Below are 288,358 nucleotides of genomic sequence, written 5' to 3'. Positions count from 1 at the left end.
GATAATTGTGAATAGGTAAGAGTTATGAAGGAAAATGTTGGTGGTAGAGGGTGTTGGGGTGTTGTGTTGAACTTAAAGCTGTGGGGGGGGAGGGAGGTGGATGGTTGTATGGAGAAACAGCTACTGGGAGGTTGGACGTGTTGTGCAGTGGTATAAAAGGTGGGGTGTTGAGAGTTGAAGAAAGCTGTGGATTGGGGTAAGCTAAAGCTGGGGGTGCAGGAATGAAATGTGGAAGCTGAAATGTGGAAGCTGTACAAAAACATGTAATTTTTATTGCTTTAATTATTTTTTTCATTATGAGTGTGAGTGGGGCCTCATGTCTATGATTTGCCCTAGACCAGGGGTAGGCAACCTGCGGCTCTCTAGCTGTTGTGAAACTACATTTCCCATGAGGCATTGCGACATTACAAAACTGACAGTCACAGCTGTGACTTGCAGAGGCATGATGGAACTTGTAGTCCTGCAACAGCTGGAGAGCCGCAGGTTGCCTACCCCTGCCCTAGACCTCACAAAGCTTACAACCACCTCTGCCTTTATTGAGTAGCTGGCTTTAAGTCTCCTACCACTCTGCATGTCACCAAGCTCGGTTCCCCCTCCACATTAATGTTGCATCAAAAAGATGGCTGCCGCATGGTGGCCATCTTTAAACCTGGGGGCCCCATTGTCTCCTATTTCCTGGGGCCCCATTAGTTGTCTATCTGCCCTTGTTGAAAGACAGTCAGCTGTGTAGGAGGCTTAAAATTAGTTGAGAAAACTCTTAACACTGCTACTAAGGTGAGGTTGTGGAAGACAGGTTCATGTGACAGGTCATACAGCATGGTAAGACTGAGCACAGAAACAAGACAAAAGGTAGTTTACTGCATCAGCAAGCTCTCTCAGGCAAAGATTTCACAGCACACTTTGGTTTCAAGATGTGCTGTTCAAGACACATCATGCTTCCCTTTGACATTGGAAGATGTCCAGCAGTGCCATCAGCACAGAACTTGTGGATACCATTGTGATCCAGGTACACTCATCTACTGTGCAAAGAAGTGTGGCGGGAAGTGATCTTCATGGATGAATTGTGGCCAAAAGACCATACATAGAAACAAGACTAAGCGACTCAACTATGTACAAAAACATAGAAACTGGGGTGCAGAAAAGGTGCTCTGGACTGATTTGTCAAAATTTTTAATAAGTAGCTTTAGGAGGAGGCAGTTTGCTCACTGAAGGACTGAGCAGGCAACAGTGAAGCATGGAGGAGGTTCTTTGCAAGTTTGAGGCTGCATTTCTGCAAACTGAGTTGGAGATTTGGTCAGGATCAATGTGTCCTCAGGGCTGAGAGATTCAGGCAGATACTTATACATCATGTCATCCCATCGGGGAGGCATGTGATTGGCCCCAAAGTTATTCTGCACCAGGACAACAGCCCCAATATACAGCCAATGTCAATAAAGTGACACTAAAGACTTTTTTTTCCCTAAAATAACAAACATGTCTATACTTACTGCTATGTGCAGTGATTTTGCATAGAGCAGCCGAATCCTCCTTTTTTCGGGTCCTCTCTAGCGCTCCTGGCTCCTCCTTCTTGAGCAGTGCCCCCAGGGAAAGCCTCTGGGGGCACCACAGCGTGCTCATCCCTGAGCTGCTGCCCTGTGCGTCCATTAGACACATGGAGCCGCGGCTCAGCCCAGCCCCATGCTCTCCCGCACTGGGTGTGATTGACAGCAACAGGAGCAAGTGGGTTCCCATTACTGTTTCTGTTACATGCATGAAGGTAAAAAACCTTGAGCCTTTAGAACCACTTTAAGAACTATCTTCAGTGTAAACAAGAAAAAGGATAACATAAAGAGACAGAAGGATTTGAGACAGCCTACATCCACAGAAGATCTGTGGTTAGTGCTCCAAGATGTTTGGAACAACCTACCTGCCGAGTTCCTTCAAAAACTGTGTGCATATGTACCTAGAAGAACTGATACTGTTTTGAAGACAAAAAGGTGGTCACACCAAATATTGATTTGATTTGAATTTCTTTTCTGATCATTTACTTTCTATTTTGTTAATTGCTAAAATAAACTATAAAGACTTCTATCTCTGGAAGCATTGTTAATCTACAGCATTTTTTCACACTATTGTTTTTTAACAATCTGGTGTCTGGATGTCCTCTTCATTTTCCTCTTCCTCCAGCATTCTCCTGTAAGTTTATGGTGGGATGGGACCTTGATACCCTGGGCTCACAAGAAGTGGTTTGAATAATACTGGACAATCTGGAATAGGAGTAACCTTTGTTCCCTGAACTAGTGAGTCTGCAGGAGAGAAGGTTAGGATAGCAGACAGAGGTGCTTTTTTTTTTTTACTTCTGTTGGGAACATTTTTTATTCTATGCTCAAGTGGAGCTTGCCGTTAAAAGTCCAACTCCAGGTGGATTTTGTATGCCAATTTCTATCCCACCCATTTCCAGTCCCCATCGCACCACTTACTTTTTTTTATTTTTTTATATATCGTATAACTTTTTCCAGTTGGTTTTCACATGTCCTCTCCCTTGTCTTCTATCACTCGAGTCACACAATAATCTTAATATTTAGCACTATATTTGAGCTTTTGAAATTGCACACCAATGTGTTAATTGGTTCCACCACTGGCCTTTTTCTAAGCCTGTGCAGCACATTCAGGCATAATGTTTAGTGATATAGAACCATTTTCCAGGAGACTGCAGTCCTACAAGAAATTTGAGCAATCTAGATACAGTTTTTCCTGGATAAAATTAGCTTTTCATTCTTTTTACCATAAATGTTAGTGTGATACAGGAATGAATTTTGTGCTAAGCTTTTATTGTACTTTTAATAATTTAGGTTGTATGATTCAAAAGCCTTTAAGCCATTGTCATTTTTGTCCCAGTGCAATTCACTTTTTTCAATACGGTGTGTCTTAACAACAAAAGATGATTGCGGGGGGCACATAGAAGAAATGTCACCATTTTCCACCAGATGCATTCTCATTTGCAGACTTCGCAAACAATGAAGTGTATTTTAATACCAGGTTATTTCTTTTACACGTTTCAGAGGGACAAGATGCATTTTCCCACAGAAAGATTTATTTCAAACCTTTACCAGATTATTCCTTATCTGCATATATTCATAGAGCTTACCAAGGGCCTGGAGAAGAAAATGAGAGCAGCAAAAATTGAGTTGTTTCCCACAGCAACCAGAACCGACGTCTCATTTTAGGTCAGGGGCGAACTGACAACTCATGGGGCCCCCGGGCAATAAGGGATCATGGGGCCCCTGTGTCCTTGCCCAAACTCAAAAAAGCCTATGTAAAAGGTACCAGGGGCATCTCATGGGGCCCCCTACTGACCCCGGACCCTTGGGCAGTGCCCGAGTTTCCAAATGATCAGTCCGCCCCTGTTTTAGGTTGAAGAGTTCAAGCTGTTAGCAGGTTATTTTGTATTAGAAACAGCTCTTCTTTTCCTTTACTACAGACCAAACCTTCATCTGCAGATGCTGGTAGACACAATTAACCAAGGCAGCTAATGAAATACTCTTTGCAGTCTTGTGTAATGAGCTTTTTTTGGTAGCTCACAGTTTGTGCTGACCTGCCCTGTATCCTGCAGCAGGTCAGTGTGTAATCCCCCGACCCCGGTGACACTGACAACACTGCAGCTTAACTGCCCCCCTCCCGCCATATAAGGAAATGACAGGTGGGCAGCGGTTCTCTTGTTCTGGGAGGACATCATATGACGTCCTCCCACTCCAACGATCGGTGGTGCAATGTGTCCCTGGGACAGAGTGGATCACCTATCAGCGGAAAGAGCCGAAGACGTCAGCTCGGTTATGTGATCAGCTGTGTCCAATCACAGCTGATCACATGTAAATAAGGAAATACCGGTTATCGGCATTCCTCTCCTCACCAGCTGTCACACTGACAGATCATGAGGAGAGGAGAGCCAGGTAATCGGCATTCCTCAGAGGGGACATCTACACTGATCATCAAGGCATTGATCAGTGCCCTGATGATCAGTGTAGCCCCATCAGTGCCACCTGTCAGTGTCCATTAATGTCACCTGTCAGTGTCCGTCAATGCCTCCTGTCAGTGCCAATCAATGCACATCAATGCCACATATCATTGCTAATCAATGCCACATATCAGTGCCAATCAATGCCACATATCAGTGCCTACCAGTGCACATAAATGCCACATATCAGTGCCCATCTGAGCTGCCTATCAGTGCTAGTCAGTGCCGCCTATGAGTGCTGCCAATCAGTGCCGCTTATCAGTGCCCATCAGTGCCACCTAACAGTGCCAGTCAGTGCTGCCTATCAGTGCCATATATGAGTGCTGCCTTTCAGTGCCCATCAGTGCTGCCTTTCAGTGCCCATCAGTGATGTCTGTCAATGCCCATCAGTGCCACCTACCAGTGCGTCCTCATCAGTGCCCATCAGTGCCGCCTTATCAGTGCCGATCACTGCAGCCCCATTAGCGCACATCACTGAAGGAGAAAAATTAGTTATTTACAAAATTTTATAACAGAAACTAAGAAAAAACTTTTTTTTTCAAAATTTTCTGTTTTTTTTTGTTAGTTTAGCAAAAAATAAAAACCCAGAGGTGATTAAATACCACCAAAAAAAGCTCTATCTGTCTAAAAAAAATGATAAAAATTTCATACAGGGACAGTGTTGCATGACTGCGCAATTGTCATTAAAAGTGTGACAGCACTGAAAGCTGAAAATTGGCCTGGGCAGGAAGGGGGTATAAGTGTCCGGTAGGCAAGGGGTTAATAGTAGTCTTCTATTCTATATTCCCTATATAAAATAGTGATATCTGTACACTGAGTGGAACCCAGTGTACAGATATCAGTGTTATATACTGTATAGGGAATAGCATGCTATGTACAGATATCAGAGTTATATATAAGGAATAGCACTCAGTGTACAGATATCAGTGATATATACAGTGGCTTGAAAAAGTCTTCCTCATGACTGAAATGTCCCCCATGTTGTCATGTTACAATGTATCCCCCCTGAAATGTCCCCCATGTTGTCATGTTACAATGTTTCCCCCCCTGAAATGTCCCCCATGTTGTCATGTTACAATGTATTTATTGGGATTGGATGTGATAGACCAACACAAAGTGGCACATCATTGTAAAGTGGAAGGAAAATGAGAAATGGTTCCAACATTTGTGACCAATAAATCTGTGAAAAGTGTGGCAGCATTTGTATTCGGCCCCCTGGAGTCAGTATTTTGTAGGACCCCTTTTGGCTGCAATTCCATCTGCAAGTCTTTTTGGGGACGTCTCTCCCAGCTTTGCACATCTACAGAGGGATATTTCTCCCCATTCTTCTTTGCAGAATCACTCAACCTCTGTTATTGGATGGAGAGCATCTGTGAACAGCAATTTTCAGGTCTGGCCACAGATTCTCCATTGGATTTCAGTCTAGACTGTGACTGGGCCATTCTAACATATGAATATGCTTTGTTTAGAAAGTTTGGAGACCCCAAATTTAGATCAAAGGGCCAGTTTACTGTCCTTCAGGTGTTTGGGGGCCGGACTGTGGTCTTTGGGATCAGAAATTGTCCTGGTATCAGTGGGAGTAAACCATGCATGTTTACTATTAGGGGGAGGAATAGCATCCCACCGTTGGTGTCAATGGGAGGAATAGCGCCCCATCATTGGTATCAGTGGGAAGAATAGTGCCACATCATTGGTGTCAGTGGGAGGAATAGTGCCCTATCATTGGTGTCAGTGGAAGGAATAGTGCCATATCATTGGTGTCAGTGGAAGGAATAGGAAAAATTCATTAAAACCTTTGTGGGAGAAAGGGTTAATCTTTTATGCCTGTCTAAAATCTACTTAAATAAATCTTAAAAATACTAAAATTTTATTCTCCTCCACAGATAGAGAACTTTGATCAAAAATCAATACTGCATGTTTACTCGCCTACTGTTTATTCTAATTCTAATATGTCATGTCAACCTGCCTGAAATTTGTTAGAATCACACTATTTACAGATAAGCGAACTTTGGATTTTTTGCAGACCATAACATTTTTATATACAGTTGCAAGAAAAAGTATGTGAACCCCTTGGGATTACGTGGAGTTTTGCATGAATTGGGCATAAAATGTGCTCTGAACGTCATCTAAGTCACAACAATAGAAGAACACAGTCTGCTGAACATAATACTACACAAACATTAGATGTTGCCATGGTTTAATTGCACATAACATGTAAACATTCACAGAGCAGGAAGGAAAACGTATGTGAGGCCCTAGCTTAATGACTTCTCCCAGAGCTAATTGGAGCCAGGAGTGAGCCAACCTTGACTCCAATCAGTGTGATGATATTGGATGTATTGCTGACAGCTGTCCTGCCCTTAAAAAACACACACCTGTTTTGGCTTTACTGGTTTCAAGAAGCACTGTCTGATGTGAACCATGCCTCGCAGAAAAGAGCTCTCAGAAGACCTACGATCAAGAATTGTTGACTTGCATGAAGCTGGAAAGGGTTACAAAAGTATCTCCTAAAGTCTTGATGTTCATGTTTCCACGGTAAGACAGACCGTCTACAAATGGAGAAAGTTTAGCACTGTTGCTACTCTCTCTAGGCGTGGTCGTCCTGTAAAAATGACTGCAAGAGCACAGCGCAGAATGCTGCATGAGGTAAAGTAGAATCCCAGAGTGTCAGCTAAAGACCTACAGAAATCTCTGGCACATGCTAACATTTTTGTTGACACATCTACAATAAGGAAAACATTAAACAATAATGGAGTACATGGGAGGACACCACGGAGGAAGCCATTGCTGTCCAAAAAGAATATTGCAGCACGTTTGAAGTTTGCAAAAGAGCACCTGGATGTTCCAGAGCACTACTGGCAAAATATGCTGTGGACAGATGAAACCAAGATTGAGTTGTTTGGGAAGAACACACAACACTATGTGTGGAGAAAAAAAGGCACAGCACACCAACATCAAAACCTCATCCCCACTGTAAAACATGGCGGAGGGAGCATCATGGTTTGGGGCTGCTTTGCTGCCTCAGGGCCTGGACGGATTGTTGTCATTGATGGGAAAATGAATTCCAGAGTTTATCAAGACATTTTGCAGGAAAACGTACGACCATCTGTCCGCCAACTGAAGCTTCTGCAGTTGCCCAGTCAGAGTCCTGACCTCAACCCGATTGAAATGCTGTGGCATGACCTTAAGAGAGCGATTCACACCAGACATCCCAAGAATATTGCTACACTGAAACAGTTTTGTGAAGAGGAGTGGTCCAAAATTATTCCAGATCGTTGTGCAGGTCTGATCTGCAACTACAGGAAATGTTTGGTTGAGGTTATTGCTGCCAGAGGAGGGTCAACCAGTTATTAAGTCCAAAGGTTCACATACTTTTTCCTCCCTGCACTGTGAATGTTTACATGTTATGTGCAATTAAACCATGGCAACATCTAATGTCTGATTGGATGGAGGGATATCCTCCCTCCATAACTGTTCTGATTGGTTGATTTGGTATTGGCTGTAATAATCTGATTGGATGAAGGGACATCCTCCCTCCATCCTCCCTCCATAACTGTTTTGTATTTAATTGCCTTTCACGCTATCAATAAACGAGCATACCAGAACCAACCTGTCTCTGTGGTCTTTCGTGGTGTGCTCCCAGAATTCTGACGGGGTCTCCCAGATCATTCTAGAGGCCACATTAACCCTTTCCCAACAACCTTCATTTTGAAATGTACCATTGTTACGCTCTCTTTAATGTAAGTTTTTTTTTCTTTATTTTGTGTAATAAACATTTAATTTGAACATACTATAGAGAAATTCTGTGACGAACGCATGTATTGCGGGCAGTGTAATATGTAGGTGGGGCTTTGTGTGGGTGCGGCTTGAGTGGGCAGGGACGCAGGGGGCCCCATGGTGTCCTATTGCCCGGGGGCTCCATGAGTTTTCAGTCCGCCCCTGATCTGATGCAACATCTGTGGCCTCAAGAAGTTGGGAAGAAAGTCTAACAAGGGGCCTAATAGGCTTACTGTACAAAACATAAAGCAGCAAGAGGGTGAGCATGGGGCCATGCTGAGCAGAGCTCAGCAAAGTTTTGAACCCCACAGTAACAGGTACCCAACTGCCATTTTTTTAACAGAAGGTCATCCTTGCCCTGCAGAAGCATGTGAAAGGTAATGCCTCTGTGTTGTTGGACTATGAGGTCAGGGAACACATGACCACAGTCACGTAATCCAGCAAGTCTGGGCATTTACAATATTTCTGACTATTGTCTTAGATATAATACACTTTTTATTTAAGTATAAAACCTGACTGGTCTCTCCCTCTGAAACTGTTGTGTAATAAATCTGCTTACACAATAGGCAGCAAATTTGTAGAATATTTGTAGTTCTTGTCTCTAAAATATGACATATATTTTTTATTTCACAATAAAACCTGCCTAATCTTTTCCTCTTAAATTGTGGCCAAGTAATGCTGCCTACATACTGTCTAGTGTGTCTGTACAATTTTTCTGGCTATTGTCTCTAAAATAATACACTCTAATTTTCATTTCATGATAAAACCTACCTAGTCTCTCCATCTTAAATTCTTGCTTAGTAAAGCAGATTTAATTGTAACCTAATTCTGCGTACATAGCATGCAATAAGTCTGTACAATATTTCTAGCTATTGTTTCTGAATTAATAAACAATAATTTGAATTCATGATAAAAAGCCTGCTGGGTCTTTCCATATTAAATTGTTGCCTAGTAAAGCAGATAACATGCTGTGCAATGAGTCTGTGAAATATTTCTGGCTAATGTCCCTAATATAATGCATCAGGATGAAAACTGCCTGGTCTCTCACTCCTAAATTAAGCTACTTACATAGTCTGCATCAACTAATATTTCTGTCTATTCTCTCTGAAATTGAAATTGTAATCTAGTAAAGCTGCTTACATACCATGCCACAGATCTGTATAATATATATCTAGCTATTGTGTCTAAAATAATACAGTCTATTTTTTATTACATGATGAAACCTGCCTTGTCTCTCTTTTAAACTGTGGTCTAATAAGGTCTGTACAGTATGTTTGGCTATTGTCTCTGAAATAGGGAATATAAACCCTACCTAGTCTCTGCTTCTTAAATTGTAGCTTAATAAAGCTGTTTAAATACTTTGCATTAAGTCTGTACAATGTTTTGTCTAATGTCTGTTATTTTTCTTTCATGATAAAAGCTGCCTGTTTTTTTTTTTTATTTAACTGTAGCCTTGTAAAGCTGCATACATATTGTGCAGCAAATCTGTACAATATTTCTGGCTATTGTCTCTGAAATAATACAATCTAATTTTTATTTCATGATAACACCTACTTGGTCTCTCTTAAACAGTGGCCTAATAAATCAGCTTACTGTGTACTGAGTCATTAGTATACGTCTACTTATTGTTTCTGAAACAATACACTCCAATTTTCATTTCAAGATAACACCTGCCCACTCTCTCCCTCTTAAATGTGGCTTTGTAAACTGCATACATTATCTCCAATTAATGCAAAGGGATGTTGGGGGGGAGTCATAATGTTCATTTGCACCTCTTCCAATCACAGTGTGGCCTGCATTCACTGAAGACAATTCAAGGCATTTTGTGAATTGCAGGGAGGCCAAGCAAACAACAAGCAGTGATCTCAGTACACCTAGTAGGACTGTAAGTTTTAGTGCCATAAATCATGTGCTTACAGCTTTGTACATGGTTAATTAAATTAAAACTTTTAATTGGAAAAAAACATAGGACAGACTGTATTTGGGGTAATTTACTTTTGAATATAAATATACTGTATAAAAATAGGTTTTGGCTGGAGTTTAGCTTTAACAGTTGTTGAGATATGATATCAGATACATAGGGAAAAGCATTGTTCTAGCATTCTCATAGATTAAAGCCAGCCCTACATGGATGAAAATTTGGCTGGTCCAGTAGGGATTGGCTAAATTTTGATCCATATATGGGCAGGCTGGTTGTACACAAGCCAATCTATTGATCGACTTGTGTACAACCTCCCTGTCGGGTTTTTGGCAAACAATCAGTGCTATAACCAGCAACACTGACCATATTGAAGGCTGGGAAGTTTTCCTGCTGCCAGAATACAATAGCTCATTGTTAAGGATTCCTCCATCCACAATGAATGTGTGGATGGGGGAATCAGCACATTTTTTTTGTTCAGCCTGCTGGTTGAACTAAAAAAAATTAACCATGTATGGTCAGCTGAAGGAGCATTAACGCACAATTATGTAAGCTGGTCTTTTTTACTTGTATATATAGAAAATTTTTTTTAAAAAGCCCATTATTTCTGTAAATTGAACTATGATGGTTTCAGCAAATATGTGAATATGTAATAAATTTAATCTTACAACATTCTGCAGAACACTCCCTGAGAACCCCTCCACACCATTGAAGTTAATTTAAAAAAAGAGGTCTGGCAGGGGCAGTGGGCTGCGCTTACATAATATAATGTGAGCGCTGTTTAGTGCAGTAGTAGTGCATCCTAGGCTGCCTAAATTACATCACCCCATGGCTTCATGGCAGCTTGGAAAATGGCTAAAAATTGCCAACAAACCAGCGGATGGCCGAAACCAGTCTTTTCATTACACAAAGCCACAGGTTTTTGTTGTGCACCATTACAATCTTCCAGCCACCATCAGCTTAACAATTAATGATGTCTTCAGTTGATAAGGAGCACAGTATCTTTGTTTGCCCTATCCCTGCCACTCTTACCAGCACTGGGCTCACATTAGGTGAACGAGGGAGAGAAACTGAGGGAAAAGAAGAAATACTGGAATACTAGTCAGTACCAATGTGCAAAGATGTATTTGCTTTGGAACAATACATCACCTCCAATGTTGGGTGTCCTTCGTCTGTGGCTGTTGCTGCATTATGTAAAACTTTTAGTTTAGTTTTTTTACATTTTGGATGAATTGAATGACACTGGCTGTCACTTATCCTAAAAGACTGAAGACATCTAGTGGTGAAAAGGATGTACCATGGGGGACAGCTTTAGAATAAAGATGAGTATTGCAACAATAGCTGATTTGTATTATTAGGTCCAATGGCCTTCATATTATATACTTATTTATTAATAAATAAAAATAAAATAAATAATATATGTACATTTAGCATGCATGTATGTGTAAATTCACCATATATTAAAAAAATAATTAGTGAAGAACAGAGAAATAATATCTCTTTACACCTCACTTTTGGCTCTTCATTTGGATGTGCAGTAGGCCCTGGCCCTTCATCGGCTTGCAGTAATCCAATAGACTCCATATTTTGAGTGATCCCTGGAGTCCTTTTAAAAAAGATTTACTATGCAAGAGCAGTAAAATATAGCACCCAAGAGAACAGCAATCATTACAATGACAGGTTAAATGTTTACCAATTTTAATCAAGACCATTTATTATTTTAATTACAATTTAGCTGGTAACACCTGCTACAAAGACTGTTGAATCCTGTCTTCACATCATGCGTTTTAACTCCTTTACATGCATAGTATGCTTTTATCTTAGTTCAGGTAACCCTGCAGAAATCATTAAAGAGAATCTATATTCTTGTCATTGTTTTTTTTTTTGGATATAAAGAAATCAGCTTATTGTATAAAATGTTATTAGTCTGTGTAATATTTTAAAAACTTTGCCTCTGTGTATAGTTTTATACGCATATGTATAGTGTATAGTTTTATATGCATACTGTATGTACATGAATGTATGCATAGCTATATTTGCTTTTGGGGACTGTTCTTTTGAAACCGAATACGTCTTCCTAATCAGTTGTTTCTTTATTTTTTTTTGTTTGATCCATAGATCTCTAAAGCAAACACACTATCTGACTGTAAAATTTTTATACCACTCTAAATCTTTCAATCTTTGTAATTATAAACCATTGCATTTGTTATTTTGGAATACGTATATAAAGGAAAAATAGTGGAAGAAAAAAGTTTTGTGCATATTAATTGTTCATGGTTGACAGAGGTATTTACGTCACTTGCATTCTTTGTTCTGAAAAGTGTCTTTCTGTTTCAAAAAGGTCTGTCCTCATGGCATATGCAGGCTCTTCTTTCTGCTATGGAAGGCTATGCAATGGTTGTCCTTTATTGAACCACTCCATGGCTGATATCTCATCCAACATTAAACAGAGACCAGCCACAGCCAGAGGTAGGAGAGGCAGCTACCTCTGATGCTGTGCTGAGAAGATAGGGTGTAGGGCACCACTGGGATGTCAGGAGGAGCACTGGCACTGTACCTGATAAGCAGTGTACAACTTTCTGCAATTCTAGGTTGTTGGTGTGAAAGCTGAATTGTACTCTTAAAGTAGTTGTAAACTTAGTGAGTGTTAACATTTTTCATTAGAATAACTAAACCTTATCGTTAATCTAGGTTTACATTTTTTAAACTTGTCTATATGCATTTTTTGCCTTTAAAAAAGCAGATCACATGATCGGTGTATGCTCCCACGTGATTCACAGACCTGCTTGTGGGCATGTACACAGTGGGGCATCTACATCATTGGGTGTCCACATTTCCAAGGCAATGCAACGCAAGTACACCCGACAGCTACACAGGAGGGGAGGAGTGACCAGAGGAGAGGAGCCGCTGAAGGGGAATCCACTGTAACTGGTGGGGAGGGAGGATGCAGCTTTGTACTGACTACAGAAGGTACAGGCACTCTGTGCTCTGTCACAGCATGCCTTTACAAACAGCAGGATGACACAAGATGAAAACTGACCAATCCATGCTAGCATGGTCAGTTTACTCTCATGAGGAAGGCACAGGCAGGATCAACCAGGTATTAGATAACACTGACAGAATAAAATAAAATAGTGACATTAAAGAGCACATTATTATACATTATAGGACAAGTAACAATGATTTTTTTAAGGTTTACAAACATTTTAATTCTTTTCAGAATAAAGGTTACAGTTGTAGCCTCCATTTATAAATTTATGTTATATGTAGACTGTGTCCCCTTCTCAACCCTTACTTTTTTATTAAATCTTCCATCACTTTCTTCCCTTAGCTATATTTTTTTATATTATCTTATATTGAAGTTTAATCAGGTATATACAATAGTTGGCGTCAGTACAGAACAAGATATCTGGTAGTTCAGATTATCAGACATATATAGCATTTGGGGTTTCAAGTGACAGCATATTTCTATTCATTATAATTATTATAACAGTTATCAGTATTCAGTTTTATCAGCCTATGACATTGTTGAAAAAAAGGTATCCTAGGTAATCGTTACTTTTATCTATGAAATTATTTGTAACAATTTCACACTAATCATTATGCTAAATACAATAGTAATTAAAAGAAAACAATGCACCCCGAGTATAAAGGAAAAAGCACAATAAACATAAAAAGAAAAAAGGCAAACAACCAATCTTAGAAGAAAAGGGATAGCAAACCTACTGGAAAGTTTTTATCAGTTGAGGTTGCATCTGGGGTGCATAAGGTAACTTCTCTACTTTTCGAGGAACCTGTGGCAAGATTGGTTCTTAATAGTATGCATTCCATAAGATATTGAGATAATTGACTGAGTTAGAAACTTTCAATTTTCTGCCTATGTTTAATTTTGTGTCTAATAGCAGGTGTACAGTTACAGTTCTATAAGGTAGAAGTTTTTCTATACCTATGTGTAAAATAGCTAAGGGTGAGATTGACTCAGAGGTAATTTCCAATATAATAGAGAAAATATGTCTCTATATAGACCTCAGAGATTTATAGTGCCACATAATATAACTTAGAGAGTCAATTGCAATATATTGCCTCCAGCACATAGGTGATAGGGATGCTGAGCATTTAGACAATTTATATGGTGTAATGTACCACCGGTGATGATCATTTGTTTTGAATGCTTGTATGAATGACCTAAAATGGTGTTTGTTTGGTTTTGTTGCTTTGCGTTAAAAAAAAATACTTTGTACCAGAAACATGCTTTTTGTGCCTTTATAAAAAGGGCAAAACACAGAATAAATTTCAAACATTTGTGGAGTTAGTTTTGGAGCTTGCCCAGTCCCTCCCCATTCCCACATTTCTATTACTTGCAAAACATTTGTTTGCATCATAATTGGGCGAAACAGCAAGGAGCCTGCAGTGGGTATGTTTTGAAACACTGCTTCTGCATTATATTCAGGATAGCACAAGTACACACAAGTATAACAAAAAAAAACAAAAAAAAAAGAATGAATTGGATTGGCACAGTAGGGCAGAGAAGGTAGGATATGCTTCCTGTCTGTATCTCCATCTTTACAGGTGTGTACCTTAAATTAACCACTTCAGTTCTCATACCTGCATACTCCCTATGGAGCATAGAAATTTGTGCATTTCTGCTATGGGCCTGTTTTTGCACCAATAACTTTGTCATTACTTAACAAACACATACACATTACATAACAAAGTAGTCCATACAGTATACATTTTTAGGGCAAACAAAGCTTATTTTTGGTGCTAAATATATATTGATGGTGAAGCGCTGAGTAAAACAAATAAATGTTATAAATAAATAAACAATATAAAGTGCTAATACGTGACACTACAAAGTGGTATTGTGCAAGGAAATGGTCACAACCAAGACCCATAAAAAGTGCAAAAAAAACACACTTATTCCCAAATACATACAAACTGAAAGTGACTAAGTGCAGTGACTCTCAATTAAACATCAAATGTTAATTGTGCCAATACAATAGGTCCCAATCTCTGGACCCACATACAGTGAAAACAATATTCCACAATCCCAAATGGGGATAAAGTGATAATTCACAATTAACTAAAATAAATCAATTAGTGACTTGTGCTAATTGCATACACAAAGTGAATAAATAACACAAAAAAGACAAAATATTCCAAAATACAGTCCAAAAAGTGCAAAACAGCATGTGCAAAAAATATTGTGCAAAAATCGCAATATTGTGTTTCAATTTTCACTCCAAAATGTATTCGTGCTTGTGCATCACTCAGGTGGATCAATATCCATAAATGGCCAGATTGCCTCCTCACCTCCTTACCGCAACCCCTAAAGGCCTCAATGCTTTATGTAGACAATAGCTCCACACCATGCAGCATCACATGAACATGGCTCCAATGGCTCCCCTCTATCTCTATTATGGTTCTCCCTTCAAATGGTGTTCAGTGCAATGTAACTCCTTTTCATCGGTATTGTATGCAGTTGAATACTGGATGCATGATGCAAACCAACAACATCTTGCCCAGGACGTAGAATGCTGCCCTTTGATCAGTACAGGCGCACAGAGTATTGAGAGTCACTGCATTTAGTCACTTTCAGTTAGTGTGTATTTGGGAATAAGTGTGGTTTTTTTGCACTTTTTATGGGTCCTGGTTGTGACCATTTCCTTGCACAATACTACTTTGTAGTGTCATGTATTAGCACTTCATATTGTTTATTTATTTATAACATTTATTTGTTTTACTCAGTGCTTCACCATCAATATATATTTATTACTTTGCACCTTTGGTATAGGTTTAGGTGATAGCTGCTTGTACCCCCCCTTCTTTTTGTTAAAGCGCAAGAGGACCTTATTTTTGGTGCTACTGTCTTGCAAAAAAAGTTATGTAATCCATAAACAAAAATAAAACATTTTTGCTACTTTAATGAGTTTATTTAAAAAAAAGTTTAAAAAGCTTACATTTTATTTCAAAATGTGTCCTGTTTAAAATTACACTAAAATTATGATTCTGCTATAATGCATTGGTGATTTTTTACAAATGAAATAAAGGGTTTTTACAGTTTTGTAATGCCACACTAAGAAGTTTAATGGACAAGACAAAAATTAAACAAAAAAAAAGTTTAATTATTAATGGTGATAAAAAATAGAAAGAAATATAATTGGTAAAATAATAATTAAGGGAAGGGGGGAGAAGGAGTTAAAGCGGAGTTCCACTCACTGTATTTGCAGAGTGCACAGTCTATTTGCCTTTAGTAAATCAACCCCTAAGTGTCATTCACTGATGGTTTATTGTTACTTTAAAGCGGAGTTCCACTCACTCTGTAAAAAATAAAGGTCAGCAGCTACAAAAACTGTAGCTGCTGGCTTTTAGAAAAACAGCCACTCACCTGTCTCACGATCGCGCGGTGCCCCCGCCGCAGCCCATTTCACCGGCTGTCCTGTATTCCAGGCTCCGGCATCTTCAGTGTGGGCACCCGGCTGTGACAGCTTGCAGTTTCACAGCCGGGTGCCCACTGCATATGTGCAAGTAGCACTGTGCTTCCTGAGTGGCCCCATTGTCTTCTGGGACCTGTCACGTGTCCCAGAAGACTACGGGGAGGGAGGGGGGGAGGACAACTTTCGCTTCTGATTGCCTATGCAATCACAGCGAAAGTGGGAGCGGGTACCTGTCAATTTTCGGGTACCCACTCCCCAAAGGTGCCAATCCTTAATGGGGAGCTGGGGACCAATCTTTAAAGGGGAACTTCCCCTTTTGGGTGGAATTCCGCTTTAATTACGGTTAAACTGAGGGATAATATGAGGTTAAATGGGAGCAAATTTTATTCTATTTTTTTTTTTATTCTTTGCTTTTGAGGTTGCTTTAACTGATGCCATATGCAGATCCAAGCAAATCCCTTTGATCTACAAATGAACGTAACAGAGTAGAGAAAACAGTTACAATTCTAACTTGTATCTCAGGTCTGAACAGTGTATATAAACACTGTGTTAGATGGTTAGTTTTTGGCAGTTTTGGCAGTTTCTTCAGCAACTCCCACTTATTACTTTGGCAGTCATATATTGCCAGCAGGGCAAGGGGAGAAGTGGCAGTAGGGCAGAAGGATGGGAGGTACTACACACATCCTGTGCACTTTAATAAAAAATTTTTTCATTAAATATGAAATCATTAGTGAATTTAAAAATGTAGAAATGGTTTATGGCTAGTTTTAGAGCTTTGACATTAACAGTTTGTTTTCTTTAATAAAGCATGTATAATGCTTAACCCTATGAGGACCAAGGTACGTATTTGTAACATGTTTTTAATTGCCTGTATCATCTGATTAAGAACTTAAAATACTTTTTTTTTTTTGGTTTGAGTCAAAATATTAGTTCTTATCAACAAATGGATCTAGCTTTTTGCCAATTATTTCATGAAATGGCTTAGTTACAGCAACTGAAGTGTAAGAACTTTAAAAACAAAAAATTGATTCTTTTGGCGTTCCGTAATCTTATGGTCCTCAAAGGGTTAATACTGTAGCTAACAGTAACCAACTAGATATCAGATTACATCATTTCATTTAGGAGATTATGTGGATCTCTGTACTTCACCTCATTGTTGACATTTTCACTATATATGATAATATAATGTATATATTAAGTATATTAGAAATATGCTCATATCCCTTTAATTCCTCACCAGGACAAGTCTGTAGAGTTCTTTCAACAATTAATCATGGAGCTCTGAGAACTTCACAACTACATAAAGCACCCAGCAGTTTATGCTTCAGGGTATACACTTCTCTAGACCTCTTGTCTCAAGAGACTGTGATAAAAATAGAGATAGAAACCAATTTGTTCCTCCTCCAGAAAATAAATATCTTCAAAAAAATGCAATATTTTACTAGATGTGTATTAACCACTTCAGGACCAACTACAGTATATTACCATCCTGGAGAAGTGAGTGGATCCAAGTCTGTCTATATGCACCTGCTTTGGCATTAGATAAAACATCACTGCTGTGGACCATTCACTAGTAGTGACAATAGCCGGACATTCCTGGGCAATATATGCATAAAAAATGCACCAACATCACATACAAATGCAACTAAGTTGCGCTAAATAATCACACTGAAAATTATCTCAAATCGCAGCCGCAGTACACTGAGCCCTAAAGCTTATGAGATTTTAGAGATTGCGCAACTGAAAGTTTATGAAGAACTATGTACTGATCCTAGCATACAGTTTCTAGGTTTATATTCTAATCTGTCTTGGAAATTTAAAAAATAATCCGATTGCTAGCGATACCACACGCAGTTCATCTTGCACTCATGGGTAGTACTTGTACCTGTATATTTCAGCAATAAGATATACAGGACTCGATAAGAATTCAATCATGAAAGCAGCCATCTTGCATTAGCTGGAACCTGAAAAAGTGTGAATCAGACTGGCAGGCAACACAGACAGCTCTTATTTAAAGTGTTACAAAACCCAGCACCCTGCTTTCACTATATCTGGTCTCCCACAGTACACACAACATGGAAATGCAATTATTTTAGTAAATAGAAACTACTAAATACCTTTTCTCATTAGCAGTTAGAACAGTCTTGTGACGTCTATCAGTATCCAGCAGAGCATTGGTTAAAGCTTACAGCAGAAGTTTTCATTCTCCTCTGACTGTCCTGTGAGCCTGCAGGACCCCTGATCCTCTGTCTGGACAGCGTTGATTGGCCCTGTGCTGATCACATGCACTCTCCCAAGCTGTGCAGCTTTCCCCTAAGGCTCTGTTCTATTAGGAGATGAGTCAAGGACAGTGAAAGAAGGGTAGTGTCAGAGAAGACAGGATCAAAGATTCTTTTTTTTACAATGCATAAGATGAATCCCTTAAGTTCCACAGTGAGTATGACAAGCATGCTTTACTGCATATACAGACTGATTTTACTGTTGTGGGTTTATTAACACATTAATATACTCCAATATCTATACATATATGCAGAATTTTATACCCAATCACTTTTTTTGCTGGTCTTAAAGCAGAGTTCCACCCAAAAGGGGAAGTTCCACTTTAAAGAATGGTACCCTGCTCCCCAGAATTGACACCTTTGGGGGGGGGAGTGATCAGATGCTGAAGTTGTCCTCCTACCCTCCCTCCCCGTAGTCTTGTAGGACACGTGACAGGTCCCAGAAGACAACGGGGCTACTCGCGCATGCGCAGTGTGTAGCTGCAAGCTGTCACAGCTGGGTGCCCACACTGAAGGTGCCAGAGTCTGGAATATAAGACGGCCAGTGAAACGGGCGGCTGCGGGGGACACACCACAGGATAGTGGGACAGGTGAGTGGCTGTTTTTCAAAAGTCATCAGCTACAGTTTTTGTAGCTGCTGACTTTTATTTTTTACAGAGTGAGTGGTACTCCGCTTTTAAATAACAATAAACCATCAGTAAATGACACTTATAGGTTGATTTACTAAAAGCAAATAGACTGTGCACTCTACAAATACAGTGCTAGAGCTTAGTAAATGGAGTGACACTTTACTTTGCAAAGAATACCCAATCACATGCAAGAAAAATTAAAAACAGCATTTCAGCTTGCACGTGATTGCGTGATGGAAGTCAGCAGAGCTTCCCCTCATTTAATAATTTCTGAGCAACTGCACTTGAAAGGTGCAGTCTATTTGCCTTTAGTATGTCAACCCTTCTGTATGCCAAATCACTGTGTACCTACAGTTATAATTTTACCGCCTCCTGCCCGCCATATAAGGTAATGACGGTCATTCAGGTAACGAAGAAAGACAGCTGACTAGTAAGTGTACGTGCCGTGCAGATGGTGCTGCTGCAGCCAGGTATGCTGGCTGTGGATAGGAGAGGGAGGGAGAGAACCCAGGCTGGAGCAGGGGTCAGCAAGGTAAGTATCATTGGTGCCAGTGGAAGGAATAGTGCCCCATCATTGGTGTCACTGATACCAATGATGGGGCACTATTCCTCCCACTGACACCAATGATGGGGTGCTATTTCCCCCCCCACTCTGACACCAACGATGTGGCACTACTCCTCCCCCCATTGACACCAACGATGGGCCACTATTCCTCCCCCCACTGACACCAACGATGGGGCACTATTCCTCCCCCCGCTGACACCAACAATGGAGCACTATTCCTCCCCTCCACTGACACCAACGATGGGACACTATTCCCCTCCCACTGACACCAATAATGAGGCACTATACCCCCCCACTGACATCAATGATGGGGCACTCTCCCCCCCCCACACTGACATCAATGATGGGGCACTATTCCCCCCACTGACACCAATGATGGGGAACTATTCTTCCCACACTGACACCAATGATGGGGCACTTTCCTCCCACTGACACCAATGACGGGGCACTATTCTTCCCACTGACACAAATGGCGGGGCAGTATTCCTCCCACTGATACCAATGATGGGGCACTATTCCTCCCACTGACACCAATGACAGGGCACTATTCTTCCCACTGATACTAATGATGGGGCACTATTCCTCCCACTGATACTAATGATGGGGCACTATTCCTCCCACTGACACCAATGACGGGGCACTATTCCTCCCACTGACACTAATGACGGGGCACTATTCCTTCCACTGATACCAATGATGTGGCACTATTCCTCCCACTGACACTAATGATGGGGCACTATTCCTCCCACTGATACTAACATTGGGACACTATTCCTCCCACTGGCACCAATGATGGGACAATATCGTTTGTGTCAGTGGGGAAATAGTGCCCCATCATTAGTGCCAGTGTGGGAGGAATAGTGCCCCATCATTTGTGTCAGTGGGAGGAATAGTGCCCAATTGTTGTTGTCATTGGGAGGAATAGTGCCCTATCATTGGTGTCAGTGTGGAAGTAATAGTACCCCATCTTTGGTGTCAGTGTGAGGAACAGTGCCCAATTGTTGTTGTCAGTGGGAGGAATAGTGCCCCATCATTGGTGTCAGTGAGCTGAATAGTGCCCCACCGTTGTTGTCAGTGGGAGGAATAGCGCCCCATCGTTGTCAGTGGGTGGAGCTCTAATAGGAAGAGGTGGAGCCTATATATGAAGGGGTGGGGTTTACAGATGAAGGGGTGGATCTTACACAGGAAGGGGTGGGACAAATGTAGATGCACGGGGGTGCCCAATTTTAGTCTTGCCTAGGGCAGCACAAAACCAAACTACACCACTGCCTGTAGGCAAGTGGTTAAATAAACCATTTACATCCCTTGTTGTTTCACAACTCTTTTTAATGCCCTGCAGCCTCTTTGCAACCAGTTCCTTTCTACATGTATGCATGTATAGCTTGTGGCTAGGGGTTGACAAGGTGAAGTATTTAAGTTTACATAAGATTTCAGTGAATGGATTTCCGTCTACTTTAAGACTTGGTGATATGAAACATTGTGAATGTGGGAGATAACACAAATTTCCTGGCAATGTTCTTGTCGTCTCTATGAAGCAGGATTGTCCATAGTGTATAGAATAGTTTTTAAATTATTAATTTCCTTTATAACATATGCAGACACCGGAATCCTAAGGGTGGTTTGAGCTCCATGGCACAGTACACAGGAATGCTTAGTGAAGCATTTGTGTCACTTTGCAGATAAAAGAGCGATGACTTATGTGATTATGTAATGTTGCACTGTAGCTTGGCATCATTTATAGCTTAAAATAAGAATCGTCTGTCATACACAATCAGATTCTTTCTTACTTTCTTCCAGCACAAGCTATAAAGTGAAAGAAATGATCTGAAAATCTCCTAAAATCTGTATTTCCCCACAACAAATGATGTGATTTCTATAGTCATTTCGATTTTGCACATTCCAAAACATAAGGGAAAAAAATGTTTCTTGCACGAGACCAATTTTTAAAAGTATATTACCACCCTTGCTCAAAAACGTTTTTATACAGTAGACAAACCATCACTATTTCCCAAATAAAGACAATTATATTGATTTATTTTACAGCAGTAGCTTACGAGTCACATGTACGTTTCAGGTCCCTTTGATGTTGTTCCCTGAAATCTGTCATCGCAGTACTTATTTATGTAAATAGCTGCTGATTCACAGTTTACACAAGCAGGAAATTAAATGGCAGAAGCCTGATTTCTGTCATTTCACTGAACCATTTAACACTGCAAATTAAAAGCAGTTTTCCATATTAAAATTGATTTATGTACATGTCACGTCACTGAAGATTGTTTAGATTGCTTACAACTCCTGATCAGGTATTTCTGAGCATGGCCGAGCAATTTGCGGGTAAAAATTATGCAACATCAGCTTGGGTTTCCTTGGCATGATGCAGCTCATGTTTGGTAACCAATGCATTACAAGTCATGCAAAGCGGTTCATACATGTAGTTACACAATTATAAAATATACAGTTTATACAATAAAATGAACAAGTCTATAAATAGTTGGTGGTATACTTTCAACTCACGCAGCACACTGAATAAATGCTTGGATCATATAAAGAGTATTGTGGATTTTGTAGAAATCAAGCTAATTATGTAGGGTTTTTTTAGCATTAATGGATAATCCTGCTTTTTTCTGTTGCTTCATTTATTTCTTTTATTCATTCATCTAATGCACAAAAACATACAATGCTATGCTAATGTTACTCAAAAAAAAAAGTACGTAGTGCTGCATGGTTCTTGTCAATATACTGATCAAAATGAATGATCGTCACAGCATTTTGATGTTAAAGATCCAAAATTTCACCAAAATCTGATGGCAACTATGAATGGCAGTTAACACCCAACATCAACTGATTGATTTCATCTGGGTGGTTGATGGAATATATGATTGACTGTTCAACTTGTACAATGGATATATAGAAGTGCATTTAAAAGTGGTAAAGTATATGTAAACCCAACAGTTCATATTCCTGATATGTGATTGCTGTACCATGTACCTGTATGAAAAAGTATCTTGTTCTTTTTGTATTGCTTCCTTTGTGTAAACTCCCTGGTGTACCTGCCAGTTCCTCTGCTTTCCTATTAACAACTGACCACACTAAGCAGGAGGGCACAGCATAGTTTTCTAGCTATGCTAGGAACTCAGCCTGCTCTCCTCCAGTGATCAGACTTCTGCTGACAGGCCCTCCACCCTGCATAGCCATTCACTAGGAATATCAGTGTGCTGCTATTTCTCTTCCCCCAGCTCTCTAAGAACTTTATGCAGCTCAGAACAGAGGGTATGTGATCACTTATATAAAAGGAGGGAAAAGGTATGTATAATGTTTTTTATATGTATACACAAATGTTTTGCCTTCACATATACTTTAATTATGCCAGAGTAATACCTTAAAAATGTACCCCTGATTGCTAGACTCACATGAGGACATGAGGAAGCAAAAACCTGTTTCTACCAAGATCATCACTTGCACATGGAGAAACAGTGCAAAACAAGCTTTGATAAATAGGTAATGGGGACAAATCTTCTGCAGGGAGACCCTAAGCAATAGGGGTGACTAAACCTTTATCCTCTACTTGCCTTTTTTTTAGGAATAGCTTGCACCCTTCCACTGTTCAGCTCCTCTTTAAAGTAAAGTTCTCTTTTGAACATGTTTTATGTTCCACCCGTATTTAGGTTCTCAAGTTCCTGGAGTGACTTGAGAATGACAGAAATGTGTTTTAAGTTGCTAGTGCAATTGTATGTGACCCCTGTAAGAGCCCAGAGGTTTGGGTTGGGTGCGTTGCCTCTAAACTGGAGGGGATGTGACTCACCCAGAACCTTTGCACATATGTGGTAGAACTTTCTACAATAAAGGTCTTTTGTGAAAAAAATAGCTAAAATGATTCAATATATAATAGGTAAGCAGATTCCCATAGAACCCTGGAGATTCCTGTTCCATAATACAGAAATATTGGTATCTCAGTACATACATGGGTCGATACTTTGGAAAAATATACAGCCATAAGAGAAAATGGTAATATTTAAGAAATCAGAAACATTTATTGAGTTATTGAGCATAAGAGAATGAATAAGAGGGACTAATGGGGTTCTTCTCCCCACACCACCTGTCACAGGAATAGCACAGCTGTGCGGGGTTCTGCCCACACAGCCTCAATAAACTTCTTGTAGTTTTAATGAACTGCAGGCCACTGATCAGCATGCATGCAGTTCATTCATTTTGCCTACAACTCTGAAAATGACAGCCTGTAGAGTGGTACATGTAGCTGGCCAGCTAAGACCAGTCCTAGGTTGCTAATATGGTTCACATATATGTGTATACCAAACCTGCCAATAACCTCAGTACAGTGTATATGTACATATGTTAAAGCCAAAAGCAGAATCATTGCTGTGATTTATGTCTTTGATTGTTATATGACATTTCTATATTCATTGTGTTAGCAGAAGCAGAAAAGGAAAATATGCCTTTAAGAGTTAGTTAAAGGTGAGCCAATCACAGACAGCCTCACACTGTACAGAGCCTTAACCAATCCCAGCCAGTTTCACATTTATGCCTGTGTAAAACTCCCTGCTAGGATTTTCTAGAGACACATGCTCATCATACAGAGGAGGAAACAGACAGTTCCAATCAGAAAAGCTTTATGGAAGCAGAGAAGGCCAAATAGGTATTTAATGCACTTGTGTGTTCCTCTGTTGTTTAGTAATGCAGGTAGATCTGTATGTAAAAACTGTTGTATGTGTTTACTTGTAGTTCCACCGAACTTACGAATCAAGTCACTGTAGAGTAATCATAATCGATACAATTTACGAATTTATAAATCCAAGTGAATTTATCAATCTATCGAAATATACAGAACAAATTTATTGAATCTATTGAACCTATCGAGATAAGCTATCGAATCAAACCACTGTAATATGAAAGAAATAAGCTACTGTATGATAAATGAAACAAGCCATTGTAAGCAGTTATATGAAGAAGATTGAAGATATTAAAGAAGTTAACTAAAGTATTCGGTGTGCTCTTTAAACCTACTGCATCCATAGAGCGGCATTGGAGGAATTACAGAGTAAAGTCAGTCTAATCAAACAAAGAAACAACAATTGCATAATTTTTCTAATGCCACAGCGCACTAGGCACCAAAGGGTGCTGCGCCTGCCACAGTACAGGCAACAAAACTGTAGGCGTTGTGTGCAGGAGCCTGACATTGCGCTCACGATCTGCTGATCGCAGGTGCAATACTTGGAAGATTTATTTTAAAAAAATAATACATGCACATTTTTTACTTTAAAAAAAATGTGCATTTATTATTTTTTATGTAAACGTGAACTTAGCTTCAAAGGTCAAATGTGTGTATTCTTTAGTAAATTAGTCTTATAGCTCAATACATTTGAGTACCTTAGTGCAGCATTCATTTTGCTAGAATGAGCACCTTTTGCAGCAAGTGTTGATGTTGCGAACCTAGTTCCTCCTATTGCCTCTACCAGGCAAGTACCCCTGAAGAACTGAAGCCCAGGTTAATATAGGATATGTCAATCATCATATGTTGTAGTTTGCATATCATGTATTCCCATTCCCATTTAATTGCACAGTCTTTGCAGAACTACTCCTCTGAAAAATTGGATCAAAATTAGTGTCATTCCCATCCATTACCCTTCAACTGCTCCTCCACTATCAGAACAGAATATTCAGCAGATGTTAAACTTTGCCTTATATTCCACATCATATAGGTCTAAACCTGAAGTGTCTATGTTTCACGGAAGCGACTGTCCACATCCATTCTTCAAGGACAAACTGATGGGACATCTGCCTGCTACATGCATTCGGTAATGAAATTATCTATTACATAATGTATTTAAATGATAAAACAGTTTAAACATCTCAAAAATGTATTCAATTTGTTACAGTGATTGTACACTAAATGAATTGGTCTGTTGAATGTTTTGGAGTGGAGGCTGAGAGATAAATGGAGCTCAGTAAATAGTCTGCTGTGCAGATTTTATAGCGGTCAGGAAAAATTGGAGAGAAGTAACAGGCAGCACAATGCCTACCATATTCATTTGAATTATTCACAGTGGTTATCACCTATTTAAATGTCTGAATAATTATTTCCATCTGATTAATAGAAATTATACCAACCTGAAACAAACCCCTTAATTTCCAATGGGGCTGTAGACAAAAGGCTCTGGGACTTTTCAGGTGAATAATCTCTCAGAAAGTTAATCAAAAATACTCCATGATTTCATGCAAACCAAAGTTGATTATTCCTGACTCAACCAAAACACTTATTGGTCAGGTTAAAACCATACACATCAAAAAGAACAACATCAAGGTGTCAAGAAAAAAACATATACACAGAACTCCAAAACGTTTTTGCCTTTGGCTTAAATAGCTTCCTCATACATATGATACCAACATCTACCTAAGAATAGGCCATGGGTTGGACCCCTCTAATATATATCTAATAAGTATGTGCCAAAAAAAGACAATAACGTGAATATCAGTTAATAGGGCTGTGCTGGAGTTCCAAATGTACAACACGTTTTGTAAGGAAGCTTCTTCAGGTAAAGAGCGTTCTGGCGACTAAATGACAAGAGAGCACTATCAATGGGACACAGCCACCAGGAAAAACGAAGTCTAAGCTATAATCCAAGCAACCAAAATCACATGACACAAAATGCCCAAAAACGGTTCCAGAACTGTTTTTGGGTATCGAGCATCCTTCAATTTTGTTTGCGCAATCACGACGTGTTTGTCATGCGGAGAACAGAACCACAATTGTGGCAAAAGTGTCCCGCGTTTTCAGGTGCCATTACAAAGAATGGCACCTGGACACTCGATCGCGCATTTTCACAGTGTCACAGTGCGTTTTTAAATCGATTCTGCCTGTGATTTGAAACGCCCTAGTGTGAATGGAGGCTAAGGCAACACAGACACCACAATGTAATATCCACAAATGTGTGAAACCAATTCTATATAAAATCAAGGAGTATTTATGATTCATTTTCTGAGCGATTATTTACCTGAAAAGTCCTGGAGACATTTGCCTACCACCCCATTTGAACCAGAGGTGTTTCATAAACTGGAAAAATATTGGCTCCTCCTAAGTCTCCCCTACTGGTCAATAAGGCAATTCATAGCATTAAAGGGCCAACAGGGAGGTTTAGGGATGGGAAGAGGCAGGGCTTTCAGAGAAAAGTGGGGATTTGTTTATTCTGACCTGCAGTTTTTAAGCACTTGCGGACCTCCCAACCAAAAAGTACTTCAGCCATGCGGCCTATACAGGCACAGCAACATACCTGTACGCTGCTTGCCTCTTCCAAGTACAGGGCGCGTACACATGCCCCCACCGACCGACTGACTTTGTCAGCAGGTCCCGGCAAATGATTCATGACTGGGACCTGCTGATCAGCTGTGTCTAATTGCATCCCAGAGCCCTGTGTTGACAATCGATCCAGGGCTCTGTACAGGGGGAACAATCTCTTTGTTTCTTCATCCTGCAAAGCAGGGAGATGGAACCAAGAGATGTTTAGTAAAAAGCAGCACATAATACAAAATACACATTAACACTTGTTAGGCACACACTTAACCCCTTGACAGGGGTGGACTGACCATTTGGAAACCCGGGCACTGCCCGAGGACCCGGGGTCAGTAGGGGGCCCCATGAGATGCCCCTGGTACCTTTTTCATAGGCTTTTTTGAGTTTGGACAAGGACACAGGGGCCCCATGATCCCCTATTGCCCGGGGGCCCCATGAGTTTTCAGTCCGCCCCTGCCCCTTGATTACCCTGAGCTATTAACCCCTTTTCAGCCAGTGTCATTAATACAGTGACAGTGTATAGTATTAGCACTTATCACTGTATTAGTGTCACTGGTAATGTCAGGGTCAGTTAGTTAGTTTCCACCCAGTGTCAATGAGTGTCAGATTGCCCGCCGTATTGTCACAGTCCCACTATAATTTGCAGATCGACGCCATTACTATTACAAAAAAATAAAAAAATAAAAATTCCAGTGTATATACCATAGTTTGTAGACGCTATATACATACCAATCAATATACACTTATTGGAATTTCTTTTTATACATGTAGCAGAATACATTTTGGGCTAGTGGTGATCAAATACCACCAAAAGAAAGCTCTTTTGTTTGTGTGAAGAAACGTATACAAATTTCATTTGGGTACAGCGTTGTATGACTGTGCAATTAGTAGTTAAAGTTGCTCAGTGCTAAATAGCAAAAAATGGTCTGGTCATGAAGGAGGTAAAACCTTCTGGAGCTCAAGATGTTAAGGAAAGTATTACGAGCATAAGTAATAACTCATACATCTTTACAGCAGGGTTTGGGTAAAGCCATAACACAGAATGCTCCACTCACCCGCTGCATCCAATGATTGCAGATGCTTCAGCAGACTTCAAGCTCATTGCAGACTGTTGTGATATGCAGTAAGCAATCTCATAATCAGGAAAATGCGAATTCTGTGAAGGTCAGTACAAGGGGATACTGTTCCCATTGTAGCTAGGAATAATAATCTGTGTTTTAGCAGGTTTAGATAACCATAGCTGATTGAAAAAGAGAAGTATGTGTCAGGAATCAGCGGCAGAGATGACTGGCTCTGTATGGCTACACTTAGAAACCGAGACCAGATTATGTATGCATTAAGAGAGATTTATTTACAGTGATAAAAAATCCATCAGTAAACATAAAAATAATGTGAACAAAAACCCCAGGCTAATACCCCTGGCTAATACCCCAGGCTAAAAACCCCTGGCTAATAAACCTAACAAACAGAAAACATCTAACTATATACGATATATAAAATATGGAGAACAGAGAAAACCATGGAAAACTGGAGGTGAAGGGAGCAGATGGGAAGGGAGAACGAAAACTGGGGTCAGGAACAATGAAGAGCAGGTACAAAGTAGCAAGATACAGGGTACAAGGTACAGGGCAGGGACAAGATCAAGATTACTGACAAGATCTGGCAGCAGCAATACACTGGAGCCAAAGGTAATGCAGAGGACCTATATACCCGCCCAGCAGCCAACATCAGATGGAGAATGATTACTGTAGACTGTGTACTGCTGTGAGACACCAACTGGTGGACACTGGAACTACAACCCTCTGCCCAGGGTACTACAGTGTCAGCAGCAGGCAAGCCAAGTCCTGACAGTATGTTAACATTAAAGAGAACTAAAACACATTAACTTTTGTGGGAAAAAAATAACATAAAATGTATAGCATATATATTTGCAATTGCTACACAAGCCATATTGCAATTGAATGTCATTTAAACTCACCTTTCCTTTTGGATTGGTGCATGGAACACCCAGAAATGTCATTTCCTGCTTGTGTCATTGGGTTACTGATTTTCCCAGACTTCTGCACTAAGATACTACTGCACAAAGTCAGATTTTAGGCATCCTCTGCAACAAAAATTTCACTGCAAGTGCACTGGGCGAATGATAATGACAAAATCACTCCCATTTAGAATCACTCTGCATGTATTAAACAGCTTTTTCTTCAGAGCAGAAACAGTTAGGACTCTGCAAAACGTTTGTCAAAATCCCCGCAATATACACTGATCCCTCAGAGGGAATTGTTTCTTTCTCAGCAAAAGTGGAGTTGCTCTTTAACAGTTTCCCATAACAGTTACAGTCAAGGCATGCCATGACTGCTTGCTGTCACAGTTGCTTCTGCTCTCAACCAAACTATTAAGCCATCAAATGGATGGTGTCATAACTGATTACAGGCGCAGCAGTATGGCAACTACAGATCAAACAGAGGCTAAAATGGCATCTTCCTTGACTGTAAATATTGAATTCTTCTTTATTAACTGTAATGTGAAGCATGTTAACATGTGATGGTAGGTAGAAGGGGATTAAGTATGGGGGGGGGGTGGATAAAATATTGACCAGTTTCCTTTTTACACTGGTTCCCTTAACCATTAAAGCATTGTAACAAATACTACCAGCACCAGGCTACTGCACCTTAATACAAGTCTAGCAATTTTGGCTATTATATTCATGAGCCTGAACAAACATAAGGGAAATAATTACTTAATAATACCTTTATTTGTAAATTGATAATGTCAGTGCATGCCTAAAAATACCATTTTTTTTACAAAAGGGTCAGATTTGAATTATTTCATTTTGTTGGAATTGTTATCAGCTACTGTCAGTAATACAGGCTATTCCCTGAGTACAGTGTATAATGTTAAAGATGAATAACTTCAAATGAATGTATTTGGAAAGGTCATACGTTCCTCTAGCTGGATGTAACTTCTCTGGTGATATGAAAATATTTAGACAAGAGCTAGATTAAAGATCAAATATAATGTTTATAAGCCCATCCTGAAAAAGTGAATTTTTATATAGCTAAAAAATGTGCATATATATATATATATATATATATATATATATATAGTGTGTGTGCGTTTGCATGTCTATATATAGTCACTGTAAAAGTTCTGATGGCTATGACTACATGCCCTTAGTTAAACAGCCATGCAATCAGGGAGATGTGCTTTAGGACAGACAATGCTACAAAAATTAGGTCAGTGACCAATTACTTAAAGTTGGTTACGCATATGCATGATGCACATCAAAGTAACACGGATTTGATTCGTTTCAGAGGTTTATAGTATGTTCTGGGTAATTCCACATGAAGTAACAGGAGCTGTAAATTGCTTGAGAGAAAGCTTTGGTGGACACAACATTATCAAAGTGGATGCACCATTTGTGATTTTCATCTTAAAAATACAGATTTAATGCTTTCACATGTTTACCAGTTTTATTATTGTTTCCTTTATTATCTGAACATGCAAACTTGCTTCCATGCATGTCTTAGCTTTCAAAAATATCCCTGAGTTTACCATTTTATTTAAATAAGCCTCTACTTTGTCCATATTAGGCAAAATAACAGGTCAAATTATGGGGGACAGAATAGACACCCTTTACAGCATTGCTTGATGGTGGATTTTACATCCCCCCACCTATAAAAAACAGAAACATGGTGACTGATTAGCCAATGATCTGATTGCTGTTAGGTGAGGGTGCAAGGGTAGCCCTGTATAAATTTTGATGTTGGCTTCAGAATTTGAAAACTTAATCAGAAGTTTCTGAGGTCCTGATTAAGGGCTGGGAATGCTGGAAAGTAAAGAAAAAGATGCTTATTCTGCCAGTGCTAAAGTGAACCTGTTACACTGCCTGCACTTTAAAGTTTATTTCCAGGCAGATGTGAAAGACACAGTTTAGTTCAGTGTCATATTCATTAATACATGCATATATGTATTTTTAAAGTGAAAACTGGGTAAGTTTGAAGGTAAGTTTGGCCTTCAGTTGTTCAAACAGTAAAAGAGCGGGGGTGGGGGGGGGGAGTTCTGTTGTACGTCTTTCAGGGCTGTAGATACTGCCTTGAGGCCTTCATTATGGGGGATAACAGTATAAAGACCAGAAATGTCCAGTGTGACAGGTATAGTATCTGAAGTAATTGACCCCAATCTTGTAATAGGTTTACTGCCATTGTAGAATCTTTGAAGAAAGAAGACATTTTTCACAAAAGGTTATAATAAAAGAGTCAACAAAATTAGTGTGGGGTTGTAAAAAAGAACCCCATCACAGAAGTATTGGGGAATTCAGGGTCCTCTGTCATTCTTCTTAATAACTTGGATGCACTTCAACATTGAAGCAAAAATGTATATAGCATCAAAGGAAGTAAATACCGTACATTGTAAAAAGGAAACACTAAGATCAAAAACTAACACCAGCGACACAGTGAGTTGTATTTTTTACTTAAAGCTCAACTCCAGATAAAAAAACAAAAACTTGAAAAATACAGTTTTCCAATGCTTCCTAAAATAAAAGAAACAGCTGTAATAGGATTGGTAACCAGATGCATGATCAGACAGGTGATAACTGTAATTTGCAGTTTACTAAAAAGGTGCAAAGTTAGAGACAATAATGTAAAATTGGATCAGAATGGCAAAGAGCATACACACGCTGAATAAAATTACAAAACAGATAATAAAAACTGCACAAACATGAACTCTTCAAAGTAGTGTTTCTATTGCTAAGTCAGCCTAATATGTGGCTGCACAGCATAGTCTATATAAGACTCTATAACAGGGGCGTCCAACTCAATTTCACTGGGGGCTACATCAGCATTATTGTTGCCCTCAAAGGGTCAATTGTATCTGTAAGACTATGTACTGTATCTAGTCTTTATCATATTAAATAATTATATGTACAGACTACAGGGTTTTTGGGTACGCTATGCACAGAGTGCAGGGTTCAGGAGTACATTATGTACAGAGTGCAGAGTTCAGGAGTGTGTTATGTACACACTGCAGGGTTCATAAGTAAACTATTATTATTATTATACAGTATTTATATAGCGCCAAAGGGTATGCTCAGCGCTGTACAGTAGCAAGGGGGACAGAACATGAGACAAGACAGTAACAAAACAGTACACAAGGGGTTCGGGGGCCCTGCTCTTTCGAGCTTACAATCTAGGAGGGAGAGGACGGTGATACAGAAGGAGATGGCTGTGGGGGATGGAGTGTTGGGAGGAGTGGAGGAGGTTGTTAGGTGAGGTCAGGTGTTAGGTGAGGTTGGGGTAGGCTTCCCTGAAGAGGAGAGTTTTCAGGGTGCGCCTGAAGGTGAGGAGGGTGGGTGACAGTCTGATGGATTGGGGTAGGGAGTTCCAGAGGATGGGGGAAGTCCTAGAGAAGTCCTGCAATCGGGAGCGTGGGAGGAGGAGAGTGCAGAGTTCAGGAGTGAGCTACGTACAAAGTGCAGACTTCAGGAGTGAGCTATGTTGAGTGTAGAGTTCAGGAGTGCACTACGTACAGAGTGTAGAGTTCAGGAATGCGCTAAGTAGAGAGTGCAGAGTTCAGGAGTGTGGTATATGTAAAGTGCAGATTTCAGTAGTATGCAGCATACAGAGTGCAGAGTTCAGGGGAACACTGTGTACAGAGTGCAGGGTTGAGGAGAGCAGCACATACAGAGTGCAAGATTTAGAGGTGTGGAATGGACAGAGTGCAGCACAGACTGTCCACATCTCACTTCCACCCCTCCTCCTTGGCTTTGACCTCTGCATCACTCTCCCCTGTCTCCCACCTCTGAAAACATCTCCCTCCACAGCCCTCACCCTCCCAAATATTCCTCACATATGACCTTTCCGGCCCCGCTCTAATACCTCCCAGCAGTGTAGACAGCTCCGTCTCATCTTGGAGGGATATCATTGGTGAGCATCTGACCCCACCGTGAATGCATGCAAGGATCTGTGAGAGCCACGAGCCACAGAGAGCAAAGCTGTTCTTGTAAAAACAGAAGGCTTCTATGTTTACAGAGGGCGTGAGTCGGAGGTGGTGGCTGAAAAAAGCCGTGGGTATGAGAGCTATGTGACATGGCTTGGCAGGCCAGATACAGCCTGCGGGCCTTGGGTTTGACATATGTGCTCTATAGCAACATAGAGTCTAGTAGAGAATCACTACTTCAGTAAATGGTTTAGAACATGAACAGCTACTTAAAGTTATCTCCATAGACAGCATCCCTCTAATTGATGTCCAGGTTTGTTTTGATAACACAGAAGAACAGTTGTAGCGATCCAAGGCCTCAGGATGAAGCACCGCCCCATTGGAACTGTAGGTCTTTTGGAGAAGCTGGTGCTAAAGGCCTGTAGCCTAACTTCCTTTTCCTCATCAGGTGTGGCCTCTCTGAGCTGCTGAGGAAGGGAAGCTGAGGAACGTTTCTTCTCTTGGAGTGTCCAGGAACCCAGCAAGTTGTTGGAAATAGAATGAAATGGGTCTGCACCTGCATCTGAGCATGGTGAGCAAATGGGTACTCTGCTACACTGCAACACTCACCTGCTCCCCAATACTGCTCCTTTCCTTTCCACTGCTCAGAAATCCACCTCCATCCTCCTTATTCTGCTAGATTTTTCTGGTGGATTGAGCCCAGCCTCATGCTACCCACGTCCTGTGAACTCAAGGCACCATTGACAGATCCCCATAAAGGTGCTGTGTTCACAGCACTAGAACTGTGCACTTTTGTGCAGGAGTAAGGACCGCCAATTGCTGGAGGAAAAAGAGCAGGAAAAGTATCTGTAATGTCACATGATCAACGATGACGCAAAACGCAAAGTTGAGCTTTAATCCTTAAATAATTGAAGCCATCCCACATAAAACTAGACAAAACTAAATCATACTTCCACTAAGAGAAGCTAACAAACTTCATGTGCTTGAAAAGGAAAAAATAAAAAAATGTAATAAACTCTAAAAATGAACTGGCCATCAGCTTAGATGTGGTTTCCTTTCTCATAGTTATGTTTGCAAAATTTTAGAATTCCCCAGAAAATAAAATTGGTCAGCAGTACATGTGCATTGTGGGAAGATTTATTAAAACCAGTGCACACCGAATCTGGTGCAGCTGTGGTCAGCTTCTACAGGAGGTTTTATTGTCAAAGCTTAATTGAGCAAGGTGACGTTAGAAGCTGACCAGTTACTATGCGCAACTGCACCAGACTCTAACTCTCCCCCTGTATATGTCTTTATTGCAAATGATAGTTCTAGCTGCAATTAGCCAAGTCACTTGTTTACTAGAAATCATGATTTGTGCACATTTACTTATCTAAGATACTATATTAGAGTAAATATCTTATATACTGTAAGTAGACTCATTTGTTGCTTCTCTCTATTGAGTTTTTCACATTTCTGCTTTGCATCCATATTCAGCCTTTTTCTTACCAGCATCCAGATGGTCTAGCAAATGGAAAAGCCTTGACATGAGGTCCATGCTCCCTATACTAACCCCAGGCTCTTGTCATAAATCTTCTTTAATCTGTTGAATCTTTCAGACCTTTTTTCATCACTTGTCATCTCCATGGCTTAACTGCTCTGTTTTTTCATTAGCATGTTAAATACTAATCAGTATCTTAAAGGGATCCTGTCAGAAAATGTATTTATGATATGTGATTGATATACATACCAGCAATCAATCCAATATAAAACCTTGATTCTCCACACAAATATTGTAATATAAAACAGGATATAGTAGGCACTCATTAGTCTTCCAAGAGAGTATAGAATTAATCATAAAGTTCTTTTTCTACACTGACGTTTTAGTGGGTCACAGACTGCCTTTTTCAAGGCCATGAGAAAACCACACTAAGAAGCACTGAAATTTGGTGTAATTAAACAGCTTTATGCAAACTATGATTTATATATCTGTTTATAAAAAAAATTTGCATAGCCATTCATCCAACGAATCTGTACATACAATCATTCTGTGCAAACTGGGTAAAGATATTATTAAGCTATTTTCTCTTCTGAATAAATGTTCTTTTATTATGGGCAGTAGTAATAAAAAATTATGGCCACCAGATGGAGCTGATGAGCATGGGAAATAGATATATCTTTACAATGTAACTATTCTGGAGAATGCTAGAGAGAATTAGCAACAAAACACAATGATAGGCTACACTTATTTGTTAATTCTCTTCTTAACCATTGGCTACATGTATTTTTTAATTCCCTGTTTCATTTTTTAAAACTATTACATTACATGCATTGTTGCAAAGAAATATGTATTTCTTATGTTTCTCAACTCCATCTAGTGGTAATAATGCAGTATGTCACTACAGTCCATAGTAAAAGAGCATTCGCTTAGAATAGAAAATGCATAAAGAATATTTGTTTTTGCTGAATTTGCACTCAACAAATGCACATGCAAATTACTGGAGGAATGGCTATGCAAATGGTCTTAAAAATAGACCTCTTAGTATCCTGAGCACAATAGCAAGGTCTACTACAACAAAGTTGACTGTTTCAGGATTCCCCGCCCTTTCTATGCTATCCCTTAAAATTGAGGAACTTGAAGAAATTGAGGAACTAGTTGTGGAATTAAGACATGGAGGACAAGAATTCTTTAATAGCAAGTAATGTTCTTTCACATATCCTTTAAGAATAAATTAAAGATTGATACTAAAAAATAATATAGACTGCAAGTTTTTGTCAAATTTTGTGTAGCTACAATTCTCTTTAGTCTGGGAACCTTTCAAAACCATTGGCTGTGGGGCGCCAAAAGCTTGTGAACAGACAAAATCATTACGGTACTATAGCTAAACAGTTAAATTCCCGCAAACCACTATGACAGAAGATGACACAAAGAAATAATTTTCCCCCAAGCATCCAATTATCACTTTTCACTTAGTCTCTTGGACCTCAGGCTGATAAGCAAGAAGAAGCCTTAGGAAGACTCTGAAGTCTAAAATAGGACAAACCAAGTAAAAGCTGCAAAATCAAGGTTTACAAATAGCTATCCTTAACATTAAGGGGTCACACTGTGGTGCTATTATGAAAAGCTTGTGTTTCAGCTCATTTACAGATCCTACAGGAATGTGCAATTTTCCACTTTGAAAAATGGAATTATTTTCTTATACTGTATACCTAAGCACTATAATATTCCATTTTCATTGCATCCGAAAAAAAGCAGTGTTCATGTAATGTCATTATTCTGGCATATGATATATTACAGGCCAAAACACAGATCTCGGAGAATCAGGATTAGCTGGCCTATGTGCTGAGCCTATGGTGCATTTTAAAACTGAAGCAAATTAAAAGGGCCTTTACCATTCTGTGTTTTATGAATTTTAGTGAGGGACTTTAACACTTTTTATTATGTATTGCTTGGCCTATAGGGCTCAAGGGTGCTTTAGATTCTGCTTGATGCTCAGTTTCTCACAGGTGGCCAGACCCTAGAGTGCTTGGAGGTGGAAACTCAAGGCAAGCAGTGTGCAATAAAGAACAATGCAACAAGTCACAAATCTTGTCTCAAAATATCACCCAATGCGTCCTCTCTGCTCCTCCCAAGACCTCCTGCTCTCTTGTCTCCTCCTCTCATGCTTTTCTCCAGGACTTCTTCAGAGCCTCTCCCATCCTCTGGATCTCTTTACCTGAATCTGTCCATCCATCTCCTACTTTGTCCACCTTTAGGCAATCCCTGAAAACTCATCTCTTCAGGGAAGCCTATGTCACCTTCACGTAACAACTGAAATGTAATTCTTCCATCAGCTCATCCTTCACACTTTTTACCTTTTGTACCATTTGCCCCACCCTATTAGATTGTAAGTTATTATAAGCACAGCACTCTCAACCCTCTTGTCTTGTATTGTAACTGGACTGTCTCCCTATATTTTGTAAAGAACTGTACAAACTATAAAACCAGTATAACAATAAATCATGAATACAGATGGGAATATACAGCTAAAAGTTAGTGTTTTTTTAGGGTTCTGGGTCCTGGCCTAGAGGATACTATTTGTAAAAGATCACTGACCCCACTGTGGAGGGAATGGTGCAAATGGCTGATATTCAGCTGAGCACTCTCAGTAGGTAATGGGTAGATATGTTAGAAACAGTATTAGTTTTCGGAGACAATGACTAAATGCTCCATCTTTTTTACCACATTTCCTGTGAATATGCCTTAATGTAAACCATTTTAAAACCGTCCTAAACATTTTTACTCTAGTAATACAGAACACTAATTGCTTTTGTAGTACCCTTTTAGAGGTTTTCTAACAATATCTGCTTCTGGGCCCTATAACAGTTGTATGGTCTACTGCGTGGCTTTATTGGAGATATTTAGAACAGGACAAAGGAACATCCCTGGAAATGGCTGCAGTCATAAACTCATGGATCAAACAAGATGCATGATTAAAACCAAGCCTTTAGATAATTTGACCCTAGACACGTGTAAACAATCAGGCCCCTTTGCACAGGCTCATTGTCAGTAAATAGACCACATGATCATTATAATGATAAACAGAATAAGGGCCGGTTCACACCATGACCGGAGCTGAAGCGCACAGGAACATGCTGTGTGTTCCTGTGTGATTCACATGTGGCTCTGGACAGTGCAATTTCAAGCCCATTCATTTTAAACAGGCTCAAATTGCACAGCAAAAGTAGTTAATGTATTACTTTTAAAACACACTGTAACCAAACTGCATGGTAAAAAAGTACCATGTGATGGAGTGTGGGCAGGAGTGGGCAAATAAAAATGCACGGGCAGGAGTGGGCAAATGAGTTTGGGGTGTCATTAACATTTTATTGACATCTCCTGCAGATCGCAAAAGCAATGTATTTCGCATGCGGGTTGAATCGTACAGGAATACATGGCGCGTTCCTGTGGGATTCAAGCGCGGGCAGCAGTTTGCTTTACTTGCTGAGCTACTATTGTACTTTACATCCCCGTAATCAACATCTTTGATGAAAGAGCAGCTGGCTGCATGTTGTCAGAGCCACAGAGAGCTTTGTCCCTTGATTTCATCAGTTCTTATGCTGGGTTTATCCACTACTGAACAGGAACAGTGAGAAAATGTATATCCCTTCTTATCTGTTTTCTGTAAGTGCCTTATGGTAAATATGGCCCCAACACCATAAGACATGGCAAATGTTTTTTGTAAAGTCTCTAATAACAAAATTCAATGAAGCTGAATTGTACTAGATTGCCTGTTAATGCGTATATAAACCTGAAACACTTTTTGGATAAATGGAACCCCTATCATATTTTACTACTATCCATTAGACAGATTTTCCCTCACTTTATGTTCTGGGGACAACTTTTTACCATTCATAAAGTTAGGGAAAATGTGCAACAATGTAATGCTGACACGGGGTTCTAGAATTCCCATGTTGAAAGCAGTACTCAATCCACCCCACATTCCAAGTTGTTTTTTCCCCCCTTACTTGTATTGCTGTGTTCTCTTCAAAACCTTATACTCACACCAAGGAATCCGGAATTTTCTCACTGCAATCCACTGTTTGGGTGACATACATGGTCCTGTGTCGCTATCTTGGCCGCTTCAACAAGCTGCAAGCAGCCAGCTACCAACAATGGGCCAGGTTTGCCCTTTGGCCCACTCCCTAATGGCTCTATGAGTCCAATTATGCAGCCTCCTGGGACCAGGTACACAGTACTCTGCCCTAGGCCTGAATAGCGGGGCCTAACAAATTAAAAAAAATTAAAACAGGAAAAAAAACCCTGCAAATCAGCCTGGGGAAGGGGGATGATTAAATAGAACCAACTCCCTTTTGGGAATTAAGATCTGATTTAACCTAAAAAAAGAATTTCCACTTTGTTGTTGTTAGAGAGATGTCCCTTAACTTCCTGTCCTGGGGACAAACTTTTTACTAGAGTTTTAATCCTTCCCCACAATATTCAAAAATAAATAAATGGTTTTGGGTGTAGACATACTGAGGACAGCCGAAAAGAGAAATCTTTTAAAAATGGTAATTCTGGAATTAGACTTAAGGTCTCATGCACACAGGAATTTTTTTTAACTTTCCTAGAAACCAGCAGCGTTTTTGCAGAAAAAACTCCTGACGCTTGTAAAAGTGTCTAATGCTTTTACAAGCATTTAGGCACATTTACAAGTGTCAAGTGCTTGGGTATTAATTCATTTTACTGGACAGAATAAATAATTTATTCTGGCAACTGAAATGAATTAACGCTTAAGCGCTAAATGCCCCTGGTGTTAACACGCATTTAAAGTGTTACTAAACCCTGGACCCTGCATTCACTCTTATTTGGTCTCCCACAGTACACAAATGGAAGTGCCATTATTTTAGTAAATATAAATTGCTAAATACCTTTCCTCATCAGCAGTATAGAGCAGTCTTGTGACTTCAGCTGAGCACTGGTTAAAGCTTGTAGGAGGAGTTTTCTTTCTGTTCTAAGAGGATGCAGAACCCCTGACCTCTGTCTGGACAGTGCTGATTGGCCCTGTGCTGACCACATGCACTCTCCCAAGAAAATAAAAACCTCTCTTGCAATACACACCAAACTGAGCACATGCAGAATGGCTAGGGGTTTACTCTTATCTTGTCTTATCAGGTGGACATCTGAACAAGAGGAGTGGCAGAGAAGTCAGGATCAAATGCCCTTTTTACACAATACAGCGGATTAACCCCTTAGGTTCCACAGTCAGTATAACAAGCATGCTTTAATGCATATACAGACTGATTTTACAGCTGTGGGTTTAGCAACACTTTAAGAATGTTTAGGCATGTTTATAAGCGTCAACCATTTTTCTTTTCTGCCCAAACTCCTCTGCTCATGAACACATTGGCAGTGGTTGTTTTCCTGCCTCTAAACTCTCCTGTCATTAAATGCTGCTAAAAGCCTATGTGTGCATGGACACGCAGGCTAACATTGAGGGGTGTTTAGAGGCAGGAAAAAATAATTGCCTGGCGCCCCTAAGAGCAGCTGCAAAATATGTCCAGTGTGCATGAGAGTTAAAAGTCAGGTTTGCCTGACAATACACAAGTCTGGAATAAGCTATAATGAGGCGTTCCAATGCATTCAGCAACTGATAGTATTTTGGTCAAACATAGTTCTCTATGACCTGTATATTTCTACAATTAGCTTAAACTACATCAAAAGGTTCCTGTTTTAATGGTCTACAGGAACTCATGGACTTTGCTGTGTGACTGTAAGTGTAAGTGTAGATGCACTTATTATTAAGTACTGTAGCATATATATATATATATATATTTTTTTTTTCCCTTTAAAGTACAAACAACTAGAGGTACATATAAATCTGGTCAAATGATCAGTGAATCACAAGACATACAGCATTTGTAGGTAGCTGTAAGGGTCACACAGAGGGTCTATACAATATTGAAGTAATAACCGGGGTAAAGGGGGTGGGAAGGGAATTTGGCTGGACAATTTCTGCTAATGTAGGTAAGCTTATATACAGTGAGGAACAGAAGTATTTGAACACCCTGCAGTTTTGCAAGTTCTCCCACTTAGAAATCATGGAGGGCTCTGAAATTCATATTGTAGGTGCATTCCCACTCTGAGAGACAGAATTGAAACAAATAATTCAGGAAATCACATTGTATGATTTTTAAAGAATGTATTTGTCTTGCACTGCTGAACATAAGTATTTGAACACCTGAGAAAATCAGTGTTAATATTTGGTACAGAAGCCTTTGTTTGCAATTACAGAGGTCAAACGTTTCCTGTAGTTCTTGACCAGGTTTGCACACACTGCAACAGGGATTTTGACCCACTCCTCCACACAGATCTCCTCTAGATCTGTCAGGTTTCGGGGCTGTTGCTGAGCAACACAGAGTTTCAGCTCCCTGCAAAGATGTTCTATTGGATTTAGGTCTGGAGACTGGCTAGGCCACTCCAGAACCTTGATACGCTTCTTACGGAGCCACTCCTTGGTTATCCTGTCTGTGTGCTTCGGGTCGTTGTCATGTTGGAAGACCCAGCCATGACCCATCTTCAATGCTCTGACTGAGGGAAGGAGGTTGTTGCTCAAAATCTCAAAATAAATGGCCCCATTCATCCTCTCCTTAATACAGTGCAGTCCTGGCCCCTTTGCAGAAAAGCACCCCCAAAGCATGATGTTACCACCCCCATGCTTCAAAGTAGGGATGGTGTTCTTGGGATGCAACTCATCCTTCTTTTTCCTCCAAACACGACGAGTGAAGTTTAGACCAAAAAGTTCTACTTTGGTCTCATCTGACCACATGACTTTCTCCCATGCCTCCTCTGGATCATCCAGATGGTCATTGGCAAACTTCAGACAGGCCTGGACATGTGATGACTTGAGCAGGGGAACCTTCCATGCAATGCATGATTTGAAACCATGACGGTGTGGTCTCAGCTCTCTTCATGTCATTGTGTGTGGTCCCAGCTCTCTTCATGTCATTGACCAGCTCCTCCCTTGTAGTTCTGGGCTGATTCCTCACCTTTCTTATCATCAGTGATACCCCACGAGGTGAGATCTTGCATGGAGCCCCAGTCCGAGGGAAACTGACAGTTGTCTTTAGCCTCTTCCATTTTCTAACAATTGCTCCAACAGTTGATCTATTTTCACCACGCTGCAATTGCCCCGTAGCCCTTTCCAGCCTTGTGGAGGTCCACCATTTTGTCTCTGGTGTCTTTTGACAGATCTTTGGTCTTGCCCATGGTAGTAGTTGGCATTTGACTGACTGTGGGGTGGAACGGTGTCTTTAAAGAGCTCAGACAGGTTAGATTAATGAGTGGAGTAGAGGTGGACTTTTTAAAGGCACAGTAACAGGTCTTTGAGAGCCAGAATTCTTGCTGTTTCTTAGGTGTTCAAATACTTATGTTCAGCAGTGCAAGACAAATAAATTCTTTAAAAATCATACAATGTGATTTCCTGAATTTTTTTTTTTTAATTCTGTCTCTCAGAGTGGGAATGCACCTACAATGTGAATTTCAGACCCCTCCATGATTCTAAGTGGGAGAACTTGCAAAATCACAGGGTGTTTAAATACTTCTGTTCCTCACTGTAAGGGTAGAGCACCATTAGTCACCGCTCTTCAGCCAGAGACTGTACGTGGAGTAGATAATTTCCAGTTCAGCAGTATTCTCCTTCAAGCATAATAGGTGGAAAAAAGACAAACAGCTTGGCATATGTAGAGGCCCCAGTAAGATCGGTAAGTCCTAAGAGCAACACTGAAGGATCCAGCTTTGAACAAGACCAAAACATGTGGTCAAACATTCCTTCTGCCATAGGGGAGAAGCTGCTATTCTACTAGGATAAATTGCAGCCAGCCGCTGAGGAGTATAGTACACTCTATTGATACATTTTAATTGTATAAGGCAATCTCTGACAGAAATCACAGTGGGGATGTATTGCTGAAGGCAATCCTCCCAATCATCCTTCGAAAGGTATGGGATGTCCACATGCCATTTGTATAGGGAGGCTCCATTCTGGGAGTAGTTAAGAAAGATAGTAAACAGTAAATAGTGGACAAAGGCTTAGGCAGGTCTTCTTCAATGAGCATACCCTCCAGAGGGTTGGTTTGTATGGTGAGAGAGGATTGCAATTGGGCTGCTATCACATGACACAATCGTAATAATTGGAAAAACATCTGGTTGGGCAAGATGTAGATACATTTAAGCTCATAAAATGACATAAGATCACCTTTTGGCATTATATGTTGCAGTGTTCTAATGCCATATTTAGCCCATATCTGGCACAGTAAACAGGTGGGGGAGTGTAGGATTGTCGCAGAGCAGAGTGTAAGGGGAGTAGACCTTGTTTATACTATATTGAACCCTGGTCTGCCTCCACACCCTCATGTGGGTGGTAATAGTCGAATTAGACGCAGTAGTACAGTAGGAGGTTCAATGCCAGATTGATTGGCAGACATATGGTTGATTGTGAAAGTCTGGGCTTTCCCCCCACCCACAGAAATGTGGAGACAATACCATCTGTGCGACTAAAGAAGGATCGTGGGATAGGTGCATGCCTTTGATGGAAAAAAGTAGAGAAGCTTAGGTAAAAAAAAAAAATTTTAAGGAGATTTACGCAGCTGATAGTGCTAATGGGAAGTGAGGCCCAGGCAGTACATTTAGTCTGGAGGTGCTGCAAAAGAAAAAGGAAGTTATCTGGTACTTACACAGCAAGGTCATGCTGAACCATCACACCCAAATATTTAAAATGTAGAATGTAAAAGGGGCAAAAGGAACAGCAGGAAGGGTACTCGAAGTAAGAGGAGAAAGTAACAATTTCTCCCCAGAATATAGGCCAAAGTGACTAACAATGTCCAGTGCCGCACGGAGAGATCGGTCACAATCCTGTAAGTACAAAAGGGTTTTGTCTGCGTACAATGAAATACAGTCTTCCCAGCCACCCATGGGTTACCCTCGCACAGACACAGAGGAATAGATCAAGCAGGCCAAGGGCTTGATTGCTAAAGCAAAAAGGCCCAGTGAAAGGGGGCAGCCCTGTCGGGTCCCTCTGTGCTGGGCAAAGCAAGGGGAAAGAGTAAGGGGGAATTGTATAGGCATCGAACTCAGGAGATGAAACTGGGGCCAAATCCGAAGTGCCAAAGAGCCACAGATGTTCCCATTCAACCGAATTGAAGGCTTTTTCCACATCAAGAGATAGCATGACTCCCAGACTTTCACTGGTAATGGCAACAGAAATGTGGGTAAGCAATCTCCGAATGTTAATATCTGTACCTTAACCTGGCATAAAACCTCTCTGCTCATTATGCACCAATGATGAAATAACTGAGCTCAGTCTCTCAGCAAGCACTTTAGCAAATATTTTCGCATCTGCGTTGAGCAGATTGAGAAGAGATTGGTCGATTGGAAGAACACTATGTCAGAACCTTTCCAGGCTTTAAAATCACTACTATCACTGTTTACAACATAGAGGGGGGTAGGCTCTCTGTCTCCTTGAGGGAAGCAAAAAGGCAATGGAGTTGGGGTGCCAGTTGATCAACATAGGATTTGTAAAACTCAGTTGGGTACCCATCCAGACCTGGTGTTTTACCAAATTGGAGAACTCCAAGCACTTGTTGGGCCTCCTCCAAAGAGAGAGGGGCCTCCAATTTTTCCCTCTGGGCAGTGGAGAGGGTTGGAAAATCTATCATATCCAGGTATTATGACAGCTCCTGCGGGGTATAGGTTGCCTTTGAAGAATATAGGCTTTCGTAATATTCTGTGAAGCAGCGATTGATCAAAGCTGGATAGTAAATCGGGACGCTATCTACAGCCTGGATAAGGGCAATAGTAGACATAGGAGCTTGTTCCCTGGCTAGCCAAGCCAGCAAAATGCCCAGTCTTGTCATCCTGTTCAAAAATGCGCTGCTTCTGATGGAGTAATGTTTTCCTAGTGGCACCCGTGCACAGAAGAAGGGCTTCCAGAATGGCTAGCTGCAAATTATGATGGTTGACAGAGTCAGGATTGGAGACGTATAGAGAATCTGATTTCTACATCTGTCGATCCACTATTTTTACCTCCACCCTTCTTTTGGACTGCAGACTCCCACTGAAGGTACAGTATTGGGCCCCAAGAGTAGCCTTACAGACCACCTGAGGGAGTAGCTGTGTCAGCGTTGGAAACCCAGTATTGCTTGAAGGCCTCCCTCATGGGGGATTCAACTTCCATATCAGTGATCCAATAGCAGGAGAGCCTCCATAGCCTGTCGGGGGGGCAGATAGGGACATAAACAATAATAATGGAACATGATCCGATGTACTCCTGGCCCAAATAGTAACCTCTTGTACCCAAGCTAAAAGTGGAGGCATGGCATAGAAAAGAACAATTCCAAACATTGTCCTATGCGAGGCCAAATAGAAAGTATAAGCTCTGGTCTCTGGGTTCTCCCACCTCCACACATCCGTGAACTGGAATAGCCCTGCTCATTCTGATAGGTTCGACTCCCTGCAGACTGTAATTTATAAACACTAGGATCAGGAGTAAGATTGAAGTCGCCCACAAAGAGAATATGGGTCATCGGATATGACACCAAGATTGGCGCCAGAGCAGTCAACGCTGCAGGAGGAGGTAGATAGAGATCAACCAAAACCAGTTCAAAACAATGAATCATCGCATTTATAATAACATATTTACCCTTGGGTTGCAGCCTGAGATGGAGTAAGTTAAATGGCAAGGGATTTATGAATAAGAATACTTAAGCCCCGTGCGTAGGATGAGTAGATAGCATTGTAATAATGACTGATCCAAGGTTTCTTTAAGCTCAGCACCTTACGTCCGATCAAGCGTGTCTCCTGCAAAATGCAAATGTGGGTGCTATATGTCCTGAGGAATTCAAAGACCAAGGAATGCTTCACTGGTGAATTAAGGCCTCGGACGTTTCAGGATACACATTTCAATTCAGGGGACAACATTAGATGAAAACTTAGGAGCTAATTTGTGACCCCTCAGGCTGGACCCCCAAAAAATTTTACAGACGTTCAGAGCGGACAGCATGACTGAAACAGGATAAGTACAGTGTGATTCAAGAAAATTACCATAAAGAACATATAATGTACCTCTCAATTGAACAAAAGAAGTAAAAACTCCCACAAAGCAAAACGAGATCCCCCAAAACTGGGAGAGCCATAGTTCCCTTAACAAAAATTTGCAACAAGCCATGGGGAGATCCATGAAGTAAGAAAAGAGCACAAATCTTCACACAGTAGAGATACCGCCCTACATCTTCTGGGATAGGTCACTCAGCTGAAGCTGAGGGCACAAACTTATGTTACAAACAAAAACAAAAAAACAAAAGGATAATGGAGATCCAGGGAAGGATGCTAACGAGTTGTCTGCCCATAGGAAGACAGGATAATACACCCCTTCTGGGGAAAGAGTCTAAGGAAGCCCGCTCAGTGCAGGCTCCTCTGGATAACATTCACTGCAGGCAAGGTGAGAGCCATGGAAGAGAAATGCTGTGCTGTAGGTACAGGCAGAAGCCTAGCAGGTCCCACCAGCTACCTGAGAAGATTGTAGGGTTCCAGAGCTCCAGTGGAAGGTTAGGTGTCCACCCCCATAGTTCCCTCTTGGTAGCATCCACAGCAGGAAGGGCAAAGTATTGCAGGAGAGGGGTGCAGACCAGCAGGAGGAGATGGCCGTATTATGCCACGGGAATCCTGGTACCGGGACAGAGATCAGATGCTGCCAGAGGCCCTGGAGGTTTGCAGCGTATCTGGGTACAGGTGGAAGGTCAGGAGTTCACCCCACAATGCCCCCTCAGCAGCATCCACAAACAACACGGGGCGATAGTGTCAGGGGATGAACACAGATTGGGAGGAGGAGCCAGAGAGCCCACAGGCCTCATCGGCGTGGCAGCCGTAGAAGCCTGCAGGAGTCTGGGGCCCGGTGAATAGAGTATATGCTCACCCATGCTTTCCTCCAGTCACCAGCCCCCGCAACCAGGCTGAAAGGTGAGTAATCATAGTTCTTTAAACTGATTATAGCAAATAACAACTTCAACTCCAGATAGTTCAGCAGACTGCTTTTTTGTTCCAGCCCTGCAGGTGTAGTAACATTTAGACTCACAAATACATAGTTTAGTAGTGCTTTGTATCACAATCACATAAATTATCATTTGAAATCATCACAGATTTAATACTTTATTTTATGGTATTTTCCACACAAATCTCCTTTTAGTAGGAGATCACAATATTTTAAATGAGCATTTTTCTACAAAGCAGCCATGTCTCACTATATAAATCAGTTCACTGGAGAGACATTATCTTATATTTCATACGACATTGTCTTCCACACATCCTATTTAACTGCAAAGAGCAATTCAAGCAGTCATATACACTTTGGCTTTCAATTACTTCACCTTTCATGAACCCAACCTGCTAGACAGACTACGTTTTATGAGAGGGACTCTTTTCAACTCCCATATTGGTCTCTGGGGCCTGCCATTCAAATATAGCTATGGTAAGCTCTAACAGAAAACAATAATGGAGAGAGAACCATTCCTCTTAACTCATCTCCCTTATTGTACTGGATATACATGAAAGCATAGATGTGTTCATAACAACCTTTGTCACTCTTAAAGTTCATCTACAATGGAATTCCTAGATTGTCGGAGCCTCACATACAGTATATGGGTGTTTGTATCATCATAGGGGTTTTAAACCCTACAAGGAGAACACCAACCTACTCTACTCTTGACAATATCTGTATACACAAGGACATGGCCTAAGGAATTCAATGAACTCTTGGCAGAGGTAGGACAAGTGATTACGGTTTACAAAGTGTGCAAAATAACAATACACACATTTGCTGAAAGGATCATGCAGCACAGAAATTTCATGTACCACATACCTTTTTATACTTTTCCAACATTTTGCAGGCCTTGTTTCCCAGGTCTATAGCAGTACTTCCAGAACTATAACTATAAAAATGGAATTTACTTGTCAACCTTCTTGACAAACCTCACAGTATATACAGTATATATACTGTGATCAGCCATACCTTCATGACTTCCCACCTAATATTGAGTAAGTCCCCCTTTTGCCACCATAACAGCCCTGACCCATCAAGGCATGGACTCCAATGAAGGTATGCAGTGGTATCTGGCACCAAGCAGCACCCTGTTCACGATCTGAGAAGTTCTTAAAGGGGATAGTGCACAAACCCAAGTGAGTGTATTTTTATTGATTTTAATAAAAGAAAAACTTATACAGAAAGCATTATGATTCCTATGGTGTTTTTTTTTTTTGGTGGATCTTTATTTGGTGGAATTTGGGGCTGCTACTTATTTAAAGGGAAGGTGTTTAATTGGCATAAAAGGTAGAAAGAGGAAAAAGAGGAGTCTGGGAAGAAGGAGACAGTGTGATTAAGAACCTTTGAAGAGGAAGGTTCATATAAGACCTGTAAAAGAGATTTTATGGATCAATTACAGAGGTAGACTCACTACAAGCACAAAAGGTGAAGCCCTTGGGTGAATTCGTGTTTATAGTACTGAGCACTTTTTGCGTCAACAGCACGAAAGATGGAATTTTTTATTAATTGCAATTTTGTACAAAATATCATGAGTAATTTACATGTGAGGAATTTGTTTTGATGTATTATTGATAAGTGCTATCACTCTTTTTATTTTGGTGGAAATGATAAGACTAGTCACAATTACCTTCCAGCATGCAGTATCATTTTTGGTTGTTTTGTGGTTAGCATTTATTTATATTGATGTACTGTATGTTTACAATAGCCTTGCATTTTATGAAGTAATATTTAAGGCTAGGTTCATATCTTTGCGGCTCTGCAAGCCGTGGTTTACAGAGGCAAATTAATAGGCTGCCGTGTCTCCTGAAATGCAGGGAAAAGGTCCCTGCATCATTGTAGAAATTGCAGCCCATACAGGAACCTCAAGTGCAGTGGGAGCGGTTTCCAGTGCATGCAGTGTTCCATTAGCATTAATAGCCCTCGCACACAACTCCTGAGTTTTTCTGTGTGGATGGGGGAACCACCCTCACAGATGTGAACCTAGCCTTAGTGAATGTGTCATGTCACATGTCATTGCTGGCTGGCTGGCTGCCATTTTATTTGCACAAAATTGTTTGCACCACATTATTTGAGCTGTAGCATGAGAGTATTTTGGTGATTTTCAGAGACAAAATGTTTACTTGCTGACAAATATTTCCCACCAACTTCATCTAAATAAAGGAGCTTGCAAGCAGACTGACAATGCTGCTGTGAATTCATTAATTAATCAATAATTAATTGCAAGGCAGAGGCTTAGTGTTGTCAGCTTGCAACTGGAAGTGATGTTACTTGCCAGATCTTTATGTTAAAACTTTGCAACAGATTCACAAAAAACAGCTAGTTTACGAAATCTACACACAGTGGCATGAGTCCAAACATTAAAAAATAGATTTGGGGTTTACATACACTTCAAGCGATATTAGACCTAAAAACAAAATGCAGTTTAGTAATCCTTAAAGTGGAACTTTAGTCAGAAAAGTCCTGATAGACCACTTCAGGCTGGCCTTTTTTTCAGGTATAGCTGTGTAAAACATTGAAAATAAGTGCCTATATTGTTTATAATCCAGTAATACACTGTCTCACCCTGCTGTGCTTAAGCTCACTCTCAATTTTTTGGCACTGTGCAGAATTTGTAGAGGCCGATCTGCTGACAGCCTAATGATTTACTGCTCCTCAGGGTCTCTGGACTTTAGGAAAATGGCAGCCTTCAGCAAAAAGTATTATTATTATTATTATACAGGATTTATATAGCGCCAACAGTTTGCTCAGCGCTTTACAATATAATGGGAGACAATACAGCAACAATACAGTTCAATACAAGAGGGAAAGGAGGGCCCTGCTCCTTGGAGCTTACAATCTAGGAGGTAACAGGAAGAAGGAGGCAATTTACATCGCACACTGGTTTTGGTAGCGTAATTACCAGGGGTGTCTCCACTTTGGATGGAAGAGTAACAGAGACACCCTCACGCAAAGTCTTTATGGAACATTTTACTCAGGATCTGTTTGTCAACAAGATCCTGTGTATAAATATTGGTAAATTCTTATGTCCATGTGCAACTTGCCTAAGGCAATTGTCTGGATATCAATGTGTAATTCTAGTTATGCACCCCTTAGGAAAACTAATATTTCACTGTGAGTGATATTTTATCATCCTATCTTGCTATGTTACAATTACACTGTCTGTATTCTCTATTAAAAGACAATTTTGCTATCTGAATTAATGAACATTTTATTTACAAACCTTGAAGAAAACATGAGAACACCCTGAAAAAAACATGCTGTACCTGTTTTTAAAGACCAAATGATCAGAAGGTTAACAGATATTTCCAAATGTTCCTGAATGCGATGTTAATTGCTGTATGGCAGGTTTTTTCCCATTCCAAGCACAGATTCGCCATGATCATTTCCAGGTTCTGAAAGAGAAAGCAAGCTAAATAATTTACAGGAATGAAAATTTAAATCATGCATAAAAAGACCCAAAGGGTACAGGAAATATTTTGGTGCTCTGAATTCAAGTATTAGTGAGATTGGATGATAAATAAAGCACAGTTATACCTTTGGTACAAGTTTTCACCAACTTGTCTTAGTGCAACCCATCCAGTCCAATACTTACCTTCATTCTGCATCCAGCAATCTTCACTGTGTGACCCTGCCTGGAGCCGTCCAACCTTGTTCAGAAAGCATCCCACTGCATTCTCTTTATCCTGTGCATGTACTCTGTGGCTATATTCTAACTACTCACTCTGACCTACAAAGCCATTCACAACACTGTCCCTAACTACCTCACCAACCTGATTCCCAGGTACCACCCTACCCATACCCTTCGCTCTTCACAGGACCTCCTTCTATCTTGCTCCCTGATCTCCTCCTCCCACGCACGACTTCAAGACTTCTCCAGGTCCTCCCCCATCCTCTGGAACTCACTACCCAATCCATCAGACTGTCACCTTCCCTCCTCACCTTCAAGCGCTCCCTGAAAACCCACCTCTTCAGGGAAGCCTACCCCACCCTCACCTAACAGCCGTTCTCCTTCATTCCTCCTACCACTCCATCCCCCACAGCCACTTCCTCCTGTACCACTACCCCCTCCCTCCTAGATTGTAAGCTCGAAAGAGTAGGGCCCTCTAACCCCTCGTGTGCTGTTTGTTGTTGCTGTACTGTTTCATGTATTGTCCCCCCCTCTATTGTACAGCGCTGAGCAAACCCTTTGGCGCTATATAAACTCGATGTAATAATAATAATAATATTCATTTTTATGAGGATAGGCATACTACGCAGGACTGTTGGAGGCAGCCATGAGAATGGTTTCTCAAAGGAAAGAATGGGACTTTGGTGTGCATGAGCAGAATTAAGGAGGCTTGGCAGTTATGACCAATGGAGAATACTGTATCAAGGATGAAGTTCAAAAATTCAAGAGAAAGTTGAAAATGTTTGGGAAGCAAAGGTGAATAAACGAGAAGACACACAGTTAGTGATTTTGACAGCTTATTTGACCCATTTGGCATAAGTGGATTGGAAATCTGGTAAGAGGCTTAGAAAGTCATCTGCAGGATAACACTCACCTTATATAATTGTTTCTGAACAGACCACCCAGGGGGCATTGGTGGTTTGTTCAGCTGCTTGGGAGACTCTGGGAGGCACTTGTGCGCTGGTGGACTCTTTAAATCTATCAAGGATGAAGTACTTCTCCAGGTGGGCTGTATTCAGGGGCGGGGGCATGCCTTAAATTTCAATCTTAAACATTTGTACAGTTGACTTTTAACCAGATGTTGGCAGAAACATGAATCAATAATTTAACTTAATATGGCATAATGGCTGTCAACGGATTTTTACATTTCTCAAAACTGCCCAGGTAGAGTTATATTTTTCAGATCCTTCCAAAGCCAATAATACCATTCTGATCAAATCCTGCCTTAATAATTAAAAGATAACGGTGACAATTCCTGCCACTCAGTGCAACTGGCCTCCTGTCCACCACTGTTAATCCTACATGCTGGCAGGGGGGCAGCTTAAGAAAGATAAGAAGATCTATGGCTTTGTAAGAAAATCTGCAAAACATAGAGCACTACCTGGTCAGTGTTAAAACAGTGTTAAAACCCTGTTTTGTCTGTCATTATTTTGCATTGATTTAGCTACGTTCTTCATGCTTGTGTCAACATTTCAGTAATCACTATGTATACTCACTAAGTATTCCTAACATTGATTTGACTAATTTCTTCATTCTTGTGTCAACATCTTAGCAATCATTGTGCGTACTCACTAACTAATCCTAGCATTGATTTTACTCATTTCTTTATGCTTCCCTTTTGCAGAAACTGCATGGTAAAGAAACCTTATAATGCACAGGAAAAGGGAATTACCCAGAATCATTTGGATACTGAAACATGGTGGATAAACATGGTGGATAATCTCTGCGAACAGTAAAATGCATTTCTAATGCATTTTGGATCCTCATGATCTATCCAGTGTTAACCCATGTTTTGCCTGTTTTTTGAGAAACAAAAATAGAATTTTTGACTTACCAGTAAAATCTGTTTCTTGGAGTAAAGTACAGAAAACAGATCTGTAGTCATTACCATTAGGTTATATGCAGCTACCTTCAAGTGATTGAATACTGTCAAAAAAGAGAAGTGTGCAGGAATATCCCCTATGTAACGCCTCCCACTCCCAGCTAGCCTAGCAATTGTAGTAAGCAATAAGTAAATGATAAGAACACAGGGAGGATCCCATGCCCCACACTATACTCTAAGAAACAGATTTTACTGGTAAGGTAACAGAAACAATTGAGTACTGACATGATACTTTTTTTATTTGCAATAACATACAATTTTGAGGACAAGCTTTTGGGGTATGTCCCCTTCTTCAAGGTCCAGGCAGTACTATTGCACAAAGTTTTAGCAGAATGTTAGAAGAGATGTTGAAAGGGGGAGAAAAAAAAAACAAAAAGAAACACACACAAACAAATGTACACAGCAATGGTTATAAGACTAGGATTAGACTAGAGATAAAACACAGCAAAAGCAAAGACTGGGGGGGGAACAACACTCACAGAGGGGGTCGTAAAACTGTTGGATAATGAGTGAGGAATCCCATGTCCAAATTAAGGCCGCTATCTCTTGTATCAAATAGAAATATCATTCTTAGTTCAAAAGTTTTCCTTTCCTGAATAGTGTTGAAATTTCCTTTAAGAAATAAAATATTGAGGTCTTCCATAGTGTGGTCTGGTTGTGTGAAATGTTGTCCCACAGGTGTGCAAAAGTCATCTTCTTTATGTTCCTTGATGGTATGCCTGTGCACATTCGTCCTTGTTTGCAACTTTTGTCCTGTTTCGCCAACATAAGATCCTTTGCTACATTTTCTGCACTGGATAAGGTACACAACATTACTAGAAGTGCAGCTGTATGATCCGGAAATACTGAAGATCCCTTTTGAGTGTCTGACACTTTTTGATGGATTGATTTGGTTGCACAGTTTGAAGCGTTTTTTTATTGCAGGGTTTGCTTCCATTATTTGTGATATCTTGATAAGAAGGAAGTTTCCTACTGGTTAATTTATTTCTGAGGTTGGGGGGTTGTCTGAAAGCTAGTATTGGGGGTTGCTAGAATATTTCTTTCAGAGTTCCATCCTCTGTTATGATGGGTTGTAAATCTTTGATTATTTTTCTTATCCCTTCTAGTGTTGGGTTGTATGTGGTTACTAGAGGTACACGGTTGTTTGTTTTTTTCTCTTTGTACTGAAGTAGGTTTTCCCTTCGTGTTCTCAAGGCTGTGTTTATGCCAGTGTTGATAGTTGTGTCCTTGTAACCTTTCTTATGGAAGGAGTCTGCTAGTGTCCTGAGATGTTAATCTCTGTCTCTTGGGTCAGAACATATTCGGTGGTATCTAATAGCCTGACTGTGTATGATGGCACGTTTCGTGTGTTGGGGGTGGAAGCTGGAACTGTGGAGGTAGTTGCATCTGTCAGTGGGTTTCCTGTATATTGAGGTGTGAAGCTTATCATCCCAGATGTATACTGGTGTGTAGGAAGTTGACGTGTGTTTGAGTGTTCCATTTTTAGTTTGATTGATGGATGAAAAGTGTTGATCAATGAGTAAAATTGTTTTAGGTTTTCTTCACCTTCTGTTCGTATGATGAAAATATCATCAATATAGCATAGTATCTGTATGGTTTTTGTTCCATGCTGTTCAGGAATTTTTCCTCCAGGTCAGCCATAAATAAATTGGCATATTGGGGTGCCATTTTACTTCCCATCGCAGTACCCATACATTGAAGATAGATGTCTTTATTGAAGGCAAAGTAGTTGTGTGTAAGTATGAATTCAATGAGCTGTGTAACATCCTCAGCAGTGTATTTGTGGCTTGGTGAGGATGATAAGGATCTGTGACATGCAGCTAATCCATCCTTGTGAGGGATATGACTATACAGGGATACTACATCCATAGTGACTAGAATTGTATTAGATGGTAATTGCTGTATGTTGTTGATCTTGTTCAGAAAGTCAGTTGTGTCTTGCAGGAAAATAGCAGTATTCTTGACTGACGGCTTTAAAAAATTTTCTACAAAGCCTGAGATTTGTTCGGTGAGTGTGTTCATGCCTGTTATGATGGGTCTGCCTGGATTTGCTGGCTTGTGGATTTTGGGCAGCATGTAGAAGTCCCCGATTTCTGGATGATCTGGAATCGCATTTATAAGTTCTGAATGTAGGTGGGCTGGAAGTGTTTTAATGAGACCTTTTAATTGCTTTGTAAAGTCCTGGGTCGGATCATAATCCAGTTTTTTATAGTATTATTATTATACAGTATTTATAAAGCGCCAATAGTTCGCTCAGCGCTGTACATTACAAAGGGGGACAGAACATGTGACAGAACAATACCAATACAATGCAGATGCAGAATAATAGATGGCATTTTCCATCTGCCTCTGGCCTTCTTGTATGTATTTGTTTGTATCCATCACAACAACTGCTCCCCTTTATCTGCTGGTTTGATGGTGATGGCCTGATTATTGCGCAAATCATGTATAGCCCTTCGCTCTAGTGGTGAAAGTTAAAAATCCTATTTTATTAGTACAGGATGCAGGCTCTGTAGTCATTATCATTAGGACATCCAAAAGCCCAACTGAGGTGTGGGGAACACAACACATGGGGTCAAGAAGCCTCAACATACTCAGAGAACAGCTTATAGCACTTTATGCCAAAAAAAAATTAAAAAACTTAATCAGAGGAGGCCTGAAGAACCACCTGTTAGAACTTAACAAAGGTGTGAACAGAAGTCCAAGTGGCTGCCTTGCAAATCAGAAAAACAAATGTCTGGTGCTGAAAAGATGATGAAGCACTAACATATCTTGTAGAGGGTGCCTTAACAGGGAAGGGAGGAACCCTATTCCCCAAACCATAAGTTCAAATGATAACTTAGTACCTAGCAATAGTGGAGCAAGAAGGAGGGAGACCCTTTCGGGAACCATGTCATAAAAGTGAGAATACAATTGCCTAAAAGAGGTAGTACCTGAAAGGTAAACTTTCACAGCATATACCACATCAAGACAATGGGGAGAAATTGCCTTTGGATGTTTTGGAGCAGGACATAAGGAAGGAAGGACAATGTCCTTGCTCAGGTGGAATGAAGAGGCCACCTTTAGGAAGAAGGAGGCTTTAGATCTCAAGACAACCTTGTGTAAACTAAGAAGGGCTCCTTACAAGATAAAGCTACTAATTAAGAGACCCTCCATACAGAGGTGATAACAACAAGAAAGACCACCTTGTAAGTGACATCAGACATAAGAATATCCCACATAGGTTCGAAATTAATTAGGGACAGTGATGACTGGTACTTTAACAGAAGATTATTAAGGTACCCTACAACATGAATTCCACAAGCATAGAAAAGAGCAAAGATCAGGGCAAGCACCTTGATGAAAACCCCGAGGTTCATGGATAGGCGAAACGGAACAGTTAAAAATTGCTAATGCTGATTTCCCACTGTAAAACATAGATAGTGTTGATAAGACGAAAGTATGGGAATTTGAATAATGGGTTTTTATTTAGCCAAGAAAATCCACTGCAAGGAGGGAGGCAGTGACTGACCTGACAGTTTGCATGCAGAACTTTTGCACCCTTAGAAACAAGTCAAGAATCTTCAGATCCAGAATAGACTAGACTCCTTCCTTTGGTTTGGTAATCAAAACACAGTTTGAGTAGAAGCATAAAAATAATTATTTTGCTGGTACAGGATAATAACCCCTTAACACAACCGTTGCTGGACAGAAGCAAGCAGACCTGCCCACCATAACAAGGAATGAGGCAAGTTAGAACTCCAGTCCCTTGAAATGACACTTTGGACCCAGGCATATGAGATATGAGATGACATATGAAACCAGAAGTTTGAAGAGGCAGGCAGATGTCCCCCACTCTGAGAAGTGGGGGAGCCCCATCACTGGTAAGAAGCCTTGGAACCAGCCTTGGCTGAGGGTCATGTCCTCTTATGAAAGTACATTCCTGCCTTAGATTTGGAACTGGAATTCTGTTCCAATTCTAAGCCTCAGTAGTAGAAATCCTACTGGTAGAGATGTTAGCCTTCTTTTTCTGAGGGAGAAGAGAATTCTTAGCCCCTGTAATCTCCTTTATGAGCTTATCAAAGGAGGAACCAAACAGACATTCTCCTTCAAAGATTATCCATTCAAAAAGCTTTTTGCATGGTAGCTCAGGTGACTAGCATTTAAGCAAAAGGATCCTGCGCATGTGGATGTAGAGAAGACATCCTGGAGATTAGACGAAGTGTAGCAGTAGCATAAAATCCTAGATAAAATGTCTAACTGACTGTGGATGGAACTAAGATCTTGGGCTATGCATTTAGCACAGTCAGACTTTTGGGAATATTGCACAGTAACTGCTCATTATTGTGCAGCAATGAGAACTGGCTGCACAAGTTTCCTAACACAGATTGCCATATAATCAATTACAGGTTACATGGCAGGGCCTGCCAAAGAAAAGAAAGCTTTAAAGAGGACTAAATTATAACTTCATTGTCTACCTGGTCCTTGAATCAGGATTATCCTTAATGGGCAATAAAGACAAGAAATAGCAGGATCTACCACAGAAAAACTGACACATGCCGCGTGTGATAGATCTTGGCGCCCTCTGGCCTTTATAAGGAGGACAGCTGCTCAGAGACTTTGCTAACTGGTCCTCACCTCCCGATTACCCGTGTTTCTTGTGTGATTATACTTCTGACTTCCCATTACCAACTCAGCTATCTACTGGATTAACCATACTTTCTTCTGACTCTGATCTCGGCTTGCTTCACTGATCTGCTCCTGCCTGCTTCCTGTGTATTACCTTTGCTAGCCCCTGACTATGCTCCTGATCTCTCCTCTGCTGACTATGGTGTCCTGACCTTGACACTTACTCCTGACCAGGGGCGGGCTGACCATTTGGAAACTCAGGCACAGCCCGAGGGCCCAGGGTCAGTAGAGGGCCCCATGAGATGCCCCTGGTATCTTTTTCATAGGCTTTTTTGAGTTTGGGCAAGGACACAGGGGCCCCATGATCCCCTATTGCCCGGGGGCCCCATGAGTTGTCAGTCCGCCCCTGCTCCTGACTTCATTGCCTGCCTTGCTCTGCCTACTGTGACCTGCTTGCTGTCATCTCCCTTCTGCTACCGCTTGTTCTGCCTGTATGATCTAGTATCCTCCTGAAGGATCAGCTGCCCCCCTAATCTGGCTTCCATCTGCAGAGGTCTCTTCACTACAGTACTACTCATCTTCAGTGTAGCTGGCAACCCCTGTTTCTTTGGGCTCCGTATTCCCTGTTACCATCCTTAAGGGTGTTGAGCATTTAGCCGCATGGAGATCCTTCTCATCATTTCGGCCTCCAGACCAAGTACATGACATAAATACTTATTCATTATGATCATCAGCCTCATCAAGTGACCATATTGTGGTATTTTCTTGAAAATAATCTAGTGACTTTCCAGTTTGCTGGCATTTACACAGAACAAATGTATCTGCAGTTTCACAGGGCGAGTAGCTCTGTACATTTATTATAAATACTGTACATCCCATAGTGTGTTTCATACGAAAATGCATTGTTGAAAGGGAGTATCAATGCTAGCCATTGAAACACTGTAACAAAGCGCACTTACCACATTCTCTTTTTATATCATTTATCACATATTGTCAAGGGGTACCCAATCCTCTCATGCCATTGTTACAGGCATCAATGACCATACTTATGATATATCTGCTCTGACTGTTGATGAAGTACGTGAGGTTGAGGGTCTATGATCTTATTGTAAAGGGAAGAGGGAATAGTTGAATGCTAGAGTGATCAATCCAATTTATTATATGAAGATTAAAGGGGGATAAAATTAGCTTGGAAATGATAGATGTCTGAGTGATCTAAACTTGATATAAAGCAACTCTGTGCTCTGTCATACTGCACTAAGTTGATTTTGTTTAGTAGTAGCGCAGTTGAATTTAAAATTTAGCTCTTTTTTATTCATACAACACAAGCACTACAAACACTTCCTATATAAAAACATCCGGGGGGGGTGATACAAAGAATGTACAGCCATTTGCTTTCCTGTTCTTTGATTCTACTGAGGCAGTTCCCATAGTGATGCTTTATGCTTTGCTTGAGGTACACTGTTAAAAGGAATCCAATGATGCTTCACCTAAATAGCTCTTGAAATATTATAACAAATCAAAGTAATGAGCAAGGGAAGTAGAGGCACATGCTACAACAGAGAAAAACATCCATTGACTTACATCAAAACACCACTGCCAGGAATAACAATTACTCCATAGACTCTATCTATCTATTTGTAGCTGAGCAGCCGATCCCCCACTTCCCGGGGAAGGCTGCAGGTTGTCTGTGTAACTTCCCGCTTGCCCCCCCCCCCCCTGTCAGCAGCGCAGAGTTTAACCACAAGAGAGGATTGTGTTTATGGACTCTCTTCCCCCTCTCTCCTTGTAACAGCAATCAACCAATCAGCAAAGAGGAGGATCATGGGACATGTAGTCTCCAAAGACAGGCTGCCCATTGCAAATATTGGAGAATGAACTACAGCTCCCACCAAGTTTGCAGCAGTAAGGGGGAGAGAACCAGATTTTTCTCCTAAGTTCAGTGGTACCTGGGCAAAGTGTGTGAGAGGATTGTGCTGGGAGATGCCATCTGAGGAAAAGAGAGCCTGCTCCAGCGAAAGCCCACTGCTATGTGAGGGACTACCAGGGAGTACAGAGCATGACCCGATGAAGCTCCTGCCAGGGTATGGACCTTCTGTGCTGCCTACCAGAGTCACCAAACAACCCAGAGTGGGTGGACACTTGATCGGAGGGTACAATGCTGCTGTGTTGCTGGATCTGGTGAGAGGGCCTTGTGGTCATTACTTATTACCACTGCTAGGGACTGAGCCATTAGGAACTACCTACCAGCTACCATATAGCTTTAATACTGCCTGCAGGCCTTATTGATTGCCTTAAAACATGCCAATGGTTACAGGCATGCCAGCATGGCTCTGTCCTCCTTAGACATGACTCAGATAATCCAAGATGGCCGCCGGGACCCACGTGGTGCCGGTGGCAACGTGACTTCACTGCACTGTAGCTCCTCACTGACGCATTTTGTGCAACCGCACGTATTCGTAGAGGGTATGCTTACCCCCCGGTGGCCATCTTGGATTATCTGAGTCACGTCTAAGGAGGACAGAGCCATGCTTGGTAACTGAGCAGAGCACGAGAATAGACCAGATCACATTCAAGAGGGATTCCAGAGGGTTTCCGTGATTCAAACCTTAAGAGGGGTTATCTCTTACATGCGCATATTGATTGCGCATCTGGTGAGTGCTCATTCTTATATCATTTTGGATATCACCACGGTTATATTCATCATAAGAGATCCTCATGATCCTCTCAACACTGGGATATTATGGACTGGGCACTCACGAATATTACTGAATAGTCATGACACAGTGCCATATATCATTTATGTGTGGACTTTACACTTTTCACTTTAATGTATTTTGCACCATAGTGTGTTATTCATAATAATCTATGCACACAGGGACACTTGTTTTTAGCATTTTATTCAATTTTATTTGATGTATTATTTATGATTCTACACCCTGCTTATTTATTGATTTTTGAGGTTGTTTGGTACCTTTGGTGTTCAGCGGCTCCAGCGAACTTTTAGCGCTCACTTATCCATTACTTGTGTTGAACTCATATCAATAACTCATATCAACATTAAATTTAGCAGTGTGTGTCTATTTACAGTAGTAGCAGTAATCCACAGTCAGGTTAAGGGTATTTTACCCTTTTATTCATGCCTGCTGTAATTTTTACTCAACCAGGTGTGTCAGAGGGGCTGAGGTTGTACTTGAATTCGAGGCACAGAACAGAAGTTACCAAGCCCTTTGGGTGTGACATTACATATCTATTTACCTACCTTGCTATCTCTGTATCTGTTAATCGATGGTTCATCCTTAACCACAACAATGTGGACTTTACTGGTACAGAGAGGGCCAACAGACATTTATTTTGTTAAAAAATTATACAAAAGTTTTTTACAATAAAAATAAAACCCAATCATAAAAGCCAGACAAGAGAATGGTTCACCTTTGTATCAATTTAATGTTATTCAGCTTGTAATATCCAAAAATCACTTTGTGTTAACAATCCCAAGAGGTTGCTGCGTTTTGCATAATTTGCTGCTTTAGGACCTTGTATACTTGGAGGCAAAGGAGAACAGTTTGAATATCACTTCTGGATCAAGGAAAGAAAGGGAATGAAACATAGAGAGTGATTTACTAAAGCTGGTTTACTCAGAATCTTGTGCACTTGTGAATGGTAGCCAATCAGCTTCTAACCTCAGCTTGTTCAATTACGTTTTAGCAATAAAACCTGGAAGCTGATTGGTTTCTATTGCAGAAGTGCACAAAATTCTGAGTGAACTAGCTTTAGTAAATAAATCCCACAGAGTGGGCATCAAAAACCAGAGTTGTAGGGTGATTATACATCCATACGATGATTTCTATGGTCCAAAAGGCTACAGCTGATATAGTAGCTCTTAACATAAGTGACCATTCCAATATGGGATGATTAGAGCTCAAAAAATATAGTATATCAATCCAAGGCAGATGTCCTCAGTTGTTCCCATCCATTGCAAGACATGCATTTTACATTGGAATGGTTTAGTTTTGTAACCAGGACCAGATCACTGTGATGAACCCATTCATCATTCAAAGGCACCTCCTACAAGCTGCCCAAACAATCTTAGTCCACTGTAACAGCTGTCCACCTTTTAAATGTATCCATTTTACTCACATGGGTTTACATACTGGGTTTACTGAATTACTATCATATTCCTTGTAGTATTTATACAGATTACACCTGACATTTCATGTACAGTAGTCACAAGCACAACATCCTACCTAATGAAAAATCTAATATAGGAAAACTAAATGTGCTTAGGTTTGGAACAAATATACCCATGTGTCCACCTCCCATGTGATCAGATTATGATGTTCTGCAACCATTAGTTTTGATTATTGGGTAGGTTCACACACAATACATACAACTTGTTGACACTTTGCACAAGAGGAAAGCAAACAAGGAATAAATTAGTTTTTATAGCACAGTACTTTATAACGCCTTTACCTATGTTTTTTTTAGGACCAAGGGATGTCAATTAAAGAACTTGAGCAATATTTATCAAGGTGTCTACAGAAAAACTTGTCAATAATTACATTTTACCTTTTGGTTTCTCATTGTGGTGTAGAGAACATGACGGAGAATTTGATCGATTGTAGTGAGCAACAAGGTTGGTCTGCTTTGGGAGCCAAAACTTGACTGCACACAAATTGTTTGGTCAATGACCCCAAAAGAACTTCAGTCTTGGGTTAGGCCTCATGTGCTAAGTTGTTCCAAACCATTGTAAGTCCTCAGGCATTATCCATTGGAATGGTTTAGTTTTCTAACCACGACCGGATCACTGTGATGAACCCATTCATCATTCAAAGGCACCTCCTACAAGCTGAGTGAGTTTAAGAGCTTTTGGCATTTTTTTTCAAAGCCCCTGAACTCAACTCAATAAAAGCCTATATGTCCATGCACACATAGGCTTTTACCAGAGTATAGGAGCAGCAGAGCTTAGACGTTAAGTGGTTTATTTACTAAAGCTGGAGAGTGCAAAATCAGACTCACTTCTGCATAGAAACCAATCAGCTTCCAGGTTTCATTGCCAAAGCTTCATTGAACAAGCTGAGGTTAGAAGCTGATTGGTTTCTATGCAGAAGGGAGTCTGATTTTGGACTCTCCAGCTTTAGTAAATAAACCCCTAAATGTCCCTCTCCTGAACACAGAAGAATCGCATTCAGGAGAGGAAGGCTTTGGCCAAAACACCAAATGCGGCAAAAACGCGTGTAAACGCGCCTAAGTGCTATCTGTGTGTAGCACTTGGGAATTTATTCATTTTAATGTCAAGTACTCTGGCCAATGAAATAATTAAATGTCCAACTACCAAACACGGCTACATACGTGTAATTGTGACTAAATATGGTACCACATTTACACGCTTTTTTACCACAGTGTTTTTCTACTGTTGGTAGCGTTAGCGTCTAAAGCAGTTCCAGTGTACATGTAGCCTAAGTGTCAGGTTTTTTTTTACTGAAGTTGCAAATGACATGCACCATAAACTGAGGGCCAAAATGAGTAAAGAAACCAACAGGGTAGAACAATTGTAAGGACAAAAATACAGGTGCCCTGTTGGCAGGACATCCAGAACACAGAATGCCCTTCACCACAGTGACTTGCAACCTGCAAACACTAAAGTACAATACAACTTTGCTCACCAACTGCTTTTCTTAAAGTTTTGTCACCTTTACGCTTTATTGCGTAGGGAGAGCCGAGAACTGTTCATAACTGTTCATATGCCAGGGCAGAATAATAACTATGACTTGATTTGCTCTTTTTGTGGAAGCAGTACCTCCCTGCTTACGGAGTCATAGCTACAACTCTCCAATCAGCAGAGAACATGAGATATGCTGATTGGACAGCTCTGGTCCCACAGAGAAAGTAAAAATCCTTCTCTGCAGTATTCTTGCAAGGAAAAGGTTTTTCTACTCAGGATCTAGATGATTTCTAAAGAAAACCAACTGTAAGGCTATTTTCACATTGAGGAGTTTTTGAAGCAATTTTGCGATAAAAAAAGCACCGGAAAAGCTCAAGAAAAATGCTTCCCTATGTATGTGAATGCATATCTATGTATGTTTTCACACTGAGGCTTTGTGCTTGCGGTGCAGTGTAAAAACTCCTGCTTGCAGCATCTTTGTGGCATGTTTGGTGAGTTATAAAAAATGGCTCTTCCCATTGAAATCAATGGAAACTGCCTGAAAAACGCCTGAAAAGCTCCTAAAAAATGCCTCTGAGAAGCATTTTTGGTGAAGTTCTTAAGTCACGTGTCCTTTAAAAAATGCTCAGAAAGCATGTCAAAAGCGTGGTAGAAACATCTATGCATTTTTGCTGTATTTTTGTGGCGGATCAGTGTGAAAGTAGCCTAAGACTTTGCATATCTTTTATTTTTATGTACCTGAAATGTATTTTGCACATAAAACTGAATGGTGAACTTTAGAAGAGCACTCTGTACATGGCTGAACTGTAGGAAGGGCAGTGCACCACAAACATACTACATGTACATACTATATACAGACATTTAGAGTAAGCTTTTCTGATTTGTGTTGCTCACAGTCATGCATTATTCTTGAAGCATTGTGAGCACTATGCCAGTGATTCTCTTGTAATCCCTACATTTATGGGGTCTTTCTTCCATTTAGCAGTGAAAGGCTCAAAAGTGAAAAGCCACCAAAACACTGTGTAAACAAAAGTCTGTTCACATGCTAAATTTAATGTGTGCTAGAAACACAGGCATACAACCCAGCTGTATGAGAGACACTGCAGAAGCTGGAGAAGAAAAAATTGCCCTCAAGGAACTATAATGGTTATTGCCTATCTAAGAATTCTAGTCTTATCAGAGGAGCCAATGCTTGGCTATTAGTGTGCCCTGAGCTGGATAAGCTACTTTTCTCTAGAGGCTGAGATTAATTTCTGATTTTGCAATTATTTCTCTAGAAGTCACCATTGCATCTCTTGAACTCTGTCTAACCCTCATGTGCTTCCTAAACATGTGCCATACTCAGCACCACTGCATCAAATAAACCACCATCATACCTGCATATAAATGAGACTGTAAACATGTCAATCATTACAATGAATAAAACAAGAGTTTCCATAGTTATAAGGAAGTAAAATTTTAATATTTTGTCAGTTATACAAAAACAGACTATTGAAATTGAAATGTTATAATTATTACCATTAAAGTGGAGTTCCAGCCATTTTTGTGTTTATTAAAAGTCAGCAGTTACAAAAACTGTAGCTACTGACTTTTAATAAACACACACTTACCTGTCCCAGAGTCCAGCGATGTACTCACCCACACCGTCCCTTCTCACCTTCTGTCCTGCACGTCACCGGCATCTCTACTGTGGGCACCAGGCTGTGATAGCTTGCAGCTTCACAGCCAAGTGCCCACTGCACATGCACAAGTTGCGCTGCTCCACACCACACCTCCTGATTGCTCCGGCAGTCTCCTGGGACCTGTGAAAGTTCCCAGGAGACTGCGGGAGGAAGGAGGGGCCGAACTTTCGTCTCACTTCGCCGCGGCGAACTGAGCTGGAAGTGGGGCCCGCTCCCCCCTTACCCCAAAAAGATGCCAAATATGGCAGTGGAGGGGGGGAGGAGGCAAATAAGTGGAACTCCACTTTAGGTTACAAAATGGCTTGTATAGAAATATATATTATATGTTTTGCATTTTTTTAAAGTTATATCTAAATCTTTTTCAGTTTTTTTCTCTTTGAATAGTTTAGGGAATAGTTGAAGTCAACTTCTCTATAGGTCAAGGGTAGGCAGCCTCCAAGAAGTGGAGATCTACCTGAACAACATGGAAGAAGTCAAAGATCATTGGGGACGTAATGGCTTCTGACCATTCATAGGAATGAACGGGGCAGTGGCTTACATGTGCAATAGGCACAGGACCCATACAGGATTTTTTTCTTTAATGCTGTGTGGTACCTGTCAGGGCAGTACAGTGAAGAACTCAGGAGCGAGGATAAATAAATATTTTAGAAGGTGGACTACACTAAAATGGGTATGAGGAGTATATTTAGGAATCACTAAAAGTGAAAATGTTCTTTAAAACCCCTTTTTTTTCCAATCGTGTGCCTATTTATATTTACTTTTATTGTAGATACTGAAGTGCAAAAAGTCTATCCGAAGTGAGGTAAATTCCATGTTTTTGGTGTTGGTGACAACTGGTGCTTGAACAAATGTTCCCAGTGGAAGATTTCCTCTATATTCCTGTTTTGGCAACAACCTAAAATTTCGGATTTTCATTTATTTTCACTCCTAGTGAAAAATGGATGGGTGAATCTTCCCAATGGACACATATGGAGATTCAAATTTTACAAAGAATCTAACCCTTCACTCCTTTATCCAAAACAAAGAAACACCTCAACAGAATGTTTCAACATCTGATAATGGCCGATATTCGGCCCATGTGTGGGGCATAAAATGGCTGTATATCCATATTTGTAAATTAACCCTTATTATAAGATCTACTCCTCCTTCATTAGAATCAAGACATCCCAAACAGAGTACATTTTACACAAATTCATCCATACATTATGCCATAAAACTATAGTGCAAAATTGACCACCACCCCAATAAAATTAATCAAAAACTTTGACACAAACCCCCCTCCTCCACTAGCCACCAACATGACATCAAAAATAATATGATCCTTCCAAACCACAAACAAATGCAAATGGTTTAGAAGACACTTCCCATTGTTTTATTAAAGCAAAACACTTAGGAGTATTTTCTAGCTCATTAACTAAACATTCTAATACGAGCGCACAGCCACATTCATTTCTACAGGCTACTGACCTAATTTTTGTGGACATTATACTTCCTAATGGAAGCCAAGTTGTACAACATAGTTTTATAAGCCTATTTTTCCTAACTTACTTTCTGTTTACAATAGGGCTGGGCTGCAATCACTTGGTATATTTATCTGCTACTACATCAGGATGATCATTGTTATTAAAAAAAAAGGGTTAAACAGCAAGATAGAAGTGTCTAATGTTATTGTTGTAATGTTACATTGGTTTAATTTGATTGTTCTGTTTCAAAAGCCTTTTAACCTAACAAGATAAATAAAATAAAAAACTTCCTTTAAGCAGGTCAACTGCAAGTCAGAAGGAAGCCAACTGCATGTTATTTGTACCTGTCAATGAAATACTGATCTCAGAAATGTCTCAAACTGATATCAATATAATGACATTGACACAAGCCCATAGCCAAGACAGGTCTTTTAATGTGTAAGTTCAGTCAAAATTCCAAACCTACTCACATTCTAAGCCTAATCTATCTAGTATCTGCATCTGTAAAGAAGAAATCACTATACTTACCTGTTCTGCAGCTGTTCTGGTCCGGTCCCACATTGAGCTGTCAGCAGTGGCTTCAGTGTGTGGGAGTGTGTAGGAGAGGCAGCCAACAACAGAAGCCCCATAGTAAATATGTGGGTGACGTCACTTCCAAGGCATTCACAGCCGTTGTCGGTTCTCTCCTGCACACTGCATCTGCCGCTGGAGACTGTACTGAATCGGCTTCATAAAAGGTATGTATAGATATTTTTTCCTTACAGGGTTAGATAGATTAGTTTTAGAATGTGGCCAAGATTAGATTTAGCATTAGGTTTTGGCTGAACTTCCACTTTAAAGCAGTAGTAAACTGTCAAAAAAAACCCAACATTTCACTTGCAAAATAATGTCATAATGTGCTAATATGCATTGCATACTAGCACATCATGAAAGACTTACCTTAGAACTAAGCCTTCCAGTGGCATGCTGTCACCGCTGACTGGGCTTCTATCTTCACCTGGTCTTCCTTCCAGGTTCACTGGCTCTTGATTGGCCGAGCCACATGGACGCAGGAGTCTTAGCCGCGGTACAGAGCTCTGATGGAACAGCACGGGTATGCCGTTCCTTCAGAGCATATGCACCAGTGTCATCAGCTGCAGGGACACTGAATATCTCCTGAACGGTGCATGTTTAGAAGATATTCCTTGTACCCACAGGAAAGCTTTATTATAAACTTACCTGTAGGTTCAAGTGTCCATTGGGAGTTTACTTCCACTTTAAATTGTTACCTGAAGAGACTCAGTGGGAATGTTGCCTGTAACTATTACAAAGGTTTAATAGTTTATTTTAACTGTACCTTTGAGTACTAAACACAGCAGTTATACACACACCAGAAATTTTACAAGCTCACTGATGTATTGCTGCAGGTTGGGGTTTAGTGTTGTCAGGCCTCTGTAGACCAGTCCACTGTATGGATGCATCGGCCTGATAATAATCACATATACTCATCATGAAAGCAATGCTGCAAGTTGGCTTTACTTGGAGCAATCTGCATGCTAATTGCCTTGATTGATGCTTGTTCTTAGCAGAATTCTAGTCACTTAGATAACCTACTGACTTTCCGCCCACCCAACCACTGCTGACACTAGAAAGGAATGAATAATGGGGCATGTAGACCCCAATTATAGTCTCATGTGCTTTAGAGGCTGCAAAGATATAGGCACTCACCTACACATATTATGGACCAGCCCAATTGTTAACTAATTTTGTTCCAGGATTTTTGACATACTCTCCAACCTCCTAAGTATTACTATTACTGCGGACCCAACAACAGCACTTTTGAATAAACGCCCTCCTGACATCGCTATAACACAACTTTTATTACAAGTGACAACAGCAAAAAAGCTTGGAAATCAGGTAGATTATTTGAGGCCAAGTTACAAGACAAGATCTCTAAATATTCGAAGATATGGCAGCTCTGGATTGACAAATATCTTCCACCCTTCCCTTTTAGACCCATGACAACATCACAAATGACTAACACCAGCCTCATCAGTACTCAACAGCTATGGAGCATTTAGTCATTCACACTGCTGCGTAAAGTTGTGGTTTAGTTTCTTCGTCATGGGTCAGAGTTCAGGGATTACGTGAGCAGTTTCACAGACCAACTTTCAAGGTAATTGGAAAGGTTTTTTTTTTCAAGATCTGTAATCGACCTCTAGGAAGGTAGGAGGTAAATGGGTGCATAGTTTCTTAGGTATATTAGAATTCTGCTTTAACTATTCTCATACAATATTTCATAATGGCCTTTTTTATGTTTAGAATTTTTATTTGTTCTGACCCTAAAAAAAATAAGAACAAAAACACTAAACATTCCTGTTAAGGTTCTTTTCACACTGATGCAGTTTCCTGCAAATTTTACTCTCCAAAATGATGTCTTCATGCATGTGTGTCGGTGCTGTAGTATAGTTAAAGTGGTATTAAAGAAACAATTTTCTAAATCAGATAAAAATAATGTGCATTTGAGGGTTTTTTTTGTTAATTTCCTACTGATTTCATGTAAAGTGTCCCCTGACCACACCACCATCTTTCTGTTGTCTTTGTGCCCCCTGTGTTATCAAAACCTATGGAGTCCTGTGTGATTCTAGGCAACAACAGTCTCCTACTTTGTACTGCAAAGCTACGCCATTCAAAATACTGCACACACAGCCAGAGTGGCTCTGTTTCCCGTCCCTGGGTTGTGGGTGTGGTGCTCTGAAAGGCTGCACATAGTATTGTAATACAGAGCAGGGAAAGGGAAAGGAAAGGAAAGGAAAAAGTAAAGGAAAGGATAAAGGGAAAGGAAAGGAAAGGAAAGAAAAGGAAAGGAAAGGATAAAGGGAAAGGAAAGGAAAAAGTAAAGGAAAGGATAAAGGGAAAGGAAAGAAAAAAGTAAAGGAAAGGATAAAGGGAAAGTAAAGGAAAGGAAAATGTAAAGGAAAGGAAAAAGTAAAGGAAAGGATAAAGGGAAAGGAAATGATAAAGGGAAAGGAAAGGAAAAGAAAGGATAAAGGGAAAGGAAAGGAAAGGAAAAAAGGAAAGGAAAGGAAAAAGGGAAAGGAAAAAAGGGAAAGGAAAGGAAAAAGGGAAAGGAAAGGAAAAAGGGAAAGGAAAGGAAAGGAAAAAGTAAAGGAAAGGATAAAGGGAAAGGAAAGGAAAGGAAAGGAAAAAAGGAAAGGAAAAATGGAAAGGAAAGGTAAGGAAAGGGAAAAGTAAAGGAAAGGAAAAAGGGAAAGGAAAGAATAGAGGAACAAAATATATACTTACTCATGCTGAGAGCACTTCAATCTGCTCACATTATTCAGTTTCAATCTTGTGTTATATTTCTGGTTTTGGGTAACAATCTGCTCACATGATTGGCTCCCAGAGTCACCTTCAATGTACAGGAAGGACAGTTGAGACATGATACCCCATTGTAAGCCTATGGGTGATGTCATCACTCAGGCTCTGCAGCTGTTGTTGGCGATCAATCCGCTGCAGCACAATTGTACACCCTGGGTCATGTCTGACCTGTAGTTTTCAAAATCACTGACCATAAATGAAAACTGCAGTCAGGCTAAAAGTCTCCAATGAACTTATATGATGTCACTTTGCATGCACCTTTTCTTTTTTATGATTTTTAGCTTCAACATTGCCAGTAGAGAAAACTCAAAAACACTACCAAGAAGCTGAGAGTATCTGCCTCTAATAATTAATGAAAAGGGATATGGAGTTTACTGATGGATCAGTCCATTTAATTTGATTCCTATAACCCACAGTAGCACAAGTGTCTATAATAAACTGTATATCCCTTACAGGAAGTTTACCGAATATTATTTTTACCTAAGAAAAAACTACACATAATACATTGAACTCTGTGTGCAGGTTAGTATATATTTGCTTTATTTCTGTGGTTTGGAGTTCTCCTATGATATGTGTCAGATCTCTCTTCCCTAGAAGATTCTATGCCAGTCTTTTATAACTGCCGAACTGTAATTTGTGTCTCTGCCATACATTGTAAAAGGGCAATTTGCTTGTTTCTACCCACACTTTGTAAGCAGGAGGATTAATTCCTTCATTCTATGGATTTGTGGAATAATAGTGATTGTTATAAACTAGCTGTGAGCATGTGACTGCCTTCGGTTTAAGATGGCTTTTTACTGTACTAGAAACTATTAAAATGATGTTTAGGGAGATCTATTATTAGAACGCGAATCTGATTCATCCTGTGCACTGGAGTTTCAGAGACTAAAGCTCTGTCTGTACAAAAAAAAGCTGGATCCACATGGATGAGTTAGTATATTATTGCTAGGAATGCACTAGGTGGAGACTGAGAATAACTAGTACGGAAAATGCCATGGTTGATATAAAATATGATTTCATTATGAAAAAAAACCTCTATTGTTAAAACAACTGAAACACTTTAATTTCCTTACTATCGAAGAACAATGTCTATGCAAACCCAACACCCTCACAAACTACGTATTTTCAACTACCCTCTTTTTCAGCAGAATGTTTTTTTTACCCTAAAAACAGATCATTTAAAATTTTAATGTAATAATTTAAATGATTTATGAATTAATCATTTAATTGGGGTAACTTTATATGAATTTCTTTTTAGATCTATATATAGTAGAAATAATCTGTGATGGTGTAGCCTCTTTTCACATTTCCGTGTTTGAAAATATCATCTTTACATATGTCAGTTCCTATTAATGTCATACATTTCCCATACAAAACATTTCCACTTTGCAAATGGAGATGCATTAGCATGCTGACTCCAGATTATCACTTAAGATTTCTTTTCACTTCAAGTGTATGTCAAAGTAAAATATAAAAGAAAACACATATGCAGTACATCTCTACAATTTATTCATATTTTCTCATGTTGGATCCCTTTAAAGACCCTGAAAGAACAGAAAAAATACTTTCTGACTTGCTAGAAACTCCCAATTTCCTACTGTGGGCTGAAACACAATGCCTTGTCTGGACAGAAATTGTGCCAGCCCTGCTCAGTTTGTCTTTTCTTAACCACTTGCGGGATTTTTTGAACAGGTTTTAGCCAATGATTCATGGCTGAGACCTGCTGATCAGCTGTGTCCAATCACAGCCCAGAGCCCTTTGTTGACAAACATTCAGAGTTCTGTATAGAGGGAATGATCTGTTTGTTTCAGCGTCACGTAGTGTCAGATTGCTCACCACACAGACCTACTATAAGTTGCTGATCCCCATCATTATATGTATAATATTAAATATGTTTTATAACAGAAAGTAAAACATGTTTAGTTTTTTTTTTTTAGTTTTTTTTCATTTATATAATAAAAAAACTAAATGGTGATCAAATACCATCAAAAGAAAGCTCTATTTGTCTGAAGAAAAAAATAATCTTAATTTAATTTGGGAACAGCCTTGCATGACCATGCAATTACCAGTAGTGCTAAATAGGAAATAATGGCCTAGTCATGAAGGGGGTAAAATCTACCGGCCAGAGGTAGCAATTAAAACTTGAAAGGTGTTCTAATCCCTCTCCACTCTATCCAAAACTGAAAAAAAAAGTTTTTCCTCTAGGTATACTTTCAGTGTTTTAAGTAGATTTGATCAGACCACCCATTGTTCTCTACGGGGAGGTGAATGTAAACGCCTGTCCGTTTACATCCGACTGTCATCCAATCTACTAAATGGATGGGGAACGGAACCTAATCTGTCTGTTTTTAGTGGATTGAATTGGATTCAGGCGGGTGTAAATAAACACATGTAAGTTTACATTTGCCTCCCCATAGAGAAAAATGGGTGGTTTGATTGAGTGCGCCTGAAAAATGGACAGGCACATGGGGATGTTCCCCATCCATCTAGAAGATTGGATGACAGTCAGATGTAAACAGGCAGTCTTTTTACATCCGACTGCCCCACAGAGAACAGCGGGCTGGGACCTGTAATTTGCCTGCTCAGCAGGCATTAGTGGACAGAGCCCCACTGAGCAGGTGGATCCAGAGTCCGCCAGTGTGAAAGGGCCCTTAAGAAGAAGCTTTGAACTGCATATTTATAAGAGGAAGAAAATAAGTTCCAAACAAGTTCATTATTAGAGTTTTCATACACTTTAATTTAAAACATACATAAAAGGGTGAGTCAATAATTATCTGCACTACTTCTAGAATTTATTAGAACAATGGTAGAGAACATACAGCTACATCATTTTTCCATATAGTCCCCTTGCTTTTCATTGCACTTGTTCCAGCATTTCACAAACTGGTATATATCCTTGGAAAAAAAGTTTCTGATTTGTCTCTCAACCATGTATGCACCACTCCTTACCACTCCTTCCACATGTTGGTCAGTGACAAATTGATAACCTCTTCAGGAATCTTTATGCGGACACACTTTGCTGTGGTAAAACACTGTCCCTGTATTGGGATGAGAACCTTCAATGGATTTCTGCTGCTGGTACACCTTCAGAGCACACAAAACAGATGCTGTTTGCTGTTCTTCTTTGGTGCAAATGGAGCATCTCTTGATATGCATGTGTAGAATTTAGTACAGCCTACCTAAATATTATTATAGCAAAAGTGTAGATAATTAGGACCTCACTTATGTAATAAAACACACATTTTAGCAAACATCATTAAAAATACAAATTCATTTGCTTTAATGGCATTTTTCCTTGGCTCTATATCGCTAGAACTGACAAGCTTAGCAACATTACATCAGCAGTAATGCACAGTATCTCTCAAAAATGTATTAAATGTTAACAACTAAGACATTTCAACAATAGGGATATATTTATTATTGTTGGGTAAACTCGGGCACATATAATTTGCCAGATTCCACCGCTGTTCATGGTGTTCAGTATTCATTTCCCCCGTATTCATCAAGCTGCAGTCAGTTCCCAGATATATCAAACTGCAGCATAATGAAAGTGTAAAAATAGCAAATTGGATGCTGTGGAGTCCATTTAAGTATGTAAATTCTTGTATTCGTAATGTCTGTTTTACTAATGAAATGTCAAACGGGTTTAAAAAGGTTCCGTTAAAATCAAGAGCAGTAAAGCAATTTCCTCTTCAATACTGACCTCCATTAACCACAACATCAATAATTAATAATGATGACTAGATAATATTAGTCATTATGACTCTCTAACTCAGTCTGTCTGGCTATGTCCTACTCTGGCCACCTTTAGGCAATCCCTGAAAACTCAACTCTTCAGAGAAGCCTATCCCACGTCCACCTAAAAATTTAATTTTTAATTCTTTCATCTGCTCATTCCTCACAGTTACTGTTTTTTGTACCACTTGCCCCATCCTATTAGATTGTAAGCTCTTTTAAGCAGGGCCCTCCAAGCCATTTTGTATTGCATTGTAGCTGTACTGTCTCTCTTTATATTGTGAAGAGCTGTGTAAACTGTTGGCGCTACATAAATCCTGTATAATAATAATTATTCATGTATACAGGTGACAGTGTGTGCCTTATCAGATGAGTATATGAGGACAGAAGGAAGAATGAAGAGAAATATTTAGCTCAGATTGTATGTTTGTCTGTAGAGGTTGGTTTTGAGGGTGCACTTGAAGGTTTCAAGGGTTGGAGGGTGCCATTGAGTATGTGGAGGAAATTCCAAAGAAAGGGAGAGGTACATGAAAATCCTGGTTGATGAAATGAGTGGAGGAGAGGAGAGGAGATCATGTGCAAAGCAGATGTCGCATTTAAGATGGTACCTGGAAATTATCTGTAAACGTATGGAGAGGTCAGGTTGTAGAGAGCTTTGCAGGCTGAAGACTGAAGTATGAATTGAACTGACAGCGAATAGAGGGACTGATAGAAAGAGGCAGCTTTGTAGTAGTAAAAATAGAGAGGTGGATGAATGAAAGTGGTTGTAAACCTCAGACATGAAATATGAACAAAGCATGTCCCTCTTTATTGTGTACTTGTCTCAATCCTAAGCAGTTAGTGTTATTTCTGTTTGCTGCTTTGTTCCTCTGCTAACTTCAGTAGTCACTTCTGGCAAGGTTTCCTAACATCATATAAAAAAAGATGTGCCAGGAGAGGGATCTCCAGCACACAGCATGTGATTGACAGCCTCAGCTTTGTTCCTGTGTGAAGGGGGGGGGGCATCCCCTCCCTCCAATCAGCACTCAGAGCTCTCCTGACTGAGAACTGCAGTATGTATTTTCAGATTCCCCCCTCCCCCTTTTTTCTGACAGCTCAACCAAGCTTTTTAAATTCTGGACTTTGAATGGATGTGGAGAAGAGAATACTGCAGCTATACAGGTACAGCTATGTAGAATTTGTTTAATTGCTGTGTATCACTTGAGGCCAGTCGCTTCACTGGATATATGTAAGGGTTTACAACCACTTTAAGCAGCAAAATTAGCTCCTTCCCGCTGGTCGTATGCATATATGTGGCCTCTTGGTGGGTGGGCCCTTACACCGAAGGGTGCGTTATATACGTATGCCATATATGCGTACCCAAAGAAAAACAGAACTGTGCCGTGAGCGCACACTGTGTGTGCTCCTGGCACAGTTACCAATGGCTAATGGCAAACACCTAATCTTGTGACCTCTGTGACAGTAAATCACGGCGGGTCACATGATCAGAAACCCTGCCCTGCCCAACATCTGAACTATGTAACCTAATTGTATTACCTGTTTTTCCTGCTAGAAGATATTTATTATTCTATTTGTTTTTTACAGTATGACAACATTGTATGTTTTGCCAGGAAATTTCAGATTAGTGTTGTCACTTACTGTACAGGGTAACCTAATATGGACATTTAGTTTCAAATGGATTTTAAAAATGCAGAAAGAGCAGCATGGCACACACAGTGGTTGAGAATGTGAAGTAATATTATCAAACCGTTCCAGATACAAGAACAGTCTTTCTAACAGTAAGAAACAAGCAGCAACACTCACAACAGTATGCGGGACTCACAAAGAGAGAGCAATGGACAGTAGCTGGCAGCACCTGGTGCATGGAGCTGCTGGGAGGCAGATGCAGTAGCAGAAAAGTTCCCCAAGGAGCTCTGGCAACAATCCCTATGATGTCTGTCCTCCTCTGGAACATTTTCCTGTGCTAGGCACACTTTCTCGATTAAGAGGGTTCCTGTTCCTCACCTAGCCACACGCAGAATGCGCACCAACTGCAATGAGACAAGGCTTTTTGCAAGCTCTGTCCTCACTAAAGATGACCACAGGGGTCACCCAGGTGGCAGCATCCAATCAGACAGCAGCCCACCCAATGACATGTACTGAGGCCTAAGAGGAATCGATAATCCTCCTGTCCTCCACTCTCCCTGCAAGGCGGATGCAGCAACGCCACCTATGTAGGTAGGTGAACCTGCACATGTCTACAATCATGTGTTTGGAGTGATGACGGAAACCCTATCAAGAACAGAGAGAACAGGTATGCTCCATACTAATAACCCAGACTGTGATTCAAAGTAGGCACTATAGTTCTGCAACGCAGAATTGCTAACCACTAAGCCATCATGTGCATTATTTACAGCACTGTAACTGCTATGGCCATTTTTACATTAAACCCAAAACCAAAATATTGCAGCACATTAATCCTTAGATGTGGTGGCTGCATCAGTTTGCTAGTTTTCTTCCCTCTGTTTTCACTTGATGATATGGCCAATAACACACCTCCTGTATTTGAGTGCCCCAATCTGGATGAACATGCACAGGCGCAACTTTGGATGGAAGTATTGTCAGTTTTGGGGGAGGAGAGTGTTAGGTTACTAGCAAATTTGGATATACTAACAAATTGAAGCCAAACTCCAGCTAGTACTTTAACCACCTCCCGCCCGCCATATAGTGAAATGACGGGTGCAAGGTGGTTCTCTCGTTCTGGGAGGAAATCATATGATGTCTTCCCATTCTAACCGTGCATGCACAGCTCCGGGAACGCGCAGCGGAGCGATCGGTGGCATTATGAGTCCCTCGGAAACAGCGGATCACCGCTCAATGGAAAGAGCTGAAGATTTCAGCTCGGTCATCTGTGTCCAATCAGTGCCACCTAACAGTGCCAGTCAGTGCCACCTAACAGTGCCAATCAGTGCCACCTATCAGTGCCGCCTATCAGTGCCATATATGAGTGCTGCCTTTCAGTGCCCATCATTGCTGCTTGTCAATGCCCATCAGTGTCAAAATTACTTATTTACAACATTTTAAAACAAAAACTAAGAAAAAACTCTTTGTTTTCAAAATTTTCAGTTGTTTTTGGTTTGTTTAGCAAAAAAATAAAAAACCTTGGAGGTGATTAATTACCACCAAAAGAAAGCTCTATCTGTCTCAAAAAATTTATAAAAATTTCATCTGGATACAGTGCTGCATGACCGTGCAATTGTCATTCAAAGTGCGCCAGCACTGAAAGCTGAAAATTGGTCTGGGCAGGAAGGGGGTATAAGTGCCCAGTAGGCAAGTGGTTAAAAGCAGTTATATCAAACAGTTTTTTCATTTGGGATAAAGGTTTTACATAAATAAGTAAAACCTGCTCATTGTATTTACCCCTGCTACTGTTAAATGGTTTATCTCATCTCTGTAACTCATACATTCTGCTGGAAAGCTTGTTCTTTTGAAAAGCACCAGACTTACTGGCTGGATCCCAGATGGAAATAGAAGTAAGAAAGCCTAAAAAAAGAAAACAAATGCAGCCATCACATCCAAGATATGGTAAGCTGCAATATAATTAACGTTTGCGTTTGGGTTTAATACCGCTGTAAAAATGGACTAGAGTGGGCAGTCTGCTTGTTTGTAGATCCTATAGAAGAAAGTTGAGTCATAGGCTTGTACTAGAATTTTAGTATCACGTGGGACTGACAACTCATGGAGCCCCCGGGCAATAGGGGATCATGGGACCCCTGTGTCCTTGCCCAAACTCAAAAAAGCCTATGAAAAAGGTACCAGGGGCATCTCATGGGGCCCCCTACTGGCCCTCGGACAGTGCCGAGTTTCCAAATGGTCAGTCTGCCCCTGCACGTGGGACGATGGTGCAAATGCTGGATGTTTAACAAGAAGGATTAGAACAAAAGGCACGCCCACACAGAGGCTATGAATGGTACATAAAATGCTGGATGTTTTTAAGACCTCAATGACAGTAGCTGGTTAGTAAGTGTATATAACGACTTAAGGGACAAAGTGGAATCAAGTACAACCCCTGGGCAACCAGATGGAGTTTCTGGGTATATTAGGGTCAAGCAGCCATCAATTCTTTCATTACTTGTATAAGCTTAAATGAACTACAATTAATTGAATTACATATGAGGTAGCTTTTGATAGAGATGTTCATTGTTAAATATAATTGGGGCAATCCTGAAACTTAGAATACATGCATTATTTTCCACAACAATCATTATTTAAAGGAAAAGTTAATATTTTCTGCAAATAATGGCCATCATGGCAGCTAACGAATGTGTTATAGCTTTGTGAATAGACTCCAATTTCAAGTAAAAGTTTATAGTATATTCAGTATACTGGCAGGTTGTCCGCATAACAATGGTAAATTATACTATATTTTCTTTTCCACAGTCTGTATAAATGACATTTTAGTAACTCTAGAATCCAGTATGTTTTTATAAGGATCTCAAATTGAATTATATTAAAGATTCATATTAGCCAGTAGCATGACTGTGCCAATTAAAATTGCGTGTCTTGGTAATACCAAACTAGGTCTGACAATCCCACACCCCCAAATCCATGAAATATTTAGACATTTTCTTTAAAGTAGAACTATGGGCAAAACTTTTTTTTGTCATTTTGGATAGAGTAAGGGAGGGTTATAACCCCTGTCAGATTTATTTTCACCATCTGTGTCCTATTGGGGAGATTTCCTATCACTTCCTGTATCAGCCAAAAATTAAAGGAATTTCTTGGGGACCCCCAGGTCATTAGAACTAGGGTCTCAATTAGAAGAATTCCCCTTTATTACTTTTCTGGGAACAATTCAATATTTGGGCTTTTCTTTTACTTTACCTCTTCAATGACAATGGTAAACAGGATAAATAGAGAGAGTGATTCTCCTTAACAGGGACACAGACAGCAATAAAACCTGACTAGGGTTCTAAACCCTCTGCACTCTTTCCACAACTTAAAAAAAATGTTTTGCCTTTCGTTATACTTTATTTCAAGATCTCTGGCTTTTGCATTTTGGAAAATACAGAAAATACTTCTATTTACAATAAAAAGTGCAATTTTCCTTTTAATGTTGCTATTTCAAATACCATTTTTATTCTGAAAACAAGGTAAATCATTTTTACAACAGTGCATTTCTGAATTTGAAAAAAGCCTTGAAATAATTACAAACAATTTAAATAAATCACAGTGGATGCATAACAGTGTTTACAACAAACACCTCCTTGTTCAACTTATTGTTGTATGCCGCAAAACAAGCATTAGTTCATTTTCTATCACTACTGGGGAACATTTGCAAAAACCATTAGTGGTTCACAGAATTGTTTTTCCTAATAATCTGAAAATTAGTACTTATTGAGAGTGAAACGGCCAGGTTCAGAAAGGTTTGGCATACACCAAGCACACTGTTGAACAGCACTTACTTAATTTGCTAATGGAGTAAAATAAATTTATGTCACATAGAAAGCCAATGTTACATTTAATCTGAAACTCTTAATGAGGCAAAATATCAAACAGGGTATGACTCACAACTTCACAGGCAGTGTCTAGTGTGTACAAATTCTGGGCTGTAAATGACTGCACTTAATTTCTCAAAATCAACATGATGCAGTCTATACTTTCTAGTTTGTCTATCCTGATGTTACTTGAAAATGATTAGCAATGTGCAAAAAAGATCTATTCTGAGCTGTTTTTGAAAAGGAACTAAACTCTGGAAGCTTTGCCCCTAACAAGGAAGGCATATGGTAACTGACTAGTCACCACTATTGCCTGTGGTCTTTCCCCATTACTGATTTACCATGGCTTGTTCTGCACTGTGTCACTGAGTGTCCATCTTGGTAGAAACAGGGTTTTGCTTCCTCATGCCAGGACCTCCAGTGAGCAGCACAGCAGTGACATCACCAAATCTCATTCCAAATCTACTGAGAACAGCCGTCAGAGACAGCAGTGCCTTGAGGTTGTAGACACAGGAGTGCCTAGACACCTTTACATACCAGGAAGTGCAGCACTGCAATTTTTCAGAAGGAATTCCAGACAAAAGACATGGCTTAGGCACAACTAACATTTTTAGGTGTCTCCTAAAACATAGCAAATATTTAATATTTGAATTCTGGTACAAGAAAATGTATAGTTTATAAATGCAGGCATAAAATGTATTATTTATTGGGAATTGGTAACTGAAAGCCAAAGAGCTCATTTTAAAACCACTTGCCGACTGCAGATAGCCGAATGATGGCTTCACTGCGGCCGGCCAGTTCTGGGAGGGCATCATATAACGTCCTCCCAGAACGCGCTCTCCTGTGCGCCCCCGGGGGGCGCACACCCGGCGATCTGGGTGCCCTGATGATCGGTGCCCAGCAGTGCCACCCACAAGTGCCCAGCAGTGCCACCCACCTGTGCCCATCAGTGCCACCCACCAGTGCCCATCAGTGCCCACCAGTGCCACCCACCAGTGCCCACCAGTGCAGCCCAGCAGTGCCATCCATCAGTGCCACCCAGAAGTGCCACCAATCAGAGCCCAGCAGTGCTGCCTGTCAGTGCCCAGCAGTGCCACCAGTCAGTGCCCAGCAGTGTTGCCAGTCAGTGCCATCAGTCAGTGCCACCAATCAGTGCCCAGCAGAGCTGCCAGTTAGTGCCCAGCATTGCCGCAGTCAGTGCGCATCATCAGTGTCAGCTCATCAGTGCCCATCAGTGCTGCCCATCAGTGCTGCCTATCAGTGCTGCCCATCAGTGCCGCCTATCAGTGCCCATTGGTACTGCCTATCAGTGCCCATCAGTGCTGCCTATCAGTGCAGCCTCATCAACGCACATCAGTGAAGGGCACATACAGCAATGAAAACCAAAAGGTTTTCTAATCCAAAACTCCAAAACAAGTTTTGCCTCTAGTTATACTTTAAAGTTTCAGCTTTACTTTGGAATGTTACTTTCATATTATTGGGTGTTTAACCACTTGCCTACCAGGCACTTATACCCCCTTCCTGCCCAGGCCAATTTTCAGCTTTCAGTGCTGTCGCACTTTGAATAATAATTGCGTGGTCATGCAACACTGTACCCATATGAAATATTTATAATTTTTTTCACACAAATAGAGCTTTATTTTGGTGGGTGTTTTATTTTTTGCGCTATAAACAAAAAAAACCCAGCAAATCCAAGAACAAACTCGGACCCCACCCACACACCAAGTTGAAAAGGAATACTATAAACCCAAGTGCAAGAAACTCAAAATAGCTTTGCAAGATGATGCTTTACTAGAGGTTATTAAGTCAGCAGGGGACAAGAAAAAAAAAGAGTTTAGTTGTGGGTGTTTCCCAACTTGCAAAATATAGCATCAAAGTCACAAAGATATACAGTAGAAATTACCATATCAATAAGCTTAAATGCAGGACCAACCAGTCCTAAATAAACCTACAAATTCAGAAACAAGAGGGGGAAGAGGAGACCCTTAGTCATTCAGCTTCATCTAAGTCCTGCCGCCATAGGCAAAGAAAGCAATAAAGCTCAATCTATGACACCTGGGTAGGAGTTTCCCCTTAAAGTAAACATGTGCTATGTCAACAATAATAAAAAAAATTAGTGACAAACTCTGTAGGCTGAATTCTTGGAATGGAGAAATCCTGGAGGTAAATGTGTCCTTGGACTTCAGCTAGCTTATAGTGGGGCACAAAGGTATCACTGTGCAATGGCAACTAGCAGAGTGAATGGGATAGCAAAAGGTATTCCCCAACTGAAGTCTTTATGTAGGTAAAGAGGGGGGATAATGGTGTCTGTATGCAGTGGCTATACTGTATCAGGGAGAATGTTGGGCTTATACCCACTCACGAGACCCCTGGAAGATGACACAACCAAAATCTGCTATGGAGGGTCAGGCTATGGGGAAGATTAGAGTGGTTGCCTTCTGACAACCGATCAAGACACGTTGAGAGTCGCCCCATAGTGCTGGGTGATGTTAGAATGCTGAGCAGGTGTACTGTGCAAGACGGTGAAGTCGTGGCCTGGTCTTGAAAGGGAAAAAGACACGCTCCCATCTGTCAGCCTCCAAATCCCCACGCCTAGAGCTCCAGCCCCATTTGGTTTTCCTTTCCTCTGGTAAATGTAGTCTAGACAATGCTGAAAAATACAGTGTCTCCAGGTGATGGGACTACAGGTCTCAAGATCCTCTGCTTTTCAGACACACTTCCCACCCAACAGGAAATCATGTGTTTACTGAAGATGTGTCCCTGAATCGCAGAATGACCCAACCTGAACCTGGCTACATATATAACCCCAAGAGACACCTATCCCTAACAATCAGTCACATTATCAGTTAAATCAACACTGCTCAAAGAAAATTAAAGGAATACTTTTTAATCTGTGTATAGCATCAAGTCAATTAAACTCCTGGGATATTGATCCGGTCAGTTAAGTAGCAGAGGGGGTTGTTAATCAGTTCATGAAATTAACAACAGGTACACTAGATGGCCAACAATGAGAAGACCCCCAAAACAGGAATGGTTTTACAGTTGGAGGCCACTGACATTTTTTTCCCTACTTATATTTTCTGACTGTTTTTCACTAGTTTTGCATTTGGCTAGGGTACTGCCACCTTTCAGAAGGAATTAAAGGAAATTGACACATTTTGTAGGGCACTGCTTGACCACAATTCATATTGAACAATTCCCTTATAACTTAGAAGACCTTCACTTTTTAAGTTGAGGTCCACATTAAGAAGAAGTTGCATCCAAGTAAATATCCTTATTCCTTCACTTAACTTGTGGCACTCGATGCTAACAGTAATACCAGTGATGATATACCAATGCTCTGGAGTAATGATTTTCCAAATCATATACAAATTGTTTAAATATCTGACGAAGCCTGAGTATTCAACAAACAAGTTTTCATTATTGTACATACCCCCTAGAGTGTGGCACTTAATTTGGAGTATCATTGTGAGCTGGAGCCTTCTAGTTATAAAAGCAACCCTTTATGTTTTACAGAATTAAAGTTGTCTCTAGCTTCTTTTGTGGAAAATGTTTTCTATGTTAGTATACAGTATGCAACTGTCAATAACTATCACCACTTTCTTACAAATCTTAATTGTAAAGCTATGCATGAAATACATAGCAATGTTTACCCATTTGCCTCATTATGCCTGTACAGGTTTTCAATTATCCATTGTGTCCAGTAAGAATTTTTAAACATGGCTCTCTGGTCTGAAAGTCTGACCTCATTTACAGTAGTTTCCACTGACAACAAAACGTTCAAAGAGTTTATTTTACTTAGTGGCAGCAGACTAGGGAGATTTCACAGAAGTTTTGTGTGTGATCAACTTGAGGCTACCCATTAGTCTGGAAAAGCAGAATTTCAATATTTTCACAGGTTTTTCAAAATAAGATAATTTAAAGATTGTATGCAATAAGAGAATCAAACAGATGCTGGATATTTATTTGGCCCTGGTAGTAAAAATCCTAGAGAAAATTTCCAGTGGGTGGCATTGCAGTTTTTGGACACCATTCACCTAATTTTATTTATTAATGTTTTTTAATTTTTACATTTAATGTTTTTAGAGTTTATAGTGATTGTAAAGGCAGACCTTTTTTATAAATAAAAATGCAAAAATATGATATACGTTGTACATACTGTCTGCTCCTCCTTTCCTGTGGGTGTCCCCTCTGCAAGCCATGTGTTGAGGGGGCACTCATGTGGGTGCACTCCCAAGTTGAGCTACATGCGTCCATAGACACACACAGTGCAGCTTGGCCAATTCCCCTGCTCCCTCCTCACAGGATTTGACTACCAACAGCCTATGGCTCCCGCTGCTCTTGGGTCTTCTGTGAGACTAGAAAGAGGGAGGAAGGAAGGAGTTAGGTAAGTGTTTAGTCACAAGTAGGGAGTTTTTATGTTAATGCAGAGAATGCATTAAAGTGGTTGGAAACCCTTACATATACCCAATGAAGTGAATGGCCTCAGGTGATACACACAGATGAACCAAATCCTCCTAAATAAGTTGTAGCTGTCTGTCTGAAGCCATCTGCCACCTACATCCATTAAAAGTACAGACTTTACACAGGATTTCTCAGCTCTGAAAAGCAGGGGGCGGGGAGCTAATTGGAGGGAAGCAACACACAAAGTACACAGGAACAGAGCTGAGGCTGTGAATCATAGACTGTGCCCTCGCTGTCACCATTTTTCTCTTGGTGTCAGGAAAACTCATCAGAAGTGACTTATGCTGATATCAAAGGAATGAGGCAGTGGACAGAAATGACACTTAGATCTCTGGATTTAGACAAATACACACTATAGTAGGATATATTTTGTTCATATTTCATGTCTGAAGTCTACAACCACTTTAAGGTAAAAAAAACACTGTGATATTACAACCACTTTTACTGTAGAAAAAAACCTGAAGATGAGGAAAGGATAGATTTCTAACTACCTAGAATCCGACCCTAGTGGATATTCCAGGTAACCAGTGGCCAATGCTGTCAGGGCAGGGCTGTGGAACGGACAGGTAGGCCTAGTGGCAGGGTAACGCACTGGCTGACGACAACCACCACCAACAGACCGAAGTCCCTCAGGGCGCGGAGTCTAAGTCCCAGGCTGCCCTTCACCAGGGCCCCTGATGGTGGGGATGGACTTGACGCAGCCAGGTACCAGGTCGCGGCCCCCGAGACACCCCGGCTGCGGTAATGGCCGCCGCCAATGGCGTGTAGCTGGTGAGAATGACAATAGCGTAGTCAGGCAAACTGGGTCGACAACAACGGGACAAAACGGTACAGAACAGTAGACAGAGAATCACAGGTCACGGGCCGGGTTCAGCAACGGAAGGTCAGATCGAAGGAAAACACAGAGAATGGTCTTAATCACAAGCCGAGTCAGAATACCAGAAGAGTCACGAGCGTATACACAGAGCTGTAGGAAGACCAAGACACAAGACACAAGTGCAAAGAGCATGTGCGGGCCACAGGCTTATATGTCATCAGCCACACCCCTCTGGGGGATGGACCTCAGAGACCTGAAGGCATAAAAGGATTCCCACCATGCACAGCAGAATCCAAGATGGACGCCAGCACATGGAGTAACAAAACTTCAGGGAAAAGGTAGGACCTTGACAAATGCACAGCCTAGCAGTTTAGCAATTTAAACACAGAGGTTTCAGGGTATTTTATCCACTTTTATAGTTACATAGTAAGGTTGAAAAAAAGACACAAATCCATCTAGTTCAACCAATAGAAACAAACAAACAAAGAAAAAACAAATAGAAAACATCCATATACCCACAGTTTTTCCAGAGGAAGGCAAAACAACCCCAATGAGGCATGATCTAATTTGCTCCAGCAGCAGAAAAAAATTCCTTCCTGATTGCTTGGTGTCATCTGCAAACAGTGACATGATACTGAAAAAGTAAGGGTCCCAGCACTAAACCTGGGGGTACACCACTAATAACCTTAGATCATTCATAGTATGAATCGTTAATCACTGATCTCTCTAGGGTCTTCTAGCCAGTTTTCTACCCATGTTTTTTCCAAGCTTGTAGACTTTACCTTACACATTAGCCAAGCGTGTGGAACTGTGTTAAACACTTTTACAAAATCAAGTACAGGCAGTTCCCACATTACAAACATCCGACTTACATGCGATTTGTACTTAAGAACAGAGGCAGCGTTATGTCATGCTGGTCCCAGAAACCACTGGGTGCTCACTGCACGCTGCCACCTTCTGTCCGGCAGACCTTTCAGCAATCCCACATCACTGCATGGCCAGTAAACTCTGGAGTTACACTTAAAAAATGTACCCGTTCCACAGCCACTCCTTTGTCTAATTTAATGCTTGCTTCCTCTTAAAAATAAATAAGATTTGTTTAACAACTTTAGTCTTTCGGGAATCCATGCTGACTATTGCTTATAATATTGTTTTCTAGCAAAAACTCTTCTATGTGGTCTTTTACTAACTCTCTAGTATCTTCCCAACTATAAGTCTATATAGGTCTAAACTATATAGGTCTAAACTAACAGGTCTATAGTTTTGATCCCTTTTTAAATATAGGCACCACATTGGCCTTATGCCAATCCAGTGGTAGTATGCAAATCATTAACGGGTCTAAAAAATTTGAAACAATTGCTTTGAAAGAACAGAGCTCAACTCTGAGGAGACATGGGTATAAGTCATCTGGTTCCAGTGCATTATTTGCCTTTGTTTTGTCTAAATGCTTATGGACCATATTGATTTTGAGTCATTGTAGATCGTTATGGCTATGCCAACATCATCCCCCATTTTCCTTTGCATACACAAAGCTGAAGAAGGTATTTAATATATTTGTCTTTTCTTTGCCCCCAGTCGCCCACTCTAAATTATCTTGTGAAGGGCCTACATGCTCAGACCTCACCAGTTTGCTATTAATATATTTGAAGAATTTTTGGCGGGTTTGTCCTACTCTCTTTTGCAACCTGTCATTCACTTAGAATTTTCATTGATTTGATTTACTGTTATATTTTTTGTAATTTTTAAATGATGATAGTGTTCCTTCATTTTTATATTTTTTAAATGCTCCTCCTCTGTATACTCTGCATACTCTTCTCTCTAGTTCTATTAGCAAAAGTGCACTCAAGTGCAGCTATATAGAGCACACCTTTCACCTGTATCCCCACACCAAAAAGGAGGACCCTTCCAAAATATTGTCCCAAATATTTAATAATGCTTCTGCTCAACCCACCGGAAAAATGTACAGGGCTTTGCAGATAATATGACAGATCAAGCTTAACAAATTGCATTTCAAGAAAATCTTTGGAAAATCTGGATAACAGCTCTATTGGCCAAAAACAAAAATCTCAAAAAGCCCACTAAGCACTAGCCTACTACAAGCTATTCATAGCAGGGATGAAGTTGGGGTTTGCTGCTACAATGGCAAATGAGTAAAATCCTGCAGGATCAAGATTTACAATCTTGGTGAATTTATGTGTATATTTCTTAAAACCACATTGCTTTGCATCCAATTCAAAATGAAGTCAGCAACCAGGTGAGCATAAATGAAATCTTTCTTTGTTTCATCAAAAGGAGTAAGAGGGTTCCATACAAGAGCCGACACTGATGAGTTTCAGCCTAAAGAGGCCTTACTCATAGCTAGTCACATAAAACTGACAAAGCAGTAGTTTCATTGTCTGCCACCCTCACAGCTGGGATATCTCAGTTCCTCTTTTAACCCATTATGTACTTGAATGGAGAAGAAGGCAGGCTATCAACTACTAATCTCAAGCCAAAAAAGAAATATTTACAAAATATACAAAATTACAAGACAAAATCCCCCCAAAAAATTAATAAAATGAAACAAAAAAGAAAAAAAAATTGCAAAGTATAAAATAAATATATCTGAAGAGAACCATGTCAGATCCCAGAGAGATGTCAGTGGTTGGAGGCCGTTAGTGGGGCAAGGTGATAGCACGAGGAGAGCTTCAGCCTACTTTAATCAGTGTGATTGAGTAGCAGCACCGCAAGTTTTTCATGTTTGATTGCATGGCCTTTGAACAATGGCCAGCAGCTTTGGAAGGGTCAAAAAAGGGGGCTTAAAGTGCAACTATGGTCAAAATATAAAATAATATATTTATTTCCACATTGAATTTCAATTACTTTTAGCCTGCTTCTATAAATCTGAATGATCTTAAAGTTTGAAAACTAACTTTTTGAAGAGTATTACACACTTCCTTGCAATGCAGTGACTCAGATTTATTATGTCCTGTGAGTATGCACTGCATGTCACACATTTAAAGGAGCCTGCCTTTTGAGCTACAGAGGTACTGAGAGGAGGAGTGTCAGAAGGTGGAGTCAGTGCAGGCATCTCTGCTTGCAGGCAGCAAGAGTATATGGGTTATGTAGTCCCTAGAAACTAAAAGTAACCAGCATAAGGAAAGCTGCAAACTGTCCTGCTGCTGGCAATTTTTTTACTGGTGTAACATCCATGATCTCTTAATTCTTAATGAGAACTTGAGAACTATTGGCCAGTGGCAGGACAGTTTTGCATCACCGAGAGCAGTTACAGCCATAGCAAACTACTGGCCAATTTCTATCTTCTGTCAAAGCAGGTAAATCACCATTTGATGGAAAATAATGTGTTATAAAGCTACCTGAAAAAAGGCCTTTTCTTCAAACTTAAATAAATCAGATTAGGATGCAGCTGCTGTATGTAAACCAAGCTAATTGTAAATATAAATAAATAAATAATTCCACAGCTAAATATGCACTGACATTGCCCTTGAAAATCAGACTCATGACGCCACTGAATTTCCAACAAGATTCTCAGAACCCTTGGCAAAGCAAATCCAGGCAGATATGCCCATCACTAATTCATGGATAAAGTCTTCTAAGAGTGAAATAAATACTTATGAGGTGGACATATGATTTATAGATCATTCTTGCAAATTCTCTTTATATGTCACGCAGTATTTAAAAAAAAAAAGAAACTGAGCAAGGTTGGTTTATATAAGAAACATGCTGCTGTTACATGGCAATGTTCAGCTTCAGTGTGAACTCCTCACTGCAGAACTGATAATCAATGTGTCTGTGATATGTGTCATTTTCCCTTTCTGAAACAGTGGTCCCACAGGATCTGATCCCTGCTGATGTGGGAATTGAAACATATAACTTCATTTGACACATTAAAATGATACAACACACTCCTGAAAGCAAATGTGTTCAGCATTTCAAACGATTAATATATTCCCTTTATATAACATCCGTAATGTAAAGATGTTTTTAAATCAAGATTAAATGTAAATATGAAAACAATAATCTTGCAGATCACATTATTATTTCAAGTCAAAACGTGTTTTTTTTTTTTAGATTTGGACAGAGCAGGGAAGGGTTAGAAGACATGAGGCTTTCACTGCAATCTGTGTCAATGCTGAGAAGATTCACTGTCCATATTTGAGCTAGGGACCATCGTAATTAGGACAGAGTGAGAAAAAATACAAAAGTTTGAGTTGTCACCAGAACAGGAGGTAAGGGTTCATGTCCCATGTAGTCTTTTGTACTATACTTCTACAGTATATTTCTCTTTCCTATATCCTATCAAGAACATACAAAATAAAAGACAAGTTGAGAATGGGAACCTATAAAATCACCCACTATATCCAGTACACCAAAAATACTTGAAAATACTATTATGATATTTTGTGTACGTTTTCTTTATTCAAGCCACATGTTGTAAATAGGGGTTCAGAGGTGAGTCACGGAGAGGGTCTCAGTGGTGAGTTGTGGACTGGGGTACACAGGTGAGTTTCAGATAGGGTGCAGAGGTGAGTTTTGGACAGGCTGCAGAGGTGAGCTGTGGGCATGGGTGCAGAGGTGAGTTGCAGAAGGGGGTGCAGAGGTGAGTTGCAGAAGGGGGTGCAGAGGTGAGTTGTGGATGGGGGTGCAGAGGTGAACTGTGGATGGGGGTGCAGAAGTTAGTTGTGGACAGGAGGTGCAAAAGTGAGTTGTGGGCGAGGGTGCAGAGGTGAGTTGAAACAGGGGTGCAGAGATGAGTTGTAGATAGGGGTGCAGAAGTGAGCAGTGGACAGTTGTGCAGAGGTGAGTTTTGGGAGTGCAGAGGTGAATTGTGCATGGGTGCAGAGGTGAGCTGTGGTCAGGGGTGCAGAGGTGACCTTTAGATGGAGGTGCAGAGATGAGTTGTGCATAGGGGTACAGAGGTGAGCTGTGGACAGGGGTGCAGAGGTGAATAGTGGATGGGGGAGCAGAGATGAGCTGTGGACAGGGGTGCAGAGGAGAGCTGTGGACAGGGGGATACAGATGTGAACTATGGACAGGGATGTAGAGGTGGGTTGTGGACAGGGGTACAGAGGTGAGCTGCAGACAGTTGTGGATGGGGGTGCAGAGGTGAGTTGTAGACAGGGGGTGCAGTGGTGAGCTATGGATGGTGGGGTGCAGAGTTGAGCTGTGGACAGTTGTGGACTGGTGTAGAGATGAGCTGTGAACAGGGGTGCAGAGGTGAGTTGTGATTGGAGGTGCAGAGGAAAGCTGCAGTTGTGCATAGTGTTGAAGGGGTGAGCCATGCACAAGGGTGCAGAAGTGAGTGGTGATCAGGGGTGCAGAGGTGAGCTGTGGACAAAGGAGCACAGGTCAGCTTTGGACAGAAGTTCAGAGGTAACCTTTGGAAAAGGGTGCAGAGTGAGCTTTGAAAGAGGGTGCAGAGGTGAGTTGTAAACAGTGGGGTGCAGAGATAAACTGTGGATGGGAGACACAGAGGTGAGCTTTATACACAGGGAAGAGGTGAGTTGTGGACAGTGGGGTCAAGAAGTGAGGTGTGAACAGGAGGTGCAGAGGTGAGATGTATATTGGATGTACAGAGGTGATCTTGGGACAAGGCTTCCAGAGGTGAGTGGTGGACAGGTGGTACAGAGGTGAATGATGGGTGTTGTCCTTTAGGGGGGAGGGAATTGTTCAATATCTTTCACTGCAGAATTTTTTACTTGGTGGGGAGGGACAGCAAAGCATAGAGAGTTCAGTGGTTAAGGGTATGCAATGCAGCAATTAGGATTTTGTAATGGGGGAATTTGGAAGGAGAGCTCTGCACTTGGGGGTGGATGGGATTGGGATAATTCAGGTGGAGGTCATTTTCGGCAGAATTTGGGGGGAGGTAATTTTTGGTTTTAAACTGGAACTGTAAGATATGCACTCCTGCACCCCGCTCTGTATATAGCACACACCTGAAACCTTCATTCTGTGCGTAATATACTCTTGAAACCTGCTCTCTGTGTATTACACATTCCTGGTTTTATTTAACAATGCCCCTTTAAGACCCTGCCACTGTTTTTGCCACACCCACCCTATGACCCCTATGACGTAGCACTCACAATGCACCACACCACATCACTACTCCTTCCTGCAGGGGGAAAGTGGGGAGAGTTGATGAGTTCCCAGTACCCTACCACAGTCTTGTATTTTAACACATATAATAGAACACATATCCTTTTGATAAATCAAGTGAAAACATAATATATCATACATATAAAAGAGGCCACTGTATGTTACATTGCATCACATATACATTTGATAGTAAATAACCTCTGGCTACAAACCAAGTATAAAAGAACCTCTGTATAAAGTACATACAGTATCAGGTGGTTCTCCACAACTGCAAACAATTATATGTTTTTGAAGAAAACTGAAAGAGCAATACAAAGTAACAATTGTGTAAGACTGGTTCTGTCATCCAAGGGAGCTTAAAGTGTTACTAAACCCACAACAGTAAAATCAGTCTGTATATGCAGTAAAGCATGCTTGTTATACTCACTGTGGAACCTAAGGGGTTGATCCTCTGCATTGTGTGAAAAGGCTGTTTGATCCTGACTTCTCTGCTCCTCCTCTTGTTCAAATGTCCACGTCTTATCTCCTGATAAAACAGACTGAACACATAGCCATTCTGCACATGCTCAGTTTAGTGTGTATTGCTAGAGAGGGTTTTTTTTTCTTAGCAGAGTGCATGTGATCAACATCAGGGGTCTTGCATCTTCCTAGAGCAGAAAGAAAACTCCTCCTATAAGCTTTAACCAGTGCTCTGCTGAACACTGATAGACGTCACAAGACTGTTCTAACTGCTGATGAGAAAAGGTACTTAGCAGTTTATATTTACAAAAATAATTGCACTTCCATGCTCTGTGTACTGTGGGAGACCAGATATAGTGAATGCAGGGTCCTGGGTTTAGTAACACTTTAATAATATAAGTCAAAGTGTAAAACCTCCCCATTCAAGCTAGCTGGTCATATTCTGTCTGCATATACGTGATAACAACAGAAGGATGAGTGACTGCAGATCTTCCAGTTTCATTAATGATATATACAAATTCTTTAACGCTCATACTACAAAGAAAAAACAATATTTTGGGGAATTTTGTAGAAATAAATATACCCCAGGGATCAGAACCAACAGTTGGATGTTGCTTTGCTATATTGAAACAGGTACATACTAAGTACAACATTCCAATACCGTATATTCAGTATCCATATACATTAATGGGCCTTTTATATATTGTTCTCTTCTGATGTACTCTGTCCTTTTTCCTTTCCATAGCTATCAACTGTCATTTTTTTTTGTAAATAGAGTTGAAAATATATTATGGTACTCCATACTTGGGGCATATAAATATACATTAACTTATACTGCCTGCTGAAATCTGAAATACTTAATAGCAGCATATATGTAATGATGTAAATCAAAGTTTGACTTTTCTCTTAACAATTTCCCTGTGTTTAGTTAAGCTCAGCTGTTGCAGCCACAGGCTGTTTTGTCCCCAAAATTCTGGATCACTGATTCAAGCTTCTATCTCCTGGAGTGTATTTGTGTTTTCAGTTTGTTCGTAAGGAAAACACAATACTACTGTCTACGGCTATTCCAAAATGCAAGGACAGGCAATATTTTTGAAGCCAGGGGAAAAGCTACAGGGGCAAGTGTTAGAAACTTAGAATGATTCTAGTTTTTCTTAATTAGAAAGTTGTTGTCTGCATTTGTATTCATAATTTAAATGTATTTTTGTCATCATTATAATATCATCATCATCCTAGTTACCATATCTGGAAAAAGGGAAAGATGGTCATCAGGCTTAACTTACAATTATAAATTCTCATACCACAAATCCAAAAGGCAATCAAAAAGTTCAGAAAAAAAGCTGCTAATACAACCTCATAGTGAGGAATGAAAACCTCTTATGACCCCATCAAAAGTTGTCAGATTTATCTCTAAGTAATTAAAGCAGAAATTAACATGTTATCGTCAAATACAATTTCTATTTTACATTTCAATATCGGCAACTCCTTTGGCAAAGCACACAGAATTGGGTCATTTGAAGCCTTGAGCTCTTAGTAGAACCTCCAATATCTAATTGGTCAGGATGACCATCATAGCTGACAAAACATCTAAAGGATATGCCCCAAGAAAGAGAGTTGAGTAAACACACCCTGGTGCCAGGCCTTGAGCACTGCTCATAGTCTAGTTATTTAATTGCACTTCCATGCTCTGTGTACTGTGGGAGACCAGATATAGTGAATGCAGGGTCCTGGGTTTAGTAACACTTTAATAATATAAGTCAAAGTGTAAAATCTCCCCATTCAAGCTAGCTGGTCATATTCTGTCTGCATATATGTGATAACAACAGAAGGATGAGTGACTGCAGATCTTCCAGTTTCATTAATGATATATACAAATTCTTTAACGCTCATACTACAAAGAAAAAACAATATTTTGGGGAATTTTGTAGAAATAAATATACCCCAGGGATCTGAACCAACAGTTGGATGTTGCTTTGCTATATTGAAACAGGTACATACTAAGTACAACATTCCAATACCGTATATTCAGTATCCATATACATTAATGGGCCTTTTATATATTGTTCTCTTCTGATGTACTCTGTCCTTTTTCCTTTCCATAGCTATCGACTGTCATTTTTTTTTGTAAATAGAGTTGAAAATATATTATGGTATTCCATACTTGGGGCATATAAATAAATATGCATTATCTTATACTTCCTGCTGAAATCTGAAATACTTAATAGCAGCATATATTTAATGATGTAATTCAAAGTTTGACTGGTGCCAGGCCTTGAGCACTGCTCATAGTCTAGTTGAATCATCAACATTATCTGGGAGGGCTGAACTCAAAGAAAAGAATGCAAAACCAACCTAACATTTGCATGGTGAGTGATGGTGGCCTGATACCCACACATGGGCTCAAGAGTTTCAGCAAGAGTTTTACAAATCTGGATATGTGTTAATTTGCTGTCATGAATAGACAACTGCTTCACTTTATGCTCTAACTCTTATAATTAACTAAGTCAGGTGGGGAAACTTTGGTCATTATCTTCAAAGAACATAACTACCAAGACTGTCATCTAAAACCTGAAATTGTTCTATCATGAATTATCTATTATATATTATGATCATCATGTTACTCTATGACTACAGGATGACTCTGATCTCATCAAACCACTAAGGATTCCACATTTAGTGTCCATTTTTACAAACCCGATTATGTTATAAGACAGAGATAATAAGAACAAGATAAACTTTGTGTCCATTACAATTCTGTCCAGGAGTGAGCATTATGACTAATTTGTAATCATAGTAAGCTCTGTATATCTGGGCAACTAATACATATTTCATTAAATGTAGGCCGTTTATTAAAATTCGGTGCAGAAACATGGCACAAGATGGAGATGAGCATGTTATTTCCAGCACATTAGCTCCTCTCTAGATAGATAATAGTACATTATACTTTTATAAACTTCATGAACTCACAGTTAAAGAGTTCAGGGTGAGCGTGCTGCCTCCAATGGAAATGCATTACCTCCATCTGGCATAAGGGATCTGCACTGCAAATGTAATGAGGGTTCATAATGGTAAAGTGTAATTGTAATGGACCCCAGACACCCATGACTGGGTATCTCTGTCAAGAAACTACTTCTCAGGCTCTGGAACATGAGACCAGTGAATCTGGCTATTATTACCCCAAGATCCAGATGACACCAGATTTGAAGTAAACCAGAGGCATGGGCGGACTGACAACTCATGGGGCCCCTGGGCAATAGGGGATCTTGGGGCCCATGTATCCTTGCCCAAACTCAAAAAAGCCTATGAAAAAGGTACCAGGGGCATCTCATGGGGCCCCCTACTGACCCTGGGCCCTCGGCAGTGCCCGAGTTTCCAAATGGTCAGTACGCCCCTGACCAGAGGTAGACTACTTTGTTTGAACACAGATACAAGATACTGTATATACACTCAGGGAACAATCCCCCCTCCCTGCATAATGACACAGGGCAGGGCAATCTACATTTAGTAACAAGAGACACACAGGTATTCAAATTTCACACCAGCAGACAGTCCCATCAGGAGGGAGGGCTGCTGGAGACACCCCCACCCGCCACTAAGCTAATACACATAAACATATACATCCCATAATAGTTTGCTCCCAAGCCAGACAAACAATAAAACAATGGGATGCAGCCACATAACATCAAAAACCATCACCCCACCTATCTCCTAAACATGTCTTCACAGTCTAAGACAAAGCCCACACAATATTAGGACAGATCACCCTGTACCCCTAACAGGCACAGGGTGATTTACACATAAGAGGGATATGGGGAGCTTAGACAGGGGTCTCCCCACCTGTCCAAAGTGAGCTGGGTTTCATGGGCCCCCCCACCCAAAGAAACTCCCGTGATTATTTAGCAAAAGAGATGTAAAAAATATGAGTCACTAAAATTCTCTGTCTCTTTAAGTTTGAAAACTGCATCTAAAATGGCAATATGGAATTAGGGGTATGAGTTAGGTCAAAACCACACTGATTAAACAAGAAACTCTAGCAAATCTAAAAGCCTTCCTCTCAAACTCCCTCTTGGCCCTATTCCTGCCTAAAAGTCACCTTGGGCCTAGCAGGAATGACCTAAGAGCTAAGAGATCTTTGTGGGTCAACAAGCACTGTGGTGTATGCAGCTATATAAGTACCTTCTCTTTATGCTTTAGTGAAGTAAGAGGAAAGGAGAGTGTAGGTGGTCCAAATACCTTCAGAAACTCCAACACAGGGTTAGATACAGGCTGAAAACTCTAAGCATAAACATCATAGACTGACTGTATGGTTGGGCAGATCTATCATTTAAGGTATGCATCCCAAAATGTACAGTATGTTCTTCTGATCACTCTTTTCATCTTATTTAATCAAGTAAAGAAGGCACCATTTAAGTTTTCCTGGTTACAGCCAAACTAAATAGAACATTTTCTGAACAGTATAGCATCTTTGGCAGTCTACACACTGCAAGCAATAAAATGGAGTCCATGCCCTTAAAATTTCAGCATCAGACGCAGACATTATTCAGTGAGGAACTGAAATGTGCCCCCTTTTTTTATATTCATAATCATCACCAGCAACTGTCTATGGCTAACTTCTTCTTATTGTTATTATTATACAATAATTTCCCTTTTAATGCTATAAGATGAGGCAATATTAAGCTTATACTATGATGACTTTGATAAGAGTTTGTAGCTACACTATGATAATTGCAAGAGATTGTCATATGCTACACTGAATCCTATACGGTGTCAGTATTACCATCACAGTATATGGAATACAAATGAATATGTAATATTTTTCCATGCAGATGGCTTGGCATTGCAGTATGAATCATTACAGTTTGTGAGCTTATAGTTCAGCAGCAGCTGATGAACAAGGCTAAGAACTATAATTCACGGTCAATGCAACAATTATCAAATAATGTCCCCTTGAGAGACTTAAATTACCAGTGAAAAGTTCACAAACAGTTATGATAATTTGTATTATACAAGCTGTGGCAGTGGGAGGCCTAATCACTGTGAAAATGTAGGAGAAAGTGACACAGGGTTTGCACATATGCAGAGTGCAAGGCTCTAGAACAGCCTTTCTCTACTTTTTCAATGTAGTCTCAGGGAACCTCTGCTAAAATTGACTTTATCATCTTATTCATGATACATTAGTGTGATAGTCAGAGGTAAGAATTTTCCTTACATTTGTGGTCATTTGGAAGAATTGCCCACTTACAGATTGCTAAAAAGCAATGGTGTCAGTGGGAACTTATCTGAGAGGCAAAAATTGCTCATTGCTCAAAGAACCCCTGGCACCCTCTGGAGGAACCCTACGGTTCCACAGAACCCTGGTTGAGAAATTCTTTTCTAGAATGTCAGTTCTGAGCAGAGAAAGATGTTTTTTTATTGTAACTCCCAAATCAAGGGCTGTTGCTCTGAGACTCTGAAGTGCTTTGGAAGGGAATGTCTCCAACCCAGTGTCCAGGTCTTGCCAGTGACCAGCAGGCTGAGTGGGTAGGTGTTCACAGCCCTTATAATCTAGGACATGACAATAGCTCAGGGCTCCACCCAAGAGATAGGAGGTCTCTGTGTAGGAGCCAGGAGGTCCCCAGTCCTTCCCCAGTAGTCAGCGAGGTTGCACGGGGCAGGAGCAGATGATGGCAGAGCAGCGAAGAGAGCCAAGGTACAGAGTGTGTACAGGAGCGCTGAGGTGCTGTGTTTGATAGTTTAGAGGACCAAGGCAACGGGCCTGAGCAGCATCTGTCTGTGGTGAGTGACAGTGTGTTACAGACACTTATACTAATATCATAATGTTACTGCTAAGATTTGTGAGTTTCCTCCTTCTCTGTAAAAAGGTGGTGGTGGCAGTGTGAAGGGTTAATAGCATAATTAACCTGACCCAGTAACAATCACTCTCAGGCTGCTAGCACATAGATTGTGGTCCCGCGAGCTGGAAAATCTTTGTGCAGGGCACAGCTGAGAGTGGCATTGACAGCATGGTGTGAGATCGGCTGGTCCTTCGGTCACAAGTTGGTGAGAAAGGCTGGGGTCTGACGCCATGCACCATCACACCATAGTCTGTACTGTACCCCCTAAACATAATGAGAATATATCCCTTGTAGTGCAGAGGGACCCCACAGCAAGGGTGGATTTTTCTTTCTCTGGCCAGGCTGTGTATTGTACATCCACTCCTGTCATAACTGTATCTGTTATTTAGAAACATTGAGAAGGCACTCAATACACAGCTCAGAAAGCAATTAGTTTTTCAACCAAGAATTCTGTTGACTAGAACAAGAGAGACCATAATGTATTCCCTTCCTGCCCAACTTAAAGCGTTACTAAACCCAGGACTCTGCATTCACTATATCTGGTCTTCGACAGTACACAGAACATGGAAATGCAATTATTTTAGTAAATATAAACTGCTAAATACCTTTTCTCATCAGCAGTATACAACAGTCTTGTGACTTCTATCAGTGTGCAGCCGAACACATGTTAAAGCTTGTAGGAGGAGTTTGCATTCTGCTCTAGGAGGATTCAGGACCCCTGACCTCTGTCTGGACAGTGCTGATTGGCCCTGTGCTGATCACATGCACTCTCCTAAGAAAAAAAAAAAACCTCTCGAGCAATACACACCAAACTGAGCATGTACAGAGTGACTCCACAGGATATGTCTTATCAGGATATAAGAGTGGGACAGTAGAAGAAGAGGAGGATCAGAGAAATCAGGAGCACACTGCCTTTTTACACAATGCAGAGGATTAACCCCTTAGGTACCACAGTAAGTATAACAAGCATGCTTTACTACATATACAGACTGATTTTACCATTGTTGGTTTAGTAACACTTTAATGTTTAGTCCATGTTTAGTGTGAAGGGAGTATTTTCTTTTTTTTTTTTACATTTTCTTTTTTTTATCTATTGACAGTGATAGTAGTGGAGGGTGTTAAAAGTAAGCACACTGCTAGTAATGGATGGTCCTGGAAACATGGGCACTGTAGCAGCATAACATGGCATTGTGGCAGTAATCTTCTATGCCATGACATCACTGTAAAAGCTAACTTTACTTTTCTGATCGTGTTTTATGTCACACCCATAGTTAGGATATAATATGAAACACGGTTAGAGTCCATGGTAGGGATGAGTTGTGTGTTCAAGTTAAAACGTAAGCATGTTTGCCCCAACACAGAGCATTTATTGCATTCAACAAGGATGAATGTGACAGCTTCCTGCTGTCAATGGTCAATGCCAGCAGGAAATTCCCGGTCACCTAAGTGAATGGGCCAAGTAACGTCAGTAGTTACTAAGGACATTGCAGGTGCAAGAAATTGCAATGTCCTTAGCAAGCAATGACATCCTCAGCCATGTAAGACAAGGGTCAGGGATGGAAGGGGTGACATGGCCCTGGGACATTTTTGGAGATTTTTTTTTTTTATTAAAGGACCTGTTAAACGTATGGGTATTAATATTTCCTGTTATTTTGTTTCTGTTTCCTGTTTTTTTCATTAATGTGGGGACAAGGTGCTTTGCCAGGGGGGGGTCACCCCAGGCAAGGTACCTTGTCCCTCTGTTAATGGTTTGTAGCTTGGTATGGTTCGAAGCAGGAAGGGGATGGGGTGTACTCCCTTTCCCTTTCCTGGCCTGCCAGGCTGCAAGCTCAGATTAAAGTAATATTAAAGGCAATAAAAAAAAAAGAACAAACATGTCATACTTACCTGCTCTGTGCAAAGGTTTTGCACAGAGCATTCCCGATCCTATTCTTCTTGGGTCCCCCATCTACACTCCTAGCCCTACTCTCCTGCCAAGTGTCCTCAGAGCAAGCAGCTTGCTAGTTTTCTTCTCGTCTTTTCATCAAAGAAGGGATGTCCAGTTCTTGGTAATGTCACAGTTGCGCCATATTTTCTCCACTTGATGATGACTGTCTTCACTGTGTTCCATGGTATATCTAATGCCTTGGAAATTCTTTTGTACCCTTCTCCCGACTTTACTAAAGTCAGGAGAAGGGTACAGGTATCCTGACTGATACCTTTCAACAATGAGATCCCTCTGGTGCTTTGGAAGCTCTCTGCGGACCATGGCTTTTGCTGTAGGATACGACTAAGAAAATGTCAGGAAAGACCTACTAGAACAGCTGAACTTTATTTGGGGCACTTTAAATAACGGCAGATGTGTACTGACTCCTATTTAACATGATTGTGAATGTGATTGCTTAATTCTGAACACAGCTACATCCCCAGTTATAAGAGGGTGTGCACATTTATGCAACCATATTATTTTAGTTTTTTATTTTTACTTCCCTCCACCTAAAAGATTGGTTTGTTGTTCAACTAAGTTGTACAGTTTATAGGTTACATTAAAGGTGGAAAAAGTTCTGAAATTATTTATCTTTGTCTCATTTTTTACATCACAGAAAACTGACATTTTAACAGGGGTGTGTAGACTTTTTATATCCACTGTATGTTATGACAATGAGGAGGGGGTGTTCTGTAGTCCTAACATACTTCCTCTTCTAGGATGACAACACTGCTCCTCTAGGTACAGTATAGTGATTGACTGTTGTCACCCCATGACAGGACGTGTGACAGACGGATTGCCAGGTGAAAATAAAGGAAAAAAGCCTGAAAAAAGAAAATTACCACAGCAAAAGACTGGTAAGCTGCAATATATTGCATTATTGTTCTTGGGTTTAGAGATACTTCAACTTAATCGCATTCAGGAAAAAAACAATTATGACATTTCTATCAACTCCTGTACACTAGCTAAAATTCAGACAGTAGGTCTGGTACTGGCTACTTCAATGATAGAAGGAAGATATACATGCGTTAGACCTGGGGTTGATTTACTAAAGGCAAACAGGCGGTTTGCCTTGCAAGGGAATTCCCACTTTTTAAGGGAGTTTTCCCCAGAGCTTAGTGAATGAGGTGATGCCTTCTTCCTGACTTCCATCATGCAATAATGTGTAAGCACAAATACATTTTTATTTTCTTTCAAAATTTTCCTTGCATGTAATTGGGTATTTTTTGCAAAGTGAATTTTCTTTTGCAAGTGAACAGCCTATTTGCCTTTAGTAAATCAACCCAAACGTCTAGGAATGTTCATGCACTGGAATAGTAGAGCAAATGTCAGGCATGTTTCTGGAGATCAATAATGTCCATAAGGAGAAAAAAAGCAAGTGTACTAATGCGCTGGTCCACAAGGATCTTGGCTGGTTGGGACATGTAGTGCAGCAAGCAGTAAGTGTGGAAGCTCTCCAAAAATTCTGCTCGGTGGCAAAATATAATCTATACGAAAACAAAAAACAGCAGAGAGTGCACATCCGCGCTAGTGTAACTCTGTTTAATTAAATTGATTAAAAGATAAAAACCATCACACTCACATTGTATAATACTGTTCAAGTACATAAATGAAATATCCTCTTCAGCTTCTCCCTGGTGGTAGTGGTAGCAGTTGACAAATGATGTGAATCCTCTTTGGATTACGGCTCTCCATGTGAACGGCTGTAACGGAGGGGAGCGTGCCGCCGCTACTGCGGATGCACCCAGACCAGCCAGCACCATCTTCCCAATGGAACATTACTCAGGAAGGAAGGGGGAGATAGTGAACATGCCCTGCAAGGTTGCTATGATGACGCGTTTCAGAGGCGTTGTCTCCTTTATCAAGTCTTGTTTCTGGAGATGAAGCTGTACAAAGTTTGGAGTTTAAAGTAAATGCTCATATAGACTTGCGTTTGGGGGCATTAAAACACATGGCTGAGACGTGTTTTCCATGTCTTTCAACTTATCCTTCAAGCTGAAAAGTCAGTGAATGGGGTGTTTACATGGGGTGTTTACACAGTCATGGGGTGTTTACATGGGGTGTTTACGCAGTCATGGGGTGTTTACATGGGGTGTTTACACAGTCATGGGGTGTTTACACAGTCACAATACTGTGCTTCACACACGTGGAAATAATTATCGCTACTGTAGCATTCGGCAAGCAATAATCAAGCAAATAAGGAAGTTTCCTATATGCTCCACAACCTTGTGCAATGCATATCGCCTCCTCATCTCTGCACAAACACCTCTGAAAAGCGACCTAACATGGAATGCTTTTCAGCAACGCTGAACAAGTCCTTTATTGGAGACTTTAGGTATTCAGCATGCAAGCTTTGGAAACACATGAGGTTTCTTTTTGGTAAAGTGGAGTTCCACCCAAAAGGAAAAACTCCTCTTGTCTGTCACCTCCCCCCCCCCCCCCCTCTGCTGCCACAATTGGCACCTTTTGGAGACAAACAGGTACCTGGTTTCTGACTTGAAAGTTCGGGCCCCCCTCCTTCCCCCACAGCCTTCTGGGACACTTTACAGGTCCCAGAGGACTGCGGGTCATTCACAAAGCACAGTGCACTTTGTGCATGCACAGTAGGAAACTGGCTGTGAAGCCACAGGGCTTCACTGCCAGTTTCCCTTAGTCAAGATGGCGGTACCAGATCCAGATAGCTGATTGAAGAATTAGCTCAGGTGAGTACACCGCTGGATGTCTGGACAAGTAAGTGCCCTAATATTAAAAGTCAGCAGCTACAGTATTTGTAGCTGCTGACTTTTATTTATTTTTGGGGGGGGGGGCGCAGAACCCCCCTTTTCCTCTGATATAACACTCTATGACTATTAGAGATAATCCTGGACCCCATTTAATAATGGTAGATTTAGAAAATGTAGTCTCACAGTGTTAGAGCAGTTACATCTTCCCCTTAATAACATTGCTATGACATAGAAATTACGGATAACAGGACATGGCTTAAATAACATTTTCTTAGCTCTTAGCGCTGGAAGCATATTTTAAACTCAACAGCAGTATTTTCAGTTACACTTAAGGGGAAAAAAAGATAGTTTGTGAGTTCATGTGGAAAACTGTATCTGACAAATGAAAACTTTTCCACTAATAGTCTAGTTTACTCAGCACTGTTCTGGATTTGTTCGAAGCTTAAAGAAATAATGCTCTCAGCAGGTAGCAATCTATTAAACTCTGGGATGGAATGAAAGTATAGAATCAAATTCCAAATCTATTTTCATTCATTAGAAACTTTAAAGATCCTGTTTTGTTTAATTATATTATACTGAAATGACTTTAGAGAACATTATTACAAATTTTGATTTTTGCCTATTTGGTAGAAATTGTGGTATGCACAATTCACACATCTTTTCTTAAAATGACTGCTAAATGGAAAATCTGTCTTTATTATCATCACTTGAGCAATCTCAGTGTAACAGGAAAATAAACAGCCCTTACATCCCATATAGGAGAGGAAAAAGTATTTGACTAAAAACATAACTCTTATTGCAGGAGATAGCTGTAATTTGACTTCGGGCTTTGCACAGATTTTAGAAAAAGCAGTGGGTCATCTAAATGTTCAATCATACACTTGGTCTTTGCAGCAATTATAAGTATCATGCAGGTATTTTTTTTTTTTTAAGATGGAAGTGAAGTTTAACCACTTAAGGTCTGCCCTATAGCAGTTTTGCTGCTACAGGGCGGCCCTCCTGTGAAAAGTCAAGTATATATACTCATGATTTTGCAGTCTCTCCATAGGGGGCGTGCACGCGCCTCCACTAGATCGCTTCTGCTGTGAATACTCATAGCAAAAGCCAATCTGCATGTGCCGGTGAACAGTTCTCCACCAGACACCCGCCAATCATCGGGCAGGACACAGAACAGAGCCCTGTACACAAGGCAGAGCTCTGTTTTGACAGGTGAAGGAGTGAAGGATCGTGTGTCTCTGCAAAGCTGGGAACATGATACTTTACATCCCTTAGTAAAAGCACCACCTAGTGTACACAAATCACATAGCTAGGCACATAGTTAACCCTTTGATCCCCCTAAATGTTTAACCCCTTCCTAGCCAGTGTCAATAGTACAGTGTCAGTGCATATATTTAGCACTGATCACTGTATTAGTGTCACCGGTTCCCACAAAGTGTCAGTTAGTGTACAACAGTCTGCTGCAATATCGCAGTCCCGCTATAAGTCGCTGAATGCTGACTAAATGAAAGCTCTATTTGTGGGGAAAAAAATTTCATAAAATTAATTAATGTACAGCATTGCATGGCAGTGCAATTATCAGTTAAATTATTGCAGCGCCCATATCGCAAAAAATGGTCTGCTCAGGAAGGGGAGTAAATCTTCCGGAGGTCAAGTGATTAATATCTGTGAGACACTATTGTTAAAGTGAAATTCAAGACAAACTTTTTTAAAATTTTAAATAGAGTAAGAGAGGGTTATAACCCCTGTCAGATTTTTTTTTTTTTTTACTATCTGTATTCCCATTGGGGAGATTTCCATTCACGTCCTGTACTATAGCCAAAACAGAAAGTGAGAAGAAATCCCTCCAAAGTGATATAAATCCCAGGTTGTCACCAGGGTCATCAGAACTAGTGTCCCCATTGGAAATTGTCCCTCTATTACTAGAAAGACTAGGCAAAAAAACCTTTGGTTGTTGCTGGAGAGGATTTTTGATTTCTCATACATCTCTACCTATCAGTAAAACCCTACACTATATCACCATATTTTTGCTGCACATACATAAACCCAAATACGAAAATTACACGGGGAATCTCACTGGGTTCATATGTATTGATATTTATTATTATTTCTGTTTCCAGTGTGATTAAAATAATTTAGGATGAAAGTAATACTAAACTTTGGTTAACAAGAATATATTAAAGTATGTATTCTTAACTCCAAAAAGTGCCTTGATTTGCTCTCAGCCTCTTACAAATTCCAAGTTTGATTTTTTTTTCTGCTGTTACCTGACTCCCTGTTAGCGGGTGGCTACATTCATATTCCATGGTATGACTATATGTAGGAATGTAACCACCCTCTCTTGCTCCCTCCTGAGATGAACTATGGGATATGTAGTGTGCATGGAGCAGTGCACTTGGCCACAATTAACATGCACTGCTCATATCAAACAAATGGAAGAGGGGTGGGAGAAAGAAGGAGAGGTTCTGGAGCTCACAGAGGAAGTTACAAGGAGACACAGAAACACAATAGGAAATGATTCAATGGAAAATAAATGACAGGGCCATTAGGTAGTGGATGTGTATATATTATTTTGGTGAATAAGGATGTTGTTTAGTGTCATATTAATTTTGAAGCTGCACTCTGTGCAATACTTAAAAAGAAGTCTTGGGATATCTACCTGGAAGAAATCCTTCTTGCTCAGTACTTAGGCATTTATCTAGGTATTGATGTAGTGCACCAGTCCACCTTAGTTATTTTTTAATTAATCTGAGAACCCCTGCTTATAATGCAGAAGAGATATTCCCATATACACCCGCTACATTCTACCCCCAATACACAGAGCAGGAAATAACAGCAAACATTTCAGTGAACATGTGTGGTGTTCTGTAAATTCCTGTTTCTGTGGTTTATGCAAAACTTAGATAAAGGTAAACTAAGTTTCTAACTTTAGCACAACATTCGCTGTATATTTGTAGCTCATTGATTGACTTTACTTGTTGCTTGATATTGCTTTTTAACATATTTTTCTTTTTTGTTCTGTTTTCATTTATTCCTGTAAAATTTTCTTTTAAAAAAAGAGTATTCAGCATTAACACAACACCACCGATTTAATTAAGCACAGTTGATATAAAATAGTGATGGGTTTTGCTCCTATGCTGTGCACGTTTTAAAGTATAATGAGAAAATTCCTCAACTTCATATTAGATGTATGAATTTGATGCACAGGGTCAGGTTTTGCTATAAAAAGAATATACAATACCTCTTTCAGGCTATTGTTCATCATCTGTGATGAAGTGCTGATGAATAAGATTTCCTAAAATTAAAAAGAGAAATAATTATCAGCATATGAAAATAAGTTATTGCTGATACGTTTTATGTATTACTTTCTGTCTTACAGTTTTAGATTAAATTGGTAAATCGTTAGGCAGATATATGAAATGTCTTCCTAACAACAACGTTTCCTGAACCTGCCACATAGGTATGTCATAGTGGGGAAGACTATTACTTCTGCCATGGCATTATTGTAAAAAGAGGTGGAGACTGGTGTAAAGGGGCAGGGCTTCCTTTTGTTGCGGCAGAGCCACAGTTACAAGATAAAGCCCAAAATTTCATAAAAGGAAAAGAATAAGGATGTTTTTATTGTCATTCCAAGAACATGTTATACATTAAAGGAAGGAAATAAGGTCCTGGAGACCAATAATACAATCAAGACAAATAAAAAGGTATTGGAACACAAACATAAAGATAAAAGTATGACACTAAATAATAATTAATATCCATTTAACACCAACTTATTCAATGTACGCAACAACTACACATGAAACGCAACATAATTCTCAATAACATTACAACAGCATCAAAAATCATAAAACAATGTATTATCAATCTCAAATTGCAGAGATGTATAGAAAAAAATAGTACTAATTAGGCCACTTTCACATGGGCCAGATTCGTTTTGCTCAACAGATGATCTGTCTGCTGATTATGCAGAGTGGACATGGAAACAGTCCGCTCTGCTCTATGGGCAGTCGGATGTAAATGGGTCAGCTGTTCATATACACCCAACTTCTCTCCGATCTGATCTGGACAGACGGAGGGGAACAGATTCCCTTCCATGTTTTGTGTTTTTCCGAAATCAGTTCTTAGGTAGCCGGGTGTAAATGGACACAATTTGGTTACATGTGACTGCCCATAGAGGAGAATGGAGGGTGCAGTCAAGTCCGCCTGAAAAATGGACAGGTAGACCCAACTGGAGTCCATATGCAGAATGAGAAGAGTCCATCGTAATATTGAGGGCTGTCTTCCTACAACTGCTATTTTAAATATTAAAAATGGTGGGAAGATTGCTGCCAATAATCTTCAGGGCAGTCCTGCTGCAGAGTCTGTTTATCCACAGCAGAGCAATTACCATACCAAACAGTAATGCAAGAAGTAAGGATGTTCTCCACTACCCATCTAAACAAATGAGGCGAGGACTGTAGTACCAAGGCCAGCACACTTCAATCTCCTAAAAAAGAAAAGGTATTGATTCACTATGCTGACTGTATTAGTGCTCCAGGTGAGGTTATCAGAGATGTGCGCCCCCAAATATTTAAAGAAAGGGACCATCTTAACAGCTCCCCACCCATGTAGAGAAGGAGGGGTAGTGCTATTCTTTCTAAAGTCCACAACTATCTCCTTTGTCTTCTTTACATTATTGGAGAGACTTTTATCTGTAAACCAGACTTCCAGACTCTCAACCGCCTGCCTGTACATGGATCGTCAAAATGAATGAAGATTCCCACTACTGCTATATCACCTGAGAAGTTCTCCGTATGTGTGCTCAGTTTAATTGTGCAATTTTAGGCCAGTAATGGGTAAAGTAAGAGGCTCAAGATGCATCCCAGGAGGGGATTTGGTATTGAAAAAGATGGAAGAGGATATGTGAACTACAGTTCTACTTTGCTCGCCCTTGGTAATGGAGCAGTGGAGAAGTGTATGTATGAAGTGTTGTACAGCCCAAAGTGGGCTGATGGTATAATAATCAGATAGTAGGAACCAACACTTTCATTCATTTGCCCCCCACTGTCATGTTATAGATATTGCCACTGATTTGGTGACACCATGTGCAATACAGAGGTGGTAGCAACTAAATTCTTATGCAGTACCCTCCTAGATAGGTGCTAGGTTTAGACACATAAGACATAGTTTGTGTTTTGATAGGTACATTTAGTTGCCACACTGTAGACAGTGTGGATGTAATTGTTAGGTAAAAGCATAACTTGCACACTGTAATCAGTGTTGCTGTTTTCCTCTGGTTAGGCTTGAGGCATTTCTGGATAATAGGTGCGGAGCTATGCAGATGGCAGCATGAATATTGATACAACCCCAGCTTATCCCAGAGAGACTAACTCTGATGGCATGCTGGGTAACTGTATATATTCAGTGAGTACACTGGGCTCTGAATCTTTCCTGTTTAGGATTGTTTCAGCCTGGGAGAGGGCACATTGGCCTCCCAGGCATCTATTGCCATGCGGCCTCAGGTGGGCAACCTGAGGGCCTGAATGCTTAGACCCACATTCTGCTAAAGAACTGGTAACACAGAGGAAGGAAACCATTTACTCTTGGGCTTCATGAGTACAGACATTTCTAAAGTATCTTAGAAAGTGAGTGCTACTTAACCCCCTCTGGTGCTAGAGAGATCTAGGCTAAAGGGGACACTGGCTGGTGTTCCAAAGAGCTTTGTCCACTTAATCTCCTACCTAAAATTTTGCTCGTTACTACTACTACAACTACAACTGCTGCCTTAAAGCTAAAGTCTACTGTTTGCTTCAAGCATGGACTTCATCATAGCTTATCTGAAAGAATATCTAAAGGCCTCAACTGTACATAGTTTCCATTTTTGAAGTATGCCACCTAATTCCCCATCATTATCCAAGTTCCCCAAAAATAAAAACAATAGTTGATCCTCTGGATCAACTGTGAGTGTAGGATTATAACTTTTTTTGTTTTATGGTTGAACTGGACGGACTTTTGTCTCTTTTCAGCCAGACTAACTATGTAACACCCTAAACTGATGACTGAAAAAACATGTGAGTGAGCCTATGTGCCTGGCTGTGGGGCAAAGCTTTTGAGAAAGACCTAGACAGTATTCCTGTGGCTCCTACAAGAGTAGTGCTACAATTACAAGGGTATATATAACACAGATCTGCTCTAGTGTTTGCTTGTGCAAGTGTAGTACAGAGATTACATTAAAAGCTAGAAGGGTCAGTAATCCCTCATGCAATGTCAAGCAACCAATAATTAAAGTGCAGCTCTCCTCAAAACCCATTTTAGTTTTGTGGTTTTTTGCTGCAAAGTTATTTTTTTTTCTTCCGGAATCACTACTCTGCCATTACCAACAGAATGTCAAAACATAGTGTCACCACAGTGGGATGCATGGTAACATGAACTAAAAAAAATAAGTAGGGACAAGAGTCTCCAGATAAATGGAGACCCCAGACACAAGAGAGGTAGACCATAATAATGGTCTTGTGTGGAGGTGAAATTGAGTCTGAAGTGTTTTAAGTGAAATTCTAGAGAAGCAAATATTGTCTAAATACAAGAAGATAGTGTGTTCCTACCAGGGGCGGATTGACAACTCATGGGGCCCCCGGGCAATAGGGGATCATGGGGCCCCTTTGTCCTTGCCCAAACTCAAAAATGCCTATGAAAAAGGTACCAGGGGCATCTCATGGGGCCCCCTACTGACCCCGGGCCCTCTAGCACTGCCCGAGTTTCCAAATGGTCAGTCCGCCCCTGGTTCCTACTTACATTTTGGAGTGCTTTGTATTTCTTTCAGATTTGTGCAGGAGCTTCCCGTAATAAAGACCAGTCACTGCTGCTCTCTCTCCTTCTGCAGGGTGACTGGTCTTGTGTCTGCCCCATCCTTTATTTTCCTGCAGAAATAGTAGCGGATAGGCCTTCTGGGTCCCTCTCATGGCTCTCTGCACAGGCTACGTACAGCACAGATGTCATTGCTACTTTTGGAAGGTAATATATGGGGTTTGCAAAGACTTTTGATGTACACAAAGTGGATTTATAAGACCTTTAAAACCGAAGTTTAGTTTTAAAATGCAGATAGGTTTTACTGTTTTACCTACCTATGGATTTGCAATTCTTTACAGCCATACTTGTGATTTACACACATTTTCCTCACTGCACAGCTGGACAAGTGACACATTAAATTGGTATCAAACCCAAAGGCAAACATTTATTATATTGTAGCTTACCATTTCTTAGATGTGATAGCTGCATTAGTGGTCTTCTTTAGGCTTTCTTTCTTCTCTTTTCACCTAGTGATCCAGCCAGCAACTCTGCTGTTTTTCAATAGAACAAGCTCTCCAGCAAATTATATCAGTTACAGAGATGAGACAACTCATTTAACACTAAGAGCGGTGCATACAATGATCAGCTTTTTTATTTGTAATTCTATGTAAAACCTTTATCCCAAGAGAACACTGTTGTCTGTTTTAGATGTACTAGCAGATTTAGATACGTTCACAAATTGAATCCACACTCCAGCTCACACTGCAGTTACACAAGGAGTTACAACAACAGATTTTGTTCTTCTTTTGGGAAAAAGGTTTTCCATGAATATATAAAAGCTTATCATTGTAAGCACCCCTGTCAGTGGAAAATTGTTTTCTTCAACACTCTAAATGCTACAATTTCAGGGGAACCTGTTCTGCTGAAAAACAACAGACTTACTGGCTGGATCACCAGATGCATAAAAGCCTAAAAAAAGGAAACTAATGCAGAAAAGGAAACTAATCTAAGAATTAGTAATGTAAAAAATGTTTGCTTTTGCGTTTAATACTGTTTTAATAAATACACTTTTATGTAGACTGTTTTAAAACAGTTCTTTAGAACAGACTCAGGAAAAGAGAGGAATAAAAGAAATTTACCAAAAATCAATAGGAGCTCATGACTGTTTGTCATCTGCTATTAAATAATGCCAATTTCCGTGATTTTGGAGACACAAATAACTGAGTAACATCTTGATCATTCTCCAAAACAGAAACTTTTTTAAGTAAGCTGAAAATTAGAGATGAGCGAATCGAAGTATCCGAAGTGGAATTCGAGTCGAATATCGGAAAAATTTCGATTCATGCCGAATCCGAAAAATAGCCTAATTCGGACGCGCGAATCGAAATTTTTCCGAAAATGGCGGCTGACATGTGCGGCGACGGAGCGGGGATGTCTGGGAAGGCGCGCAGACAAGGCGCGCTGACCCATAATGCATGCCTCAACTACATGTGATCGCATCAGCCTATCAGCAGCCAGCCAGCCAGCACTGTGTAATGGTCGAGCTATAAATAGCGGCCATTTTGGAATTCTTCATTTGCCTGCAGTTATTGAACAGAGGCAGACCGCTCTGTACTAGGGACAGGGACAGAGTTAGGGCCACAGAAACGATAATTGGGGACAGAGAAAAGTTACTTGGGACAGAGAACCATTACTCAGGGACACAGACTTGTTAATGAGGGCCACAGAATCGTTTTTTAGGGACAAAGAAACGCTAGTTAGGGCCACAGAATTCATAATCAGGGACAGACAGAATTGTTACTCAGTGCCAGAGAATTGTTACTTAGGGCCACAGAAACGTTATTAGGGCCACAGAATTGTTACTCAGGGACAGACAGAATTGTTACTGAGTGCCAGAGAATTGTTACTCAGGGACAGACAGAATTGTTACTGAGTGCCAGAGAATTGTTACTCAGGGCCACAGAAACTTTACTTAGGGCCACAGAATTTTTACTCAGGGACAGACAGAATTGTTACTGAGTGCCAGAGAATTGTTACTCAGGGACAGACAGAATTGTTACTGAGTGCCAGAGAATTGTTACTTAGGGCCACAGAAACTTTACTTAGGGCCACAGAATTGTTACTCGCACAGACACAGAATTGTTACTCGCACAGACACAGAATTGTTACTGAAGGCCACAGAACTGTTACTTAGGGCCACAGAATTGTTACTCGCACAGACACAGAATTGTTACTCGCACAGACACAGAACTGTTACTGAGGGCCACAGAACTGTTACTTAGGGACAAAGAAACGCTAGTTAGGGCCACAGAATTCATACTCAGGGACAGACAGAATTGTTACGGAGTGCCAGAGAATTGTTACTCAGGGACAGACAGAATTGTTACGGAGTGCCAGAGAATTGTTACTCAGGGACAGACAGAATTGTTACTGAGTGCCAGAGAATTGTTACTTAGGGCCACAGAAACTTTAATTAGGGCCACAGAATTTTTACTCAGGGACAGACAGAATTGTTACTGAGTGCCAGAGAATTGTTACTCAGGGACAGACAGAATTGTTACCGAGTGCCAGAGAATTGTTACTCAGGGACAGACAGAATTGTTAATGAGTGCCAGAGAATTGTTACTTAGGGCCACAGAAACTTTAATTAGGGCCACAGAATTTTTACTCAGGGACAGACAGAATTGTTACTGAGTGCCAGAGAATTGTTACTCAGGGACAGACAGAATTGTTACGGAGTGCCAGAGAATTGTTACTCAGGGACAGACAGAATTGTTACTGAGTGCCAGAGAATTGTTACTTAGGGCCACAGAAACTTTAATTAGGGCCACAGAATTTTTACTCAGGGACAGACAGAATTGTTACTGAGTGCCAGAGAATTGTTACTCAGGGACAGACAGAATTGTTACTGAGTGCCAGAGAATTGTTACTTAGGGCCACAGAAACTTTAATTAGGGCCACAGAATTTTTACTCAGGGACAGACAGAATTGTTACTGAGTGCCAGAGAATTGTTACTCAGGGACAGACAGAATTGTTACCGAGTGCCAGAGAATTGTTACTCAGGGACAGACAGAATTGTTACTGAGTGCCAGAGAATTGTTACTTAGGGCCACAGAAACTTTAATTAGGGCCACAGAATTTTTACTCAGGGACAGACAGAATTGTTACTGAGTGCCAGAGAATTGTTACTCAGGGACAGACAGAATTGTTACGGAGTGCCAGAGAATTGTTACTTAGGGCCACAGAAACTTTACTTAGGGCCACAGAATTTTTACTCAGGGACAGACAGAATTGTTACTGAGTGCCAGAGAATTGTTACTCAGGGACAGACAGAATTGTTACCGAGTGCCAGAGAATTGTTACTCAGGGACAGACAGAATTGTTACTGAGTGCCAGAGAATTGTTACTTAGGGCCACAGAAACTTTAATTAGGGCCACAGAATTTTTACTCAGGGACAGACAGAATTGTTACTGAGTGCCAGAGAATTGTTACTCAGGGACAGACAGAATTGTTACCGAGTGCCAGAGAATTGTTACTCAGGGACAGACAGAATTGTTACTGAGTGCCAGAGAATTGTTACTTAGGGCCACAGAAACTTTAATTAGGGCCACAGAATTTTTACTCAGGGACAGACAGAATTGTTACTGAGTGCCAGAGAATTGTTACTCAGGGACAGACAGAATTGTTACGGAGTGCCAGAGAATTGTTACTCAGGGCCACAGAAACTTTACTTAGGGCCACAGAATTTTTACTCAGGGACAGACAGAATTGTTACTGAGTGCCAGAGAATTGTTACTCAGGGACAGACAGAATTGTTACGGAGTGCCAGAGAATTGTTACTCAGGGACAGACAGAATTGTTACTGAGTGCCAGAGAATTGTTACTTAGGGCCACAGAAACTTTAATTAGGGCCACAGAATTTTTACTCAGGGACAGACAGAATTGTTACTGAGTGCCAGAGAATTGTTACTCAGGGACAGACAGAATTGTTACCGAGTGCCAGAGAATTGTTACTCAGGGACAGACAGAATTGTTACTGAGTGCCAGAGAATTGTTACTTAGGGCCACAGAAACTTTAATTAGGGCCACAGAATTTTTACTCAGGGACAGACAGAATTGTTACTGAGTGCCAGAGAATTGTTACTCAGGGACAGACAGAATTGTTACGGAGTGCCAGAGAATTGTTACTCAGGGCCACAGAAACTTTACTTAGGGCCACAGAATTTTTACTCAGGGACAGACAGAATTGTTACTGAGTGCCAGAGAATTGTTACTCAGGGACAGACAGAATTGTTACGGAGTGCCAGAGAATTGTTACTCAGGGACAGACAGAATTGTTACTGAGTGCCAGAGAATTGTTACTTAGGGCCACAGAAACTTTAATTAGGGCCACAGAATTTTTACTCAGGGACAGACAGAATTGTTACTGAGTGCCAGAGAATTGTTACTCAGGGACAGACAGAATTGTTACGGAGTGCCAGAGAATTGTTACTCAGGGCCACAGAAACTTTACTTAGGGCCACAGAATTTTTACTCAGGGACAGACAGAATTGTTACTGAGTGCCAGAGAATTGTTACTCAGGGACAGACAGAATTGTTACGGAGTGCCAGAGAATTGTTACTCAGGGACAGACAGAATTGTTACTGAGTGCCAGAGAATTGTTACTTAGGGCCACAGAAACTTTAATTAGGGCCACAGAATTTTTACTCAGGGACAGACAGAATTGTTACTGAGTGCCAGAGAATTGTTACTCAGGGACAGACAGAATTGTTACGGAGTGCCAGAGAATTGTTACTCAGGGACAGACAGAATTGTTACTGAGTGCCAGAGAATTGTTACTTAGGGCCACAGAAACTTTAATTAGGGCCACAGAATTTTTACTCAGGGACAGACAGAATTGTTACTGAGTGCCAGAGAATTGTTACTCAGGGACAGACAGAATTGTTACGGAGTGCCAGAGAATTGTTACTCAGGGCCACAGAAACTTTACTTAGGGCCACAGAATTTTTACTCAGGGACAGACAGAATTGTTACTGAGTGCCAGAGAATTGTTACTCAGGGACAGACAGAATTGTTACGGAGTGCCAGAGAATTGTTACTCAGGGACAGACAGAATTGTTACTGAGTGCCAGAGAATTGTTACTCAGGGACAGACAGAATTGTTACTGAGTGCCAGAGAATTGTTACTTAGGGCCACAGAAACTTTACTTAGGGCCACAGAATTGTTTCTCGCACAGACACAGAATTGTTACTCGCACAGACACAGAATTGTTACTGAGGGCCACAGAACTGTTACTTGGGGCCACAGAAACGTTAATCAGGGACACAGAATTGTTACTGAGGGCCACAGAACTGTTACTTAGGGCCACAGAATTGTTACTCGCACAGACACAGAATTGTTACTCAGGGACACAGAATTGTTACTCAGGGACACATAATCGTTTAATTAAAGAGTATGTCAGACAACATGCAGAGGAGTGGCAGAGGAGGCAATGTTTTAGGAGCGAGCAGACGTGGCAGCAGAGGAAGGGGTCGAGGCAGCACTATTCGCAGCCAGAGGCCAGTGCTCCCGGTGTCATCCAGCGGTCGTGTCTCCACCGACAACCCTGCCGTCGTCGATTGGTTGGCTCGGTCGTCTTCCTCTTCCCAGGTCACCTCTGACACCTACAGCCAACGGTCGGTGGGTACGTCAGACACAACCGTTAGTTGGCATGGCCCGGGACCAAGCCCACTGAAATCACGTGTCCTCTACCTGCCCCTGTCCTTTGGTGTTCCCTCACCAAGCGAAGTATCGCATGCTGTGGGCTCAGCCCCACTGTACAGTGAGGAAGAGCTAACAGAGGGTGGTCAGGAACGGGGGGAGACATCCGCCTTTTCAGCAGCCAGGCGAAGAAGTAGTGGCGAGGAGAGTGGCTCGGTAGCCGGTCTAGAGACAGGTCTGTCTCCTGACCCAGACGCAGCCGAGGGGGCTAGTAGTGAGGCGGAGACCCTACTTGATGATGAGGAGGTTGATCGCACTTGGCAGCCTCGTCGTCATCAGGCAATTTCTTCCGCATCATCAGGAGAAGAGGGTGGCAGCTTGGCAGCGAGCAAAACAGTCGGTGGGTTGCCCAGGAGACAGCAGCAGGGTCGCAGCAGTGTCAGTGGAGCCAAACGTCCACGGAGTAGAGCACCAGCTCCACTGCAGCCTACCACCACGGCCAGTAGTGGTGCCGGTGTGCACGGAGGAAGCAGCAGTCAGCCAGTGAGGAGTATCGGGGGCAAAGTTTCCTACTCGGCGGTGTGGCAATTTTTCGTCAAGCCGCCCGAGGAAGTAAACGTAGCCGTATGTCGACTATGTGGCCAGAAAGTCAAGCGTGGCCAGGGGGCCCATGTTGGGACTACAGCGTTGCGGCAGCATATGCAGCGTCGCCATTTGGTGGCCTGGGAAAACCGTGATAAAGATACGGCGGTTCTGCCCGCCCCAGCCCCCGCTCCATCACCCGCTCCGTTACTTGCTCCGTCACCCGACGTCAATCGCCCTCCATCAGCCAGTCAAGGCTGCAACACCTCTGCTGAGGGGAGTTGTCGCTCGTTGGCATCTTCCGCTCGTTCAGATGCTCCTTCTCCTGCTACTCCTCTTCACGGATTCCGTCAGCAGTCTTTCTTGGAATCCGTTTCCAAGAGACAACAGTTTGCGAGCACGCACCCGACGGTGCAAAAGCTGAACGTCCTCCTGTCCAAGTTGCTGGTGCTGCAGTCCCTCCCTTTCCAAGTGGTGGACTCAGCACCTTTCAGAGAAATGATGGCTTGTGCCGCGCCGCGGTGGAGAGTGCCAAGCCGTCATTTCTTCGCCAAAAAGGCAGTGCCAGCCCTGCATTCACATGTAGAAGACATGGTGGGCCAGTCTTTGAGCATGTCGGTCTCTGCCAAAGTGCACGGCAGCGCCGACGTGTGGAGCTGTAACTACGGTCAGGGACAGTACATGTCATTTACGGCCCACTGGGTGAACGTGGTGCCGTCACAGCCGCACCAGCAACTTGGACAGGTCACGCCGCTTTTGCCTCCACGTTTGCACGTCCTTGGTCCGGCAAAGATGTCCGCCTCTACCACCTCTTCTTCCGCCGTGTCCTCAGCCGCCACCCCCGTGCCAAGTCCCATTACCCGACCGGCATATCACATGTGCAGGGCGCAACGGTGTCACGCTGTTCTGCACCTGGTATGCCTTGGCGAACGTAGTCACACAGGGGAGGAACTTCTGAGTGTAATGAACAGAGAAATCGACAGATGGCTGTCTCCGCGCAAACTGAAAATCGGAACCATGTTGACCGACAACGGAAAGAACATGGTGTCTGCTCTGCGTCAAGGAAGGTTGTGCCATGCGCCATGCATGGCTCACGTGTTCAATCTGGTTGTCAAGCGGTTCTTAAAATCCACCATCCCACTGCAAGACATCCTTAAAATGTCACGTAAACTTTGCATGCATTTCAGCCATTCCTACACCACAAAGCACACCCTCCTTGAGCTGCAGCGGCAGAACGGAATTCCACAGCATCGCCTGATCTGCGACGTTGCAACAAGGTGGAATTCAACCCTACACATGTTAGACCGCCTTTACGAACAGCGAAAGTCCATCACCGATTTCCTGATGTTACAAGCGGATAAAGGTACTCCCCTGTGTAACTTAGATGTCAGCCATTGGCAGCTCATGCGTGACACCTGCCGCTTGCTCAGGCCCTTTGAGGAGGCCACGCTATTTGTGAGTCGGCAGGACTATGGGATGAACGACGTCATTCCTCTGTTGCACGTCCTTGAACAAATGCTGTTAACAATGGCTGGTCAGGGTGCGGTAGACGTGGCGCACAGATCTCAACGCCACATGACCCCTGTGGGGGCAGGACAGGAAGAAGAGGAGGAGGTAGAGGAGGACATTTGTGCTCAGGAATTATTGAGTGAAATGGGTGGTTTTTCCACTCAGCGGACAGGAGTGGAGGAGCAGGAGCATCTGGTAGAGGAGGAGGAGGAGGAGACAGAGGACCCAGACGCACCGTGGCAGTATGCTGTGGAGATGGAGGCAGGGAGTCCCTCGCATTCCTTGGCACAAATGGCCCATAGCATGCTCGGTTGCTTGCGTAGCGACAGCCGAATAATAACCATCAGACAGAGGGATGACTTTTGGCTGTCCACCTTGTTGGACCCTCGCTACCGTTCAAAAATGGTGGCCTTTTTCACACCTGCTGAGAGGGAGGCCAAAATAACGTACTATAAAAACCACCTATGTAGTCAGTTGGTCTCTGCCTTTGTGCGCCAACGTCCATCCTCAGACACTGTGGGCCCTGTGCGCTCGCGTTCCGCTGCCATGGCAGCAGGGGAGGGGTGGGGTGGTAGGAGCAGTGGCAGCTCCACCAGCAGCAGCTGCCTCAGTCTGCAGTCGATGATGAGTAGCTTTCTTCACCAGCGCAGTGAGGAAACTACTAACCAGCCGCAGCAGCAGCAGCAGCATCAGGTGGACCTGGAGCAGGACCTCAAACAACAGGCTTGGGCCTACTTGGACAGCACCCTGCCAACCGAGGTAGACAATCCCCTTGACTACTGGGCAACGAAACTTGACCTTTGGCCCCAACTAGCTGAATTTGCCCTTGAAAGGCTGTCATGCCCAGCCAGTAGCGTGGCATCGGAGCGCGTGTTTAGTGCGGCAGGAGGTATTGTAACTCCGCGGAGGACACGACTGTCCACCCAAAGTGTGGAGAGACTGACGTTTGTGAAAATGAATCAGGCGTGGATTAGTCTGGATTTCAAACCACCAGTTCCTGACACAACTGACTAAATCCGCCATGAATCATGCCTCAAACATGTGCCACTTTGAGGTCTCCTCACACACTGCTGGTGTGTAGAATTTTTTGACATAGGGTGCTGGCAGATTAAGGGCCTCCCATAGCTGCTGCCAGGCCCCTAATCTGCCATAGGCCCCTATATACCGCCTCCTCATGCTGCTGCCAGGTCCAGAGTCTGTCATGGGTCCCTGTACGGCCTCCCATTGCTGCTGTCTCCATCGCCACACTCTGCCATGTGCCACTTTCAGGTCTCCTCACACTGCTGGTGTGTTGAATTTTTTGACATAGGGTGCTGGCAGATTATGGGCCTCCTATAGCTGCTGCCAGGCCCCTAATCTGCCATAGGCCCCTATATACCGCTTCCTCATGCTGCTGCCAGGTCCAGAGTCTCTCATGCCATGTGCCACTTTCAGGTCTCCTCACACTGCTGGTGTGTAGAATTTTTTGACATAGGGTGCTGGCAGATTAAGGGCCTCCCATAGCTGCTGCCAGGCCCCTAATCTGCCATAGGCCCCTATATACCGCCTCCTCATGCTGCTGCCAGGTCCAGAGTCTGTCATGGGTCCCTGTACGGCCTCCCATTGCTGCTGTCTCCATCGCCACACTCTGCCATGTGCCACTTTCAGGTCTCCTCACACACTGCTGGTGTGTAGAATTTTTTGACATAGGGTGCTGGCAGATTAAGGGCCTCCCATAGCTGCTGCCAGGCCCCTAATCTGCCATGGGCCCCTATATACCGCCTCCTCATGCTGCTGCCAGGTCCAGAGTCTGTCATGGGTCCCTGTACGGCCTCCCATTGCTGCTGTCTCCATCGCCACACTCTGCCATGTGCCACTTTCAGGTCTCCTCACACACTGCTGGTGTGTAGAATTTTTTGACATAGGGTGCTGGCAGATTAAGGGCCTCCCATAGCTGCTGCCAGGCCCCTAATCTGCCATGGGCCCCTATATACCACCTCCTCATGCTGCTGCCAGGTCCAGAGTCTGTCATGGGTCCCTGTACGGCCTCCCATTGCTGCTGTCTCCATCGCCACACTCTGCCATGTGCCACTTTCAGGTCTCCTCACACACTGCTGGTGTGTAGAATTTTTTGACATAGGGTGCTGGCAGATTATGGGCCTCCCATTGCTGCTGCCAGGCCCCTAATCTGCCATAGGCCCCTATATACCGCTTCCTCATGCTGCTGCCAGGTCCAGAGTATCTCATGCCATGTGCCACTTTCAGGTCTCCTCACACTGCTGGTGTGTAGAATTTTTTGACATAGGGTGCTGGCAGATTAAGGGCCTCCCATAGCTGCTGCCAGGCCCCTAATCTGCCATGGGCCCCTATATACCGCCTCCTCATGCTGCTGCCAGGTCCAGAGTCTGTCATGGGTCCCTGTACGGCCTCCCATTGCTGCTGTCTCCATCGCCACACTCTGCCATGTGCCACTTTCAGGTCTCCTCACACACTGCTGGTGTGTAGAATTTTTTGACATAGGGTGCTGGCAGATTATGGGCCTCCCATTGCTGCTGCCAGGCCCCTAATCTGCCATAGGCCCCTATATACCGCTTCCTCATGCTGCTGCCAGGTCCAGAGTCTCTCATGCCATGTGCCACTTTCAGGTCTCCTCACACTGCTGGTGTGTAGAATTTTTTGACATAGGGTGCTGGCAGATTAAGGGCCTCCCATAGCTGCTGCCAGGCCCCTAATCTGCCATAGGCCCCTATATACCGCCTCCTCATGCTGCTGCCAGGTCCAGAGTCTGTCATGGGTCCCTGTACGGCCTCCCATTGCTGCTGTCTCCATCGCCACACTCTGCCATGTGCCACTTTCAGGTCTCCTCACACACTGCTGGTGTGTAGAATTTTTTGACATAGGGTGCTGGCAGATTAAGGGCCTCCCATAGCTGCTGCCAGGCCCCTAATCTGCCATGGGCCCCTATATACCGCCTCCTCATGCTGCTGCCAGGTCCAGAGTCTGTCATGGGTCCCTGTACGGCCTCCCATTGCTGCTGTCTCCATCGCCACACTCTGCCATGTGCCACTTTCAGGTCTCCTCACACACTGCTGGTGTGTAGAATTTTTTGACATAGGGTGCTGGCAGATTAAGGGCCTCCCATAGCTGCTGCCAGGCCCCTAATCTGCCATGGGCCCCTATATACCGCCTCCTCATGCTGCTGCCAGGTCCAGAGTCTGTCATGGGTCCCTGTACGGCCTCCCATTGCTGCTGTCTCCATCGCCACACTCTGCCATGTGCCACTTTCAGGTCTCCTCACACACTGCTGGTGTGTAGAATTTTTTGACATAGGGTGCTGGCAGATTATGGGCCTCCCATTGCTGCTGCCAGGCCCCTAATCTGCCATAGGCCCCTATATACCGCTTCCTCATGCTGCTGCCAGGTCCAGAGTATCTCATGCCATGTGCCACTTTCAGGTCTCCTCACACTGCTGGTGTGTAGAATTTTTTGACATAGGGTGCTGGCAGATTAAGGGCCTCCCATAGCTGCTGCCAGGCCCCTAATCTGCCATGGGCCCCTATATACCGCCTCCTCATGCTGCTGCCAGGTCCAGAGTCTGTCATGGGTCCCTGTACGGCCTCCCATTGCTGCTGTCTCCATCGCCACACTCTGCCATGTGCCACTTTCAGGTCTCCTCACACACTGCTGGTGTGTAGAATTTTTTGACATAGGGTGCTGGCAGATTATGGGCCTCCCATTGCTGCTGCCAGGCCCCTAATCTGCCATAGGCCCCTATATACCGCTTCCTCATGCTGCTGCCAGGTCCAGAGTCTCTCATGCCATGTGCCACTTTCAGGTCTCCTCACACTGCTGGTGTGTAGAATTTTTTGACATAGGGTGCTGGCAGATTAAGGGCCTCCCATAGCTGCTGCCAGGCCCCTAATCTGCCATAGGCCCCTATATACCGCCTCCTCATGCTGCTGCCAGGTCCAGAGTCTGTCATGGGTCCCTGTACGGCCTCCCATTGCTGCTGTCTCCATCGCCACACTCTGCCATGTGCCACTTTCAGGTCTCCTCACACACTGCTGGTGTGTAGAATTTTTTGACATAGGGTGCTGGCAGATTAAGGGCCTCCCATAGCTGCTGCCAGGCCCCTAATCTGCCATGGGCCCCTATATACCGCCTCCTCATGCTGCTGCCAGGTCCAGAGTCTGTCATGGGTCCCTGTACGGCCTCCCATTGCTGCTGTCTCCATCGCCACACTCTGCCATGTGCCACTTTCAGGTCTCCTCACACACTGCTGGTGTGTAGAATTTTTTGACATAGGGTGCTGGCAGATTAAGGGCCTCCCATAGCTGCTGCCAGGCCCCTAATCTGCCATGGGCCCCTATATACCGCCTCCTCATGCTGCTGCCAGGTCCAGAGTCTGTCATGGGTCCCTGTACGGCCTCCCATTGCTGCTGTCTCCATCGCCACACTCTGCCATGTGCCACTTTCAGGTCTCCTCACACACTGCTGGTGTGTAGAATTTTTTGACATAGGGTGCTGGCAGATTATGGGCCTCCCATTGCTGCTGCCAGGCCCCTAATCTGCCATAGGCCCCTATATACCGCTTCCTCATGCTGCTGCCAGGTCCAGAGTCTCTCATGCCATGTGCCACTTTCAGGTCTCCTCACACTGCTGGTGTGTAGAATTTTTTGACATAGGGTGCTGGCAGATTAAGGGCCTCCCATAGCTGCTGCCAGGCCCCTAATCTGCCATAGGCCCCTATATACCGCCTCCTCATGCTGCTGCCAGGTCCAGAGTCTGTCATGGGTCCCTGTACGGCCTCCCATTGCTGCTGTCTCCATCGCCACACTCTGCCATGTGCCACTTTCAGGTCTCCTCACACACTGCTGGTGTGTAGAATTTTTTGACATAGGGTGCTGGCAGATTAAGGGCCTCCCATAGCTGCTGCCAGGCCCCTAATCTGCCATGGGCCCCTATATACCGCCTCCTCATGCTGCTGCCAGGTCCAGAGTCTGTCATGGGTCCCTGTACGGCCTCCCATTGCTGCTGTCTCCATCGCCACACTCTGCCATGTGCCACTTTCAGGTCTCCTCACACACTGCTGGTGTGTAGAATTTTTTGACATAGGGTGCTGGCAGATTATGGGCCTCCCATTGCTGCTGCCAGGCCCCTAATCTGCCATAGGCCCCTATATACCGCTTCCTCATGCTGCTGCCAGGTCCAGAGTATCTCATGCCATGTGCCACTTTCAGGTCTCCTCACACTGCTGGTGTGTAGAATTTTTTGACATAGGGTGCTGGCAGATTAAGGGCCTCCCATAGCTGCTGCCAGGCCCCTAATCTGCCATGGGCCCCTATATACCGCCTCCTCATGCTGCTGCCAGGTCCAGAGTCTGTCATGGGTCCCTGTACGGCCTCCCATTGCTGCTGTCTCCATTGCCACACTCTGCCATGTGCCACTTTCAGGTCTCCTCACACACTGCTGGTGTGTAGAATTTTTTGACATAGGGTGCTGGCAGATTATGGGCCTCCCATTGCTGCTGCCAGGCCCCTAATCTGCCATAGGCCCCTATATACCGCCTCCTCATGCTGCTGCCAGGTCCAGAGTCTGTCATGGGTCCCTGTACGGCCTCCCATTGCTGCTGTCTCCATCGCCACACTCTGCCATGTGCCACTTTCAGGTCTCCTCACACACTGCTGGTGTGTAGAATTTTTTGACATAGGGTGCTGGCAGATTAAGGGCCTCCCATAGCTGCTGCCAGGCCCCTAATCTGCCATGGGCCCCTATATACCGCCTCCTCATGCTGCTGCCAGGTCCAGAGTCTGTCATGGGTCCCTGTACGGCCTCCCATTGCTGCTGTCTCCATCGCCACACTCTGCCATGTGCCACTTTCAGGTCTCCTCACACACTGCTGGTGTGTAGAATTTTTTGACATAGGGTGCTGGCAGATTATGGGCCTCCCATTGCTGCTGCCAGGCCCCTAATCTGCCATAGGCCCCTATATACCGCTTCCTCATGCTGCTGCCAGGTCCAGAGTCTCTCATGCCATGTGCCACTTTCAGGTCTCCTCACACTGCTGGTGTGTAGAATTTTTTGACATAGGGTGCTGGCAGATTAAGGGCCTCCCATAGCTGCTGCCAGGCCCCTAATCTGCCATAGGCCCCTATATACCGCCTCCTCATGCTGCTGCAAGGTCCAGAGTCTGTCATGGGTCCCTGTACGGCCTCCCATTGCTGCTGTCTCCATCGCCACACTCTGCCATGTGCCACTTTCAGGTCTCCTCACACACTGCTGGTGTGTTGAATTTTTTGACATAGGGTGCTGGCAGATTATGGGCCTCCTATAGCTGCTGCCAGGCCCCTAATCTGCCATAGGCCCCTATATACCGCTTCCTCATGCTGCTGCCAGGTCCAGAGTCTCTCATGCCATGTGCCACTTTCAGGTCTCCTCACACTGCTGGTGTGTAGAATTTTTTGACATAGGGTGCTGGCAGATTAAGGGCCTCCCATAGCTGCTGCCAGGCCCCTAATCTGCCATAGGCCCCTATATACCGCCTCCTCATGCTGCTGCCAGGTCCAGAGTCTGTCATGGGTCCCTGTACGGCCTCCCATTGCTGCTGTCTCCATCGCCACACTCTGCCATGTGCCACTTTCAGGTCTCCTCACACACTGCTGGTGTGTAGAATTTTTTGACATAGGGTGCTGGCAGATTAAGGGCCTCCCATAGCTGCTGCCAGGCCCCTAATCTGCCATAGGCCCCTATATACCGCTTCCTCATGCTGCTGCCAGGTCCAGAGTATCTCATGCCATGTGCCACTTTCAGGTCTCCTCACACTGCTGGTGTGTAGAATTTTTTGACATAGGGTGCTGGCAGATTAAGGGCCTCCCATAGCTGCTGCCAGGCCCCTAATCTGCCATGGGCCCCTATATACCGCCTCCTCATGCTGCTGCCAGGTCCAGAGTCTGTCATGGGTCCCTGTACGGCCTCCCATTGCTGCTGTCTCCATCGCCACACTCTGCCATGTGCCACTTTCAGGTCTCCTCACACACTGCTGGTGTGTAGAATTTTTTGACATAGGGTGCTGGCAGATTATGGGCCTCCCATTGCTGCTGCCAGGCCCCTAATCTGCCATAGGCCCCTATATACCGCTTCCTCATGCTGCTGCCAGGTCCAGAGTCTCTCATGCCATGTGCCACTTTCAGGTCTCCTCACACTGCTGGTGTGTAGAATTTTTTGACATAGGGTGCTGGCAGATTAAGGGCCTCCCATAGCTGCTGCCAGGCCCCTAATCTGCCATAGGCCCCTATATACCGCCTCCTCATGCTGCTGCCAGGTCCAGAGTCTGTCATGGGTCCCTGTACGGCCTCCCATTGCTGCTGTCTCCATCGCCACACTCTGCCATGTGCCACTTTCAGGTCTCCTCACACACTGCTGGTGTGTAGAATTTTTTGACATAGGGTGCTGGCAGATTAAGGGCCTCCCATAGCTGCTGCCAGGCCCCTAATCTGCCATGGGCCCCTATATACCGCCTCCTCATGCTGCTGCCAGGTCCAGAGTCTGTCATGGGTCCCTGTACGGCCTCCCATTGCTTCTGTCTCCATCGCCACACTCTGCCATGTGCCACTTTCAGGTCTCCTCACACACTGCTGGTGTGTAGAATTTTTTGACATAGGGTGCTGGCAGATTATGGGCCTCCCATTGCTGCTGCCAGGCCCCTAATCTGCCATAGGCCCCTATATACCGCTTCCTCATGCTGCTGCCAGGTCCAGAGTCTCTCATGCCATGTGCCACTTTCAGGTCTCCTCACACTGCTGGTGTGTAGAATTTTTTGACATAGGGTGCTGGCAGATTAAGGGCCTCCCATAGCTGCTGCCAGGCCCCTAATCTGCCATAGGCCCCTATATACCGCCTCCTCATGCTGCTGCCAGGTCCAGAGTCTGTCATGGGTCCCTGTACGGCCTCCCATTGCTGCTGTCTCCATCGCCACACTCTGCCATGTGCCACTTTCAGGTCTCCTCACACACTGCTGGTGTGTTGAATTTTTTGACATAGGGTGCTGGCAGATTATGGGCCTCCTATAGCTGCTGCCAGGCCCCTAATCTGCCATAGGCCCCTATATACCGCTTCCTCATGCTGCTGCCAGGTCCAGAGTCTCTCATGCCATGTGCCACTTTCAGGTCTCCTCACACTGCTGGTGTGTAGAATTTTTTGACATAGGGTGCTGGCAGATTAAGGGCCTCCCATAGCTGCTGCCAGGCCCCTAATCTGCCATAGGCCCCTATATACCGCCTCCTCATGCTGCTGCCAGGTCCAGAGTCTGTCATGGGTCCCTGTACGGCCTCCCATTGCTGCTGTCTCCATCGCCACACTCTGCCATGTGCCACTTTCAGGTCTCCTCACACACTGCTGGTGTGTAGAATTTTTTGACATAGGGTGCTGGCAGATTAAGGGCCTCCCATAGCTGCTGCCAGGCCCCTAATCTGCCATAGGCCCCTATATACCGCTTCCTCATGCTGCTGCCAGGTCCAGAGTATCTCATGCCATGTGCCACTTTCAGGTCTCCTCACACTGCTGGTGTGTAGAATTTTTTGACATAGGGTGCTGGCAGATTAAGGGCCTCCCATAGCTGCTGCCAGGCCCCTAATCTGCCATGGGCCCCTATATACCGCCTCCTCATGCTGCTGCCAGGTCCAGAGTCTGTCATGGGTCCCTGTACGGCCTCCCATTGCTGCTATCTCCATCGCCACACTCTGCCATGTGCCACTTTCAGGTCTCCTCACACACTGCTGGTGTGTAGAATTTTTTGACATAGGGTGCTGGCAGATTATGGGCCTCCCATTGCTGCTGCCAGGCCCCTAATCTGCCATAGGCCCCTATATACCGCTTCCTCATGCTGCTGCCAGGTCCAGAGTCTCTCATGCCATGTGCCACTTTCAGGTCTCCTCACACTGCTGGTGTGTAGAATTTTTTGACATAGGGTGCTGGCAGATTAAGGGCCTCCCATAGCTGCTGCCAGGCCCCTAATCTGCCATAGGCCCCTATATACCGCCTCCTCATGCTGCTGCCAGGTCCAGAGTCTGTCATGGGTCCCTGTACGGCCTCCCATTGCTGTTGTCTCCATCGCCACACTCTGCCATGTGCCACTTTCAGGTCTCCTCACACACTGCTGGTGTGTAGAATTTTTTGACATAGGGTGCTGGCAGATTAAGGGCCTCCCATAGCTGCTGCCAGGCCCCTAATCTGCCATGGGCCCCTATATACCGCCTCCTCATGCTGCTGCCAGGTCCAGAGTCTGTCATGGGTCCCTGTACGGCCTCCCATTGCTGCTGTCTCCATCGCCACACTCTGCCATGTGCCACTTTCAGGTCTCCTCACACACTGCTGGTGTGTAGAATTTTTTGACATAGGGTGCTGGCAGATTATGGGCCTCCCATTGCTGCTGCCAGGCCCCTAATCTGCCATAGGCCCCTATATACCGCTTCCTCATGCTGCTGCCAGGTCCAGAGTATCTCATGCCATGTGCCACTTTCAGGTCTCCTCACACTGCTGGTGTGTAGAATTTTTTGACATAGGGTGCTGGCAGATTAAGGGCCTCCCATAGCTGCTGCCAGGCCCCTAATCTGCCATGGGCCCCTATATACCGCCTCCTCATGCTGCTGCCAGGTCCAGAGTCTGTCATGGGTCCCTGTACGGCCTCCCATTGCTGCTGTCTCCATCGCCACACTCTGCCATGTGCCACTTTCAGGTCTCCTCACACACTGCTGGTGTGTAGAATTTTTTGACATAGGGTGCTGGCAGATTATGGGCCTCCCATTGCTGCTGCCAGGCCCCTAATCTGCCATAGGCCCCTATATACCGCTTCCTCATGCTGCTGCCAGGTCCAGAGTCTCTCATGCCATGTGCCACTTTCAGGTCTCCTCACACTGCTGGTGTGTAGAATTTTTTGACATAGGGTGCTGGCAGATTAAGGGCCTCCCATAGCTGCTGCCAGGCCCCTAATCTGCCATAGGCCCCTATATACCGCCTCCTCATGCTGCTGCCAGGTCCAGAGTCTGTCATGGGTCCCTGTATGGCCTCCCATTGCTGCTGTCTCCATCGCCACACTCTGCCATGTGCCACTTTCAGGTCTCCTCACACACTGCTGGTGTGTAGAATTTTTTGACATAGGGTGCTGGCAGATTAAGGGCCTCCCATAGCTGCTGCCAGGCCCCTAATCTGCCATGGGCCCCTATATACCGCCTCCTCATGCTGCTGCCAGGTCCAGAGTCTGTCATGGGTCCCTGTACGGCCTCCCATTGCTGCTGTCTCCATCGCCACACTCTGCCATGTGCCACTTTCAGGTCTCCTCACACACTGCTGGTGTGTAGAATTTTTTGACATAGGGTGCTGGCAGATTATGGGCCTCCCATTGCTGCTGCCAGGCCCCTAATCTGCCATAGGCCCCTATATACCGCTTCCTCATGCTGCTGCCAGGTCCAGAGTCTCTCATGCCATGTGCCACTTTCAGGTCTCCTCACACTGCTGGTGTGTAGAATTTTTTGACATAGGGTGCTGGCAGATTAAGGGCCTCCCATAGCTGCTGCCAGGCCCCTAATCTGCCATAGGCCCCTATATACCACCTCCTCATGCTGCTGCCAGGTCCAGAGTCTGTCATGGGTCCCTGTACGGCCTCCCATTGCTGCTGTCTCCATCGCCACACTCTGCCATGTGCCACTTTCAGGTCTCCTCACACTGCTGGTGTGTTGAATTTTTTGACATAGGGTGCTGGCAGATTATGGGCCTCCTATAGCTGCTGCCAGGCCCCTAATCTGCCATAGGCCCCTATATACCGCTTCCTCATGCTGCTGCCAGGTCCAGAGTCTCTCATGTCATGTGCCACTTTCAGGTCTCCTCACACTGCTGGTGTGTAGAATTTTTTTGACATAGGGTGCTGGCAGATTATGGGCCTCCTATAGCTGCTGCCAGGCCCCTAATCTGCCATAGGCCCCTATATACCGCCTCCTCATGCTGCTGCCAGGTCCAGAGTCTGTCATGGGTCCCTGTACGGCCTCCCATTGCTGCTGTCTCCATCGCCACACTCTGCCATGTGCCACTTTCAGGTCTCCTCACACACTGCTGGTGTGTAGAATTTTTTGACATAGGGTGCTGGCAGATTACGGGCCTCCCATAGCTGCTGCCAGGCCCCTAATCTGCCATGGGCCCCTATACCGACTCCTCATGCTGTGACGTTGCAACAAGGTGGAATTCAACCCTACATATGTTAGACCGCCTTTACGAACAGCAAAAGGCCATCACAGATTTCCTGATGTTAAAAGCGGATAAAGGTATTCCCTGTGTAACTTAGATGTCAGCCATTGGCAGCTCATGCGTGACACCTGCGCTTGCTCAGGCCCTTTGAGGAGGCCACGCTATTCGTGAGTCGGCAGGACTATGGGATGAACGACGTCATTCCTCTGTTGCACGTCCTGGAACAAATGCTGTTAACAATGGCTGGTCAGGGTGCGGTAGACGTGGCGCACAGATCTCAACGCCACATGACCCCTGTGGGGGCAGGACAGGAAGAAGAGGAGGAGGTAGAGGAGGACATTGGTGCTCAGGAATTATTGAGTGAAATGGGTGGTTTTTCCACTCAGCGGACAGGAGTGGAGGAGCAGGAGCATCTGGTAGAGGAGGAGGAGGAGACAGAGGACCCAGACGCACCGTGGCAGTATGCTGTGGAGATGGAGGCAGGGAGTCCCTCGCATTCCTTGGCACAAATGGCCCATAGCATGCTCGGTTGCTTGCATAGCGACAGCCGAATAATAACCATCAGACAGAGGGATGACTTTTGGCTGTCCACCTTGTTGGACCCTCGCTACCGTTCCAAAATGGTGGCCTTTTTCACACCTGCTGAGAGGGAGGCCAAAATAACGTACTATAAAAACCACCTATGTAGTCAGCTGGTCTCTGCCTGTCTGCGCCAACGTCCATCCTCAGACACTGTGGGCCCTGTGCGCTCGCGTTCCGCTGCCATGGCAGCAGGGGAGGGGTGGGGTGGTAGGAGCAGTGGCAGCTCCACCAGCAGCGGCTGCCTCAGTCTGCAGTCGATGATGAGTAGCTTTCTTCACCAGCGCAGTGAGGAAACTACTAACCAGCCGCAGCAGCAGCAGCAGCAGCAGCATCAGGTGGACCTGGAGCAGGACCTCAAACAACAGGCTTAGGCCTACTTGGACAGCACCCTGCCAACCGAGGTAGACAATCCCCTTGACTACTGGGCAACGAAACTTGACCTTTGGCCCCAACTAGCTGAATTTGCCCTTGAAAGGCTGTCATGCCCGGCCAGTAGCGTGGCATCGGAGCGCGTGTTTAGTGCGGCAGGAGGTATTGCAACTCCGCGGAGGACACGACTGTCCACCCAAAGTGTGGAGAGACTGACGTTTGTGAAAATGAATCAGGCGTGGATTAGTCTGGATTTCAAACCACCAGTTCCTGACACAACTGACTAAATCCGCCATGAATCATGCCCCAAACATGTGCCACTTTCAGGTCTCCTCACACTGCTGGTGTGTTCCATTTTTTGTCATAGGGTGCTGGCAGATTACGGGCCTCCCATAGCTGCTGCCAGGCCCCTAATCTGCCATGGGCCCCTATACCGCCTCCTCATGCTGCTGCCAAGTCCAGAGTCTCTCATGGGTCCCTGTACGGCCTCCCATTGCTGCTGTCTCCATCGCCACACTCTGCCATGTGCCACTTTCAGGTCTCCTCACACTGCTGGTGTATTCCATTTTTTGTCATAGGGTGCTGGCAGATTACGGGCCTCCCATAGCTGCTGCCAGGCCCCTAATCTGCCATGGGCCCCTATACCGCCTCCTCATGCTGCTGCCAGGTCCAGAGTGTGTCATGGGTCCCTGTACGGCCTCCCATTGCTGCTGTCTCCATCGCCACACTCTGCCATGTGCCACTTTCAGGTCTCCTCACACTGCTGGTGGGTTCCATTTTTTGTCATAGGGTGCTGGCAGATTACAGGCCTCCCATAGCTGCTGCCAGGCCCCTAATCTGCCATGGGCCCCCGTACCGACTCCTCATGCTGCTGCCAGGCCCGTAATCTGTCATGGGCCCCTGTTGTCGCTTGTTGGCATATTCCGCTCGTTCAGATGCTCCTTCTCCTGCTACTCCTCTTCACGGATTCCGTCAGCAGTCTTTCTTGGAATCCGTTTCCAAGAGACAACAGTTTGCGAGCACGCACCAGACGGTGCAGAAACTGAACGTCCTCCTGTCCAAGTTGCTGCTGCCAGGCTTGTAATCTGTCATGCGCCCCTGTACCGCCTCCTCATGCTGCTGCCAGGTCCAGAGTGTGTCATGGGCCCCCGTACCGACTCCAAATGCTGCTGCCAGGCCCGTAATCTGTCATGGGCCCCTGTACCGCCTCCCCATGCTGCTGCCAGGTCCAGATTGTGTCATGGGTCCCTGTACGGCCTCCCATTGCTGCTGCCAGGCCTGTAATCTGCCATGGGCCCCCCTACCGACTCCTCATGCTGCTGCCAGGCCCGTAATCTGCCATGGGCCCCTGTACCGCCTCCTCATGCTGCTGCCAGGTCCAGAGTGTGTCATGGGTCCCTGTACGGCCTCCCATTGCTGCTGTCTCTATCGCCACACTCTGCCATGTGCCACTTTCAGGTCTCCTCACACTGCTGGTGGTTTCCATTTTTGTCATAGGGTGCTGCATGGCCTCCCATTGCTGCTGCCTCCACCGCCACACTGTGGCTCCACACTCTGGTTTTGGCCCCGTGACTGGCCAAATGAGTGAAGTGTGCGGTGATTCTAAGATCGACGGCACTCATCTGCATGTCATACTGCCTGACAGTATTATTTCTCTTCCCCAGCAGACTCCAAGGGCATTTAAATTAAAGGTACAGTGTTCAGCACTAATATTAAGTCTCTCTGAAGCCTAGAAACACTCTTTTTTAAGTTAAATTCACAGCGAATATATTCGACTCGAATCGAATTTTTTCTACGAATTCGCCGAATCAGTCGAATCGAATTTTTGAATACTTCGCTCATCTCTACTGAAAATGATAGTTTTCTAAAGCTGTAAATAAAATGAACGATGTATCACCCCTGGGAATAATAAAGCTGCCAGTTCAAGTCTGTCTAGGTTGGGCTAAATTTAGCTTTGTATGAAAAGCATTCCTTCCTGATCAATACAAGCATTACAGCATAAGACACAGACCATTATGACAAAATTATATAATCTAAGTAATCAATCACCAGTTACGATTTTATTTATACATCAAATATTTCATTTTACACATCTATCCACTAACTTGCCAGTTAGTCTATTGCAAATTAAATTGTTTTTACTGTGGGCCTTTATAAGGCTTTCATTATTTAGAGAAATGTATCAAGCACTTAAAAATAGATGATAGTAAAACACCGCTCCAGGTCGGTCTTCTCTCCCACCTCCAGTAGCACGCTACTAGGTGCTGACCCTGTTCATTGCAGTCCTCATAGTATAGAAAAAGTCTGGTTGGCCGCACATCTATAAAATCACTTTTATTGAAACATCTTTGTCAAAAACACTCCACAATGTAGTCACAGGGGAAACTGCACACCACCTAACGTGTTTCACTCTAAAAATCAATGCTTAATTATTGTTAGGAATAAACACTGATTTTAGCCTACGTGTTAGCTGGTGTGCTGTTTCCCATTTGTGACTACATTGTGGAATGCTTTTAACAAAGATGTTTCAAAAAGGTGATTTTATAGCTGTGCGGCCAAGCTGATTTTTTCTGCACTACTTAAAAATAGATGTTGATCCCACCAGAAATAAATTCAGCCCCTAACTTCCAGTAGTGGGCTGACAATGCTGGCATAGCAGAAGAGAGGAAACAGCAGGCAGCTGGTATGCGAACAGTGTGAGTGTTGAGGAGATATGGAGAAAAAAGAGAGATAAGTTGATATTGTCCAGCGGGGAAGAACTCATCCAGGGCTGACAGCCCTGCTTGGGGTTTTAGTGCAGTAGTAGCAGTGTTGTCAGCTCACTATAGAAAATCAAAAGATTACTGTACTTCTGGCAGGGCGTGCACTTTTTATAAGTTCATACTGAGTGTTTAAAAGGAAATCACATTGGAATATGTATATGTATTGCAGAGATTTTCTGAGTATGTTCTTTTTGATTTGTAATAACAGAAATAATAATTGTTGTTGCTTGGTAGGTTGGTTGGTGTTATTATTTACCATGGTTATCCTTTACCATGCTAGTAAATGATGCCACCAGTCAGTACTTGGACATGCACATAGAAGGAGCTTAGAGGTGGAGGAGTTACATAGGAATCAAAATTGCTGAACCAAGAAGATCAATTGTAGTTGCATGTATGTATTATTTCCTTGGCTTACTAGTGAAAAGCATCGCCAATTAGTGCTTGGACTAGACTGAGAGATTAATCTATTAATGGAGTTCTTTTTTAAAGCTGTCCCCAAAGAAACCACTGGGCTTCAAGACATTGGGTTTTTATATGCCACAGCAGCCAAATGTTTAGAAAAAAAACCCCAAATAATTTACTTCAATATTATATAATCTAAAAACTAATATAGAGTCTGCAGAGGGGTTTTGGGGGGATGGCCTGGGGTCAGAGAATAATTTTAAAGATGGGGTGATTTGAGATATGAAGAGCAGTGCTAAGGGGCGCTGATCTTAGGTCTGAAGAGAAATTTGAATGGTGCTGATCTGGGGTCTGCAAATGAGTTTAAGGGGAATGATCTGAGATCTGAGAGTTTAAGGGGGGGGGGGTGATCTGGGGTGAAAGACAATCTAAAAGGTTGTTGATCTGAGGTCTGAAGAGAAGTTTAAAGGAGGTCTTAAGGGGACGTAAAATGAAGCTGATCTGGGGTCTAAAGGCAACTTTAAAGTGGTTGTAAAGGTTCAAGGTTTTTTACCTTCCTACATTCTATGAATGAAAGTAAAAAACATTCTGTGTGCAGCAGTACCCCCAGCCCCCTCAATACTTACCTGAGTCCCATCAAGATCTAGTGATTAGCTGAGACAGCAAGCAGGAGCCATTGGCTCCCATTGTTGTCAATCACAGCCAATCAGCCAATGAGGAGAGAGAGAAGGAGTGGGGGCCAAGCCAAGGCTCCATGTGTGAATGAGCAGCAGGTACCCGAACAGCAAGCTGCTTGCTATAGGGGCACCTGACAGAAAGGAGGAGCCAGGAGAGCCTGTGGGGGACCTGAGAAGAGGAGGATCCAGGTTCATTTGTGCAAAACCACTACACAGTTAAGTATAGACATGTTTGTTATTTTACAAAAAAAAAAGAGAACCTTTAATATCGCTTTATGGGGGGGGCTGATCTGGGATCTAAAGGGTATTTTGAGGGTGCAGATCTGAAGTCTGTAGGGATTTTAAGGGGGCTGATCTGGGGTCTGGAGGGAAGTTTTAGGGGGCTGATCTGGGGTTTTAAAGGGAGGTCAAGAAGGGCTGAATCAGGGGTTTAAAAAAGGAGTTTAGGAGGGTGTATCTGTGGTCTGAATGTTAAGGGGGGCTTTTTTTTTCTGTCACCAACTCTGAGGCATTTTCTACTCACTGGAAATTAACATCAGGCATTTTTCCCATGGATTCCAGACATTCTTCTTCCACTGACTGTTGGCACTGGGAATTTTTCTTTCTCTCTTATCAATGTTGCTGGGCATTCTTCTCCTACTGACAAATGACCCAGGGCCTTTTTTTCCACCAGCCACCAATTCCAGGAATTTTTTCCTCTTTCATTGACCAACAATGTAAGGGACACTAGTTACATAATCTTAACTGCTGCATTTTGTATTGTGACATGGGGGATGATTAGCTCTAATGGTAGATGCTTTCACGTTAGTCAGAAATTCTTTTTCAGGGCTTGGTAGCCCACTTTTATTAAAAGGCAAGAAACAAAATCACAAAAATCCAAAATAAGCTTTCCCACATAGGGGTTCTTCTCCAATAGTAAAGACAAATGACAATTTACCAAGCCTCCTGGCTACTCCTTATCAGCACTGCTGGTTAGCAGTACCTCTGCTAATATGGGTCTTCCAGTCCACTGGCTAGTCCCAGCACACAGCGTTGGACTCCTTGAATGCCCACAGCCTCGGAGTCCGTTAACGCCCACAGCCTCGGAGTCAGTTAACGCCCACAGTATCGGAGTCCTTTAACTCACACAGCATCTGTCTCACACAGAGACACTCAATGGCAGCCACTGCTCCAACTGCACTCCAATTCCCCCCTGCAATTCTCAGCAAACCATCATTATATGGGTTGTGAGCACCTGGGCCCACACCCTGCTGGTTGACTTCAAACTCTGGACACTGGATTGGAGATTTCTTCCCTCCCAAGGCACTTTGAAATCTCCAAACTACGGAGTCCCATCCACAAATATCAAAATCCGTAGAAACCTGCAACAGCAGTTTTCTCTACTCAAAATCTATACTCCGCAGTTCTGCACTTCGCACATGTGCAGACCCTGTGTCCATTACCAGACCACTTCTACTTGTTTTTATCCTGTGACAGGGCTCTGCACTGTTACATACCCCCCCCCCTTGTTTTGACCCAGTAGGGGGCAGAACACATGAACCCATCACTTTGGTTGGGACACCTCTGTGCCAGCTGTTAGCCACATAGGCCCAATTCTTTTTCCCGGGTATGTTTACAGGCCCGCACTACCATGAATCTCAAAGGGGTTCTGCTATTTCTTACATTAAACCCTCTCTTCTTGGGGTTCCTGGGCCTATTCTCATTTTCTGGGAGCGCACTATCATTCTTGTTGGGTCTCCCCAACTCCCTGTCCTGAAGCTGTAGGGAACCCACTATGTTTAATGCACAGCCACTTTCCCTCTCATTTGAACCACTTTCGACAATCCTCCGGATTCATCAATCCTTTTGCAGTTACCCACAGCAACCAAAACCTTATTCCCAGGCACACTCCATAACGCATTCAACTTATCATGGTTACTTTCGAAAAGCAAACCATCTTTTACCATACCATTCAGCAACAAATCACCTTTTCCACAATTAATACCGTCAGTGTCTGTTAGAACCAGATACAAGGAGGGACCACACACAGGCAAGCAACTAGCCCTAACGAGACCTTCGCACAGCTCCAATTCGCCTGTTGTCCAGCTCTCTGGGGGCAATGGTCCTACCAACTGACACTGATCAAAGCACACAGCATTTCTTAACATCATAATTTCCACTGGTTTACTCATCACAATGTCCCAGTCACAAATACCATTGTTAGCTGTACCAATCATTAACAGATCATATATTTCACCATCACAATCTCTGATTGGATCAGTGCTGTCATTCAGAAGGTCTCCAGGTACATCAACTTGTACCTCTTTGTGGGTGGTAGACAGAACCTCTGTCACTGCAGCGTCTATTCCGGACCCTTCCTTCTTTTGAGGTCTAGCAGGTGTGGCAGTATTCACACTATTTATTAACCATTGCCCAGCTGCACCTCGGACTGCACTAGCAGAATTATTCTGTGCCACCGCATCAGATTGAGAGACCTCTGAAATCTCCACCAGTTCTCCTGAGTGCTTTCCACACAAGCCAGTTACTGGAAATATTTTATTAGATAAAATCTTGCAACCAGCATCAAAACAGAGAGAATATAGATCTCCATTGAAAAATTATGGAAGAAGTAACCAAAAAGGTGGGAGTCCTTCTAGGCAAATGTATAATGTCCCAGTATTTAACAGATTCCAACCTTTTGAAGGATGGAATGGGGAATACTATAGTCCTAGGTTTAATAGAAATATGGGAAATGGAAATTTGGGAAATTTTCAAGGTGGATACAGAGGTCATCCACCCTGGGGTCTACCTCCTCAGAGACCACTCAACTTCCCACCCCCACCCCCACCCCCTCAGAGACCATTCAATTGTCCACCCTATTGGGGGAAAGGAGGACCAAGATATCCTCCAAACAATTACAAAGACAATTGGGAGGGACATGTTCCCCAAAATTGGGAAGAGGGAGAGAGGAATTTGGGAAATATGGAAAAGGTGAAAGAGAGCGAAAACAAAAGGAAAAGGAAAGAAACTTAGGAGAAGGGATTTACAATTTAAGTTCCCATCCGCTGACTGACAATGAAATTAAGGTATTGGATATTGGCTTGAAGTTCGCTCCGAAGGCAAATTTAAATAAGTTCGAAACATATATTGATGTAAATAGATATATTAGAAAACTGAACATTAAGAAATATTTTGCGTCGCTACCAGGCCCATCTTTATCCGCTAATCACACTAGTAGGTCAACGTTTGTGCATAGTGATTTGAGGAATAAATCCACCTTCAATCCTAGTAATTCGAGAAATCAGAATTTGGAGGTTTTTAAACAAATGGTGATTGAGGATCTATATGGACTGAGTTTTCGAAAATTTAGAGAGGAATAATTATTCCATCAGGGCCTTATGTCATTAAAAAAGGAAATAATATAGTGATTAGACCAGCGGATAAGGGTGGAGGGGTTGTAATTTTGGATCGAAGCAGTTATGAGGAGGAGATGAGGGAAATTCTAAGTGATACAGAAACGTATAAGAGAAAAGCAAAAAACCCTATTAATTTATTTAAAAAGCAGCTCCATAAAATAATAAATAAAGCCAAAGAAGATAAGATTTTAAATGAAAAAGAAGCGAGATATCTTATCCCCACATATTGTAAAACACCTTTTATGTACATATTGCCTAAAATACATAAGAGCCTTGAAAAACCCCCAGGAAGACCTATTATAAATGGCATAGATTCCATTCATTCAAGGATAGGGCAATATGTCGATTTCTTCTTGCAGCCAATAGTTAAAAACATGCCCTCATATCTGAAAGATAGCCAGGATGTGATTAACCTTTTGGAAGGAATGGAGGTATCAGAGGAGACCATCTTTATCACTATTGACGTAAATTCATTATATACTAGTATAAAGCATAATGATGGAATTACAGCTATCAAATGGGGTTTACAGAAATATACGAATCTACACAGAAAACAAAGAAAATTGATCTTGCAGCTTTTAGAATTTAGTATGGGAAGAAATTACTTTTGGTATCAAGGAGATTTTTATGAACAGATAAGGGGCGTTGCAATGGGCGCGAAGTTCGCGCCCAGCCTGGCGAATATTTTTTTGGCTAGGTGGGAATGGAAGGAAATTTATGGAAGGCATTGGGAGGGATTAAAGATTTGGAAAAGGTTCATTGATGACATCTTGGTGGTTTGGGAGGGAACAGTGGAAAATTTGGAAAGGTTTTTAGATTTTATTGGAAGAAATGAATTTGGATTGGGATTTACACAGAATATTTGTGAACAATCGGCCAATTTTTTAGATCTTAATATTTTCAAATATAATAATAGAATATATTTTAAAACCTTTTTTAAAGAGACAGATAGGAATGGATTTATCCCTTCAAATAGCTGTCACCACCCTCAATGGATTGAGGGAATCCCCAAAGGTCAGTTCTCGAGGATCATGAGGAATTGTTCGAGATTGGAGGATTATATCACACAATCGAATATTATTAAAGAACGCTTTATACAGAAAGGATATGATCCTATAAAATTAGAGAAGATTAGGTTTCTAATGAGTAAAAATTATTTGGGTGAGGGGAAGATTAAAAAAGAAAATAAAGCAAAAGAAGAAAATAAAAAAGTGGAATATGCTTTTATCTCTCGTTTTAATTGCCAGTATAGAGAGGTAGAAAAGATTTTTAACAGATATTGGCCAATTTTAAAAAAAGATGTCACATTGGGTTCCCTCCTTCCGAGTAGACCACCTTTTATCTACAGGAAAAATAATAATTTAAGGAATAGTTTAGTGAAAGGGGTCATCTCACCTCCTAATCAGAAAAAAATGAGGTTGTTTAATTTGACAGGGTTTTTCCCATGTAGAAAGTGCAAGATTTGCAAAACCACGAATATTAAAGATAGAAAGATTGTTGACTTTATGTCATATAGCACGGGGGAAAGATATGAAGTAGAAAAATTTATTACTTGTGGTACTAAATATGTTACCTACCTGTTAGAATGTCCTTGCAAATTGCAATATATAGGCAGGACAAAAAGGGCCCTATCTGAAAGATTGAAAGAACATGTAGGAAATATCGCTAAAGGGAAAAGTAATCATAACGTGGCTAGACATTTCAAAGAATTTCATAACTCTGACCCTAGTGGATTGAAGTTCTGTGGGATTGACAAGGTAGAATCTCATTGGAGAGGGGGGAATAGAATCCAGATGCTCTCTCGGAATGAAACATTTTGGATCTACCAATTACGCACTTTAAAACCTAGAGGTTTGAATATAGAACTGGATCTTAATTGTTTTATTTCTGATTTTTAATACTCATATATAAGGGGGTAGCTGGCTATAATTGGAGCTGCAGGGGGTAGTGTTATATTTCTTGGATAATTTTGGATTTCCCATGGGGTATGTAATAATTTTAAACTGCTTTGTGTCCATATTTTATATGGTAAGAGGGAATAAGATATATGTATTTACAATTTTAAACTTTATAATTTTAGTCTATGTAGTGGTTTCATCTCAGTAAGGTGACCATAATATTTTTAGTATAGGATTTTAATTTGGTCCTGTTTACGAGTGACAATATTAGGAATTAATAAGGGTAATTAACATTTATATTGAGATATATATATATTTATGTTTATTAATAATGTCATCAGGAATGGAAGTTATGAGTGGTTAGTAGGATGTGATAATTTGTTGCTGTAAAATCTTTGAACAATAGGGGGAGCAGGAGGGTTGGTGGATATGTTCCCTATATTTTCAGTATTTGTAGTATCTTTTTTAGTTAACGAAAGTTTAGTTGTTTATAGAGGTATTCTATTGAAGAAATGGGTAAAAAATATTTTTTTATATATAGAGTCGTTTTTTTAGATGTATGTAATGTAATTACAGTCCGCCTTTCCGTATATTAAAGCCGTATTTAAAAGGCATAGGAAGGGGGGTTGTTGCCAATAGTTAAGATGGAGGCTCGCTCTCTTTGCCAGTACAGAGGGTAGGATAAGAGGAGCCGCACATCAGACGTCCGGAACCCTTGTGAAAAAGTCGGAAGTGACGAAACGCGTCAGTGACGTAAGGACGTAACATTACAATTTCAAACCGGAAGTAGCGGCACGGCCATCTTGGATACTGGAGTTCAGCTATATGGACTGTGGGAGAGGATGGACGCTGGCGTTCTCTATGTAAGCTTTGAATAAATTTGTACAACTTCTTTTATATACTCCACTGAGTCATGTATTATCTGCCCCTTTGAGGAACGGGGAAGGTGAATTGGAAGCAGTAGGAAGCTCCCGGAGAGGGGGAGTCTTTGGATTGCCTGGAAGGAGTTTTTGCTTGGTCTTCATTGGAAGAGGGTAATGGTATTTTATACCACAAGAGAAATGGCATTATTTCATTTTTGATGCATGTGATCTTTTATGAGAGGGTAATGGTATTTAGTACATTTGGATGGTGACACTGGTTGTGGAGTATTGCACTTTATCACAATTTTGGAGTGTTGCTTGTCACTGGTGGGAGTTTAGGAGGAATCACTTTAGTGTCACGAGTGTTTTTTTCTGTTGTAATGATAATGTACTATATTGAGTTTATATTTTTTTGAGGTATCCTGATTTGAGGATTCGGGATTGAAAATCAGCAAAGTGGATTAGTCCCCAACGTTTGAAAAAGCACTTTATATTGAAAAGCACTGTATATGGACTTTTATGTGGACATTTGCTGACATATGTTTTGCACTGTTGGGGGTGGTAGAGGGTGCATCGAGAAGTTATTATTTATATTTTGTTTACACTTTCAGGGGTGAGAGTGATACTTTTAGAGGTAGAGGGTGCATCGAAAAGATTTTATTTACATTTTGTTTACACTTTCAGGGGTGAGAGTGATACTTTTCGTAGGGATATTTAGAGTGTGTATTATACTTTCCACACAACCCAGTTACTGGAAATATTTTATTAGATAAAATCTTGCAACCAGCATCAAAATTTTCTTACAAAAAGGTATAAAATACATATATACAAAATAAATAAATACAAAAAACCATACATCTGGTCATAAACAAAGAAAAACCCTATCTGGTTACAACATCCTCCTAAAACAAAAAATATCAAAACACACCATACTACTAACAAACACACAGTAAAGGCCAAGAAACACAGATCTTCAGATGCACATAGCCTTTCTTCAAAAAGCTCTTGTCACAACCCAGTTACTGGAAGCACCCTCACAGGGAACCGTGAGATCACTTGCCACAATATTAATAAGCATTGCATCAACCATTTCCATTCTTGATCAATGTAACCCAGTGCAGGCTACACTACTTGGCTACACCTATTGGTACTCTACAGTACCACCTTGTCCAACTGTGGTGGAGACAGCCAAGTGTACAGCGAATGGCTATGACTTGAAGCATTTCCAATAATACTTTAGTTACTTCAAGACATCTTAAGTCTATACTCAAGATCTTTGCACGGAGGTTTCCCCTATAAGAGACATGGAGGGGCTCATTCACTGCATCTTGAGGGCTTGAAACACTTAAGGAGACCTTCATATCACTAGAGGTAACCATCATAAAAGCCTACTCACCACCTGGAGCGCTTTCAGATGTATGTCTCACACTTATCCTCTCGGCCTCAGCAAGTCATAACCAATTATACTAACATTTTTACACTTGACACACCTCTGTTGTTGGGCTGTGGATAACACCTCTGCCATGCATACACCCTTAATTGGTCCTTCTGACTGGAGGGGAACAACCTTTGCAGGGGCTAATGCACCCTCAACCACTGGTTGCCCTGTGATCCCCCTTCTGGCATAGCAGTTGGTATATCTACGCCCTTGTCACATACTATAGCCTTGTCTCTGCTATACACATCACATTGTAAGAGCACCCTTTGACTCATACTACTTTGCGATACCACCTTTTCAAGCACAGCAGGCTGTAATACCTCACTTTTACTGGCCCACTCTGGTGGCGCTACTGATACACACAGCTTTCTACTTTCAGGTTGACTTAACCCCTTACCAACCAAGTTGCACATAAGGTGAGTGGGCTGCTCCAACACACTCTCACAGCATGGTGCAGACCCCCTCTGTTCCACCAGAACAGTATCAGTGCTGTCCTGCACAATTTCTGGCTCCAACACATGGATACCCCTGGAAACTTCCATGGACAACCCTGTGGCTGTGCCTCTGGTTGCCAAGGAAGATATTCCCCCGTCATCATTAGTAAACACATCACCATACTGACATTCCTCATCAGTTGTGAGCTGTCTCAACCTTTTAGTCACCATTTGGGCAGCTCCATAGTGGACCTGGGAAACCCTCTGCTCCGTCACTGCGGGCTCCTGGGAGGTTTCCCTGGGCAACTCTGCAGCACCTGTCACTAGGGAACTTGGCACACAGACTGTTTTGGTCACCTCTAGATTAACATTCACAGCACTCTGCTGGATTACACCAGGCACATACAGAGTCCCCAAGTCTTTTTGAGTCCTTAATCTTGCTGCAGGTTGTTCCTCAACCTGTGTCTCCCCAATACTCAGGGTAGCACACTGCAGCAAGTCCACGTCCATACACTCAGCAGATTTCCCTGCTGGACACACTCCTGCTTCACTTGGATCAGTCTCATAAACTGCAACAGACTTACCAGCTCCTGTAGCAGGTGACTTTGGCTTCAGTTGAGTGCCGTGTCTCTCAGCTGCATCCTCACAGACTACTGCCCCTATGTGGTTACAAGGCAACATTGCAGCCTTTCTAGACTCTCCAGTCATATTCTCGAACCTAGGGCAAATAAAGATGCCCCACTTGACCACACTCCAAACACGGTACTGAACTCTGAACTTTAACTTCTTGGGGACTCCTCAATGACTTGCTCTCTCCCATTGCTGTGGGATACTGCTCTCAACACCACTGGTCATAATCTTGGGCAAGCAGACTCCTTGGATTCCAGACATCCTGACTGGCTCGGATGTTGCTGCCACTCCTCCTTGGCACACACTGGTACACACCTGGATTCATGTTTCCATGCACGACACCTTTTACTTCCCCTTTAACTGGGGATGACACAATCAATTTGCACCAGTCCACAGTTAATTCGCACACAGCTGAATTTTCTGGCCTGGCTGGGTCATGTGGCAAAATACTTTCTAGCCACAGCATCCTCTCTCTTGCTTCAGCAAGGATTGCATCCTTTCTTTATTTTGACTGCCCCATTGTTGCAGTCATGCACACAGTGACTTGTTACACAGTTCACACAGTTTGACTCTCCTTTTTAAGGTTCATCACCTGCATGCAATGCCTATTGCCTGGCTGCACTTCACAGGGACAAACAGTTCCTGACATTCAAACTCACTATAGAGCAAGGACCCGGATTCCACCGTCTTCTTCCCGCATCCTCCACCACTTGTGACATGGGGGATGGTTAGCTCTAGTGGTAGATACTTTCCAAGTGAGTCTACGCTATTCAGAAATTCTTTTTCAAGGCTTGGTAGCCTACTTTTATTAAAAGACAAGAAACAAAATCACAAAATAACAAAACAAAATAAGCTTTCCCACATAGCTTCTCCAACGGTAAAGACAAATTAAAAGTTACCAAGCCTCCTGGCTACTCCTTATCAGCACTGCTGGTTAGCAATACCTCTGTTAAAATGGGTCTTCCAGACCACTGGCTAGTCCCAGCACACAGCGTTGGACTCTTTGAACACACACAGCCTTGAGCCCTTTAACGCACACAGCCTTGGACTTCTTTAATGCATTCAGCCTTGGAGTCCTTTAACGCCCACAGCATCGGAGTCCTTTAACGCCCACAGCATCGGAGTCCTTTACCGCACACAGCATCTGTCTCACACAGAGACACTCATTTGCAGCCACTGCTGCAAATGCACTCTACTCCCCCCTGCAACTCTCAGCAAACCATCATTATATGGGCTGTGAGCACCTGGGCCCACACCCTGCTGGTTGACTTCAAACTCTGGACACTGGATTGGAGATGTCTTCCCTCCCAAGGCACTTTGAAATCTCCAAACTATGGAGCCCCATCCAGAAATATAAAAAGCCGTAGAAACCTGCAACAGCAGTTTTCTTCACTCAAAATCTCCACTCTGCAGTTCTGCACTTCACACATGTGCAGACCCTGTGTCCATTACCAGACCACTTTTACCTGTTTTTATCTTGTGACAGGGCTCTGCACTGTTACAGTATGCAATGCTGTATGTTACATACCCCTGACCAACAAACTTTGTTTTTCTTTAAGGTAGGTTTAGACAGAATACATCTGTAGGTGTAGGTTTCTGTAAGATTTTCACTTGTGGCACAGAATATTTAGTGGGTACAAAGATTGAGGCAAATGTGTACAGAGTATACTTTGGGTACACTCAGACCCTTTTGACCCTTTTGAACTATATCCCTTTAAACCTCACGCAATATTCATCATTATGTAGCCACCCCTACTTTTCATCTTGGCATGCTGTGTATTACCCTCCCCAAGGCTGTCCCTCCTTATGAAAGTCTAAAACTGGGTGGTACTGTATATACATTATATTGTATGGTATGCAGAGGCACATAGTTTTCACTAAGCCACTATGGGCTTTATCTATTTAAAAAAATCTCTCTTAATTTAAAGTAGATCTAAACCAGAAAAGAACAAAGCAATGTGAAAAATATTTTTTTTAACAAGCCTTTTCTTTCATCCTTATTAGCACCCCCTTTGCATTGAACTGCCTTCAGCTGCACATCATTCCTTGTGACCAGTTTTCAGATGGTGACAATGGTGGACCATGCCTGTGCACCAACACAGATGCTTGTAGTTTCCATTAAGTGCATAGTGTAACGATCTGGGAGCACTATTAGGAGACAGCTGCCATCCCATAATAGGAAATGCCTGAACAAGGACTTTGTCAGGATCACAAAGTATCCATATATAAAGTATACGACCCTACTATTTGAACATTACAAAGAATATAACACAGCATATATCAACTGTTATCTATAAAACAATTTATGTCTATATCGACATTATGGCCTGCGGGGGTCAGGGTCTTCATTTCATATATCCACTTAGTTTCCATCTGGGAAAGGAGTCTGCATTTATTTGAACCACACCAGTGGTGTTGGACCATATCGATACCTATAAATTTTAAAGTTGATGGGTCGATGTTGTGGAAATATCTGAAATGCTTTGACGAGTGCTCTCTGAATCCCCTCTTGATATTGTAGCAATGTTCTCGAAACCTGTCACGTAATCTCCTAGTTGTACGGACAATATATTGTTTCCGGCACGGACATTCAAGGAGGTATATCTAGTATTACAGGTTATAAAATGTGAAATATTAAAAATCTTTCCAGTCATGGAAGATGTAAAAGTCTACTTTCTTTTTGGACATCCTACTCTGTAGACAAATAAGATATCTTTTACACGGGTAGAAACCCTTCATGACCGTTTTGTGTGGATCTCCAGCCAGATGAGGTCCACAAGAATATGGCGTTCGTGCTACTAGCACATGCACAGTATTTGCAGATCTCCAGCAAGATGGCGCCCGCGGATTCGTAAGCACCCTGCATCTATAAAAGGAATACATGACGTCCGGTAGCTATGGCAACACCCCTTTTGAGAACGTATTCTGATACGAAACGCGTTAAGGAGGTCCGGCAGCCATCTTTCTTATACAGCTGGTCAGTGTATTAAGCAGTTCTTAAGCTGCATGTCATTTTTCATCTGAAGATTCTACAATTACCACTTGTGTGTTTATGCTTACTTTTATGAATTTGGATAATTTCCCAATAAATCTTGGAATACTACACTATGGGTATCTATATCTTTTGCTCTGCAATGAGCACTTAAACCCCCTTGGACCCCAGGTGTTTTTTCCAGTCCAGAGGAGGGAACCTATTTGTGACCAGACCCCAATACAGCTCACCCCCAAAGGGACCTCTGATTGACATCGTAAACGCCCAGACCGACAGAGGAGGTGATTTCTGCACCATGCTGTATCCCATTAGAGAGGAGACCTCTGGCTGATTCTACAATTACCACTTGTGTGTTTATGCTTACTTTTATGAATTTGGATAATTTCCCAATAAATCTTGGAATACTACACTATGGGTATCTATATCTTTTGCTCCGCAATGAGCACTTAAACCCCCTTGGACCCCAGGTGTTTTTTCCAGTCCAGAGGAGGGAACCTATTTGTGACCAGACCCCAATACAGCTCACCCCCAAAGGGACCTCTGATTGACATCGTAAACGCCCAGACCGACAGAGGAGGTGATTTCTGCACTATGCTGTATCCCATTAGAGAGGAGACCTCTGGCTGATTTATATGATTAATGCGCATTAAGATTGCACTTCTGGTGAGTTTGCAATCTTACTATTTATCGCACTTCACCGGATTATCATTTTCTCACACTGGGGCCATAAAGATTCTCACCTGGATTTAATCACTTTTGAACTGTTCATAATTGTTGAGATTTAGTTCCCAACTGAGTCTTATCAATATATCCTGCACTAATGGGATGTTTTCTCTCTATGAATATCATATACAGTGGTAAGAAAAAGTATGTGAACCCATTGGGATTATGTGGAGTTTTGCATGAATTGGGCATAAAATGTGCTCTGAACGTCATCTAAGTCACAACAATAGAAGAACACAGTCTGCTGAACATAATACTACACAAACATTAGATGTTGCCATGGTTTAATTGCACATAACATGTACAGTTGTGACCAAAATTATTCAACCCCCACTGAAATTGAGTGTTTTGGCCAGTTTGACATTGCTTTTGATCATTCAGTCATCTTGCTTACATTTACATTAAAGAGGCACTTGTAGGTCAGACAAATATAACATAACAGTTATAATGAAATAACCACAAATGTCTTTTCTGTGCTCACAGCATTATCAGTTTTATTCAACCCCCAAGTGACATTCAATCTTAGTACTTAGTACAGCATCCTTTTACAGTTATAACAGCTTTTAAACGTGAAGCATAGCTTGACACAAGTGTCTTGCAGCGATCTACGGGTATCTTCGCCCATTCTTCATGGGCAAAGGCCTCCAGTTCAGTCACATTCTTAGGCTTGCGCACTGCAACTGCTTTCTTTAAGTCCCACCAGAGGTTCTCAATCGGATTTAAGTCTGGTGACTGCGATGGCCACTCCAAAATGTTCCAGCCTTTCCTCTGCAACCATGCTCTAGTGGACTTGGAGGTATGCTTGGGATCATTGTCCTGTTGAAAGGTCCAACGTCTCCCAAGCCTCAGGTGTGTGACGGACTGCATCACGTTTCCATCCAATATCTCCTGGTACTGAAGAGAATTCATGGTACCTTGCACACGCTGAAGCTTCCCTGTACCTGCAGAAGCAAAACAGCCCCAAAGCATGATTGACCCTCCACCATGCTTCACAGTAGGCAAGGTGTTCTTTTCATCATAGGCCTTGTTCTTCCTCCTCCAAACATAGCGTTGATCCATGGGCCCAAACAGTTCTAATTTTGTTTCATCAGTCCACAGAACACTATCCCACAACTTTTGTGGTTTGTCCACATGGCTTTTGGCATACTGCAGTCGACTCTTCTTATTCTTTGGAGACAGCAAGGGGGTACGCCTGGGAGTTCTGGCACGGAGGCCTTCATTACGCAGTGTGCGTCTTATTGTCTGGGCTGAAACTTCTGTACCCACATCTGACAAATCTTTTCTCAGTTCCTCAGCAGTCACACGGGGACTTCTCTCCACTCTACGCTTCAGGTAGCGCACAGCAGTCGAAGTCAGCATCTTCTTTCTGCCACGACCAGGTAGCGTTTCAACAGTGCCCTTTGCCTTGAATTTGCGAATGATGCTTCCTAAGGTGTCTCTTGGTATGTTTAACATCTTTGCAATCTTCTTATAGCCATTGCCCTTCCTGTGAAGAGAAATCACCTCTTCTCTTGTCTTCCTGGACCATTCTCTTGCCTTCACCATGTTTGTAACCACACCAGTAAATGTCTAGAAGGAGCTGAGTATCACAGTCATTTTAAAGCTGCCTAATTGGTGCTTATTATGCTTGATTGCTGCTCGGTGACATCCACAGGTGTTTTCAATACCTGATGGAAAGCACCTGTATGAACCTCTGTTCTTCAGAGTGGTAGTCTTTAAGGGGTTGAATAATTGTGGCAATGAAGAAACCACATAAGAACCATTTACTACTGTATTACATAAACAATTGATGTCATTTTAGTTGCATTTGGGTAGTTACAACGTCCTTGTAGGATTTGATTCTGAATACAATTCCAAATGTACACTATAGTCCCTAAACCCCTTTACAGCATTGGGGGTTGAATAATTTTGGTCACAACTGTAAACATTCACAGTGTAGGGAGGAAAAAGTATGTGAACCTTTGGACTTAATAACTGGTTGACCCTCCTTTGGCAGCAATAACCTCAACCAAACGTTTCCTGTAGTTGCAGATCAGACCTGCACAACGATCTGGAGTAATTTTGGACCACTCCTCTTCACAAAACTGTTTCAGTGTAGCAATATTCTTGGGATGTCTGGTGTGAATCGCTCTCTTAAGGTCCTGCCACAGCATTTCAATCGGGTTGAGGTCAGGACTCTGACTGGGCCACTCCAGAAGGCGTATTCTGTGCTGTTGCAGCCATTGTTTTGTTGAATTACTTGTATGCTTTGGGTCATTGTCCTGTTGCATCACCCATCCTCTGTGGAGCTTCAGTTGGCGGACAGATGGTCGTACGTTTTCCTGCAAAATGTCTTGATAAACTCTGGAATTCATTTTCCCATCAATGACAACAATCCGTCCAGGCCCTGAGGCAGCAAAGCAGCCCCAAACCATGATGCTCCCTCCGCCATGTTTTACAGTGGGGATGAGGTTTTGATGTTGGTGTGCTGTGCCTTTTTTTCTCCACGCATAGTGTTGTGTGTTCTTCCCAAACAACTCAATCTTGGTTTCATCTGTCCACAGTATATTTTGCCAGTAGTGCTGTGGAACAGCCAGGTGCTCTTTTGCAAACTTCAAACGTGCTGCAATATTCTTTTTGGACAGCAATGGCTTCCTCCGTGGTTTCCTCCCATGTACTCCATTCTTGTTTAATGTTCTCCTTATTGTAGATGTGTCAACAAAAATGTTAGCATGTGCCAGAGATTTCTGTAGGTCTTTAGCTGACACTCTGGGATTCTTCTTTATCTCATGCAGCATTCTGCGCTGTGCTCTTGCAGTCATTTTTACAGGATGACCATGCCTAGGGAGAGTAGCAACAGTGCTAAACTTTCTCCATTTGTAGACAGTCTGTCTTACCGTGGACACATGAACATCAAGGCTTTTGGAGATATTTTTGTAACCCATTCCAGCTTCATGCAAGTCAACAATTCTTGATCGTAGGTCTTCTGAGAGCTCTTTTCTGCGAGGCATGGTTCACATCAGACAGTGCTTCTTGAGACCAGTAAACCCAAAACAGGTGTGTGTTTTTTAAGGGCAGGACAGCTGTCAGCAACACATCCAGTATCATCACACTGATTGGAGTCAAGGTTGGCTCACTCCTGGCTCCAATTAGCTCTGGGAGAAGTCATTAAGCTAGGGCCTCACATACTTTTTCCTCCCTGCACTGTGAATGTTTACATGTTATGTGCAATTAAACCATGGCAACATCTAATGTTTGTGTAGTATTATGTTCAGCAGACTGTGTTCTTCTATTGTTGTGACTTAGATGACGTTCAGAGCACATTTTATGCCCAATTCATGCAAAACTCCACGTAATCCCAAAGGGTTCACATACTTTTTCTTGCAACTGTATATTGACATATTTAATGTGGACTGCTACCTACTCAGTTATTGGCAATTTTATTTGCGTCATAGTATATTTTTATCACCTCATTGATACTATTTAGTATATGTATATACCTCATTAATTTTAGCGCTGCAGTACTTTTATTTTATTGTCTATTGAGAAGGTTTGTGGTTCCTTTTTGGTGCAATAGCTGCTATTCTGTAAGCGCTCGCTAAGTTTATACGTTTTATTAATATTTGGGAACTGGAGAAAGTACAGAGAAGGCCAACCAAACTGATAAGAGGCATAGAAGAGCTCAGCTATGAGGAAAGATTAGAGAAACTGAATTTATTCTCTCTTGAGAAGAGGAGATTAAGGGGGATATGATCAACATGTATAAATACATCAGTGGTTCACAGGGGCGGACTGACAAATCATAGGGTCCCTGGGCAATAGGGGATCATGGGGCCCCTGTGTCCTTGCCCACACTCCAACCACATCCAAAAAAGCCTATGAAATGTACCAGAGGCATCTCATGGGGCCCCCTACTGACCCAGTGCCCGAGTTCCCTAATGGTCAGTCCGCCCCTGGTGGTTCATTTAGTGAAGAGGTATTCACCCTGAGGTCATCACAGAGGACAAGGGGGCACTCTTTACGTCTGGAGGAAAAGAAATTTAATCTCCAAACACGGAAAGGTTTCTTCATGGTAACAGCTGTGAAAATGTGGAATAGACTCCCTCAAGAGTTGGTTCTGGCCAGCTCAGTGAATTGCTTTAAAAAAGGCCTGGATTCTTTCTTGGATACACAGAATATAACTGGTTACTATTTATAGGTAAAGTTGATCCAGGGAATATCCGATTGCCTCTCAGGGGATCAGGAAGGAATTTTTTCCCCTGCAGGAGCGAATTGGATCATGCTTTGCTGGGTTTTTTGCCTTCCTCTGGATCAACTGTGGGTGTAGGATTATAACTTTTTTTTCTATGGTTGAACTAGATGGACTTTTGTCTTTTTTAAGCTAGATTAACTATGTAACTATGGCCATACCACTGCTTTGAAAAAAAGAAAAAAAAGAAGAGCACTGAACATTAAAAAACAAGCAAATTAAATAGGTGAAAAAAGCTAAGAGCAGAGTGACCTGCCATATGACTGGCCTCTCCTCCAATCATGGAGTTCTTTCTGCTGCATTAAGCAAGAGGTTGTGATAGCAATATCTGCTCTCTGTTGTGAAGGAGCCCCCCACATATTTTTTTAAAATAAATTCTATTTTGTTAAGTTTTGAAAAATAATATAGAAAAATAAATACAAATCTACAAACAAAGTGCATCTACAAAAGACAGAGAAAGTAACATAAAAATTGTACTCCTCCCATACCCTTGTCAGGATCATTGACAGGGTAAAAGATGATACATTACTGCCCCCAGACATCAGACAAAATAGAGAGATATATTAACTAGGCAACGCATAATTGTACAGAGAAAGTGCCACCACAGAGCAAGCATCAAGCCCCAACAATAGCAGAGGACAAGTCCCATAGGAAGCCTCTGTAGCGAGACCCAGTGGGATTCAATGTAATTCAGAAAAAAGGAGACACATACAGAAGGAAGTTCCTATGTATTTTAATGAAAACTGCATTTTTAAAAAGACTAAAGGAAATTTCTAAATTACAATATCATTTAACGCTTATGAGATTTTACTTTATGAGTTTAGATCTATTGTAAGAAAAAATATGGGAGAGTTTGTAAAAATGTAAATGTCATAAAAAGTTACTTTTGATAATAACTCAAAATATGTACTCATTGATAAAATACAATAATTTCCCTTTAAGATGCTTCCGTGTAACTGTAAGTTTTTAAAACCAGAGACTTAAACAAAAGTTTAAAACTCAAGAGCTATAATAAAAAAACAGAGATCACAACTAATCCATATGAGATCTCTAGTGACAGAGGTACTTTCACAACTTTTTATATAGATTTTTAAATGACATATACATTCAGCTTATGCAAAACCCTTTGCCAAATGCTATTGCTACTGGCGGGAATGATTATGTTGCCAGACACATGGTTGTGATTGGCTTTAATTATACTTTGTATTCTTCTTTACTGTCAATGAGGTGACTGCCTCTGTACTAGTTTTCCACCTGGGAGTCTGAGAATGGCAGGTCCAACATCATCCCAGATAGGCATTTGGCTGTTGACAGATTTCCTTTAAATCTCTGGGAACATTCTGAAAATGCAAATTTGTTGAATACATGAAGAAATCTATTGCCTGGAGACAAGATTGGTACCTAATATCAAGTTCTTAGATTTCACATCACACTGACTGATCAAACTCAAACAGCGAGGCACTTCAAATTTGCATATGAAAAACTTAAAATAGATATAATATGTGATATATGTAAGGTGCATGGCGCTCAAAATAAAATGAATCATGACATGTCTTAAGTAAAATGTAAAGTCTCTGTTGCATGCTGAAGAAAGCAAATGCTAGTCTTCCAAAATGTCTTTCCTGGATTTTACAGACAAATTACTAATCTAAAAATGGTCCAGCTCAGCCAGCGATTGTAAGGTCAGTATAGTGCAGATTACATGCTTTATGCGATTTATCTAAAGACAACTGTAAGGAAGAAATCAGTGGAAGAGATGCTGTAACATAAAATTCCTTCAGAACCTTCTGAGGACTAGATTCACATTCATTGGGTTGTTTAAGTAAGTCATATACAATTGTTGCCAAATGGAAGGATAAAGCTAGCAAGGCTATTCACAGCCACTCAGCAGAAGGTTGGTATTCATGGAAATAGAGATCAGTTTATGCCAGTGCCACTCATCTCACGGGGAAATTATACTGATTAAGGTGAGTTTTCTAACTTGCCTGATCGTGCTGACAGCTGCTGGCCAGATATTGTCCATGGATGTGAGATCATCATCGGCTGCACCCGAAAATGACCAGACTAGAAACTGCATGTATAAATACCCTAAGTATTATTGTTATTGGTTTATAATGACTTGTTGAGTTATGCAGTATATCATCATCTTTTGCAGTGCTATACAAAATAAGTGTGTAATAACGGCAAACACAGATCTATAAAAACACAGGAAGGAAACTCCCTTTTCGCAGTAAAGTAGAAGGCGTAGGGGAGATTTGCTATTACTATGTTGTAGATACTGTACATTTTGTTTATTTGACTACTTGTTCAACTAAGTGTAGCTATCCATTACTTACTGTTCAGTATCAACACAGACAAATTCAGTATTGCTACCAAGAATCAAGGTGTATATGGGCTGTGGAGAAAGTGGCTACATCTTCAGATGAAAAAACGTTTAGGTTCAACATTTATGCTGAATTCTGGAGGGTGCTGGAGGTGGGTATGGGCTTTAGAATGTGAATAAAGATGCCTTTCAACTTTATTTAAACAGATCCTTTAGGACTTTAGTTCTAAAGGAAGTCTGGGTTATGAAACCAAGACTCAGCATTAGATTGTGTTACCACAACAGTTCTACATATCTTTAACAGTCAAAGCCTTAATACACTTCTACCATGGCTTTAGGTAATATGATTAGAACATGTTTACTAAACTGGATAGATAGTAGCTTTTTACACCTTGACTGACAGACGTTCGAGACTTGCCAATCTACAGGTCTTAAAGTATATCTATGGCCAAAACATTTTTTTTAGCTTTTGGTTTTTGATAGAATAGTGAAGGATTAAAACTCCTACCATAGGTTTTTTTTTATCTTTGTATCATTTTAAAATCTTCCTTTCACTTCCTTAAAATGTAAAAGTGCTTGCGAGCTACTATGGTGAGTAATCATAGTGCATAAATAATTAATTAAGTAAAATTAAAACAAACATGGTTCACTGACACTAAACACTTACTCATATAATTGTGTATATAAATGAATTTTAAAAATATATTATTATGTGCCGCGCTCCACTAAATAAATTAATTGTGTATATAAAGTGCAATACGTGCTCTATATATCCTTATACCATATGATCCAAAAACAAAAAATATATATATGATGGAATAAACAATTATATAAACATATCATGTGAGGGAGGGGCTCTGATGTCACGACTCATTCAGGAGTAAACGGTGAGTGCAGGAAGTGTGCAGAGCACAAACAGAGGATCAATCAATTTTAAAAGCGGTTTTAATATTATTAAAATGTGAGTGGAATGTCATTGGATGCAATAATAAAGTGTTAAAAAGGATAAGGCACTATGTTTTTTTTCTTTTATTGCACCATTAATATGGAGAATTAAAGAGTGGAGGGAAAGGAAGTATAAGACCCCTGGAGGACAGAGGGAGAAATCCATCCATCCTGATTTAATACAAGCGTAAAAAAACCCCATTTGAATCCAGTAAAAAAGACTACTAAAATACCACATGATTTTATCAAGTCATGGGAATTTTAGTAGTGAAAAGCATGCATCATGTTTCAGCTGTCAGCGGGGCTCTCACTGACAGCCGAATGTAAAAGAAAGAATTGCCAGCAATTAAAAAATAATTTAAAAAACAGCGTGGGGTCCCCCCTCCCATACATAGCAAGCCCTTCGGGTCTGGTATAGATTTTGAGGGAAAGCCCCGTACCCCATGCCAAAAAAAATGGCGTGCCCCCCCCCCCCCCCAAAATCCATGCCAGACTCTTATCCAAGCATGCAGCCCGGCAGGTCAGGAAGGGGGGGCAGCGCCACCCCCGAACCATACCAGGCCACATGCCCTCAATATAGGGGGGTGCTTGGGGACAAGGACCTCTTCCCCACAACCCTGGCCGGTGGTTGTGGAGGTCTGCGGGCGGGGTGCTTATCAGAATATGGAAGCTCAGATTCAAGGGGGCCCCCAGATCCTGGCTCCCCCCCACGTGAATGAGTATGGGGTACATGGTACCACTACTCATTCACAAAAAAAAAGCTGTAGTGTGAAAAAAGACAGGAGTCATTCTTTGACAAGTCCTTTAATAAAAGAATGTCCCCGAAGTAAATCCAACGTCATGCACAATGTCCGCCGCCGCTCTGCTACCGCCGCTGGCTCCCGGCCATCTGCTCAGAAGCTTTTTTAATGCACATGGTATTCACTCCTCTCCCCCCCCCCCCTTATTTTGGAGAAGTCTGTACTGCGTTTTACAGTGCATCATTTGCATTCCTCAAAACAGTGAGGTATTTTTGTCTGTATATGGTGATGTATGGGGCTTATCCATGAGAGGCTGACATTTAAACCCATGGATGAGCGTACCTGTATTACATATCTGTAGCAAGATAGATTATACTATCTAATTAGTTTTGTCCATGGGGTAACTCCATTTCCTTAACAGATTATATATTCAAGCTGTAACAGATTATATATTCAAGCTGACAGGTTTATGATCAAATTAAAGTGCCTCTTTGTATGCCATCACTTCATCTAAAATGGTATGGTATTTGATTTGGTCTGGTGTTATTAACCATTTGGATGTAAGGTAAATTGCAATGGTATCCAGTCATATTGTTGTGCGCAGTACATTCCACTCCAATAGGCATTAATTACAGCTGAGCATACATTTTCTATATATTTAAATAAAGGTTATATATTTTACATTCATCAATTGGCCAGATGGTGCGTAGGGAAATGCACCCTCGTCCAGTATAGATTAGTTTATGGAATGCTCTGGCGTATTTCATAGACAGTTTATCAGATCTTACCTGCACTAAAGACTGTCCTCTCAAACCTCACGGCACCTGAAGACTGAAATTAAAAAAAGGACCCAAAATTTTAGGTTTGGAATAGAAGAGACCATCTCAGACAGCAGCAACATACCAGTTTCTTATTTTTTGCCTGGAGCGGGAATACATTCATGAGAAACTGGCTGGCACTCTTTCTTAGCCACATAGTCCTCCTTCCTGTGCCACCGGGTATATTTCTGTCAATTCAGCATCTTAACATTATTGAAATAAGGCTATACTTTGCTGAAACAAGAGATTTTATTAGCTGAACACACTGAAGTGGAGCTTGTTAACTGCAATAAAAGTCAAACCAAATTTAAAATGTAAGCCATCAGTTTGTCCTCTATCTCAAATGCTTTACTTGCTTGTTACAGCAATGTTTTATAAATGCTGCCTTATGCATATATACTTATACTGTATGCATTGTAAACAAAATCATATCCCCACAAAACAAACAGTTCTACATTTTTGTTTTTTTTGTTTTTTTTATTACTGTATATTGTTATGTCTGTTTTTCTTAAAACATTATTATTTTTATTATTACTATTTTAGATTATTCAAATTTATAAAAATAAAATAAAGTCATTAAGGGTTCCTGTGTGGTTTTTCTTCAAACTGGACAACTCTAACCCTTTTGCTGCATTTTTCATTTTTTGCACACATGTTTAGAAAATTATTTTAGGCCTAAATATTACACAAAACCCCCAAACAATATATATGTTTTGAAAGCAGACACCCTAGAAAATAAAATAGTGGTAGTTCCACTTTTTTATGTCACACAAAATTCCAGTAAAAAACACACTAAAATTAATTTTAGGGAAAACAAATGTAATAAATTACCCAAATATGAAAGATGAGGTTACTGTGAGCAAATAGATACCCAACATGCTAAACCTTAAATCTGTGTGTGCCAATGAAATGGCGACAAACTTAAATACCCTAAATTTTTATATGCAGCACTTCAAAAGCCCCTATAGGTCATCAGTTTAGTGTTATGGAGGAGTTCTTGTGCTACAACTATTGCTCTCACTCTGGCGTGCATGGCGATATGTAACACATGTATTGCAATCAACGTTTTTACACGTAGGCACTCCAACATGTCCGTTTAGGTTCATATGTATGTATATGTGGGGATGGGGGCCTCAAACTTTTTTTGGGGGGGGGATTGTTATGTGCTTGATTTTGGGGTAAACATTTTTTTACTTAACTTTTCTTTTCATCACATAGGGGACACAAAGGTGACAGGTTCACTTTATTGAGATATACAGGGTCTAACAGACCCTGCATGTCTCCTCTGGGCTCCACTGGATGTATTGCAATTAGAGATGAGCGAATCGAACCAGGCGAAGTAGAATTCGTTTCGAATTTCAGGAAAAATTCGATTCGTGCCGAATCTGAATATTAGCCAACTTCGGGTGCACGAATCGGATTTTTCCCGATCAGCCGGCAAAAGTGTCCCTGCAGAGAGCTCCGCTATTTCTGACAGTTCTCTGACAGTTCCTTCACATGTACAGCGGTTGAAACATTGTATCTATTTGTTTCCATTTAGGATACAGATGTTTTTATGCGGAAACAGATACAATGTTTCAACCGCTGTAAATGTGAAGGAACTGTCAGAAATAGCGGAGCTCTCTGCAGATACACTTTTTGCTGTACTGGAATACTTCTTCTTTTCATTCTTCTTTTCATTCTTCTCATTCTTCTTTTCATTCTTCTTTTCATTCTTCTTCTCATTCTTCTTTTCATTCTTCTTCTTCTTCTTTTCATTCTTCTTTTCATTCTTCTCATTCTTCTTTTCATTCTTCTGCTTCTTCTTTTCATTCTTCTTCTTCTTCTTTTCATTCTTCTTTTCATTCTTCTTCTTCTTTTCATTCTTCTTCTTCTTCTTTTCATTCTTCTCATTCTTCTTTTCATTCTTCTTCTTCTTATTTTCATTCTTCTTCTTCTTCTTCTTTTCATTCTTCTTCTTCTTCTTTTCATTCTTCTTTTCATTCTTCTTCTTCTTTTCATTCTTCTCATTCTTCTTTTCATTCTTCTTCTTCTTCTTTTCATTCTTCTTCTTCTTTTCATTCTTCTTTTCATTCTTCTTCTTCTTCTTTTCTTTCTTCTTCTTCTTCTTTGCATTCTTCTTTTCATTCTTCTTCTTCTTCTTCTTTTCATTCTTCTTCTTTTCATTCTTCTTCTTCTTCTTCGTCGTGCCCCGTGACTGCCCAAATGAGTGAAGTGTGTGGTGATTCTAAGATCGACGGCACTCATCTGCATGTCATACTGACTGACAGTATTATTTCTCTTCCCCAGCAGACTCCAAGGGCATTTAAATTAAAGGTACAGTGTTCTGCACTAATATAAAGGCTCTCTGAAGCCTAGAAACCCTTTTAATTAGTTAAATTCGCAGCGAATAAATTCGCATCGAATCGAATTTCTCCCGCAAATTCGGCGAATCAGCCGAATCGAATTTTTGAATAATTCGCTCATCTCTAATTGCAATGCAATCTCTCCCCAGCTAGAACAGTGACAGCCGTGATACAGAAGTGATGTTATACACATCGCCTTCTGGGTCACAGAAAGAAGGGGAGAATATCAGACATTGGTCCCCTCTCCTCTGCCCCCTCCACCGCCAGCAGCCGCCATGGTGCTCCCTGGGTCTGCAGATGGGTAAGCGGGGCCTAGATACATGGCAGGAGCATGGGGGGCACTGGTACCATGGGCTGTGGAAGCAATCAGGTAGCAGCACAGCTGCCCAACTACTTCCACCTGACAAACAGGAGTATGCCTGTTAGTTTTATACACAATCCCGGTCGCTGCAGCCACCAGATTGTGTATAAAACTCACTGTTGTCAGGGGGACCTGGCGTCGAAAGGATTAAATGCACATATTCAAATCAACATTTAGAATATACTATAGTACAGTAGATAAGGTGTGTAGATTTCCCCAAATTCCCCCAGTTGTCTAGATGCTTCACTCATCAATAGATACAGTCACTAGATTAAAAGACATGTTAGTCTGCCATAAATACACTCAGCTCCTAACTGTGGGCTAAAAGCATTTTTGTGGACTAATAGGTGTCATCCCTGCCCAGTTTCATTTACTAAACTGCTCAACCACTCCCACTGTCTTCTTCTCCAAAGCATAGGTACTAATTGACTTGTAGCCCTAAATTAAGAACCAGGAGGTCTAAATAGACTTTTTGAGAAAACACAGAGCACAGGACAGCTCTGCATTACTGACAAGATCAACAGTTTTTTTTCCCTTTTAAAACATATTTAAAAAATATTTTCGATGGCATATCGAACCACTTGACATTCAGAAGGTTTTTTCCCCTTCATGACCAGAGCTTTTTTTTACTATTCAGCATTGCGCTTGTCATGCAACACTATACGCAAATTAAATGTATATCATTTTTATCACCCAAATAGAGCTTTCTTTTGGTGGTATCTGATCACCACTGGGTTTTTTAATTTTTTGCTATATAAAAAAAATAATTTTGAAAAAAAATAGATATTTTCTACTTTCTGTTATAAAAAATACCCACCTTACCAACCTTTCAGTGTCCACTATCCCTCTCTGCCAATCCTTTAATTGGCTGTAACTCACCCAACAAATTAAATTCAAAATTTATTATTTTGCCACAAGTATTGGGACACCCCTCCAAATCGTTGGATTTAGGTGTTCCAATCACCTCCATGGCCACAGGTGTATATAATCAAGCACCTAGGCATGCAGACTGCTTCTACAAACATTTGTGAAAGAATGGGTTGCTCTCAGGAGCTTAGTGAATTCAAGCGTGGTACCGTGATAGGTTGCCACCTGTGCAGTAAGTCCATCTGTGAAATTTCCTTGCTACTAAATATTCCACAGTCAACTGTTAGTGCTATTGTAACAAAGTGGAGGCAACTGGGAACAACAGCAATTTAGTGGTAGGGCACGTAAAATGACAGACGGCGTCAGCGCATGCTGCAGAGCACAGTGCGCAGAAGTTGCCAACTGTCTGCAGAGTCAATAGCTAAAGACCTCCAAACTTTGTGCTCCCAACTTTGGGAATGGCCCCTTCCTGTTCCAACATAACTGTGCACCAGTGCACAAAGGAAGGTCCATAAAGACATGGATGAATGAGTTTGGGGTGGAGGGACTTGATTGGCCTGCATAAAGTCCTGACTTCAACCAGAAGAGCTGTTATAGCTGCAAAGGGTGGAGCAACTCAATATTGAACCCTATAGACTAAGACTGGGATGCCATTAAAGTTCATGTGTAAATAAAGACTGGCGTCCAGGGGTGGACTGACCATTTGGAAACTCGGGCACTGCCTGAGGGCCCGGGGTCAGTAGGGGGCCCCATGAGATGCCCCTGGTACCTTTTTCATAGGTTTTTTTGAGTTTGGGCAAGGACACAGGGGCCCCATGTTCCCCTATTGCCCAGGGGCTCCATGAGTTGTTTTACCAATATAGTTTACTATCAATAACTTACAAAGTCATCCACAACTTTGCCCCCCGCTATATCACTAACCTAGTCTCAAATTACCATTCAAATTGATCTCTACGTTCCTTTCAAGACCTCCTGCTCTCTAGTTCCCTTGTCACTTCCTCCCATGCTCACCTTCAGGATTTCTCCCAAGTGTCTCCCAATCTATGGAATTCCCTACAGTAATCTCCTACTTTGTCCACTTTTAGAGGATCCCTGAAAACCCATCTCTTGAGAGAAGCCTATCCCATCCCCATCTAAAAACTGTATTTCCACTTCCTCCATCAGCTCATCCCCCACAGTCATTACCTTTTGCATCACTAGACCCCCTCCCCTTTAGATTGTAAACTCTAACAAGCAGGACCCTTTGATTCTTCCTGTATTGAATTGTATTGCAACTGCACTGTCTGCCCTCATGTTGTAAAGAGCTGTGCAAACTGTTGGTGCTATATAAATCCTGTATTATAATAATATTAATAATAAAAATAATATTAATAATAATATTCAATAAAATCAAATGTCTTCATACATTTAGGCCAAAATGTATTCTGCTACATGTCTTTGGTAAAAAACTATGGTATATACAGTATATTTGAAAATTGATCAATCCTGTTCTACTGATGGCCTGTCTCATTTTTTGAGGCCCTCTTTTTGGAAAGTAGACAGTCTGTGGTATTTAGTAAAGGGACACGGCAAGTTTTTTGAAGTTGTAGTTTTTTTGTGACAATCTTTTGTAAAATTAAATCATTTTTTTTCACTATGATAACACTGATTACTCTAATGAGTAAATAAAAAAATGTTAAAAATTAAAACAAAATTATAAATAAAAAATTATATATATTTTTTTTACATACTGTCACCAGTGCAATACAACATTATCATATGACTGATGTGGTGGTGATCAGGGATACTGACTGTATGTAAAAAAATTTTTTTTTTTATCGTTTTTTATTTAACATTTTGCTGTAATGTTTAACATTTTTTTCTTTACTTTATTTTATTTTACTCATCAGAGTAGTCAGTGTTATCATAGTGACATAGTGGGGTTTATTTACTAAAGCTGGAGAGTCCAAAATCAGACTCCCTTCTGCATAGAAACCAATTAGCTTCTAACCTCAGCTTGTTCAATGAAGCTTTGGCAATGAAACCTGGAAGCTGATTGGTTTCTATGCAGAAGTGAGTCTGATTTTGCACTCTCCAGCTTTAGTAAATAAACCCCAGTGTATCAAATGTCAAGCGAAGGAGAATTTATTTATTTTTTCATACTATTTTTTTTCAGTGGTTAAAATTTTTTTTTTTTTACTATTTTGGCCAGTTTTCTTTTGATAGTAAAAAAACCCAGAATATATCCATTAAGATTTACTACTAAATGAAGGTCCGGGTAGATTTAGACACACATCTACTGTATATCTATCCTAAGGAACAGCCCTGACATGTAAACTGAAATTGCATTACTGGGAGTAAAAGTTTAACCCTTTATTAACTCCTTGTTACACCTAATGCTGCCTAATTAACTCCTTCCTCACTGTGCTCTTTTAGACATTTAAAACTTTTTAAATTTTTTTATTTTTTACAATTCAAACAAAATTATTTTTTCTGTTGTGATCATATCATTGCTCTTTTTTTTGTAGCATAGATGTAAAAAATATGCAAAGTTATTATTATTAATATACAGAATGTATATAGTACTAACAGTTTGTGCAATGCTTTACAAAATATGGACACAGTATATTTACAATACAATTCCATAAAAAAAGGTCAGGAGGGTCCTGCTCATGAGAGTTCTAATATATAGAATTTTGTCCTATTCAGCCCAAAACAAACAAAAAAAACTGGATAGAAATACATACACTGAATAATAATGTGTCAACCAGATTTCAATCATCAGCCAAGTGTAGCCACAAACAACTAAAAAAGCATGATGTAAAATGTGCTGTTCTCTCAGCGGACATCTATCAGACATCAAATACTGCAAGGAAATAATCTTTCCAAAGCATGCCAAAATGAAATGAAATGTGACACATCAACATCTTCTTCCTAAAACACACTGGGGAATTTATCAAAACTGGAGTAGCCAGAATCTGCAGCAACTTTGCATGGCAACCAATCAGCTTTTATCTTCAGCTTGTTCAGTTAAGCTTTGAAAATGAAAGATAGAAGCTGACTGGTGGACATGTACAGCTATTCCATTCTGTCTTCTACTGTTTTGATGCATTCCCCTCACTGTATATACATTGTAAATATTAAAAATAACTTAAAGTAGCATTAAACCCTCAGTGTTTTTTTAGCTTAACACATTGAGCACAATAAAATAAACATTAATAAATAAACTATGTGTTAAAAAAAATCTTACTCCAGAACTTGCAGTTTACAATGTTCAGCTCCATGCACACTGGGTGTTTTGATAACGCTGGTAACATTAGCTGTGTAAAGTCACGTTAAAAATGTGAATTTTTCAGCTTTTTTAGCATTTTTGCATTAGCGTTTAACGGCGTTTTGCCGCGTTTAGCGAGGTTTTTTCACGTTTGCATTTTTAGCGTTTTTTTTTTTACAAAAACATTATTGTTTTTTCGGTAAAAAAGCATCCCAAAATGCTGGTTTGCGGCTTTTTACTGTGTTTATAACTAAAAAAACTTATATGTGTGCATGGACACATAGGATAACATGCTGAGGAGTTTACTGGCTATAGAAAAAAATTGTCAAAAGCCAAAAAAAGCAGCTGTAAAAATATCCAGTGTGCATGAGGACTCAAAGCTTCTGCTCTCTCATTGCTGCTGCTCTGAACTTTCAGCCTTCACAGAAAAGCGTTAACAGTGGAAAGTGCAGTCTTAGTCTGTTAGCCTGGAGGAGGGGAGGAAAGGAGTGCCTTGCTATCCTAAGTTATGGGCTATGAGTTTCTGTTGATGATTTAACAACTTAATGGTAAGTAAGAGACAGCCTTGATGGTTGCTCCTCCTATAACCTACTATAAGTGAGGGATGATCTTCCTGATGCACTTTGAGGTCACTGGATCTGGTAAGTCTGAAATTCAATTTGGGTTAAGCGCCTCTAAGGCTTGTCTTCATTCACTCCTAGATGCACATATATTTGACAGCCAACAGTCAATTGAGTTGTTCAAGGGATTAGCAGATCGATTATTGCTTTTGAACTTGTGACATGTATATAAACATACGTGCAAACTGACCTCTTTTTGGCAGTTTGAGGTCAGTGTTTGGTAAGGCTTTAGGGCTTTTCTCCATACACTGGTGGAAGTTTCTTTTCAGGAATAGATTTGCGTTTGGGAAACTTGAGTGTCCTAAAATCTGTTATTTAAGCACAGATGTAGAAGAATTTAAAAGCAAGTAGAAACCATAGAATTCAGAAGTATTTAATATTTTTTTTCTTTCGGGATCTTTATCGCTGCTATCATAGTTTGAAAATATACCAGTGGTTGCCTATTACTGCGGTTTGACTGCAATGGCGGCACAAATTGAATGCATGCTTTTTGAATAAAGGAAAAATAAATATAATGATTTAGAGAATTGCTTTTGCCAGAACATACAGCACACTGTTCATGCATTGTTAAATACCTCTCTAGACATCTGAGCACAGCTAGCTGTTCTTCTCATTGTATGTCTTCAGTGAGAGAGAATCTGCACCACTCCACAAGTTCTTTATAAATTACTTATATTCTGCGAGTTTCACAGTGTCTGGTTTTCAGGCTGTTCTTGTGCTGGCCCCATGCCCATTCATTTATTGTGCTATCGGAACAAACCAAAGCATCTCAACATAGTAACATCTTGAGGATGGGTTCATGTATTTAACCATTAGAAGCAGTTAGAAACAATAGGTCATTGTAACTGTTTCATTTATCCTTAGAGAAGAAGGAACATTTCCTCAATTTGAGAACATATTGATAGCTGCCTTAACATGGCTTACAGTACATTTCAAAAAAATGCATTATAATTGTGTATAAGATAAGTTTGAACATACTGGTCTGCAGTCTTTTTATATGTGATTTGCTGAACATGCATGCTTATTGTGGGAAAATTTTATTTTTCTTATAGGATAGTATGGGGGCATAACACATATCCTGAATCGCTCATTCAACGAGGAACAATTTTTAATTTTTAATTTCAAGTGTTTCAGGTACTAATCTACAGTATAAACCAATTATAACACACATAAATGGTTAAAACACAAACTCTGGGCTAATTTTTTGAGGTTTGATCCAAATATGTCTCCTGTGGCACCATACTGTATTTCTTGCAAACGATGTCTTCAGTATTTCAGGTTAAATAATACCCAATGTCACTCAATCTGGAAAGACTGAGATTCCATGTCAGGAAACAAATGCTGCCAATGCTCATTCCCGTGCAGCTAATGCTCATTCCCATGCAGCTAATACTCATTCCCGTGCAGCTAATGCTCATTATATACCAGGACACAGACAAGCTCAGGCTAATATCGAGCATGCACTGACACGTAGGTGCATCCCTGTGTGCCAGCGCGCATCAACAAGCATGTCCACATGCATACACACCAAACTGCCTATTTAAAGGAAACCCTGGTGTGTGCTAATCACTGGATGTTCTTCAGCTCCCTATGATCTGTGTTCCTGCTCATGCTGACTGATTTCCTTTTGCTGACCCGGCTTGTTCCTGATCTTGTTCTGTGGATTTTGGATACTGACCTTGGCTTCCCTCTGACTACTCTTTGCCTGCTTCCCTGGTGCTGACCTTGGCCTGCTACTGGACCTTGCTCTGCCTGCTCCCTTGGTACTGACCTCAGCCTGCTACCTGACCGTGCTTCTGCCTTATTGTATTTGACCATAGCTCCTCCTGACTACGTTTCTGACCCTAGCAGTCACCTGCTACCAAGGTACCGCACCTGTGCTTTTTTGAGCCTTGTACCATTGTCACCACATTCAGGGGTGCACGGACCATAGCCACAAGAGAAGCTCTCTCATCAACCTGGCCTCCAACCAAGGTATGTGATACTCCATCATCTAAGACAGGGGTCACCAAACTTTCTGAACAAAGGGCTAAATGTCCGTCCTTCAGACTTTAGGGAGCCAAATTTTGGCCAGTGGTAGTAGAAAATTCCTCAGGGTCAATGAGAGTAAACGTCTCAAGCTGGTTGGTGGCTGGTAGTAAATAATGAGATAGCATCAGTGGTCAGATGGAGGAAGAATAATGATCTGTCATGGACATCAGTGGGAGAAATAGTGCCCTATCATTGGCCTCAGTGAGAAAAGCAGTGCACCATTGTTGGTGTCAGTGGGTGGAATAGTGTTTCATCATTGGTGTCAGTTGAAGGAATAGTGCCCCATTGTAGATGTCAGTGGAAGAAATAGTGCCTCATTGTTGAAGTCAGTGGGAGGACATATACCCCACTGTTGTTGTCAGTGGAAGCAATGGTGCCTCATTGTTGGTGTCAGTAGGAGGAATAGTGCCTCATATCAGTGGGAGGAATAGTTCCCCAAGGGCCACAAAGAGGCAAACAAAGGGCCACAAAGAGGCAAACAAAGGGCCACATTCGGCCCACAGGCTACAGTTTGGAGACCACTGATCTAGAACAAGACCAAGGAAGAAGAAGAAGAGTTCCCAGTGTAAAGCACTACGAGAAAACATAAAGTTAAAATGTAAAAAAAAACGAAATGCTGCTAGGGGGCATCAAGGGAATAGGGACGCCTCTGAAAGGGGAAGGGGCTTTAAGATACAGTTTAAAAGCAAGTTGTGTAAATTTTATATAACAAACATGTTATACTTACCTGCTTTGTGCAATAGGTCTATATTGAAGAGGAATCCTCCTCTTCTTGGGTGCCCACTGATGCTCCAGGCTCCTTCTCTTTTCGGTGTGCCACCAAAGCAAGCTGCTTCATATTGTGGCACACTTGAGGGCTCAGCTATAGAAATAGACACCCCTCACCCCTTGTTACAGAATTTGTTTGACAGCAACTGAAGCTTATGGCTCCCCCTGCTATCAATATGTCCTGTGAGGGGGAGAGAAAGGAGAGAACAGCTGCTCCCAGGCACAGTTACGGATCGAGATCTGGCTCAGGTAGGTATAAGGAGGGTCTGGGGAGGATCCTACAGTACAGAAGAGTTTTATATTAATGCAGAGAATGCATTAAGGTAATCCTTAAAGCGATATTAAAGGTTTTTTTTTTTTTTTTTAAATAACAAACATGTCATACTTATCTGCTCTCTGCAGTGGTTTTGCACAGAGCAGCCCGATCCCCCTCTTCTCGGGTCCCTCACCAGTGCTTCTGGCTGTGCAATGCCCCATAGCAAGACATTTGCTATGGGAGCACTGGTGCGTGCTTGTCCCCATGCTCTCTGTGTCCATAAGACACAGCAGAGAGGGACTTGGCCCTGCCCCCTGCTCCCTGCTCCCTCCTCACAGGCTCTGACTGACAACAGCAGGAGCCAATGGCTCCCGCTGCTGTGTCTCAGCCAATAAGGAGAGGGAGACCTGGGAAAGCTGAGTCTCCTTTGCACATCGCTGGACGGAAATTGAGCTCAGCTAGGAAATCGGGGGGGGGGGGGCTGAGGGGGCCACTGCACACAGAAGGATTTTTTTACCTTAATATAATGCATGAAAGTGAAAAACCTTAAGCCTTTACAACCACTATAAGCCTTTAGAACTACTTTAGGAGGTTCCAATCAATATAACTTTAGTCATCTGTGTATATCACATTGTTTATTTCCACATGCTAATAAAAAAAAGACTCCTTTCCCATCCAAAGTTATTCTCTACTCTTTACCAGACTTGAGTGAAGAAGCTGTGCCTGACACAATTTTAACCTACCTTTATGAATCAAAGACCCCATTCAATGTCTCTGTGGATTCCTTTTATAACAGTACCGTAAGCATGACCCAGCTGCGTTTTCACCAAGACCTGAATTGTTTGCAAAGTCAGAATTATTCTCTCCTGTGGTTGCCTACTAGTTGGGTATAGAAACCCACTCAGGTGAGTACATTTCTTTTATGACCTATTTCTTGCTTTCAACAGCATGTTACCATATCAGGTGTTAATTCCATTTTTTTAAGAGAAACTTATTGGCAGAAAGTGCTTGAAATGCAAAAGCAGAGATCTTGACACTGCAGTTCAGTAGCTATGTAAAAACTTTCAGGTTATTCAACCCAACTGCATCTAACCAATCAACCTTAATCTATGATTTAATAACAAAATGCTAAGACAGCAGAACTACTTTTGGGGAACTGCAATAAGTAAATTAGTCAACTCTAAGTGGGGATTCAAGGACAATTTTTAGATTTAGATCATCTTTAACTATTTATCATAATGGGTGGAGATTAGAAATTACATCTCAGTGAAGCAAATGGAACACTGACTACTGGCGTCATAAATGCTCAAATTAGGTCAGCGCAAATTTTGCAAAGCTGGATGCCCCTGATTATAATATTCAGAACACATATGTTACTTGCAACCTAAAAACCTAAAAAATGTGAAGCATCAATCTTAACAAATTTTCTTTAAAAGGAAATTTCAGTTTAAGTCACCTTGCTTTCCAGCAGCATAGTTCCATACTACATATGGGTAACATATTATTTGTTTGGCAAATTAAGCTGCAAGGACTTATAAAACAGATTTCACACTAAGGAGGGAATTGTTACTACCTTGCTTCCCTGTTACAAGATGTCTATTTTTCCTTAGGTAAGAGTCTAAAGATATAAAGTTCACTGATCCATCCAGATAGGCTAGTTTCTGGCTCCTGGGGTCAACAAGTGAAAATTAAGCAACCTCCCAGAGTTTTAGATCCTACCTAAAACTTCCTACTGGGGACCATGATTCTCTGTAATGTTATGCAGCTTACTGTCTATTGGGTGGAGAACTCTTCTGTTTTTCTGCCTCCTGTGCAGTTCAAAGAGCAATTCTAGGCAATATGCAAAATCAGTAAATAAACTCAACTCTACACTGGACATACTGCACTGAGCTTAAAGTGTATCTAAACCCAAAATCAAAATTCAAAATGATACAGCTTTCCAGTCCTTTTTCAGGCTTTTTTTTAATTTCACTTGGTGATCCTGTCATTCATATATAGTACATCTTGTCCTTGAGTGGCAACGCTCACTCACTGTATTTATCAGTGGATTAGTGGCAATGTTACCCTAGGCTGTTCTCCTGGTTTTTTATTACAAACACTTCCTCCTCTTCTTGTTCCCATTACATTTGAGGGAAAGTGTTTTATAGTTCACAGAAGACAGCTGGGAAAGTTGACTGATATTTTAGTTCAGTACACAGGAATCAACACAAAAAGGAAACTAATGTAGTCACCACACCAAAAGACTGGTAAGCTGCAATATATTACAGTTGTGTTCTTGGATTTAGATATCCTTTGGAGGGAATGCCCAGCAGTATTTTATATATTTTATTTGTTCATTTTTACTGTGGTCAGGGAATCATAAAATTGGCAATAACAAAAATTCTAAATTAAATTTACCCTCTTAAAGTGGAACTACACTGCATCTGAGTACCACAAACCATAGAAGCTATTTAATTTATTTTTAAAATGCAAAGCAAACTTACCCATCTATTTATGTCCCCGTGATTGACTTCTCTGAGAAATCCTTTGCAACCCCCCCCCAACCTAGCATCTCTGGCCATAGCCATCTTGAGCAAGGGCAGATGAATCATGTAGCATTTACTTCCTGGAATCTATCTGCCTTTAGCTCAGGCATGAATACAGGAGAGTGTACTTAGCCGAGAAAACCCCTCCTTCAATCCAGAAGGCCAAAAACCAGAAAATAACTGAAGAAATGTTAAAAAAGTATAAAACAAGTGAATATGATATATTTTCCTATCTATTTAAACATGCTAGCTAGAGTTAAAAATAGTCAATATTGACTGAGAGAGTGAAGGTCCGCTTTAAGTTATTCAGAGCAATCATCCTTTTCTCTGCTGCTATGTATGATCAGTTTTATTTGACCGTTTAATCAGAAAAAGTGCACCTGAATGCAAACAATAGGCCAGTTTTACTACATTGTAGCAGACATGTTGAGTTGCCTCATATTTATGGGCATCAGCCAAGCGTTACACCCAGTCATCAAATTTGGACATTTATGTATTCTTCTAGAACTTCAGTGACTTTACATAGCTGAGCCTTCCCATGCTCTACTACCCAACTCTCCACCAAGAGACACATGTAGTACAATACTGCATACCCAAATAGATAATATACAGCTTCAAGTTCTAATTGTTTAGCTAAACCATGAAACTTGATTGTAATGCGTTGATAGTCAGCATTTTATCTAACTCCCATGAATAGTTTAAGCATCAGATTTTGTTGAAATTGCGAGTTGAATCCATTTTGCAGTGCGAATTCAGGAGCAGCTCCAGCTCAAGTTAGTACTGGAATCTCCTAGAGTCCACAGATGCAGTTTCCATTCAAGTTTATGGAGCTTCAGATCAAACTGCAGTAGATTCCCACTGCATATATGTGAACAGCTTCCATAGAAATTCATGTTATTTAATTTTTCATGCAATTCCATGTGCTCTGGAATGCTTCAGAAATCACATCAGTGTGAACCAAGACTTAAACATAAAGGTAGGCGAAGGCATAGGTGTCCTGGAGCAAAAGAAACCACCATATAAGGACCATGTTGCATGTACACAGCTTTAGGCAAAGATGACCAAACTTATTCCTTTAATTACACTTATAAGTTCCAAATGACCAAAATATTAAATACAAAAACCCTTCACCTAAGCCCAAATAAAAATACATTGTTGTCTTTCACATCATAACCATCCACAGACAGTACAGTATTTTGGAAAAGAGGAAGAGATTAGTCTAGTTGGCAGTGAGGGTTTCCAACAAACTGGAATAAATCCCAATATGATTGTGAGCTCTTCTGTCCGCATGTGGATTTGCCATCACCCTGTAGAATTTTAGAATTGACTAAGTAATCAGAGTAACCCCTTCACGCATAAGGGTAAAACAAATCATAAGGCCTAAGTAAGATTTTAGAACTTTGACATGTGTTAGTAAAACCGTACGTATCATTACAACTACTTTGTACATCCAGGTGAATTATATCTTGTTTTTTTTCAGGACAAATTGAGCTTTCATTTGGTGGTAAACGGTAATAGACATCTGCTTTTTGTTTATTATGACAGGAAAACTAGCCAAAAATAGATAAAAAAAATACTTTTTAAAATTTAGCTGTGTGTTTCTTGTTACTACCATAACCTAACACCAAAGAACAACCCAAAATAAATTTTCCAGCTCTTGACGATTGCAGCGATACCATATATGTGTATGTTATTTGTACCTGTATTACAGCCCAGAAACAATAGTGCGCATTTCTTTTTAGTTTTTTTTATCTAAAACACACTGACATAGACACTAACTGACACTGATAAAAAAAAAACCCTGACCTTTAACCCTGACCTTTGACCTTGAACTTTGACCCTGATTTTGACCCAAACACTAACCTTGGCACTGAACTAGGTCAAATCTTGATCTAGGTATTTTTTCTTTATTTTTTCTTTAGTTTTTTAATATTTTTTTTTTCAGCAAACAGTTGTATCTCTCTCCTCCATTCCGAAAGAAAAAAAACAAACAAGGGGGGTGGGCTTCACAGTGATTGATCACTGTGATAGTCAGTCAGAGGCTATCACAACAATCATGTGACCTGGAACTGGGAGTCCCGGGTCCTGATCATTAGAACGGGACCTGGGGCTCTCAGTGACACCCCAGTCTTTGTGCTGGGAGTGCACTGTGTGCCACGCTCACAGAACAAAGACAGGTATGCAAATATACGGCCCCAAGGAAAAAAGCCCAGATCTGTGAGGCCGCATATTTGTGTGACATCGGCATCAAAGGGTTAAAATCAGGATCATCCTTTGACTTTATTGTGCAGTTACTAGGCAACCTAAAAGATGACCAATGTTTAGTCTGTACAGACTACTGCATTTTGCAGCTTGCACATCCTTACTGAAAAACCTCAGTGATTTAAAGGGCAAGCCCTCTGGTCTAACCATTCTAGCTGAAGTTGGTTGCTCTATATGGTCTTGTCTGAACAGAAGAAGTAGGGAGAAGGGAGAAGGGGGGAGGAGTCCCTACTGACTCATTTTGCTCTGTGTGTAAATTTCAGGTTCAACTATTGAACTTTGTAAACAACAAGTTTTTTTTCCAGCAAACTAATACATGGCAAGCATGATAAGAAGTGCAGAGCTCAACCTACTTTTTAGATATAAAAACACAAAATATTCATGTGCAATATTTCATATTTGCCTAATTTTAAATATGTTTGAATTTTTTTATAAATGGTAAAGATGTTAATATACACAGGAATGCTATACACTCCATTTATATCCGCCAAGCATAATTTGCATTAAACTGCAAATGGATAGACATACAAAAAAATCAAATGCTTTTGACAATATGTGTTGAAGTGCGCAGGAACAAAGGCAAAACACGCTGCATTTTGGATGCACTGACCCTCAGTCTGCCTGGAAAATAGCTTTCTGAGTAAGCAAGATAAGAAATTATGACTTTACTTTCATTTCATTTTCAGCATGTTTGTTTCAGTCAGTGATTCAGAAAGAATCAAAACCAAGACAGCCAGGTCATTAGCATTTTCATAAGGAGGTCAACAATGGCTGCCTTTATCTTCCTCCCAGAACAGGTTTCCTGTGTATGTGCAGCTAAATTTTTGTAAGAATGGGATAGATGGGAAAGGATTAGAACCCCTGTCTGTGTTTTTACTGCTATCCGTGGCTTCATTAGGTAGCTTCATCCCTCACTCACTTTCACAATAACAAAAGGTTTCACCAGTCAACAATAAAGGAAAAAACGAAACAGATACACATACAAGAATAAAAATCCAGCAGGGGTTCTAGCCATCCCTTCAGCTTCTAAAGAAAAAGTATTTTTTATTCTCTTTGAGTTGCTGTTGGTGATCTTCCTTCATTTTCTGTCTTCTAAAACTGTTGTCACTGTGACAAAATATAAGGGAAAATCTCTGTGAAAGCCTGGATAGAAGTAAAAGCCCAACAGATGTTCTAATCCATCCTAACGCTATCCAAAACTCAAAAACGTAGTTTGGACTTGACATGCACTTCAAAATCCTCATCTCATAGCAGAAAGCTGTCCAGAGTTTGGATTCATCACTGCTGCTCTATGCCTGGACAATGGAATTAATTGTTCAATATGGTAACATTAGCACTGCATGATGTTATATAATGAATTATGACATTGACCAAGTTAATGATAACACAGTGCACTTATTTTTTCACCCCCTTCCCCTGAGCTAAAAGGTCTGTGCCTCCCCCTCGACAGATGCAAACTTCCCAAGATTTGATACCACCAGCCTCCAGTGACTGTCTACACCCAATGCTGAAAGTCTTTTATGGGTGGGTTCAGGTAGGTCAGGGGGAGGGAGCAAAAACAAAAACCTGCATTTTGTCTAAAAGTACACATTTTTGTAAAGAATATATTGTTCCATGTATTACCTGGGTGTCCCATTTCTTAGATGTATTGTATTGCAAGCACTTTCTCAAATTACTGTTCCGTTGCATTCGACTGAGTTGTTAATTTGTTCTATGTAATATACTGTAACTTTCTGCAGGATTCATGGATACAGTATAGGTTGCTAATGAGAGAATTGTCAAAAGATAAAAAAAAAACTGCTGAGAATGTTCAACACATTTCACATTTATATTTCTGCTTTGTGTTCTGCTGCTATAAAATCCTTATGTTCTACTTCTAAGTCTATATTGAATTTTTCCTAAATCATTGTAAAGTATGCAATTATCAACCCATCATATAGCAGAATTACAGGAAAACACTGTCAATAAACATAAGAAATTAAGTGGAAATTAAAAAGGCCACCACTTAGATGGTTACATGAACTAGCAAAGCAGTAATTGAACTGTGATGTCAATACGATAATTATGTATACACTTTCCTTTTTAATTCCAAAGTAGGGTCTTTTGAAATTCTTGGACCCTTGTGTAAAAATTGAGTCATGCCTCATTCCATTTTACAGCCTAAAGATCAATTTTAACAACAGTGTGATTGCAATAAAAATAAATTAATAAATAAATAAATAAATAAATAAATATGAGTGTACTTTTAAACAATGTGCGCTTATACCTTTGCCTTTCCCCACGCTAAACTAGCCCACCCTTCCCCTCCCCAGATATATACTTACCTCACTATCATGTCACTGGTCTTCACTACTTTGTAGCACTACCCCCTTAGGGGCTGCTGGTGAATCGGGTCCCCCTATAGTCCTACACAACCAGGTAATCCGCATTATCCACACAAGCTTGCATCCAGAGTCAGAAAAATCAGTCCTTGAGCTTTTGTTTTGTTGTTTATTGAGGGGATTTAGAACTGGGAAAGGGTAAGGATGAGTAAGATGCCCAAGGGAATCGATAACTGAGGACAAACGTCCTGGAACTATTCACAAGCTTCTCCCCTGTAACACAGTCTCTGTTGTAGAGCTAGCCAGCATCTCCTTGATGTACCAACCAGACCCAGGATGAAACTCTCCTCTTCACCCAGGAATCTGGAGACTTTCCTGTTGAGCAGGGGATCCGGTTCTTGTTCCTTTAAATGAGTGAACAGTCAGTAGTAGGGGGCTAATCTGGTTTCCCACCAGAATGCTCCTTACCCTATCCATCCAAGGGGTGCAGGTGTACTCACTCAGATCCTCTTCTCCACCATTTGTGAGTTGGCTGCTGCTATCAAGCCTATCAGCTGAGCTGCTCTTTCCCTTCCATACAGGTGGTCCTCTCTCAGGGGGCCAGTGGGCTCCACGTTTTCCTCCTCTCCAGCCCCAGGCTCGCAGGCAGGCCCTATCCCACTAGGCCTTCTGGTAGCCTTCATCTTCCTCTCTCCTTCCACCTGACTCTCCTGCTACTGAGTAAGCTTTTAAGGGAGTCCCAGGCCCTTGCCAAGCCTTCTGTTGGGGTATGTCTGAGGTCCCTCAAGAGTGCAGCCAGCCACTCCTTAGATCCACCCACTGCCTCCAAGGCCCTTCCCCAAAAGCCTTAAAGCAGGGGGAAATTCCAGAGAGGCTTGCCTGCAGAGTCTCTCAACCCTGACCACAATGTGACCCCTCTGGCTACTATATCTGAGCAGCTACTCAGCTCCTGACTAACCATTAGGTTAGCCCCCCCTAGCTAAACTAAAAGGGTGCTACATTGTCATACCCTGCTGGCAAACCCCCAGTGCACTAGTCTGTTTAGAAGCTTCCCATAGGGTTCAATATGATGATCTCCTGAAGCATGAGACCGATTGAAGAGACTCCTATAAAGTGCTTTAGGAAGCTACTGCAAAGTCATGGATGGGATTCTAGAAATCTGCCAGTATAATGTAAATAATCACTGGAGACTGTACGCACAATAGCAAGGCATGTACAGGGAGCAGGAGTATAGTTTAGCACAGTGGGGGGGGGGGTAATTTTATCCTTTAAAGAATACCCCTGCAGTTTTGATAAAAGGTTTGTTAGGCAGGCCATAGATGAAGCAAATTTCTTTCCTGCAACCATGGGTTGCAAGAAAGAAATTTGCTCAATTCCTCCATCAACATAGACAGTGTTGACAGGGGAATCCCTCCTGTAGAGCCATTATGTTCTCCCGACTGGGGGGCAGGGGAAGCCATTCAATACAACAGACTAAAAAGGGGTTAACCAAGGTCCTAAACAGCTGATATAGGAAGGTTTAAATTCAAAATCACCCTGTATTAATATTGGCTACCATATGATCGCTGACTCACCCATAGAAAACATGAATAAAAATAGGTGGGTGTGCTCACCGAAAATCATGCTCAATACATATGTGCATAGAGAAAGGGTTCCCCAAAAAAGGTAGTTTCATGTGGGACCATGCAGCTTTGTCACAGGGCTTTATTTGAAAAAACAAGACAAATGTGTGTTGCACAAATATACACAGAGAAGCTGAGCACACCCCCACCGTAACTTCACCAAACTAAAAAGACAACGTTGTCTCGTCACCTTAGCAGCTGCTCATACATCTTCCAACATACACTCTTTGGGGAGGGGGCGAGAAGGCTAAAGATGCAACTTGTGAACAAGTGGGGCAATAAACCATGTCTTGAATGTAAGAGTTAAATAATTGTCATTCAATAGTGTCCCATGTCCCATAGGAGTCAGATTGGAAACTGGTTGTCCTATAGCCGTATATTATGAGTAATTGTAGGACGCATGAGAGTCCAATTACATTTTGCAAATAAAGCTTGCCGGTCAGTAGCATTCCGGGTAGAAATGTCCCATTAGTTGGCAAATTAGGCCGTATAATGTACCATCATCCGCTCCATTAACACAGAGTTACCAAGTAGCCCTTTGATAAAGCTGCATTTTGTTCCACATGAAACTAACTTTTTTAGGGAATCCTTTAAGTATGCACATGGGCAGGGGAAGCCACCCCAGCAGGGAGAACACAGTGATTACTGCTAGTGTCTCTAACAGCAATAGCAATAGCAATAATCACATGTAAAATCTAGCAGGTTGGTTGTACCCAGGTTGATCGATTGATTCAAACTGCCTATACATGGTTTTGACTCTTAGCCACTTCCTGCTGAATTTGAACTGTCTATGGCCAGCTTTAATCTTTCCTTACAAACAACATATGCAATAAAGATGCACCAATGTAAAATCTTGGTTATGATCAATGGAACGAATATGATTAGTTTTGCACTAGAACCCTACCTATGTACACATAGGACCACCAAAACAATGTATAAACTCTTACCCCCATATTAACCTTACTACATATGGATTGTTTTAATATATTTATCCATCTAATTGAACTTTATTTAACCAATAATTTAAACTAGTGAACAATACAAATAGCATTTCTGTGCTCACCCATTTGTCTGTTCTTGTTATTACAGATAATACATATGAATGAGCTTTTTTGATATAAACAGATCTCCATTTGTTTATACATTTTAACTATGGAGATGAAGTCTTGAAAACACATTGCTGTGGGAGGTTGATTCCAATGCAAATCATATGCATGATTTTCAGGAACAGACACAGAAGATACAAATGAATCACATTAGGAGGTGAAAAACCAAACAAAGCTACTGACTCCTAATTTTATTCTTACCAAGAAAACAGGAGATCAAAAAAGATACAAAAAAACCAAAAAAAAAACAAACAATGAATTTACATAAAAAACAACTTAAAAAATATAAGGAAGATTACTGCACACATCTGGGACATCATTTCTTACAACCAGATCACTCTATGAAAGAATGTTTTGGTCCTTAAAGGGAACTTTATTAACACTCAAGAAAGGAAATCCTTTGAACTACACGTAATAATTCTGACACAAAAGATAACATACTGAATGTACTATTGTATGTCACAGTCAAATAGTTTTATGACTATTCTCACCTCTGTGCCTTCCCAGAATCCAATTCCAAAGCCCAGTTCTCTAATCCTTATCTAACTTTCTTACTTTCTTACTGTGTGTGTTTTAGAGAAAGTCTTTGCAGATTTTTGTTTCTAACAGTTTTGCTAAACTGCTGTATATCAGTACTGCTTGAGCCAAGAAAAAGGGGGTAAGTGATCCAAATTTTGCTACGGCCTTTTCCTTTCCACACGCCTTTTCTATGGTGGTATAATCAGAACCTTATTAGACTGGCGGATTTTCAAAGGGGGGGGGGGCATTTACCTCTTTTTACCTCCTATGGACCCAGTTTAATGTCTCGATCCATGAATCGTTACATACAAACCCATCATTTTTTTCTTTCGTGCCCCCATATAGACTAAAATGGGAACTTGATTGTAACACAATGTTTTCGGATGATGATTGGGACACTATGATGGATAACATTCATAGGGGCTCTCAATCTCTGTTCAAGAGACTGCCCTTAAGGTTCTTACCCGTTGGTACTATACCCCATCCAGACTTCATGTTATGTTCCCGGGTGGAAAATGTAACTTAGTGCAAATAAAAAAACATTACGGACATTACTCAACTGTGTTTGTATGTGTTTAACAAACCTGGAAAAACTGCCTTAGACATACAGGGTTCATTTCAGAATGGCTGAGCTGTATCAAAAGCTCTGAGGGTAATAATAATATATTTATAAGACAGCTAAATAAATATGCCTAACTACTGATATAAAGCAAAGGTTGAACGTGACTAGTGAGGATCCTGATGACTTCTAGACTGCAAACCTTCTAGACTGCAGACTGTGCATCGACAACCTCCCTAGTGGGTCCCCAGCCCTACCTTCCTCGGCCCCATAGCAATCATGTGGGCTTCTATGGCTATAGTTATGCAACTATGTCACACCACATCATTTGGTGAACTGTGCTGTATATTCTATACTCACAGCAAACCAATTTGTACACTGTACTGGATATTATATACAGCATAACTCTGTAGAATGTGTTGTACATGGTATAATACATTCTGCTCTATACTGTGCTGTACTTTCTCAATTGTATAATGCTCCTCTATGTACACTGTGCTGTACATTCTATAATGTATAATAATCCACATGTACACTGTGCTTTGCATCCTAAACTACATAATGTTTACCTTTGCATACTGTCCTGTATGTTCCATAATACATCCTGCTACCCTCTGTACACTGTGCTATATTGTATATTATTATTATTATTATACAGGATTTATTTAGCGCCAACAGTTTGCTCAGCGCTTTACAATATAAAGGGAGACAATACAGCAGCAATACAGTTCAATACAAGAGGGATAGGAGGGCCCTGCTCCTTGGGGTTTACTATCTAGGAGGTATATTCTCTATTGCATACCACTCTTCTCTAGACACAATGTGAATTTACATTCTGTAATTCATACAGCAACCCTGTAAACCATGCAGTACAGTATATACCTTGCCACTGTTGTGCCTCATTCACCTCACCAGACCTAGATTGTATTCATCCTCACCATGCCTCCTCTATCTGAACAATCATACATTTGCTAGCATTAATAAACACTAATGATATGGGGTGACTCAGTCTCTTGTCTGAAAATCAGGAAAGCATACCATAAATAATTTCCTTACATGCTTTGTTACATAATGATACAAGCTTTCTAAAAAAAACAGTGCTAATGTAACTTTAAATGGCCCTTGCAGAGCACTGTATACATTTTGCTGAAAAAAATCTTTTCCTACTGATGGCTCTGGAGAGAGATAAGCTAACTAGCTGCATAAAATGACCACTGCTCTCTGTGTGGAAACAGCAGCCTCTGTGCAGAGGCCCGACATTACCTCTAGAAGTCAGAGCTAGCGTTCTCTAATCAACGGGGGGGGGGGGGGTAATTTCTTTGTTGAGTGAAGAGTTCTAATTCTAAGGCAGGCAATAGATTATGCGATTTTCATTCCTTCCACTACGGATGAAAGGAAAGAAAATTGATCGATTCCCTGATCAACACAGTCAGTGTTGATAGGGGAATCCCTCCCACAATGCTATTGTGCTCTGCCAGCAGGGAATCTCCCTTGCCAACAGAACACAATGATTGGTTCAAGAAAAGCCCAACAGGCTGCTTGTACACAAGTTGATCAATAGATCAACTTATGTACAACCATGGTGTGCACACATGGAAAAAATGCTGTAAATTAAGAATGCTTTCAGAAATGTTAATAGTTTATTTTTGTAAATTAACAAAATGCAAAGTAAATGAGCAGAAGAGAAATTGAAACTTCCTACTGTAGCCAAACATTTCACATCTTGACTCACAATTCCAGAGTACCTGCTGCCATTTATCTGCCATTTTTCTGCACCCCAGTTCCTCCCCATGTTTTCGTGCATAGTGGAGCTGCTTAGCTTTATTTCCATGTCGGAGGTATGGCTTTTTGGCCACAATTCTTCCATGAAGACCGCTTCTGAAAACAGATGAGTGTACTTGAGTCCCACTGGTTTCTGCCAGTTCTGTGCTGATGACACTACTGGACATCTTCCAATGTTGAAAGGAAATAAACATGATGTGTCTTTTATTTTCTGCATTACGTTTTCTTAGCCGACCAATGCGACTACGGTCCTTAATAATGTCCATTTTGTTGTGCTTCTTCAATAGAGTTTGAACAGCACATCTTGAAACCCCAGTCTGCTTTGAAATATATGCTTGGGAGACACCTTGCTGATGCAGTATAAATACCTTGTGTCTTGTTGCTGTGCTCAGTCTTGCCATGACGTATGACCTGTGATATGAAACTGTCTTCCACAACCTCACTTTAGTAGCAGAATTTGGCTGTTCCTCACTCAGTTTTAAGCCTCCTTCACAGTTGTTTTGGTTTCAGTTAATGACTGTGTTCAACCTACATATGAAACTGATGATCATTAGCACCTACTTGGTATAATTGGATAATCATACACCTGACTCTAATTTTACAAATCCCTTTGTGCAACTGTAAAAACTGTGCAAATGTAAGAATTGATACTGGTTTGAAGCCAAAGGGTGGTCATACCATATATTGATTTGATTTAGATTTTTCTTCTGTTTGCTCACTTTGTATGTTGTAAATTGATCAAAATCAACAATGAAAATAGATATTTCTGAAAGGATTCTTACTTTACAGCATTTCTTCACACCTGTCTAAAACATTTGCACAGTATTATATATCTCTCTGATGTAAAGAAAACTTTATTTGAACTGTCTTCCTTGTTCATAAGTATTTGAAACTGTTTTCAGAAATTAATTTATATACAAATACTACTAAATCTGTTTTACTGATTTTTTTTTAAATGTGTTATCCCATATGTTATAATAGTAAACACTCTTCTGGAGCTTCTGTAATGTAGAAGTGTGCAGTCTCCAGGGCTTGGACATGGTTTTTTCAAGTTTCAAAACAATGAATTATGTAGGTAGCAATATCATTTATAATATGTTATGGATAAAATGAATGTATAAGTAATTTTGAAAGTATGTTCAAACCTTTTTATTATAAACAACTGTTTTGCCCTACCTCCTAACTTTAGAATTTAGAAATAGGAAAAATGCTGATGATGATGCTTTGCGGTGGGCACTGTACAAAAAAGTGAGTGTGGCTACATTATGCTAAGTATTGGGCATGACTTAGGCCTTGTTCATACACTGTGAATGGTTGGTTTGTTTATGTTTCTCTATGGTTTTGGTTGAGAGGTCGTGAACACAGAAACTGTGGGTTTGGGGCCACTCACCTGCACCCACATGCCTGTCACATTATGAAGAGTGGTTATGCCCATGCAGCTACTGTGTCCTCATAGACTTGAAAGGGCTGCCTGCACACAGCACTTGCCAGCTAGGGACACAAACAAATCACCCATTCACAATATATGTGCTACAGTCAAGGCTCAGACTTGGAGACCAGTAGATATAGCAGCAGAGATGTTCACACTGACCAAAAGGATAAATACATGAGTAGGTTAGCCTGGGGGATGACGCAGACTCACTCAAGGAGTGGGAGCTAAGCAATAACCGGTCTTACACTACAAAGTGCTCATGCGTGAATGTCAGACCACATGGAGAAATTCAAAACAAAATGGTTTGCATACAACTTCAGAATGTAACATCACTTCACTAATACACCTATTTGCTGGTCAACCCTTTGTTGCTGGAGGCAATACATTTCTTCTGGAGTTTGTGTGTTAAAGCACTTAACACATTAATTCTAGCAGATGAATTATACATGTAGCAAGTCTCAATACATGGAACTAATATTTGCACAGCATATGAAAAAAATAGCTGAGAAACTTCATCTGGGTGCATTTGCACACAGAAAGCCCATATTTAATTAAATAATGATAGAGTGATTTTTCATATAAACCCTTTGATTGCTAAAAATTTCTTTTGGGTCCATTTGCAATGAGAAAGCCCAATTATAATGAAAAAAATGATTGCAGGATATTTCGTATACGGCCTTTAACTGCTAAGAACACATTGGGTACGTCATGTCTGTACCAGCTCCTAGGTAGCCAATGACAATGACATGTATAATACTTTGTGGCAATCGAAGAGTTAATATGGTACAGCATATGTGAACTTTTTTTTTTAAGTTTGTGAATATATCATTTCACTTCAGTTTTGTAGTATCTATCTGATTACAACCATGTCTGCATATTTAATGGCACTCCTTCTTTTCTGAGAGGAATACATTTCTACTGAAGCATCTTCTATGTGTTAAAGCACTTAACACCTTCCCTCTAGCAGATGAATAATACATCTAGCAAGTCTCAATACATGGAACTAATATTTACACTTCATATGAAAAGGACTGAGCAAAGAGAAAGCCAATATTTAAAAATATATGTTACCCCAATATTTCAGGTTCCCGATATGTGTATGTTGTACTATGTACTTGTGTTAAAAAGTATCCTGTTCTCTTTGCATTGCTTCCCTTGTGTAAAAGATCTGGTGATCCTGCCAGTTTCCCTGGTTTCTTATTTCAAAGTAACCACTCTAGACATGGAAGCACATCTATCCCTCCATCCCAGCATGGGTAATTTTCTGGCTGTGCTAGGACAACAGCCTGCCTGTCCCCAATAATCAGACTTGTGCTAAAAAGCCCCCCACAAACACACACACAGGTCTTCATTGGGAAGATCAGTGTCCTTCTGTTATTCCTCCTCCCCAGGCCTCTTATGCAGCTGAGAGTAAAGATTGTGTGATCACTATTATATATATATATATATATATATATATATATATATATATATATATATATATAGTTATGGGCAAAAATATTGGCACCCTTCCATTTTTGTCAGATAATGCACCACTTCAACCAGAAAATTGTTGCAATTACAAATGTTTCGGCATTCTCATGTTTATTTATTTTGTTTGTATTGGTATGACACAAAAAAGTGGAGAAACAAAGTGATAGCACACCCCTTGGAAAAAAATAAATTCAATCAATCGCTTCCTGTAATCATCAATGAGTTTCTTACACCTCCCTACTAGAATTTTGGACTACTCTTTCAACAACTGCTCCAGGTCTCTCAGAATCAAAAGGTTCCTTTTCCAAACTGCTGTTGTGAGATCTCACCACAGATGTTCTGTGGGTTTGAGATCTGTGCTCATTGCTGGCCAGTTCAGTACTCTCCAGTGCTTTGTCTGAAACCATTTCTGGGTGCTTTTTGACATGTGCTTTGGGTCATTGTCTTGCTGTAAGACCCATGACCTCTTACAGAGACTCAAATTTCTGACACTGAGCCCTACATTGCACCCTAGTATTCTTTGGTAGTCTTCAGATTTCATAATGCTATGCACACTATCAAGACATCCAGTGCCTGAAGCAGCAAAACAACCTCAAAACATTAGTGAACTTCCACCATGTTTGACTGTAGGGACTTTAGTTTTTTCTTTAAAGGCCTCATTTCATTTTCTGAAAACAGTAGAATAATGGGCTTTACCAAAAAGCTGCCATTTTGTCTGTCCACAGCACATTGCGCCAAAAGGATTTTTGCTTCCTCATGCAAATTTTGGAAAACTCCAATCTGACATTTTTATGTTTCTGTGCCAGCAGTGGAGTCCTCATGGGTCTCCTACCATAGAGTCCCTATTCGTTCAGATGGCAATGTATAGTGTAAGCTGATACAGGTGTACCCTGTGCCTTAAGGTCAGCTTGAATTTGTCTGGAAGTTGAACAAGGCTCTTTATCTACCATTTGAGCAATCCTTCATTGCAATCTTTGATCACTTTTTCTCTTTCGTCCATGTCCAGGGAGCTTAGTTGCAGTGCCATGTGCTGTAAACTTCTTGACAATGTTGCGCACAGTGGACACAGAAACATTAGGATCTCTGAAGATGGACTTGTAACATTGAGATGGTCCATGCCTTTCCATACATTTTGTTCTCAAATCCTCAGACAATTCTTTTCATTTTAACTGGTTGCTGGTGTGATTTCTATATTGTCAGCACCTGTTAATTGATACAGGTATGCTTAATTACAAATTACAGGAGCATCACAAACTTTGAATGCAATTACAATTTTGAGAAGGTGCCAATAATTTTGTCCAGTCCATTTTTGGGGTTTTGAAATGTATCAGATTTGTCTTTTTGTTTCTCCACTTTTTTGTGTCATACCAATACAAACAAAAGAAATAAACATTTGTGATTGCAACAATTTTCTGGGCGAAGTGGTGCATTATCTGACAGAAATGCAGGGGTGCCAATATTTTTGGTCATGACTATATATATATATATATATAGATATATATAGATATATATAGATATAGATAGATACACATTTTTTGCCTTTCAGTTCTATTTTAAATTAATTGGATTTTGCAAGGTACCATAAGGGTTCACATATATTTCAATTTAATAATGATACATGGAGTTTCCATGTCAATCCTTTTACTGCTAAAAATATATTGTGTATGTCATGTCTGAACATCATGTAAATCAAAAGGTTAAAACTAACTGCAATAGCATCTGTGAACTTATTTTAGCTATAGATGATAGCCTATCAGCTAATCGAAAAAGTGATTTTGACAGCTTACTTGGTGCCTGATCAAATCTAGAAGCCTAAATGGTGGGCGTTCCCTCCCCAGCTGCTGCCACACCTCTTGCTGTAGTCTCAGCTGTTTCCTGATGACAATCTCAACACAGGCCTTTAGGTTCTTGATAATGAGCAGAGAGATCAGCAAACATCTGTCTCAAGTCTAATGATCTTCCTGTAGCTATGAATGAATTTGGAATGTCTAGTTCATAGTGTTTCTGGGCTTGGGGTAAGTGGGTTGCCTGGGGAGGAGATCAGGAACTGTGTGTAGTCAGTCTTCATCTGTCACCTGCTTAGTCCTATCCCCATAAAATGGTGTGCTACACATGGTGCATTATGTTCATGGTTTCTCAATTGCAGGTTGTGTTAAAAAGGGGTCAGGATTTGTGGGTGTTGCTAGACCTGTGTATACTGTTTGGGGGGCTATTATGGAACATGCATTAAAGTTTATCTATAGCAAAAAATATAATCATATATTTATTTCTAAATTCTATTTCAATTATTTCTAGCCTTCTCCTAGTTATCTAAACTACTTTGAAGTTTGTAAATTTACGTTTTGAAGATCCCACGCATTTACTTCCTTTAATTTGATGAGATGTATTCACTATGCCCTGTGAGTAGGCACTGCTGCGTCACACAATTTACAGAGCCTGCCTTGTGAACTACTGTGGTGCTGAGAGAAGGATTTTCATAAGGAGGAGGAGTCATTACATGAATCACTGCTTGCAGGCAGCAAGGTTCCATGGGATATGTAGTCCTTAGAAATTGAAAGTAAATAGCAGAGGGGAAGTTGTGTGTTACACACTCCTGACCTCTGCACTTTGTACATTAATCATTCCTGAGCTCTGCACACTCTGAATTACACACTCTTAGCCCATAGCAGAGTTGGTATGGTTTTATGCACAAACTACATTATGTTCACAGAACTCAGTTGTTGCAGGGAGTGTTAAAAATGAGGGCATTTTTTATTGGTTTGGGTACAAATGAGGGCATGATCAAACTAACAGAAGTGGAAATTCCAGTTACAGCCAAGGTTAAACTTAAAAGATTTACATGTTTTTGTATAGTTGTCCTTTAAGGTGTATGTCAAAGCACCAGAATAAAGACACAACTCAAAAGAGAAAACCTTGGTACATGGATTAATACAAAATGCCAGTTCAAGTGATAAAGTTACATGTGTTATATTTTAGAAATTATATAACCATTCTTTCCCCAGAAGAAGGAAATTATCTTCCAAAACATCTTTTGATCTACCTGAGGACTACACCCCAACTGACCAAGCTACACTACATTGTTGGCCGTTTCTGTTATGTATGTTATCATTTAGGTGCAATTATGACATGATTTTATTGGGCTTTATGAACTTTTTGTAATAAAAATTGACATTTGTCTTTTAGACCTTTTGTATCTATAATTCCACTCATAAAGTCCCAGGGGGGATATTTCTTTGCATTTGTATTGGTACATTAATTAAAAACCTAAAAATAAATTGTGTTAGTATCATAAAATTGTCTTCTAAAATCAGGTCTCATGCAATGGATCTCCTGCTTTTTATTTTAAAAGCAGCCAATTAGAATGGATCACTGCAGGTGACTGAAGGGTTTTTTTCCACTACACACTCTGAGGCCAAGCAGGCCCTGAAAGTGGCAGAATTGCTGCCATATAGTTGCTGTGTCACCCCCCTGCAGCCCACAGGAACCAATACCCAGATCAGAACTGGGATTTAGTTTCTGATATCAGGAATGCCAGCTGCATAGTAATAATGTAAAAAGTAAAGACACATACTGCGGTAAAGATTGCTACAGATGAAAAAGAAAAATTTCTTTGATTTGCACTTAAACGTAATGTTAAAGTAGAGATCGTATTAATTTTTAAGTCTAATTATATTAACTAAAGTAGCCTCTTCCAATGTGGAAAATAGGTAAAAATAGCTTCTTAAACTATATGTTTTCCGATTAAATCCTGCGCACATTAGGCATGTGGACCATTATTCATTTGTTTGTGATTTGCATATTTTCCTGACAATGAGGAGACCTCTATGACACTTGAAACCCTCTAAATGAAGCCTTATTACCACATTGAATTCATGCAATATTTAAGTTATCTACAGTATTTTTCAATATAAATGCTAATTTTTAGCATTTTAAACCAAAGTTGACTAAAAAGAGAACTTTAAAGATGGCTATTATTGCAGCATTGGGTCTAATGGAATAAGTGTGCATGTTTTAAAGTATATTGCTATATGTCTAGTGCAAATAATGGCTATTTGTGAAGTTGTGATGTTGATTGAGACATCTGAACTTTCCTGCTGACTTTGTTAAGACTACAAAGACTACAAATATTTGTGAAAGAATGGGTCGCTCTCAGGAGCTCAGTGAATTCAAGCGTGGTACTGTGATATGTTGCCACCTGTGCAATAAGTCCATCCATGAAATTTCCTTGTTACTAAATATTCCACGGTCAACTGTTAGTGGTATTATAACAAATTGGAAGCAACTGGGAACAACAGCAACTCAGCCACGAAGTGGTAGGCCACGTAAAATGACAGAGCGGGACAGTGCATGCTGGAGCACACAGTGCACAGAAGTCGCAGAGTTAATAGCTAAAGACTTCCAAACGTCATGTAGCTTTCAGATTAGCACAACAACAGTGCATAGACAGCTTCATGGAATGGGTTTCCATGTCCGAGCAGCTGGACTCTAGAGCACACTTCTCTAGAGCACGAATCAGGCTTCTTTGTCTGGCAATCTGATGGACTTGTCTGGGTTTTGTGGTTGCCAGGAGAACGGTACTTGTCTGACTGCATTGTGTCAAGTGTAAAGTTTCATGGAGGGGTAATTATGGTGTGGGGTTGTTTTTCAGGGTTTGTGGGAAGGGAACTCTTAAGGCATCAGCATACCAAGACATTTTGGACAATTTCATGCTCCTAACTTTGCGGGAACAGTTTTGGGATGTCCCCTTCCTGTTCCAACATGACTGCACACCAGTGCAGAAAGCAAGGTCCATAAAGACATGGATGAGTGAGTTTGAGGTGGAAGAACTTGACTGCCTGACTTCAACCCAATAGAATACCTTTGGGATGAATTAGAGCGGAGATTGGGAGCCATCCCACACAAATGCGCTTCTGGATGCATGGTCAAACATTCCCATAGACACACTCCTAAACCTTGTGGACAACCTTCCCAGAAGAGTTGAAGTTGTTATAGCTGCAAAGGGTGGGCCAACTCAATATTGAACCCTACAGACTAAGACTGAGATGCCATTAAAGTTCTTGTGTGAGTAAAGGCAGGTGTCCCAATACTTTTGCCAATATAGTGTGTATATATATATATAGCCCATAGCAGAGTTGGTATGGTTTTATGCATATATATATATAGTGGGAACTCGCTTCAAATGGTAGAGCTTGGTTAAACACACACAGCAACTTGCTTTCTTTTTTAAGGCCTTTTTAGCCCACTTTTATTTAAAGAAAATGTCAGACAAAGCTTCCCACGCAGGGGTATCCACCATCAATATAAACAAAATTCAGCCTCCTGGCTCTTTCAGATATACACAATCTTCCACTGGCCTTCCCCTTCAGGCTTACGTCTGTCTCCTGCAGACTCTTTCAAAAACATGGCTGTCGCACACAACTGGCCACTAGCACATAGCTAGTCTCTAGCAGCCCCCTTGCTGCTTTTGGCTTCCACCTCTCCTAGGTGGAGCCCTCCTGACTCCTATCTGCCGGGGTGGAGCCCAGAACCCTGGTCCTGACTCTATGAAAAGGCCTGCACACACCTGTGCAATCGGTCTCCTGGCCATTCCCAAAACCTGGTCCCAGGATTGGAGATTTCATCCCTCCCAGGTCTCTTTGAAATCTCCAGGCTCCAGATTCCAAAGCAGACCATAAAAACAAAGGAGGAAAGTGAAAAGCCACTTTCCTCCGTATCAAACACTTACCCTGGAGCCCCTCAACCTGCCTTGTTGAGAATCCTGGGTGACAGATTGCCACACTGTCACATAATATATATATACACACACACAGTATATTTACAAGGGATCTTCATATATGTATATAATAGATTAAAAAAAAAGTGTGGAAACTTGTTGAAGAAACACTAACTCATATTGATGTTGCTAGTGGTACTAAGCAATCAGAGATAATACTTTACACTGTAATAATAACACTGGCTAGGAAGGGGTTAACATCAAGGAGCAATGAAGGGGTTAACTGTGTGCCTAACAAGTGTAATGTGTGCCGCTTTTACTCACAGATCCGGCTGTTTTATCTGCCTGCTTTTCAGGGAGAAGAAAAAGCCCGATTGCTGTTCTCTGTGCTGTAATTGGCCACAGCCAATCAGCAGGTTTCAGCCAAAATCATTGTCTGAAACCTATTGACAAGCTCATGCTGTGTCCAATCATGGCATAGGTCAGCAGGGGGCATGTGCACAGGTGCCCACGTCCTAGAGGAAAGGCTGCAACTTACGGTACTTAGCCTAGCCTGTCTGTGCTGCCTGTCCACAGTAGATGTACTGTGATTGGAAGGCAAATGGTTAATTACCGACCTTTCTGACATCATCACATTGGCGACCCTTTTTAAATCAGATTCCCCAAATACTTGCCTAACAACAGAACTTGGGTCCTTCCAGAAGCTTCCCTGCTACGTCTTTTTCCTAGCCATGACTTAGGAACTTTGTAAGTGAGCTACACTGGGTGCTAAGGCTAGAGACAGCCCTGCCATGTCCAGAACCTATTCTATGCATGAAGGTAAAAAACCTTCTGTGTGCAGCCCCCTCTGCCCTTCCCATACTTATCTGGGCCCCATTGAGATCCAGTGATGTGCACGAGAGCCTCAGCCCTCTTCTGACTGTCCATCCTCATTGGCTGCTGTCAATCACAGCCAGTGAGGCAACTAGGAGAAAGAGGGGGTAGGGCCAAGACTGAGCTTTGTGTGTGAATGGACATGCAGAGCAAAGGCTCAGAAGCGAGCCTGCTTGGGTGCCCCCATAGCAAGCTGTTTGCACTAGGGGGAACTAGGCAGAAGGGAGGGGCCAGGAGTACCAGCTGGGGGACCAGAGAAGAAGAGGGTCAGGGTTGCTTTGTGTAAAACCACTGCACAGAACAGGTAAGTATGACATGTTTGTTATTATTTTTATTTTAAAATTGCCTTTAATATCACTCTAAAAACTCCCTGCAACATACTGTATCTGTCTAAGAAAATGCTACCCCTGGTTCCATGGTGGTCATTGATGTGACTAGATGCCTTGGAAGCATAAGCTTTGTTGACTGCAAAGCTATAGGTCTGACTCTAGTGTGCTGGACCTCTGCAGAGAGATAACTGCTTCCATAGAGAGTGCAAGGGTTCTTCTCTACAGCGTTCTGGTAGTACTCAGGATTCTACAGAAAACAAACTGTACAAATTACTTTGATGCACCAGGAATTTATTTAGGTTATTTAAACTGAAAGTTCAATTGAGTTTAGAAATGGACTTCTTGCAGTCTTCTTTATGTACGCATGTGCAGCTGAGTTTACATTTCTGCAATGTGCCTGTGCCAGGATGACTGAACTCTTGAGCATGCGTGGGAGATATGTCACCCTGCACTGGCCAATTAAGACGGCCAAAGACTTGCACCTTGAAGAAGCCAGGGACAAAGTGTTGGCACGGGACCTCGCAGGTGTCAGATCTTTGATACAAAGGTAAGTATTCAGAGGTAAGTATTGCAGACTTTATTTCAGCTTTAATACAGGGCATACAGTCCTTATAAAAATACACAGCATGAAAAAACGTATACACATCATTTAAAAGTTTGGTCACAGCTCTGACAATTCTGTATTTTTTATTATTATTATTTATATTTATTCTAGGAAGTATTACGCTCAAAATAAAAGATAGATAAAATTCATTCTAAGAAAAATTGGGAGCACTAAGGTTAAACCATATCCAAGACACTGATCTTATTTTCATTCAATCCATATAAACTGAAGAAATAGGCTTTTTCTCCACATAGAAAGTAATCCATGTGAAATAAGGTTTAGCAGTGTTCACGTCTTATCCATTTGTGGCTACAATTGGCAATAGAGCTGATGAAATGAACCGTACCCAATTCAGATTTATGCATGACTTACTGTATATACTCTTCCTACAATGGTGGATGTGAAGCAGAAGCTCTGCTATGTGCAGCACTGTACGTCAGTGTACATAGAACAGAATAATAAACCTGAGAAAGCTGGACCAGGACCAGTGCAGTCAGTCCACAACACTGGCCATTATTAGATTTATTAATTACTGGTTTTTGCGTAGCATATATAACATATGGGAGTTGATTTACTTCATGTAAATAGGCTGTTCACTTTGCAAAGGAAATTTCACTTTACTAGAAAATGTACCCTAGAGCTTAGTGAATATGGTGAAATTTCACTTTCTATCACGTACAAGGAATTTTTTTTTAAAAAAACAGCATTTTGGCTTGCACACAATTAGATTATGGAAGTAGGCAGAGATTCACCTCATTCATCATGCTCTAGGGCAGGCCTTGAAATTTCCACTCACCTGCTCACATTGGTGAGTGGAAATAAGGTGGGGGCGAGTGTGTCCCCAGGGCCGTCTTGCTGAGCAGGCTCAGAACTCAGGGCCAGATCTGTCACTCGCAGTGGGAGCCGTCAGACTGCTCAAACGTTGAGCAAAGTGAAAGCAAAGGAAGGAATGTGCTGTGCTCTCTGCCTCCTCCTAGAGTGCAGTACCCAGCTCTGTGAGTGAAGGTAACAAAGTACTTTTTATAGGGCTGTGTACGTGTGTGTGTGTGTGTGTGTGTATGTACATGTATTTGTGTGTGTGTTTGTGTGTCTGTGTATGCATGTACCTGTGTCTGTGTGTATGTACATGTGTCTGTGTGTGTGTATGTACATGTGTGTATCTGCACATGTGTCTGAGTGTATGTACATGTATGTGTGTGTGTGTGTGTGTGTGTATATATATGTGTCTGTGTGTGTACATGTGAAGGTAACAAAGTACTTTTTATAGGGCTGTGTACGTGTGTGTGTGTGTGTACGTGTGTGTGTGTGTATGTACATGTGTGTGTGTTTGTGTGTATGTACGTACATGTGTCTGTGTGTACATGTGTCTGTGTGTACATGTGTCTGTGTATGTATGTACATGTGTCTGTGTGTATGTACATGTGTATGTACATGTCTGCGTGTGTGTACATGTGCCTGTACATGTTTCTGTGTGTGTGTATGTACATGTCTGTGTGTGTGTACATGTGTCTCTGTTTGTGTGTGTGTATGTACATGTGTCTATATGTAAACCTACATGTATGGGTGGTTTGGTCAGGTTCAGAATTATGTGGTTATTATAGATGGTAGAGTATGGGGCATTTGAGGTACTGCTGGGTTGGATAGTAGGTAGGATACGCTTGGTAGAGTTATGGTTTTGTGAGTGAAAGATTATGGGGGGGTTATGGTTGTATGCGGTGCATGGTCTAAGTATGATGGAGTGTTTAGGGGGACATTGGAGGCCCTGATGTAATGTGGGGGGACTCCGGGGACCCTGATGTAATGTGGGGGGACTCTGGGGACCCTGATGTAATGTGGGTAAAATTTACCAGTGTCATTTCATGAAATAATTTACGATGGCGTGTTTAGGGGCGGAATTAGGGGTGTAGCAGGGTAGGGTGGAACAACTGGTGGTGAGTAACTCTTAAGGCCTGGCTAGTAGCTCAGGACTTGAAATTTTGAGCCCTGCAAATCTTGCCCACCAGGCCATTTCATGTGGCTCTTGCAGCTCTCCAGCAGCTGCAGCACCCCCTACCCCATCACCTCTGCCTCCCCTGGTCTCAGCATTCAGTAGACTCTGGCAGCTGACTCCAGCCTTCCTCTGGTCCTCCTGCAGACCCTGCACTTCCTGCTTCCCAGCTCTGCTTCCAGCTTTTGTCAAGCAGCAGCACAAAGTAAGGTGGGGCACTGTGAAGTAAGGGAGGGTGAGAGACTTTTGACTCCTTATGGTGGGGGGCTATTGACATCTGATGGAAGGGGGGAAGGTGCTCTGGACATCTAGTCTTACAGATACAACCAACACTTTGAGGGCAACCATAAAACTGATGCAGCCCGCAATGAAATTGAGTTTGACACCCCTGATCTAGGGCATATCTGCATATTCCCTTGCAAAGTTAACAGTCTATTAGCCTTTAGTAAATCGGCCCAATGGTGTTCATAGAATGCTTTCACCACAGTGCCGAAATATCATTGGTGTTGACTGTTATATACCAATTGTGCTTTAAAGAGACCCAGTTATGACTAAATGTAAGAATCTTAAAGTGATTGTAAACCTCAGACATGAAGTATGCACAAAGCATATCCCTCTATAGTGTAAAGTTGTTTCTGTGCTATCTGCATGAGTCGCTTCTGACAAGTTTTCCTGACACCAAGAGAAAAATAGTGACAGGGGAGGGACCTCCAGCTGATTGACAGCCTCAGCTCTGTTCCTGTGAGCTGTGTGAAGGGGGGTGGGGGGTGCCCATACCCTCCAATCAGCTCTCAGAGCTCTCCTCCCTGAGCACCGCAGTGTATAATTAAGGCTCTCCGCCCCCTGTTTTCTGAAACTCAGACAAGCTTAATAAACTCTATACTTTTACAAGATTCAAGGAATAGAGGACTGCAGATATACAGGTACATCCTATGTAAGAGCATTTGTTTCTTTTCTGTCTATCACCTGAGGCCAGTCACTTCACTGGGAGGATGTAAGGGTTTAAAATCATTTTAATATTTAAAACAAATCTGCTTATGCAGAGCAATATAATATATTAACTGAATAATCTGTATCCCCTGCTTTTACTTATATTCCTAGTGCTCCAGTGTTGACCCAATTACTGCCAGGGCATCATGACATAAATTGTACTGGCTATGTGATTCTTTGTACAATGTGAGACTATGTGGAAGCTCTGGCATACAAACTGGTTACTGTGCCCTGAATGGGTCACGTAACAGCTGAATTAAATGCTAAAAGAAAAAAAATTGTTTATATACACTCAACGACCACTTTATTAGGTATACCTATTCAATTGTTTGGCAACACAAATTGCTAATCAACCAATCACATGGCAGCAATTCAATGCATTTAGGCATCTAAACGTGGTGAAGACGACTTGCTGAAGTTCAAACCAAGTATCAGAATGGGGAAGAAAGGGGTCTGAGTATTTCAAAAACTGCTGATCTACTAGGATTTTTACACACAACCATCTCTTGGATTTACAGAGAATGGCCCGAAAAAAAGAGGAAATATCCAGTGAGTGACAGTTATGTGGACGAAAATACCTTGTTGATGTCAGAGGTCAGAGGAGCCTGGGCAGACTGGTTCAAGATGATTGAAAGGCAACAGTAAGTCATGTCAATATGGACCGAAATCTCTGAGTAATGTTTCTAACAACTTGTTGAATCTATGCCATGAAGAGTTAAGGCAGTTCTGAAGGCAAAAGGGGTCCAATCTGGTACTAGCAAAGTGTACCTAATAAAGTGGAATGTGATTGTATATTCCTGATATTTACACAGCTTTGTCACAAAGTACAGACCTGTCTGGCAAGGGAAGGGACCTTACTGTCCAGTTTCACTTAGAATAGATTCACACCAGATGTGGTGGGAATGTGTTGGGTGACTGACTATTCCAGTGCAGTCCCACTGCATGGACAAGGCAAAATGCGTTGCGATGTTGTGCAGGCATGGTATGCTAATAAAAAGTAATGCATGCAGGACTGTTTATCAGCTCAGTGCAAGGCATTCCACTGCCTTGCTGCCACCAATTGAACTTTATGAGATGTCTGTGTGACATCTCAATAAAATTTGTTTAGAAATTATAATCAGTGCTATCCGCCAAACTCCAAAATCCAGCCCTTCATCACTGTGCTGATCTCAGTAAGATCACACCACACACTAGTAGCTGATGTGAACCAGCCCTTAAAAATCTCCTTCCCATCCCTACCCAGTGACTGGACAGTGAAAGGAGAAGCAGCACACTGATTAGCTCTGTCACTTGGCTCTCTCCTCTTATTGGTATGCTGCTTGCACTACATCGCACCAAATTGGCTCCTTGCGCTGCTTCTTCCTTCCTGTCCCTGAGCTGGGTAAAGGAGAGGTTGTCCCCCACAGGGGATATTTGCTTTCTCTTTTTGTCCTGGAAACCACTGGGCCTGAAGGTGAGAAAAAAATTCTAAAGGTTTAGAGGCCACTGTAATAAGGGACAAGGGAAAGTCTTTCAGTGGGAAATGTGTGTTAACAACTGTGTAGGAGGCAATATACTTAATTTTGGAAATATTTCCAATCACTTTTTGATGTGTCCTTAGGAGAATAAAGGGAAATGTTTTGAATGGCACACAGATGACAAAAAAAATCTGGTTAGATATAGTTTAGGCTGAAGAAACACAGTAAAATGTGGACAGAACAGTGGCTAAGTAGTTAGCAGTGCTGCCTAACAGCACTAGGGTTGTTGGTTTAAAACCTAACCATGGCACTACCTGCCTGAAGTTTGTGTGTTCTCTCTATGCCTGTGTGGGTTTCCTGCCACCCTCCAAAGACATGCTGTTAGGTTAATTGGCCCTAGTATGTGTATGTATGAATGTGAGTTAAGGACCTTGAATTGTAAGCTCCTTGAGGGCAGGGACTAATGTGAATGTACAATATTTTTATATGTAAAGTGCTGCATAAAATTGATGGTGCTATATAAGTGACTGTAATATACAAATAAAATGTGAATTACTGTAGGGAAGGGGAGAGATGCTATACATGGGAATCAACTGTCCATATTTTAAAGGATCTTTAAACTGATTTTGTATTGTGTGTGATATCTGTGTCAGCAGGCAAGTGTTTGTGTCACTAGGGATTTGGTGAAATGGAAAGTTTCATTGCTATTCATATCTATGGATAAATTTGTGCAGAGATAAGTGGAGATAACCATCACAGACTGTAATAGTGAGATTGCCCTACATGCCCTGAATAGTGAATGTATCGTAATTGAAGCAGAAGCTGTTCAAGAGTGGTATTGTTCTTTCTAAATGATCAGATCCCTATGGGAATGGGCAGCTAAAGTGTTATAAAAATCATTAAATTAGAACTGAAGACAGATACAATAGACACACATTTAATTTATTTATACCGTATAGTCATTAAAAATCCTTAAGAGGCCAGTCATATTTTTCTGTTCTGGTGTGTTGTGTTATGGCAACCTATTCAAGTGAATGGACTACCAACGCACCAGAAAAGACATATATATATATTGGAAGGTTAGGGTGACCCTCCGGTGGTAGAAGGCCAAACCCTGGTAGATAATAGAGTGCCATGTCCCTATATAGAATATTGGAAGGAAAAATATGGAAATGGACTTTTTAGGCACAGAAACTCAGTACACGATAGAATAAAATCAATGTTCCCTTATTGACATCACATTATCTCTAAAATGTATGTTGTATGATATCATTGCACAATTAGCCCACAGCTAATATCCCATAAACCACCAACCACATACAATGATTGCAAATAATGGTAGTAGTATAGATAGTACCAACAAAGTAATCCTTCAAAAAGGTACTGGATATTCAAGCTGCGAAGGCTGCAAATTCACGGCAAGGAAATTTCACGGATGGACTTATTGCACCTATTACGGTACCACGCTTGAACTCACTGAGCTCCTGAGAGCAACCCATTCTTTCACAAATGTTTGTAAAAGCAGTCTGCATGCCTAGGTGCTTGATTTTATACACCTGTGGCCATGGAGGTGATTGGAACACCTGAATCCAATGGTTTAGAGGGATGTCTCAATACTTTTGGCAATATAGTGTATGTGACATAACGACTCTCAACACTGCTGTTGCCCACCCAGAGCTTTCTCGGTTCTGTCAATGTGTAGCAATTAATTGTGGAGAAATATTCTATGAAATTTCAGCACCATGATGGAAACTGTTGAAGGCATGTTTAAACCACACCTGTCCTAACATCAAAGCTCACAGATCTGCAGTACAGTATACTGTACATTCAGGGTTTCTACTCCCTACTCACCACCACAGTGCTTTTACTTCTCTCTACTGCTGCAAATGCCACCAACTCTCTCTTTACAATCCTGTTATATCCAGGTACTGGGTACAAGCACATGCTACCCTGCCCACAATGCAGAATTAAGTGCCTAAGTGTCCAATCACCAGGTCCAAATTATGTCAGGAGGTAGCCTGAGTAATGGTGCATCTACCAGCGGCAAAAGTGCCTACTGCACAGTTGAAGAGTAGGCATGGGATCTTGATTTAAATACAGGTATACTTTAAAGCAGGCCAGTAAGCAAGCAGTTAAAAAAAGGAGCTGAAATACATGTATATGGAAATTGTTTTATTAATAAAAAGATTTGTAATTCTCTTCAGCATGCTTAAAAACCTCTAATTTCTGTCAGTCAGCATAGCCAGACACCTGACCTCACTTTTCTTCATTGCGGTAAAAGCATTACAAATTGGTCAAGATCCTGTTCCAGCCTTTGCCTGGAAAGTTAAAGAATAACAGCCCACCTATGATGTCATACCTCTGCTCTTTCTTCCTATTAACAATCTCTATGTGTGCAGGCAATTGCAAAAGGCTAATATAAACACAGTTTAATGTCTTAAATAAGAATACATTTAACAGTTTTTCAATGAATACTTACTGTAAATTGGGTAAGTGTGGGTCCACTGTGATTCTGCTTTAGGCTCTGTGCACTCTAGCGTTTTTTAAACTCCTAAAACCTATTATGAGCATTTTTTTCTGCTCGTAGAAGCTAATAGTGTTATTCTATGTGTCCATGCACACTAATTTATGCTGGAAACATTTTTCAAGCTTCAGCATTTAGGAGCAGAAAAAAAATGTTTGTAAAGTTTTCGGGAGTGTTTCCCCAGCAGAAAAATATGCTGAATGCTCCTAAGCGCTTCCAAATGCTACTTAAATGCTCCTAGAAGCTTTTTTTTTTGCGTTTTTTATCCTCATGTAGGGAAGGTGTTCTTGGGGACATAGTTAGCATTTTTCTTCCTCCAAACACAGCGAGTCCAGTCAATGTCAACTAGCTCAATTTTGGTCTCATTGGAACACTGCACTTTTTCTTAATCATTCTCTGAAGCATTTAGATGTTCATTGAAAGTTGCTAATAAAATGGTAATGCTCCTAAACACTTCTAAACACTACTAAAATGCTACTACAAACCGGCACAAAAATGCTATTGCCAGAATTTTTCATCCAGCATTTTTTGTAGTGTGTTCTGAGCTTACAAAAAATGCTATTATGCATGGAGCCTGAAAGTGAATCTATAAAAGTTCTGGCTCAATGTTTGTTTTAGCTGTCTTTTCCTAAGTAAGATTTTGAACAGTTTTAAAATCTGTTTTTTATAAAACAATATAATACTTGTTTTACAAATAAATATGTGATATTTGAAAAAGGATTCAAAGCACTACTGATCTGATGAAGAGGCAGCAAATCTGAAATTGTATATATAAAAAATCATACAGCAGCAAAATGCACTAAAAAGGAACCTGTGACCTTCAAAATAGCATATATGATAGAGGAGTGCAGAGCTATAAATTCAACCATATAATGCAAATAGTAAAATACATAAAGTGCCAAGTGCATGAGAATCCAAAAATGATATCAGATAAAATAAATAAATAAAATTATAAATATCAATAAACAATACATAAATGTCCAATATAAGTGTGAATTGTCTTTAAGTGTGGAATAAATCCTGTGCTTATAAGGAGGAATTCTGTATGTAAAAATGCACACTCACCAGATGCGCATTTAAAATCTGCAGTGCATAATCTATGATGAAATCTGCCAGAGGTCCCCTGTAAGTTGGAATGGATGTATAGCCTGGTAAGAATATCTCTCCTCTGGATACTGGGGCTGCTTATAGCTTGATGTCACCTAGGATTCTGTGGATTTAATTGCTCAATGCAGAGCTTTCTATATGCTCTTTCCCTGTCCTGTTCACATCCTGTAGATTGTTTGTATGACGTTCCTTACTCCTTGCTCTGGAGCTCTCCTTTGCTTCAAGTTACATAGTTAGTCTGGATTTACTTCAGTTGTTTTACTGTATTTCCTTTAAAACAATGATCCACAAGTGTGTTTTTCCAATACCAGCAAGAATACTAAGGGCTCATTCACACTTGACTTTATATCTAACTCTTGCCAAATGACTCTATAGCATTTGACAGGCGTTTGGGAAGCGTTTTCAACGCTCCTGAAATGCTCCCCAAATGCCCTATGTACGGTTTTGAGGCATTTGATAGGCATTTGCCAAGCGTTAAAACTGCACCACAAATGCCTATAATGAAGTTAAATGGTATTAATGCTCCGCAAAGGCATTGCAACCGCACCGCAAACACCTGCCAGGCGTTTGAAGAGCGGCACCATAGACTTGGATGGTTGGCTTCAACTCCTCCTGACTCGACATGAGGCGCCAGTTTTGCCGTGACGCAATGCTAATGCTTCAGTGTGAACAGCACTGTGTGCTGCCATGTGCAGAATTTTCATAGGCATTTGAGAAGCATTAAAAACGCTTCCCAAACGCCAGTCTGATGCCTGTTGACAAAGCTAGTGTGAACGTAGCCTAAGTCCAACAGTTTTAATCCAGTAAAAATGCTCAGACTCAGGAAGCTCTAAAATTCATCCAACTGGGTGACTCCAATCCTCCTCTCTTCAGCTGTAGCCACTCAGAATACGAAATGATGATGTGCAATATTTTATATTTACCCAATTGAACAACAATTTAAGCCTATATTTTAACATGTTTATTTAATCGTGATCCTAATTAATAAAAAATATGGGCAATTACACTGTACATTACATTTAAGTGTACTAAAGGTTATTACGTTTACATGTTTGGTATTTGCCAGGAACTGTGCTCTTATTTCTACACAGAAGGCAATTCTGGAATAGATCAAACAATTTGTAAATTATACGTTAAACAGAGTTTCAGTTTGGAAGGGGGAATATGTAAGAAAAGACATTTTACAAAAGCACAGAGAACTTCTTTACATAAAACGGAGACATCAAGTCTAATGTTTAATAAGGCCAAATTCTGTCTGTGTAGATCACATCTGGGCACAATATCTACAGTATACATCAACTACATTTCAGCATATTAAAGGGTGGGTTAGCAGTCACTTCCAAATGTTGTATGCTTGAATATTTTCCCTTTCTGTCACTTAAATAATGAGTGGGTGTTTCTGTACAATGTGCAAAACATTTTTAATTAGTTGGACCCACACTAATTTTTAAAAGCAAGGAAAAACATCAACAATAATTATGCTTTAACTTAAATAAAGGAATGCGCTAAAACCACAAACTATTCCTAATTTAGTGTAGAAACATTAGTGCAAAAGATATATATATCTATTCTCAATTAATATCAAAAAATATCAAAATTATGTGCAAAACTATTTTTTAGTGCATAAGTAATTTAAATAATTAAATTTGTGAATATAAAAAAAAAATGTCCAACTCTGAATTTCTTCAAAATGTCCAAACAAATCCTTTTCAAATTCAGGTGCTCTCAAAGAAATTGTGCCAAAATACACCACCAAAAGTAAAGTTGGGTAACTCACCAGAGCTCCATGCTGATCAATCTCTAGATCAGCCAAAAACGCTTTTTGCTCTGGGAGCAGATGCAATGAATCAACTTCTCAGGTGTGATGATCAATAGCTACACAATCATCCATAAGGTAGGTATCCACCACTCAATATAATGGTTCCAGGAGCATTATATCACTCTCTCTTTTTATATCTCTCCACCGAGGTCATGTTTGGGAATGAAAGACCGCCCCTTGAAGACGTCATTCATGACGAAACTAGTAGGGCTTGTTGGATGCTGACGTTTGTGGAGAAAATTAAGTCACGAGCGCTGTAGTGAGTGTACGGGGAACAGGAGACTGTTATACCATTTGCTGTTTTATGCTGTTATACTGGTGTCGGTGAAGACACCCTTTTTGTGAGTGTAAATCTTTATTAAATTGTTGGATACTTTTATAAAAAAACTGGCTGCACCATAATTTTCTCTTTCATTCCCAAACATGACCTCGGTGGAGAGATATAAAAAGAGAGAGTGATATAATGCTCCTGGAACCATTATATTGAGTGGTGGATACCTACCTTATGGATGATTGTGTAGCTATTGATCATCACACCTGAGAAGTTGATTCATTGCATCTGCTCCCAGAGCAAAAAGCGTTTTTGGCTGATCTAGAGATTGATCAGCATGGAGCTCTGGTGAGTTACCCAACTTTACTTTTGGTGGTGTATTTTGGCACAATTTCTTTGAGAGCACCTGAATTTGAAAAGGATTTGTTTGGACATTTTGAAGAAATTCAGAGTTGGACATTTTTTTTTTATATTCACAAATTTAATTATTTAAATTACTTATGAACTAAAAAATAGTTTTGCACATAATTTTGATATTTTTTTATATTAATTGAGAATAGATATATATATCTTTTGCACTAATGTTTCTACACTAAATTAGGAATAGTTTGTGGTTTTAGCGCATTCCTTTATTTAAGTTATAGCACTAAGAAATTTATTTGGTTTCTTTGAGGTGGAATTGCTGCTTTAAAGTATTAAGGGTGTGGCGCTTTTATTACACTTGGAATAATTATGCTTTGCTTTCTATAGAAACAATAAAAGCTTGAATACCATAGAGAGATGTAGGTTATGCAATTGTGAGTGAGGCCCTACCAGAGTTCGTGAATAGTGAGTAGAATTCACACAGGAAGAGAGTAGCCCAGTTATCAAGGCTAAATTTAAACACAAGTAAACCCAAGATAATGCAAGCACCAATGAGCCCATCTAGAGAAACTGAAGGGGATTTTGTATCAGCAAAGAAACTGGTGTTCCAATTATGTTCAGTAAAGATTTTTATTTTTAGGAAGAACTAACATCATTCAATGTATACATTTTGTTCAGTGGGTGAAATTATTTTTATTCTTAGGATATCATATTTTGGAAATAGAAATATAGAAAAGTGATGGCAGAAAAAGGCAGTGATCCATCGAGTCTGCCCAATTATTTTTTTCCATTTTTAATTTATACTTTTTTTTTAAACTGGATTGAGTATAGATCTATGTTTGTTCCATGCATATTTAAAGCCACTTACTGTTGACTGACTCACTACCTCTACTGGACGTTTATTCAAAAGCATCAACTACCCTTTTAGTAAAATAATACTTTCTAAGCTTAGTTTTGAACATTCCTCCTGTTAGTATGAGGTCATGTCCCTCAGTTCTTGATTTCATATTGAAAATACTACTCTCTTATTCACCCCCTTGATGTACTTAAAGGTTTCACTCATGCCTCCCCTTTCTCTTCTTTCCTCCAGACTGTACATATTAAGTTCCTGAAGTCTCTTTTGATATGTTTATCTCTCAGACCTTTCAACTTGCTTGATATTTTGCATTTAGAACTGTTTTTTTCACACTGAGATCTTTCAGGGTTTAAAGTTTTTTATCTGGGGTTCCTTTGTATGTTCTCATCACCTCCCAGTCTCTACTGATAAGGCCCAACCTGTCATACCAAAAAAATTACTGCTAAGTATGTATTGCCCCAAGGACCCTCACCTTTTGGTTTCAGCACCAATAGCCGATTCTGTTAATTTGAGCAACTAAATGCCTGTATTGGTTTGGGTCATTTATTAGTTGTTATAGGTTTTTAAACTAATGTTTAATTATTTTTTCTTATGTAAATAAGAAAAAAATGGGCAGCAACATATCCTCATTATACCAACATGAACGGCTAACAGATGTTGGATTTTGTGCTATACACAGTGTAAGATGCTCATTAACTTTGTATGTTTAAGGAGACTTAACATAATCATGTAGAGACATTCATATATTTCAGCTAACTGTACTTTGAGCAACTGGGAAGTTTACAATCAATACCAAACTGTGTATTGCTGGCACATATTAGATTTTGATGCATTTGATATTACAGACCGGGCCAGACAACAATGCAATTGTTAATACCATTCCTTTATTCATGGATTAACAAGGAATTATTCACTGTTAGACCAGGATTTATATTGGTGTTGGTAACCAGGGATTTGTAACACCCACATTATTCTTGGTAGGTTACATCCTGGGAGGAGGGGAAACATCTGCCATATGGTATCATGGAGTGGAGCAATGAGATAATTTACATATTTTGATATACTTTATATCTTTGATAATTTGCTTGATGAAATTGTTGATATATATATATATATATATATATATATATATATATATAGAGAGAGAGAGAGAGAGAAACACAACACCTTGTATATTCCTTCAATATTCAATATCCATCTTGTACAACAGTTTCAGAGCATCACAGATCCTTCCTCAGGTACATGTGAAATAAAGTTACATCGCAGAAAAGCATTCATGTATAGTATTTTATTTATTTTTCAGGTACTTATATAGTGCTGTCAATTTACACAGTACTTTACATATATATATATATATATATATATATATATATATTGCACATTTACATCAGTCCCTAACCCTCAAGGGGTGTACAATCTAAGGTCCCTAACTTACATGCACATACTAGGGCCAATTTAGCCAGGATCCAATTAACCTACCAGCATGTCTTTAGAGTGTGGGAGGAGACCGGAGTACCCAGAGGAAACCCATGCAGACACTGGGAGAACATGCAAACTTCAGGCAGGTGGTGCTGTTTTTGGGACTTGAACCAATGATCCTAGGACTGTCAGGTGGAAGTGCTAAACATTTAGCCACTGTGCTGCCCTATAAGTATGTAGTACACAATCAGGACTGGATATATGTTACAGCTGGAATACTCTTCAATCAATCATGGCTAATTTTATTACCCACTTGATTATGAGATACATAGTAACAGTGTCAAAAGCCTATTCCCAAAACCTACAATAAAATGGCAAAAACATTTATAAACTTCATAAAAATAAATGTAACTCAAAATCTTTATTTAACCCTTTAGGTATTTGTCTAAGTGAAAAATCAATTTAACTTCTCTCTGTTTTAATACCAGTTCTCTAATGCCACCCCTCTTGGAATGAGGTACACTATCGGTCACCATAAATCTTAGCTGTGCAGGTGTATGCCAGTATTGTTTAAAGTTTTGGACAACCAACAATTCAGACTTGGGTGACTGTATCAATGATTTGTACTGTAAACTTCTATCCTTTGTGTGGTTTCACCAACATAGCTTAAGCCTCGAGGGCATAGGGATATAGATTAAGCATGTAAATTACAAATTAACTTTGACAAAGTTGTTTTTGTTTTCTTATTGTAGGTTTTGGGAATGGACTTTTGACACTGTTACTACATATCTCCTAAATGGATGATAAGATTAGCTTGCTTAATTGAAGAGTATTCCAATTGTAACGTATTTCCAGTCCTGATTATGTGCTACATGTATGAATGGCTTTCTGTGATGTTACTTTATATCATATGTATCTGAAGAAGGAACTGTGATGATCCAAAACTCTTGAACAGGGTCACTGAAGATTGGACAAATATATGAGGCAGCTTGGATTGCCTTTTGCTCTATATAATCAGAGTGTGGGTTTCAGGGGCGGACTGACAACTCATAGGGCCCCCCGGGCAATAGGGGATCATGGGGCCCCTATGTCCTTGCCCAAACTCAAAAAAGCCTATGAAAAAGGTACCAGGGGCATCTCATGGGGCCCCTTCTGACCCCGGGCCCACAGGAAGTGCCCGAGTTTCCAAATGGTCAGTCCGCCCCTGGTGGGTTTACATCTGCATACTTCTCACATCAGCAATCTAATTTCCATTCTGTAATTTACAGTTTGAAATCTACAGGTTAATCTGGACATCATTCATAGTATTTGTTTAAATGATTGGTATGTGATTTACAGCTTGCAGCTGACATACCAACACAGTTGGACATTAATCATATATAGAGATTCATGGACAGCTGCTGTGATGCAGTGGGTCTGTACTGATACATTCATCTTACTCTGAATTAGGTGAATGAAGGTGTAAACTAAGTCTTAATAGTCTTGAGTATATGGATGAAGGTTGGACATATTGTTCCTGAATAATTATAAGAGGGTTTTATTTCTCATATAAATAAAACTTTGCTTTGAATCGTAAATTACCTTTTTCTCTAATGGTAATTTTTGGTGAGTAGCAAAGTCTGAAAAAAAAGTATTGTAAAGTTTCCCATCTGTTACATTAGCATATAGAGATGTTTGAATAAAATTTAAATAGACAATTTGTCTAGTGACTCCAGAAGTTCACACAAGCATTGGACTTCATCTTATACATCATTTTCTGGCATATTTTATTTTTCTGTGCACTAAAACAGAGGTGCTAGTAGGGTTCAAAATGATTCAGGGCATCCTTGGGCACACTTAGGATCAATTGTTACAGACTTCCACAGTAAAGAGAGCTTGTGTCTTTTTTGTTCCCTCTATTTCTGTCATTTTCCCTCTCTTTACTCTCCACCCATATTTGTCTATCTGCTGCTTGCCATTTAGTATCCAACAAGGTGCTTTTATTAAACTTTCTACCTAACAGTAGACGTTCAACAACTCAAAAGGATGTCTATGTGTCTGCTACCAAAAATAACACCCCCCACTCCTTTGCAACTTTTGTATGTTCCCTGATCCAGGTTCTAACTGTCATTCACCTTGGGAAGTGGTGGCTGCAGACCTGGAAACTATATGCAAAAACAAACATATCATTTCTAGAACAAAACTAAAGTAAAAGTATCCTTAGTGCAAGTTAAACATTTTGCATGCATGCATACTTGCACATTTGTGTTAGCTTTTGCATTATTCATATTTCAGATTATTTTGCTTTAAAATAGTACACATGAAGCTCCCATGCCAGTATTATCAGAGATGCTCCCTGCTGGTTTAAAAGTCTACTGAGCAAGAGCTACATGAAATTCAATAAACAGCATAAAGTCTATTTTAAATAGTTATACACCATTGTAACATAAAGGATGTATCAGTTATATTCCTGCAAACAAATCCATAGTGTGTAATGAATTTGGTGTTATAAATCAATATTTTAACCCACAGTTTATACATTTCTGGACAGACTCATGATCCACAGGGATCCAGTAATCAATTGTCAAACAGTGGGCTTGCTTTTAATTTACAGCATAAATTTGATTATACAGCATTGATTTTTTTTTATTGGGATGTTACTGATACATCTTTCATATTATAGCAATATGTCCACTTGGATAATGTTTGGCAATTTTAAAAGAACTTTATGTTTATAATGTGTTTATTGGCATTTATATAGACTATCCCCAAGCAAAGCAGTGCATGTTATAGTACAGCAAGCTACAGGTATATACAGTTGCAAGAAAAAGTATGTGAACCCCTTGGGATTACGTGGAGTTTTGCATGAATTGGGCATAAAATGTGCTCTGAACGTCATCTAATTCACAACAATAGAAGAACACAGTCTGCTGAACATAATACTACACAAACATTAGATGTTGCCATGGTTTAATTGCACATAACATGTAAACATTCACAGTGCAGGGAGGAAAAAGTATGTGAACCTTTGGACTTAATAACTGGTTGACCTTCCTTTGGCAGCAATAACCTCAACCAAACGTTTCCAGTAGTTGCAGATCAGACCTGCACAACGATCTGGAGTCATTTTGGACCACTCCTCTTCACAAAACTGTTTCAGTGTAGCAATATTCTTGGGATGTCTGGTGTGAATCGCTCTCTTAAGGTCATGCCACAGCATTTCAATCGGGTTGAGGTCAGGACTCTGACTGGGCCACTCCAGAAGGCGTATTCTGTGCTGTTGCAGCCATTGTTTTGTTGAATTACTTTTATGCTTTGGGTCATTGTCCTGTTGCATCACCCATCCTCTGCGGAGCTTCAGTTGGCGGACAGATGGCCGTACGTTTTCCTGCAAAATGTCTTGATAAACTCTGGAATTCATTTTCCCATCAATGACAACAATCCGTCCAGGCCCTGAGGCAGCAAAGCAGCCCCAAACCATGATGCTCCCTCCGCCATGTTTTACAGTGGGGATGAGGTTTTGATGTTGGTGTGCTGTGCCTTTTTTTCTCCACACATAGTGTTGTGTGTTCTTCCCAAACAACTCAATCTTGGTTTCATCTGTCCACAGGATATTTTGCCAGTAGTGCTGTGGAACATCCAGGTGCGCTTTTGCAAACTTCAAACGTGCTGCAATATTCTTTTTGGACAGCAATGGCTTCCTCCGTGGTGTCCTCCCATGTACTCCATTCTTGTTTAATGTTTTCCATCTTGTAGATGTGTCAACAAAAATGTTAGCATGTGCCAGAGATTTCTGTAGGTCTTTAGCTGACACTCTGGGATTCTTCTTTACCTCATGCAGCATTCTGCGCTGTGCTCTTGCAGTCATTTTTACAGGATGACCACGCCTAGGGAGAGTAGCAACAGTGCTAAACTTTCTCCATTTGTAGACAGTCTGTCTTACCGTGGACACATGAACATCAAGGCTTTTGGAGATACTTTTATAACCCTTTCCAGCTTCATGCAAGTCAACAATTCTTGATCGTAGGTCTTCTGAGAGCTCTTTTCTGCGAGGCATGGTTCACATCAGACAGTGCTTCTTGAAACCAGTAAACCCAAAACAGGTGTGTGTTTTTTAAGGGCAGGACAGCTGTCAGTAACACATCCAATATCATCACACTGATTGGAGTCAAGGTTGGCTCACTCCTGGCTCCAATTAGCTCTGGGAGAAGTCATTAAGCTAGGGCCTCACATACTTTTTCCTCCCTGCACTGTGAATGTTTACATGTTATGTGCAATTAAACCATGGCAACATCTAATGTTTGTGTAGATTTATGTTCAGCAGACTGTGTTCTTCTATTGTTGTGACTTAGATGACGTTCAGAGCACATTTTATGCCCAATTCATGCAAAACTCCTCGTAATCCCAAGGGGTTCACATACTTTTTCTTGCAACTGTACATTGCAGATCTTAGCCTTTGTTAGTCCTCATTCCTGTCTACTTCTTAACAATATCAATAGCCGAAGCATGTATTTCCACACAAGCCTGATTTAAAATTCTAGCTGCTGTGCAGAGGTTGATGGGAATAATATACTGTATAATGGTAAATCGCAGGTAACTACATACACCATAGTTTAACATAACAGTCTTTAAATGGAGGTATACTGCATGTATATACTGTATAAATGTACATGTACATTTCCCTAGAACCAGCTTAGTTTCAAATAGACTAGGGACATAAAATATTTGTACTTCATCTTCTATTAAATCCGTTCATACAGTTTTTATGGTGACTCTCCTTTAAGAAAATCTTGGATCTAAAACCTTCTTCTTTTATATCCATAATGTAACTCTCTAGGAAGATACAAACTTAACAAGTAGCATCCATCAAATCAATAATCTGTGTCAGTAAAAGCTAAGAGGAAATAGCAGGTGGTAGCAAGGCAAGTTCTTTTTGCATCATTTGGAGGATAAATGTACTGGCTGTTTCAGAGCGCACAATTGAATCACGATGACAAATATAGCTGGCCGTGTGTTGGTGTTTGCAGAATTCACAAATCATCTCCAGGGTCAATAAATCTAATCACCCACTAAGACAACAGGGAATACATAGCTGTTACGTAATGTTTAGTCCCGGGAAGCAAAATTGTCGGCCACAGAGATTTTAAAGAAATATCAGTCTATACATAATGGTGCAATCCAGGCAAGCAATAAATGTCATCATAAAGTGGCCACACCCAGAAGTTCTTTATTTAATGGTGCAGTGCAATAAAAAAAACATTGACCATGCCCTTTATGATTCTGAGAACTGCTGTCTGTAGACCTCTTGGCTGCTCAGACAAGAGGATGTAGTCTGTTGGTGCTCAAACTGGGACTACAGGCTCATTATCCTGTTTAGAATCCCCCCCCTCCCCCACACACACACACATGCCCCATCACCACTCCAGGAAATCAGGGCTTCTAGCTAAAAGTTGGAGGGGTGAATTACAGGTATGAATAATTTAGAGTACTGAAGTTACCTTATGTAAGACAGGGGAAGGTGTTCCTTTGAACCATTTGGAAAACCTGTGGGGCAGAACCTAATGTCCCATACATGCCTGATCCATCTTAAGGTGTACTCAAAACCAAAAACCAAAATGTACGTTCTAATATATTTCAGCTTACTTGTCCATAGGTGTGAAGGTGGAATTCATGTTCTTTTTCTGTTTTTCTTTTATTTACACATAGTGATCCTGCCACTTAAGTGTAATTAAACCCACATAAATAAAAACTATCAATAAATGCTGTATTACATGCTGTTCATACTCACTCAGTCACTATGGGATTCATTTTCTGTTTTCTGCAAAAAACCTGGCTGATCCTGCTGTTCTTTGTCTCCCCCTCCTATCCATGTCCCCACTGCAGTTGGGAATTCTATAGAGCAGCGTTGGCAGCTAGTGCACATGCTCAGTTTTCAGTGTATTTTCTACCCTGAGCATTTCCACCCTATTACATCTATACAGCCCATGTGACTATAGAGTCATACATGTGGGTGTATACACAGAGGTAACTGACAGCCCACTCCCTCCTTCCTCCCGCCTGCTAATCAGCTAAACACAGTGGGGGGGGGGGATATTACATCTTGATTGATGGAGGCTTCACCTCCCTGTTATTCTAAGACACTGGCTGGAGGGATGTGACACAACACAGATTGTATGAAAATTTAAAACTGTTTATTGGTATTAATTATATATTGCTTTTAATTATTATTTATTTACTGTTTATTGGTATTAATTATTTATTTTTACTCTGTGTCACAAAGGCTGTTTTTTTTTTTTTTTTTTTTTTTGGGGGGGGGGGGGTTATTTCAGCATGTGAACAGCAGCAGAGGACTAGAAGCTCCCCCTGCCACTGTTTCCCTGCAGACAGGCTGGGAAAGAGCTGGGTCATGTTCAACTGTATATCGATTAGGAAAGACATACTTTTTTTCAATTAAAATAATTACAGAGCCATCACCCACCTACAGAAAGAAGGGATCATGTAAATTAAACAGTGTGTGATTAGTGGCACTTTAACAGTTCCTGTTCTAGGGCAACAACACTCACATACTGTAGTGTATAACATTGTTATCCTATGTTTATTTATTTATGTATTTATTTATTATAGGTACTTATATACCACTATCAATTTACGCAGCACATTACATATATATTGTACATTCACATCTGTCCCTAACCCTCAAGGGGTGTACAATCTAAGGTTCCTAACTCACATTCATACATACACATACTAGGGCCAATTTAGACAGGAGCCAATTAACCTACCAGCATGCATTTGGAGTGTTGGAGGAAACCAGAGTACCCGGAGGAAACCCACACAGGCACAGGGAGAACATGCAAACTCCAGGCAGGTAGTGCCGTGGTTGGGATTAGAGTCAACAACACTAGTACTGCCTGGCAGAAGTGCTAACCATTTAGCCACTGTGCTGCCCACATCTTTCACTATCCTTCTCTATAGCATAGCAGGTAGTCCTATCACACATACACTTGTTTTAAATAACACTGCAGAGAGCACAGGACACCGGGAAGAAATAGATTTCTGGCAGGATCAGTAGTTTTTTTACACCCATTGAGCAGATCTAGCAAAATGTTTTAAGGGTATATTTATCAGACCAAAAGGAAGAATATAAGTGAAGTTCATTGTTTGGGTTAACAAACATTGTAAAGTATCTAAGACAACCTTCCCCAATATGTTTAATACATGCGAACCCTTGAAATTATGTTCCAGTCTGAAGGAACTCCTGCTAAATTAATATATCAATGAGGCACAATAAAATAATGTGAAAGTTGTAGTTATAATATTTAAAAATAAAGTATGTAGTCTACCCAGTGTATTAGATCATGACAGATTTAACACTGTCTTGCTGGTCAGCATAAATCATGAAAAGACAAAACATATATAAACCTAGCTCAGATTTTAACTCCACGGATATGTACTGTAGCACAAAAAGGGAAAAAAAACAATAATCACTGTGAAATAATACTACCTGAAATAACAAAAATGAAACAAAAATATTTACAATACAATTAGTAATACAACATGCTGTAAAAATCAGGCCATTCTGATTGAGAAAGTTTAGGCACTTTCTGGTAACATTCCCCAATTCTTTCTGCCTTCAGTGTTTATCTTTTTTTTTAATGCAATAAATATGAAATATTGCTGATGATTATTTTGTATGAACATATTCAGCCAACAGATTGAGCTTTTTACTCATTTTCATGTTTTCAAGGCTTTTTTTATTTCTTGTGTTGAAAAAGTCTGTTGTTTTACTTACTTAGTTAAAGCCATCATAGTGAAGGACCAATGTGTTGTAGACGACAGGTAGGGTAAAGCTTTGACACTGCCAGAAAGCTTTGACACAGTCAGAACTTCAACTTAAAGTGTATCTATGGACAAAATGCTAAATCATATATTCATTTGCACATTGCATTTCCTTTATTTGTAGCATACTTCTATTAATCTGAACAATCTTGAAGTTTGCAAGCTTACTTTGTGAAGATCTCCACACATTTACATCCTTGAATTCCGTGGCACATATTCACTATGGTGTCCATTTATGAACCAGCGGTAATAGATCGCTGCTCAGTTCTCCTTCATTCTCGGAGAACACAGTTCTCCTGTGAATGCAGTTTATGAAGCAGTTCTCCAAACGATTGGAGAACGATCTCCAAACGCTGGAGAACGGTCTACAAACTCTGGAAAATGGCTGATTTTACTATAATCTCACGAGATTACAGTAAAAGATCAGTTTACTAAGCAGAGGTAAATTATCTCTGCTTAGTTTGCTGTCCCTCCGATTCTCCAGCTCTGGGCTGGAGAATCTGGAGGGAGAACACAGATCTCCAGCGAAGGGCTGACATGATCTCCTGAGTGTTATAAACTGTGAATGACCAGAGAATAGCTGAGATCCGTTGAATCGCAGCTATTCTCTGTGTCATAAACGGACACCTTAGTCCTGTGGGTAGGCAGTGCTGTATCACAGAATTCAAAGAACCAGCCTTCTGAACTACAGAGGAGCTGCAAACCTGCAGGGAATCCAAGAGGTTGTGGAAAGAGATGGCCAGATGACAGGAGGCATTCACAACATGATAGGAGATTTGTCAAATAATCCTATAATGAACTGTCAAAAATAATTATTGTTTGTATTGTCATTACAATGCTGATGGCAAATGAAAATGTATGCTGTAACCATAGATAGGGGCCCCGTACAGCCTACCTGACTGCCCCCCCCCCCCACACCGCCAGAGAAAATATCAAAATTATATTTATGGTAAAAATACACTAAAAACATTATTAACCCCTTCACGCCTAAGGGTAAAACAAATCTAAATGCCTAAGCACAATTCTGCAACGTTGACATGTTAGTAAAACCGTACATATCGTCACAACTACTTTGTACATCCAGGTGGATTATACCTTGTTTTTTTCAGGACAAATTGGGCTTTCATTTGGTGGTAAATGGTCATGGATAGCTCCTAATATTTTTTTATTATTAAAGGAAAACTGGGCCAAAATAGTAAAAAAAATCATTTTTTTAAATTTAACTGTGTGTTTCTTGTTACGACCATAACCTACCACCAAAGAACAACCCAAAATACATTCTCCAGTTCTTGACGATCGCAGCGATACCATATATGTGTATGTTATTTGTTGTTTGTACCCGTAGTACAGCCCAGAAACAACAGTGCGCATTTTGTTTTTGTCTTTTTTTTTATTTTATTTTTTTTTACATAAAACACACTGTCACTGACATTGACATTAACACTAACTGACACTGATACCAATTTTTTTTTTAAATCCTGACCTTTGACCCTGACCTTTGCCCTTGACCCTGACCTTTGACCCTGACCTTGACCCAAACACTAACCCTGGTACTGAACTAGATCAAACCTTGATCTAGGTAGTTTTCTTTATTTTTTAATATTTATCTTTTTTTTTTTTTTTACAAACTTTTTTTTTCTCTCTCTATGTCAGGAGTTCGAGAGATACAATGTATCTCTCTTCTCCATTCATAGAGAGAGAGAAAACAAGGGGGCCGGGCTGCACATTGATTGATCACTGTGATAGCCAATCAGAGGCTATCACAGCGATCACGTGACCCGGAATCGGGAGTCCCGGGTCCCGATCGTTAGAACGGGACCCGGGGCTCTCAGTGACACCGCGGTCTTGGTGCTGGGAGCGCGCCGAGCGGCGCGCTCCCAGCACAAAGACAGGTACGCAAATATGCGGCCCCACGGAAAAAAGCCCAGGTCCGTGAGGCCGCATATTTGTGTTACGTCGGCGTCAAGGGGTTAATGGACACGATCCCAACCAAATTCCTGTTAAATCTAGATGATAAAACTGTACTGAGTTAATAAATAAAGCTCTGTGTGTAATTGAGGTCTTGGGGCTCATTCACATGGGTGCTGTGGCCTGTAGAGTGTGAATCAGTGGTTTATTTTTGTGGCTGGAGCTGCTTGGAGCTGTTTGCAGGCAACCTATGTTACACTATGGAAATGCTCCAAGTCCTAATTTGACAGGCATATGAGTGCAGGTGAACAGCCCTGAACTCGGACAGTGAGCATTCAGGACCACTTCCCCACGCCTTCGTACCTGTCAGATGAAAACCTGTGTTCATATAGCTGCTGTGTCCTCATAGCGTAACAGGTGGGTCTGGCCACATGAACAACTCACTCATTCATGCTGTACAAGCCAGAGGACCTGTGTGAATGTGGCATTTTTGACAATTTATTTTCCTCAGCTCATTAATTTCAATGGGCTGCCTAACGTGTGGGAACATGTAAAAATACTACAGGCATATTATTTTAAAAGTGTGTTGCACCTAACAGCACAGTAGTGTGGTGCCATGCGTTTTATTGGCTGTGAATGCATCTGTCTTTACTAGATGTGTGGAGGTGCAATTAAGTATTTTTGGTACCTACACACATCTGCAAGGGGCATTGCTTTTCTTTCTGTGTAGGAAAATGCATGCTCTTGCATGCACTTCTGCACCACAAATGGTCTAAACAAGTCCTAAGGGTCAGTTCATACTACAGAAAATACAGTCTACATGTGTTTCTGATGTGTTTTTGCATGTGCGTTGTTTACGCGTTTTTAGCGCATTCTGGTGTGTTTTTTATGCATTTTTATGTGGTCCAGTGCATTTTTTATGCATTCCAGTTAATTTTTTCCCCTCTTTTTCTTTAATTTAATTAGGGACATGTGCTTTCCAGTGCAGTTTTGGTGTGTTCCGGTGTGTTTTTGATGCGTTTTACCGTTTTACGGTACAGTTCTGTGCAGAAAAAATGCAGCCTGTTCTACTTTTTTTTCTGCAACAGGAACGCACTGGAATTGCAAGGACTGGTGTGAACTATGACATTGACAACCATATAACCTACTTTCTGTGCATTTTGGATGCAGAAAAAAAAGCAACTGAAACGCATGTACTGTGAACTGGCCCTGAGGGCTGGTTCACACTATAGAAACGCAGTCCAGATGCGTTCCAGATGTGTTTTTGCATGTGCATTTTTGGTGCTTTCCAGTGTTTTTTTTTTACGTGTTCCAGCGCGTTTTTTATGCATTTCAGTTCATTTTTCCCCCTCTCTTTTTCTTCATTTTAAATAGGGACATGTGTATTCCAGTGCATTTTTGGTGCGTTCCAGTGTGTTTCGGTGTGGTTTACTGCATTCCAGTACAGTTCTGGTTGCAGAAAAAAAGTAGAACAGGCTGCATTTTTTCTGCACAGAACGCACTGGAACTGCAAGAACTGATGTGAACTATGACATTGACAACCATATAACCTACTTTCTGCGCGGTTTGGATGAAGAAAAAAGGCAACTGAAACACATGTAGTGTGAACTGGCCCTAATAGTTATTATAGGTAAGGGAATGGGACTGACCAGGAATTGTGAATGTGATCAGACCAGGGGCGGACTGACAACTCATGGGGCCCCCGGGCAATAGGGGATCATGGGGCCCCTGTGTCCTTGCCCAAACTCAAAAAAGCCTATGAAAAAGGTACCAGGGGCATCTCATGGGGCCCCCTACTGACAAAGAGCCAGCAAACACAAATGCTCCTGCGCTTGGGGATGGACTCAATGCAGGCTACAATGCAGGCTACAACCACATTAAGAATGTCCTGGAACATGCACACCTTGCTGCCCTCAAATAGATCGGGGGAATCCAAATATACTGAATGAGGAAAGAACAAACAGAGGGCGCACAGGCCTAGTGCACAACCATAAGAAATGTTTAATAAGAAATAAAGTAGGTTTTGTACTCACAAACGACAATATAGTCAAGGCACATCATAAAAGAACAGCTGGGTCAACACCGCGCTGAGTAACAGTCCGCGATAGGGAGTGTAGACATCCAATAGGATGATGCATTTCGAGGACTTGCCTCTTCTTCAGAGCCCCCTACTGACCCCAGGCCTCAGGCAGTGCCTGAGTTTCCAAATGGTCAGTCCGCCCCTGGATCAGCCCAGTGGTGAGATACAATTAAGAATCTTATAATAGTGCTAGATCTGAGCTGTAGGTGATAGGAAATGGGATACATTAACTAGATCAGTAAATAAATATTGAATAAAAAGTTGAGCAGTGATATATGGATTTGCAGAGGGAACAGGTGATGACAGTGGGGGGGGGGGGGGGTCAAGTGGTATAATAAAAGAGAGGTTTATAGCAGTGAACAGAAAGGGATCAGCAGTCTGGGGAGAGGGGAGAAACAAAATTGCAATCAAATGTAAACAGAAGGAAACTTGAAAGTGTCAAACCTGTGGAGCAGAGCAGGAGTACAGCTAATATTCCCAACACTACGCTACTGTGTGATAGAATGACAGGAGGCTAACAATGGAATTTAGCAGCTGTAGATGGACTTGTCAGCTGCCCGGGCCCCCATCTGTAGCTGATGGGGCTGGGCCCCCTACAGGAGGCCGGGGTACCCCCTTATCAGCAGTCCTGACCATAGACATCCTTTAAGCAAGACCAAGCTTTTGGGCTGTGGTGACTTGGAAAAAAAGAAAACTCTCCTGCAGTGTATGCACCATTGGCCAAAGACAGAAGATGCAGGACCAGAAGATGAGGTGGAGAGGATGGTACATGTGCACATGTTATCAACACCTGCATTGCCCAACCATGGTGCAGGTCTGGAGGAAGTGAGACGAAGCATAATACTCAGATAAAAGGGAGTTTTTAGAGAAGTGCACAAAAAATGTGTTTCATTTTATTTTGGTTTAATTTGTTAAGTAAACCATTTTGTTTCATCATAATAGTTATGTTAGAAGGATTTGTTTTCAGAACAATTTGTTATTTCGGAAGAGAATATGTTTGCTGTTCTGAATCATTTCGTATTTCGGAAGCTCTGTTATTATTTTGTTATTTCAGAAGAATGGCTATATTCGTTTTCATGAAATTAATAATATGTATTCATTCGTTATGTTATTAAAGCAGAGCTCCAGTCAAACCAAAAAAAAAATAAACGTTAGCACTAGCAGCTATAAAAACTGTAGCTGCTGACATTTAAAAAACAGCTACTTACCTGTCCCACATTCCAGGAGCGTACTCACTGCAGCCGGTTTCACCAGCCGTCCTTGCTCCCTGGCACCGGCATCTTAAGTGTGGGCCCCCAGCTGTGACAGCTTGCGGCTTCACAGCCAGGTGCTCACTGTGCATGTGCAAGTAGCACTGCACCTTCTGAATGGTCCCATAGTCTTCTGGGACCTGTCATATGTCCAAGAAGACTAAAGGGAGAGAGGGAAGGAGGGCAACTTCAGCTTCCGATCACCTAGGCAATCGCAGCGAAAGTGGGATCGGGTACCTGTCAAAATTGGGTACCTGCTCCCCTAAGCTGCCAATTCCTTATGTGGAGCGGGAGACCAATACTTAAAGGTGAATTTCCCCTTTTGGATGGAGCTTCACATTAAATGGAATACATTTCCCCGTTCCCAACTGATTTTGTTGGACTTCACACATACAAGTTAAATTAATGGTTTCTCAAGTTCAACCCCAATACAAAAAGAATCTACTTTTAGTGAGTATAGAGTGAATATTCTACGTATGAATGGATCTGAATCAATTGGGATCATTTGTTATGTTGTTACATTATTTCTGATGCTTCAAACATTAACAAAAAGCCCAAACTATCGCATCATGTGATCCAAATGAAATGAATGAATACAAATTAATTTGTTGTTTTCATTATAGTTTATTTCTGATTAGTTGGAATTCTTTACTATTGTGATTCAGAGATTCGGATACATCCAAATCTCTGTATCACAGAAATTTTGTCCGAATTTCGATTCGTAATGAAATGATTTGCACTTGTCTAGAGATTTTTTTTCATAAATTAAGCTGCAAATATCTCTGGGTCAACTAATCATTACCATGAGGTTTTAAAAGAAGACAAGTTCTACATTTTCCTTAACATGTTTATATTGCCTTTGTTTATGGTTGGTTTATGTATAATAGTGCCTAGAAACCTCAAAAGGTGGAGATGGGATGCATAAAGCTAGCTAACAGAAGGGCAACATAGAGCGCACAATCAGAAAAGAAGATATTTTCCTCTGTATTAGTTCCCCTTTCTAAAAGTAGATTTAAATTTAAGCATACCATTTCCCCAATGCTTAAATGATCCATATAGTTTGAAATAGCTTAGCTATGGAAATAGACCATCTTCTTGGCTGGGTACACTATTTAGGAAAAAAAAAGTCTTCACTTGAATACAAAGAAACTTGTGCCTTCAGTAACACAATTATCTGCATTTCTATTAAAATAGGCATCACAATAACAATGGATATAATTTCTAAATCCCAAACTACAGCACAACTAGGCTATAAAAAAATGAGTCGTATCCAGGGACAGCAAAAAAAAAAAGACTAAAATAGCTGCCTTATGTTCAGACTGTCCTCTGATTTAAAAAATTCAAAGTGTTTTGTAAGAAACTTTTCTTTTTTGAGTTTTGGGTAGAATGAGGAAAGCTTAGAACCCCTGCCAACCTTTTACCAGACAGGGAGTAAGGGAAAATTTACAACAGGGCAACAGACAACAATGAAAAGCTGATTTTATAATCCCCCTATTTTACTAATCTCTGTGTTGCTGTTAGATGAATATCCCCTCACTTCTTGTCCTGGGACAACCTTTCTTTCAGACAGGAAATGAAGGAAGATCTCCAATGGAGTCTCCAACTGCCGTAGAACTTGACAATAGTTTTAACCTTTCTACACTTTAAACCTACAAAGGAAAATATCCAAGGGCAAGTAAAGATTAGTGTTTTCATAGGTCATTACGATTTATGAACCCATCAGCAATGCATGCTAAGCTTATGAAAAACTGTGGCATGGTTATGGACATACTGTATACATTCTTTGTATACTGTATGTAGCCACAGGTACTGTGGAGTGGTTCATTCTTGAAATTCACAAGTTAGAGCTCTCTGCTCTCACCCTCTTCCCGAGCTATTGTCCTATGTTTGCATTAGATAATAAAAGGCTGTAAGGTCACCAAGTCATTGCTGGAGTGGGAAAGCATGGGGAGTTGAGCTGATGAAAAAAGTACTTCTGCTGTAAATTTTGAGGATTAATTACTCCACAGTCTCTGCAGCTACAGGGATCAGTGAAAGCTTGTTTTAAATCTGATAGTTAAGAATGTGTAATTATTTGAATGTCCACAGCCTGGTCTCAGTTCTACCTTAAAGTGGAAACAGAAAAAGATATTAAAAATACTCACTTTGATTCCAGCTTCCAACATTTCTAGGAGGCATAGGTGACATCATGGCGCCTCACCACCGCCTCCTGGGTACTCAAAACTCTGGAAAAATTTTACTCATGCAATAAGCTGGGGTGCATTCTCACTGGGTTGCCCAGCTATTTTATGAGGCAGTGATAAAACAGAACTCTACTGATACCCATACCTCCTGTAGATTTGGAAGATGAGACCAAGGTGACTAATTTTGATCCTTTTTGCTGAAATCTAAAGTTTTATGTGCAGATAATTATGCTTGGATGGAGGAGGGGCTGGCAGGAAAGTGGACCTTCCATTTTTCATGGAAAATCCACATTAAGAGGGGGGGCCATGCAGTCAAGATAAAAGGGAAAATCTCCTTAAGCTGAGCACTGTCTGGGTATCTTCTGTATAGGGAAAAGATCCCAATGAGAATGCTTAAAGCCCAATTCTGGTCAACTAAAAAAAAAATCTCTTGCAGTGGAGCTGTGACTGCAATTCAAGGGTTAATTACTCATTTATGTCTGATGGGAACATTAAAACGAGATTTACTTATCTATCCTGCACTCTTCCTTGCAGCTAGACCGATCCACACAGCTCCTGCAACCGCATGCTGCACCCATCTAGGGTCCTGATGTCATTAAGGCCAGAGCAGGGCCCATAGCCTTGCACTGGAGGTGAGGACACTGAGGGACAGCCCACTGGTGGAGCTTAGAGTAGCACTGCCTTCTGGGGGAGTGGGGGATCACGTAAGTCTCTTCTCCTCCAGACAAAACAAGCTATTAACCACTGCAGTGTGGGCACAGACCTACTGCAAGGAATACATCTTTAGCTGCCTTTAGTTGGGCTTTAAATTGTAAATCCAGCCCAAACTTTCTTTTCTTGTTTTGAATTGGGTGAGGAAGAGTTAGAAACTGTTTTTATTGTTAGGGTATGTCTTTACTGTGATGATGATTTCCCCTCACCTCCTGTCCTGTAATAGGAATCAGTATCTGCAGGCTCAATGTACTTTTGGTTTAGGCCTCATTCACATAGCTAGTAAAAAAAATAAAATTATAATTTACTACCTTTTTATTTAGGGATCTGAACACAGCTACATTGTTTTCAATGGAAACATTCACACATGTGCATAAATATATACCTGTGTTCAGAACTGTAACACAAAATCCAAAAATCTGCATCTGAGAACATGTGTACTTATGTATGCCATTGGAAAAAAAGAACAGGACAATTTACACATTTGAAGAAGAGTCTATTTACTGACCAATACCCAGGAACATTTCTTCCTTATCTTAATGATCATTAAAATTTTTACGACTGTGTTACAACCATGTGAATAAGTCCTTAGGGCGCATTTACACATGTTTACCACTTCTACATGATTTTTTTGTGTTTTCGATGCTTCAATAATGCTTTTTTGAAGTTTTAATGAAGCTTGGCAAATGCACTGTGCTTGTGTTAAATTTTTATTTGTTTTAAAGGGGCCCAGTAAAACCCCAGCTAAGTAGTACCCCCAGTCATCAGATTCCCAGCTGATAAGTACCCATTTTCAGCAGATCTCCAGATCATTGGTACCCTCATTCAGCAGATCCCTAGCTTATTGGTACCCTTATTCAGCAGATCCCCTGGTCAGTAGTACCCCCAACTTTGCTGATCCCTCACTCAGTAGTACCCCCAGCTTTGCTGATCCTCAGCTAACTAATGACCCCCAGTTCTGCTGTTCCTCTCTCAGTAGTAACCCCCAGCTCTAATGATCCCTCACTCAGTAGTGCCCCCAACTTTGCTGATCCTCAGCTCAGTAGTAACCCCCAGCTCTGCTGATCCTGTCTCATTAGTAACCCCCTGCTCTTTTGATCCTCTCTCATTAGTAACCCCCTGCTCTGCTGATTCCCCACACAGTACTAACCCCCAGGTCTGTTCATCCTCTCCAGTCCTGCCAACCTCTCACTATATTGCTCCCAAGCTGTGCACTATGTGTAATATTGCTGTTTCTTCCCCAGCTCTGCTGATCTTCTGCTACTCAGTCCTCTCTCTACGGTATCCGCTCACCTTCCGCTATAGCATTCCCATGTTGCACACCACATGTGCCATCTGCTAATTGCTCCTCTCCAGTCCAGATCCTGCTCACCTTTCTGCTTCTCCTTGCTGCACACCAGATGTGACATCTGCACCAGACACTCCCAGAGTATATACACATGAACCGGAAGTGAGAGCCAATGACGTTTTTCCAGGTCGCTAGTTGGTTTCTCAATGCATCCTGGGATATCTCATGCCTGCAATACCTACAAAACAAATTGAAGCTAAAGCTGAACAAAAGACTCCCAAAGCCTGCAGGTGCTGTAAGCGAGCTTCATCATAGACTTCTATGGAGGCTTTGAAGATACTTTGAAGCACTAAGAAAGCGACGTGGGGTATACTTTTTGAAGTAGAGCAAAGCAAAATCAGCGTGTAAACAGGACTGTAAGCTTACCATTTTATTTAGTGACAGGTGCTTTGATTGACATTCAGAGCGCTTTAGAAAAGCATGCTCAAAACCACATTTTGAAGCAAATGTAACTAAGCTTTTAATGTGAGTTTGTGATAAAGACAGGTTGTATGTTCTTTTATATGTTTCTAATAATTAAGAATTAACAAAACCCTTGCAAGTCTATTGAAAACAAATCTAGTAAAAAGGTTGTGCCTTCAGCATCTGCGTCACTGTTACATTTTCTGGTTCTAAGAGAACCTTTTACTACTCATTTTCTAAAACAAAGACTCAGTTTAAAATACAATAATTAGCTTTTGAAATAGACTGTGTTGATTGGAAGCATTGTATGGAAACAAGTCTTCATTATAACAAAAAGGCAATCATTCTTTCAAGACTTTCCGGTAACACATTTGCCTGCATTGTTATTGTAATATGCATCAAAATAACAAAAGGATATTGTTCCTAGATTTCAAAATACATGATATCTAGAATAAAACAAATGTGTTGTATTAAAGCGTATCTATGATAGAAATATAAAATCATATATTCGATGCCTCATTGTATTTCAGTTATTTCTAAACTATGGCCTATTAATCTGAACAATCTTAAATCTTAAAGTTTGTAAATTTACTTTGTGAAATCCCCACACATTTATTTCCTTGGCTTCTGTGACCTATTCGCTATGCCCTGCGAGTAGGCACTGCTGTGGCACACATTACGCAGAGCCTGCCTTCTGAACTACAGAGCTGCTGAGGGGAGGAGTTTCAAGAGGTGGAGTCAGAATAGGAATCACTGCTTGCAGGTAGCAAGGTACCATGGGATATGTAGTCATTAGAAATTGAAAGTGAACAGCAAAGGAGAAGCTGCAAAGTATGCAGGGAATCCAGGAAGTTGTGGGAAAAGATGACAGGCAGGCAGAACTCAACATGAAGGAGGATTTTCCAAATAAGCTTATATTAGATCGTCAAAAATAACTGGTTTGTATTGGTATTACAATGCAGATGTTAAAAAATTAAGATGTACAGTTGCAAGAAAAAGTATGTGAACCCCTTGGGATTACGTGGACTGCACTGTGAATGTTTACATGTTATGTGCAATTAAACCATGGCAACATCTAATGTTTGTGTAGTATTATGTTCAGCAGACTGTGTTCTTCTATTGTTGTGACTTAGATGACGTTCAGAGCACATTTTATGCCCAATTCATGCAAAACTCCATGTAATCCCAAGGGGTTCACATAGTTTTTCTTGCAACTGTATGCTGTGATTATGGAACTTTTTTGGCCTTAAATCATTTAAATAAGGGGAGTAAGTTCAATTCTAGATAAGTAGTGGGATCAGCAGTAACCTGAACCCCCAAGTATTTAAACAAGGTGACTACCTAAATAGAGTGGGCACACTCCAGCAATGGGTGAGTAATTGTATCTAAGCTCGGGTTCACACTGATGCGGTGCAGAATCTGCTGTGGCTTTAGTTTGAATTCTGTACCGTGTCACAATTGCAGCCCGTTTGTGCGAACCACTGTGGGTGTGTATGTTAAACGCCCTAAAGTCGGTTTGCAAAACGCGGTGCGATGTGCAGAATCGGATCGCATGGGTTTGAATACCCATGCAATCCGATTCTAGTGCGGACCAAAAAATGGGTCATGCGCCTTTTTGGTGCAGATGCGGTGCAATTTGAGGCATACAAAATATATGGCTCAAATCACACCGCACAGAATTCGTATGTGATTTGCACAGGAATGAGGTGCGGTTCCTGTGCAAATCACATGCGATATGCCACACCGCAAAGGTGTGAAAGCAGGCTGAAAGGTAGGAGAACATGTTTATTCCAATTAATGGAGAAGCCAGATAGAGCACCAAACTGTTCAAAGAGGGACATAACATTCCAAAGGGAAGAAGCCACGTCACCCAAATAAAGCAGCGCATAGTTGGCTTACAGTAAGATCCTAGAGCATAGGACTCCTAAAGTAGAACTATAGGCAGTTTTTTTTTTTTTGGATAATGGAGTAACGCAGGGTTATAGGCCTTGTCAGTTTATTTCTTGTCATCTGTGTCTCATTGGGAAGATTTACCTTTACTTGTTGTCCCATAGCCAAAACAGGAAGTGTGATCAAATCCCTGCAAATTAAGAGAATTCCTTTGGGACCCCAAAGTCACCAGAACTAGTGTACCCATTAGAAATTTCCCCCTCTATTACTTTTCTGAGGACAACCCAAAACTGGGGTTTTCTTTTACTTTCACTTTCAATGATAATGGTAAACAGGACAAATAGAGAGGGTGAATTTCTCTACAGGGGGCACAGACAACAATAAAAACCTAATAGGTGTTGTAATCAATCTTCACATTGTCCTAAACTATAAAAATGTTTTGCCTTTAGTTATATGTGAATCTGCCCCCAGAGGAGCCACTGAGTTTTTGGGACCACTAAGCTCTGAACAGCCAAGCAACACACATTTTCCACACTTGCATACACAGTCAATAAACAGTCAATAAACAGAGCTTGGTTTTCTGTTGTTTTATTAGGGGTTAACAACTTGGATGGGGTCTAAGGGTATATGGGATGCCCAATGGAACTGAAACAACTTGGAGGACAACTTCTTAGGCACAAAAAGGCAAATAAATCCAGCAAAAGAAGAAGCAACAGAAAGAACAGATCATAGGGCCAGTTCACACCACACGCAGTCCAGTGCATTTTTTCTGCATCAAAAACACATTGATAGTAGGTTACATGGTTTCCATTTGCATAGTTAACGCCAGTGCAGTCAGTTCCAGTGCATTCCAGTTTCAAAAAAAAGTAGAACATGCTGTATTTTTTCTGCACTGAACTGTACTGGAACACAGTAAAATGCATCACAAACGCACCAGAATGCACCTACACACACCAAAAATGCACTGGAATGCACATGTCCTTATTTAAGTTGAAGAAAAAAGAGGGTGGGAAAATGAACTGAAACACAAAAAAGCTCATCAAAGGGGCATAAAAAAATGCACTGGAACACGCCAAAAACACACATACAGAAACACACAAGGAATGCATTTGAACTGCATTTCTTTGGTGTGAACTGCCCCATAGGCGATCTACTCCTTCAGGAGTGGCTCTATCTTATGAAGAATTAACACACAGTCCATTGCAAGGAGCATTTGGTCCCCTTAAATTAACCTCTTCAGACCCCAGAATAAAATCTCCTCATTCACCTGGCTGTCTTGAGAGTATCCCAGGGCAAGGGATTCCGAGACATACAAAAAATGTAGTCCCAGGGAGAACTAGTTGGGTATTGCACCTGACCACCCTCCCCCTTCTTTGGTCCAGGTCATGTAGAAATACTCACACTGTTCTGTTCCTGTAGCTTTAAAGTTTGAGGACTTTAGGCTTTCAGTGCTTACACTGAGCTGGCTGACAGGCTGTCTTTCTAAGGTAGACTGTGGGACAATGGAGATCCTTCTTTCCAGCTTCAAGCCTGTAGGCAGTCCCTCCTACTCGAGGGCCCTCTTCCAGGCTCCACAGCAGCAGCACTCTCCTGCTGACCAAGCTCTCTCATATTTAAAGGCTGACCTAGCCACCATGCCAGGCCTCCTGCCTGGGGATTGGCCAGATTCCCCTAAGTGCAGATCAATCCCTCCTCACTCCCACCCACTGGCTTCTAGAAACTTATCCATGTCTAGAGAGCAGGAGGAGGTATCAGAGAACTGACGTGTAGAGCCCTCCAGCCTTAGTCCTAAACCTCGCTGACTCACTCCCAGGCTGACTCATACCCAGGCTTCTAACTGTACAAAAAACAATGTAATTTAAGTAATGTAATGATTGGAAAGCCTTTTGGCCTATTTGACCAGCATATGGCAATCCTATTATCAAAGTCAACTGAGTAAAATGTATTAACTAACTCCTTTTTTTACTTATTTCAAATGGCACATGTTTTTTCATATCTTGATAATGGTAGTTTTTTTTTAGAATGTGTTTGGAAAAATCGGGGAATGTATTTAGTTTGTTTTAGATATGCTTACATGATGAGCATAAGTATGAAGCTCTCAGTAATCTATGGTAGCCATATATGTGTATGTTAGTTTTTATGCTGCTAGTATTAGTAAATTAATGGGAAGGCATATTATATTTACTTGTTTTAAACTTTTTAAGCTTTTTTCCCCCTATTTCTTCAGTCACTACCTGGTTTCTGGCCTAGGTCATAAATCCCAAGATCCCATAGGCATTTTGTTTTTCTTTCATCTGGAGGAGGGGTGGAGGGGTTTTCGCAGCTAAGCATGCCCCCCTGCCTGCATGCCTGAGATAAGGGCAGATATTTTCCAGGAAGTAACTGCTACATGAATCATCAGCCCTTTCTCTAGATGGCTGTGACAAGGAATACTTAAGGGGGGGTTGGGGGTATTTTTCAAAGTTATTTCGCAACAAAATAAAGCATGAAGAAACGAATGGATGGATGGATTGCATAGTTTACTTTGAATATCAAAAATGAATTAAATAGTGTTTTTAGATTGTATCTTTCTATATTGTTGTCCAGCTTTTGAGCAGTGATCAGCCTGTAGTCACAGGTCACAGTCTCTGTTTTTCTTTTAGGAAATTGCATGTGTGTATATAATTAATTAAATGTATGTATACACTACTGAACAACATTCAATGCCACCAAAAAAAAAAAAAAATTGTTTTGGATAGAGCAGGAAAAAATTATAGCCCCTGGCAGGTTTTTATTACCATTTTTCTTATTGGGTAGATATCCCCTCAGCTTTGGTCAGGATACATGGATAGAAAGTGATCTGAAATAACTTGCACTGGTGATACAGCCATATAACTAACAATTTGTAAAAAATGGAAGGGTTACAACTTCTGACGTTTTTATTGCTGTCCATGCATTCTTGCCCTTGTGGCAATCAACCACTCTTACCCCTCCCCCCATTTCTTGCATGGTCGTTAAAAAGTCAGACTTTATAAAAGAAATAAAATCTAATGGGAACGTGGGATGTTATTCTAAAGTAACATATGAAGTGTCCTATTATTTCCAGTCAACACTGTTATTTGTATATGAATATAATTTGTATGCACAATTATTAACAGTCAACATTGCTTACTCTATTCTTTATAATGGAAGATCTCAGGGGTTGATTTACTAATGGCAAATAGACTGCACACTTTGCAAGTGCCATTCCACCCATCTTCCCCAGAGCTTAGTAAATGTGGTAGAGCTCTGCTGATTTCCATCATCCAGTCATCCAGTCATCTGCAAGCAAAATATATGTTTTTAATTTTCCTTGCACTGGATTGGGTATCCTTTACAAAGTGAAGCTTTGCCACATTTGCAAAAGAAAAATTAATGCAATTGCACTTGCAGAGTGCAACAGTCTATTTGCCTTTTGTAAATCATCCCCATAAAGTTTATCTTTTCCACTCCTTTACTCTATTTGAAAGCATGGCTTACACAAAGCAGTATAGTAGAAACTTAGTGGCAACATAGGAACTGTACATCTTTTTCCAGGATTGGCCTACTCAACTGAAGAGAAGTAGTCTAATACAAGTACAGTTTTTTTCTACGTGTGCTTGCTATTAGAGACATAATATTTGAAAGCCCCATCCAATACCAAGATGGCCATATCCATACACGGATACCGTTTAGAAAAAGGCATGATAACTAAGCACTGGGGAAAATATCTGCTGCAGGGAGGCTACAGGCAATAATTAGACCTTTGCCATCTGCTTGCTTTTAAATTCAGATGCACTTTAAGTGCTGTTGGGATTAAAAACCATGGCTCGTTCCCAAAGCCTGCAAGTTCATCTGTTCTTTTTATACAAAAAAAATATATATACTATTTATTTATTTAGTATATATATTAGATTTGTCAGAAAACCTTTACTTTTATTTCATTTTCTATGGGACACTATACTACAAAATACTCAGACAAATACGGGCCATTGATTGCAAACAAGATTTGTTAATTTGCACCCACAAAAAAGTATTTTTCCTAACAAATTAATTCAAGACCATGTTGCAAAAATAAATACACCCCAATGAAAGTCTAAGGAGCAAAGCTAAAATTTACACAACAAAATTCTAATTAACATGAATTCAACTATAAATGAGTCTAATTATTCATTAAACAGGTTTCCAGCAGACAGTTGATTTTAAAAGGGCAATACTTATTAAAGAAAACCGCTTCTCATTTTATGCTGTCAGCAATGGCACCACATGGAAGAGAAATGTCATAAGACCTGAGATAGAAAATATTTTCTTTACACAAGAAAGGTTAAAGCTACAAGAAGATCAGCAAAGATTTACTTATCAGTCAGAATACTGTAGCAAAAGTGACACAAGATTTTACTAAAGATGGAACTAAAACCATCTCACAGAGACATCCAGGCTGTCCATGGAAGTTAACACTTCGAAAGGAGTGTCTTCTGATGAGAAGAGTTGAAGAAAATCCCCATGCAAGTTCACTGCAGTTAGCTAAAGAAGTAGAATGCTAAACTGGGGTGATTGTTTCCCATGACACAATACAGTGTACACTGCAGAGGAATGGCATGCATGGGTGTCATCCACGAAGGAAGCTTCTCCTAAAGCCCATGCACAAAAAAGCCTGCCCCTTATTTGTGAGGGCCCATGCTGAAAAAGAAGATTATTGGGACTTTGTACTCTGGAGTGATTAGACCAAGAAAAATGTTTTTGGAACTAATGGCTTTAAAGCTGTATGGTGTTGCGAAGGTGAGGAGTACAAAGAAAAATGCATGGTGCCTACAGTGAAACATGGTGGTGGCAGTGTCCTTCTGTGAGGCTGCTGGTATTGGGGAGCAGGATTTCATTGATGGTTTCACAGATGTACTGCTCTATATTGAATTAGAAGATGCTACCATCACTCCATGCCCTTAGTCGTTGTGCACTTTTCCAACATGACAATTTTTCAAAACCTGCATCCAAGACCACTGTTGCATTTCCGAAGAAGAACAGTGATTCAGTGGCCAAGTATGTCTCCTGATCTGAACCCAAATCAAACACCTATGGGGAATTCTGAAGAGACAAGTTGAGCATCACTCTCCATTCAGCATCCAGGCTCTAAGAGAGGTTGTTCTAGAAGAATGGAAAAAGATCTATGTTGCAATATGTCACCAACTTGTTCATTCCATGCCTAGAAAACTTGCTGCTGTCCTTACAAATCATGAAAGTCATACAAAATACTAGAAGTATTAGTTTTTGTTGTGGGGTGTATTTATTTTTGCATCAACTAATTTGAGTAAAACTGAAGATCTTGTAATTGAAGTTATAATATTAACCTTACTTTCATGTTATGAGCTGAACAAATGTTCTATAAAACTCAGTTTTGTCAACATTTTAGAAATTGTTCTTGTGTTCATTGACATATTGATTAAAAGCTTACTTTTCAAAAGGAGTGTTCTCATTTATGCTGAGCACTGTAGATATATTTACATGCTCTTAAATATCACAGTAGACTAAGCTCAGAGTGGGGGCAGCCATTCTGAAATTTTACATGCGGTCTTCAAGCAAACAGCAAAGTAAAGAGCTCCCAATTGTGTGCTGCTTTCTTCTGTGTGGGGTTGAAAACATCTACATCCATTAACATTCTGTGACTTTTGCTTCACACATAGCAGATTCAATTTAGGCAAGGCAAGAAAATCTTCAACTTAAGAATTCTTATTGCAGGTAACAATGTCTGCTCCAGGATGATTAGAGCAAATAAGTATTAGCAGCAGAGTCTCCATGTCATTCTCAGCAATTATTGTACAGCCAGACTGACTTATCTTTAATTCTTTTAACTAGAGATGCTCGCCTGTCTGTATGATATCTGCTTATGTCATACATCAGTGAAGGCAGCTTCTAAAAGCAAAATAAATGTGTTGTTCAATGTAATATAGAATGTTGAAGCAGGAGTAACTGATGACTGATATCAGATAATTACATTTAATAGAGCTTTATTGCCTTTTTCCTTGATGATACTGCGTATCTTTGCTTGAGTGATTTCCCCCATGAGGAAAGGATAATAGACTGCTTCCCAAACTTTTATCCAGTGAAATTGGATTATTGCTCTGTTGGTTGCTTTGTTAAAGGAAAGTGGGAGAAAATGTCTTGCTCAATAGGATACATAGCCATCATTTGAAAATCTGCAGCTGCCATATACAATTGATCTTTATCGACCACCAAACTGAAAGGATGTGTTCACTTACATAAGAAAGTTTAGAATTGGAACCTCTAATGTACAAACACAAACCTTAAAGTGTTACTAAACCCACAACAGTAAAATCAGTCTGTATATGCAGTAAAGCATGCTTGTTATACTCACTGTGGAACCTAAGGGGTTAATCCTCTGCGTTGTGTAAAAAGGCTGTTTGATCCTTTCTTCTCTGCCACTCCTCTTGTTGAAATGACCACCTGATACAGACTGAACCCGTAGTCACATGCACATGCTCAATTTGGTGTGTATTGCTAGAGAGGTTGTTTTTATTATCTTGGAAGGGTGCATGTGATCAGCACAGGGCCAATCAGCACTGTCCAGACAGAGGTTCAGAGGTTTCACATCCTCCTAGAGCAGAAATAAAACTCCTCCTACAAGCTTTAACCAGTGCTCTATTGAAGTCACAAGACTACTCTAACTGCTGATGAGAAAAGGTATTTAGCAGTTTATATTTACTAAAATAATTGCATTTCCACGTTGTGTGTATTTTGGGAGACCAGATATAGTGAATTTAGGGTCCTGGGTTTAGTATCACTTTAAGCTCTGTACACATTATGAGAATATCGGACAAATGATCGTCCGTTTTTTTTGCATGCTAGTCTCAAATCGAAAGTGAAGAGGTTACTAAAGTTCTGAAAATTCTTGTATGACAGAATAAAAATTCAGAAGTGATGCAAGGTATTTGTAATGTATTTCTGGACAAAATCTGTATTGATTAAACGGAAATCGTACAATCAGGTATTGTACAAGAAATATTTTTGTGCTTGTCCTTTCAAATAATTTTGGACGAAAACTGTGAACTAATGATCAGATTATCATACGATCACTTTGAGTGGTATTTTTTTGTACAATTTTCTGATCATGTGTACTAATAAAGTGTAACTTCACCTTTTGACTGCCTAGCATCAGTATCACATTATCAAATGTCAAAGAAGCACAGTGCATGATAAGGCAGCGGCTGAAAGAAACAATTTGCCCACTCTGAGTTTATCCACCCAAAACTGACCACCTAGACATGTAGGGTTAACAGTCAACCTACTCTGTTAGCAATTTGGTTATAGGCAGTGATGCCACTGACAAAAACGTTGGGGCACTATTCCTCTCACTGACACCAACATTGGGGCACTATTCCTCCCACAGACAACAACGGTGGGGCTCTATTCCTCTCACTGATACCAATGATGGGTCACTATTCCTCCCACTGACACCAATGATGTGGTAATATTACTTCCACACTGATACCAATGATGGGGCACTATTCCTCCCACTGACACCAACGATGGTGCCCCATCATTAGTGTCAGTGTAGGAGGAATAGTGCCCCATCATTTGTGTCAGTGTGGGAGTAATAGTGCCCCATCATTTATGTCAGTGGGGGGAATAGTGCCCCATAATTAGTGTCAGTGTGGGAAGAATAGTGCCTCATCATTAGTGTCAGTGGGAGGAATAGTGCCCCATCATTGGTGTCAGTGGGAGGAATAGTTCCCCCGTTATTGGTAGTAGTAGGAGGAATAGTGCCCCAACATTGGTATCAATAGGAGGAAAAGAGCCCCCTGATTGGTGTTAGTGGGAGGAAAAGTGCCCCATCATTGGTGTCAGTGGAAGGAAAAGCGCCTCATCATTGGTGTCAGTGGGAGGAAAAGTGCCCCATCATTGGTGTCAGTGGGAGGAATAGTGCCCCATCATTGATGTCAGTGGGAGGAAAAAATGCCCCATCATTGGTGTCAGTGGGAGGAAAAGTGCCCCATCATTGGTGTCAGTGGGGGAATAGTGTCCCATCATTGGTTTCAGTGGGGGGAAAAGTGCCCCATCATTGGTGTCAGTGGAAGGAATAGTGCCCCATCATTGGTGTCAGTGGGAGGAAAAGTGACCTCTCATTGGTGTCAGTGAGACCCTCTCCACTCCTCCTCCAGCAGCGCCTTGTGGACCGAAGTGGGATGCGAAGTGGGACACGGAGTCGCAGAGACAGGTAAGACACAGCAGCCCCTGTCCCTTTCCCATGGAATTGGGAAAGAGGGGGGCGGCAGCCGCCACCCTGAAAAGTGCCATCCTAGGCAAATGCAGACATCCAACACACCCAAGAGTGTCATAGTGTGAGATTGTGAAGATTTGATTGATGTCTCTAACACTGCAATGACAATGTATCTTTAAAGGGTTAGATGATCATCAGTAAGAGGAAATGTGGGACTTTGTGAGTGGTGGGGAGCCCTGGGGCAGGCTTTGGGGCTTTATGAGGGTCTGGGGGTTTCATAGAAGGCTGTGGGGCTTTGTTCATGGATGGGAGCCTTGCAGCAGGCTTGGGGGCACTATGAGTGGCTGAGGATTCTGCAGAAGGCTGTGGGGCTTTCAGGGTGGAGAAAAGTCCTGAGACAGGCTTGGTGGCCCTACAGGAGTCTTATGGTTCAGCCTATCATAGCACTGTGGAGGGCTGGGAGGGTTTACAGGGAAGCACCGTGGTGGGACAGGGCTTCTGTGGCTGGCAAGGTGCTTTGTGAGAAGGAGGGGGTGGAGGATCACTTTGCAGGTCTTGGTGCACTTTACTGTAGGGGGCTTTAGAGGAAGTGGGCAAAGTAGAACTTGCATGGGTATGTTCAATTACAATTTACTGTTCAGACCTGCTGTCAGCCCTACTGGAGTTCAAAGTGAAACTCCCCTTCATCCACACTCCATTGATGTGACAGATCACAAGGATGGATGAGATCTACTGATTTACAACGCCACTCCATACAGTAATGACTGATGGAGCAGTGCCTGAAATTGGAACACTTAGAATGCAAAAGTAGCGCTACCCCTTTAGGAGCCGCTGAGTATTTTGGGTCCCCTGTTCACTGAGCCTGATTTGGAGAACAGCCTTGCTGACACCACAGTATAACCTTGACCATAAGATCCCTCTGACTGTGAAGCACAGAATAATTACACAGTTCAAAGTGAACAAATGCTCTGATTGTACTGAAGTTAGAGTAAAGTAATGCAAGTACAAAAGAACAATAGTAGGTGTGTACAAAAGATAATCACTTTGGAAAACTTAGCTAAAATGGATATACACAGTACCACTTTTAAATAGTCCCAATTGCCCTAAAGGGCCAGAGTTTAAACATTAATTCCAGCCCTGAGATAGAGTATAAAGAGAAGTTAGGCAAACTGACTTATGGGCTCTCAATGACTAGAAACAGGGTTTAACTCTCAAAGTGAATTTGTATGCAATCATCTCCCCTTTAGTATCACTCCCAAGTATAGAAACAGACTTTTCTGTGCGCTTGCTGGGGCCCCAGTGGCAGGGCTGGGCTCTTGCTACTTAACAAGAAAGTCTTTTCTTTACTGAGAAGCTGCTCAGTTGTCGGTTCATTACCAGCTACTCGTTGTCTCCACAGTGACTAACCTGGATACCATTACCTGCCTCATTAGTCTAGCCTACAACCAGTTCATTTTGCTATTTTAGCAGCTTAGTTAATTTCCTCCTTGCCCTTGCGTGCTCTATGATCTCCAGTCTGTTCTTGCCTGTGTTCCTGTGTGCAACTCGGTATGGCTGGCTTTTGATTCCTGTTCCTGATTTTTGGCTCCTGACTATGCTGACTTCTAGTTTCCTGACTCTGGCTCATCTGATTACCCTCGCAGGCATCCAATCCCTGGCTTCTGTTTTGACTACGTTCCTGATCTATGTTATATTTGTTTTTATATTAAAGGTGTGATTTTAACTGCACTTTCTGTCTCCGCTTGGTTCATGGTTCCTGACAGCTAGTTGATGCACATCAGAGTTGAGGTCCTTTTGAATGGTAACAGGATAACCTGAAATTCGTACAGCAACAAGAAAAGTTTCCCCTGGACTGATGGTGAGAAAATAGGGAAAGACCCTTTAACACAGAAGATAAGAATTGTTAAAGATGAGAAAGGGGCAGGATTAGACTTCAGCAAAATCGAATCCATGTAGGTTCTGAATTAGCCTGATGAAGCAAGTTCATTTACAGATGGAAGAGGTTTGAGATAGGATACTGACAGTATTCCTGCCTGCAGGATAACGTGTGCTGTAGCAAAAGTTCTGCATTCAGAACAATGGGAAGACACTAAAGAAGTAGCCTGCAGTAGTGAATGGGCTAGGAAGTCTGTGTCTCAAAGTGGCAAACTGTGATGCAAACTGTATTGAACTGAAGCAGAGTATATAACAAAAAGTGCAGCACTTAGTTAATTAAAAGTACAAACCAAATACATTATACATTCAGTGTAAGAAATATAATAAACATATGAAATTTGTAATCATACAATGATCAATGATGGTCTCTCAGTTGGGAGGTTCCTTTGTTTTCTCGGCCCCTCTGTGAAAGAAGCAATGGCGATACCACAATCCGCCTGCCTGCAGGATCGACTCTCCTGTCTCTACCAGCGATCTGCAGTCCCTCTTTTCGGCTCTCCGGGGTGACCCAATCTGTCCTGGGTCCTCTGATTCCTGCACTGCCTTCTCACACATGTCCTCAGCCTCTCACAGTCTCTTTCCTCTCCACTCTGGGCTCCCAGGCTTTCCTTTTTATATGCTCCCGCCCCTTTGCTCACTCTCTTGGGAACTGTAGTTCTCTGTCAACTAAACTGTACAAAGAAATCCTGCTTGCAGAAAACAAGTCCCAGCATTCTTAGCATTGCTGTATACAAGTTTGTTTCCCTACTTAAATTGCAGAGCACTGCCATCTTGTGGCCATTTAACAATCTGCAATAAGTAATGATGCAGTGTGTTACACAATCATTGGGTATCTGTTGATGCTCTGCAGAGTATCCTGGATCCTAGGGTTCACAAAAGAGAGATTTCTGCAGCCCACTACTCTTCACTTCAGGGTCCTCGACCAGTTTCTAGGTCCCATAACTACTGCTATGGTGACAAATCCCTCAGTCTCTGTCAGGAATGTTTAGTATAGTGGACCTACACACAGGCTTCTGATAGAATCTGACAAACAATTAGTACAAAGCAGACTGCCTCTCATTTATCAAATGCTTGCTGACAGTTTTGTGTGTGACCCCTGCATCTGCAATAAACAGCAACCAGCTGTCATAGTTTTACAAAGTACCAGGTCCTTTAATTTATATATCCTCATGTGATTTATTCCTTGTTATTATACATCTGCCCTTGCTCTCAGTTACAGCATCATTGATTTTGAACAGGTATTTATCTTGTGTTGATTAGATGATTATCTAGCAGGAAGGGTTCAGGATTTTGATGAAGTGTTCTTCAGTCCATTTATTAGGCTCCTACAGCAAGGTGCATGAAGGACAACAATGTGTTTGGTGGAAATGTTTGCAGAACACTATTACTGAAACAAGTAACAATTCCATTGACTTAATTGCCATCATTTGTTGAAAGACTTTACTGTAACGGAAAATCTTGCAAGGGATAAGTCCACTCAAGACTGATTTGTTTGTCAATATCTTAGAGGAAAATTACCTAGCATTTTATCAAGAAAAAACACTACAAGAACCATCCGATTAGTTCTTTAATGTGATGTGTGGCTTCACTGACCAATATGGAGGTTGGAGAGAGAGAAGGAATCAACTTCACATGTACAGTAAAAGTCAGGAATAACATTTTATGAGGGGGGTTTACTAAGACTACAGTAGCAAGAATCTGGATCAGCTGTGAATGGAAAACAACCATTTTCTAGCCTTCATTTTAAAAGCTTAACTGAACAAGCTGAAGTTAGAAGCTGATGGTTTACTATTAGAGATGAGTTAGGGTATCCTGTGAAATAATTTTTTTCTAAACTTCTAGACCATGCTTTTTTTTTTCTTTCAAGTCACTGCAAGCATAAACAAAGTGGTACGGTGCTGGTGATGTCAGTGCCCTTATATGAACACATGTTCATATTTAGCTAAAAACTTTGGCATGTGTCCATACAAGGGCACCAAAGTTGGTTGGTTGAACTCGTCCAGGTCCAGAATTGAAGGGGCAACCGAGTTATGCTGAGTTCCAGAATACTGATTGTGAGCCAAGCTTCCTTTGATGATCAAGTCCCTTGTACTGAGGACACATTCCCACCATTAGGCACAAGATCCTCATACAAAAACAAGAGGGTTGGTTGGTTGGTTGGAATTTGTTCAGGGGAAGGAAAATCTTGGACACAGCCCTGGCTAAGCTCAAGCCCAGATACAGCAAGGGATGAAAGAGTTCAATTGCAGAAATTCAGGAGGATCCTTAGTCTTCAAATATCAACAGTCTACACAGTCCTTTGGATGTTGGCTGACAGAGGCTAAATCAAGTGTATCCTCAGAAAAAGGCCATCCAGATATCCCATTATGGAGATGCCCTGAGAGTGAAGCAGAACAAAAACAGGACAAGAACCTTGGCGAAGACTCTAGGTGCAGTGGACAAGCCAAAGGCAAGTTCAACAAACTGGTAATGTTGTGTGCCAACAACAAAACACAGCACTGCAAATAGACATCCTAGATTTCCAAAGAGGCCATAAAGGCAACATTTTTGTAAGCAGAGGTAAGTGTTGAAAACTTTTACATCCAGTATGGGGCAGATGCTTTTTCTTTGGGGATGGTAAAATGATTGAAATAAAAACCTTGAAACATCACCTTTTCTGGAATGGTTATGACTCCTTGGGAGAGGAGCTGTGCTTGACCAACAGGAAGGCCCACAAAACTTTGCAGGGATTTTGTAGTACCTGGATACATGCATCTGGACCCAAAAATGTAAAATGTCCTATAAAGAAGCGAAGGCTAGCAGAAATCCCCACATTCTGACAAGTGGGTGTGCCCCTCATTGTGTGCAGGATTTGATCATAGACTTGGTGGACTTGGAGGTAAAACGTATGGTGAAACTGAGTTCCAAGCTTTTTGTTGCACCTGGAGGCCTGAGAGAAACAAAAGCAACTCTTTTTAGCTTCTGAAGTAGAAGGTTTCCTAGATGGAAATTTTTCCTTCTTCTGGGACAAATGGGTGCTTTTCCTCCCTGTGACCATAATGAAGTTGTCCATGGACTGGCCAAAGAGCATATTCAAGAAGTGCTTTTTTGCACTGATGCTCGGCAGACCAATATTTGAGCCAAAGATTCTTTTGCATATGTAACATCCATACAATAGAGTAGGACCAAATGCATCAGCTCCAAAGAGATCTGACATAACTGATCCAGGACAAACACTTGGACCAGAAAGCTAAGGTCTGGCAAACTGACATGGCTGCAATGGCAGGATGAATGGCCGGAGCTATGTGGGACAATAAGGCCTAAAACAGGGCTTCTAGCCTTTTATTCACTGGGCTTTTATACCTGGGGATGTCCTCAACAGGTATAGAGTCTTGTTTTTTTTTTATTTAAATATTTATTGATTTTTCAGATTAACAAGTTATAGAAGTATATCAAAAGTAGTAGTAGCAGTAGTATATATATCAGAAGTATATTTAAAAACATAAACACAGTATCAAAAATATTAATCTTTTCATCTTATCCCCCCCCAAGCCCCCCCCCCCCGCTACCTATGCACCACCCTTCCCCCCCCTCCAACCCCTCCCCCCTCAACTCTGCAATTTCCAATTCCTTTCTGGAGATTCCAATCTCAACATAGGAAGAAGCAAGTAAAAATCCTATTGCTCTATGTTAGTCCCCCATCAACTCTAGATTTAACTTTGACTTTTTAAATTCAACCCATTTGTTCCATCTTATATGGTGACTCTCCCTATTATCTTCATTCATATGGTACAGTTCCTCCAATCTACATATTTGATCTACCCTGTCCACCCAATCTTTTGCTTTCGGCACCTCCTGTCTCCTCCAGAACTTGGGTATCAATCCCTTTGCTGCATTCAAATAATACAATAAACCTGATTTTTTATATTTTTTGACTGAAAGCTTGGTACTATGAAAAAGGCAAGTCTCTGGGTCTTTTAATACATCAACTTCTGAAATTGTCTGAATCAAACTTACTATTTTCCCCCAATACTCCTGGATTTTAGGACACTCCCACCATATATGATACATTGTGCCTCTACCTCCACATCCACGCCAACATAAGGGTGAATTGTCTCCACTCATTCTATGTGCCACACTCGGTGTGATATACCATCTTGCCAAACACTTATAATTCATCTCTACCTCCTGCATATTTACATTTCCATGAATTATTCTATAGATTTTCCTCTGTTTTTACACATCCAATATTATTCCTATACCCCTTTCCCAAGAAAATAATGTCACTCATCCATTTTCGTGAAGACTTCTCCTTTTTTTTCTAGTTCCTTAAGGCTGGCCATAGACGGGCCGTTTATCGGCTGAATTGTCGGCCGATAAACGAAAAATCGGTCATTGCTGCCATGGATGCTGCCACCAATGCTTACGAAAAATGTCCATTTTTTGTGGATTTTCCAGCATGACCAATAAAAAGTAACGAGAAGATCCACGAAAAACGGCTGACGGCATTGCCCCACTAACAGTGTGAATATCGGCCAATTTTTCAGTCGGACGAAAATTTGGCTGATAAACGACCCTTCTATGGCCTGCATAAGTGATTCTATTTCCTCCCCCACCATTATATCCCTTAATTGTGCATCTTCCTTCTTTATCCACTTCCCTGTGATACCTTCTTTACCTGGAGGGAAAAACTCTGTGGACCCTAAGGGCATTAACAATGAATTAAATTCCTATCCCATCTGTTTGTGTAAAGCATCCCACACTCTTAAAACATTAATGTGAACAAACTTGTGCTATCTACTAATCCTCAGTATTGTGGAGGTAACCATACGATTCTACTTACGTTGGTGCTGCTTAGTGTGTTTTCTATTTTAACCCAGCTTTTTCCCTTAGCATTATGTGTCCAGTCAAAAATTCTCGCCATTATTACAGAGCTATAATATCTTTTCAAGTCTGCTACTCCCAGTCCACCTTTCTCTTTATTTCTACTTAAAATTTCATAGCTTTTTTATTCCTCCAAATAAATCTTGTTAACGTTTTTTTTAATTTTTCTAAAATATACTTCTGGTAGTTTAATTGGTTTCATTTGAAATTTATATAGAATTTTTGGAACAATCACCATTTTTTATCAAATTTATACGACCTATCCACGACGGGGTACCCCCTCCTAATTTCCTGAGTTCATCCTTAACCTCATTTAACAAAGGGATGTTATTCAATTTATACAAGTTCTTAGAGAATACAGTTAAGTTTATTCCTAAATATTTTAGTTCTTTTTCTCGCCAAACGAAGGGAAATTCCTCCTGTAATCTATTTTTCTCACTATTTCGAAGATTTATATTTAAAATCTCTGTTTTTGTTGGATTGATTTTTAAATTTGATATCTCCCTATACTCTTTCAGTGCTCTCATTAAATTTGGCAATGTTATCCTTGGACCAGAAAGCTAAGATCTGACAAACTGACATGGCTGCAATGGCAGGCTGAATGGCCGGAGCTATGTGGGACAATAAGGCCTAAAACAGAGCTTCTAGCCTTTTATCCACTGGGCTTTTATACCTGGGGATGTCCTCAACAGGTATAAAGTCTTGGTTTTTTTTTTAATTTAAATATTTAGAGAGAGAGAGAGGAGGGGGGAGAGAGAAATAGGAGGGGGGGGAGGAGAGAGGAGGGGGGAGAGAGAGGAGGGGGGAGGGAGAGAGGAGAGGGGGGGAAAGAGAGAGGGAGGAGATCGATCATCTATTGCACTTATCTAGGGTCCGTGGCCCTGATACCCGACATGCAGCGATGGAGTCTCCTCTCTTGCTCCCCCTCTTCATGGTTAGCTCTAGGCTCCGCCCTCCGGTTGTGATGGTTGCATGCACTGATCAGAATAGTCGGCCGGCTGGCTGCAGAGAGGCCAGGTGAGTGGTGCGGGTTCATAAGCCGAGCTCACCTTCCCCTGTTCTAGAATTGCTGATCCCACCCTCCTGCCTCCCGCCTGAGCCCTGCCGAGCTCTCCTGACCTGCTAAACCCTAGTCCCTTGCCTCGCGGCAGATACGCCCCTGCCCGGCGGGCCGGATAAATGTCCTCGGCGGGCCGCATGTGGCCCGTGGGCCGTAGTTTGAGGACCCCTGGTACAGAGTCTTGTTAAGACATGAAATAGCTGGGTCCACAACTGGAACAGACCACTGCTTCAGGAATCCCTCCTCTCTACAGTATTATGGATCAAAACACTTAAGAGGAGAAAACACCTTATCTGGATTAGCCCAATTATTAGGACCAGTTAAAATAGAAAATGCACTGGAAAAGTCTTAACTGTTTGAGGGCTCTTTAGAGAACCTTGGCTAGTCACTTTATATGTAACTGACACAGACATCTCCAAATTTAGGCATAAGCATCAATAGGGACTAACATGACCCTGTTAAGTTTTAGAATAATTTCTGCAGACTGCAACTTCTTGTGTTTTCAGATAACGATAGGGTGCAATCCTACTCCAGCCTTGATTGACTGTGCAAAAGCAACTGCGACCCTTAAGGGAATTCAGAGTTAGACCCTGGAGGAGAAGCACACTTATGGCCCTGGCTTTCTGAAGCAGCTATCCTGGCTGCAGTTTTGCCCATAAACTCATACATAGAAGCTTAGAATTCTTCCCAAGAAGAATTGAGGAAAAGGTTGACTCCTGAAGAGGAGAAGAAAGATTCTGCAACACAGGCAAGGGACAGTGAATCAGGCTGTGTCAGTGTCAGGTCATTTTGAAAGCACTCTGAAAGCCCCCCTGGATCTGTAAGTGGATAATATGCTGGTAAGGCTGACAGGACCATTATCCTAGTGCTTGTGATTTGCCATACTAAGCATACAAGTGAGGGAATCCTATAAGTAATGCTGTCTGTGACTCATCAATGAAGGCATCAAGGTAGACCAGTGTAGCGCTACCCTTGTGAGGGCCAAAGTGTTGTGGGTATTCCTAAGCTTCCCTCTGCACAGCCAACCGGTATTTTTCTCACACAGACTTGCATCCAAAGACAGTGACCAGTCCATGAACTTGTTTTTGTTGTTTTATTAGGGGAATTCAACTTGGATGGGAAAATATGGATTATGGGATGCCCAAGATGACTTGAAACAATGGAAGGGGGACACTTCCGTCCTATGTACAAAGCTGATCCTAGACTGTTTTTTCCTGAAAGCCATCAGTCGTTGTGGATTAGTAGCAGCTGCCCCTTATTGGCAAGGAACTAGTAGCCCCTCAAAAACCACTTTGCATCTCGTAGCGGCATGCAGGGATATCTTCTCTCCCCCTCTCTCTTACAGAGCCGCTCCCAGCTCGACAGCCTGCAAGCACTACCAACCCTCCTGGCCTCTTGGAAGATTTCATAGGACAGGGATTAAGGATTGAGCTCAGTACAGTCCTTATCAAGCTTCCTACATGTGGCAGTCTTTCCCCTTGTAGATCACAGAGTGTGCTGCTGTACTCACACTGTCCTCTTTGCTCCCTGCTGCTCCAGGCCTTGATCCCATTCACGCCTCACTGCTGAATGTATCCACCTTAACCAGCCCAAGATCAACCTGGATGCCCCCTCCCCCCCCTCCAGACCTAGGGCACCCCTCCTAGACACCAACAGTCTCCTCAGCACTCCATCTTCCACCCGACTCCTCTGTCAGCCCAATTCTCCCATACTAATAGGCCAATCCACCACTCTACCAGGGCCTCCAATCATGGGATTGGCCAGACCCCCCATGAATATGCAGATTAGGCCACCACCTTTTCCTGCTTACCGACTTCTGAAAGGTTCTATGGTCCTCCAGGACAGGACAGTCAGGAGGAGGTGATAGAGCCACAGCCTGTTGAGTCATCCAGCTGACCTGCAATAACCCAGCTTCAATCACAGACTCACATAAATACCATACCATTAGTCATACACAATGATTTTGCCTATAATACACTACACTATTCTAGTAGCACACTAGAGGGTGCTACACCAGGTACCATACCAAAGGATCAGAGGTGTGGGTGTGCTGGGAGGTGGTAGAAGAGGCTGTGCCAGATCATGCATGCTCTGCAAGTAGTGTGCATATACACAGTGTGATCCTCTAGAAAGAGGCTGTAGAGGCACCCAGCCTGGCATAAACCATTCTTTTTGACACTGTGACCATTCCTGAAACTGGCTTGTGACCAAAAGTGTTACAACCAGCACCAGACCCTAAATAAAGTCTAACACAGCATTTGCAGCCAGCCTAAGTTAACCCCCAGGGTCAGTACACCTTGGTTCCTGTAAGTACAAAGCCTTGAATCACCACAGCGGGGGGGGGGGGGGGGGTGTGTTAGAGGAGCAAGCAAGATAAAAGGGAAATAGCCCATCCAAACAGTCTTTGTTCCTCCGGGTAGCATACCCCTTAGATGTTTTTAGTACAGGGGATAATGTCATTATCCTGTCAGTAAGATCCTGGACAATGGTGAGTACTTCAAGTCTCAGGGGAGGGCACTGCAGTACTGGACTAGGAGCATTTTTTGCAGTGAGATTCAGGTTACTCTATATTTCCAAGATCTAGATGGAAGGATGATGATGTCACCCTTGCCCAGGTGCCACAAGCAGATGCTAGAGGAAAGGTAAATATATTATCTAACATTTTTTCCCCATTTTTTTACATTTTAGGTGCAAAGTCCACTTTAAAGAAAAGTCAAGTGGCTTTTCTGCCTGGCTGGGCTCTGTGGGGGCTCATTTACATTTATAGTCAGCGGCGTTTGACTAACGGTCAGAAGTATAAACAAGAATTTTTGACAATAAGCGTTTTTAATAAATTGCTTTTAATACATGCATATTTAAATATACAATAGCTTCCTTTCAATACTCCTATGTGTCTTTTATTTCATCATTTTACTTTACCTCTGTAGGATGCTTTGTGTTTTTGTGTTAGTCCAAAATAGGTTTTGCAAACAAAGTTAGAGCTTCTGTACACATTAGCAGCATGGAAAGACAGCTGAAAGGTTAATAGCGTAATAATGACATTTATGCACCTGGCAAATGTAGTGAAATTAAACATCTTCAGGTATCAGCAGGAGCATATTGGGTGAAAAACTGGTTTTCATGTGCATTATACATGGGAGAACAAATTACAGGTTGAGCTGCAGATTTCACCTGTGCAATTAATCTCCTGCCAGCAAAAAGCTGGAAGTGACTTTCTTTCCAAGATATAGTTACCATGAGCATATGCTGCAATTTATCAAGCACTATTTTTAGAAGGGAGAGTTAAATAAATGGGGCAGAAACATCAAAACATTTCACGATATGAAGAAGAAAGGCTATTGTTGCCAAGCCTGGTTTACAAAACAAACATACAGTACAAGAAAAGAATAAATTATGAAAATGTTTTCAAGTGTTGCAAACTTTTGATAAAATGTATAATTTTATATAAATCTCACAGCATAATAGTCATTGGTAAAAATGACCATACCTCCCAACTGTCCCTGATTTTGAACAGAGTCCCTCTGTCCCGCTTTCCTCCTCATTTGTATATAAAATGCACTATTTCAAAAAGTGTTTCACAATGCTAAATTTTCCAACAAATTTCTAAATTGCTGCATTTGTAATTTTCATAAACCAGTATAAAGGAATATTAGTGGTAAAAAAAGCACTTGTAGGTGTAACTAATTTTTTTTATCTAATTGTCCTTAAAGGGGACGTGGCAGGGGGTAGGTGTCACTCATTTACATCTCAAAAAGTTGGGAGGTATGTAATGACTGCTGTAAAGTCCCACTTCATAAAACAGCCCAACATTACCCTTGCAGTGGGGCTTGTGCACACTGCAAGGCATATGCGCTTGTTAGGTCTTGGTGTACCGGAATAAGCTGTACTACAGGCTTCCACCAACAGTGCGCCCAGTCCCCTGAAGTTGTTTCCCATTGATTTTTTTTTTTTATTATTTTATTTAAAAAGTCATAAAAATATTTACACATAAAATAAATTTGTCATAGAATAATAATAGATAAAAAAATTCACATTATTCCCAATACCAAATATACTCCCATCCACAATATCCAGATACTTTCCCTCTAAATCTTTCCCTCCATATATACAACAATACACTGTGCTATCCCTCCACCACTGTCCCTCCACTCTTGCATCACTCTAAAATGAAAAAAGAACACATTAATAACACACACAAAAAAAACAAAACCCATCCATCACGTATACTTCCCACCACCCTCCAAACAGCAATATAATAACCCCACCAAAACCATAATATAACAAACTCACCCTTACAGATTAATATTTTTTCTGAAGTTGTTTCTCATTGATGCTCTGTGACGACTTCAGTTACAATGCAGGACCAACAGTCCTGTATTGTATGCGAGGACGGTGGGGGCCAACCCCCATTCTGAAACGTCGAGGAGAGTTTTGGCTGTCAGAGAACAAGTATTGGGATAAGTATAAAAGCTTATTCCTCTACCCCTAGGCTAAACAAGCATTTAAACCTTGAAGTGTGGGGGAGCCCCAATTGCAAGGGATTTTCTTTTATATCTCAGAGTTCAGCTTTAACCTGTTGATGCCAGCAGTGTGCATATATGCGGCCTCCTGGAATGTGGGCCTTAATGCCAAGCGGTCGCATATATATAGTCCTGGTAAAACTACTTGCTCCCTTCATGCTCCCAACATGGTAGCCAGTGTTAATCAGTAAACTCCCAACACATACCTGCGATCGGGAACTTTCCGATCATGTGACCGCTGTGACAGGCAATCGAAGACCCGAAGACCTGCTTCCGCCTCCCATCTTTTAGAACCCTTGAAGGCCTGGGAGTCGACCGGTTCTAAGGGGTTAAAGAGGACCTTCATTTCCTGTTTTTTTCCTTTATTTTGCTGCACCACCAAACACCAGGCTCTGTGCTGCCATCTTCTATGATGTCATTGGGACTCATTGTTGAGGGGGAAAGGTTGCAATGAGTAAAAGAGCAATTTTAGAGTGTAGGTCCCTTTAAAACCCAATCCCACTTTCCGTTAAAGTCAGCTAAATACATTGCAGATACATGAAAACAAATGGTGTGCAAAGCCTTCCAGTCAGTTTCCTTTAGAGAGCAAGCACAGACTGACTTGCCAGCGGGGTACAGAAATGTCTTTGCTCTCTCTGTTGAAGCAGTAATCTCTCTGTAGAGGTCCAACATGCCTCCTACTGAGTCAAATCTATAGCTCTACAGTCACAAAAGCTCGTGTTCCCTGTAGACTGGAGAGCTCTAAGTACCATGTAGGTATGGAATGATGTGAAGGAGTTGGTTCGGAAAGAACTCTTGAGGAGAGGTTGGAGTTTGTGTTCCGTATACAAGAGTTGTTGCGCTTTTGTAGGTGGTATGCATTTGGTGAAGCGCTGGGCAGTTGAGAAGTTCAGCGAGGAAGACATGGTCACTCATATGTGAGAGTTGTGGTAAGGATTCCCAGAAACATAACAGACATAATAGGAGTACGATAAACTGGTACAAACAATAAAGAACAGAGAAGCAATGAAAATATAAAAAAAATCTTGTTGAGAATACAAGAAGTATGGGTAGCCTGGATGCCTACTGTCAAGCGGGAGTAGTGTAGGAACCATGACAACAACAGGTTGCCATAATAATGTGACTTTATCATTTTGGAGGTCACGAGATTTAGACCAAGGCCATTCAGCAACATTTTAAAGGTAGATTTCACATGGGGATACAGATCAGGTGTGAGGTCACAGTCAGGTCCAGTCCCCTTCCATGTGGTGAGGTTGGTATGGAGTATATTGGTGGTCATCTACAGGTAGGAGGTCAATGCCTTCCTCCAGATTCCTAATCGTAAAAGAGTTGCCCTGTCTTTTTATGAGGAGTTTGGTTTCTGTTAAGTAATGTCACTTTGGATACAGTAGATCCACATACAGTTTAACACCCGCATGGGATGCGGGGAGCGCTGATGAGTTCCTCGCAGCTGCCATAAGCTTCTCTTTGATATAGTAAAAGTGAACCCGGACCAGTACATCTCTAGGGACCGATGCAGGTAAAAATTATGGTTTTGTGATTCTATGAACTCTGTCAATTGCTGCTTCGATAGCACTAAGTGACAGAATAAAATGTTTTATCAGTTTCTGCAGGTTGGGCAGCAAGGCGTCAGGAGTGACCACCTCTGGGATGTTGTGGAATTTAATATTATTTCTTCTAGAGCGGTCTTCTAGGTCTGCTACTGTATCTTGATCTTTAGCTGTTGGATTTCAATCTCATGATCTGCATGTGCATCAACCAAGTTGTTGTGGGCTTAAAACATGTCGGTCATTTTGTTTTCAATATGGTGCAGGCATTTGGCAAGGATAGTGTTAGAAATCTGAGCTATCACGTTAACAATATCACTATGTAGGGTCTGTCTTAGTGAAAGAAGCATGTTTTTCATGGCTAGTTCAGATACAGGTTGGTCAGAGGCAGGAAATTCTTCTATGGCTGATTGTAGTTGTAATGTGGGGGTATAGGAGATATCTGAGGAATGCAGCGCTGTGCTTGTGGGATCTTCAATTCCAGGCCGTGATTTAGCAGGGCTGAGGGAGGTGGGTGATAGGGGGGATGAGGACTCACCCGGATCACCATCGTAGAGAGATACCAGGTGCCTGGGGTCTGGCATGTATGCGGCCTGTTCCTCTGAAGGAGCAGAGTGTCCGCTCTGTAGGCCAGCACCATGTTGGATTCTGGAGTCCCGGGTCAGATAAAAGTATGTCAGTCTCTGTGGCTGAGCAGGTGATATATGTCGCCAGGGCATCACACTGGAGCCGTTGCTGTGGCTGAAGTGGTGGAGGAACTCAGCTGTGGAGGGAATTACAGGGAACCGGCCACGCATGCGCCCCAAGACCAACTGTTTTTTGGTGTACAGAGAGAGCATCCACTTGCTCCCTTAGCAACCATTGACTGCATGAAACTGTCATTTTTCCCCACAACGAATGCCCTAAACATTCAGCATTTGGATGAACGTCCAAATGACCAGTGTTCATTTCCAACTAATGTTCAGACAGAACACTAAGTTTATCCCTGTTTATGCGAAGGGACTTTCAGACATTGTTTAAATATTATCCTGATTACCTCCCTTGCACAGTACAATGTTACTATGGTAACATTGTATTGCTCAGGTCACAGTATTACAAAAAAAAAAGAAAAAAGGATAATAAAAAAGAAAAACATATTTAAAAAAAATGAAAAAATATGTATATATATATATATATATATAAATATATATATATATATATATATATATTTTTTTTTTACATACTTGCACCAGTCAGTGTCCCTGATCACCACCACACTAGTTATATGAGGACTCTGTACAGCACTGGTGACAGCACGTACAAAAAAAAAAAAACATTGTGAAAAACAATTTTTATTTAATTTCTTCATTTTACAAAAAAAATTACAACTTCAAAAAACTTGCCATGCCTCTTACTAAATACCTTGGACTGTCTATATTCCAAAAAGAGGTTGGGGGGGGGGGGTTGTATTGTCCTGGCATTTTTCTAAGAAATGAGATTGGCCATCAGCACATCAGGGTTGACTGATTTGCAGATACACTGTATATCCCATAGTTTGTGGACTCCATAATGCTCTACAAACTAAATACCATACGCTGAATTGCAGAATACATTTTGCCCTAAATTGTTTTTAAAAATTACTTATTTGCAAAATTTTATAACAGAAAGGAAGAAAAATGTGTTTTTTAATGTTCTGGCTTTTTTTCATTTATTTAGCAAATAATAAAAAAAACCCAGTGGTGATTAAATACCAACAAAAGAAATCTGTATTTGTGTGCAAAACATGATACTAATTTACTTTGGGTACGGTGTTGCATGACCAGGCAATTGTCATTCAAAATGTGACAGCATTGAAAGCTGAAAATTGTCCCCATATTGAAGTGGCTAAAGTTTTTCTTTGTTTTCAAAACATACCGGATTCAAAGTTTTGATATTTTTTATTTATTGACTATACTGTGTGTGCACTAATAGGCTGCATGCATATGGGTGCATTTGCCCGTGCGTAAAGACATTGCGTATTTCTGATTTCCAGGAGCTGCGTACAGCTGCCCATAGAGATGAATGGGTGAAGGCTAATATACGCAGTTCATGTGTGTAAAGATATTGCCATAGTGATTTTACTGCAGTTCAAACTTAAAATATTGCTTTGATAATTTTTTAATGCTTTGGTGCCATTTAATTCTACAAATCTTCTGCATCTGTAGAATATATGACTTGGGGATCTTTACTGGATTTCCTAAATCTGTAATTTATCGATGCACGTGAAATGAAAAACTTATTTGTGAGAGTTGAGTCACAGCAGTGAAAAGTTAAAAAATGTACAGAAATCTTACTGAGAACTAGAGTGAATGTTTGTTAAAGTGGTTGTAAGCTCTCACATATAACCAGTGAAGTGACTGGCCTCATGTGATACACAGAGATGAAACAAATCCTCCTACATAAGTTGTACCTGTTTATATAGAGCTACCTGTCCCCTACATCCATTCAAAGTGCAGAATTTACACAGGATCTTCCAGTTCTGAAAGGCAGGGGGTGGAGAGCTGATGTTACATCAGTGGGGGGGGGGAAACCCTGAGAACTGATTAGAAGAAAGAGACACACCCCCCTCCACACAGCTCACAGGAACAGAGCTGTGTGGAGGTCCCTCCCCTGTCACCATTTTTCTCTTGGGGTCAGGAAAACATGTCAGAATTGACTCGTGCTTATAGCAGAGGAACAAAGTTGCAGAGATAAATGAAACTTAGTGCTTTGGATTGAGACAAGTAGACACTATAGAGCAGTGGTTCTCAACCTTTCTAATGCCGCGACCCCTTAATACAGTTCCTCATGTTGTGGTGACCCCCAACCATAAAATTATTTTCGTTGCTACTTCATAACTGTAATTTTGCAGTGGGAGGACTAGCGCCCCATCACTGATGTCAGTGGGAGGAATAGTGTCCCATCACTGATGTCAGTGGGATGAATAGTGTCCCATCGTTGGTATCAGTGGGAGGAATAGTGTCCCATCATTGGTGTCAGTGGGAGGAATAGTGTCCCATCATTGGTGTCAGTGGGAGGAATAGTGCCCCATCATTGGTGTCAGTGGAAGGAATAGTGTCCCATCATTGGTATCAGTGGGAGGAATAGTGTCCCATCATTGGTATCAGTGGGAGGAATAGTGTCCCATCATTGGTGTCAGTGGGAGGAATAGTGTCCCATCATTGGTGTCAGTGGGAGGAATAGTGCCCCATCATTGGTGTCAGTGGGAAGAATAGTGTTCCATCATTGGTGTCAGTGGGAGGAATAGTGCCCAATCATTGGCGTCAGTGGGAGAAATAGTGCCCAATCATTGGCGTCAGTGGGAGGAATAATGTCCCATCATTGGCGTCAGTGGGAGGAATAGTGTCCCATCATTGGCATCAGTGGGAGGAATAGTGTCCCATCATTGGCGTCAGTGGGAGGAATAGTGTCCCATCATTGGTGTCAGTGGGAGGAATGGTGCCCCATCATTGGTATCAGTGGGAGAAATGGTGCCCCATCATTGGTATCAGTGGGAGGAATAGTGCCCCATCATTGGTGTCAGTGGGAGGAATAGTGCCCCATCATTGGTGTCAGTGGGAGGAATAGTGCCCCATCATTGGTGTCAGTGGGAGGAATAGTGCCCCATCATTGGTGTCAGTGGGAGGAATAGTGCCCCATCATTGGTGTCAGTGGGAGGAATAGTGCCCCATCATTGGTGTCAGTGGGAGGAATAGTGCCCCATCATTGGTGTCAGTGGGAGGAATAGTGCCCCATCATTGGTATCAGTGGGAGGAATAGTGCTCCATCATTGGTGTCAGTGGGAGGAATAGTGCCCCATCATTGGTGTCAGTGGGAGGAATAGTGCCCCGTCATTAGTATCAGTGGGAGGAATAGTGCCCCATCATTGGTGTCAGTGGGAGGAATAGTGCCCCATCATTGGTGTCAGTGGGAGGAATAGTGCTCCATCATTGGTGTCAGTGGGAGGAATAGTGCTCCATCATTGGTGTCAGTGGGAGGAATAGTGCCCCATCATTAGTGTCAGTGGGAGGAATAGTGCCCCATCATTGGTGTCAGTGGGAAGAATAGTGCCCCATCATTGGCGTCAGTGGGAGGAATAGTGCCCCATCATTGGTGTCAGTGGGAGGAATAGTGCCCCATTGTGGGTGTCAGTGGGAGGAATAGTGCCCCATCATTGGTGTCAGTGGGAGGAATAGTGCCCCATCATTGGTGTCAGTGGGAGGAATAGTGCCCCATCATTGGTGTCAGTGGGAGGAATAGTGCCCCATCATTGGTGTCAGTGGGAGGAATAGTGTTCCATCATTGGTGTCAGTGGGAGGAATAGTGCCCAATCATTGGCGTCAGTGGGAGGAATAGTGCCCAATCATTGGCGTCAGTGGGAGGAATAGTGTCCCATCATTGGTGTCAGTGGGAGGAATAGTGCCCCATCATTGGCGTCAGTGGGAGGAATAGTGTCCCATCATTGGCATCAGTGGGAGGAATAGTGTCCCATCATTGGTGTCAGTGGGAGGAATAGTGTCCCATCATTGGTGTCAGTGGGAGGAATAGTGTCCCATCATTGGTATCAGCGGGAGAAATGGTGCCCCATCATTGGTATCAGTGGGAGGAATAGCGCCCCATCATTGGTGTCAGTGGGAGGAATAGCGCCCCATCATTGGTGTCAGTGGGAGGAATAGCGCCCCATCATTGGTGTCAGTGGGAGGAATAGTGCCCCATCATTGGTGTCAGTGGGAGGAATAGTGCCCCATCATTGGTGTCAGTGGGAGGAATAGTGCCCCATCATTGGTGTCAGTGGGAGGAATAGTGCCCCATCATTGGTGTCAGTGGGAGGAATAGTGCTCCATCATTGGTGTCAGTGGGAGGAATAGTGCCCCATCATTAGTGTCAGTGGGAGGAATAGTGCCCCATCATTGGTGTCAGTGGGAAGAATAGTGCCCCATCATTGGCATCAGTGGGAGGAATAGTGCCCCATCATTGGTGTCAGTGGGAGGAATAGTGCTCCATCATTGGTGTCAGTGGGAGGAATAGTGCCCCATCATTAGTGTCAGTGGGAGGAATAGTGCCCCATCATTGGTGTCAGTGGGAAGAATAGTGCCCCATCATTGGCATCAGTGGGAGGAATAGTGCCCCATCATTGGTGTCAGTGGGAGGAATAGTGCCCCATTGTGGGTGTCAGTGGGAGGAATAGTGCCCCATTGTGGGTGTCAGTGGGAGGAATAGTGCCCCATCGTTGGTGTCAGTGGGGGGAGGAATAGTGCCCCATCGTTGGTGTCAGTGGGGGGAGGAATAGTGCCCCATCGTTGGTGTCAGTGGGGGGAGGAATAGTGCCCCATCGTTGGTGTCAGTGGGGGGAGGAATAGTGCCCCATCATTGGTGTCAGTGGGAGGAATAGTGTCCCATCATTGGTATCAGTGGGAGGAATAGTGCCCCATCATTGGTATCAGTGGGAGAAATGGTGCCCCATCATTGGTATCAGTGGGAGGAATAGTGCCCCATCATTGGTGTCAGTGGGAGGAATAGTGCCCCATCATTGGTGTCAGTGGGAGGAATAGTGCCCCATCATTGGTGTCAGTGGGAGGAATAGTGCCCCATCATTGGTGTCAGTGGGAGGAATAGTGCCCCATCATTGGTGTCAGTGGGAGGAATAGTGCCCCATCATTGGTGTCAGTGGGAGGAATAGTGCCCCATCATTGGTGTCAGTGGGAGGAATAGTGCCCCATCATTGGTGTCAGTGGGAGGAATAGTGCCCCATCATTGGTGTCAGTGGGAGGAATAGTGCCCCGTCATTAGTATCAGTGGGAGGAATAGTGCCCCATCATTGGTGTCAGTGGGAGGAATAGTGCCCCATCATTAGTGTCAGTGGGAGGAATAGTGCCCCATCATTGGTGTCAGTGGGAAGAATAGTGCCCCATCATTGGCGTCAGTGGGAGGAATAGTGCCCCATCATTGGTGTCAGTGGGAGGAATAATGCCCCATTGTGGGTGTCAGTGGGAGGAATAGTGCCCCATTGTGGGTGTCAGTGGGAGGAATAGTGCCCCATCGTTGGTGTCAGTGGGGGGAGGAATAGTGCCCCATCGTTGGTGTCAGTGGGGGGAGGAATAGTGCCCCATCGTTGGTGTCAATGGGGGGAGGAATAGTGCCCCATCGTTGGTATTAGTGACACAAATGATGGGGCACTATCCCTCCCACTGACACCAATGATACTTACCTTGCTGACTCCTGCTCCAGCCTGGGCTCGCTCTCTCCCTCTCCCATCTACAGCAGCAAAATTTGCACTTACCTGTCAGCTGTCTTCCTTCTCTGGCCTCTCTCTTCACTCGTTCCTGCAGCTCCCTCGATCTTCTTCGATCTCCGCGCGCTGCCGCTCGGCTCCTCCTCTCCAAGCTCCACCTTCTCGCCGGTGATTGGCCGCCTGTATGAGCTACAGTTCCGGTGGCCAATCAGCGGCGAGGAGGCGGTGACAGGGGCAGCATATCATCCCGCCCACACATCGCCGGAGACAGGAGCGGCGTCTCGGTTCCTAAGACCATCGGAAATATGTGTTTTCCGATGGTCTTAGGCGACCCCTGGGAAATGGTCGTTCGACCCCCAAAGGGGTCGCGACCCCCAGGTTGAGAACCGCTGCTATAGAGGGATATGCTTTATATTTCATCCCTGAAGTTTACAGCCACTTTAACTGTCAAGTCAAAATAACAAGTGAACTTCAATATGAAACAGAAGAAAATCATATGGACACTTTGGGATAAATAAAAAAAGGCCACTAATGCAGCTGCCTTTCCTGGAAATGTTACTGTTAATCCATTGATCTGCCCAACTGCAAACACAGGAGATTCACTGATAGATAAACATATCAAACTGTATTTCCTTCCAGCAGCATAACAGCTGGGGTAAATGAAGAACACATTTCAGATTCCTAGGCACACTATAATCTTTTTGTTTAAAAGCAATGTTTCAGATTTGGACAGACAGCAATGGGTGGAATCACTCCCCTCACATATCATTCCTCCATCAGGGAGTCAAATGGGTCCAACAAGTCCACAATACAGGTGTTACTGCCTTGCAATCTATGCATTCTTTCTAAATTGTGAAGAATCCATCAGGGTTCATGACACCATCATTTGGCTTTGCAGTGACTGTGTCAATTGAATGACTTTGGTAATAAGTGTGGATGTCTAATTAATGGAGACTCCAATCCAGGTTACGATTCAACTTCACAGCAAATATGCAAAAGTGAAATTTCAGCGATGGATGTGTAAGGCCTCCATATTGGATTGCTCTTCAGAATGAGGATATTATATCACCTCCACCCCAGTGTTTGTAACCCCCTAAACCCGGCACCACCCCACACCAATGCCTGTGGTTGCGAGCTGCCCAACTTCAGTTGAATAAGTCATATTTTGCGGTCAGTACTGCCTCCCAAACCTGACAGCAGAAATAATTTTTGCTGCACATCACATGTGTAACCTTCATTCTCTTCCTTTCCAGCTTAAGTGGGTACATTTGGGGAAGGGGGGGCAGTTAAAAATGTGATTCAACCACATGGTTTTATCAACCAACAGTTCCAATATTGTAACTGGGATAATGTGTGCTAGCAGGGTGGAAGGTTTTGTGCAGTGCACAGTATGCTGCAATGGAGCAACAACTCCAGGATAGATACCGCTGTGACAGATGTGAGTGGGTTGTCCTTCTGGAAACTTGCGTTAGAGATCTGGAGGAGCAAGTTGCAACACTGGGGTGAACCAACAACCTTGAAAGGGGTCATTTGCTCTCTGTGCAGGTAGCTAATGGGATTGATGTGGAGGGCGGAGGGGCTAATCAGGATTATCAGGTAGGAAGATGGGTTGCACCCAAACAGATTTGCCAACTTGGGTGAAAATGTGAGGGTGGCAAGCTCAGGGGTGGCAGCCCTGGATGTCACTGCTATCCCTAACAGCCGGGAGGGCAGACCATCAAGGGGGGGGTAAGGAGGGTAGTGCAGGAAGGCCTAGACAGCTGGTGGTAATAGGGGACTCTATAATCAGAAGATGGATAGAATAATTTGTTGCCAGGATCGCCTCAACTAAAGTTTGCTGTCTCCCTGGTGCCAGGGTTTGGCATGTGGTGGACTGGGTAGATAAATTACTGGGAGGGGCTGGACATGACCCAGCTGTCTTGGTTCATGTTGGAACTAATGACAGAATACATGGAAGGTGGAGGCTCCATAAGAATTAATTTAAAGAACTAGGCTGCAAGTTGAAGGGAAGGACCTCCAAGGTGATATTTCCTGAAATAATACGTGTGCCATGCGCAACTCAGGAAAGACAGGGGGAGATTAGAGAACTCAATGCATGGCTGAAAACCTGATGTAAGAGGGAAGGATTTGGGTTTCTAGAGCACTGAGCTGACTTTTCATTGGGGTGCAACCTATATGCTAGAGATGGTCTGTATCTAAATGGAAGGGGGTCTACTGTGCTGGGGAGAGGTTTATAGGAAGGCTGGAGGAGTATAACTAGGATCGAGGGGGGGGGGAGAATTAGATTATAATGCGGTATACAAATCAGACAGGGTTCAGTACTGATTGGTGGGTGGAATGGAGAAAGATGGGGGGAGGGCTATGGCAGATGATAAGAAGGTTCTCATGTTACAAACAACCAGTGGAATTGGTACATTTTGCATGAAAACAAAAAATATGCAAAACACGTGTGAACAAGGTGTGAAAGAATGAAAGTGTTTGTTCACCAATGCCAGAAGTTTGCCAAGCAAAATAGGTGAGTTGGAAGCTCTGGTGCATGAAGAGAACTATGATTTAATTGGTATTGCTGAATCTTGGCTTCATTCTTCACATAACTGGGCCATTAATATTCCTGGCTATGTTCTCTTTCGGAGAGACGGGGTAAATAGGAAAGGTGTAGAAGAGGATGAAAGAAAGAGCGCACAAACCTTGCGCATTACCTCAATAAATAGTGACTAATTTTATTTAATTTAGGAAATATACTCACAAAGGTGACAGTAAAACAGGCATAAGTAAACCATATCCACACAGGGTTACAGGTAAATCCAAAGGGGGGGATAAAAACTAGCGCGTTTCGAAGGGTGCTCCCTTCTTCATCAGAGCTGGGTTGAGCAGATAGAAACTTCAGTATGGCAGAGTTCCCATAGCAAGGAGACATTCAACCACTGAGTGTCAGAATTACAGCAGTTCAGCCTGTTTAAATAGCAAAAGGTGGTGTTGTCTGTCTCTATATGAGAAGTGATCTTAGAGCGAGTGAGAAAGAGGACTTAGTTGATGGAGAGTGTAATGAGGCTGAAGCATTATGGGTGGAACTGCACATGGGGGTGCATACTACAAAGGTAATCATTGGAATTTATTATAGGCCTCCTAGTGTTAATGAGGAGGTGAAAACTCAGCTCCTTGCACAGATCGAAAGGGCTGCAAGGGCAGGGATAGTGATACTAATGGGGGACTTTAACTACCCAAAAATTGACTGGAGTAATGGTACTGCAGGAACAGATAAAGATCAAACATTTTTAAACCTACTACAGGACAATTTTACGGTACAGTTCATAGAGGCCCCAACTAGGAATGATGCTCTGTTGGACCTGGTAATCTCAAACCATGCAAAGCTTATTACAAATGTCCATATAAAAGAACATCTAGGTAGCAGTGACCATAACATGATTTCATTTATTCTTAGCTGTAAACAGCAAGCACATACGGGAAAATAAAAACACTCAATTTTAAGAGAGCTAATTTTCCAGGGCAGAGAGCTGCTCTCCAAGACTTAGACTGGGAGGGAATATTGACATCAATGAACACAACAGAGAAATGGGTGTTCTTCAAAAAGACTGTATGTGAACACACTGCAAAATATATTCCCATGGGCAACAAGTTTAAAAGGCTAAACATCAAACCTATTTGGCTTTCGGCCAAAGTTAAAAAAAAACTATAGATAATAAGAACAGAGCTTTTATTAAATATAAAAATGAAGGAACGCTATCATCGATTCAAACATTACAAAGAATATAACATTATATGCAAAAAGGAAATAAAGGCTGCAAAATTTGAAAAAGAACGACAGATTGCAAAAGATAGCAGAACCAACCCTAAAACTTTCTTCAAATATAATAATAGTAAAAAGGTCTGGTCTGAGCATGTAGGACCTTTTTAAATATAATCTATAGTGGGTGACTGGGGACAAAGAGAAGGCAAATTTATTAAATAACTTCTTCAGGATTGTGTATACAAAAGAGCATGGGGGAGCTCTAGTCCATAATTGACATGGTATTGATCCACATTGGCTTAAATTTAGACAGAATAAAAGTTAATAAAGCACCTGGACTAGATGGCGTACACCCACGGGTCATTAAAGAATTGAGCTCTGTTATATCAAAGCCATTGTTTCTCATTTTAGGGACTCTTTAATGATTGGCATAGTACCACTGGATTGGCGTAAGGCCAATGTGGTGCCAATATTTAAAAAGGGGTCAAAATTTTTACCAAATAATTATAGACCTGTTAGTTTAAATTCTATAATTGGGAAGATACTGGAGAGTTTAATACAATACCACATAGATTAGTTCTTGCTGGAAAAAATATTTTAAGCAACAGACAGCATGAATTCATGAAATACAGAAATTGTCTGATTTCATTTTATGAGGAGATGAGCAAAACCTTGGCCAGAGGGGTGGCGGTGGACGTGGTATACTTGGACCGAGAGGTGGCTGTGGACATGGTATACTTGGACAGAGGGGTGGCGGTGGATGTGGTATACTTGGATTTTGCAAAAGTGTTTGACACAGTTCCCCACACATGGCTAATGTGTAAGGTAGAGTATAAAATTTGTATGTAAATGGATAGAAAATTGGCTAAAAGATTGTATTCAAAGAGCAGTGGTTAATTATTCATACTCTGAATGGTCTAGGGTCATCAGTGGTGTACCCCAGGGTTCAGTGTTGGGACCCTTATTTTTTAATATATTTATAAACTATATAGGATCTGGGATTAAAAATACCATTTCAGTCTTTGCAGATGACACCAAGCTGTGCAGTGGAATAACGTCCTTACAGGATGTCTCCAATTTACAAGCCGACCTCAATGCACTGTTTAATTGGGCAACTATGTGGCAAATGAAGTTTAATGTTGATAAATGTAAATTTATGCACTTGGGGGCTAAGAATATGCATGCATCATACATACTAGGGGGGGTACAACTGGAGGTATCAATGGTGGAGAAGGATCTGGGAGTTCTGGTAGATCACAAGCTTAATAATAGCATGCAATGCCAAGCTGCGGTTTCTAAAGCGAGCAAAATCCTCTCTTGTATTAAAAGAGGTATAGACTCCAGAGAGAGAGATATCATATTACCCCGGTACAAATCATTAGTAAGACCTCATCTGGAATATGCAGTTCAGTTTTAGGCACCAATTCACAAAAAGAACATTGAAGAACTGGAGAAAGTTTAGAAAAGGGCAACCAAACTGATACGAGGCATGGAGGAGCTCAGCTATGAGGAAAGATTAGAGGAACTGAATTTATTCTCTCTTGAGAAGAGGGGATTAAGGGGGGGATATGATTAATATCAGTGGTTCATATAGTGAACTCAGTGTAGAGTTATCCACCCTGAGGTCATCACAGAGGACAAAAGGCACTCTTTACGTTTGGAGGAAAATAAATTTAATCTCCAAACACAGAAAGGTTTCTTCACAGTGAAAGCTGTGAGAATGTAGAATAGACTCTCTCAAGAGTTGGTTCTGGTCAGTTCTGTGGATTGCTTCACAAAAGGCCTGGATTATTTCCTAGATACACAGAATATAACTGGATACTAACATTTATAGGTAAAGTTGATCCAGGGAATATCCGATTGCCTCTTGGGGGGATCAGGAAGGAATTTTTTCCCCTTTAATGGTTGAACTGAATGGACTTTTGTCTTTTTTCAGCTAGACTAACTATGTAACTTTGTAACCCCCAACAGCAAGTGTTAACAAGGCCTAAAAGAGAACAGTGATAACATTAAAGCGGTATTAAACCCAAAAATAAAAATTAGGGATGCACTGATACCGATATTGGTATTAGTGCCGATACTCGTACTTGTGAAAATACTCCCGATACCTTCACCAATACTTTGCAGTGCAATTTGCATTAATAGATGCAAATTGCATTGCAAAGATTAACATGCGATTTGAACAGAAATGTGATTCCTGTCCAAATCACATGCAGTTTCCACACTACTACTGTGTTCAAACAGGAGATGTGCGGGAAACCTCCCTGCAGGTATCCTATGCTAAGTCTCAGTGGTAAGAAGGGAGAAAAAGTGATGGATATTTCAAATTCCTGCCCCTTTCTTTCCTCTCCTTGCTGGGATGACAGTTCGGGCTAGAGGGCTGTTGACTGGTCACCACATCACATGGACAGGGCTGACCAATCAGATGCCATCTAGCCTGAACTGTCATCCCTGCAAGCAGAGGAGAGAAAGCCATGGGGACTTGAAATCCCCCGACCTGTGAAGCAGCCTTCTGCAATCTCCTTTCAAAGACGACAGTTTGGGCTAGACAGCATCTGACTGGTCAGCACTGTCCATGTGATGGTGCTGCTGACCAATCAAAAGTCCTCTAGCCTGAACTGTCATTGCTGCAAGGAGAGGAAAATAAGCCCTCTCCTCTCTTAACACTGAGACTTAACATGGGATGCCTACAGGGAAGTTTACTGCACCGCTCCTGTGTGAACTCAAGCTATGACAAGCCCGAGTTTACACAGAAGCAGTCGGGAAACAGCATGCGATTTGGACAGGAATTACACGGCACCACCTGCCTGGAGTTTGCATGTTCTCCCTGTGCCTGCATGGGTTTCCTCTGAGTACTCTGGTTTCCTCCCACTGTCCAAAGACATGCTGGTAGGGGAACTGGCTCCTGTCTAAAATTGGCCCTAGTATGTGTATGTATGAATGTAAGTTAGGTACCTTAGATTGTACACCCCTTGAGGGTTAGGGACTGATGTGAATGTAGAATATATATGTAAAGTGCTGCATAAATTGATGGGGCTATATAAGTACCTGAAAGAAAGAAAAAAAGAAAAGAGCTAAGGAGACACCTTCGGGCAGCAGCATTGTCAGTCTGGGAAGAGGTAGTTTTAGATGCCCTAGAAGAATTAGATGGACTTGACTACCAAACTAAGGGGCTCATTTAAACATGTCGGGGCGGTTGGTAAAATCTGGCAGTTGAGCCGTGTTTTACTGTCCTCCCAACTGCCTCATTTAAGCTGCAAAGGCAGCTGGTCGGGGGTTGTACGCATGCCATGGCTGTAATGCTCTGCTTTCCAGCCACAGCAAAAATAATAACCCCTGTCACTATCAGCGGGCAGTACTCCTCCAAACACAACTCATTCAAGTGAATGGGGCTGTTCTGCAACTGCATGTATTGCACACTGTTGCAGCATGGTGGTGCAGCATTTGCAGGGTTAAAACAGGTGGTGAGGAGGTGACAAATTGCCTTTTAACGGCCTGTCAAACACCTCTGAAGAGCAATCCACAGCGGAATGCTTTTCAGAGGGGCAGCAGGGTCTGCTAAACATCTAAACTTAGCCATAAAGGCATTATGAGCCTTCCTACCTGCACCATGTGTCTTTCACCTGCATGAGCATTGCATTGGTCATGGTATCATTTGTTGCCCTGTACACACAGTCTATAGTAGACTACATTTTCACATTCATGTGTCAGTGTCCTGTTCATGCTACTGCAAAGATTAATGTGTGGCCCCTCCGTCTGTACAATGAGAATTGATATTTCCTGTAAAGAAACTACATATGTTACAATCCCTGGGTTTTCTCAGTCCATGTGGGTGAGAGCTCAACAGTAATTAGGTCTGACACAGACACAAACAGGCAGAGCAATTATTAGAGAGTTCAGGATACGGTGCTTCATATCATTTGCACTCCGACATTCGTGATTCAACATGGAGGAGACAGCGAGCCATACATTAGCTGAATAGGGACAGGCTGGCTGCAGCAGTACATAGACATAGGGGAATTAATCAACCATGAAATTACAAACTGCAGGAGCAACGATAAAGTGTTTCTAAACCCACAACAGTAAAATCAGTCTGTATATGCAGTAAAACATGCTTGCTATGCTCATTGTGGAACCTAAGGGGTTAACCCTCTGCATTGTATAAAAAGGCTGTTTGATCCTTTCTTCTCTGCCCCTAATCTTGTTGAAATGATCACCTGATATAGACTGAACCCATGATCACATGCACATGCTCAGTTTGGTGTGTATTGCTAGAGAGTTTAAAAATTATGTAAAAAAATGTTTGCGCCGCTACCAGAAAAGATGGGACAATTGGAACAGCAGCACACATCTGGCTATACCACCAGCAAAAAACAATGAACAGAAAATTGATGTTGCTCTAATCACAATAATGCCACAGACATTCCAAAACAAATAATGACACGAGAAGACAATAGATAATACACCATAACATAATTAGTAAATGGAAGGAATATGGGAGTGAAGGGAAAGGTGAAATAATAAAGGTCCAAAATGAGGACCAAAAGGTGTAACAGACAATAAACCGTGACTGTGGGCAAAATGCACGGAAATGATCAGGGAAAAATAAAATATTAACTAAATCGCAGTAATAGTGGGACATACGAGTCCGTCATAACATAAATGAAATAACATGAATACAACTGATGAGAAAGTGGAGCAAAATGTGAAAAATACAAAATGAAGTGCTTAAATATTAAAAGTGGACAAATCACTTATCACAGAAGAATGACAATAACAACGCACAGTGATGCCAAAATTTTTTGTCACATTTTGCTCCACTTTCTCATCAGTTGTATTCACGTTATTTCATTTTTGTTATGACGGACTCGTATGTCCCAATATTACTGTGATTTAGTTAATATTTTATTTTACCTGATCATTTCTGTGTGTTTTGCCTGCAGTCATGGTTCATTGTCTGTTACACCTTTTGTTCCTCATTTTGGACCTTTATTATTTCACCTTTCCCTTCACTTCAATTTTCTGTTTGTTATTTTTTGCTAGAGAGTTTTTTTTTTTCTTGGGAGGGTGCATGTGATCAGCACAGGGCCAATCAGCACTGTCCAGACCAGGGGCGGACTGACCATTTGGAAACTCTGGCACTGCCCGAGGGCCCAGGGTCAGTAGGGGGCCCCATGAGATGCCCCTGGTACCTTTTTCATAGGCTTTTTTGAGTTTGGGCAAGGACACAGGGGCCCCATGATCCCCTATTGCCCGGGGGCCCCATGAGTTTTCAGTCCGCCCCTGGTCCAGAGAGAGGTCATGGGTTTTGCATCTTCCTAGAGCAGAAAGAATACTCCTACTACAAGCTTTAGCTAGTGCTTGGCTGAATACTGAAGTCAAAAGACTGCTCTGATGTCTGATGAGAAAAGGTATTTAGCAGTTTATATTTACGATAAACGAGTTAAATAATTGCATTTCCATGTTCTGTGTACTGTGGGAGACCAGATATAGTGGATGCAGGGTCCTGGGTTTTGTAAAGCAAACAAATGAAAGACATTTAACTACATTAATCCCTAAATAAAATAACACAAACTTTTGAAATTGTACAGTAGTTTTAAACCAAACTTCAGCTAACAATTTGTAAGCAGTTACAGCAATATTATTTTTCCTTTTGTGTTAAAGGTTTACATAAAAAAAAATAAAAGCTGATTATTGTAAGTACTCCTCTCAGTGTTAGATGGTTTGTCTTAATCCTCTAACTGTTCTTTTCCTTGACAGCTTGGTTTGTTAAAGAAAGTTGAAAAAACAACAGACTTCCTGTCCAGATCAACAGGTGAAAATAAAAAAAAGCCTAAAAAAAGAGAACTAACTCAGCTACCACAACTAAGAATTAATAGGCTGCAATATAATGAGATTAAAGTACACTGAAATATTTCTCGGATACCATAAGCAGTTTATTGGTTGATTTTGCCTGTTATCTGAAACTGATCCAAAAATGAGTTTTCATTTAAAATGTTAGTTGAAAGCACAGGTTAGGATTCAGTTCCATTTTTAATACAATCATGTAATGTGATTATCTCACATGCTGGTTTGGGATTCTCCTGACACACAAGTGCTTTTCACTACTAATTGTATAAAAAAATTGATGGCACCACATGCTAGAAAAGAACAGATGTACAGCTACCGTTCTTAGAACTTTCTGTAGATGAATGCGATCATGAAATTAGCATACACACTGCTGTTCAAACAGTAAGAAATGAAGAACTTCTATAAGATTCTATTTTAAGCAGCATCATACAGTTTACAACCAGCTTTTAATACAATCTGAACTATGAGTATTGTGGTGTCTGGTCTGGTGCCTCTCTTAGAAGGGTATCCCCCACCTTCTGTTCATGTTACAGGGGACTAGAGAGGCGTGAAGTATGGGCCATTTATATTAATAGGGACAGGAACAACAATAAAAACACTTTTTTAGAGTACATGGGTTGGCATCCCTAAGGGCCATTTCACACCTGAATCACTCAGGAATGCAGTCAAGTGCAATTCCTATGGGACTCAGTTTGGTACAATTTTCTGCCAATTCATTTAAATGGGGATGAAATTGCATTGGATTGCACCGAGAGTACCCATATGGAAGAAAAATATATTTGAAATATATTCTTCCCAAATATATTGCCATATATTTGAAATGCTACAATTTTGACCATATTCAATATATTTAAAAAAAAAAAAATTATATATATATATATATACAGTATATATATATAATTATTATTATTATACAGTATTTATAAAGCGACAACAGTTCGCTCAGCGCTGTACATTACAATGGGAGACAGAACAATAACAATACAATGCGATACACGAGGGGTTCGAGGGCCCTGCTCCTTGGAGCTTACAAACTAGGAGGGAGGGGATAGTGGTACAGGAGGAAATAGCTGGGGGGGATGGAGTGGTAGGAAGAGTGGAGGAGGTCGGGAATTAGCAGGGGGTGGGGTAGGCTTCCCTGAAGAGGTGGGTTTTCAGGGTGCGCCTAAAGGAGAGGAGAGTAGGTGATAGTCTGATGGATTGGGGTAGGGAGTTCCAGAGTATGGGTGACACCCTGGAGAAGTCCTGGAGGCGGGCATGGGAGGAGGAGACTAGGGAACTAGAGAGAAAGAGACCTTGTGAGGAGCGGAGAGTGTGTGTAGGGTGGTACTTGGATATTAGGTCAGTGATGTAGTACGGGGCAGTATGATGGACAACTTTGTACGTCAGTGTTAGGATTTTGAATTTGATCCGTTGGGCAATCGGAAGCCAGTGGAGGGATTGGCAGAGGGGGGTGGCGGAAACAGAGCGGTTTGTAAGGTGGATGAGTCTGGCTGCCGTATTCAGGATCGACTGAAGCGGGGATAGCCTGTGGCGAGGCAGGCCAGTGAGGAGGGAGTTGCAGTAATTGAGTCGTGATATGATGAGGGAGTGGATGAGTTGTTTAGTGGTTTCTGGGGTTAGGAATGGGCGTATTTTGGCGATGTTGTGGAGGTGGAGTCTGCATGAGTTTGTTAGTGATTGGACTTGGGGCTGGAAGGATAGATTGGAGTCAAGAATGACACCAAGTACTCTGGTCTGCAGGGCGGGCCTGATAGTGGCATTGTTGGGCGTGATGGAGAAGTCAGTGGGGGGTGGTGCGCGGGCTGGGGGAAGACTAGGAGCTCGGTTTTGGAGAGGTTCAGTTTAAGGAAGTGGAGCGACATCCAATCTGATATGTCATTCAGTAGGCTTGTGATTCGGGCGGAGACTGAGGGGGTGAGGCGAGGGGTCGAGAGATAGATTTGCATGTCGTCGGCATAGAGGTGGCAGTTGAAGCTGTAAGGGTGTATGAGTTGGCCAAGGGAGGAGGTGTAGATAGAGAAGGGGCCCGAGGACAGAGCCTTGAGGGACCCCAACAGAGAGGAGGAGCGAGGGGGAAGTGGTAGCGTTATAGGTAACGCTGAAGGAGCGTTGTGATAGGTAGGATGAGAGCCAGGAGAGAGCGGAATCTCTGAGGTCGAGGGAGTGTAGTTTTTTGAGGAGGAGGGGGTGGTCAACTGTGTCAAAAGCCGTGGAGAGGTCGAGGAGTATGAGCACTGAATAGTGGCCATTAGCTTTGGCGGTTAGGAGAGTTTGAGTAAGGCGGTTTCGGTGGAGTGTAGGGAATGGAAGCCAGACTGTAGGGGGCTTTTTTTAGATATGAAAAAAATCAGAAGAATATATTTTAAAAAATATGTTTTTAAAAATATATTCTTCAGATTTTTTTTAACATATAAAAAAGTCATTTTAACATATATTTTTACATATATGTGTAAATGCATTCCAAAAATGTAGATTTGTATTTTTAAAGACATACAGTGTATTTGCAATGCATTTTTAAAAATATTTTTCAGATATTTTGTAATAAAAACGCAGTTCAACATGCAGTGTGTATATATATATATATATATATATATATATATATATATATATATATATAAATATATTGAATATAGCCAAAATTGTAGTATTTCAAATATATGGCAATATATTTGGGAAGAGTGTTTTTAAAATATATTTCTTCCATGTGGGTAGTGCATGCACTGCTTTTCAAAGACACACTGCAGGTGCTGTGGTACCATGTGATCTAGTGCAGGCAACTGCACTGCATTGTGGTCTGCATTTGGGGTGTCATTAGAAATGGACACCTGCAGAGGATCACACACCCAGTACATTTTGTACATGGTGTGGGAAATGTGCATATAACTTGGGTTTCCCACACCACATTCCAAAGTGAACAAGCCCTTAAACTGGAATTCCTGCATGACACTAATGCGATTGTGACAGTTGCACTTTGTCACAAGAGCAAATTAACATTCTATGTAAAGAACTGAATTTCGCACCCACCTTTTAACTACACTTATAGACATTCATAACTTTGCCCATTGACTTCCTATTAAGGAACATTTCTTGAAGACTAAGGCTCCTCTACGTCCATCTTATGATTTTTCTTCCAATTGTTCTTATTCACCTATAGATTTTGACTTTCAAGAATTTTGTTTGATTCACGATATGAGCACTTTACACATGTCTGGTTATTCTGGAATCCGTATGCATGATAAGATTACCATTTTGTCATCTCTTCTACTTCTAAATTAGATTTTTCCCTATAAACACCAGGGGTAAACAACTGGACATCTTCCAAAAATTAGTTGAACAAGACCTTGTGAATCTAGTGAAATCAATGAACATTTCTACCAAACATTGCCATAACCTTACCATATCTGAAAGCAAAACTCTAAAATCTCTACAAGAAGATCCGACAATTGTGATAAAAAGATCAGACAAGGGAGGAGCTGTTGTAATAGTCAATTCCTTTGACTACCCTAACGAGGCCCTGCGACAACTCTGCTGAAGAAACCTAAGCATGTCTCTCCTCTGATCCCACTTTCAATAAGGAACAACTACATTTCATTGTTAGTGAGGCTGTATCCATATGGATCTTGACAGATTCAGAGGCCAGGACGTTTGTTACTCTCTCATCCAGAAGTATCTACTTTCCATTACCTTCCCAAGACACACAAAACTGAAGTTCCACGTTTAGGCAGCAAATGCATTGGTTCTCTAGATGAACCACATGAAAACCTGATGGATTTGTAATGCAGGCCTTGGATAATAGAATTCCCTTTCACTTACGTGACAATATACAGACTGTGCAAGCATTTGAAAGCTTACATTGCAATGAAAGTATGAAATGGCTGACTTGTGACTTCAGATCCCTAGATTCTAGCATACCTTCCAACTGGGGTCTCCGCTCAACCAAACACCATATGCATCTTTATACCGAATACTCCCCTGGATTAAAATGGTTCATTTTGGAAGGGGCGTCCTTCATTTTATACCATAACTACTTTCTTTTTAATGAGAAATGGTATGTACAAAAACAGGGGGCCTCTATGGGTGCCAGGTTCTCCTTCACCTATGCCAATGGGTTGGTGGGAGGAATATTATATTTACAGTGCTAGTAATTAATTTAGGGATTCCATCATCACATATTTTTGCTGCATAGATAATTTGATCTTCATTGTAAACTGACTTATCCACCATTGAGTTTTTTAATCATTTAAACAGCAATCCTTTAAATCTAAGGTTTGCATTTGAAGAACATCATACTGAAATAAATTATCATGGCCTTACTATGTCTGGCTCCGTTCAGACTGGGATGGTTATAGTGCGAGCATATAGAAAATCTACTTCAAAGAACATACTTTTACATGCCTCTAGTTGTTACCCCACACATACCATTAAGGCCATTCCATGGGGTCAGCTCATCAGGATCAGAAGCAGCTGTTTTAATCTCACCGATGTTGACAGGGAGGCTGCCATACTAGAAACAAGATTTTGTGAATATACTTACAAAAGATCTAACATCAAAAAAGTTTGCCTACATGCTAGGAGGCTGTCTAAAACTGATCTTCTTACAAAACAATCTCCTAAGCAAATTAGATCTGCTGATCCACCTGTATTCTCCACGTGCTATACTTTACAATTTCAGGACATTAAACATATCATATCTAGACATCTCCCTATCCTACATAGTAATGACAGTTATAAGATATTGGGTCGTGGCCTCAGATTTGTAGATAGGAGGCCACATACGACAGGAAATGATACTGCCCAGTGTATTTGTCTCTAATCTCCCATTATGCACTTGGCTAAACACCACTGGTATGTAGAGATGTGGAGCTGTTAGATGTTCCTGTTGCAATCATCTGGGTGATCCCCACACTATCAATTCATGTTCCAACGATATTTCCAACAACATCACACAACTTGTTAACTGTCACACACAATTTGTCATATATTTAGTAACATGTCCCAAATGCAGCATACAATACGTGGGCACAACTACCAGACAGTTGAGTGACAGAACGAGGGACCATTTCTCAGATATCAGAATTAATAAGAATACTAGTCTGCCTAGTATTTTTTTTCACAACCTAGTATTTCCAAAATCGTCGAATGGGTAGATCAACCTGTCCGTGGTAGTAACCAATTCTCACTCCTGTGTAGGAGAACTTCAAGTGGGACATTATCTATTCTTATGAATAGTTGCCTCTTCTTGTAGTTCTTCTTTTCTCAGTGGTATGTTAGAACATTTGATTTTATCATTTACCTTTTCCTGATTATACCATCTTGTCATACATATAGTGATTAATATTACACAGGATGATTGAGTAACTTACTCATCACCATGCAATGACATATATATATATATATATATATATATTTATTTTTTTTCCCCCACAATACATGATGTTCCTGTTGCAATCATCTGGGTGATCCCCACACTATCAATTCATGTTCCAACGATATTTCCAACAACATCACACAACTTGTTAACTGTCACACACAATTTGTCATATATTTAGTAACATGTCCCAAATGCAGCATACAATACGTGGGCACAACTACCAGACAGTTGAGTGACAGAACGAGGGACCATTTCTCAGATATCAGAATTAATAAGAATACTAGTCTGCCTAGTATTTTTTTTCACAACCTAGTATTTCCAAAATCGTCGAATGGGTAGATCAACCTGTCCGTGGTAGTAACCAATTCTCACTCCTGTGTAGGAGAACTTCAAGTGGGACATTATCTATTCTTATGAATAGTTGCCTCTTCTTGTAGTTCTTCTTTTCTCAGTGGTATGTTAGAACATTTGATTTTATCATTTACCTTTTCCTGATTATACCATCTTGTCATACATATAGTGATTAATATTACACAGGATGATTGAGTAACTTACTCATCACCATGCAATGACATATATATATATATATATATATATATATATATATATATATTTATTTTTTTTCCCCCACAATACATATCAGACCCATGATATACAGTATCTCCATTGATGTTGTCTAGTAGTGTTTTTTTTTTAACTTTGTACTTTTGAGCATTTACATACATTTTTTAGTATATATTGTTTTCAATTTATTGTCAATAAATGTTTAATAGGGTTTATTAGATGTATACTGTATATATTTTTTTCCCTTCTTCTATATGAACATTTAAACTGGTAATTTTAGATTGTCACAGTCTCAAGATCATCCATTGACTTTGTTTATTACAAAGCAAAGGCTTTTCAATTTTGACATCCATGACTGATTCATCTTCATATCTCTTTGTCGTTTCTATTTGTCCTACAGTACCTACCCTTTCAATCATGTGACAGCCAATGATGCTTTTAACCCCCACCCCCTTGCTCAGAACTCCCATCTTCATTATTAAGCTCTGAGGGGGGTACAAGGGTTTTGGAGGGCATGGTACAGGGGAGTCTAAAGTATAGAGGGGTCTAGAGAACATAGCGCAAGGGGGTTTGTAGGGCATGGGAAGTGGGGGTCTGGAGGGCATGGTACAGGGGGGTCTGAAAAGCATGGTACAGGGGGTCTGGAGGGCATAGTACAGGCGAAGTCTGAAGGGCAGAGTGTGAGGGGGGGTCTGGAGGTCACAGTACAGAAGGATCTGGAGGGCACAGTACAGGGGGTCTGGAGAGCACAGTGCAGGGAGTTTGGAGGCCATGGTTGGGGGGGATGGAGGAGATGGTACAAGGGGGTCTGCAGGGCATAGTACAGGGGGTCTGAAGAGCATGGTACAGGCAAAGTCTGGAAGGCATAGCACAGGGGGGACTGGAGGATACAGCACAAGGGGGTCTGGAAGGCATGGTACAGGGGAGTCTGGAGGGCACAGTACAGAGGGGTCTGGAGGGCACTGTGTGGGGGCATCTGAAGGGCATGGTAAAAGAGCTCTGAAGGGCATTGTACAGGGGGGTCTGGGGGGCACAGCACAGATAGGTCTGGAGGGCACAGCATAGGGGGGTCTGGAGGGCACAGGGCAGGGAGGTCTGGAGGGTAAGATGCAGGGGGGTTAGGAGAGCTGCTGTGGCACAGCTACCTGTTCTGGTGCTCTGATCCCCGCCATTCCTCTTCTCTGGTCACATGATGTCACCCACTTGAAAGAGCCCGAACTAGCTGACAGCAGCTGTAGGGCAGGGAATGCCTCTGCCTAGAATTAGTTTTGAATGTTTCTTGGCTTGAGAGCTCAAGTGGCAAGATGCCTGAGCTCTTTCCTTCTCTGCGCTGCTCTGCCAATCAGTTGTGGGGGGGGTTTCGGTTGTCCGCAGTCAACAGGTGAATCACGACTGATGGGTTGCTGACCTCCACCCTAAGGCAAGAGGGTCCCTCCTTATATCAGTGTCCTCACACCCCTCTTACTTCACTGAACCCCTTTACCTTAGTGTATTCACTCTGCAGACTCTGGTGTAAAGAGTAAATCTGATAGGTCACCAGAGGTCCCCCTCACATCAGAGTTCCCAGCATTCCCCCTTAAATCAGAGTCAACAGAGTTCACCCTCAAAGTGCAAGGGAAAACTTTGTGGTCTCTGAGGTAAAGATCAACTCTGCAACTCTAATGTAAGGGGACCCTGGAGAACAGAGAACCAATTACATCACAGTTCCCCTTTACACCAGAGTCCGCAGCATTCCCCTTTACATCAGGGTCCACAGAGTTCCCCTTAACATAAGGGTCTGCAGAGTTCCCCTTAACATAAGGGTCTGCAGAGTTCCCCTTTACATAAGTGTCCCCAGAGTTCCCCTTTACATCAGGGTCTGCAGGAATTCTCCTTTACATTAGGGTCCCCAGAGTTTCCTTTTCATCAATGTCTGCAGAGTTCTCCCTTGCACTGTTGATGTACTGTAAAGGGGAACTCTGATGTAAAGGGAGCTCTGGGAATGCTGGGAACTCTGATGTAAGGGGAGACTCTAATGTAGGGGGTAACTCTGTAGACTCTTATGTAAGGGGGAACTCTGTAAAGGGCGTCAAGATCAGTGGGAAAGTCCCAGGGCTTGGGTCAAGGGGGCCCTTTGTGGTTTCTGGCACCCAGGCCCTGAAGGTTCTAGTTACACCTCTGACTTACAAACAGATGTTATCACTGCAGTGAGCTCCAGGTCACTTAGCAACTCCTTCATGAACTTTCAGGGAAGAACATACTGAGCAGGTTACATGAACACATGATCACCTTGGTAGGGACTACATGTCCCATAATCCTTATTGCTATTCCCCATCCTCTTAAGCACAGCTGCAATCACACACTGGAAGAAGAGCAGGGAAGGGGCTTGCTTGCTGCGTTCAGCTTCAGGGCTGCCTATGTTTGTACATAGGCAGTGCACCTATGGCTGTAGTCCCAAGAGACAGTGTGCACACAAGGAGAGCTCCATACTAATATGCAATGGTATGGAGCCACCCTAACAGTGGAAGGAGAAAGGAAGACTTTACAACATTAAAAAGCAGCATATAATGTACTGACATTAGCAGTGAAAATAATAGCATTTAAGAACTGACATTAGCAGTATAAATAACACAGAATCATTTAATATCACTTTAATTCAGTGCAGTTTGAATGATCTTTTATTTAAGTTCATACCACAAAATGCAAATAAAATGTAAATGCCTTAACCAATGATCATTTCACACACAAGAGTGCGCTTTCTCTAGGTAAATGGAACAGCCCACACATATTGAATAAAGTAACTGACCCATTCATTCATCAACATAAGTCAAGCACCAGCATCAACACAGCTACTACAGCCTTTTATGATACACAGTATTAACACTGCATTCCTATTGAAATCTCTGCAAGAAAAAACACTGCTGAAATGCTACAAAATAGGACATGCTGCTTTATACAAAAATGCAGCATAACATGATACGTAAAATACAGCTTTTAACGCATGCTTGCACAAATGCTCCATCAGATTTCATTCAAAATGCAAACAATCCTCGGGATCCTTCCTCTCCAATCACTTTACAAACGATTGTCGGAAGCAGAACACAAGGGGTCAAGAACACTAACCTTATAAGTGCTGACAGTGAGGTTGTGGAAAGTACATGAAAGCTTCCAGAACACATGCATTTCTGTAGGTTCAGTGTTTTCTGTTTCCTATGTAGATTTGAAATGTGTTTGATACTGAAGGATACAGGTTTTTCTCCTAGCAGCCTGTCAAATTTCCCAAAGAAGTAAGACTCATCACGAATGTGTTTAAATTTATTTTTAAAGCATTTAGAATGTATTATCATAGACATCTATTGAGCAAGCAGAGGTCTGTGATACCATAGGGTTCCTTGATCAAGGAGCAATTTCTACCTCTCAGATAAGTTCCTATTGACACCAAGGATCTTTTTGGGTATCTATAAGAGGGGGGTTCTTCCCACCAACCGCCAATGTAAGAGGCATTCTTATCACTGACCACCAATGTAAGGAGCATTCTTATCAGTGACCTTCAATGTAAGAGGCATTCTTATCACTGACCACCAATGTAAGGGGCATGCTTATCAGTGACCACCAATGTAAGAGGCATTCTTATCACTGACCACCAATGTAAGGGGCATTCTTATCAGTGACCACCAATGTAAGAGGCATTCTTATCACTGACCAACAATGTAAGGGGCATTCTTATCACTGACCTCCGATGTAAGGAGCATTCTTATCACTGACCTCCGATGTAAGGAGCATTCTTATCACTGACCACCAATGTAAGGAGCATTCTCATCACTGACTTCCAGTGTAAGGAGCTTTCTCATCACTGACCTCCAATGTAAGGAACATTCTTATCACTGACCTCCGATGTAAGGAGCATTCTTATCACTGACCAACAATGTAAGGAGCATTCTTATCACTGACCAACAATGTAAGGAGCATTCTTATCACTCACTTCCAATGTAAGGGGCATTCTTATCACTGACCTCCAATGTAAGGAGCATTCTTATTACTGACCACCAATGTAAGGAGCATTCTTATCACTGACTTCCAATGTAAGGGGCATTCTTATCACTGACCTCCAATGTAAGGAGCATTCTTATCACTGACCACCAATGTAAGGAGCATTCTTATCACTGACCTCCAATGTAAGGAGCATTCTTATTACTGACCTCCAATGTAAGGAGCATTCTTATCACTGACCTCAAATGTAAGGAGCATTCTTATCACTGACCACCAATGTAAGGAGCATTCTTATCACTGACCTCCAATGTAAGGAGCATTCTTATCACTGACTTCCAATGTAAGGAACATTCCTATCACTGACCTCAAATGTAAGGAGCATTCTTATCACTGACCACCAATGTAAGGAGCATTCTTATCACTTACCTCCAATGTAAGAAACATTCTTTCCACTGACCACCAATCTAAGAAACATTCTTATCACTGACCACCAATCCAAGGAGCATTCTTGTCATTGGCCACCATTGTAAGGACCATTCTTATCAATGACCACCAATGTGAGGAGCATTCTTATCACTGACCACCAATGTAAGCAGCATCCTTGTAACTGGCCACCAATGTAAGGAAAATTCTTATCACTGACCACCAATGTAAGGAACATTCTTATCACTGACCACCAATGTAAACAGCATCCTTGTCACTGGCCACTAATGTAAGCAACATCCTTGTCACTGGCCACTAATGTAAGGAGCATTCTCAACACTGACCACCAATGTAAGGAGCATTATTATCACTGACCACCAATGTAAGGAGAATTATTATCACTGACCTCCAATGTAATTAACATTCTTATCACTGACCTCCAATGTAAGAAACATTCTTCCCACTGACCATCAATGTAAGGAGCATTTTTATTACTGACCACCAATCTATGGCACATTCTTATCACTGACCTCCAATGTAAGGAGCATTCTTATCACTGACCACCAATGTAAGGAGCATTCTTATCACTGATCAACATTGTATGGAGCTTTCTTATCACTGACCACCAATCTACGGCGCATTCTTATCACTGACCTCCAATGTAAGGAACATTCTTATCACTGACCTCCAATGTAAACAGTATCTTTGTCACTGGCCACTAATGTAAACAGCATCCTTGTCACTGGCCACTAATGTAAGGAGCATTCTCAACACTTGCCACCAATGTAAGGAGCATTATTATCACTGACCACCAATGTAAGGAGCATTCTTATCAGTGACCTTCAATGTAAGGAACATTCTTATCACTGATCAACATTGTATGGAGCTTTCTAATCACTGACCACCAATGTAGGGAGCATTCTTATCACTGACCACCAATGTAAGGAGAATTGAAATCAGTGACCTCCAATGTAAAGAGCATTCTTATCACTGACCTCCAATGTAAAGAGCATTCTTATCACTGACCTCCAATCCAAGGAGCATTCTTGTCATTGGCCACCAATCTAAGAAACATTCTTCCCACTGACCACCAATCCAAGGAGCATTCTTGTCATTGGCCACCAATGTAAGGAACATTCTTATCACTGACCAACAATTTAGGGAGCATTCTTATCACTGACCACCAATGTAAGGAGCATTCTTATCACTGACCACTAATGTAAGGAGCATTCTTATCGCTGACCTCCAATGTAAGGAACATTCTTATCACTGACCACCAATGTAAGGAGCATTCTTATCAGTGACCTCCAAAGTAAGGAGCATTCTTTTCACTGACCTTCAATGCAAGGGGCATTCTCATCACTGGCCACCAATGTAAGGAGCATTCTTATCAGTGACCTCCAATGTAAGGAGCATTCGTATCACTGACCACCAATGTAAGGAGCATTCTTATCACTGACCTCCAATGTAAGGAACATTCTTATCACTGACCTCCAATGTAAGAAACATTCTTCCCACTGACCATCAATGTAAGGAGCATTTTTATCACTGACCACCAATCTATTGCACATTCTTATCACTGGCCTCCAATGTAAGGAACAGTCTTATCACTGACCTCTTTGTCACTGGCCACTAATGTAAACAGCATCCTTGTCACTGGCCACTAATGTAAGGAGCATTCTCAACACTGACCACCAATGTAAGGAGCATTATTATCACTGACCACCAATGTAAGGAGCATTCTCATCAGTGACCTTCAATGTAAGGAACATTCTTATCACTGATCAACATTGTATGGAGCTTTCTAATCACTGACCACCAATGTAGGGAGCATTCTTATCACTGACCACCAATGTAAGGAGAATTGAAATCAGTGACCTTCAATGTAAAGAGCATTCTTATCACTGACCTCCAATGTAAAGAGCATTCTTATCACTGACCTCCAATCCAAGGAGCATTCTTGTCATTGGCCACCAATGTAAGGAACATTCTTATCACTGACCAACAATTTAGGGAGCATTCATATCACTGACCACCAATGTAAGGAGCATTCTTATCACTGACCACTAATGTAAGGAGCATTCTTATCGCTGACCTCCAATGTAAGGAACATTCTTATCACTGACCTCCAATGTAAGGAGCATTCTTATCACTGACCACCAATGTAAGGAGCATTCTTATCAGTGACCTCCAAAGTAAGGAGCATTCTTTTCACTGACCTTCAATGCAAGGGGCATTCTCATCACTGGCCACCAATGTAAGGAGCATTCTTATCAGTGACCACCAATGTAAGGAACATTCTTATCACTGACCACCAATGTAGGGAGCATTCTTATCACTGACCTCCAATGTAAGGAGAATTGTTATCAGTGACCTCCAATGTAAAGAGCATTCTTATCACTGACGTCCAATCCAAGGAGCATTCTTGTCATTGGCCACCAATTAAGAAACATTCTTCCCACTGACCACCAATCCAAGGAGCATTCTTGTCATTGGCCACCAATGTAAGGAACATTCTTATCACTGACCAACAATGTAAGGAGCATTGTTATCACTGACCACCAATGTAAGCACCATCATTGTCACTGGCCACCAATGTAAGGAGCATTCTTATCACTGACCACCAATGTAAGGAGCATTCTTATCACTGACCTCCAGTGTAAGGAGCATTCTTATTACTGACCACCAATGTAAGGAGCATTCTTATCAGTGACCTCCAATGTAAGGAGCATTCGTATCACTGACCACCAATGTAAGGAACTTTATTATCACTGACCTCCAATGTAAGGAGCATTCTTATCACTGACCTCCAATGTAAGGAGCATTCTTATCACTGACCTCCAATGTAAGGAACATTCTTATCACTGACCTCCAATGTAAGAAACATTCTTCCCACTGACCACCAATGTAAGGAGCATTTTTATCACTGACTACCAATCTGTTGCACATTCTTATCACTGACCTCCAATGTAAGGAACAGTCTTATCACTGACCTCCAATGTAAGGAGCATTCTTATCAGTGACCTCCAATGTAAGGAGCATTCTTATCACTGGCCATAAATGTAAGCAGCATCCTTGTCACTGGCCACTAATGTAAGAAGCATTCTCAACACTGACCACCAATGTAAGGAGCATTATTATCATTGACCACCAATGTAAGGAGCATTCTTATCACTGACCACCAATGTAAGAAACATTCTTCCCACTGACCACCAATGTAACAAGCATTTTTATCACTGATCAACATTGTATGGAGCTTTCTTATCACTGACCACCAATGTAAGGAACATTCTTATCACTGATCAACATTGTATGGAGCTTTCTTATAGTGACATTCTTTCACCTGACCATTACACTAATGTCTAGAGAATGTATATAGTTTCCTGTTAGAGGGGGTTTCCCGAGTCTGGAAAGTTATTTCAAGGATCCCTCCTTGTTAAGTATGTGCAGGAAGGCTGAATTAGATTCTCACACTTCATGGTTGTTGGAGATGTTACAAAGATTGTACTATGTGTGGCAGATTCAGATTCAATTGCCTGGTAACTAAGCAGACATTTGTAGATCTAGAGCAATTCTAATGTACTCCATCGCATAAAAATTGCATCTCAGTTTTCATGTGTGCTAGTATGGGGAGATTTTAGAAGGATTACAATGCAGCAAGATGAATCAGAGAATCAGAAACACGGGGACACCTGTAGTGTGTGTGCTTATACACAGTATATAAATATACAATATTTATCCTATAAGAATCTTGGTGGCATCACCATAAAAGTCTCAACTGTACTCCAAATCACATCACGCATGCTTGTTAAAAAGTAGGTACCATGGTTTTTTCACTACTTACTGACAACAGTTTCTCAAGCCCAACTTCAACTATTACTACCCAACAGAAGTGACAGCACACATTTCCTTAGGTTCATTTGGGGATAGTAACTTCACATACTAGTCATAGCCAGAGAAAGTCCAAAAATACAGTAACTTGAAATCCTAGTAGAATGATGCCCATAACAGTACAAACCTGGAAAACCTGCTAAAACCTCAAACACAGAACATGGATTCCCTCTTTCCTCAAGACAGCAAATGCAAGTACAAGCACACAAGAACCTCACAGTGCACTGGACAAGCAGCGGTTAATACAACTGCTTTGCAGCACTGGGGACATTGGTTTGAAAACCCAGTCAGGTCACTAACCGCATGGAGTTTGCATGTTCTCCCTGTGCTTATATGGATTTCTCTCTCCTTCCAGGTACATGCTGGTTAGTTAATTAGCCCTAGTATGTGATATACAGATCTTAGATTGCAAGCTCCTTGAAGGCAGGGACTGATGTGAATGAAAAGTTTGTATGTAAATTGAGTAAGTATGTAAACTGAAAGAGCTATATAAACACTACAAAGAATTGTGTTAATCAAAAATGTATGTTTTCACTTGCAGCAGGCATTCCATGTTTTCAAGCTGAAACTGTTGAATGCTGCAGACTGATCTATGGAATTAGAATCCCCCTATCAACACATCCACTTTGCTTTTTTCATCTCAAGTTTTTAATAAAGACACTTATATATGAAATGTAATATAAAGAAAAATGACACACAAGTGGAAAGTGGGACTTATTGCAATGAGAATGGTTTCCTACATTCTGGATAATTGGTCCCAGAAGCTCCAGTTAGGTCCAGCCTAAAGGAAGTATTCCCAAGGCATGGGATGCGGTTGCTATTGGAAGCATCTCCAGTTCCCATAGCTCACCCCATGTGTATTCAGCCAACTTCTGAAAACTATTCTTAAAAAAATGGCATGTTCTACTGTATAGGAATATATAGATTTAAAAAATGTGACCAACCTAGTAGACTTACCTGTCCATAATTCCCACCTGGACTGCTCACTTGTATTGTAATGGAACTTTCTGCTCATTTCTTCCCAAAATGCAGAAGAGTTTGAAGCTGATCCCTTGTTAATCCATATGTGTGCTGACAGGGAAGGACGTGTCCATTATGACAACCCTTGGAGTACTATGTAAGGCAAATTCTTGTAGAAGAGATAAGGCAGAGGCAGCACACAGACTCGCAGGCAGCCTGACAGCTGAGAGTTCTGTACACCACTCTACTGAGCCAGCCACATTCCAGGGACTGGGAGCGCTACACCAGAGGGACACTGCCACCTACTGGACACTTTGTATTCAAACACCAGTCTGACCTGCTGACTGTTCTCTGCATGATTCCCTGTTCTCTATCTACAATACTAGAAATTCATCTGCAGTTTTTTTTGGTTTTTGCTTTTTTTTTTTTTGTCTAGAAGCATTACCCATAAGACTTTAAAAATGTGTAAGGCTATAGAATAACTACAGTAAGTTCTTGGCTTTCTTGCTTTTTCAGACATGCTACAGTTCTTATCACCTTCTGTAAAGCAATCCATGTTGGATCACTTTTCAGAGAGTGGTGTAGCAGCAGCAGTACTGCCACCTACTAAAGCCTGTTTTTTTTTCTTTGCTTTGATTTTCAAATGGCCTAATGGCAATTTTACATTGTGAGACCACACCACAAATGCAAGCTGAATATTTGGCTTGCTGTTGCGGTGCCGCCCCAGTAAATGCAAAAGGGAAGTTTGGTAAGCAGTGCCACTTGTCAAACGCTGCACCCTGAGTTAAAGCATCACCGCTCTGTCTGCAAAGCATCATCGCTCCAGCATGGATACAGCCCTATTCAGCTGTCATTTGCCCCTTGGCTAGGGCTGTCCCAGCTTCAATTCCCACTAGTGCAGCACCCAGACAAACTGAGCAGACCCTCTCAGCAGCAGCAGCAGTGGCTGGGATCCTGTGAAGTAGGGTGGGCTTTTAGCATTGCAGCCCTCTCTGGCTGGGAACTTCTCCTGGACAAAAACCATGGACTCTGGTCTCCAGACTATTTATACACTCTCCATCCACCATCTGGACAAACCTCTCTAGGGATTTGCTGAGGCTGCACAAATATTAAGGCTGCCCACCTAGCTCTGACATCCACTATGTTCTGGAAAGCTCCAGAAAACAGGGGGAAGCAGCTAGACTAGCAGCCTGTAGAGCACGCAGCAAACTACAACAATTTCACACACACAGCTCTGGTTACAGAAGAACAAACTATATTTTCCTACCCTAAAAATCTAGCAACCTGACAAGAACGAGTTGTGTACAGTTCAGGTCAGCAGCCCGAGGGGTGGGGGGGGGCAATAAATCCTTGGCTCAGCCACCTGAAAGAGGCCTTACTCATCAAGAGCAAAAGCAGACCTTCACTCCTAAAATGGACTTTCCTGGTGACAACATGGCAGCATACACGTGGTAGAGCCTGGATAGGAAAATTAGGATAAGTATTTGATATAAATTTTTTCTTTTTCTGGTGCCAACATGGTAACATGGTAGCATACCACATGTATGCTGCCATGGCTTGGTGCCAGGAAAGGAAAATACTGTTAGTAATTGATACGATTTTCTGTTTTCCCTCCCTGCAATGCCACTCCCTTCCACAATATAAAAAAAAAGTGTTTTTCTTTTACATTTTTTTTACTCTAGCCTGCTCCATCTGCTTGCTTGTCTAGGTGAAAATGATGTATCCTGTTCTGTCAGCCGCAATGAAGAACAAAAAAAAGGCGCACCAACCTTGTGCATTACCTTAGTAAAAATCCCATCGAGAGGGAAGACTCTCAGGGTGGATCTGACGCATTTCGAAGGGGGATCCCTTCTTCCTCAGAGCTGACAAAACTGAGAATGCCCTCCTCTATATATAGCTTAAATCTATATGTGAGCTTTCCCATATGGGCTGGACATTGTTTCGAATTTGGGATTTTATATGCCTTATATATTGCCACTTTTATAAGTATATATCTTAATTCAATAAAAATCACTCTTTTGTACTCAGGTAATGCACAAGGTTGATGCACTTTTTTTTTGTTCTTCATTGCAGTTTATGTCCGGCTTCCCCAGCCTTGTGTGAGAGCTGAACAACCTTTGATCCGTTGATGGACAAACTATCACAGTAATCGATCCATCCGCCCACTTCTGATCTGGGTCCCTGACTGCAGGAGGTGTTGTTTTTGGTTTTCACTGCTCTGTCAGCCTCCTGGGATGTCCCCATTACATATCTCAGGGCACTTCAGGTGCACAGACTCAAAGTGGCTGGAGGGTGGACCAGGCAGCAGGTCACTGGGGACTGGCTTGTAGGCAGGTGCAGTCTAGTATCTCCACTGTAAGTGGCGCTTGACTGGATTGGTGCTGCAGCTGTAAAGTCAAAAGAAAATTGGATTCTCTTTGGTTTTCTTGGTTTTCTGAGGCAAGGTTACGCTGCATCCAGGTGACCTTGGTGGCCATCTTGGGTCAGCAGAGCCTTTTTAAGTGCCTACCCCCAGGCTTTGGTGTGCTTTTTGTGTATGGATAGCAAAAAAGGGTAGAGCACTTGTCTGTCAAGGAAAGTGATTAGTGGCAGGGAAAGGTCCTGGACGAGTAGAGACAGGTTAGGGAAACTAGCAAAAACTGTATTGCCCCACCTAGAAACAAAGTGCATATACAAGAGAATTTAAAAGTGAGCATAAAAGTCCATATAATGAGTTAAAAAAGTGCTGCATTCCCAGTCCATACCCAAAAAATCCAATGTGAATGAAACATACCAAAAGATCCCGATAGTAATCAAAATCTTCACCACCTGTGTGCATACACAATCGCACCCTGCTTAACAAATTCTCAGACCTTAAAGAACGGAGGTCTGGCTACGCATAGAGGGACAAAACCGAAATGGATGGATCAAACCAACATCGGTATTCCAATGGGATAAACTAGCACCGGATTGTGTTAATACCTAACATGAAGGAGAAGGTCTCTCATAGTGTAGTTTTAAAACAATCACATTTTATTAAAATATAGAGCCTACTCACAAGTGTAAGACAAATACTAGCACTACAATCTCTACTGGTCCAACACCACGAAGGGTGTGATGTCACCTCTTTAACTCCACCCGATGCTTTTCATCTAATAGGACATCATCACTTTGGCAATGGGGGGGGGGGGGGGGATAGGGACATGCCATCTTGCATCAAAATCCTCCCAGATGGGCTTGGACTGGCTAGGCTACATTCTGCTCTCGGAGGAAGATGCTGTTGGAGCATCAGAACCAGGGTCCTTGCCCAAACTCAAAAAAGCCTATGAAAAAGGTACCAGGGGCATCTCATGGGGCCCCCTACTGACCCCAGGACCTCAGGCAGTGCCCGAGTTTCCAAATGGTCAGTCCGCCCCTGATCAGAACCCATTCTACTGTGCATGTTTACACAGAACTGTGAGTGCTGCCAGTTGGGTCCTTCTCCATTGGGCTGTTTCCTAAATACAAGTTTTGTTATCTGCAACTGGACTCAATGTGTTTACTGCCGCCGCACCACACTGCACCTACCCACAGGCTGCAAGAACCCAGAAGAGACAGCCAGGGAAGATGGCAGCATGGGACCTAGTGTGTGGCAGCAGAGGAGCACATTTCACAGAACAATGCTGGATTCACTGGGTAGGTGAATTAGTTCTCTGAAGAAAACCTGACACCACTGGTAACAGAGGGGATGAAAAAAAGCAGGGGGAGATTTCCTCCACAATGATGTTGAACAAGAAATTACATAAGTATATTTGTAAGATATTACATGTAATAATCAGGGAAACATTGGCAATATTCTAAAGGCCAAATTCAGGATAAAAGTAGTTCCCTGCCACCCCCCACTATGTGATTTCTGGGTTAAGAAAAAAAAAATCTAAATCCCCTCTTTGGCTTACCTTAAGACACAGTTAAGTGATCATCCAGTGCTGGGTCCTTCTTCTCTTAGTTTACTTCCTGAAGGGGTCATTCTGGATGTCCACATCACTGTCTGTGTGACATGCACAATTCCAACTGGCCAGCCAGAGGAGGGGTCATCTTAGAATCCATGAAGGGAAATGACTAATGGTAGTGAAGGGGACTGAAAAGTGAAGGTTAACAAGCAGTGTTGAATTAGCAGCCCCCATAGGTAGAAATGGTGTCAGCAACGGACCTCTCTGGGGGGATACAGGTGAGTATTGGCTTGACCAGGTAAGGAAAACTTCACACCAGGCAAAATGTGTTAGAGGGAGACTAGGAGGAAAGTATGGGAAAAAAATAGTTTTTTGGGTAGAGTTGGGATTTAAGCAACTTCCAGCCAAGTAAAAGCATACTTACACTGTCCCAGCTTCCCAAAGAACACCAAGGGGTCTAATTATGAATGTTCTCACACATTTTTCTAATTGGATTTAACTAGTTTATAAATGTGATAATCCTGGAAGGAAGCTGTGAAAACATTTATAAATAGACTTCCATGTGTCTCACCAAAGCATTGAGTTGGTGTGTGCTGGGGAAAATGTAGATATACTACAGTTTGTTTGCAGTACAAAAAATGCATTATGACACATGTCTGAACATTGCAACTCACTGCTGCACATAGAATTACATAGAAATGTAAAAAGAAAATAAATGTGTTTAACCACTTAAATTCTGGGCACTTTCACCCCCTCCCTGACCAGGCCAATTTTCAGGTTTCAGTGCTGTCACACTTTGAATTACAATTGTGCAGTCATGCAACACTGAACCAAACTACATTTTTTATAATTTTTTTGAGACAGATAGAGCTTTCTTTGGGTGGTATTTAATCACTTCTGGGGTTTTTATCTTTTGCCTAAAAAAAAAAAAAATGTATAAATGTTATACAGTTTAGCAAAGTATTTTTTCTTCTCCACTGATGTTTTCTGATGAGGCTGCACTGATAAGTTGAACTGATGGGCACTGATGAAGAAGCATTGATGAGGCTGCACTGATGAGGCTACACTGATGGACACTGATAGGTGGCACTGATATGCTGCACTGATGGGCGCTAATAGGCTGCACTGATGGGCGCTGATAGGCTGCACTGAAGGGGCTGCACTGATGACACTAATATGTTGCACTGATATGCTGCACTGATGGGGCTGCACTGATCATCAGGGAACTGATGATCAGTGCCCTGATTATCAGTGTAAATGTCCCTGTCACAGGAAAGCTGGTTATTGGCTTTCCTCAGCGCTGTCACAGCGCTGAGGAAAGGAAATGCCGATAACCAACATTTGTTTACATATGATCAACTGTGACTGGACACAGCTGATCACATGGTAAAGAGCCAATGTCATTGGCTCTTTACCCTGATCGGTGATGCGTTGTACCCCAGGGGCACAGATCACTACCGATCGCCACGCTGCACTGCAAAAATGAGAGAGGTCCAGCCTAGCCGCCATTCTACAATAGACCAGACATGAACCAATTAAACAACTGATTGCAGTACACAGCAGCACACTCAACTCTAGTGTACACGCGTTATGTGCAAAATACATGTGGTGTGAATGAGCCTTCAATATTTATATAGAGCAGCCTTTTTATCACAGAAGAATCCTTGAGAGAATTTTCAGGTCTTGGGGAACCCCTGCTAAAATTAATTGGAGGTTAATGGGAAAAATGCCTCTTACAGTTGATGTCAGTGCATAGAATGCCCCCTTAGAGTGTTGATCAGAATGCCACCCTTACAGACAGTTGTAATTGATGACATGCAACTGGCTCTGCCAAGTATCATTGGCTCTGGAACTATGCAACCACAATCAAATGCGAGATCAATAAGCCACAGCTCAAAGAACCGTTAGCAAACTCTAGTGGAATCCTGGTTGAGAAGGACTGCTATAGAGCATGTAAGTGCTCCTTCTTCTCCCTGCAATTCAGCTACAAAAGGATACCGAGTGGAATTCAATGAAGCCGCTACACCATTTTTTTGGTATTAGTCCCTCTCGGTAATCTGTTGTGCCAAATTCACGAGGAATCTGCAATACTTTTGGTTCAACACCAACTCATGCGCTAACTTGAGATAGTTCTAAAATGCTCCACTTTCATATTATGGCTCAGTGAATGTGCCAAATTCAAAATAAAATACTGAGAGTTTATATTTTACCAAAGGGGAGCTAAATAAGGACTCTCTTTTGATGTCCAGAAAGAGCAACTGGTGCCAACAGATTTTGTAAAAGTGTCTTGCTTACTGTCTAAAAGCAAAACAGCGTGCACCAAATTCAAGTACAGGTTCTATACAGGTTCATGAGTTTGGCACACGCTGCACCACTTTTAGAATGCATAGGAGAAACTTTTGCAAAATCTGAATGATGTCATACATTCCAGAAGTCTTCAGGAGGGAAGGAGGGGTTTTCTCAGCTAAGCACACCCTCCTGCCTGCATACCTGAACTAAAGGCAGATGGATTCCAGGAAGTACATGCTACATGATTAATCTGCCCTTACTCAAGATGGCCATAGCCAGAAATGATAAGAAGTGTTTTTCAAAGTGATTTCCCAGCAAAAAAAGTATGACACATGGATGGATGGGTGAGTTTGCCTTGAATATGAATTAAATAAATAGTGATTTTGGTTTGTGGTGCTCAGTTCTGCTTTAACAATAAAAAAGCGGCTCTGGCTGCTATAATCATACTCCCTCTGGTACTGCGCCCTGCAGACTCATTAGCTTACCAGGGCAAAAAACACAAAAAGTGCCACCACCTAAGCGTAGTATATATAAAAAATTACAAGGAAGAATGTAAATAAAAAATTTCACTCACATTTGTTAAAGGGATAAAAGCATGTATGAACACACATCCACTGGAGGACTGCAGAGCCTGGCAGGGTCACAGCTGGGTTGGCAAAGCAAGGTCCGAGGCCACCTGGATATGTGTGTGGATCCTGTGTGGATCCTGTGTGGATCCTGCTGGTAATGGCACTGAGGCAGTCTAGCTGGGATATGCTGGAATGCTCACATGGACGGCCAGTGTGGAGTAAGTTTTCAGCAGAGCTGAGGCGGACTGGAAATGCAGAGGACTCTTAGTGAATTATGTGGGGGCGTTGTTACGCATTTCAAGGCAACAAGAACTGCCCCTTTATCAAACCATGTAATGGGCTTGGGCAGAGCGCTGGGCAGGCTATTTTTTAAATATTTTGGCAGATAGTGGAAGACCAGAGGTCTGCTGATCTATGCAATCTAAGGATAATAGGTTAGACTTAATTAATGACATGCTGTTTAACAAGAAAACCAAGAAGAAAAATAAAAATAATAAAACTAAACAAAAACAATAAGTGGTACACAAAGGGAGAAAGAAAAGATAATACATTATCTAGAGCAATATGGAGGAAGTTAGACTGATATGCAAATCAATATAGGAGAAATACAAAAATACAAATTATATGAATACCGTATATATATGTATATAGTAATAATCAAGGCATTTGAATGGCAGTAAGCAAATTGATATTTTGTATCCAAATAAGTTAATGTGTATTGTACATGTACCGATACAATAAAGTAATCATCATTTTACCAGTCCCGCTTATCTTCTGAATTAAAAGATACCCTGGTCATTCAATCCATTCCCAGTGATCCCAGTGCCTACCCCCCTAGGCTTCCATCGGTCATTATGTGGTGCCAATCACAGCAGCATTTAGGATTCATCCATTGAAAAGTGATGTCACCGGACCAGTCAAAGACACCTGGATGAAAGGTAAGTATACAGTTTTTTAAGGGTCCAGGGATGCGGTATGAGGAGCAAAGGGTCCTGAGGCTAGAGTTAACCTTAAGGAACATCACAGTACAACATTCGTTTTTGAGAAAACTGCTCCAGGCTTTGTTAGCAACATTATCTTGCACGCCATAAATAAACACAGAACAAGTATTAATCTTGCAGCTCCCATTTTCACCTGATTAGTTGCAGGTGTTTCAAATTATCTAGCAGATTCAATTTAAAATCCAACATAGCCGTGAAATGCATTATTTAAAACTGAAACTGAATCTGCCTAAATTTTGCCTTCCCTGTTTCCTCCCCCTCCATCAATGTATTAATGAAATTTTGAAATAATAACTTTTCATTACATACTTTATTTTAGACCCAATCATGTCATCACTGGGTCTCTGTGCTACCCTATGCCATTTAGACCAGCGTTTCTCAACCGGGTGCCACCTGAGGTCCTTAGGGGTGTCATGGCATCGTGCTTGAAAAAGCTGTCAGATCCACCAAACTCCCACTCTGCCCAATATCACAACAGCAAGAGCTCAGTGGGCATAGTGCAGTGTAAAGCAGTGGCAGGGGGAGACAGCTTTCTGAATCCTGAGCTCTCCACCTCCCCGTACAGGATAGTACCCGGCAGGGGCGGACTGACCATTTGGAAACTCGGGCACTGCCCGAGGGCCCGGGGTCAGTAGGGGCCCCATGATATGCCCCTGGTACCTTTTTCATAGGCTTTTTTGAGTTTGGGCAAGGACACAGGGGCCCCATGATCCCCTATTGCATGGGGGCCCCATGAGTTGTCAGTCCGCCCTTGGTACCCGGTCAGCACCGCCCACAGCTGTGTGGATTGTAATAGGAGAATGGTCTGCCCTGAGGCTCTGGTGAGTGGAAAGCAGGGCACATCGGGGATCAAAAGGGAAGGTGGAGGTTAGCTAGCAGCGCTTAGCAGGGAGAGTGGAGTACATAGGAGTGCAAACAGGATTTTGTGGTGTGGAGGTGAGCAGAGAGGAGGGTGTGGAGGTGAGCAGAGAGGGGGGTGTGGAAGTGAGTAGAGAGGGGTTTGGGGTGTGGAGGTGAGAAGAGAGGGGGGTGTGGAGGTGAGCAGAGAGGGGGGTGTGGAAGTGAGTAGAGAGGGGTTTGGGGTGTAGAGGTGAGCAGAGAGGGGGGTGTGGAGGTGAGCAGAGAGAGGTTTGGGGTGTGGAGGTGAGCATAGAGGAGGTTTTGGGGTGTGGAGGTGAGCATAGAGGGAGTTTTGGGGTGTGGAGGTGAGCAGAGAAGGGGTTTTGGGGTGTAGAGGTGAGTGGGGAGTTGGGGTACAGAGGTGAGCGAAGATTGGGGGTGTGAAAGTGAACAGAGGGGGGTTTAGGGTACAGAGGTGAGCAGAGATGGGGCTCTGGGATATGGATTTAAACAGAGAGGGGGTTTCAGGATACTAGGGTGAGAACAGAGGGGGGGGGGGCTGCAGTGCAGAAATGAGCAGAAGGATTCTGGGGTGCAGAAATTAGCTGGGGGATTGGGGTCCAAAGGTGGACAGAGTGGGATTGGGTGCAGAGGTTAGCAGAGAGGGAAATGTGCACTACTTTTAAAAAACACTCCACACCAAACCACATGGTACTGCATTACCATGCAATCTGGTGCCTTCAAATACACTGCATTTGCGATCTGTGTTTGGGATGCCGTTAAAAATGCATCGACACCTACGTGCAAATCACAATGGCAATGCAATCACCTGGATTGCGGAAAACGCACACAGAGCACACCTTTCCCATACTGTGTTCTTGTGTGAACTGGCACTAGTTCCCAAACCTGGGAGGTTACTTAGGGATAACATTGGGAATTACCGTAATCACACACGTGTGTGCCTGATAAAGAGAAGCGCATAGGGAACGGACGCGATTTTGCGCACATTCCCCAACGTGCATTAGTGTGAACTAAGCCTTAACTAGGGTGCCTTGAGAATTAAAATAATTTTCAAGATCAGCCTCACTGGTTAAGAAACACTGATTTAGACAATCATGGATAGTGGGATGGGGGCTGGCAGGGTGCTGCACATAACTTCCTGAAAACATAACCACAGTAAAATTAGTCTGTATACTCCCTGTGGAACCTAAGGGGTTAATCCTCTGCATTGTGTTAAAAGGATGCTTGATACTGACTCCTCTGATCCTCCCCTTCTTCCAGTGTCCCCCTCTTATCTCCTGATACGACATATTGTGTGGAGTCACTCTGCACACGCACAGTTTGGTGTGTATTGTTAGAGAGATTTTTTTCTTGGGAGAGTGCATGTGATCAGTACAGGGCCAATCAAACAGCACTGTTCAGGCAGAGGTCAGGGGTCCTGCATCCTCCTACAGCAGAATGAAAACTTCTCCTACAAGCTTTAACCAGTGCTCTGCTGGACACTGATAGAATTCACAAGACAGCTCTAACTGCTGAAGAGAAAAGATATTTAGCAGTTTATATTTACTAAAATTGCACTTCTATGTCCTGTGTACTGTGGCAGACCGGATGTAGTAAATGCAAGGTCCTGAGTTTAAGGCTAGGTTTACATATCTATACAGGTTGCAGTTGCATTTTTTGGTACATTTTATATGCGCTTTTGATGTGATTTTTGCTAATAGAAAAGTATGACAGTTCTGTACAGGTAGTGTGACTTTGATGCAACTTTGACGTGACTATGGTGCGATTTTACACTCTTTGACACTCAAGTAACATCAAAGTCACATCAAAGTAGTGCAGAAACCTTTATGTGTCCAAATGTTGGGGTTAAAGGTTAGGGTTAAATATTAGGGTTAGGGTTAAGGGTAGCCCCTAACCCTTTTTCTGATTCTTTATTAAACCTGAACTTGGGTAGGTGCAGGGTAACTGTGGGATACTTCTTTAGGGAAAAGGAACTACTTGAGGATGTTTCTCACTTCCTCAGAACTACATTGCAGCAGCAATTGATGGACTGAACTATACAGAAATGTCCACCGTTGAGAACAGGCTGACACTGGATCCAGAGGGAGAGCAGCAGCACACAGTTACAGGGATCTCACACACCAGTCTGCACTCACGTATGATCTTGGATATTTGGATGCCTCCTTCCAATATCAGTCAGATATGTCTACTGTGAACTCTCCAGACCATATCTCCAAATTAAATTCCTTGATCAGCTCCAGTAAAGTTCAGCAGAATAGGCCCTCAGGAACCCAGCTGGGACCTCAATGAGCAGAGAAAAAGCATAACGGGGCTGACTTTCAGGCTGAGATTTTTGCCTCCTGGACAAGTGCCCATCTGCTCTAGCCAGGGGCGGACTGACAACTCATGGGGCCCCCGGGCAATAGGGGACCATGTCAAACTCAAAAAAGCCTATGAAAAGGGTACCAGGGGCATCTCATGGGGCCCCCTACTGACCCCGGGCCCTCGGGCACTCCCCCAGCCACCTACTGGGCACCCTTCCCCAGGGATTGGCTGGGGTTCAGGCTGAATATTTGACTCTCCTAGCCTACTACATTCCAGAACCCTACAAAATGCAGGGGGAAGCAGTCAAATCTGCAACCAGTGAGACATAGAACATCCCAAAATAATCTCAAGCTGTTCAACTGATTACATAGAGCCAAAGAACTAAATTGACCTAAGCTAGCCAGCACCTAGCTAGGGATTGTCAAAGGCATCGTAGTGGCCATGGGTTATCCTGGGTTATCCTCCCATGCTACCCCTGAGCTCAAAATCATATAACAAATCACTTACTGTAACCATATGTACCTGGGGAGCAAAGATCCAATCTTACATCTGAATAAAGGTGTATGCAGGGTCCTTGATATGTTATTGAAAATTTTTTTCTATGATTTTCTTGATCTGCAGTTGTTAACTAATTTATTGTTTTGTACAAAAACCCTTTATTTTATTCAAATCTCTGAATGTGACATCGGAGTTCTAACACATCTGGCTCAACAAGTATACAGATTGGTTCAGGATTTTTTTTTTCAGCAGTCATGAATATATGGAGTCTTCAGTTCCAATTTCTTCCCTTGAGCATGGTAGCTGAATTCTGTTCCAATTTCACAGTATAGCCTGAGATGGCCAATATAACACACAATGAATAAAAATGAAATGGGATGAGAGACCTACATTGCCACCATCCCGTAACCTCGCTCTGAACGATATAGAACTCTGTGCGTCACGCCAACTGGAAAGATAAAGAAATAAGGTCATCAAGTGGAGGCAGATTGAAATGGACATGTTTGCCTAGCACTGCTTGTATTGCTGTTGTTGGGATGTACAGATATGTTGTGCAGGTACTTTCTTCTCAGATGAGGTCTATCACAAAGAAACAATTTTTTTTTGTATTTCAATGTAAAAATAGTCGACTTGTTGTTTTGTATGAAAGGCTGGCAAACCAAAAAGAGTCTGTATTATGATCAAAGAAATACATTGCTTTACAAAAGATACTTCTTTGAACTCCAGAAAAAATGTATAATATAAAAAGGCACACAGACAATACTGACAGTGCAACATATTTATTTACAGCTCTGTACATATATATTGTACATTCACATCAGTCCCTAACCCTCAAGGGGTGTACAATCTAAGGTCCCTAACTCACATTCATTCATACACAGGCCAATTTAGACAGGAGCCAATTCACCTACCAGCATGTCTTTGGAATGTGGGAGGAAACCAGAGTACTCAGAGGAAACCCACACAGGCACAGGGAGAACATGCAACCTCTAGGCAGGAATTTGAACCAACGACCCTAGTACTGCCAGGCAGAAGTGCTAACCATTCAGCCACTGTGCTGCCCAACATATGGTAATATCCATTCCAAAGTTACCTGTATACTTATGTGTTTCATATTGTTATAATTATTGCCTCTTTTAGGCTTCATTTACACTTGGGGAAAAAGGGTGGTAAAAATAGGAGGTTGAGTTGCGTTTTTACAGTCCTCAACATTAAAGTAGAACTATAGGCAAGACTTTTTTTTTCATTTTGGATAGAGTGATTGAGAGTTATAACCCCTGTCAGTTTTCATTTTTTGTTCCCATCTGTGGCCCATTTGGGAGATCTACCTTCACATCCTGTCCCATAAGCAAAAGGAAATCCCTGCAAATGAATCCCTGCAAGTGGTTCTAAAGCCTTCAAGTTTATTTAATGCATTAAGGTACAAAAAAAACCTTCTGTGCCTGGGATCCCCCAGCCCCAACCCCACTTATACTTACCTGAGCCCCATCGCGATACAGTATTCTGCATGGGAGCAGTGGTCCTCCTGGCTCTGACTCTCTTCACAGATCCATAGCAGTGGAGCCATTGGCAATCACTGTTGTCAATAAAACTCTGTGACAAGGGAGCGAGCCCGCACAAGTGCCCCTATAGGAAGCAGCTTCCTATGGAGGCACTGGCTAAAGAGGAGGAGCCAGGAACACCGGTGAGGGACCCAAGAACAGGAGGATTGGGGCTGCTCTGTAAAACCATTGTACAGAGCAGGTAAGTACGACATGCTTGCTTTTTTAATAAAAAAAAGCTGAAGCTTTACAAACATTTTAAGGGAATTCCTCGGGCCCCCCTGATCATTAGATCTAGTGTTCCCATAGGCTGTTCACCAGCTGCGCCCCACAATGCACTTCGCTCTGACAGAGCATTGTGATTGGCCAAAACAATGCACCTCACCACAGGTCAGGTGCAATGCTTTGGCCAATCACAGTGCATGATGATGTCGCAAGGGGGTGGGGTCACCAAGTTGGCATCACTGGGTGGCCCTGCCCTGCCATTCCCCACCGCTCCTCACAATTGCACCTCACCACAGGTCAGGTTCAATGCTTTGGCCAATCACCATGCATGATGACGTCACAAGGGGTGGGGTCACCCGGCCCTTTTATATTTTATAAGAAACGTCAGGCCAGCGCAGCTGTCAGCCGGTGTGAGCTGGTGTCGAGAGCGGGGAGTTTTTAGTATCTGTATTTGGTATTTTTGTAGCTGTGCAGTATCTTACAGCATACTCGGTTGTAGTAGGATACCACTTTGTGAATTGTCCCGGTTCAAAGTTCGTGCTCGAATGTTCGTTAGGTTTGAATGTTCGACCGTGAACCAAACGGGGGGTGTTCGGCCCATCACTACTCTCCACTCTGTCTGAAACAATAAAATAAGTTTTGCCTTTAGTTATACTGTAAGCTGACATTGTGGCCAGAGGGGATGGTACACATGTGGAGGCCAAAATTATAACCATGTCCGTGCGGTGGGCAGTACCATCGGCAAGCATGACCCATTTAAGTCAATGAGGCTGTTACAACCACCCTGTAAGTGTCTCTAATCCATGTGAATGTGGCGCTACGCTAGCCAGATATCAACTGTCCTTTGAAAACAAATAAACCACAGATCGCTTATCAGAAAGCAAGTGTGAACTAGCCCTTAAAAAGTTTTTAAAGCTGTTTTCTCCTTTGCATATACAGTAGATCTATATGATCCTCATTTAAACCTCCTGATAATAAAAGATGAAAATTTTGAAGAAAGTGGTGTTCTCTAAACCTGATGCCCTCAAAATGAAAGGGTATGTAAACCTTAACAATGAACTTTTCCTATTTGGTCCCTTTTGGTCTTTTAAATATACAGCGCTGCGTGCTCCCGGGAAGACATGAGTGGGAAGACATCATATGACGTCTTCCCAGAACAAGAGAACCACCTTGCGCCCGTCATTGCCTAATATGGCGAGTGCGAGGCAGTTAATCTGTTCAAAAATGTATCTGTTGATCTTAAAAAATCCTGTGAGCTTATAACTTCCTGTGCTGATTGTTTTCGATTACATTGTTCTCAACTACAGTAGTTCTGAGGACTACAAAACAAATGCCCCTGACAAAGAATACTAAAGGGGAAGGGTTCTGTAGTTTTTATTAATGTTCTGATCAAGGGCAGACTGACCATTTGGGAACTCGGGCAGTGCCCGAGGGCCCGTGGTCAGTAGGGGGCCTCATAAAATGCCCCTGGTACATTTTATAGGCTTTTTTGGGTGTGCTTTGAATGTGGGCAAGGACACAGGGGCCCCATGATCCCGTATCGCCCGGGTGCCCCATGAGTTTTCAGTTCTGGTTCTGATACAGAAGGGTTACTTTGTGTTGTCCTCCTAGGACTGGTAAAGTTTTACTGACAGAATAACAAGGTGAAAACAAGAAAAATAAGCTTGAATAAAAATGAATGCACCTACCACAAGGGCTGGTAACCTGCTGTAAATTACATTTTGTTTTTTGGTTTAGATATGCTTCAAAGCTGAATTCCAAATACACAAGAATCGGAACTATGTTCAATAATAAATCCTTTAACCATTTCAAGTCCAGACACTTTCACCCCCTTCAAGTTCAGGTAAATTTTCAGCTTTCAGTGCTATTACACTTTGAATGACAATTGCGCGGTCATGCAACACTGTACCCATATGAATTTTTTAGCATTTTTTTGAGACAGATAAAACTTTATTTTGGTGGTATTTATTCACTACTGGGATTTTTTATTTTTTTGCTATATAAATGAAAAAGTCCAAAAATGTTGAAAAAAAAGTGCACTTAATTAATCTTTCTTCATAAATCTTGGCCACAACGTATTCATCTATCTTTTTAGTAAGAAAAAAAAAACAAAATTAGCTTATAACCAAAAATTATAATTTTTCAAAATTTTATTTTACATTTTTATTTCATTTTTTTATATTATGTATTTATTTTTTCAGATACTGTCTCCCTAGCAGTACAGTGTCACCATAGTGACACTGTAATACTTGTGGTGGGTGATGAAGATTGTTTTTTCTTTTTTTACACTGATTGCTTTTACACCCATAAAGGCTGTAAAAGCAATCATTTCTCCTCTCTGGCTGCATTACTGAAGCCATTGAGAAATATTGTGAGAGCTGGGATTGGTCACAGCTTGTCACATGGTATAAGGCTGTTGTGAAAAGCCTTGTACCATGTGACCTGTGTGATCATTCACAGATTTCACATGTAGTAAGCAATGATGTCAAGAAGTGACATCTTGTTTACTACTATTCATGTGATCACTGATTGGTCAATCAGTGATCACATGAATTGGGACCTCACACAGAGGTCCCGTACAGCGATCTGTCCAGAGGACACAGCAGGCACCGATCGCGGTGCCATGCGCATCCAGGGAGGGCGCACAGGCAATGGATGCGGTGGGACATTTAGAAACGTCTGCCTGCATTGGCAGCGCTCCCTTCCGGCTGTTTATCTACATGCGCCGGACGGGAAGTGCTTAATATATTTTATGGGTTATTTCATCTTTTCAGAAAAAAATTAAATGTAAACTGACACCGTACACCCTCCCCACCCCCTGGTCTTCACTGTATTGGACTTCCGGTACAAATCAAAATCGCTCTGACCAATCCGGGAAGCCCTACAAAAAGAGGGAGAGAAGAGCAAAGATTTCAAATCCCAAACATCTGCACCAGCTGTATGGGCACTGACAGCTTATTACCCACAAAGGTAAGTACAGCGGGGACTAGGGGTGGGGATGCTGTAGGATGTTGGTGGTGAACCAATCGTTGTCATCTAAAATCATGCAACAGGGAGACTCACCTGCAGTGAATGTTTGGTAAATGCCAGATATACTGCTTTACAACTAAATCCCTTGGTTTCCACACCAAGCAATCATATTTATACTTGCCCTGTAAAAATTCAGGTAGGTTAAGTGTTTTATGGTACATACTAGAAGTTTTAAGCTATTTTTTAATGACCCACAGGCCCCTTTATAAAATAAATAAGTACATAAATAAATAAATAAATGTGTACATACCTTAGCTTAGAATACATACCTTAGCCATAGCTCTGGCTGCAATACTTACCTTCAGTCCAGAGTTGTCCACCACAGTACCTCTTCCTTGCCGCAAGATGTCATCAGTCCATTGCTCAGCATCACTCCATCCAGAAGACTGTGAGCGCAGGTTGTCATGGCCCTGCCCTTGAGAATAGTGCCTTGCACTTGCAGTGTACCAATGCAGAAATCATCAGGTGAGGGCTATTCCCTGCACTATTCAGGACCATACATCAGTAGAAGAAAACAGTGCAGGAGGAGGCCCCAGCACATCATGTGACTGGCCAAAAGACATCAGAAAGCACAAAAAAAGGTATACATTACCAGTAAAGGACTTAAAAGGGTTATTATTATTACAGGTACTTATATAGCCCCATCAATTTATTCAGCACTTGACATATGCATTCACATCAGTCC

The 288,358-nt window shown here is 41.6% G+C and overlaps 1 long non-coding RNA gene across 1 annotated transcript; it reads right to left on the bottom strand.

Moving 5' to 3' along the window:
* Positions 1-49,702: 49,702 nt before the first annotated feature.
* Positions 49,703-271,670, bottom strand: LOC149457883 (uncharacterized). The gene is made up of 3 exons (XR_016313541.1): positions 271,445-271,670; positions 103,529-103,582; positions 49,703-49,784 (listed from the first exon to the last, which is right to left on the bottom strand). It is a non-coding gene; the product is annotated as an uncharacterized LOC149457883 (long non-coding RNA).
* Positions 271,671-288,358: the final 16,688 nt, after the last annotated feature.

The sequence above is a fragment of the Staurois parvus genome, unplaced genomic scaffold, assembly GCF_062004578.1.
Source record: "Staurois parvus isolate SC_StPar_1 unplaced genomic scaffold, SC_StPar_1.0 ptg000299l, whole genome shotgun sequence".
Classification (NCBI taxonomy): Eukaryota; Metazoa; Chordata; class Amphibia; order Anura; family Ranidae; genus Staurois; species Staurois parvus.
Note: the sequence above shows the minus strand (reverse complement) of the source record. Positions and strands in the feature narration are given on the sequence as shown.